Raw genomic sequence first — 288,358 nt, 5'->3', positions numbered from 1 at the left:
CTTCATCATAGATCTGATGTAACAAGTGAAACCAGCATTATGTTGGAAGTCACCAAAGTATAGCAAGTCTGGTAGATTATCCACTCAGATTCCTACCACATGATACAAGAATTTTCGTGGCGAATAATATGAAAGGCTAATAAAATGTATGGAATGAAACAGACAAAGGAAGCAGATGCTATTGTGAACTTAGAAGGTCTCAAAGGAAAAAGGGTTACTTGAGATGGGAGCAATTTAGATTATTAGGGTTATACAACTTGTAAAGGATGAGGTAGTTAGTGATGAAGCACAAGCTTGGACTGAATGAGAATGCAAAGGAAAACGGCCGCATCCTGTTCAAAGACTGACAACCAACACAACACTAGAGGAAATTCATTGCTGCAGACAGCATTCAGAATAGTTTTCAATTCATTCACTACGTCGTCATGGATAGACATATTAACATTAGCGTCTCCTACTAAACACTACTTTACTTAGCAGCCTGGTATTATGTTGGTGCATAAGTTCGTAGTGTTTTTGTTTTGCATTCTCGTATTCCAGGTGCTTTGGTTTATTTATCGACTGTCATTCTTTTATTTATAGATCAATGTTGCCATTTGACTTTTGTCATTTGGTGATAGTGAGTGGAGCTGTGGACGCTAGAAACTGGAGTGCCAAGTGGAGAAATCGGACCATTTCCGCCATATTCTTTTGTTTGAATTCAGTAGAGGGGTCACAGCAGTGGAGACAGCCAGAAACATTTGCGCCGCGCGGGGTTCAAACGGTTCAAATGGTTCTAAGCACTATGGGACTTAACATCTGAAGTCATCAGTCCCCTAGACTTAGAACTACTTAAACCTAACTAACCTAAGGACAGCACACACATCCATGCCCGAGGTAGGATTCGAGCCTGCGACCGTAGCAGCAGCGCGGCTCCGGACTGAGGCACCTAAAACCGCTCGGCCACAACGGCCGGCGCCGCGTGGGGGGATAGTGGCACTTGACAGAGCGCTGCAACAAGATGGATTTCTCGTTTTAAGGAGGATCGTTTTGACATTAGTGACTCTCCACGTTCAGGAAGACTTTCGGGGTTTGATGAAGATCGTTTTAGCACATTAGTCCACAACGATCCATGTCAGACTACTCGAGAAATAGCAAATCTGATGAACTGTGATCATTCCACGATCGTGCGATATTTGCTTGAAATGCGGAAGGTTCAAAAACCTGGTGCATTAGCACCGAATGGTCTAAGATAAATTCTATTACGTAAATTGAACGCGGATTGGGGAGAAAGAACAGCAAAGGGAAGGATCTGCTGATACCTATGCGGAATCAGCGGCGACAAGTGAAAATGTGTAACAGACCGAGACTTGGAACCCAGGACCTCCCACATACTAGGCATTATCTGCTCCTTCGCACCACGCATTTATACACTATTGGCCATTAAAATTCCTACACCAAGAAGAAATGCAGATGATAAACGGGTATTCATTGGACAAATATATTATACTAGAACTGATATGTGATTACATTTTCACGCAATTTGGGTTCATAGATCCTGAGAAATCAGTACCCAGAACAACCACCTCTGGCCGTAATAACCGCCTTGATACACCTGGAGATTGAGTCAAACAGAGTTCGGATGGCGTGTACAGGTACAGCTGCCCATGCAGCTTCAACACGATACCACAGTTCATCAAGAGTAGTGACAGGCATATTGTGACGAGCCAGTTGCTCGGTCACCATTGACCAGACGTTTTCAATTGGTGAGAGATCTGGAGAATGTGCTGGCCAAGGCAGCAGTCGAACGTTTTCTGTACCCAGAAAGTCCCATATAGGACCTGTAACATGCGGTCATGCATTATCTTCCTGAAATGTAGGGTTTTTCAGGGATCAAATAAAGCGTAGAGCCACTGATCGTAACACATCTGAAATGTAACGTCCATTGTTCAAAGTGCCATCAATGCGAACAAGAGATGCCCGAGACGTGTAACCAATTTTACCCCATACAATCACGCCGGGTGATACGCCAGTATGGCGCTGACGGATACACGCTTCCAATGCGCGTTCACCGCGATGTCACCAAACACGGATGCGACCATCATGATGCTGTAAACAGAACCTGGATTCATCCGAAAAAATGAAGTTTTGCCATTCGTGCAGCCAGGTTCGTCGTTGAGTACACCATCGCAGGCGCTCCTGTCTGTGACGCAGCGTCAAGGGTAACCGCAGCCATGGTCTCCGAGCTGATAGTCCATGCTGCTGCAAACGTCGTCGAACTGTTCGTGCAGATGGTTGTTGTCTTGCGAACGTCCCCATCTGTTGACTCAGGGATCGAGACGTGGATGCACGATCCTTTACAGCCATGCGGATAAGATGCCTGTCATCTCGACTGCTAGTGATACGAGGCCGTTGGGATCCAGCACGGCGTTCCGTATTACCCTCCTGAATCCACCGATTCCATATTCTGCTAACAGTCATTGGATCTCGACCAACGTGAGCAGCAGTGTCGCGATATGATAAACCGCAATCGCGATATGCTACAATCCGACCTTTATCAAAGTCGGAGACGTGATGGTACGCATTTCTCCTCCTTACACGAGGCATCACAACAACGTTTCACCAGGCAACGCCGGTCAACTGCTGTTTGTGTATGAGAAATCGGTTGGAAACTTTCCTAATGTCAGCACGTTGTATGTGTCGCCACCGTCGCCAACCTTGTGTGAATGCTCTGAAAAGCAAATCATTTGCATATCACAGCATCTTCTTCCTGTCGGTTAAATTTCGTGTCTGTAGCACGTCATCTTCGTGGAGTAGCAATTTTAATGGCCAGTAGTGTGTAATTGATTCGCCTCGGTGGACAGTGAATTCACAATCTTCAGTGCGGATGCACATTTCGTTCGACCTCCGGCGGAAATCTAAAATTAGCGAACATGGAGGACATGGACGGGGGACTGCGGATAGCTGGCGCTAGGTGAGAGCGTGGGTCAGCTGGGAAGCGAGCGGAGATAACCCGCGCATTTGCGCTGGGAACTCTATCTGGACGGCGCAGTGGTTAACGCTGCTGACTTGGAAGCTGGAGATCCCGGGTCCGAGTCCCAGTCTGCCACAATTTACATTACATGTATCACAGCTGCGGATTTCTCGTGGTGGTTGTTCTTTCGGACAGACACCACGCATTCATGTAACATTCCTATTCTGTATCATTACTAGTGACGAGAAATAGAGTCTTTATGTTAACAAAATGAAAAGAAGGGAATGTTTGACCCCAAAAAAAGCAGCAACTTCCCGTACAAAGACCTGCATGCATCCACAAAAGATAATGTTATGCGTCTGATGGAACAGCGGCGGTGTGGTGTACTACGAATTCCTTCAAAATGGCTCTGAGCATTATGGGACTTAACTTCTGAAGTCATCAGTCCCTTAGAACTTAGAACTACTTATACCTAACTAAGCTAAGGACATCACAAACATCCATGCCCGAGGCTGGATTCGAACCTGCGACCGTAGCGGTCACGCGATTCCAGAGTGTAACGACTAGAACCGCTCGGCCACCTAGGCCGGCTACGAATTCCTTTCCCGTGGTGTAACCATCACTATTACTGTCACTAAGTGAGACGTCCTGCAGATGCACTCCAGGAACAACGACCAGGTAAACTGCGAGAAGTGACGCTACTTCACGATAGCGCCTGCCCGCATGCTGTTAGACTGACAAAAAACACTACACATAAGGTGGGACGAGAAGACATTACTCACCCACACTATTAACTTGATCTTGCGCTCTCCGATTTTCACCTTTTACACTCTCTATCAAGAAACTTCCTGTCCAGATGAGCCGGCCGAAGTGGCCGTGCGGTTAAAGGCGCTGCAGTCTGGAACCGCAAGACCGCTACGGTCGCAGGTTCGAATCCTGCCTCGGGCATGGATGTTTGTGATGTCCTTAGGTTAGTTAGGTTTAACTAGTTCTAAGTTCTAGGGGACTAATGACCTCAGCAGTTGAGTCCCATAGTGCTCAGAGCCATTTGAACCTTTTTTTTTTTTCCAGATGAAAATCCGCTACCAACATTGCTCGGCGAGTTCTTCGCTTCAAAATCACACGATTTCCAAAGTCACGGGATCGAAAAGTTATCCTTTGGTTCTCAGACTGTTGTAAACAGTGATGGAGAACATATTATTAATGACTGAAGTCTATGTTTTTTTGTACGAGTTCTGTTTATTAAACTTGCGGAAAAACGCTACGAACTTATGCACCAACCTAACAATTCCACCACTAGTATTCCCATGTGGGTGTTCACTTGTTGTTGTGGTCTTCAGTCCAGAGACTGGTTTGATGCAGCTCTCCATGCTACGCTATCCTGTACAAGCTTCTTCGTCTCCCAGTACCTACTGCAACCTACATCCTTCTGAATCTGTTTAGTGTATTCATCTCTTCGTCTCCCTCTACGATTTTTACCCTCCACGTTGCCCTCCAATACTAAATTGGTGATCCCTTGATGCCTCAGAATATGCCCTACCAACCGATCCCTTCTTCTAGTCAAGTTGTGCCACAAATTCCTCTTCTCTCCTATTCTAATCAATACATCCTAATTAGTTATGTGATCTACTCATCTAATCTTCAGCATTCTTCTGTAGCACCACATTTCGAAAGCTTCTATTCTCTTCTTCTTCCATACGTGGCTAAACTCCATACAAATACTTTCAGATACGACTTCCTGACACTTAAATCTATACTCGATGTTAACAAATTTCTCTTCTTCAGGAACGCTTTTCTTGCCATTGCCAGTCTACATTTTATATCCTCTCTACTTCGACCATCATCAGTTATCTTGCTCCCCAAATAGCAAAACTCCTTAACTACTTTAAGTGTCTCATTTCCTAATCTAATTCCCTCAGCATCACCCGATTTAATTCGACTACATTCCATTAACCTTGTTTTGCTTTTGCCGATGTTCATCTTATATCCTCCTTCACATATGTTCACGCAAACTACGATTTATAGTCATAACAACTGAGGAGCTCTTGGGTAGGTGAACCGTCTGGTTTGCCGAGCGCTGTTGGCAAGAGGGGTGCACTCAGCCGTTGTGCGGTCAGTTGACTAACTACTTGATGGGGAAGTAGTGGCTCCGGTCACGAACACTGACAACGGTCAGGAGAGCGGTGTGCTGGCGCCCCTCCATATCCGCATCCAGTGATGCCTATAAATCGAGAACGACACGGCGGTAGTTCGGTACCGTTGGGCCTTCAGGGCTTTTTCTGACGGAGATTAGTTTACGTATGAGAGCCATACCTTAAAAAAATCTCCTGCTCTTATCTTGTGGTGAACGTTACCGTAGCGGTAGAGAACGATATTCCTTTGTACAGTTTAGCCTCTTTAGCCTTGTTACAGAAACGCGAATACAACTGAAAGGGCATCTCGTGCAGCTACTTTGCACTCTCTTGGCGCGTGACGATCCATCGAATTAATTTAGTGCCGGCTTGCGCTTACTTTCCAGTACGCGGGCCTCTCGGAGCCATCAGAGTAGTTTAGATGAGGGAATTAGTGTAGATGGGAATTGACAATATTGCAGGAAATGTACGAAAACGCTGTTAACTTCCATTTATTTCCACGTGTGCCCTGAACTATCTGCCTACATTCGCTTCATACTTCGTTGTCACCTGTATTTAATATCCATTTAAGATACGACACTCAGTAAGTAAAATTCATTGTCTAATCCCAAGATTGATGCTCGGCGCATAAGCTATGACTACTCTCTTCTCTCACGTTCCGATAGACTTACCTTTGACAATATACATTGAAGCGCCAGAGATATGTAAACAGGCAGAAGACGGCGCTGCTGTCGGCAACGCCCGTATAAGACAAGTGTCTGGTGCAGTTGTTGGGTCGGTTACTACGCTACAATGGCAGGTTGTCAAGATTTAAGTGAGTTTGAACATAGTGTTATAGTCAGCGCACGAGCGATGGGACACAGCATCTCCGAGGTAGCGATGAAGTGGGAATTTTCCCGTACGACCATTTAACGAGTGTACCGTGAATATCAGGAATCCAGTCAAACATCTAATCTCCGACATCGCTGCGGCCGGAAGAAGATCCTACAAGAAAGGAACCAACGACGACTGAAGACAATCGGTCAACGTGACGGAAGTGCAACCCTTCCGCAAATTGCTGCAGATTTCAACGCTGGACTTTCAACAAGTGTCAGCGTGCGAACCATTCAACGAAACATAATCGTGCACCCTTGGTGACTGCACTACACAAAGCTTTACGTCTCGCCTGGGCCCGTCAACACCAACATGTTGCCTGGTCGGACGAGTCTCGTTTGAAATTGTATCGAGCGGATGGACGTGTACAGGTATGGTGACAACCTCATGAATCCATGGACCCTGCTTGTCAGTAACGGACTGTTCAACCTGGTGGAGGCGTGTGCAGTTGGAGTGATATGGGAACCCTGATACGTCTAGATACGACTCTGACAGGTGACACGTACGTAAGCATCCTGTCTGATCGACTGCATCCATTCACGTCCATTGTGCATTCCGACGGACTTGGGCAGTTCCAGCAGGACATTGCGAAACCCCACACGTCCAGAATTGATACAGATTGGCTCCAACTCTTCTGAGTTTAAACACTTCCGCTGGCCACCAAACTCCCCAGACATGAACATTATTGAGCATATCCGGGATGCATTATAACGTGCTGTTCAGCAGAGATCTCTACCGCTCGTACTCTTACGGATTTATGGACAGCACTACAGGATTCATGGTGTCGGTTCCCTCCACCACTACTTCTGACATTAGTCGAGCCCATGCCACGTCGTGTTGCGGCCCTTCTGCGTGCTCGCGGGGGCCCTACATGATATCAGACAGGTGGATCAATTTCTTTGGCTCGTCAGGGAATAACGAGAGAAGTCATCCTGTAGCAGCGTCTTGTTGGCTTTGCAGCAACGCACTCGACTTCTGATGTGCTGACTGCTTTGGACGTCGGTTCGGATCTTGCTGGAAAAACTCTGCGGTTTAGAAAGTTTTTTTCGTTTTCTATATTGGATCTACAAACGGCCAGAACGAAATTCAGTAACGAAAACTCAAGAGAAGTTCTGCATCACATGCCATCTCACAGCCTCGATTCAATACCTTGTTGGCGTAATCAAAAGCGTCTGTTTTAGAAATTTTGGGTTACTTCTCAAGAAAAGCTCTGAAAATGCTTGAAACGATCATTAATGACTGTGATTCGTGTGGTTTTCGCCATCTAGGGAATCATCACACTAGCCAAAAGTTATGGAAGCAACAACACAGCTTGTTCATATCTTATTTCGTATCTGTATCAGACCAGATATGTTTTCCTTGTGAATGCACATTGTCATTTCGTTGTGATATCGAATAACTTGTCTATCGATTTTCGTTATTCACCTACTTCCACCACTATGTTTTCACATTATGGCGAAAGTGCTGAAGTACTGCCTGTGTATGACACTGCTCGTATCAAAAGTGCGCATTATTTATTTCTGCCTGACATTTAGGTAAGTTGGTTTTGCAATTACTTTCTCATAGAAAGAGCAGACATTTTGCCCTTTTCTATTTTAGCGTTATGGTAAACAACTCTGTGACAAACGTGATTGATCCCATTGAAACCAAATAGGCCTCATACGATATGAATAGGGATTCCAGCAGTAGCAAACGGCTGTGATTACATGAATCATTTCACAGCTGTGACTGAGACAAACAGTTTACGTTTTTTTCATCAGAAGAAACTTCCGTCATAAGATATATATTATAAGTGTGTAATTCAAATGTATTTTCTGACCTATTTTAATCATGGTGGGAGATTATATGCTTCAAAAATTCTCACACCATTTGTTTGGTTGTTTGGGGAAGGAGACCAGACAGCGAGGTCATCGGTCTCATCGGATTAGGGAAGGACGGGGAAGGAAGTCGGCCGTGCCCTTTGAAAGAAACCATCCCGGCATTTGCCTGGAGCGATTTAGGGAAATCACGGAAAACCTAAATCAGGATGGCCGGACGCGGGATTGAACCGTCGTCCTCCCGAATGCGAGTCCAGTGTCTAACCACTGCGCCACTTCGCTCGGTCTCTCACGCCATTTGCTGCATGATCAAATGCCACGTGAAGAACTATGCCAACCCCATGTCGAAATTTTATGACACTTGCCTTAGCAGCTATGAAGTTCTCCCACCTGCTCACATTCCGCTTCTCCAAAACAGGCAGTTCTCATAAAATGTATTAAAATATCTATTATGTCACTTTCAATCAGCTTACATTCTTCATAGCTCCGTTCCTCGAATTTGGCGTCAAACAGCCCGTTTGAGTTTCCAACGAAGACACACGGCGCCGCTTTCACTCGGTGTATCATAGTTTTTTCCATTGAAACTTATACAGCAACTATGAATAATATGTGAGTTGTCCAAAAAGTAGGTTCCGATCGGTTGCGAAATGGACACCACAGTGAAAACCCGATGAAGCTTTGCACAGATGTGTTGGGTGGTGTTTCTAGTATGAGTGTTGATCGCATCAAGACGCTCTTTTCAGTTGTGAGAGCACTGTAAGTGAGTAAAGGTGCCTAGAACAACGATGTCTCCCGCCAAGTAGGAGGGCCCACTGAGAGGCTTCGCCTTAATGAATGCAGCCCACCTAACACAACTGCCAAGCACTTCCTTCTCCATAGCAATTCTCAGCCGCACTCTGCAAGGGCAGTGAAGATGCTCCTGCAGCCTTTTCGATGGGAAGTGTTCGATCATCCACAACACAGTCCTAATTGGCTCGTCAGAGCGGTGACTATGTAGAGAAGTATTTGGAAAGTGTAGCTAACTCTTGCAAACAAAACGTCTCTGATTTTCACTGTGGTTTTCATTTAGCGACCGATCGGAACTTACTTTCTGGACAACCCTCGTATTACAATAGCCAAAACGAGGGCAGCAGGAGAAACGGTAGATTGCAGTCACTGTGACACACAGCGAGCACCTCGGCGTGTAGGAGAACGGTGGTGGTAAACCAGCTCCTGTACCCGCTGTGAAGGGGATGGACTCTGGATCACGAGTCCGCCCCCGTTAGCTGAGTGGTCAGCGCAGTGGAATGCCACGCCAAGGGGCCTGGGTTCGATTCCCGGCTGGGGCAGGAGATTTTCTCCACTCAGGGACTGGGTGTTGTGTCGTCCTCATCATCGTTTCAACCCCATCTCCGACGCACAAGTTGCCCAATGAGGCGTCGAATGCAATAAGTACTTGCCCTCGGCGCCCGAACTTACTCGAATGGGGGACTCCCGCAATGCCGTACGCTCGTTTCCATTTCTGGATCACGAAAGCGTTCAGAAGTGGATGCCCAGCCAGGAACTCTGTCGCAAAAAAATTCTTGCATTGGACTGCCATTAATAGCATGCAAAAAGATGAAATTATGTTGCTTCTTCTGTTGTTGTCGTTGTTGTCGTAAGTTCGAAAACCAGCTTTATACAATACTCCATCCAAGTCTGCTCTGTGTAGTCATCATCTCTGAATAACTACTGGGAGCTGCATCCATGTAAACCCTCTGACTTCACTCGTCTTTTGGTCTCCCTCTCTTATTCCCCATACTTAGTTCCAGTACTAAATTAACGATTCCTTCACATCTCAGAATGTGTGCTATTAACCGATCCTCTTTGCAGTCAAGTTATTCCACAAGTTTCTGTTCCCTACTATCCTATTCAGTACCTCTCCATTAGTTACACGCTCTACCCATCTAATCCTTAGCATGTTATGTAGCACCACATTTCAAAAACTTCTTTTCTTATATGAAGTGGCGATTCAACTTCGAAGGTCCCATTGTTCTCATGTAAACGAACAAGCTATTTGCCCTAACTTGCTTATCTAAACACACTGCCCGCTTGGGCCCTTGTTTTGTTCGTTTAGGACGTAATTAATGGGCAATATCTGTCATCATGATTACAATTAATGATTTGTAACTGTTATTATAATTACTATAATTTATAGCCAAGATGGTACCCGAGTAGTGCACTTGCGTCCATGTGTACCCAGGTGTCCGAATGCTTAATGACAACTGTCATCATAAAGATGGTAATTTATGACCCAAAAATGGAATCGTCCCTCCCCCAATGGTGTAGTGTGCTGTTATCGGTCCAGACACCATCACCACCATCACCATCCCCAGAATCCTATGAGAGGACTTAGCATCGTTAGTCAGTTCGCCGGCCTTTCTGGCCGAGCGGTTCTAGGCGCCTCATTCTGGAACCGCGCTACTGCTAAAGTCACAGGCTCGAACCCTGCCTCGGGCATGGATGTGTCTGATGTCCTTAGGTTAGTTAGGTTTATGTAGTTCTAAGCCTAGGAGACTGATGACCTCAGATGTTAAGTCCCAAAGTGCTTAGAGCCATTTGAACCTTTGTCAGCAGGAACGTGGTGCGTCAGAGATCACCCACCATTTCCGGGGACAATAAAAGGAAGAAAACTGTACTATCTGAATGTAACTACTAATTCCTCCATCTCTCTCTCATTATTATTATTATTATTATTATTATTATTATTATTATTATTTGCATTCAGTAATATTTTCTTTCTACTACAGTGCAACGGAATCCTGATAATATTGCAGTCGACCAGCCTGATTTATGAGAATCATTAGATTTTCCACTGCACTCACCAGATTTGTCAGGCTTCAGGTTTCCACTGCCTGTTTCGTCCAATTTTGAGCCTCCACTGCAGGAGCAGTGGTTCACCACTAAACTGTTCTTCAATGATCGTAAGTTAGAGAGAGGCACCACCTAACGCGCAATTACAGTGGCATACCTCACGTGTTAAAGTGTTTCTTTTAAAATGTATCTTTTCTCAGTTATGTACACTCTAAGTGTGAGTGATACACTCCTGGAAATTGAAATAAGAACACCGTGAATTCATTGTCCCAGGAAGGGGAAACTTTATTGACACATTCCTGGGGTCAGATACATCACATGATCACACTGACAGAACCACAGGCACATAGACACAGGCAACAGAGCATGCACAATGTCGGCACTAGTACAGTGTATATCCACCTTTCGCAGCAATGCAGGCTGCTATTCTCCCATGGAGACGATCGTAGAGATACTGGATGTAGTCCTGTGGAATGGCTTGCCATACCATTTCCACCTGGCGCCTCAGTTGGACCAGCGTTCGTGCTGGACGTGCAGACCGCGTGAGACGACGCTTCATCCAGTCCCAAACATGCTCAATGGGGGACAGATCCGGAGATCTTGCTGGCCAGGGTAGTTGACTTACACCTTCTAGAGTACGTTGGGTGGCACTGGATACATGCGGATGTGCATTGTCCTGTTGGAACAGCAAGTTCCCTTGCCGGTCTAGGAATGGTAGAACGATGGGTTCGATGACGGTTTGGATGTACCATGCACTATTCAGTGTCCCCTCGACGATCACCAGTGGTGTACGGCCAGTGTAGGAGATCGCTCCCCACACCATGATGCCGGGTGTTGGCCCTGTGTGCCTCGGTCGTATGCAGTCCTGATTGTGGCGCTCACCTGCACGGCGCCAAACACGCATACGACCATCATTGGCACCAAGGCAGAAGCGACTCTCATCGCTGAAGACGACACGTCTCCATTCGTCCCTCCATTCACGCCTGTCGCGACACCACTGGAGGCGGGCTGCACGATGTTGGGGCGTGAGCGGAAGACGGCCTAACGGTGTGCGGGACCATAGCCCAGCTTCATGGAGACGGTTGCGAATGGTCCTCGCCGATACCCCAGGAGCAACAGTGTCCCTAATTTGCTGGGAAGTGGCGGTGCGGTCCCCTATGGCACTGCGTAGGATCCTACGGTCTTGGCGTGCATCCGTGCGTCGCTGCGGTCCGGTCTCAGGTCGACGGGCACGTGCACCTTCCGCCGACCACTGGCGACAACATCGATGTACTGTGGAGACCTCACGCCCCACGTGTTGAGCAATTCGGCGGTACATCCACCCGGCCTCCCGCATGCCCAACATACGCCCTTGCTCAAAGTCCGTCAACTGCACATACGGTTCACGTCCACGCTGTCGCGGCATGCTACCAGTGTTAAAGACTGCGATGGAGCTCCGTATGCCACGGCAAACTGGCTGACACTGACGGCGGCGGTGCACAAATGCTGCGCAGCTAGCGCCATTCGACGGCCAACACCGCGGTTCCTGGTGTGTCCGCTGTGCCGTGCGTGTGATCATTGCTTGTACAGCCCTCTCGCAGTGTCCGGAGCAAGTATGGTGGGTCTGACACACCGGTGTCAATGTGTTCTTTTTTCCATTTCCAGGAGTGTAGTAAGCGTGTAGTTGTGTGTCCCTGTCCTCTGGTCATCAGTTCCGTACCCTAACAGTCTTTGAAAATCCTCATTTTAGGGGTAAGAATGTTATGCTTTCAACATATGAGTGGTGGCAATTACGTGAGAATTTCTCAAAGATAGCTTCTCTGTTCAGCAATCACACTGTGCCCAATGAGTTACTGGTTTGTCACACAGAGTATGTCGGTGTTTATCCAAAAACAATTAAAACTATCAATGATGAGGATAGGTTAGTGTACACCCATTTACAGGAGGCAAAATTCAGAGACTTTGTTTTTCGCAATGCTGACTTCCAGTGTGCAATGAATGACCATGTCTGATGGTGGTATTACGTGTACAGATTTTTGACAATGTCTGCTATGCTCTTCAAAAGCTGACTATTGAGAGGATGTATTCACAAAATACTTTGATATGTGTTTAAATGCTGTCTGCGGCATGTGTGGTGCATCACAGCTATCTGATGTGGGCAAACAAATACTTGCATACTTAAATATGTCTACATCTTCCCCACAATGTTATCCAAAAGGAAAATAAATGATCTGTAAAAGAAATTTTTGTACTTTATTTCAAGTAAAGATGCAGTGCTGTTGTAGCTTGGCCACTTGCACTGAGAGAAAACGATGAGCGCTTCTATTACCAGCTGACTAAGTTATACAACAGCTATGCATTTTTACGTGCAGTGGAACTACCAAACAATATGTGATAGTTTTTTTTTTGTAAATAAAAAGACCAAGAGAGCGTGATATGTATTTAGTAATTTCTTTATTCTGTAGGCATGTGTAATTCTTCTGTACAGAGAAACAAAGCTTTGACTAGAAATAACAGAATTGTTTGGTCGATACTTAAATAACTAGATACTAATGACTAGAGAGAAATGTTGCAGAGATACATTTCATATGCCTCAATGACTAGAAACTTTTTTTACACTACTACATTTCCCTTGAGAGTCTAAAATAAATGCTATTTTTTGGTACGGTAATAGAAAGAAAACTTTTTTATATAGCAGATATATTATTAGAGAATCTTTTTGATATATCGGTTTTAATTCAATTATAATTTTCTTCGTCTTTGACAACAGACTTGGTATTTGCTGAGGTCATCAGTCCCCTAGAACTTACAACTACTTAAACCTAACTAACCTAAGGACATCACACACATCCATGCCTGAGGCAGGATTCGAACCTGCGGCCGTAGAGGTCGCGCGGTTCCAGACTGTAGCGCTTAGAACCGCTCGGCCACTCCGGCCGGCGCACACATACACATCCTCTAATGTGTACATAGTACATATATTTTACATATACAATTTACATGTGCACATGGTGTGCAGCCAACTCTATAATACAGGGCTGTTTTCCAAATCACCGTGCCACGACTGGGCTGGCAGAGCAGTACCTCGTCAGGAGCGGAAAGCCGGTATGCACCTGTCTTGCAGTACTGCCAGCACAGCGAAGCGTCGGATGGCGTCTGCTACATAATGGGGCGGCTTCGACTCGTGGACTCTGGCGGCCTCCAGCTCTACATATGCACTCGTTGACTCTGAAGACTTGTTATCACGAGTCAAGTCCCAGGTTCACCTGAAGCACTCTTTGGCTCACAGGGGCCGGTTCTCAGCCCCTGTTTAGGAGATAGGAGAGGACAGCATCGATGTCTGCCACAAGAGCGGGATCACGGGTAGCAGTGTCCCCCCTCTCGAAGGCGAATGACGGACAGCGTCCAGGTCACGCAGGTCAAGCCTCGGCAGACCTGGCCTCCATGCCTAATCAGCGTTGCTTTGGATGTCAGCAGTGCTTCCGGGAGCAGCAGCTTCCTTCCAATCAAACTCGTGGTTCCATAGACGATCGAAGATAGCTAGGCATGCTCAAAGTCGATCTCCATGGATAGCTGCAGCTGACCCAACGGTTGAGCCCGCACACTGGGCAGTCGGCAATCAGCACTCAGCAATCAGACATTTTTTAAGAAGGCTGGGGCATTTGTGCTGGCGTTTCCCATGTGCTCTGCTCCGGTGGAGATGGCTATGACATAATGTGTTCTACGAGGGCAGTTCAATAAGTAATGCAACACATTTTTTTCTGAAACAGGGGTTGTTTTATTCAGCATTGAAATACACCAGGTTATTCCCCAATCTTTTAGCTACACAACACTATTTTTCAACGTAATCTCCATTCAATGCTACGGCCTTACGCCACCTTGAAATGAGGGCCTGTATGCCTGCACGGTACCATTCCACTGGCCGATGTCGGAGCCAACGTCGTACTGCATCAATAACTTCTTCATCATCTGCGTAGTGCCTCCCACGGATTGCGTCCTTCATTGGGCCAAACATATGGAAATCCGACGGTGCGAGATCGGGGCTGTAGGGTGCATGAGGAAGAACAGTCCAATGAAGTTTTGTGAGCTCCTCTCGGGTGCGAAGACTTGTGTGAGGTCTTGCGTTGTCATGAAGAAGGAGAAGTTCGTTCAGATTTTTGTGCCTACGAACACACTGAAGTCGTTTCTTCAATTTCTGAAGAGTAGCACAATACACTTCAGAGTTGATCGTTTGACCATGGGGAAGGACATCGAACAGAATAACCCCTTCAGCGTCCCATAAGACTGTAACCATGACTTTACCGGCTGAGGGTATGGCTTTAAACTTTTTCTTGGTAGGGGAGTGGGTGTGGCGCCACTCCATTGATTGCCGTTTTGTTTCAGGTTCGAAGTGATGAACCCATGTTTCATCGCCTGTAACAATCTTTGACAAGAAATTGTCACCCACAGCCACATGACGAGCAAGCAATTCCGCACAGATGGTTCTCCTTTGCTATTTATGGTGTTCGGTTAGATAACGAGGGACCCAGCGGGAACAAACCTTTGAATATCCCAACCGGTGAACAATTGTGACAGCACTACCAACAGAGATGTCAAGTTGAGCACTGAGTTGTTTGATGGTCATCCGTCGATCATCTCGAACGAGTGTGTTCGCACGCTCCGCCATTGCAGGAGTCACAGCTGTGCACGGCCGGCCCGCACGCGGGAGATCAGACAGTCCTGCTTGACCTTGCGGCGATGATGACACACTCTTTGCCCAACGACTCACCGTGCTTTTGTCCACTGCCAGATCACCGTAGACATTCTGCAAGCGCCTATGAATATCTGAGATGCCCTGGTTTTCCGCCAAAAGAAACTCGATCACTGCCCGTTGTTTGCAACGCACATCCGTTACAGACGCCATTTTAACAGCTCCGTACAGCGCTGCCACCTGTCGGAAGTCAATGAAACTATACGAGACGAAGCGGGAATGTTTGAAAATATTCCACAATAAATTTCCGGTTTTTTCAACCAAAATTGGCCGAGAAAAAAAATGTGTTGCATTACTTATTGAACTGCCCTCGTAGTTTTCCCTCGGAGTCAGCTCTCCTAGTAGTAACATCAGACTTTCGCAAATTCACCTTCAGATTTCTGCTGGTTTGACACTTGAGTACTTATCGTTGCGTTGTACCTAGCCTTCCTTATGACAGTCTGCTTTGTCACTAGCACGGCGGTATCTTTTGGATTCCATCATGTCATTACGCTTCGCCTGCAGACTTGGACGCTCGGTCGTTCCCCTGGGCTGCGATACCTTCGGTGTTAATCGCAACTCGCTCAGCATTTTCCCCTAGCTGGCAGCCTAATGGACATTGACACAAGCGATTCGGCTTCCATGAGCTGCCAAGGTGGAGCTTTTACAAATTTTTAGCGTCCACTGGGGATACTATCCTGGGGTGTAACATTTCGTCCAGAGAACGGTTGACTATGATTGTCAAGTATGGAGCTAATGCATCATCAGCATACTCTGAAAGTAACTTAATTGGTATGCAGTCTGGGCCAGAAGCCTTGTTATTATTAAATGAGTTGAGTTGCTTCACTACTCCGAGGATATTTACTTTTATGTTACTCATGCTGTCAGTTGTTCTTGATTCGAATTCTGGAATATTTACTTCGTCTTCTGTTGTGAAGGCATTTCAGAAGGCTGTGCTTCGTAACTCTGCTTTAGCAGCACTGTCTTCGATAGTATCTCCATTGCTATCGCACAGAGAAGGCATTGATTGTTTCTTGCCGCTAACATACTGCACATACGACCAGAATCTCTCTGGATGTTCTGTCAGGTTTCGTGACAAACTTTCGTTGTGCAAACTGTTATAAGCATCTCACATTGAAGTCAACGCTAAGTTTCGAGCTTCTGTAAAAGATCGCCAATCTTGGGGAATCTGCGTCTCTTTAAATGTGGCATGTTTGTTTCGTTGTTTCTGCAACAGTGTTCTGACCCGTTTTGTGTACCACGGAGGATCAGCTCCGTCGTTTGTTAATTTATTTAGTATAAATCTCTCGGTTGCTGTCGATACTATTTCTCTGAATTCAAGCCACATCTGGTTGACACTTTTATCATTGATTTGGAAGGAGTGGAGATTGTCTCTCAGGAAGGCGTCAAGTGAATTTTTATCTGCTTTTTTGATTAGGTATATTTTTCGTTTATTTTGGAGGATTTGGGGATTACAATATTCAGTCTCGCTACGACAGCCCTGTGTTCACTAATCCCCGTATCCGTTTTGATGCTCGTTATTAACTCAGGATTATTAGCTGCTAAGAGGTCAAGTGTGTTTTCACAACCGTTTAATATTAGCGTGGGCTCGTGAGCTAATTGCTCGAAACAATTTTAGGAGAATGCGTTTAGCACAATTTCGAATGATGTTTTATGCGTACCTCCGGAATTAAACATGTATTTTTGCCAACATATCGAGGGTAAATTAAAGTCACCGCCAACCATGAGTCGGCTACGTGTTTGCAATCAAATTCAAGTTTTCTTTGAACCTTTCAGAAACTGTATCATCTGAATTGGGAGGTCGGTAAAAGGATCCAATTATTATTTTATTCCGGTTGCCAACAACGACCTCTGCCAATACTAACTCACAGGAAGTATCTACTTCAATTTCGCGACAAGTTAACCACTTCTAGCAGCAATAAACACGCCACCGCCAACCGTGTTTAGCCTATCCTTTCATAACACCGTTAGGGCCTTTGCAAAAATTTCGGCTGAGCTTATCTCCGGTTTTAGCCAGCTTTCAGTGCCTATAACGATTTGAGCATCAGTGCTTTGTAGCAGCGCTTGGAGCTCTGTTACTTTCCCAACACAGCTACGAAAATTTACAACCGTTATACCTATGGTTCCTGTATCTACGTTCTTCCTGTATTCGGCTTGCACCCTGTGTGGCGGAAGCCATTCTTGTTTTCCCGAGACCCTCTACCTAAAAAACCGCCCAGTCCACGCCACACAGCCCTTGCCACCCTTGTAACCGCCCCCTGCGTATAGTGGACACTTGATCTATTCAGCGGAACCCGAAACCCAACCACCCTTTGGCGCAAGTCGAGGAATCTGCAGCCTACACGCTCGCAGAACCGTTTGTGCCTCTGATTCAGACCCTCCACTCGGCTCTGTACCAGAGGTCCGCAATCGGTCGTTTCGACTATGCTGCAAATGGTCAGCTTTGCTTTCATCTTGTAAGCACGACGGGCAGTCTTTACCACTTCTGTTAGCCACTCGAAACCAGAGGCAATCTCTTCTGATCCAAAGTGACACACATCATTGGTACCGACGTGGGCAACCATCTGCAGTTGGCTGCACCCTGTGCTGTTTATGGCATCTGGAAGGATTTGTTCCACATCTGGTATGACTCTGCCCAGTATGCACACGGAGTGCACATTGGTTTTCTTTTCCTTCTTGGCAACCATGTCCCTAAGGGGTCGCATAACGTGCCTAACGTTGGAGTTCCCAACTACCAATAATCCCACCCTCTGTGACTGTCCGGATCTTGCTGGCTGTGAGGTTTCCTTTGGAGCAGGACAGACGACAGCCTCTGGCTCAGCGACAGCGTCAGCAACAGACAGCGCCTGGAACCTGTTTGACAGACAAACTGGGGGGCCTTTACGTGCGGCCGCGTGAGAAATCTTTCGTCGCCTGCTACGCCCCAGGGTGACCTCCCACTCGACTACAGGTGAGGGTTCAACCTCAGTGCGAGCAGTAACTGGGCTGTCCACCGGTGAGGACCGATAGGAGGATTCGGTCGTGCTGGACGTCCATTGGATCCCCACAGCTGGCCCACAACATTGGTGCCCATCCACTGCAGCCTCAAGCTGTGAAACCGAGGCCGTCACAGCCTGAAGCTGAGAGCGAAGTGTCACCAACTCAACTCGCATTTGCACACAACAATCGCAGTTCCTGTCCACACTAAAGACCGTGGAAAACTAAACTATGCTGATAAACGGACTATCGGCACATGCTGTGCAACTCTACTGTAGACCCTGACGAAAAAGCAGGAACTGTGTCTAATACATTAGGTTAACACACAGAGATTCAAAAACCTAACTACCGAAGCACTCAGGTGAAACTAACCAATTCGCCCCTGATTAGGAACTTCTGATACATCACAAAATCGATTTACTTTCCGATGCAAACAAAAACGCGGGAACTGCGGCTATTAGATATTGAATAAATACCCAGAAACACAAGAAACTAAACTATTAAAGCACACAGATAGTATTGGGGCAACGTGCGTTCTAGCGCGCTCTGCATTGTAGCCAGATGTATCCAAGATGGCGGCGATGACGTCATCCAAGATAGTGGCGTGTAGACTTGGAAACAGCACATGACGTCATCCAAGATGGCGGATTTTGGCGGGAAGATTGAATTCTGGCGGGAAGAAAGTCAATTAGGCTACCTCCACTAACCTAAACCCCTCCCCTCCCCTCCCTCAGAAAAATGGCCGGAAGTTCAAATTCCAACAGGATAATGCATCACACCACAGTTATCTCTACTAACCTAAGAAAATCGCGGGAAGATAGGTCACTTGGGCTACCTCCACTAACCTAAGTCATCCGACCACCACCTTGTCCGAGGGATTGCTGGGGAATTTGAACTTTGATGGGAAGATAGGTCTATTGGAGTTTCTCCGCTAACCTAAGAAAATAGTGGGAAAGAAAGCCCACCTCCACTAACCTAAGTCACCCGACCGCCACCTTCTCCTAGGGACAGGAGGGCATAGGCCTCGACCAGTGCTGGACAAAAGTGTTTATTTAAACAATTTAATGCAGTACATCCTTCTGGTGTGTTCACCACGAGGTCCAGACTTCAACTGACTTAGTACACAGTACCACCAGCAGAGGGCGCTCTCATCCATGACGTAATCCAAGATGACCACTGATGACACGAGTACCGTTATCCAAGATGGCGGGAAACAGTGTGCTCGCCACGAGGTCTTGTACACAGCACTACCACCAGAGAGAGCTGTTGTCCATTCCGTGATGTAATCCAAGATGTCGGTCTAGAGTGGGGGAAAATGGCAGGAACCAATAAGACCCCCTAACCCAGTCATGTGTTAGATTTCAGCCAGTAGGATGGCAGTATCTGATGATGTCATTGGAGGGGATCTAGGGGAGACTCAACAGCTTTGGGATCTCACTCTCACTCAGTCAGTCAACAGCACCAGCAGAAGAAGAAGAAGAAGAAGAAGAAGAACCATGAAGCGTCAACAGCAGTCACAATCCAACACACCCCTGCAGAATGGGAGGAAATGGAAAAGTAATCATCCCGTATCACATCTCTCTCTGTTGTTAGCATTATTATTATTATTATTATTATTATTATTACTATTATTATTCATTGTTTCCTCATATTGGTTTATTTCTAATGCTTCCTTGTCTTTGTCCAGCAGTAGCCGTCGACGTGTCCAAGCCAGCAGGGTCGAGTGCCAACATGCCAAGCTCTGCTGTCACGTCCAGTTCTGTAGCAACCTCTGCTGTCATCTTGTCGAGACCTGCAGCAACAGCCTCCAGCTCGTCTGAATCAGTAGCAGCCACGTGTGATCTGATAGTGCACATAGCTCACTTGCTGGAGCAGGACAAGGAGTTGCTGTTGTCCATCCCACTCATAGATTTGTGTGATGAGGACACATGATCTGCCCCCAACACATCGAATGCTGTCACTGGTGGTGCTAAACGACAAGATGGAGGTCAGTACTGGTCACCAACATATGATACATCCCAGCAAAACATCCCTGTGATAGTGCAACTACGAATGCATATATAGTGGATAAGAAGACGTCGAGTGCACCTATGCTTTTCACCTCCACATATAGTGAATCAAAACGTGTGAACATTGCTATAGAAGCGCGTCATGTCTGGGACTTGCATGCACGAATGGAGATTGAAAATGTATCCGAGTGTGTTAAAGTGCCAATTCCCATCTTCGACTGGGATGAAATATGTTGTGCAGAGCGCTACATCAATCAGCAGATGACTACAGAGTATTGTCCAACTCATTCTACCCCAAACATTCGTCTTACTGGTGTGACAGTTCTATTACAACTGTATATTATTACTGTGCATTATGTGTGAAATTGGGTGAAAACTGTGTTTATCTAAGGCATGCCTCAGTTACGAAGTTATACGATCAGGATACTGCCTTACGTCTTGCACTGGAGAGATTGAACCACTGGTTGCCTAGCATAGACTCTACATACAATGATGTTGCCAAGCTCTGCTGTCACGTCCAATTCTGTAGCAACCTCTGCTGTCATCTTGTCGAGACCTGCAGCAAGTTTCGCAGGAGAGCTTCTGTAAAGTTTGGAAGGTAGGAGACGAGGTACTGGCAGAAGTGAAGCTGTGAGGACGGGGCGTGATTCGTGCTTGGGTAGCTCAGATGGTAGAGCACTTGCCCGAGAAAGGCAAAGGTCCCGATTTCGAGTCTCGGTCCGGCACACAGTTTTAATCTGCCAGGAAGCTTTGAAATATGTAGTTGTTTTCTCTGTGTAGTCAATACAGCTCCGTCGCTTAAGTGATGGAACTATAGTGGCTACACATACTATTATTATCCTTTGAAGTGTATTTTTCTATAAATGTCAACTACCTGTCGGTACCTGCCGTTGTTAGTATCATGACAGGGTAGGTGAAACACCCTCATCACAAGGACATTAACGTAGGTGACTGGTCCTGTGAAGACGCAAAAAAGACCTGAAGAAGAAGAACGGAATTTTCCTTCCTGATAATATTCGAGCAATTATTGTAGGTCCAGCCAGTTGTGGGAAGACTAGTGTCCTCATGACTCTGCTAACACATGTAGATGGAGTCCGATTTGAACATGTTTGTGTATTCTCAAAAACACTGTTTCAACCCAAGTATCAGCTATTGCAGGAGATATTGTGCGGTGTAGATGGTGTTACATACACGACATTCAGTGAAAGCGGTGATATCCCTCCATCTGAAAAAGCAAAGCCAAACACTGTCTTGATATTTGACGATGTTGCTGTGGAAAACCAAGACCAAATTCAAAAATATTTCTGTTTCAGTTGTCATATGGATGCTGATGTATTTTGTCTAAGCCAAACATATTCCAGAATCCCCAAACAGTTGGTTAGGGAGAATGCAAGTCTCATTATAGCCTTCAAACAAAACAACCTGAATTTAAATCACATTTACCAGTAGCATGTCGGAACTGACATGTCGTTCAATGCTTTTGTAAAGATATGTGCCGATTGCTGGAATCATTCACAGTATGGGTTTCTCGTTATTGATAGAACAAGAAAACTGAGTGATGATGGATACAGCCGAAACTTTTAAGAGTTTTTAGTTATACAGCACGGTAAGAGAGGTTAGTACATCCGTGTACGCCGCACCATGGACAAATTCGCTCGTATGTCTAGCTCTCAATACGAGAGAATTGGTGTACACAGACAGAACATTCGCCTGTACATGGATGCGAAAATTCAGGCTATTGTGAATAAAGTTGGAGATATGCGCAGGGAACTAGAGACATATTACCAGACCCTTTTGAGAATGGTGAATGTGTTAAATGAGTTAGTTAGTCAAGTCGGTAACAAAGAAGCCGACTTAACTGAAAAGGTTGAGGCTATAGAGGGGAAAATAGATGTAGAGTTCCTTGTTGTTGAGAAGGGGGAGCAGGTACATAATAAGAGGAAGAAGAAAATGACCGGATATGTAAAGCCTCACGCTGCGGAGATGTCTGATTAGTATACACCGAGATGTCGACGAAGCAGAAAGTGATTCAAGCGCGGAAAGCAGTTCGTGAGAAATTACGGTTGCTGCGGTTAGGATATATGGATCGACAGCAGACACTAAGAGAGACCTTTAAGCCGGTCACTGAATCTCTCTGAGAGCTCTCAGCAAAAACAAAAACACACGATAACGAGAGTGTTACCATTGACGAATTCATTATCCGTCACACCCCCTGTCAGATAGAACATTCGACGTTAGCGAGGGAAGACCGTACATGTTGGGTACGCATCCTATAACTGTAACTGATGACACAATACAGATTGGTGATAGACGGTTTGAGAGAACACCCGGCTGAATGAATCTTATTTTCCTAAGCTCTACCAAAAAACGTATAAATTATTCAGTTAAGAAACATACCGTGAAATACTGCACATGACTGGTGTACATAAGATCACGAAAAGCCTGAGCAATAAGAAATATAACACCATTATAAAACCAATACTTAAAGGCGAAAACAACAACAATAGCAGCAGCAGCGGTGAATATATTATGACGACCCCAACGAGATAGCAGATCGACCACGGCTGCTCATGGCTTCAGCTGCTGCAGGTAATACAGCTCATTCTAATGAGGTTGTTTCAATAATCTCGGAGCTTAGAGAGAGAGGTATCATCGAATAAGTATGGAGACAGTAGTTCGAGAACTGCACAAACCAGCACGCAAATAATACCCTCGTAGGCATGTTATGATTAAAGGGTTGGATGACGTATGGCAAGCTGATCTTGTAGATATGAGGGAATATTCACGTGAGAGTAATGGGTTCAAATATATTTTAATGGTTATTGATGGTTCAAATGGCTCTGAGGACCGTGGAACTTAACATCTGAGGTCATCAGTCCCCTAGAACTTAGAACTACTTAAACCTAACTAACCTAAGGATATGACACATATCCTTGCCCGAGGCAGGATTCGAACCTGCGACTGTAGCGGTCGCGCGGTTCCAGACTGAAGCGCCTAGAACCACTCGGCCACACTGGCCAGTTAATGGTTCTTGATACATACTCTAAATTTGCCTGGGCATTACCTGTCAAAACAAAAACGGGTAGAAATGTTGCCGATGTTTTTCAGCGTTTGCTTCAGACAGGGACGAATCGATGCGCAGACAACCTCCAAACCGATCACGGTGGGGAGTTCTACAATAGGTATTTCAAGACCGTGATACAACGATACAGAATAGATCACTACTCAACATTTACTCACCTGAAGGCGTCGTGGAGCGTCTGAACAGAACAATAAAAGGTCGAATGTGGATGCGTTTTAACCTTTGCGGTTCATACAAATGGACAGATATCCTCCCACAAATAATTGCTCAGTATAATCGAACCGGCATACCACAATAAAAATGAGACCAATCGATCTTCGTGATAATGGACTTGTTGTGTACATAGTTCCGCGTAGTCAGCGCGTACACAACTTCCCCACTAGAGTGCGCCCCACTAAGCACAACAGCGCAGGTGCAATGCTCGTCCGTCTCTGCACTACGAGATGGCGCTGCCGTAGAGACGGACCAAATTCTGCTTCCGCTGATCCGCGTATTAATATGTAACGCAGCCAATGAGATTGCTGATAACATAGAACCTTTTCTCCTCGCGGATCACACTCGCGCAGTGATACATGAACGCGCGAGGTATTATAACGAGTGTACAGACCTCCGATTAGTCAGTCTGATTTTGTCTGCACCAGTCTGTACCAGTCTGCATTTGTCTGCAACAGTCTGTACTAGTTCTACATTTGTCTGTATCGGTCTATAGTCAAGTTTCAGTCTGCGCCCAATAAGATTACCATATTCCTATACATAGCCACGAAGATAAATGTATAGACACTATTGTCAAGTATCAGAGATATATGTGAGAATAAGATTAACGTACCAGTACCAAAGGAACTTAAGATTGTCAATTGTAAGTAGCATCCAGAACCAAGTTAAGTAATTTTTATGCTTGTTATTATTTTAATAAATGTGTGTGAAAATTAATCAAGTTCTGTTTAAAGTTGGTCACCGTCAATCTGCTACTCTAAGCGTGCAAGTAGCATTTCTATTGTCTGACCTAACGGCAGAAGATAAACACCCCACGATAAGACCACGAGACATACTGCTGAGACTCGCCTACTTCGTTAAAGCGACAAGTCAGATAATCTGATGGTGTGTGTACTGAAGGTCTTACAGTATGCACACAACAGGACTCATGGATACGGTGTACTATCGCATTAAGATGCTTAGTCCACGCAAACAGAAATTTAATGTAGGTGATTTGGTGCGTATCTCAAAACACAAGACGGGATTTGAGAAATCATACCTACCGAACAGGTCAACTGAGATATTTACAGTTTCAAAGGTATAACGAACGAATCCTAGAACTTGTAATTGAAGGATAGTAAAGGTAAAGAAATTGCAGGCTGCTTCTACACCGAGGAGTTGCAGAAAAGCTCAGAACCGGATGTTTTTCTCGTGGAGAGAGTCGTAAGACGTCGGGGAAATAAAGCACTAGTCAAATGGCTTGGTTTTCCTGCTACATAAAACAACTGGATTGATGCCAACGATTTGCTATGTAATGAGCATGCATAGTACACAACCACCGCAGTAGCATAACATGCGTGCTATGAGACGCATTAGAGGAGGTGGTGGTATTCTTGACAAACTGCCAGTGGAATTACACATTCCTAGTTATAACTACCGTGGACGAGGGACAAACCTTCAGAAACGCTTGGGGCGAGGTGATTAGGGGGTTAATCTGCTCGACGAAGCATGTATGGAACACGACATGCATATGCTGCAAATAAAGGTCTATGAAGTCGTCACATTGCAGATAGGATTTCAGCTGATAAGGCTAAGGCGATGGGGAGAAGAAATGATATTGGTATAGGTCAACGCATCGCAACATTTGCAGTTGATAAAACCATGCGTGGAAAAATTAAGTTGGGTTTAGGAGTCGAGTTATGAATACTGCACGTTGTGCACTAAACAAGAAGAAGAAGGACAAGGGCGGGAAGCAGAGCTGTTTGAAGAACTGTATCCTGCCAGCTATGAATGCAGCTAAAAACGCACTGAAGCAGAAATATGCGGGAAGAAGAAGAAGAAGAGGATCGGTTAAAGCATATCGAGTTCTACCAATACCCAAGACAATTGGCGGTTTTATTCCATTTCTCACCCCGGCCCTCTCCACGCTCTCGCCGGTAGGTTTCCTCGCTGGTGGTGCTGCAGCTATAGCTCGAACGGTCAACAACGCGCAAAACTCCCAAGCACAGTTAGAAGAGGCAAGAAGACATAACCGCATGATGGAAGCTGCAGCCATCGGAAAAGGACTATACTTCAAACTGTACAGGAAAGGGCTTGATCTATTCGTAAATAAATAAAAAAAACCATTAGCGGTCCTACCAGATCGACCACTCACAAATACAGATCTTCTTAAGTTTGTTAGAGCCAAATTCAAGATACCAAGATTCCGTGGTGTGTTTATGTGGGATACATTACAGAAGACTATGTGGAAAACTGATGATTGTGATACTGTGAATTTAGATGTTGCTGGGGGCCCCGGCAACCACTGGGTATCACATGTTATGAAAAATGCGGATAACGTCTACTATTTCGACTCATTTGGTGACCTGCAACCACCAGAAGAATTACAACGACACTTCACTTACAGAAGACGTGTGCTCTACAATTATCGACGCTATCGGCACTATAATACACACTTCTGTGGACATCTATACATCATGTTTCTCTCTCTCTTGAAGAAGAAGAAGAAGAAGAAGAAGAAGAAGTATGCTATATAAGGAGGAGGTTTAAACATTCCTTCATCAGTTGAGGTTCAGATGCAATCTCGTACACCTTGACGTTTAAAGAACGATCATCTGAATTGGGTGAAAATTACTTCCCGCCAATTGATTTGAGCGTTGGTGAATGGATTATTGAATTGATTGGACTGGAGACGTACAACAGCATCCCAAATATCACTGAGACTAACAATAAACTGCATCTGGATATTAATGGTGAAAAAAGGATATTGTTGAAATAGAATCGGGTGCATACGATATCGACGATTTAAACAAACTCTTAAAATAGTCTGGAAAAGGTATTGAACTACGTGCAAACATCAATACACTTAAATCTGAAATAAGGACTGTAAATGCGATTGACTTTAACCAGAAAGTTTGAATAGGGCGCCTGCTGGGTTTCACAAAAGGGCAGGTTTTGAAGAAGCATCTAAGTACATTTTCAAGTCAGATCAGACTGTGGACATAATCCATGTCGAGTGTAACATTGCAATGAACTCCTAGCTCAACGATAGTCTGATTCACACTATTTGCGGATTCTTCCCCTCAGTTGCAACAGGGTATAAGATTGTTGAGACCCCTGTCAATGCTGTATACCTTCCAGTGATAGCTCAGACATTGGAATATTTGGAGCTGCGTATTGTGGACCAGAATAATCAACTTGCTGGCTTTCGTGATGAGGAAATCATTGTACGATTACGTCTGAGGCAGGATGGGCGTATGGTATAAAACAAGTGCACACAATCCACAGCATGCCACTTCGCTACCGAACAGCAAAGTGATAACACGTGAGAGCTACGAGTTTCCTAAAGCAGTTGGCCTGAAACCGCGTAATGACGTCCTCACGCAATATAACCAGTCCAGTAGAGTATAATGAGAGAATTATACGGCAGGAATGCGTCTCTCATAAACCTTACACTTCAACCACATTTAACAAGAACGATGAAATCAGGATTGTCATCCAGCACCAAGACGCACTCACGCTTCCATGCAAGAGTTTATATATCTAGAGGGGTCATTCAAAAAAACCGACGGCAGCGATACAGTGGGATTCAAGCTGACATGTGACGCTTTAGCATCCTGTTCCAAGAGATACGCTATGAACTCATTGGGTCTGACTATACATAGACACAGACGTACATTTGCTTGCAGATGTTTTCGAAAAGTTCAGGAGAGTGTGCATGGCCACGTACTCTCTGGACCACGCCTTTTATTACACGGTACCTGGGCTGTTCTGGGATGCTGTGCTCAAAAAAATGGGGTGCAGCATCGACTGATGCTGCAATGCTTCTATTTTTTGAGCGTGGGATCCATGGGGGACTTTGTCAATGCATCCACAGGCATGCCAAGGCAAATAACTCGCAGATGGCTGTCGGATTAAACGCATCCCTTGATTCGAGTTACATTATGTACTTAGATGTGAATAACTTATACGGGCACGCCATGATGCAGCCACTGCCGGTTAGTGGGTTTCGATTGGTGCCCAAAGACGAACTGAAGGGATTAGGTGGAAAAATAATGGGTCTTGCAGCCAATTCTGATGTAGGGTATGTGCTTGAGGCAGACATCACATATCCTAATAATTTGCTTGAAGAGACAAGTGACTTGCCGTTATGTCGAGAGCAACAAATACTGTGCGGAAGTATCGTCCATAAACTGTTGGCTACTGTTGGAGATAAGCAGAGGTATATTATTCATTATCGTAATCTCCAGCAGTGCCTCAGCTTAGGGATGAAGCTTGTTAGACTCACCTGGGCTATCTCCCCCTGGTTGAAGGAATATATTGAACTAAATACCAAAAAGAGGGCGGTTGCGAGTAATGATTTTGAAAAAGATTTTTATAAATTAAAGAACAATTCCATTTTTGGGGAAACTGTGCAGAATGTAAGAAATGAACGCGATATTTTGATTAGAACCGCATGGGAAGGGCGTTATGGCGTCAGAAAGTCTATTGCCAGGCCAAATTTTAAGCGTGCCACCACCTTCAAAGAAGACTTTGTTGCTGTGGAGATGTCAAAGACTGTAGTAGAGTCTATGAAGGCTGTTTATTTGGGGATGTGCACACTGGATATCTCCAAATTCTACATGTACCGCTTCCACTTTGAGTTTGCGAGACCGAATTTCGTAGAACCAAAGTTGCTTTATACTGATACAGACAGCTTTATCTACTGGATCAAGAACTGTGATCCATATGAAGTAATTAGGTGCCATGGTAAAGAATTCGACATGACTTCTTATGAGGCCGATAATCCTTATTGTAGTGTCGGCAGACTTGCCAACACTACGTACACTAATAGAAAGAGGCGGCCAAGATGCACGCACTAACTCACGCAGGGTGGCGTGAGGTCTGAAACAGGATACGTAATGAATGCTATAAAGAAAAGTAGGTAGCTGCTGGAATACTTAACTTTAATCCATCATTTGTATACAGCGTTCTTGATGATACAAGTGAGACTCTCTCTAGATAAATGCAATGTAATGCTAATGGCGCCTTGCTAGGTCGTAGCCATTGACTTAGCTGAAGGCTATTCTAACTAGCTGCTCTGCAAATGAGCGAGTCTTCGTCCGTGTAGTCGCTAGCAAAGTCGTCCGTACAACGGGGGCGAGTGCTAGTCCGTATCTCTAGACCTGCCTTGTGGTGGCGCTCGGTCTGCGATCACTGACAGTGGCGACACGCGGGTCCGACATGTACTAATGGGCCGCGGCCGATTTAAAACTACCACCTAGCAAGTGTGGTGTCTGGCGGTGACACCACACTTATGGTATTGTTCCTAAGAACAAGAAGATTATCGGTCTCATGAAAGACGAGGCGAATGGTTTACCGATTGTTGAGTTTGTGGGATTGAGGTCCAAAAAATGCATATCGTACAATAGACAGGGGCACCTAGAGGCGGGCAAACGGTGTTAGACGTGCGGCATCTCGCGCCCTCACAGTGAAAGACTATTTGCAGTGCCTGTACGGTCGCAGCGTTCAAGGCGCTCCTCCACATACTGTTCGGCAAACTAGTATTCGATCGCAAGGTCACAAAGTGTACACTGTACTGCAATCTAAAGTCGGATTGTCTCCTCATGAGGCTAAAAGAGTTATTTGTGAGGATGGGATGGAAACCCTCCCATACTCACACTATTTACTTGAAGCGAAAGTAGGGGTGGGGGACTCTGATTGAGAGATAGAGAGAGAATGAGTGTGTGAATGGGGTGGGGGGGTTATGTATCAAATAGTATGGCTCTTTTATCATACTGTAATTATTGGTTGTGTGTGTGATGTGTGGTGTGAGTGTGTGTACGTATGTGGGAGTGTAAAAATATCTATGAATGTGTGTGAGTGTAAAATATATATGAATGTGTAAATACATCTAGTTCTGTATATATAAAAAAATTATTGTGACTTTATTTATACACAAGCACAATGTGCTGGAAAAAAAAAATATTGTGACTTTATTTATCTGTAAGCACAATTTATTGTCTCTCTTTCATTATTTGTTTGTTTGTGTGTGTGTGTGTGTGTGTGTGTGTGTGTGTGTGTGTGTGTGTGTGTGTGTGTGTGAATAGAGTAATGTTTAAGCATCACTTACCACTAGCCATCCAGTCAAAGTAGTTTGAATTCCATCCATATCATTTCTTTTTTTTTTTAGTACAGCTGTTTGGGCTGGACGCTTTAGAGCCACCCAATTAATTGTTATTATTAAAGTATTTCAGCTGTCTGTGGTGGAAAATGTCTAGAGCCAACCAGTTTAAAAAAATATTTAGAACTGCTCAGTTAAGTTGGGGCCATCCAGTTAAATGTTCTTGTTAAAGTATTTGAATGATAAATGTATAGGGTAAACACATTTATAGGACTTGTCTCACTACGTTGGAGTAATTATTTCACGGAAAATGTCTACTTAAAAAAATACTTAGAACCATCTAGTTCAGTAGGAGAACGTTAATTCACAGAGCGGCTTGGTTCAATATAGTCTGTTTGGATGGAATTTCGTTAGTAATAGTATTTAGCGTGTAAGTTAGTCTATACCTCTGCTTTAGTTTTAAGTATGGCTCTATAACAGCAAATAAAAACATTCCCTTCGAGGAATCTCCAACACGCATTGAATTCTAGTAATAAGTTAAAATTATCTCTGCATTGAACTGAACTGTATCTCAAGATCTATATATATACTGCACAGCACTAACTAAATTGTAAACTCAAGAACTGCATTAAATTGAATAAAGAAAAAAATTTCATTATCCTACATCACTGTTATTTTTTTGCTAAAACATATCATTATTTTTTTGCTAAAACATATCTGTGAATATTCTGCAGTCACATCTGCATTACACACGTACATCTACAAGACGTAGCGCCTTTAATACACACATTTTCAGAGAATTCACTGCAGGCGATGGAAGAGGAATGTGAAAGCGTACCTATTAATAGCAGCGGTAGCGCTACCCTCAAAAGCCCTAGCAACTGCTAAGTATTCTCGAGGTGTCATTATAGCATTATTTTGATGTCCTTCACTATCAATAGGACGGGGGAGAGCACTATCGCTAGCCATAGAATAATCAATATTACTGTTACTACTACTACAACTAGGAGTCCATCCCATCGATGATGGGGCTGGTGAGGGTGTGTCTGGTGCAGGGAGAGGTATGTGCCATGGTACACCCACCTTTCACTGACGGCGAGGACGTGATGGTGGAGGAGGAGGCAGTGTGGAATAACATCGCTGCTAGCAGTCTGGCTGCTGCAGCCCTAACCTCCTAGCCTGAGGGAGGACAGCCCATGGATTCCAGAGTGAAGCTGTGGCAGTGCAGCGACTGGAACGAAACCCGGGGTAGAGGCAGTGGCAGTGGCAGCGGCAGGGGCGGATACAGTAGCAACTTGCTGGAGAGAGCAGCCCGGGCTTGGTGCAGGTGCAGGTGGAGTATAGCAGATGATGCTAGCTCTTTTTGGTGGACTTGCCCCACCTTCACTTAGTCCGCAGCAACTTGCAGAGTCGCTTGCAGCCTCCTGCAACCTCTGATGAGCAGCCAACAAAGGGGTGCGAGCTGGCGACGAGTGACAGCGTAGACCTGTCGCTTTCGCAACCCGGTGTGCATCTGGGGACGCTGCAGGAGCACACACCATGCACTGACAAGGTAGTTTTGTAAAGATAGGACAAAGGCAATAATTAGTAAGATCGATATTATATTAGGAATAGAACACTTGTTGATATAATAATAATAATGGTAATTACCTAATTCACCCTGCTGCCAGGACTGCATCTCCTCCCAAATAGCCACATCAAAGGGTAAATCTTACATGCAGTTGGGTGTCGTATATCCCTGCTCCTCCCCTCTTCGTGCACCCACTTGGGCACTGGTGAGGAGGATGCATGAGGGTCTAAAGACCCTGTAACATGAAGCGCATGAATTAAGCAAAGGAAGTTCATTAAACAAACATGTTCTAAAACAATAGCTGTGCAAGGTTATGTCATCTCCATCAGTTGTCCGTACATATAAATTAAAATAGGATGCACGAACAGAATAACAATATAAGAAGTTAAAAAAATTCAAACTCATGGTTTTGAAATGATGATGAAGACTGTTGTTGTTGCTCCCTCATCTCCTCTGCAACCTTCGGATTTATTTCTCCTGAAATGTCTGGCCCAAATGCTAAAACGAAAGGAGAGAATATAGTGTAAGAGAAAGAGAAATAAAATTTGAGTGAGACAAACGCAGAAGAACTGAAACAATTTTCAGTTCGAAGTGCGGAAGATTGATCACATATAAAAAAAGATTATGATAACTTATGCTGGGTCTCGGATGAGTGGATGTGTTTTATCTTGTCAGAACCGTGAACAAGACAATTTCCACCCCTCTTCATCTTTGCAGGAATAAAAGAAATAGCAAACACACACACACACACACACATAAATGAACGAATGATGCGACGAACAACAGATGAGTGAGAAAGATTGATGGAGAGTGGCTCCTTATATAGATGTGATGACATAGTATCACGTGATCTCAGTGTGAACCAATGGATGCTGAACATTTTGGGGGTTGGGGGGTGAGCTCACTAGTACTCCTAGTGACTGAAAGCTGAACTAGCCAGATGCTTCCAGTGCCTCGATAATTTATTGATTTACAGCAAAAGAATTCATACTATGAGTGAAGATGCTATTTGGAATACACACTGGATGATATTGCATTCAACCTTTGAATCTGAAGTCATTATTGTATATTACTCATTTGAGGAGGATGCAATTAGATATATTCTTGATCAATGGTTTATAGCATCCCACTCAAAGTACGCAAGCTTGGTGATTTTTTCGAATGTGAACACTATATACATGTAATGCTAGGATGCTGGTATTAATACTAGTGTTTGTAAGATTTAGTTTAGCCTTGTAAACGCTGACGCAAATTATTTAGAAAGTGCTGAGATGATAAAATGGCGAATTTTTTTAATATTTAGTAATGGTGTACAGCAGAAAAGATGAAATTTTGGGCTATTTTGGTAAACAGCTCATGTTAGGGCAGGAATTTTTCTATCGAAACATCAACAAAGTGATCGTTAAGGATTTGTGGGACACTATAGAATTTCTGAGAGTTCGACTTGGTACTTATTTGTACATAGTGATGTGACTTGAGAACTTTGTTAGATGCACAATGCATCAATTACACGTTGCACGTGTTCCGTTACAATCATGAGCAGATTTCTATTGCATGATCTGTGACGTCAGTATACGCATGCGGGCTAGATGCTTTGATGTCACTATGTGCTCACGGGCTACACACGCCGCACTGGTACCATTAGAATCACGAGTGGTGGAGTGGAATTCTATTGCATGATCTGTGACATCAGTCTGTGTGTCACATGCAAATGTCGCTAGTGGTGGAACAGTTTTTCTATAGCGTCTGTGAGGGTGAGTCGCTATGCAAATAGGTCTTCGCTGGACTGCAGGTAGAGAGGGGAATGACGTCAGCAGCGGTGAACATGTGTACGCACAGCCTGGAGAAAGACTCGGCGCTTATTTAGATTAAGATGTGATGTCAGTATGCATGTGCAGGGTATATGCTGTGGCGTCACTATGCTTGCATGCAGGCTAGACATGTCTGACGTGTCCCATTAGAATCGCGGGAGAGAGAAAGTGGTTGAAGAGATGAGAGTGATGATAGCACCCTCTGGTGGTGGTACTGTGTACTAGAACACTTGGACTTCGTGGTGAACACACTGTTTCCCATCATCTTGGATAATGGCACTTGCATGATCAGCTGATGTGATGACCTCTATCTTGGACGACAGTGCCCTCTGGTGGCAGTACTGTATACTAAGTCAGTTGGAGTCTGGACCTTGTGGTGAACACATGGATTGGTGTATTGCATCATATTGTTTAAATAAATAGTGCATGCAAAATAATAAAGACTTATGTTCAGCACAGGTCGAGCCCTTTTCCCACAAATACCTAGGAGGAGGCGGCAGTCGGGTGACTTAGGTTAATGGAGGTGGCCTTTCTTTCCTGTCATTTTCTTAGATTAGTAGAGATGCATCAATTGCTGATATATATTCCCGACCAAAATTAAAACTTGACGCCAGTTCCTAGGATGAGGTGGCAGTCAGATGACTTAAGTTAGTGGAGGTAGCCTAAGTGACCTATCTTCCCACAATTTTCTTAGGTTAGTAGAGATAGCCATGGTGTTATGCATTATCCTGTAGAATTTGAAATTCCCGCCATCTTTCTGGGGGAGGGGAGGGGGTAGGTTAGTGGAGGTAGCCCAATTGACCTTATTCCTGCCAAAATTCAATCTTACCGCCAAAATACGCCATCTTGGATAATGTGATGTGCTGCTGCCAAGTCTACACACCGCCATTTGGATGACGTCATCGCCGCCACCTTGGATACATCTGGTAACAACGCAGAGTGCGCCAGAAAGCAGGTTGTCCCAATACTCACAGATAATGATATAAATTTTGCTCCTGTTTAGGAACTCGTAAAAGACACAAAATCGGTTGCTTCCTTGTTGCTGCTTGTGTCGCAGCCGGCTACTGATGCCTGACTGACTGCCTGGCTAACGCCAACAAGTGGTCACTAGCTATCAAAACAACCAGACGACTATCGACTCGTGCTACGGAAATCTACTGTAGATCCTGACGAAAACGCAAGAACTGTGTCTAATGAATTAGGTTAACATGCAGAGATTCAGAAACCTGACTACCAAACCACTCAGGTGAAACTAAATAATGCGCCCCAGATTAGGAACTTGTAATACGTCACAAAATCGATTTATTTTCAACGCAGACGGAAACGCAAGAACTGTGATTATTAGATATTAAATAAACACGCAGAAGCACGAGAAACTAAACTATTAAAGCACGCAGATGGTATTATAAAATTCGCTCCTGGTTAGGAACTCGTAAAAGGCACAATATCGGTTGCTTTCCCGTTGCTGCTCGTGTCGCGGCCGGCTACTGTTGCCTGACTCATTGTTGCTTTTTATGCTGTGTTTGCTCTCAGGACAGTCCATTTACATTACAGCACCTACAGCGCCATCAACTTTTTTTGTTTACATAACATTCCCTGTTTGTTCGATAATATTCCATTCAAATTCGACGTCAATCTGAGCAGTGGTTCTTTTATTTTTACAGGGTTTTGAAACTGGAACTTTAGTTATAATATTGCATAGTCAGTAAATAATTGGAACTGTACGATATTAACTTGAAAATTATTGCCTAGATATGGAAAGAACTAAATAATTACCTATTTTTGAGCAACTGCTTCAAAAAATGACCAAAAAACATACAATGCTTCCTCCAGTTACATGTGTAGCAGGAGCTGATTGAAAAATTCAACAGTAATAGCAATAGAATTATATGATGACTTCATACTCTGCAGTGGTATTTCTCAAACTAAGAAATTTGTTGAAATAGCAGAAATTACCAAATGGCTTCGAATCGGGGCTAAGATGGCAAGAAACGTTTCTACATTCTGCTGTCACGAGCCTAGCATAACATAAGCATCAAAAGAGTGATGATAATAAATCACTTAATAGAGAGCCGATTTTTATTCACAGTGTCTAAATTGTAATCTGATTTTAATGTTAGTGTCAAAAATTAATCGAAAGCATGTACTGGGTAGCTGAGGCAGCTGATAAATGTCGATAGGCCTACTGTCGAACGAAATTACAAAAGATCCAGGAAATGAATGTATTGAACAGACTAGAATCCACTTTCAGGGAGGCAGGGAGTCCGAATACTCATACAGTATCGCATCTTACGTTGCAACACAAATATCAGCCTGCTAGATGGATGCTATAGTGATCTGGTGGATTCGTCCTGTTATGATATGTGTGAGATATAGGTTCGATTCCCACTTCAGGCGTCCAATTTTAACAAACGTGAAAAGATCTCCTTCACCTCTCGTAATGCCAAATGAAGAGCGTCATGTTGCACTGTAGTTCATAATTCGCATTAAACATGATATCACCTCGCTACCAACTGCAGCAGAGTCTGCTTAGGTTGGGCCATGACAGAAGTTAAAGTCGCGGAAGAAAGAAAGTCCATCATCAGTAACCTTTCTTAAACTAGAAATTTTAGTCCATTTAATGAACCAACGATCTTTTAAGGTCACAGGGCTCTTATTTTATTTGAACTTCAGGTGTCGAATATTTTGATGCTGCACTGGGATTCGAATTCGGATCTCCTCCTTCGCAGTATTTGACCCACTCGGAACGATATAGTTCGACCATTTCGTTGTTTTCCCTAAGATTGCAAACTCCTCAGACGGACGTATCTGCGTTCGAACCCTGGTCCAGCAGAAAAATATTCGTCATTGCATTTCAAGCCCTAACATCCATGTGCACACCGAATTACTACTGAAGAATAATATTCATATTTAAAGAATAATATTTATATATAATTTCTCTTTACGTGTTGTCAACCATAATGATAGGTGCCATTATTCCTAAATGAATATGTGCACAAAATGAAATGATCGTCTGGCACTGTTGGCCGGGAGGCCCCATTCGGGGGAGTTCGGCCGCCGTATTGCAAGTCCCCTTTAGTTGACGCCACTTCGGCGACTTGGCAGTCAATGATGATGACAATGATGATGAACACACAACACCCAGTCCCCTGCCAAGGATCGAACCCGAGTCTCTTGCATGGTAGGCGGTAATAGGTGCCGGGTGCAAATCGCGATCACGCAAAAAAAAAGGAAAAAAAGTATTGTAATTTCAGATTCAAACATGTCGTTACTGGTGAAAAAAAAATCCGATATCTAACATCTGGGTTTACATAGCTAATAATCATATTATGTACTGTGTTCGAATCTCCGTTACAAAACTTTACATGTGGCATTCCAATTCTAAACTCGTCCACTCTTTTTTAGTTGTGAGAAACTATACAGAGTGAATCACCTAAAACTTGCACCGCAAATATTGCGGAAACGGAAAGTGATACTGATGTGCGGTTTTCACAGAATAGGTTGGTAGTCAAGGGCTCGTACTGTAAGGCAAACACTAAAGAACAACACTAGTGCATACATTAGTTCAGACCAGTAAAGAGAAACTGACCATCACAGGTTGTGTGCAAAATGACCACTGGCAACGGCAATGCACCCTTCCAGTTGGGTATGGAATGGCTGCTGTACATGTGCTAGCATTACAGCGGAGATGTCCAAAAGGGCTGCAGCAATACGTTTTGCATGTCATCAGGTGTAGATGGTATGTCCTTGCACACTGCGTCTTTCAGCTTTCCCCACAGAAAAAAGCCTACAGGCATCAAGTCCGAGGAACGGGCCAGCCAAGGTACACATCATCTGTGTTCAGTCCAAAGATTTGGTAACATTTCATAAAGACGTGCTGTAGTACTTCGTGCACTATGGGCTGGACAGCCTTCACGTTGGTACCACAGGTTTCTCCTAGTCTGCAGAGGAACATCTTCCAGCACCCTTGGAAGATGGTCTCTTAAGAGGCTGCGATACTTGCGCGCTTTCATTGTTCTGTCTATGAAAAATGAGCCTATGAGCTGATGTTTCACTATTCCATATCACACGTTTACACCCCTCGTAAGCTGAAGTTCCACCTGAGGAAGCCAACGGGGACTGCCAACAGACCTACATTGCATGTTTCGGTGGCTTACCTGGCCATGATTGGTAAATATGACTTCATCGCTAAACAAGACACATGATACACCTGGAGTACTCTGTCTTAATGCCCATGTACAGAAGCTTCCACCATTCTCATAATCGTTTCCATGCAGTTCTTGTTGGAGAGAGATGTGATAGGGATGGAATCTATCGTGACCCATCCCACTTCGTCATGCAGCTATATGGGAACTAACATACGACCAAGTACAACAGCAGCAAGAACATTAATTTTCTATTCTGTCATCACTTGTTTCCTTCTGTTGCGTTGTCTAGGTGTTACACTACCACTTTCACGTAATTGATTGAAGAGATTGATGAATAATTGCCGACATGGTTGACCTCTATTGGGATGTATTGCTACATACACCGTACAAGAACGAACTGCATTCCCCTACACTCTCCATACACCATGAGCATGTCGACTTTTTCTGCACTGGTAAATCCCATCGTCCTCTCACGACCTACTGCTTCGACTGTCACACACTAACTAACCAGCAAGTTCCAATGCACTCAAGGAACACACAAGCACGCCGTAAGCGAACATAACAACATCGTACCTGTCATCTATGCAGGTCGAATGGCACAAACAAGAGTCGGTGTGGAAACTTTACACAGTACCATATCTCGTAAACGACTCGCACTAGACTCCTGCAACAAACGCCACTGACATTTTAATTTACCCTAATTTTAGTTTGTTAGTGTCAATAAACATTGTTCCATTTAATAAAGTGTATGTGCACACAACAAATACACTTTCTAATTATCATTACAATATGTTTGTGGTTAAGAATACGAGTCCCTGACTACCAACTCATTCTGTGAAAACTGGACATCAATAGCATTCTCCATTCCCGCTATATTTGCGGTGCAAGGTTTAGACGATTCACCCTGTATACATACAGGGTGATTCAGGACGAATGTCACAAAATTTGTATGGTGATTCAACATTTGAGAATAAACCGAAAAGGTCCTATGAAAATGTGCCTGATTTTCGATCGTTAAGGAACTGGAGTGGGGTTAAGACTACACACATCCACGAATAATTATAAAGACAAGTGTGAATATTACTTACCGAAATGTTGTGTAGACGCCGTGGTGTATAGAAGAATGGTGGGGCAGATGACAGATCATCCTATAAGAGGCGTTTAAAAGGTCTCCCACGCATCTCAGTGCACTTTTCAACATGTTGTAGGTTGTTTTATGTTGCACATTGAGCATCATCTCGGTGGGCTTTAATGCAGGCAATAGCGTCAGTGATGCGAACGTCATGTTGTTCACTTGTAGATCCACCATCGAAGTGCACACATTTCCCTTTAACCAGCCCCATAAACAGAAGTCTAATGGGGTTTGGTCGGGTGATCTGACACTTCAGTCAATGGGTCCTCCACAGCCAATCTACCACTGAGGAAATGTGTTATTCACATGCTGGGATACTTGTCTGGCACAGTGAATCGGTGATTCATCGTGTTGCATGTACGTTTGCCATCGTTGCTCTAATGTCATATTTTCCAGCAGCACAAGTAGGAAATGTGGGTATGCTGCAGCTGTCATATTCTCTGACAGGAACACAGGCCCAATTACCAGTTCATCAGTCATATCATACCAGACATTAACCGAAAACATAACTTGGAATCTTGTTCCCCAGTGTCACGTGAGTTCTCCATCGACCATGTACGAGAATTGTGATTGTTCATGATACCATTGCATGTAAATATAGTCTCATCTGCAAATAAAGTGTATTACAAGACATCTCTGTGTATGGCCAACCATTCACATCACCTGGATACAGCTGTTCCACAGGCTGCACATGGAATTGATATGTAACATATAACACTCTCACGTCTGTGGAATATAAAACTGACAGCTAATGCACCATGTTCTCGCGGTGGGACGCCATTGCACCATCACAATAATGTCTCCCTTTCATTTACTGACTGGACAGCCTCACATTCTGATGTCATATCTACACAAGATAGCGTTCTGGATTCACGTAATATCCCAAAAACCCTGGGAAATACTCTGGCACAGGGGATTCATTGGTCACAGAGACGTCTCTGGTACTCTGTCACAGCAGCACCGGCTCTGCCATTACAGTACTCGCACACAAACAACGTGTCTGCAGATTCTGCATGGGTGAACTTAGGTGGCATGTTGGTATTCATGGGCATAATGGACTTGCTCAATTAAGCCACACCCAAGCATGACATGCACACAGCCTCATGACTGCTCACTGATCCAACCCACAATTGCACACTGGGTATGCTTGCAGCTGCTGCCTCAGTGCGACATTACAGTGCTGCCATCTGTTGGAGAACCCTTTCACCTCTTGCAGGATGGCTCAGTCATCCATCCCACCATTGTTCTGTCCAACACAGCGCCTACACAACATTTCAGTAAGTAATATTCACATTCATCTTCATATTCGTTCATGGATGTGTGTAGTCTTCAATCCACTCCAATTTCGTAACTATCAAAAATTGGATATGCGTTCATAGTGCTTTCTTGGTTCATTTTCATATGTATAATCGCCTCATAAATTATGGTGCATTCCTCCCGGATCACCCTGTGCATATATAGTCCTAGATTTGCGACAGTATGCATCAGTGCGCCATACTGGTACTTCTGACGAGAAAAAATCAGAACAGCAGATTTTCAGATGTGGTTCGATAGAACTATTGCTGTGGTTGAAGTGATCTAAAACAGATGTTGAACTCACACTTTTAATATGCTCAGAAATGTGTTAAAATAGCGTTTTAAGGGGACACTGTATGTCCTATGCCGCCAATGTTAAATTATCGAATTTTGTGACCCATTATATTGGAAATTTTTTAAGACACAAGCTTACAATTTTCCATAATTATTGAATGCAGCTTTCTTGATACACTGAACTAGAATTATTACTAAAATTATATTGTTGGACATGTTATCTTTTTTTTCGAACACTCAGTTTTTGACAGAATTTTGTAAATAAATGAACATAAAAACAAAACAACCCAGGATATTTTAATTATTCTAATGCCATATGTGTTGAATCTCACACTTGGCATGCTGTGAAAATTCCATTCTCTACCATCAGTAATTTTTTAGAAAATGGGTCATTTATTACAAAAAATGTAGTTCAGAGATATTGAGGTTCAAAACGTTTTTATTACATATTGTTATACAGTCTTACATTTCTGTGTCTTTTATGCACTAGAATTGCCCTGGCACATAGCCTGTGTCTTCTTCAGTGTCACAACAGCCTAGTGCTTGCCTCCTCCTTTTCTTTCTTTCTTCTTTTGTCATTTGCTGAGCAGCTCATCCAGTTCCCACAGTCCTTTAGCTGTGTTCTGTCCATGTCTTACCCCTAATTTCTCCAGAACCTTAAGTCTTTCATAGTTCCCACAATTTAAAGTTATTACAGCATAAAAAATTGCCAACTTTAGAGTCATAAGGGCAATAAATACATTTTGAGGCACGCGGCACCACACAACATTATTGAAGATGTCATTTACATTCTTTGTCTTCCCATGTAAACACTTATTTAGTAGCTCAGAATTTGACAAATCTCTGTGAACAGGTTTGAATGCCTCCGTTACTGTCAATGGAAGAGATTATAGTATGAAGGCTTTCACGACCGGATGACATATCTTCTGGTAAACCTTCCGGGATGTAAGGTCGTGGTCCATGAAACTCTTCAGCTCCTAACGTTTCGTCCAGAGCTGCGCTGGACATCTTCAGAGGGTGTTTCTCCTCCGGTGAGTCTTGCCGAGTCTTGCCGAGTCGGCAAGACTCACCGGAGGAGAAACACCCTCTGAAGATGTCCAGCGCAGCTCTGGACGAAACGTTAGGAGCTGAAGAGTTGCATGGACCACGACCTTACATCCCGGAAGGTTTACCAGAAGAATGGAAGAGATTGTTTGTGCGTAAATTCATGCAAGGTGCCAGAAAACTCAGCTTGCCTATGTTTACACCAAGTGTTTAGTGGAGGTGGACACAAAGCATGACATGGCTTTTCATCGGTTGATATTCGATTAAAGAAAGTGCTCCATACAATTCTTTTCCTCTTCTGTGTTTCTACTTTTACTTTAGTCATTTTATTTACTTACAAAAAGCAACAGAAGTTAGCTTACTACAAAAATACCTGATAATCACACTACTTTCAACGAAAACTAGTATCAGAAACAAAGGACTGATTTCTTTATTCGTAATGCCAAATTCTGAGATGTAGCAGTAGGCACAAAACAAAGCTATTCACAGCCTTTTAGACTGTGTAGTTCCCAAGATATGACTGCTCGACTGTGGCAGTATATGTGTAGCCGTGATATTTGACAGTCACACCTCATCATTCAAAATATTATTTGAAGGTCTCATAATTGTCTGATTTTTAATGTATTATATACCAAAATATTCAGGAAATCCAACGTACATTATGGAGTAGAAAACAGAAAATGTCAGATTTTAACGAATTTCACGTACAATGTCCCCTTAAGAAGTCTAAATTTCAAAAACCACCTCCTGGAAGGTAACAGTACTGAACCGCACCCATAAGGTGTAAACGTTAATATTGCTACAACTTACCACAGAAGTGTAGAGGACGTTTATAGCGAAAGAAGTGCTGTGTCATTTGAGAGATACAGAGGCGAACGAGTGTGCTGGGACTTACCCCAGTTCACTGCTACTAGTGCCACGTCATCATAACGCGCCGGTGCGTAGCATACAAGTATTGCGCCATAAATAAAGAACTAAATTAAAAATTAAAGAAGCTTTTCCAAACTTTGTCAACATATGCTTTAGTATATTAATGTTTAAATTGTCAAATCTCAGAGCGAACAGATGAATATGTTTCCCAAAATACATGGTTTATAGATAAAAAACAAACGGCGCTAAATAATAAAGCTATAAAGCCAACAATCCGTCAGAATATGCAAATGTATATCAAAACAAACTGTTACAACCTTCAACTTGATCAGAACAAAATTTTGGTCAGAATCCACGTTTTTAAGAAAAATTGAAGGCGCTAGATATTAGACCTAGAAAGATGGAAATTGGTATAAAGCGTCAGTTTGATATAAACACCTTTGTGGCACCATTATCTAGTATTCAAGTAATTTACTGAAAACTAAATTTGGAACAAAACGTCCTTTTTCGTAGTAGATGAAGTATCAGTTATATTACAGACAGACATTTCTGAGTGCAGCACTTAATTACATCTATTAAATAATGAAGATATAACAAGTTTCAAGACTTTGATGTAAATAACAATCAGAACAAGGTTTCTTAAAGATATAGTTCAGAGGTCATGTTCTATTGTCAGTTCCATTCTACAAATCTTAGACAGCAAGTTTAAATGCAATCTGTAGTTAAAGTCAACTTAGCTCCATTCATACAAAAATTACGAAGATTCTAAACTGATACATGACAGTGTTATAAAATAATATGTGTCCGACAAAGTGGCCATTTAGATGCTACTACTTGGTGATAGATCGGATGACGGCAAGTGTTCCCTTCGGCCGTCCGCTGTGCCCATATATAAATACGTCCTGAGAGGCAGTGACTAGACATCACTTGAAACCCGTCTATTATACGGTCCGCCTCAGTCAAACGCCGGCTTACGTACTGCCTCGGTGACGTCACAGCCAGGCTGCAACTAAACGCGTTTACGGTACAAATAGGATGTGAACTCGCGAGGACTGTACATCGTCCTCCATCGTTTAGATTTCGCGGAAGTGACTGGGTTTCGCCCGTAATGTTAACAAAACCGCGTGGCAAGTGGTGACATTACTTTCCACTTCTGTGGCGAGCAATTAACATTGATTGTCAGAAGTCAGGGCGAAAGACCATTTAATGGAAACTTACCGTAGAGGCTGCCTCTGAACTGCTCTTAGTGTTATTTATGATAGAAACACCATTATAATTATTAGTATCAGGAATATTACTGTGTTGTACATGTACAAGTTTATCAAATATATCTATCAATTAGAACTCAAAATTTTCATTTATAATCATAGTTACTAACCCCACTGAGTAAATACAGAGTAGAAACATTTCTTTCGGTGGGAAAGACAAGAATATGGATCTGCAGACTGGAAACTATGGTCAGTATGTTCTCTATCACTATTTGGCTGACCACAAAAATAGTTTTCAGGCTTAGAAGACGGCGAACAATGTTTCCTATTTCTTATTATTAATCCAGCGCCCTACACGTCGAGACTAACAATTTGATGTAGGACCCTTGTAGTATTTCTGTTCGGGAAACTACCATAAATTAGCCAAGAAACACCACCTAAGTTACATTGTTTGAACATCACACAGCGTCCTCGCACTCTTTTCATCCAAACTATTGGTCCTGGAGAAAAAATGAGTAGGATCTTTTTTGTAAGAAATTTAATATAGTTTAATTTTGTGGATGCATATATTTTCTATAGAGGCCTCAGTTTTCTAGATATTCAAGAGAAATGTAAAACAGTGACTTTCAAACACTCCCCATTCCTCACACTCGACCCCAACTGGTCAGGATTTCTAGTACGTTATTCGTGGAACTCCCTCTGCTGTGGTGCGCCCTTCGTAAGGCGCCGACAGCCTACAGTCCACGCGCTGCAGCATTTGAACTCCTGAAACTCCACGCTACCAGCAGCCCACCTTCAGACACCAACAAGAAATCGGCCGGCGCACTATGACAGGTTGATACTCGCGGCCACACCAAACCAGCAATCGACGCACTTACCAGCCAGCGGCGCAGCCTGACCAGACTACGTTATGCATCCACCAACAAGGGAAACAACCAATAAGAAAATTGTACTCATGTTCGCGGCCAGGATTTAAGACCAGGCTCTGGCCACAATCGGCAGTTCATCCACCCACTGAAGACTGATTTTCATTTCCGAAATCACCACCATTGCAGCCGCCCTGATCGCTGCTTGCCGCTGTCACCGTCAACCTACAACATTGTGCTTCTTGGGATGGATCCTACTTGGCACAATGCTATCAGACTTGGAGAAGTTTTCAGTGGTGACTGTTGAACTTAAATAAATTTTCATATCCTGTGATAAACGTAGACTTCGGGTCAGAAGCAAGATAGGAGATATTACACGCCTGTTTATTTTTTTTCCTTGTGTTGTTTGAATTTCCTGCTTGGAACTGACGAATTTTGTTCTTTGGACCTGGACACTTTAAAAATAAGTGTTCCAGGAAGCATTTGTTTGGTGCTCTGTTTATCATGGCAAATGAAGCTGAAACTGTGGACTCCACAGGCCCATTTCTCGTCCTATTCCAGCAGATGCACCAAATCAACATGAGGCTGGTGGTGCCATTGGATGCCATCACCCAGTCCACTCCTCTTGTCTCAGACCAGCACACGCAGATTGACTTATTGGTGCACCCCCCTTCCCCCCCTTCCTGCAATTCGACTGGAAGCTGGCGCAATAGTACTGCTATGTCACCCAGCTTGAACAACATTTCTGCATCTAAAAGGTGACAGGTGATATGTAGCATCACACCTTTCTATTAGCTAATGTTGACCCATCGGTGTTTCAGCTCATCAAGTTCCTTCATACTGAAGTCAAGCCTCAGGCCGTCTCATATGCCACCTAAATTACTAGCCTTGCTGAATACCTTGACTTCCAGAACCACGTTGCTGCAGCCCATCATAAGCATTTTAGTTGCCAGAATCCAGCTTTAGAATTCTACTATGAATGGATTTCTTGTCTTCGTGGCATCTACTGGGAGAGTAGATTTTCTTGTGCCAACAGTCAGTGCCTCCTCTCTGGTAAGGAACATGGTACTGTCCACACAACCAACGAGGCCCTCCACCATGATCATCTCAAACTCAAGGACTCTTCGCTGGATGCATGCCTCACCATCATCAGGGCCTATGAATAATTCATCCACTCTTTAGTGGCTATGCAACACCCAGGTTTGGTGTTTGCCTCGTAGCCTACACCAGCTGACCACCCATCCCAGCCTCAGGTTAGAAAACAAGATAAGGAGCCCCCACTGACTATCATCAGCGTCCCCTCCCCTCCTGTGCGCAGTGCTTCATTCACCACCTTCACCATCGATGTTGCTTCCTTCAGACCAAGTGCGCAGTGTGTGGGAAAATGAGACATAAAGCTGAAGTGTGTTGCTCTTCCATGTCTGTCAGTGGACTACACATATACTGATAAGCATGAACTGGCTCTATGCCAGTCTGATATCAGCTAGGTGAACGTTATGTATATTCACTCTCTCTTCTCATCTTCCACCACCCAGATGGGACTAGACATGCAGATCAATGGGGTTCTGGTCACGTTGCAGATTGCCACAGGTTCAAGAGTCACCATTATCAACTTGGGTGCCCTCCCTCCATCATATCTCCAGGCCTCTCCAGGCCTCTCAAGAGTTTTAGCAATGACATGATTTCCATTGCTGATGTCTCTCATGAATGTGTACAGTATAAGGCTATCTCTGTCACAGCTTGCATCCTTGTGGTTGCTGCCCTGGGCACATGTAACTTGCATGAGCGGGACCTTTTTAGCAATCTGGAACTTGCAATTCATAATGCAACACCTGCAGCTCATGTGGTGAATCAGATGCCCCACACCAGCAGTTTTCTCTTGTAATTCCCCACCATTTTCTCGGCGACTGTTACGAGGGTCAATCACTTCGAACCCCACATCAATGTGCTGCCTCACTTGATTCCTAAGTTCTGCAAGCCTGGACTTTGCCATTTTCCCTCCATGACAGGCTCCATGAGGAGCACCAGTGCATGATAGTGGATTGTGTCCTTCCACCTGTTCTGAACAGTAGATGGGCAACACCCATTTTCCTAGTGAAAAAACTGAATAAAGGGCTCCGTGTATGCGGCGATTTTAAGGCTACCATAAGTTCTCAGGCAGCTGTGGACTCTTACCCCATACTGAAGATGGAGGATATTATGACATGCTTTTCAGTGGGCAAGGTATTTGCGGAGGTTGACCTTAAATCCGCATATCTCCAGCTTCCCTCAATGATGCATCTAAGGAACCATTGGTGTTAATACCACCTTTGGCCTTTTTCAGTACAACCGCTTACCATGTGGCACTACAAGTGCATCAGCTGTTTTTCAGCCATATCTGTGACAACTGATTCGCCTGATCCCTGGCACAGCAATTACCTCAATGATATCTTCGTCACACAGAAAACTGCAACAGATCTGATGACCACTTTGGAGGCCTTGTTTTCGGTGTTCTAGAAGGTAAACTGCAACCTTGATGAGTATGAACACTTTGTCCAGCAAGTTGAATACTTTAGCACCCTGGGCATCTGCCCCACAATCACCTACAGCAATGTGGTCCAGAAGTTGCTGATTCCCAGGTATGTCACGCAACTGAGGACAGTTTTGGGGGTAGTTCAATTACTATCACCATTTTATTCCTCATGCAGGGCCAGTGGAAGAGCCCTTGCACAGACTTCTTAGAAAAAATGTCCCATGAAAGTAGTCAGATCAGTGCGACAGGACTTTTCGAACCTTGAATCAGACCCTTCTGAAACTGATGTGTCTTGTTGCCTATGATATTTCTAAGTTGTTGGTCCAATGCATCTGATTAAGGGGTGGGGGCAGTGGTGTCTCATATCATCACTAATGTTGAATGCCCTATTCTGTTCATATCTGAGACATTCAACCTTGCCCAGAAGAACTGTGGACTAATTGCGAAAGCAGCCCTGGCGATAATTTTTGGCATCAAGAGGTTTCACAAATACATGCATGGCAGCCAGTTTACTCTAATTACCAACCACAAACAGCTGCGCCCTCTTCTTCAGATTTTGGCAGCAGTATGTGTGGCTCGGTGCCTACAGTAGTGAGCCATCTTCTTGTCCAGCTATTCCTATGACATACAATTCACATCATCAGCTCAGCATACAAATGTGGATTTTTTCCTGTCTGCCCTTGTGTGTGGATCCTGCCTTTGATACTGACTTTGTTGTCTGTTTTCACCTGGATGTTGTGGTGCGACCTCCATAAAGCAGTCAGCACCTGCCAGTGGTGCACATCAATCAGACTAAGTTATGCATCCATCAACAAGGGAAACACCAGATAAGAAAGTTCTAGTCATCTGCATGTCCAGAGAGACCAGGCTCTGGTCACAACTGCCAGTCCATCCACCCACTGAAAACTAATGTTCGTCTTCGAAGCTACTAACGCCCAGTCTACCACTTGCTGGCGTCGCTGTCAACCTTCAATGTCACACTTCTTGGGATGGATTCTGTCCAGCACAACACTTTTGGTCTTAAAGAACTTCTAGCGGTGGCTATTGAACTTAGACAAATTTTCATTTCCCGTGAAGGACATGGACTTCAGCGTAGAACCAAGGAAGGGCGTATTGCACGCCAGGGTGGTGACTTAGCCTGTTTTTTTCCAAGAGCTATTTGAGTTTCCTGCTAGGAACTAACAAATTTTGATCTTTGGACTTGGGCACTTCAAGAAGAAGTTAACCTTTTGTTGAATACTTAGAAGAATTTAATTTCGTTTTCCTATTCAAGTATCATATCAATTTTGTTCAGAGTCTTTTCAGACAGTGTATTGATAAACGTGTTAAGCGACAGTGCTTCCTGTTCTCGATTTCTGAAAGGCATTTTACCCTTCTACCGCTATGCAATAATTTGCGACTGCACTAATTATTTCCCATATTCGACCTTTTTTGATCTTGATTGACTGGTTTGTTACGCCATTGGCTTAGTCAGCTGATTCTTTAACATAATTAAATTAAAATTTCCAATGACAGTATTGAAAGAAAACACTTTTGTAAATAGTATGCAAAATCCAGTTATGTTTAGAATAAATTCGATCTGAACTCATCCCCTACAAGTGTTGTAGTTCCGAAATAAGAAGACAACACAAAGAAAATGATTTAACTCTTAATTTCATGCAATTAAATTAACAACATTCGGAGATGAAATTTACACAAACTTAAATTTTACAATTTGTAAATGCACACCTAAGTCATTGGTGCAATAATAGGCCATTCAATGAAGACCAAAAAAGGGTCGAATATGGGAAATAATTGGTGTACTCGCAAATTTTGTACAATGGAAGGAGAGGGTGATTAAAGTTGCCAGATAGTCCTTTTTCTGAATTTATTCTATTTTTGTCTAATTTTGGTACTCCATTGTTTCTTTCCTCAGAGTCCCTAATAATCCTTTTTGTTAAGTTCATGTTAATGCAAATACTTTCCTGCATTTCAGAGGAACTTTGAACGCTAAGGAACCATAACATGGTTGTTTGCATGGATATATGTATAACAAATAGTCCGCAGCTCGTGGTCGTGCGGTAGCGCTCTCGCTTCCCGCGCCCGGGTTCTCGGGTTCGATTCCCGGCGGGGTCAGGGACTTTCTCTGCTTCGTGATGACTGGGTGTTGTGTGATGTCCTTAGGTTAGTTAGGTTTAAGTAGTTCTAAGTTCTAGGGGACTGATGACCATAGATGTTAAGTCCCATAGTGCTCAGACCCATTTAAACCATTTTTTATAATAAATATTTATGGTGGTTATAGATATGAGTTGGTAACACTTACAATCAGTCTTTTCTTGAGAATAATGCATAGCGGCTAACGTCAGAATACAGGCTGTGCGCTTAGGGCCCTTCTTCTGCTTCAGACCTGTAGGTACGATTTGGTAGGCTTTGTGATTACGATGTATTGTTTTCAACTGCTGACATTCGTAGCGATCTAACAATTATTGTATCACAAAAGATTTTATTTAATCATATTCCTTATTAGACAAAAGTACTACATGTGAACATAAACGTCCCTATAATGCACTTTCAAGAAACATTGTTATGTCTCAATGTCATTTCTACAATAGAAGGCGATCAATTATGTGGGATAGGCGTTGGAAGCAGTGTACAATAGAGAGAGAAAGAAAGAGAGAAATACTTTTTCCTTTACATTCTCGTCACCACGCAGCAACAGCCACTATCCCTTCCTTTCTGCACGTCATGGGTGGGGCTATGCGCACAGACTGCAGCAGCTAGAAACCATTGTTGCGTTGCCTATTGTGTTTAAAGCGTTATTATCAGTATTACCAGTTTCTGTTCACCTGTAGACAGAGCGAGACGCATTTCCGATTCATTGATTTTCTTGTAAGTACACATTCTCATATTTTCACCATCAGTATTATACAAGACAAATCATGTTCCAGTGTAGTAAACTGGGTGTTTTAATTAGTTTTAGGATGAGTAAACGTGGGATTGAAGACTCCCCAAAGAAAAAATTTAAATCTAAACACACTCAAATGTATCTGAAGATTTGGGAAGGAAACGTTTTCTTGGGTTAAACCAGGTCCGAACGAATATCGGGCGTCTTGTGTTTTATGGAGAAAGGATTTTAGCATTTCTCACGGAGGACAAAACGACTTGCTCCCACACGCAGAATATAAGGGATATGCGTTAAGAGGAAAATGTAGCGTCGAATGAAAGAAACTGCAGAGTTATGTCGTAAGTAAAAAGAATACAATGGAACATCATAATCTTGGATCAAGGGAACTGGCCTTAGTGTTATCACGCAATGAAACATAGCCAGAGTTACTCCAGTATGGACTGAGGAAATAAGCTCAACTCACAAATTTTCGAAGATTCTGTGATGGCTTCAAAGATTTCTTGTGCATGAACAAAAGACGAAACGCTTGTGAAGAACATTCTGGTTCCTAAAAGTGTGACTGACTTTTTAGACATTTTAAGAGCCTCAGTAAAAACTCAGTTTTTTTTCAGACGCATCAAATAAGGGCAACAGAAAGGTGTTTCCTATTATCATTCGCTATTTTGACTCACTGAAAGGAGTACAAAATAAACTTCTGAGTTTCAAAAAATGGCTCTGAGCAGTATGGGATTTAACTTCTGAGGCCATCAGTCCCCTAGAACTTAGAACTACTTAACCCTAACTAACCTAAGGACATCAAACACATTCATGCCCAAGGCAGGATTCGAACCTGCGACCGTAGGAGCACAACGATTCCGGACTGTAGCGCCTAGAACCGCTCGGCCACTCCGTTTTTGAGTTTCAGTGAAAATGCTGATGCGTGACTGATCTACTACTGCGAATTTTAGATATCCGCTAGTTGACAGCAAATAAGGTTTCTTCATATAGTGCTGATAATGCAAGCATTAATTTTGGCATAAATAAATCAGTTTTTCAGTCATTTGTCAATAAGAATAAAAATATTATAAAAGCGAATTGCGCTAATCATATCCTCCAAGACGCAATTAAAAATGCGACTGATAAATTAGATATCAATGTGGAAAGCATAGTTCTAAAAATTTATAATCATTTCACGGTTTCTGCAAAAGGAAGAGAGGAAGAGAAATCTTTTTTCCAGGTCGTGGAACTGGAATGGGCAGAGATACTGAGACATGTTCCCACAAGACGGCTTTCGTTTCCTACAGCTGTGAACAGGAATCTTCCGAATTGGGATGCCATCAAGAGCTATTTCCAAAGTATTGATGAGAGTCCAAAGTTTTTGAGGTCCGTTTTTCGGAATGAAAACTCTGAGCAAAACATCATGTCATAAATATACCTACACTTTGCGAGCAAAGTTAGAAATCTGTTGGCTACAGATAACAGAGCGTTGGGGGGTTGTGATTTCAGTGTCTTGGAGACTTTAATCAAATGCGTCTACTAAGTGATGAGCTTAAAAAGAGGCAGAGGAACAATTCTTTTGGCTGCAAGGCAAAAGAACTATTGGATGCCTTATCTCCTTATATACAAAAAAGTTTCAGCAGGTTTCAGTGGCTTTTACTGTATTTTACTTCAGCTTCTGGATAAAAGGTGTGATATTACCCTCAATAATCGATATGCATGCTTAGTTGGTTTTTCCCTGGAATATTTGAAATTGAATTTAAAGACTTTGAAATACTTAACATGAAAGAGCACGTTTGTATTGATATCTTGTATGAATAATTCTCTGAATTCAAGACTAACTTACTGGAAAGTGTGAACAAGAAGGGTTGTTATGTATCGAAGTCGTTACGTTTCTATTTAGCTGTACCAGAACATAACGTGCCAAATATTTATAAGGTAGTAAGATTCTTGTTCCGTATACAAGTATCTAATGCTTTTAGTGGAAAGAGTGTTCTCATTAAGGAATGACTAATGGAATGAGACAAGAAACAGTTATAGTACAGAACTCATCTAGGCTGAGCTACAAATTATGGTGAATTTTAATCAGTCATTTAAATAATTTTTTGAATATGTAAAATAAGAACTTACGTTATTGAAAGACGTGAAAACATCTACAAAAATCAGTAAAAGTTAGATGGAAATGAGCGTTTGGCGTCATTGGCTGGGAGGCCCCTTGCAGCGCAGGTGCACCTTGGTGTAGATCTTATTACAGTCGACACCACATTGGGCGACCTTCGCTGGATGGGGATGAAATGATGATTAAGACAACACAACACCCAGTCCCTGAGTGGAGAAAATCTCCGACCCAGTCGGGAATCGTACCCAGGCCTGCAGGACGGCAATCCGTCATGCTGACCACTCAATTATCGGGGCAGACAGTAAAAGTTAGATGAATCTGTATAAATATTTTTTGTATTCGTAAATAAATCTCGTTATTATAATATGTGGAAAAATCTAGTACATACCCAATTTTATCGCTCAAAAAAATCTAAAAAATTCGAAAATACTCCAATTTTTTCCTCCAAAAACGAAGTAGCTTAGAAAGTTCTCAGTTTTTTCCCCATAAAATCTGGTAACCCTAAGAGTGCCACGAGTAATGTACTAAAATTCCTGATGGTGGCACATTAGTGCGAGTGGAGGTAGGGGAGTGAAGTTGAAGGTCACTTTTGTACAATTTTCTTGAATAACTCGAGAACCACGGCCTCTTTGAAAATGTATCCTAGCATGAAGTAAGAGTTTATTAAATTTCCTTCAAAAAGATCCTACTAATTTTTTCTCCAGGACCATTAATATGCACAAAGAGAGCGAGAGGACACTGAAAATCTCGTGCAACGCGCAAATGGTGTAATTTAGGTGGTTCTTTGGCCACTTTGTGGTAGTTTCCCGACTTGACAGTCCACACGCGTCCTTTCATCAAATTGTTCGTTTCGACTTTCTCTACACCACTGAAGTACATTGTAAACAATCATCAGTTATAACCATATACATAATAAAACCTAAAACTTGTTTTTACATTCCCCAATTTTGCGTTGTCTCATCTTTTACATTATTTTTCTGTTGGTCCCATCGTCCATAGCTTCATCTACATCTATACTCTGCAAACTACTGTGAAGTGTATGGCAGAGGGTATGTCCAATTTTATCAGTCATGAAGCAAATTTTCCTGTTCCATCCATGTATGAAGTATGGGAATAATGGTGGTTTAAATGCCTCTGCATGTGCTGTAATTAATCAAATCTGTCCTCACAATCTGGACGACAGTAATACATAGAGGGTTGTAGTGTAGTCCTAGAGTCATCATTTAAAGCCAGGTCTTGAAACTTCGTAAGTAGCCTTTCTCAACGTAGTTTGCATCTATCTTCAGGAATCTGCTAGTTCAGACCTTTCAACATCATAGTGACAGTCTCCCAAGGGTGAAACAAACCTATGACTATTCATGCTGTCCTTCTCTGTATATGTACAATATCTCCAGTTAGTCCTATTTGGTACAGGTCCCACATACTTGAGCTGTGTTCTAGGATGCGTCCCACAAGTGATTTGTATGCTGTTACCTTTGTAACCTGATTGTTGTTCCCAAGTATCCTATCAATATGAGATAAAATGCATATTTTATATAATGTAATGTATAGACAAACAAACCATGCCAGGGTTGCCATCCCATATCCGTGCATAGATATTTTAATTAAAAATTACTTAATGAAATTCTTTTCAATAGTTACTCTCCTGCAGTTTCCTAAAAATTTTAGCACCAATCAGGAGTTAAAGATGTCAATAAAGCTCTAAAGGAAGACTGCCTATGGTTTTCCAGGCAATAATGAAAGATTTCCAGATGTAAACCTGTAACTATGTGTGAGAGTAAATTACCCGTATCTAATTTCATTTGCATAATAATACATAAAATACTGATAATTTTATCATGAACATGACAGTATAGAGTTGCCTTTAGAAAAGTAGGCAAAACTTTGGGTTGGCACGATTTTAAGTTTCAATAATAATGTACGAAAGTGTGGTGCAACAAAGAAACGCTGACTGCAGAAACCTATATAATAGAGAAAGCTGCAGAATAACAGCTGGGTGTGAGGCAGTCACTCAGTTAAAGTGAATGCAAATACTCGTTTCACAGGGTAATAGAGAGACAAATCTACTATACTACTGAGAATCTATTTTGGAGTAAATATTTTTTTATTGGCAACAGTAACAGTTACAACATAAATAAAAATATTACTGATACTAATTATTACCATGTAAATAATAATGCTGTTTAAAAACTGATAAAAACTACAAACTTTCCATCAATAATCTGATTTGGAACACAAAATATAAATAATAATAACAATATCATTATTAATAGGCAGAGCTACAAGTATATAAATTTCGCAATCGACTGTCTATCTTTTATAGATGATCTAGTGATCTTTTCAGGCTCCATAGATATGGCAGCAGAACAGCTTAACCACAGGCAATGAACGCTGTGCTTCAAATCTCCGTTTAGAAGACTCACTTTATGACAGACATAAAATCAGTACCAAGAGAACTGGAGGTCAGACAAAAACAGGCAGAAGCGTTTAAATACCTAGGTTAATGGATAGATCCTGTTACATTTTATTAGGAAACTAGATGGGGAAAGACTGAATTTAATCAGGATCTTAGACTAATCACACTTTTGACAATAAGGATAAATGTCATACTGAGTGTCTTGATCCAAATCTTTTAGTACATCCTATGAGAAAAGTTTGAGCTCATGAAAACAAATCTTAATTTTTACTTTCCACAATATTTACTGCTCATGAAGAGAGAGGAATTGGATTTAAATTAACAATTCCAAAATAAAAAACATAACAGATTCAAATGTGTAAAGTTGGTAAAATTAACTTTTATCACAGTGAAAGCTTTGTTGAACCAACCTGACAATAGTGTTGTACAGTTGCTTTGTGTAGTAACGGCGAATAATGTTTCAAGTGATATCACCTCATTTTGGAGTGAGCATGTCACGAGTGGGCCTACTCTGGTTCAGACAAGATGTGGAAGCTGCTCATGCTACAGAACATAGCCTTGTGGTTAGCTTTACATGTCATAATATGCATTCCACCCTTCATCTAGTGATACAAAATGTTGGTGACCAATCATTATTTTTACTGTTGTATGTATCAAAAATGACATATATGGAAACTAGAAATGTATGAAAGGAATGAAGAGTGGAAAGGCAGGTGGCCCTTGTGGCTGATAGGGGATTTAGACTACTCTACCAAACCATTACCATTTCAACCTATTACACACAAGCCATCATTATCTCACTAATTATCAGTCACTAATCAGTTACTGTCATGCCATATCGATCAATGACTGGATAGAGAATATTAAGTCCTTGGAGTGCAGTATTAATGTAAATGTCAGCTGGCAATAGCCAGTTGAGATTTATGATGGTGTTCAGACCTAGTAACATGGGAACTGAGAGGCGACTTTTTCGTTCCCTAGGAAGGCAACGTTTCTGAGACAGAACTCTCATCACGCATATCCTTCTTAATGGGACTACATAATATTTAGTGTTGTTCATTATTCTGGGCAGTTCATTTCATTCTGTTATAGCTTATTAGTAATGCCCAGAATTAATTGACTTCGACAATATTAATAGACCAGCATTTTATAAAGGGCTGAAAGAGTTGGGCATCTGTGATAAATTGAGAAGGTTAATCGAGCTAACAATGAAGGATACAAAATCAAAAGTAAAAGTGAATAACAGGATGACCAGGCGGTTTGACTTTGAGGATGGAGTGAAACAAGGTGATGACCTCTCTGCAGTCCTGTTTAAACTTAGCACTGCATAGTGTCATACAAAAAGTAGATAACAGAGGAACAATAATGATGAAAGCCAGCCAGATATGCGCATATGCAGATGATATTGCCATCATGGCAAGGGATGTAACATATATAAATATATGGACAAATGGAAGCAGAAGGAACAAGAATTGGACTTACTGTAAATGAAAGCAAGACAAAAAATATGGTTATGTCCAATTCTGAAGCTGGAAGAACACCACAGGACCTGAAGATCTCTGATAAATGCTTCAAAGCCGTTAGATGCTTCCATTATTTAGGTGTCCTCCTAACCAATGATAATAGTATGAGAAAATGTATTAAAAAAGGATACAAGTAGGAAACATAGCCTATTATGCTAACATAAAGATATTCAAGAACTATCTAATTACAAGAACAACTAAATTGAGAGTATACTATTCCCTTATGCGACCTGTTGCCACATGTAGCTCAGAAATGTGGACTGCGACAGAAGCAGATAGTAACAGCCTAAGAGAAGTTGAAAGGAAAGTCGCACAAAAAATCTGTTGGCCTGTGTGAGAGGCAGAAGGTTGGAGAGTGAGATACAACCATGAAATACAGGAGATTATTCAAGGGAAAGAGATAGTGAAATTTATCAAATCTCAAAGAATACGTTGGTTGGGACATGTGGAGAGGATGGCGGAAGACAGGATGCCCAAACGAATCACGAATGCCAAACTCTATTCAACCAGCAGGGCATACCAAGAGCTAGATAGATGGACAATGTGCTGGCTGACCTTGCCAAGATGGAGATCCATGGATGGAAGAAAAAAGCTGAGAACAGAGAAATAATGGATGAAGATAATTGAGTAGGCCAAGACCCACCAAAGGCTGTAGTGCCGAAGAAGAACAAGAAAAAACAGAGTTTATTGACATCTAATATTTCTTTCCTTATGAGCTATGCAATGTTCACAAGTATTAAAACATCGAATTTTGAATTTTTTGTGTTGCAGGTACGATGCTGTATTTAATTGTACAAGGATTATATCATTTTTAAGATTTTACTTCATTTGTTTTTACATGTTTGTGTTTAACATCCATTTATGAGACGCCAACTCATTCTTTTAATGTTGGTAGGAACGAACAATACATGTGCCTTCAGGCAAAAGGCAACATTGTTGCTCCAGAATGTGTTCTTACATTTCGAAAATAAATTGGTGGTTCATCTGCTTATTATCCTTGTCGCTCCAATTAGTTTTGTTATCTTCTACCAGGTATGGATCCTTCTTCTTAGTTCTTCAACCATCAGGTTAGTTAACAACAATTCACCATGCATTCCTGTCCTTGGCTTTCCTCTTAAGAGTGTTGTAGATGGTGCAGCTGGTATCCTCCATAATGTGGTTAATGTATTATAGTCTCGATATTCCTCTTGCATTTTCCCCTCAACTGTCCCTTCAATGATGCTTTTAATGATACCATCATGTCTCAGCAGAGCCGGCCCATGTGTCCCTTCTAAGTTCGATTACCTTCAGGACACAAGTATTCTCTTCCTCCACTCTGTGAAATACCTCTCCATTTGATATCTTATCCACCCACAAAATCGTGAGCATTCTGCAGCAGCACCACATCTCGAAGGCTGTTATTTTATATTTTTCTGCTTCTCCGAGTGTCCATGTTTCACTTCCATACAGCAGCAAACTCCAAACAAATACTTTTTAAGAAACAGTCGTTGGTTGCGAAATGTTCTTTATTAAAGATCTTCTTGAGTTAATAAAGAATACTGCGCAACGTACAACTGTTTCTAAATGGCAGCAATAGAAGGTTATTGTACCACCATGCCAATATGAAATGAAATAACTTTTAAGCCAAACAAATCTCTTTATGATATATTTTCTGCGATGTTTGTCTATGCTGCTGGATGTGAAAAGGTTTCTTCTCTTGTTAAGAGCAGCTTTTACGTGATGAATATGGCATACAATATCCTTGTTTGACCTTCCGTCTGATGTAATTTTACTAAGTAGATAGACAAAGAATTCGACGGTCTCCAGTCGCACATTGTCAAGTGAGCAATGGGCAACGGTGTTTTGTCTTCTCAGCGCAGAGAGTTTTGTTATATATTCATCAGTTTTCATATTATGTGAAGAGTTGAGGGTGGTTTTCATCTGGGCCAGCGTCGCTTCTAATTTTTTTGCTTCTTCACTTAACATTGCGCGACCATCAGCAAATCTCAGCATGTCTATTTTCTTACCACGAATTTTAATTCTTCCCGTAGCGCTTAGTTTCTCCCTAGTTTCATCAATTGGCCACAGAATGTGTCCATTGAACGAGACAGGAGAGACTGGACAGCCCTGTAATACACCCTGCTTAGCAGTATCTTCTTCTTGGTGTTCACATCTTATCACAGCCACCTCTTCTCTATGCAGTCTCTGTATTACTCTTCTGTCCTTATGATTTATGCCACTGTCTCTCACCGTCTTCAAAATCTGTGGCTACTCTATCCTCTCAAATATTTTTTTCTAAATCAATTAAGGCATTAAGCGTACTGAAACAGAAATATCGATTTTTGTATCGATGTTGTACGAAACGTAATATACATTTGTGGACTATCAACATTCGTGTGTCCATATATAGCTTCATTTTGTAAACTAGGGGTTTATATCAAAGTGTATGCTCTAGTTGTTTCGGGAAATGAAAAATTTTTCAACTACTGGCACATGTTGACCTACAATAGACAATCCCTCACTTTCGAAAACACATCCATACCAACTGCCATAGACTGCAATAGTTCTACAATCTTTATAAAACAATTTTCGTACATCCTCCAAGAAGGAGATTTCTTAAATAGAAATTTATCGATTTTGAATTCATTATTCTGTTTGTATTTGCAGTTACGACCTCCTATAAAGTTAAATCAATTTATAACTCATTATTCGTATGTTTTATATTATTTTGCGTCATTTTATCGATATTTTCGTGTCATTTGTGACGGTTTTTCAGGTATTTTTGGTCATGAAAATTCAGGCCCTGCGGTTACAGGCCTTTTTCATATTCATCAGCTAAATGAGTTCTCAAAAAGGCAACTGCTCCACTGGCAGCCCCTCCTCCCCCCCCCCCCCCTCCCCCATCCCTCACTATGGGCCGCCCTCTGCAGGAGCCGCTGATACTAGTATCTACAGCTAATCGAGGTGTCGATCGGCTGCACCCGCCTGCGCTCGGTTATGCTTGGGTCTGCGCTTCCTGGTAGCAGACAGCGGAAGCTTACAGCCTGTAGGACAATGAACTGTTTGATTCATTCCGCACGAAATTCAAAATTGTTAATTACTGAAGCTAAAAATGTAATCAAGTTTATACTCTTCCCAAACAACAACTAATTTTTCATGAGAAAAGTGGTCTGGTTCTTATTATCTTAAATGACTAATTTTGTACGTTTCTAAGTGTGGAGGACTATGCAGATGGGTTGGTCTGAATCCCGTGTTTACCACTGATGTCTGTTCAAACATCATGTCCACTGGTTAACCTGGAGCTGAATTTGATCTTTAAGTAGCGGAGCTTTATGTACTTATTTCGTGAAGTTCATATCCGGCTACAGCAGCTTACGAATAGTGGACTGAATTTTTCAATACCAAAAAGGAATCATTGTAGTTATATTTCACAATCCTGGGGGTGGAGGAATACTTATTAAGAACTTGAATGGAGAATCAGAAACAGGTGACAGGTTTTGACACATAAGCTAGTAGTTTCCATAATGAGTCTATTATTAGAGCAAGATCTACAAAATACCAGTGTTGATGTACTTTTTATAAGCCTTTAAAATATTTTGAAAGTTGGGCGAACTGTTTCTGTAGTCCATAGTCTGAATAGTAGCCACAAAGAAAATTTAATTTTTAAAGATGTTTTGCACGAAAGAATTGCTTTTAAAGTACACTGTACTACAGGAATTCAGGATTATTGATATTAAGACTACTTTAGTACAACGATGTGAGTTCAGAATAAAAACATTCTGTGATATCTGACTCATTAGCGTTTTGCCGATAAATAAAAAGCAAATGAAAATTGTCACTCCTAATGACAGTGAGTTAAAAAGTAAAGCAAATTGTCAAAACATATCCTTTTATGGGGAGAACTGTGATAGAAAAGGTGACCGTATGGTTCCTTGATATGATTTGTAAACTTATAAAGGTCTCAGATAAGAGATATTTAAATTGCACATGTGGGCAAGTGAGACATTCTATATCAGCTTCTCCAAATAAATATTTTTCTTAGTTCCATCAGTTTCGATTCTGATAAAATTTTGCATAAATCATATGGGTGAGAAACCTTGTATTGGTTACTTGGGAAGAAGGACGTTGTGACATCATCGTTTCCATACTTTTCTGGGACATTCAAGATAACAAGTCAGGGAGAATGATCTTGAAATTTAATGCGTAGTAAGGTAATGCAGGCAAAAGAGATACCCGTATTTCTCATCCTCTCAAATGATTTTCATTCTCCTATAGCAAAGAAAAGAGTTTGGAAGTATTGTTTTTTCCGAAAATTTTGATTAACGTTTCTGAATCATGGACAGTTCGGTGATATAAGTTTTTATTACTGCTCTATTTTGCAACTACATTTTTCCAGTTTTTCAATTCAAAGCTGTACAGTATTGTTCACACGATGCCTTTTTTGTGTTCAACTTTGTGCACGCGCATAAATTTCCAACAGCGCAACTACGTGTGCGCATTTATGCATGTGTAATTTCCTCGAAATGAAGGCCGTGCGTAAGGAGCATTGCTGCCCTCCTTGTGTGGAAAACTTTGTGCTTTTTAGCAGACGACATGCAGCTGGGCCCATATTTGTTTGTCTTAAGGTTATGCTGTAAAGCGGTTTATGTGCAATAATATCTGTTAATTCCAAAGGAAGCACACTTAAATTTATAGATGATACAAAGAAAACAGTTGTGTGGAATGTCGCTCTCAGGATCAGAATAAAAATTTGAGCGTTACGTATCAATTAAATGTTTCCTTCCGATCATATTTATGTTAAGAATAAGGTAATATAAGTTTCGATGTATGAAAACTGAGAGAAATAATCCAAAAAACTGGGCAGCCTGACATCTGAACAAAAGAAGTATGGGGTATGTGAGCTCCTCAACAAACTACTAAAAATAGAAATATGAAACTGAAAAACATAACCTCCGTTCTAGTGCATTCTGGCGTCTATGAAATTGCCAATTTTACTTGTCCGAGGACATGATTAAATGCAAATGACGCATTGAAAGTAACTTAACCTTCACCTAACGACTAAGAACCTCTAATATTGTATGGGAACAAACTAAGCTTATAATTAGATGGTGAGGCATTTTCTACAATGAAAACAGATATAAAACAATTATATAATAAATTACAGTTATTCTACTTTACAAGATACGAATTTGAAGAACTGAAATGCTTTGTTTTCAAATGAATAAATAATTCAAACGAGTATATAGGTCGCCAGTTACTAGCTAACAAAATTTTATTGCCAGACTTATCGGTGCAGTTTCCCAAGCAGAAAATCTAAAATTTCAATGTGACCTCCTTCTGAAATTTGTAGACAAAACGTTGTCATCACTTTGTATTTCTCGTATCTCTCTTGTTTATATACTTCTTTACCTTCAGTTATTCTTGCGTTTTCTTTTTTTCTGTTGCCTTTTCATCACAATACGCGCCACACAGGCTCCCAAGCAAAGAAGGAGATTCATAACAGAATACTTGCGCAATGAGGCAACGTGTGGACACGAGAACTTCCATTCGTACATACGTTCTTTCCATAAATTTTTGTGCATGCCCTTTTATTCTCGTGCGACTGCGATTGCGCATGACGAAAGAGGCATCGTGTGGACACATCTTATAAACAAATGCACAGTAACCAGATCACGCAAACAGTGCACAGGATCATTCCCTGACTACCCCCGGAAAGGCTACGAGCTGCAGACCCAAGACCAGCTGAGCGCAACGAACACTAAGCACGAGCACCAAGATTTTCTGTCCCTAGACACAAGTATAGAGATGAATCTAGTTTCTCCCAAGTCCCTAATACTGAGGCTTGAAGGAATCGTCAGTTTGGTTAGGGATCGATATGTACAGGGTAAAAATTGTAGAGGCGGACCATAGCTCGAATACAGTAGGCTGGTTCGGATGGATGTTGGTTGTAGTAGTTATGTAGGGACGAAGAGGCTTGCAAAGGATAGAATAACGTGGACAGCCTGGCTCAAACCAATCTTCGGAGTGAAGGCCACAACAACACCATATTCTACTTTTTTCAAACAATTTTTATGAAAGCATTCTTAAGTTATCTTTTAAACGACTTTTATTGCGTCTTAAATACAAAATAAACAATTTTATTATCTAAATTTAAGTTATTAGAAAAAAACTGCTGAAATACGCACGCCAAAGACATGCTGACAATTTGAAGCAATGTGATGTCTGTTCGGTTCTTTTACGTCAGCTAGGTGTCTAAAATGGTGGTACATATAGTTTAGGGTGATTGTTTAGTATATGTATGTGTTCTTCTTATAGGTGTAAAATATCATTGGAAATGATTCATCTTTTTGTTTATCTGGCTTATGAACTTGTAATCTGACGCTGGGGGCTGCTTCATGGAATGTTATGATACGCCGTTTTCGCAGTTTCTGTTAGCACGCCGGTTATATGTTAAATATATTAATCTCAGTTGTTGGATTCGAAATGACGATGGTTAAATGTTAATGTGCTGTGGCAGTGACTTCATCAAAACATGGTTAGTGCTTGTGATAATTTTTCATTTGCAAAGCCTGGCGATTTTTATTGTGCAGCATTTCGCAGCGTGTTTCGACGCGTCGATGTTAGATGCAAAAACAGTGTAAGTTTATGGAAAATTAGTAGTGGTTTATGTTGTTTTTCAGCACTAAGACTATAATGCCAGTGGTTGACTAAGTGTCGTGTATTTTAGACAATTTTTATACCTATTTGCTACATCTGTGTGCATTCTTTTCTGTGCAAATGAATGACGCGAAAATTTCACAGTTTCTACATGTTCAATCAAAAGAAAAACTAGACGTTTTTATCGCGCAGAATAATTTGTTACCCAGTAACTGTTTTACTTTGTGGTCAGTAGACGTCAGCGGCCTTCTGAAAGTGTTTGGTGTGTTGATTTAGCGCTGTATTAAAATGTGATACAAGTCCTTTAATGAGGGACATAAATTTAGATTGTGAGGGTCCAATTACAACCCGGTCGGTGTGTGATCAGAAACTTTTGAGGTGTAGTCGACTCTGCTCAGTAATGTACTTTATTAGTACATTTTTTTGGTCGGCAATAGTTTGAGAGAAGATATCATATGTGACATAATAAAACCGAATAATTATGAAAGTTTATTCACTAGTTGTATTGCTGGGTATTTTTGTATTGGCCTTAATACTACTCGATGTGCGGAGATCTGCACCTACATCTGCCTTTCTTTATAAAATGAGGCCATGCTGACTATGAAAGCAGTTTTTGTGTATGTTTCCATATATTTTGAGACGTGTCTTTTTGTGTTAGACGTTCTGTTCTGTATCTGAGTATGTCAAATACCACAAATTAGTTTTGCAACTTTTTCTGTTCTGTGTAAGGAGTAAGAGAGGGGCTATCTTAGGTCATAAATTCAGTGGTCATGCAGAGCTATACACAACCAGAAGATGGCTGAGTGTTACTAAATTCATTAGTAATGCTCTGCCAGTTTGCAACCAAAATAATTTCATAGAACTGAGCAATTAAGTAGCAGTAGGTGAAGATGATTATTATAACACTTTTTCTGTATGTGCTGTAAGAAAATTTGCCTCATTGCTACTATTGGTGACCCATGCAGACATTTATGATACAAATTAGTGATGTCATAGTAATTTATTGTTGGAATTGAGTGCACTGTCTTGAAGATTTTTGAGGCACACAGTTTTATTTGCCAATAATGAGCAGGTAATTGTGTGCAGTAGTAGGCCTATCTGCCCACACATGAAGGGGGAAGAGTGTCACTGTTGGTTGTTTTTGTTGTTATTGCTGCTGCTATGAACCATGGACCTTGCCGTTGGTGGGGAGGCTTGCGTGCCTCAGCGATACAGATAGCCGTACCGTAGGTGCAACCACAACGGAGGGGTATCTGTTGAGAGGCCAGACAAACGTGTGGTTCCTGAAGAGGGGCAGCAGCCTTTTCAGTAGTTGCAAGGGCAACAGTCTGGATGATTGACTGATCTGGCCTTGTAACAATAACCAAAACGGCCTTGCTGTGCTGGTACTGCGAACGGCTGAAAGCAAGGGGAAACTACAGCCGTAATTTTTCCCGAGGGCATGCAGCTTTACTGTATGATTACATGATGATGGCGTCCTCTTGGGTAAAATATTCCGGAGGTAAAATAGTCCCCCATTCGGATCTCCGGGCGGGGACTACTCAAGAGGATGTCGTTATCAGGAGAAAGAAAACTGGCTTTCTACGGATCGGAGCGTGGAATGTCAGATCCCTTAATCGGGCAGGTAGGTTAGAAAATTTAAAAAGGGAAATGGATAGGTTGAAGTTAGATATAGTGGGAATTAGTGAAGTTCGGTGGCAGGAGGAACAAGACTTCTGGTCAGGTGACTATAGGGTTATAAACACAAAATCAAATAGGGGTAATGCAGGAGTAGGTTTAATAATGAATAGGAAAATAGGAATGCGGGTAAGCTACTACAAACAGCATAGTGAACGCATTATTGTGGCCAAGATAGATACGAAGCCCACGCCTACTACAGTAGTACAAGTTTATATGCCAACTAGCTCTGCAGATGACGAAGAAATTGAAGAAATGTATGATGAAATAAAATAAATTATTCAGATTGTGAAGGGAGACGAAAATTTAATAGTCATGGGTGACTGGAATTCGAGTGTAGGAAAAGGGAGAGAAGGTAACATAGTAGGTGAATATGGATTGGGGGACAGAAATGAAAGAGGAAGCCGCCTGGTCGAATTTTGCACAGAGCACAACATAATCATAACTAACACTTGGTTTAAGAATCATGAAAGAAGGTTGTATACATGGAAGAACCCTGGAGATACTAAAAGGTATCAGATAGATTATATAATGGTAAGACAGAGATTTAGGAACCAGGTTTTAAATTGTAAGACACTTCCAGGGGCAGATGTGGACTCTGACCACAATCTATTGGTTATGACCTGTAGATTAAAACTGAAGAAACTGCAAAAAGGTGGGAATTTAAGGAGATGGGACCTGGATAAACTAAAAGAACCAGAGGTTGTACAGAGATTCAGGGAGAGCATAAGGGAGCAATTGACAGGAATGGGGGAAATAAATACAGTAGAAGAAGAATGGGTAGCTTTGAGGGATGAAGTAGTGAAGGCAGCAGAGGATCAAGTAGGTAAAAAGACAAGGGCTAGTGGAAATCCTTGGGTAACAGAAGAAATATTGAATTTAATTGATGAAAGGAGAAAATATAAAAATGCAGTAAGTGAAACAGGCAAAAAGGAATACAAACGTCTCAAAAATGAGATCGACAGGAAGTGCAAAATGGCTAAGCAGGGATGGCTAGAGGACAAATGTAAGGATGTAGAGGCCTATCTCACTAGGGGTAAGATAGATACCGCCTACAGGAAAATTAAAGAGACCTTTGGAGATAAGAGAACGACTTGTATGAATATCAAGAGCTCAGATGGAAACCCAGTTCTAAGCAAAGAAGGGAAGGCAGAAAGGTGGAAGGAGTATATAGAGGGTCTATACAAGGGCGATGTACTTGAGGACAATATTATGGAAATGGAAGAGGATGTAGATGAAGATGAAATGGGAGATATGATACTGCGTGAAGAGTTTGACAGAGCACTGAAAGACCTGAGTCGAAACAAGGCCCCCGGAGTAGACAATATTCCATTGGAACTACTGACGGCCGTGGGAGAGCCAGTCCTGACAAAACTCTACCATCTGGTGAGCAAGATGTATGAAACAGGCGAAATACCCTCAGACTTCAAGAAGAATATAATAATTCCAATCCCAAAGAAAGCAGGTGTTGACAGATGTGAAAATTACCGAACTATCAGTTTAATAAGTCACAGCTGCAAAATACTAACACGAATTCTTTACAGACGAATGGAAAAACTAGTAGAAGCCAACCTCGGGGAAGATCAGTTTGGATTCCGTAGAAACACTGGAACACGTGAGGCAATACTGACCTTACGACTTATCTTAGAAGAAAGATTAAGGAAAGGCAAACCTACGTTTCTAGCATTTGTAGACTTAGAGAAAGCTTTTGACAATGTTGACTGGAATACTCTCTTTCAAATTCTAAAGGTGGCAGGGGTAATATACAGGGAGCGGAAGGCTATTTACAATTTGTACAGAAACCAGATGGCAGTTATAAGAGTCGAGGGACATGAAAGGGAAGCAGTGGTTGGGAAGGGAGTAAGACAGGGTTGTAGCCTCTCCCCGATGTTGTTCAATCTGTATATTGAGCAAGCAGTAAAGGAAACAAAAGAAAAATTCGGAGTAGGTATTAAAATTCATGGAGAAGAAATAAAAACTTTGAGGTTCGCCGATGACATTGTAATTCTGTCAGAGACAGCAAAGGACTTGGAAGAGCAGTTGAATGGAATGGACAGTGTCTTGAAAGGAGGATATAAGATGAACATCAACAAAAGCAAAACAAGGATAATGGAATGTAGTCTAATTAAGTCGGGTGATGCTGAGGGAATTAGATTAGGAAATGAGGCACTTAAAGTAGTAAAGGAGTTTAGCTATTTGGGGAGCAAAATAACTGATGATGGTCGAAGTAGAGAGGATATAAAATGTAGGCTGGCAATGGCAAGGAAAGCGTTTCTGAAGAAGAGAAATTTGTTAACATCCAGTATAGATTTAAGTGTCAGGAAGTCATTTCTGAAAGTATTCGTATGGAGTGTAGCCATGTATGGAAGTGAAACATGGACGATAAATATTTTGGACAAGAAGAGAATAGAAGCTTTCGAAATGTGGTGCTACAGAAGAATGCTGAAGATTAGATGGGTAGATCACATAACTAATGAGGAAGTATTGAATAGGATTGGGGAGAAGAGAAGTTTGTGGCACAACTTGACCAGAAGAAGGGATCGGTTGGTAGGGCATGTTCTGAGGCATCAAGGGATCACCAATTTAGTATTGGAGGGCAGCGTGGAGGGTAAAAATCGTAGAGGGAGACCAAGAGATGAATACACTAAGCAGATTCAGAAGGATGTAGGTTGCAGTAGGTACTGGGAGATGAAAAAGCTTGCACAGGATAGAGTAGCATGGAGAGCTGCATCAAACCAGTCTCAGGACTGAAGACCACAACAACAACGTATTAGAGTTGGTTATTAAATAAGCATGTCATTCACTTTGATACATTAAGAAACATCTCACCTTAGATATTATAAAATCATTTATTTTTTAATTAATTTATGAATTTGTGGATACTTCATTAATTTTTTGTTTACTGCAGAAGAAACAGTTGAGGGCAGGGGAGGTGGGACTCGTACATAATATGTTTGGCATTAAGTGTAAATAATTGATGATTTTTGGAGTGTTTCAACAGTTCATGGTCAGTAAAACTAATATGACACTCCATAATATTAACATAAAGGGAATGGGTTCAGGACTATGAAGTTTACTACTGAAAAGTTGTGCCGGCAAAGAAAAATATTTTGTGCAATTGGTGCACCTCAGGGGTGATTTAGTTTGTTTCTTTCTGTTTTATCTCACTACTGTTGTTTCAGCCAAATTCAGATGGTAGGTGGGTGTCAGTGGGGGTTAGGGGTAATAGATCTGCTGGCACAAGCATAGACATCAGACTGCACTACAAATCTGTTTGCACTGTATAATTCACATTCACTGGCGTTACCAACTTGCAGTAGTTCAGGGATTTTATGCTGGAAATAGGCTGTGAAAGTTAGATTGGATCACATGATAAATTTTGGTAAAAGTAACTTAGCCTAATTGTTTTATGTGAATGGCACAATTTGAAAATACGTCTTGCGGGATATTCTTAAGATGTGAATTGGGATCAAAATACATGTGTGGGAGTCATTTAGTTTTAAATTTTTATGCTATAATGTACATAAATTTCAAATGTTCAGCTTACTATGAACTTTAGTGTGAAGTACAAATCCTTTCTTGTGGTGTTTCAAATCAGACCCAATTGAGGTGCTGTGTAATAATCCCATTGCTGTCTTCTGTCCATTTCAAATGAAATGGCAACTATATGACAGGAGCAAATTGGAAGACTGGTACAAGGAAGCAGAATAGACACCCACAATAATAAAGAAGGAAAAGTTGCTGTGGAATAAATATGTGCTCCAGTAGCAAGTTCAGAGTTTGACGGCCCACTAAACATCCATAACTCAAACAGATTAGCAGAAATTAACGATGTATCTTTGCAGAGGTATAGGAGGAGGTATTTTAGCCAGTGTCAAAAATCATTTGATAAAGTTTTGAGGGGCCGTATACCTCTAACCTCGCCATGTATGAGAGTAATGCTTGCCACAGTCACGGGAAGTTGTGGTAGCCGAACAGCTCATGTGTATAGCCACTGATTTAACAATTTTTCCTGTTCGATCACAGGAGATGTACTAGGTGTTTAACACCACTGTATGATACGAGGTGGTAGAGTGCAATCATACTGAATTCATTCGCACAAACGAGTAATAAAATAACACTGAGTTCTCACTTGCTGCTTTTCACACATTTGGTAAACAGAAAATAATGGAAAGTGAAATAATTAACTTACAAGGTAACATATACTATGCTACAGATCAGTGTCATCACAGCTTGTATTTAATATTCACATGCTTTGGCCTCACTAACTCACAATCAAACAGTTCTCTTCACACCTAGACACCTCGGGATATGTTACATGTGAGTATGTTACCACAACATCAATTCTGCCATTGAAATCAAAACGTTAATGATATTTCAGTGCAGGAAGTGCAAAACTATACTATATACTAATAAAGGGAATAACAATAAGTGGTAAAAGTAGAAAATGAAGAAAGAGTCATCCACACAATGTGAGTAATTTGTAGCCTTTTTTTGTCATCATAGCCAACATTAGTGCATCAGATGAAGTTATTACAAAACATTTCAACATAAAAGGTCCAAATGTGTTTTTTTATATATTTAAAATTGGCGCATCAATTTGTGGCAAAAGCAGAATATGGAGGAGCGGATGTCCTTCAAATGCAATTAATTTGTGTGTTAACAGCTTGTAGGTAGTTAACAGCTGTACATTGGGTACCACATTCTGTCCTCCTGTTGGCTACTTCCAACATGACTTGGAGACACATTGCCAACACCCGCACTAGACTGTGATAAAATGCAGTGCTCTTTCTAAAGTTTAGCAAACCCTTCACACAGGTTACTTATCAGATTTCTAGGAAAACATTACCACGCTGCTGTAGAGAGCACAGACAGACAAGTGTGAAAACTGTGTGACCATCAATGTCTTGGAACAGAAACTGAATGAAGATCAATTTGCTTTAAAAAATGAGTAACAATTCTGACTTGCACGTACTAATGACAGAACAAATGGAAAAGAAGAGAAATTAACATGCTTGCATGAAATTCATGAAGTCTTTGACAGAATAAGATGTTCAAAAATCATGAGACAATTAGGATTAAAGTCCATAGACAGACAGAGGAGTTGAAACATCTACGAAAATCAGACGGACGTGATAAAGTGGAAGGAACGCAAGTTTTTAACAAGAAGCATGTCATTCATGACTGTTGCTAATCACTAGTGTTGTTTAACATTTTTGATGAAGTGCTGTGGGAAGTGAATGAAAACTTCAGAACAGTCTGAATAAATCTGCAAGGAGAACAAAGGATCACAGGTGGCATAGATTTTTGGTTGAAAATAAGGAATAATTAGTGGTTAAATATAGATGACCATTCTGATATAAATTTTCTGTTGATTTCCTGAATCACTTGATGAGAATGTGTAGTAGTTATTTCAGTATGGGCAGGGTCAGTTTGTTTTTGAAGTTTACAGTCAGAAACATTCTTGTGAACAGTACATAAGTGCAACATTATCAAACAAGGAAATTCACAATCCCACACATGAGATGTACTTCTGGACCCAGAAGAAGTGAAAAGTTACTTTCTAACTTCAAAAAGTCAGCTGAAAAACAAAATCAATCAAAACGGCTCACATGCATTAAATCTACTAGGTGCTGAGCCCATGGGGAGGGATGATTTATGCTGGAATATTATCACTCTCAAGGATATTATAAAATCTGTGTCAAAAGTCCTCTGTTTTAAGAAGTATTCAGGAACTTAAGATTTTAACCTGATGATGCTCTCAAAATTGCTAATGTTTTACCAGTTTACATAAAGGGAGATTAGCATCTGCCCCAAGACAGCGGATTAGTTTCTATTGTGCTAGATTATTCCAAAGCTTTAGGGGGTATGTGCAATGAGCTTAATGCCTATTTCAAAAAAACATGATCTTTTCTCCAACGCAGTTTGGATTTCATAGTGGTAAAAATACTATTGCTACTAATGGTTGTCACTGATGTTAACGAGGTGCTGACTGCATTTGACAGTAAGGATCTGGTGTCTGTTGTGCTTTGTGATACCAGTAAAGCATTTGGCTGCATACCCAAACACACCCTATTTGCAAAACGGTAATTTTAAGGCATACACAACCCATCTTTAGCTGTAATCTAATTGTAGTTAAGAGGCAGGAGATAGTTTTGTCTCCATTAAACATTATGGTTTTCGCTAAAGGAAGTTCATACTTGAGTGTCACAGGTCTTTGACTTTGGTTCATTTCTGTTCATTGTTGCAGTCAATGATTTACCTCACGACATTGGAGTTAATTCAGTAGTGTGTTATGCAGATGACACGGCACTGCTCTATACACAGTTATACTGTGCAACTGAATTGGGCAACTCATGGAAAAATTGGAACTAGCAATGAACTGGTTTTTTTTTTTTTTCCCCATCCAATGCAATCCTTTGAAATCTTGATACAACATAGGAACTGATTGCAGGATTGTCAGAAGGTGTAAAAAATTAAATCAGTGACACTGGTAGGCTTTCACATTGTTTCAAAATTAAACCAGGAGGAACATATAAGCAATGTCTGCAAGAGAATGGCTAGAGTGGACTAGCCATGTGGAAACTGGCAAATGCAGTCATTAATGGGTGTTTGAAGGTGACATATCTGGCATTTTCTCTCGCACACATCCTTAATCATACTGATATGTGGATATTATTGTTGTTGGTGAAACTGAAAATTCAAAACTAAGAGTATCCTGAATAATGAGCAAAGTGAATCCTAAGGAAAACTGCAACCCTCCTTTATCGAGTTAAAGATATGTTCTGTTGTAAATCTGTACTGCATTGCTTTATATGAAAAGCATCTTAGGTGAGTTTGATACCTGAGAGAATACACACCTTCACAACACTAGAGGCAAACTGGCCTGCAATATCTACATACGTACCCCCCCCTCCCAAGTCACCGTATGGTGCATGGCAGAAGGTACCTTGTATCACAACTAGTCATTTCCTTTCCTGTAACACTCAGAAATAGAGCAAGGGGAAAAACAACTGTATATGCCTCTATACGACCTCTAATTTCTTTTATCTTACCTTTGTGGTCGTGCCACAAAATGTACTTTGGCGGTAGTAGAATCTTTCTGCAGCCAGCTTCAGATGCGTGTTCTCTAAATTTTCTGAGCATTGTTCATTAAAAAGAATGTATTCTTCCCTCCAGGGATTCCCACTTGAGATTCCGAAGCATCTCCGTAATACTTGCTTGTTGGTCAAATCTAGCAGCACACCTCCGAATGACTTCAAGTCTTACTTTAATCCAACCTGGTAGGGATCCCAAACACTCATGCAGTACTCAAGAATGGTGGGCCCTAGTGTCCTATATGTGGTCTCTGTTACAGATGAACTATACTTGCCTAAAATTCTTACAGTAAACCAGAGTTGGGCTATTCACCTTCAATCCATACACGATAATGCCATTTCATATTGCTTTGCAGTGTTTTGCCTAGGTATTTACATGATGTGAATGTGTGAAGCAGCACACTACTAATGCTGTATTCAAACATTACAGAATTGCTTTTCCTACTCATCTGCATTAATTTACATTTTTCTACATTTAGAGCTATTTGGCATTCATCACACCAACAAGAATTTGGTCTAAGTCATTGTGTATCCTCCTTCAGTTACTCAACAACAGCTTCCCGTACACCAAAGCAAATAGCTGCCGATTGCTGCTCACCCATAGCTGCCGATTGCTGCTCACCCTGTCTGTAAGATCATAAGTTATAAAATCAGTTAATTCCTTGACTTATAATTTTTAGAAAGTTAACATTTATGATTGGTGATTGAAGCATCCATTCTAAAAGGTAACAATTATTTGAAATAAACATCATCAGTAGTAGTTTTTAAAAATATCCTGGAAAAAGTGGCATGAAATTTAAAAACTTTCTTATAAAAGTTAATAGTATATTTTATTTCTAACCGATTCATATAATATTAATAGCTGTTTGCAAGAAGTTTGGAAATAAGTACCATATTTCATTTTGAGTGCATTCATAATCATTATAGATTTGAAATTACTATGCAGTAATTGCTGTGGACAAGACATTATTTACGTAGATTATTGATGTTCCTTGAAGGTATTACTGTGTAATTTGATAATATTTTAAGCTTACCATTTCTTCAATGAAATTAATTCCTGTGCAATACAGTAACATCCAGACAACGCAAACAAGTTACGTCTGATTGGGGCTAGTGAAGTCTGTGATTCTGGTGTTTTGCTTTTATTGCTGTTATCATTATCAGCACATTATTATTATTATTATTATTATTATTATTATTATTATTTCTTTCTTTTCTCAGACGTTATGTCTGGTCAAAAATGGAAAGTGACGCGGACCTTGATCAAGCGTGACTTCCTTTTAACTGTACGGTATATGTTATATTGCATTTAGGAACTTTCGGGTTATTGAACATGTATAAATAATTACGGATTTCTGTAGTTGTATATGTAAGTTTGGATGTAGCTTTATTACATTGATGTACAGGTGGATATTGTGTGGTATGACTCCTGTAGTTGATAGTATAATTGGTATAATGTCAACTTTATCCTGATGCCACATGTCCTTGACTTCCTCAGCCAGTTGGATGTATTTTTCAATTTTTTCTCCTGTTTTCTTTTGTATATTTGTTGTATTGGGTATGGATATTTTGATTAGTTGTGTTAATTTCTTCTTTTTATTGGTGAGTATGATGTCAGGTTTGTTATGTGGTGGTGTTTTATCTGTTATAATGGTTCTGTTCCAGTATATTATTATTATTATTATTATTATTATTATTATTATTATTATTATTATTATTATTATTATTATCATTATTACATGATCATCATATAATGGATGTTGTGAAACTTTGCTGCAGCATGGCTTAAGATCTAGATTAGATGGGAAGGTGACAGTTTGTTGTGTGGGTTGGAGCCAATATATGTCCTAACAAACTTTACATATACATTACAAATTTTTAGTTGTATTTGTGTGTTTGGTGAAAACTATTATTTTTCCCACTGTGATGTGATATTTTCAGGTTTGTGTTAAAGGGGCTCAACAACAAGTATATTGCTCCCCTCTCCCACCCCTTCCCATATTCCCACAGGATATTAGACTCTTTGACATTTGAAATATGTGTAATTGTATAGTGTATTAACCCTACTGCCTGATAGCATCATAGCTGATGGATTGTATCATCTTGTCTTCTACTTCCTAGCCCAGCATCATGACAGAATAGCCTAGTGCTGAAAGTAGGTGTTAAACCAGTATTTGACCACACAAATACCTCCCAAACCAACCAAAGGCAAATGAAATATAGTACACCTACATCAGTAGTCTGTGAGCAAATGGTGGACGGTAACTTGTGTACCACTATCATTTTATCGCCTTCTATGTTCTGTTTGCAAATGGTGCATGAGAAGGACGGCTGTCATATTTCATATGAAAGCTGTCATATCTACACAAAAAATTTAATCATTGGTGACAGAATTAGTGAACTATTAATCTCTTATACACACCCATCTGTGGAGGTTTCATTGTGGCATGAATTCATGATGAACTAACCGTTCAAAATCAAAGAAAACTATCAGCATGGCCTCAACATTTGACCTGAGCTAATAAGATTTTTTTGATCTTGGAGAACCTTTCCCAACCCATTGTGAAGATTGAACCTTGGTCTCAACATCATAACCATAGACCCTGGTCTGAACGTCGTAACCATAGACCCACGTCTCATCATCAGGTATGATTCTCTTAAGAAACACCTCATTCTCATTTGCGCAATTCAAAAGCTCTTCACAGGTTGCGATTTGAAGGTCTTTCTGTTCTCGACTTGTGAACCATGGGATGAACTTGGTGGCAACACAATGCATTCAAAGGTGGTGTGTCAGGATTTCATGACATGATCCAACTGAAATGTCACATTCTTCTGCAATCTCGTGGACAGTTGGTCTTTGATTGGCATACACTGCTTTACTGATCTTACATGAGCATCATCGGTAGACGTTGAAGGGTGTCCTGAATGAGGGTCATCTTTAAGCTCCGTCTGGCCATTTTTAAACTGTGTGAACCATTTGTAACACCAAGTATGACGTAAGCACTCATTGCTCTAGGCTTTCTGCACCATTTGGTTTGTCTCTGTAAATTTTTCTAGAGTTTCATGTGAAATTTAATGCAGACGTGTTGCTCCTGTAACTCTGCTATGTTGAAATTCGCAAACTGTAAAACACAACGTTCTGCTGAATACAGCACTGAACAATGACAAGTAGATGTACAACAGTGAAACTTCAGGCAGTCACACATCAAACACAGGTGTGTGCAGGGATGCCAACGACATTTTGCTCCATCACACCATTGGCACAAAATTACAAATGGACTGGAATTTTTTGAACAGACCTCATATAAGTGAAGTTGATTGATTTATATTTGCTCCTTTCATTTACTGTTTTGTTGTTCATCTAGGAAACAGTAACATAGAGATGGGTTATCCTCAACATAGCCAATGAATGACTTTCCCATTTTTATGAGGCTGTTGCTGGTGATTGTAAACACCACCTCTTTAAACCGAAGTCCTTATTCTGGTTCATCTAATTATCTTAAATTGTTTGAAACAGTGCGTCCTTTAGAAAGAAAACCAATATGATCATCAAAGCTCCAGTTATACTTCTCAACCATTGATGATAGAGCTACATTTCTCATTCCTATCCATCTCTTGGAGCATCCCATCATTTAGGTAGACAAACGGCTTAGGTGAAATGGATCTACCCTAACAGACTCTCCTTGAATTACTAAAGTGTGTTCCAAGTGTCTAAACTATTAATCCTTGCTGTACTTACATGGTTGATCTGTTGCAGACTCGTGGTGTGAGCTCCCAAATTATTAGTAATTTTCCTAAATAGGATTGTAGTAAAAAGCATGCAGATGGAAGATATCAGATTTTTGTGTAGTAATTATTTATCCGCATTTTGCTGGAGGAATGTCTCATCTATTATTCCATATCTATAATTTCATCTGATGAATTCTTGGTTTTCTTCCTTTAATCCAGTTTTGTTGTAAATCTTTGATTACAAGAGTTTTGTTAGGCATGTGGCAGCCTTAGTAGTCATTCTGTCTCAGGTGCTCACAGGCATCCACTCCTTGAGCTTAAGTTTTTCTGAAATTTGCTGTGGGCGTAATCTATGCTGGAAATGAACCTGTGCAAAATTTTAAATTCTGAGTTTAAGTATATGAGAAACAGTGGCCTTTTATTTGGGTGGCTTTCCAACGAATCTGCCTGCGAATAAACAGAGCCCAGTGTTTGAGGCTCTGTTGTTACAAGACATAAGCTAATAGGAAATTCTTAGTTTCATGTCTTGGATAGCTTTTGGCTGGAATCAGAAAAATACAGTGTGACAGAAAGTAAAGCATTTTACAAGCCAGTGTAATGCATTATAGTGACTTTAAAAAAATCTGCAGAGAAAAATGCACAGATTTTTCACCCTCTTTGGGGCCAGATATCTCAGGAAGAAGAAATGTAAAGGAACTCAAACTAGGCAATTTGTTGACAATGCCTGGGACATGATTCTGTTAGCATACTTTGTGCTTAGCCAAATATTTTCGATTATACTTGATCACAAACATGGTGTTAAATTCAAAATTACAGTAAATGAGCCAAGTTCAAATATAAATATGGCAAAATGTTAATTTCAGAAATTCTTTCTTCCCGAATCATTGGAAAGTGCACAGTTTTCTGCACTAGAAAGAGCCTATTGGATCTTATTCAGTTCAGTAAAGGGACCAAATATGAGGTTAAACTTCAACAAAAGCGATGTGTAATATATTATGATCACAACACGGAATAGGTTGCTGAACCCATAACTTCAAGACAAGCAAGAATGACAACTGATAGATTAATGCTGGTGTTTGAGCTAATTATGAAAGCCTTGAAAATTTGATGACTTAGTCAGTTCAAAACCATTAGTTGCTTCGGTTTCTGTATGAGCCTGGTAGTGCCCATGTAAGGTTGGAGAGGCAAGATGGGTATGATGTTGTTATCAAACATTGCTTATTGTGTTATATATAGATGGTCCTGTTTGCTGGTTTCTTTATTAATGTTCCAAAGCCTCAGTTGAGAGTCTTGCATTGGTTCCCAAGCCGTCTTTTTTGATTTCTTCAAGATTTCAAAGCCTCTGTTGGGTCTCTTGCTGTGGTTCCCAAGCCATTTCTGTTGTTTGCTTCATCTACGTTCCAAAGCCTCAGTTGGGTTTCTTGCTGTCTTTCCCAAGCCTTGGTTGCCCCAGTCCAATATATGGGTCTCTTCATGTTGGTTCCCAAGCCGGTGCTATTTAAAATTACTGCTTCATGGAATTAAATTTTTCTTCAGTACTGTTATGTATCGGTTCTGGAAAATTATACTGGCTTCCTATTGTAGTTGTTGAAGGTGCTGCAATATTCATGAAGATGTGCTATTAGGGAATCTAATATTTATATTCTCTTTCAGTCTAATATAATAAGTGAGCTGGACCAAAAGGGTGCATTAATTTGACCAGGGTATTGTGTTCTTCAGTATAAACTTCACATGTTACCAATCCACCTGGGCTTGTTGCAGATACAGGTGATGCATAGGCCAGGAATAGGGCTTAAAACTGACATGAAAGCCACACTGGTGTCAGTTGATTGATAAACTGAGGCCATGAAAGGAGTTGTATCACTTGAAACGCAGCTAACTTGAAAGTGATTGAAATAAATTTGCAAAAAATGGCGGTTTTCGTGAGTATGGGCATTTGGTCATTTGGAAATCAGTCTTCATGTACCTTCCTTTTGTCTTTTATTTCTTGGCTTGTAACGAAGATGAAATTAATTCCTTGCACTTACTGGTCACTTCTGGGGTTAAAGTTTGATCGTCTATAGTTCGTTGCAGGCTTTTGTGTTGAGCAATGGAACTATCACTGAAATAGTGAATGTTTACTACTTTCTCCATCATGCTTTTCAAATAGTTGATCAATTTGGCCAGAACTGTATAGATGGCTGTGGTGTCATGTTTGATACAATTGCTGATGATGCATAAGCTGATACATTGTATTTCTTCAGCTTTACGGTATACAACAAACTACTGCAGTGTTGCTTGACCATTGTCCTAGTGATATTCTTGAAGCGCATCTTGGATGATGAAAGAATAATGTTCTGCAAAATCTGTTGGAATAACTAGTTCACCAGGCTTCAAATTTTCTTTGTTTTTCTTCAAGTGACAAGTCCGGTGTTTTGTGTTGAACCACATCATGTATGAATTTTGCAATATCAGATTAGACTACTGTCCAGCGGCTTCGTGGAGGGATATCATTAGATGAAAATTGTATAGATCTTCACAGTTAGTTGTAAATCAGCATCGGTTCGCCAGTCGTCCTGTTGCCTAACCAGGTACTGTGCATTTAGCAACCTGTACCAGCTTACAGTGGTGGCACATTTGCTGAATCGACCATTAAGAAACAGCAAGATGTTTCTAGTGGAGAAAAGTGTGCCCTTTCCAGTTTTACTAGAAAGAACTACTTCTGAAGTGACCCTTGTACAATATTTTCATCTGAACTTGACTCGCTTTCTGTGGTTGTGTATTTGGCATTGTATTTCTGATTGAGTATGATCCACAATAAGTGCTTAGCCAGGAAGATGTCCTGATAGTCCTGCCCCATGTACTATTAATATATGTGCCAAGTTGTAGGTCTTACGTTTTTTTTTTTTTTTTTTTTTTTTTTTTTTTTTTTTTTCCAGAGATACCTGGCTCCAAAGAAGGCCAAAACATTTGACTGTGTTTCTTTGCAGTTTTTTTTTTGATTACTTTGATGCATTATACTGACTTACAAATTGTTTTACACCTTGCCACTCACTGTTTTTCTGATTCCTTGTATTAAGAAAGGTTCAAACATTGGGCTTTTGCCTGCTTACATCGCACCCTTCTCGGAGAGCTTCTCAAATATAGGGCCTCAGTTTACACCATATGGGTATTATTAGCTCAAATTTTGCATGAGTTCATTTCCGCGTTAGATCTGTATCCGTGGTAAATTTGAACAAAATCAGAAAAGGAAGAGTGGGAAACTTTTGAAAAAATGTGATCACTAAGGATTGAATGACCCTAAGGTAGAATCCAAAATGCCTGTTATAATCGTATTGCAAATTATAGTTTAGTGTAGTTTGCCCATCCAGATTCAGGTTTGCTATGGTTTTTCCAAAACAGTTAAATTAAATGGCGAGAGGTTTCCTTCAAAAATGACGAGACACATTTTTTCCTTCATCCTCATCTCAGTCTTAGCTCGCTTGCTGTCCGTAATCATCTTGTCATTGATGGGACTTAAACTGTAATCTTCCTCCCTCCCTCCCTCCCTCCTTGCTTTCCATCCTATTTCAGATACAGGTGAGGACACACACTCAGTATAAAACTCTTATGTGAATCCTCCCCCCCCCCCCACCCCCCCCCCCTCCCTCTGGTCCCCTCTATACACCAAGGAAGGCTAAGGGCAGGAGCAATGCCAGCAAGATACTTGACTCTTGGGATGGGGGGAGGGATTGCAGCATTAGATATAGTAAGGTAAAGGCAGTAAGAGAGTTGAGCAGATATCATACCTTTTGTTCTTTGGAATCCACAGTGTAAAATACGTCTTTTAATGACATAATTATTATGAATAATAGTCATCTACACTGCTATGTGTAACATACTTTGCACTGTGGGCCCCAAAGAACAAAAGTATAGCGGTTTAGCTGGCTATTATTCATAATAATTATCATACCATTGGAATGAGAAAGTTGAGATGTCAATGAAATTATAGATAAATGCCAAGTTGTCAATAATAACTTTTGTCTGCTGCATCAAAATTTCTCTTCAAAAGTGGAATGTAGATTGCTTACGGGATAGCATGTATGGATAAAGGAATGACTTGAGATAGACTTGTTGAAGACAAGTAGCAATAAGAGTGATGTAATTGTTATGTCATTGTGTTATGTGATCTCGTATGGCTATGATCAGATACCAAGTGGAACTGTGAAGATTTGTGTATTCTACATCAGCAAAACACAGTTGCAGATACTTCTTTTCTCTGGCCTGCTCAGTAGTGAGACCTCTACACAAGAAATGTGTAGCTGAACTAGGTAGCATATTTTGTAGATATGACAAGTAATTGAGTAACCATATCTAATTGTTAGAATGGAATGGATAAAAAAACAAACAATAGTTATAATAAAAATTTAATCAAAACTACTGGAAAGAAAGCTTTGTCTTCGGTCTACAGAATGTGTCACTTCTGTTTTGAAATGACAGAATTGGTGTTTGCATGCTTATGGATTATTGACTTGGCCAACTAAAGGAATGCATTACAGGTAATGAGTTCTTCGGCAAATCGGTATTGACAGCAATGACCATCACATAATTGGTAACCCTACTGTAATTGTATACCAGATGTTGAAACTGAACAAGGAACAACCACAGTCATGAAAGGCTGCATTTTTATCTCCTCTTTTCTTCAACAATTATTCTGAGAGTTTTCAAGGAAACATTGACAGGGATCACAATAAATGGCAAAGTTACTGACATAATCGGGTATGCCAATGCTGCCATCATAGTAGACAAGGTAGCTCCCTTTAATGCAACTGCCTAGTTCAGTGGTGTGGAGGGATCAGCCCTCTATTAAATTGTCCAAGACTAGAGTCGTGCTATTCTCTAAATGAGAACTCCAGAAAAATCTCGAAGTAAAAGGTAATTCAAGTGAACAAGAGTCTTCCTCCAAATACTAAGGCACCATCAGAATGATTTGATGCTCCATATTCTTTGTTTGCCTTTATCAGTATCAAAGTTAGACCATAGACTCTAGTATTGAAAAATGAATTGAAGCTTTTTAAATTTATTTGTATTGTCATTTCTTACATTTGCCATGGTTGATGAAAAGGTTAAATGTTTAGATCCTTGATCAGATGAAGAAATGCAGAGAGCTTCTACATATTACATATTACCAAACAAAGAGAAATATAAGATTTGGGACTCTGAGGAGCAAGAGATACCAATTATTACAACCTACATTAAAGGGAAGACACATGGAAAAAGGTTCACTGGAACACAGAAACATTTGTTGCTTAAAGACATTCAAAGATGGCACAGCTGCACATCAGAAATAGTTTTCCATGTTGCACTGTCAAGATAAGAGCTAACTACATTGATCAGTGACCAATACTAGGAGATTACGTCTGAAGAAGAATCGATAATAATATTTTGTTATTGCCTTCACCTCTAACTGGATAGGTGAGCTCTTACACATTGTATCATGGTTTAAAATCTAGTTGCTGGTAAATGATATTTCAGGTAACCACAATTTTTTTTTTTTTAAATTGCTCTATTGACTTGCACAGTAGCATAACTAAGATGCCCTTCACAAAACTCTCATACTCACACCCTTGGTGATTGAGTATTCTGAACCTGAGCCTGATCTTATTGTTCATTTTTGAATTTGTTACATTGCAGCAAGGTGTTGTGCAGTCACATGTAATGTAAAACATTGAATGTTCTGTGCATCATTGTGAAAATTTAAATTAAAGAAAATGTATTGTCATCAAGTTAACATCATAATACTTGTATTTACAGAAGATAAATATTTTTTGCCAACTTACTATGCATTTGTATTTTTGTATTATTTTTCTTCATTATCATTTTCTTTTTACAGTGGCATTCACGATTTGTGTGTTCCTGAAAACCTGACTGAAAATATTGCATAATGGGTATCCAAGACTTGCAAGCTTTTATTGATAGTTCACAAATACCAGGCAGTTCAGTGCCCGTGGATTTATTGAGAATTGCCCGGGGATTGGCAGTGAAACAGAGTCGACAGCAGCAAAAGACTGGAAAACCATTAAACCATGTTAATAGCAAACTGAGTCTTGTAGTGGATGGGGAGTGCTGCTTGCATCGCCTTTATGGTGGCTACTTCTCAGGTAAATTATTTTTTGATGGCAATTTTATGTTGGAGCAGGTATGTGAACTCTTATTTTGCTATTACTGTAAACATACTCAAATCATAGTCGTGAAAATCTGTTTAGTCTAAGACACTGTCTCCAGCTAGTCAGTATGTGCATTACATTGATTAAGTTTTTACATGATTTGCAATTGTAAGAGTGTCTTGATTTGGGATTTCAACTTCCTGTTCAGTTATTCAGTAAATAAACTCCTGAGTAATTTTAGACCCTAATAAAAATAACATTTTGAGACAAACTTTCATGTAACAATGTTCAGTAACCAGTACCAATTACTGGAGTGTATCAAATAGCAGAACTCTGGCATGCAGCAAATGAGTATTGTGTGTGAGTAAATGATTATATAAACTTCAGCAACTGATTAGAAGTACAAAAACATTGTTTGAAATATTTTTTGTTACGTAAATTATTGCTCCTGTTGAGTTAACAGTTCTCCATATTTTTAGATTGGGTCTGTGGTGGCCAGTGGAATCGAATGGTCCAATTCTTAGCCATTTTGGTCCAGACAATACAAACTAACAACATTGAATTAGCAGTATTTTTTAACGGGTGTTTGGAACAGCAACGAATGAATGAATGGATCACGTCCCAACTTCGCATTAGGCAAAAGATTAATCAGGTTTGTATTACTGAACTGCTGAGATAGCTCTTTTTATTATTTTATTTTATTTATTTATTTATTTATTTGCTTCAATTTTGATAAGTGCACTATCCGCATCTTGTCCATTAATGTGCGTATGTAGTTCAGAGATAACAGCAAACCAAATGTCAGCTTGGCAATTTGGGAAATTCTGTGTCAGTTTTATGTTACCATCTTTTGAAGCAGCTCAGAGAGAAATATGGCTGGTTTTGGGGTAGATACACCCTAACTTGGAGAATGGTAGATACTACCACTTTTATGATACTGCAATCTCTGTGCACACTTCAGCAGTCGTCGAGAGGTATCAGACATAATCAATTGTACATCAACTATGTGATGATCAGACTTATATAAATCACTGGGGGGGGGGGGGGGGGGAGCAGGAGGGTGGTGGTATTTGATCACTGTGAATAAGACACTGATTAGATTGAAGTGAAAACAATCTACATTGGGAAACCTCTTGATGCACCTACCACATTGTAGTTGCTTTATGATTGCCTAGATATGTGGAGCTCAATGTAAGTAAACATGTAGTTATTTACCTGTCTGGGAGATTTGAAATTAAAATTGGAACCTTATGCTTCAAAATACAACCTCCCAACTGTGCTAGTGGACCACTGGTGAATATTGACGAGCTACCAAACAAGATTTGAGGGGTCCAGTGCTGTTGATCATTCCCCTACCAATCTGAAAGCTATTTGAAATATTTAGACACAGTATTACAAGAATGTATTCATCACCCTGTGGTGAGAGAAATTGACCTGTTTACACATTTGTATAGAATTTGATGAAGACTTAGACCACAACTAAGGTTAGGGAACAGTATGATTGTAGCTCAAAGTGTTGGTGGTGGGTAGGTGATGAAACAAAGAAACTTAATGAATATCTTAAAGATGGCTGAGCTATGCAGCTTTCTTAAGTATAGTCACAAATTTCTATTGTGCAGAAACATGGCTTTAGACCCTAGAGCACTCACAGAAGGAATTGTCTGGTAAATGTACTGCTCCCCCCCCCCCCCCTGTTCTTACTGATATGTATAAAGTCAGATTAATTTGTCTCTGTGGTGCTTTGGGTGCCAGGAATTTGGTCATACTGTACACATTAATGAAGGCATTAAATGTTGCACAATTTAAAAATGCATCTCCACCATCTTTGAAGAAACTAGTAAGTAAAGTCAATACTTCACTTTTGGCACTAGTATTTTGATTCACCCTTGTATAGGATTTTTTATCATAATATAATGAAAATAAATAGTACAAAATACAGATACACACAGGATATATAAGTATGCTTTTATGAGGATAATACATGTGATTGGCTGTGGCCTTGATGAAGGAAGTATCCCAGCATTTTCTTGCAACCTAAATCAGGGTGGCTGGAATAACCTCTGTTCTCCAGAATATGAGGTCAGTGTCTTAAAAACTGCTGTGTCATATGCAGTTGGTACCTGTTGTATGATATTCACACACAATTTGCACTAGACAAGTTGTAACATCCTCAGTGTGTGTCATCAAATGCAGGTCGCAGTTCTGTACATGAACCATTGCAACAAAAGCATCAGCTAAAAAGGGACAGAGTAACTGCCTGATCAGTCATTTTGTTCATTATCTAATGAAAATTATATTACATTATGATTGTACGGGAAGCCCTATAAAGGCTAGTAATTTCCACTTCCACTCTTCACAAACATATCACAAAAAAAAGGTCAGTGGGGGTGGGAGAATGACATGACAGTAAATAGTTATGATGTTGTGATACAATTTGAATAGATTCAAGAGTTATGTGATACATTCAAAAGTCATAACACATGATTTCCTCTTTGCTTCCCAGAGAGGTTCATTTCAAACCTTTCTATAACCACTTCATAACAGGCAAACACCTTCACAGAGAGGATAATTTTGAAGAGAAGTTGAGAGTATGGCATACTTTCTGGGCATTTTCTCAACTTGACAGAATCTTTGTAAACCACCGTCTATTACGTATCTCCATTCTAATGATCACTGTAAAAGTGGTGATTGACCTCAACACAACTTAGGGCCAGCTTAAACAGGCTCTATGTAGAACAGTGAATGTTTCTCAGAAGATATGATTTTTCATCCTGTGGTTTGGGTGCAGACCATTTGAATTAAACCTAACAGTTTTCTGGACCACAAGGATGGGGGTTTGGAGCAAATATTGTTAATATTGATCAGCTTTCATGAAGTTGCTGAAGTAGTTGTGTTTCCTGGTGCCAGTGAAACAGTTGTTGTATAACGCCTTGTGTATGAAGCAGATTTACTGTAGTTCGGTGCACATTTCTCACATAAATGAGAATATATCACAAAACTGATGATTACACAAAGAAACACGTTACAGAATGTATGGAAGTAAAATATGTTATCACACACACCTCACTGAAACGTGTGAAATTAATCTCGGAAACAAGAGCATATTCAGTAAACAAGACCGATAATGTTAACATAAATTTAGAAACAATGCAGGCCTTTCTCTGTTGGGGAAACGTGTTCGCTTTTTCTGGCCAGCAGGCCAATGAGGTTAAAGAGTGTGAGAAGGCAGACTATTTCTTAAGGTGGACATGTATGTGCAAGATGGAAAGTTGAGTGTGTTGCACGTTGGTGACATAGATTATTAATGAAATTTTGTTATGGTACACAGTACACTTTAACATTAGTGAAATGCATATTTCATGTGCAAGATACTGTTCCATTTACTTCAAAACTGTGCTGTCACAGATATATTTTGGAAAGTTAATAACCAACAGAAATTCAACAAAGTGGGTGAATATTTGTAGAGAGTTGATTGAATTTAAAAATGTTTTGTACTGCTCTTGGAGATAATCAGTGTGAACAATATCTCAAAATTGCAACCACAGATGAAAACATAGTGCTCAATATGTATATATTATAGATAGGTGATAAAAAGTGTAAGGATTAGCTGAAGAAAACACCACCATCCTTGTGCAAAAATGAATTTTTGGGGAATGTTTGAACTGTTTAAAAAGTATCCAACTGATGTGTGCTGTTCAGATACTATGTATGAGGTGTTTCCAGAATGAATTTTGACTCTGCCAGGAAGTTTTATGTATGAGATGCTCATGCCAAGAAAACTGCTCCATCATGAATGATATCGGTTTATGAAAGTTAATGGCTCCCTGAGTTACTGGCTATGCACCTATGGTTAGAATTTCATGCCGCATTAAGTCTGTGGCTGGTAAATACTGTATTTCATGAAATAACAATGTAAATTCCTCTCACACAGGATGCAAGAGATTCCTGTCTGGCTGTGACGAATGCATTATTTTTGTTCATTTGATTTTTGATGAATGGTGTGATTGCATGTACATCTTTGTTCAGCAGTGTTTACCGATTCTTCAAGGATAACTTTCTGTGTCTTCTAACACAATGATGGGTCCTCAGAGTCTCCTGAGATGCTATTTATTGTGACCAAAACTGTTCAACTTTTAGTGCTTCTATTTCTTGTAAATGAGTGATGTGGCGTAGTGATCAGCACACTGGAGTTGCATTCAGGAAGATGATGATTTAAATCCCCATCCAGTCACTCAGATTTAGGTTTTATGTGAAATGCTAAATCACTCCCAGACAAATGCTGAGATGGTCCCTTTGAAAAGGGCACAGCCGATTTCCTTCTCCATACTGTCTGAATGTGTGCTTGTGCTCTGTTTCAAACAAATGTGCTGTTGACAGAATAGTAAACTCTAATCTTCCTTGTGTTTCTTGTACACTAGCCAGTGCTCTTCACTGTAAAATGGTTGGTTCCTGTATTCTGAAATTATCTAAGCACAGAGGAACACACACTTTTCTGTTAATACTTTCGGCCCAGCTAATGCCTCTTTCTGCACGTATGTGAAGTCTATCTTGAACTTTTTCTGATGAGTATACTGACCAGAAAGATATCTCCTGTGGGCTCTTGGATTTTGATTGTTATCCAAACTCTTCCTATTCCATGACGAATAATGTCAGGTATGTACACGTTTGACAATAAGACATATAGTTTAGTGTAAACTCTGTGAATAGGCCTTCTTTCCCAGATTACTCGTGTCTTTGCTGTGCTGGCACTGCTAGACCGGTGCACCAAGTCACCAAGTTGGACAGTTTGTGACTCAAAGTCCAAAATGCTCACAGGAAATCGTTCCCAAGGGTAACATCAAAATCCCGACTTTCATTAGCACCTCCACATAAAAGTTATGTTAACCTTTACCAATCTACATCTTATCACAGCATGTCCTGAACAGACTGATAGTTTCTGTACCCAATCCACTTTTGTGATAATTTTGAAGTTTTTAATACTGCTTATTGGCAGAGGCTAAAAATAATAGGCTCACCTGAGCACCCATGTCAGTTAAAATTTTCACTGATTTTTTTCCCTTTTTTATAATCATGTTTTCCACCACCAGTAATCTCTGAAAGGTAACATGATTTAATGGGAGCTCAGAGTGGCGGCTGCACCTGCTCCCGTCCCATTCAGAAATCCATATGCACAGTTTTCTCTGTACCCTCAGAACCTTCCATTGCCTCAGTTTCATCTGTACTGTGAATGGTCACAATTAACACTTAAATGACCAATCTGTCTGCAGTGAGAACAGCAGGGGCCTGGCACTTATTTCTGTATGCCCTGGACACTTACAATGTCTACAATGTTCTCATAGTGAATACACGATGAGAATCTTTCCCATAAGAGGAAGATGAGACAAAACAGTTAGTCTCTTCTCTCAGTAGTGCAAGGTGATGCATACTTTATTTCTCTACCAGTTGGCGGATTTATCCCCACGATAAACACATCCACAGCTCTGTGTCTGCCTCTTGAAAAAGTAAATCATTTCTTCCTCTCACCCCAGGAAATAAGCGTGATATGGAACCGATTGGGCGAGGTCTACAAAAACCTCAAAATATTCCCTGGTCCATTGACTGAGGGTGGACAGCTTGTTGCAGTAAAACCCTCACCCTTGGCCAACATATCAAAACTGCCAGCATTATGAGAGTCTGCATAGGATCTTGCATCTCCAGTCAGGTTCAGATGTGCAATATAAAACTTAAAACTGTCAAGCCAAGAACACATCTGGCAAACATAGTGCATGTTTTGCAACACTGTGGCGACATTTCCTGAATTCTTCCCCGAGAATGAAGTTATGAAGTTAACAGGGGGGAAACTGTTAACCCATGGGAGTGTGCTACAAAACAATGATTGTCTGTGTGGTTAATGGAATCAAAGAGTTTCCTGAATGCTGAATTCTACTTTTTGATTAGATGATGGCTCTTGGTTTGCTAGCAGCTGTACCTGCGGTTCAAGGGTAGGGGTCTCTTATCTGATCTTACAAAGCTTTAAGTGGCTCACTACTGCCCTTGTCTGCAGTACTTTCCATTGATGACTGTGCAGTGGGCATTCTGTCATTTAAAGTTAGTGGCAACACTTACAGCAAAAATTAAACAGCAAGTGCAGAAGTGCTAAGATTTCTCCCTCCGACTCAGCACCTGAAAATAAGTAAACGAAAATATACTGCTCTCTTTTCAGACATCCGTGACATCCTCAGCATTTCCATTTGATCAGGTCAGCAACTGGAAAGCAGTGCTTTAATGACACTTAAAATAGTTTTCTCAATGTAGAGGTGGTAGCAACATTGTTTTGGTGTCGAAGTGACAGCAATGTGGTGAGGTGTTGATGGTTCATGTGCGGAGGCGGGGACACATTGGCTGTAGCAAGCTAGATGACTGCATCTTGCAATGGATAGCCTGCTGGCATGTATGTGGCAATGTAGAATGTGTTGATGGCAAGTGGCTGGCAAACAGCAAGGCAAGCAGCAGCTCTGTGACATGCTGTAGGTGACAGTGAACCCACTGCGTACCAACTCAGCCAATCTCTCACCGGCCCAGTTAGCATCAGATATCTTAGTCATGGCAGATGTTGACACAAAATTGAAGCTTCCTTATTGACCAAAAGATGCAAATCCCACTTCTGACACCTGTTTTTCTTTTTATGCAGTAGACAAGACATATAACAGGTGCACCCAGGTTTTCCAGTGAAGCTCTTATCCAGTCGTGGGGTCACAAAAACGATGTTAACTTCAGTACTGGAACGGAGTCCAAAGAAAAAATGAGTGTAGGAGGATGCATGTTGTTATTAATTGGAAGCCGGTGCTACAGTGTGTGTCCAGCCTGGAACCAGTGCTCCAGGTGGTGGCCAGCAGTTACGTGATTTCTCTCCCACCCATCCTATTGACTACTTAGAATGGGTAATAGTGAGCACATTTGTCAGCAGATCACATTCCATTGAACAAACAGCCTCTGTTGAAGCAATGATCCTACTTGGTGTGTAGGCCACAATGAATTCTACTTGAACATTATGGGAGATTATTAAAATGAAAAATTAAAAATAAAATGAAGTGTTTCAGTCACCAGTCAGACTGGCTGGGTGACCTGCACAGAGGATTTAGTCCAGTTAAGAAAGGAAAATTAGGGGGAAAAATGTGGTTAGTCACAAATTTTTGCACAGTGATAGTGGGAATGTAATGAGTAGCATACTAAAAATTCTGATTGGTGGGATGTGAGTGTGGGTGAAGGGGACTTGAGAGTGGTAGTTGGAGCTTGAAGGGCCCTTTTTTGTTATTTTTGACTATCTCAAAAACTGTGGCTTCTAGTGAAAATGTTTCCTGGCACAAAATTAAACTACATTAAATTTCTTTATTCTTTAGCACTGGTAGTTTCTGCATTGTGGGGGATGGAAACATTTCAGATTATTAAAATAATATTTTAATAATATAGAATTAGATGTACCTTGTTAAATAATGTGGCTCAAGAACAAATATTAAATGTTTGTACCACATCAAAGTGCAGTAGCATATTACAGGATTGTGTTCTAGGAGTGTAACATGGTGGAAAATGGGGGAAGGTAGGTCGCTGGATTGTCGTCGTGCACTTCCTTCCTTCATAGGTCTGCAAAACGGAGAGAGAGCAAGCAATTCCCCATTCTGTCTAGTGCACTACGTCGTAAAATGGAACTACACAGCATTGCAGAAATCTGCTGCAACTTGCATATGAATTGCTGGCCACACTGTGTGCAGACGTGCCTGGGGTATTTATTTTCTGCAAAGTGCATTGACAGTACATGGAATTCAGATATCAATTACTAATTATTCTAAAGCAAGATACACATATGGATAGAACCTATGTAACTCTCTGCACCCTACTCTACACTCCTAGAGGGGAAATAGATTCTGAGTCATCCAATACACCAGCTGCCAAGTTCTTTCAGGAAAGGCAACTCCCTGAACCAAGAATGCTGCTCACTTTTCAGTTTACAGGCTTCACTATATCTCCCCACCATTTCCTGTCCAATTCTCTCATGTGAGTGGACAAAATAACTTAACTGTGCTTGTAGTTGCACATTGGAGTTATTTTCTGTTTATTACGTATTTACTTGCAGTTAAGTGGGAGAATACCTCATTTCAGAATATGGAGTCATTGACTAGTTGGAAGTGTTGTTTAACAAAAATGATAAACTTGGCGATGTCAAACTGAAGTCAATGAACCGTATGTTTCTGTGGAAACTTGGACTGTGGTGTTTTTTTTTATGAGTTTTTATCTGGTTCCCTTGAACTGTTATTAGCTTGTCAGTGGAGCCAAAAAATGTTGACTGGACGAAAAATTTGTGTAGTCACACATTTTTGTGCTGTGGTAGGAGGGTATGTCATGAGCAATGTACCAAAAATTCTGATCAGTGTGGTGTGAGCGTATGGGTGAGGGTTTTCTTGAATATCTTGCCTGCTTGTTCATTATTTTGCAGACCTATGAAGAACGTAAGTGCATGACCACTATTCAACGACCTACTATTCCTCACACTCGTAAACACCTGGCCCCCCCCTCCCCCTCCACCCTGTTACAGCCTCAAAACGCACAATTTACTCCTTAGTATGGCCAGATGTGGGACATACATTAAATATTTTTTTCTTAACATGCTGCCTTTAACAAAAAACATAAAGTGTATACCATTAAAACATTATTTTTAATAATCTGTGATTTTACAATACCCTCCAATGTGAAAACTAATAGTTCTTTAGAAAAAATTAGTAGGATCTTTTATGTAGGAAATAGAATGTGGTTTAATTTTGTACTGGAAAACACTTCCACTAGACGTTGTGGTTTTATAGACATTATAGAAAAACCTAAAAAAGTCTCTCCCACCATTCCGGATAGTTAGTATGTTGTTCATAACATTCCCCCCTATCACTGTAAAAAAAATTTGCAACTACACAAATTTTTTCCCTCAATAGACATTTTTTGTCTTCATTGGTGGGGCTAATAATGGTTCAAGGGCAATAGATAAAAACTCTCATGAAAATACCACATTCCAAGGTTTCACAGAAACATATGATTTATTGGTGTCTGTTAGACCAAGTTCACCACTTGGGTTAACCACCACCTCCAACTAGCAAATCGCTTCATGCTCTGATGTGAGGTCTTTTCCTACTGAACATGTGCTCACTCACTAAAATGCAACACCCGCCTACCAAGTTTTTGATGTCGATGAGCTTTTACACTTGTGGAACACATTTTCAAATTCCTGCAGTCTTTCCAGTTTAGAAAAATGATTTTGTTGTTTGGTAAGAATCACTTATACTTTAAAGGGACATTATAACTAGTGTAAATTGGGAGAAGTTATTTACTTTTAAAGTAAGTACATAATTTATAAATGAATTTAAAAGTTTTGGTGTGACATAAGAAAGCGATTGCAAAGCCTAGATAGATATCTCATGTTGAAATGTAGACAAGAAGTATCTCTAGCTTCAAACCATAAAAATTACTGCTTTGCACGTAAAAAATAATTCATTAAGAAAAATGTGCTAAATAACAGGATAGTAGTTGTCTACTGGGATGTTGACTGATTACATAAGCTGACAGACTGAATGACATAATTACATTCTATATTTGTCACCACAGAGTTGAATGTATGTATGTTCAAGTTGGCATAATGAAATATAATTCTGAAGGACATGATGTAGAGTGGAATGTGCAGTAAAATTTTAACTGTGCTGTTAGAACATAAACACCTCTGAAATTGGGATGTATTCTGAAAGAAGCACCTAAAAGGTATGACAGCTATGATACCATTTAAATTGTTGTGTGTTACTGTCAGTTCCCAACCTACCTAATACGTTAGAAATTGCTACATATTATGAAAAAAATGTATGTCACGCACCACGTCATATCTCCCTGCAAATCAACATTAGTTCTTTTTCATATTTATAAAATAATATGCTAACAGTTCCTACATAGTTCATGCCATTTTTGCAAAACGAACCAGATCCACAACAGTGTGTATATTATTCAGAAAAGACACTACCATTGCTCTTGTTTGTCATTGCCAACTGCCCTGTTATGACTAACACTGAAGTTTTAGCTGAAGTATGAACAACACTGTTAGGTCAGCAGTGTTGGGAGACAAAGCACTATCGGCACAAATTGTCCCAACTTGTAACGACTTCTATGAATTAAGGACTAGGAATATCAGAGCTTGAGAAAGTTTATTGCATAATGTTTATAAACTCTACTTGAGAGCAAGTGCTTATCCTACTCCATTATATATTAACTACACTTTTTTGTTTCTTTCTGTCATTTATTCTTGTTTTCCATTAACATTGTTTCATTAAGTATAAATGACAGGAACTTTGTAATTACAATGAAACAAATGCTAGTGGAATTAACATTGTGTACATAGAGAATTTGAAGTGATTGACAAATAATGTGAGAAACAATAGGAAAAAGTTAATTCTGGGAATGTAAAAGGGGGGTTAAACACTGTCAACATCCCAAGGACACTCGACTCGTCTGCTATACCTGGGAGGACTGGCAGCCCACTACTCGGTTCTGCAAGCTTCGAGAAGCAAACCTTTTACCACTTGACTTCAGGAACAGAATGTGGCACTTTTGTTTTTCATTTACTGCTCCCGCTAATAGCGCTTCTCTGGAAGTGCTACTTTCTGCTGGGACAGCTCATAAGTTTATTTCCAACAGGTGCAGGGACACTCCTGCCTTTACGGGAAAGTTACTAGCCCTTCAGTTGGCATAGTATGGTAGGACCAAAAATACTATAGATGAATTACGGAGAGATCCAGTTCCAGGCTGGAGAGAGACCCTTCCATCAAAACTCTGAGAACTGGTTCTGACATCCCCAACAACTGAGATGATGGTCAAATGGCATGGTTAATAATGATATATTTCACTTTATATGTTAGGAAAGATCTGGCAATTCTGCAAGCAACCGTCTGTACATAGCTTTTGAATTTAGAAAGTAATTGATGCCCTTTTAGAATAATAGTAGTTTGTTCCATCCAAACCTTCAGTGTGCCATAGTTGGAGTTTTTGTTAAGAGGCCAAACTGTATATTATAATAAATGTTTTATTAATGTACATTTGTGAAAGGGTTACATATAATTAACTTGAATATCTTTCAAGCTTTGAAGTTAAAAAAATTGCACAATATAATTTTTATGTGGAGAAATTATTTCATGTTATAAAATTTTTTTAAATGGTATTATGGTCAACTTTGACTGTAAAATGTTGGCACAGTTTTTACAATACTCTACTAGATAGTGATCACAGTGCAGAAATTGCAGTAGTGAACTTAATGAATAAATAATTTTACAGTCCTAGGTTTTCATAATGCACTTCAAAAAAAAAATTTTGTGGCTTGGAACCCCTGCCATGTGAAGTGTTACAAAATTGTCTCTCTGTTGATAAGCTTTTCCTCTTTTGATGCAGACCAGAAATATTTTTTTTCGTTTACATTGTTTCATCTTTGTGTTATAAGATATTACTAAATATATCTCTTGGAATTCTTAGGTTTTGAAGCACATAAATATAAAGGGAACACCACCACCTAAAGTATGGTGGGCAGCTCCAAGTTGTTTGAGGACGTGTCTTCGTATGGCTCTGAGGCATCTTAGTATCAGTGTTGTAAGTATTTAATTTAGTATCAAAATATTGTTAATTCCTAACAAAATTGTGGTTACTGTTCGTCTATTTTGAGGATTGTAATCATGGTGTAGTGTGTACTTTAGAAGTAAGGATCATTACTCAGGCAGGGGGCCACAGTTATTTGAAATAAAAATAGAAAACTGTGGCAAATAATATATATTGGTAGACATAGTATGATTATTTAGTTTTGTTACTAAATATCACTGTTACTGTTCTCCCTCTTCCAGGCTAAGGTCTTCTTAGAAATGGGCTGACTACTCTCTCAGAAAATTCAGCATGTCACACATCAGTTTCAAAATTTTTTTCCCCCCATTTGTGTTTTGAATGCTCTGATGCAGCCTCCACAGTGTTTTTTCTTATACCAATCTCTTTGTTTTGGATTATCAGTTAGTTGTTATATATATTCTAATCTCAGGCTGCCTCACAATTTTTGCCTTCCACAGCTCTGTCTAGTACTGTGAAAGTTATTCCCTGCTGTCTTATATCACATGTTCTATCAGCCTATCCCTTCTTCTTGAAGATATGATGAGATGGCTGCTGGATCAGTTGTCTGTTGATGTTGGCTCCGTGTTGTTCAAATGGTGTTCTTGTGTGGCAAGTGCTGTTATTGGCAACTTGTCACTGCACCAAGTAGTGAAAGTTTCACTTACCCAAGTGCATGTTTTCTGAAAGACATTAAGTTTCAATAAGGCAGGGCAAGTGTTTAATGTGTTGAAATGCATTTGGATGCCACCAGTAAGGGGGGTCGTTGCTCTCCTGTTGGTGCAGTGTGACAATGGAGGTTTGCACTATGTCAGCTGAGGAGCAGCAGCATGCAGACAATAGGCTGCATCAGGAGCTCCCTGCCAGCTGCTCTGCAGTCCCGACAAGCTGCAATTGGTGTGAGGCGAGCTCATCGGAAGATGACATAAGTAAGTCAGCGGCACAGATCAACATGGAGAGCCCATGCACTGCATTGTGCGTCAAATGAGCAAACAGATGTGATCAGCATGGCTAGCCACAAAGGAACAGTGGCAACTGACATGACTAATTCGAATGATAAGGTAAAAGGGAAAACTGCAACAGTTAGAAAGTGGTGAATATACGAAAGTGGTATGAAGACTTGATAGTATTTATTAGGCAATGCAGAAATTAAGACGAGTAACAAGAAGAACCAGGAAGTTATACGAGAGCAGCTTGGTCCAAAAAGAAAGAATCCAAAGGCTGTATAGGTACAGGTATGTTCAACTTTTTAAGGAAGAGTTATGATAAACCAAAATGGAACTATGGAAACAGTTCGAGGAGACTAGCTCAGAAATGGATCCCTGGGGAATCCTAAACATAATAGTCTGCAAGAAAATACAGTCACCGACAGTCTGGTACACACTCAAAAGGGACAATAACAGAAAATTGTGAACAGTTGCTTGCTTTGCTAATGGAAACACTACTTCCAGGCGACAGTGATGTCAGAGAAGTAAAAGGAGACAGAAGATCAGCATAAGTTTATGACAAAGGTTACAAGCTGTCTGTAGAAACAATAAATATTTATACCTGTTCACACAGAGAAATTAAACAAAAAATTTTAAGATTTAAAAAGAGAGACTCTCTAGGACTGGATGGGCTCCGCTGGAGTAATACAAGCCTGATCAATTAAATATTTACTTGCATGACTTATAAGAGTATCTTTTGCAAGGAAGGGTCCCTGCACAATGGGAAGCAGCAAGGTGTGATTGTTAGTAAAGTGGATGAAAATGATTCAGTGTTATCAAAATCCTACAGACCAATGTGCGTTCACAATATTATTGACAAGATATTTGCAGAATTACACTGGTGTGTGAAACTTAAGGATGAAAATAACTTTCGCATGTTTTGTCACTGTCAAGTGACATAGCTCGCTAAAACATGGACTGTACATAGAAATAACTGCTACGTTATAGTACAGAAGCTAACTACTTAATGAGACGAACAGAAATTGCACATACATTCAAAGACATAGTTACACTGAAGCCACCGCGATTCATATTGGTTCCCTATACATTACGAAAGGTGGTTAACAGGGCAGTACATGCTCTGTATCGTACTCACAAGGTTGGTAAAGAGTTCTTGTGATAGTACATTCCATTCCTCCTTCAGAATGGTGTAACACATCTCCCTAATGCATTCCACAGACTCATGATGGGATTTAAGTCAGGGAAGGTGAAGCTGGTCCATTTGCTGAATATCCTCTCATTTCAAGAGCTTCTCCACTTGCACTGTTTGATATGGTCACGCATTGTCATCCATAAAAATGAAGTTGATGTCAAATGCACTCCTGAAAAGATGCACATGTTGAGGAGTGTGGTGTCACAGTAACCTTGACCAGTGAGTTTACCGTGTTCAAAGATTTGGAGGTCAGTATGACCATGCAACATTATGCATCCCTACACCATAATACCTGGACCACCAAATGATCCTGTTCGACAATGTTTGTGGGTGCATTATGTGTTTCCATCTTTTACCATATGAGGGTACATCCAGAATTGTTGAACCTGATGATTTTGGTGGTTCAGGTGTTAGGGGGTGGGGAGACGTAACATTGCATGGGTGTACTGACATCCAAATCTTTGAACATGTTGCACAGACCCATGTAACTTTATTCTGACACTGTACTCTTTCCCCATGTGTCTCTTTAAAAGGTGTGTATTCTACCATTAGTTCCTTTTTATGGATGATAATGCTCAACTGCATCGAACAGTGCAGGTGGAGGAGCTCTTGGAATGAGAAGATATTCGATGAATGGACCGACGTGCCCGCTCCCCCATTTTAAGTGCATTGAGCAGGTTTGGGATACATACAGGAGACGTATTGCAGCACATCTAGAGGCAGTGACGACTGTCCAGCAGTTGTCATCTGCACTGGTGGAGGAATGAAGTGCCCTATCACAAGAACTCCTCACCAACCTTGTAGCAGTATGGGAGCACATTGCAGAGCAAGCACTGCCATCCTTGGTGATCACACACTCCATTAAGAATCATGTCTGGCTTTTGTAATGTCCAGTTGACCATAAATTGCGATGACTTCAGTGTAATTATTGCCTTTCAAATAAAAATGTTAATTCTATTAGTCCAGTTGACCGTCATAAATTGCAGTGACTTCATTGTAATTATTACCTTCAAATAAAAGTGTTACTTCTATTAGTCTCGTTGTTTATTTCTTTCTGTTACCTTCTGTACAATACTTTAGCAGTTCTTTCTGTGTATGGTTAAAGCTTTATCGAGCTATGTTACTTGGTAGTGACACATCAAGCTAAAGCAGCTTTTGTCCTTAAATTTTGCACCCAAGAGATGACAAAATCATAGACTACTACACGGAACTGAGCCCTCTCCAATACCGATTGAGAAGAGGCAAGGCAAGGCAACTAAAGATTCAATAAATAAGGTAATCTTGCTAGTGACAGAAACTCATTCCACATGTGCTCTAGTAACGATGATCAATAGTATTGATGCTTTCGATAACCGATGGTTGCCATCTGTTTTTGATCACCTTACGAAGTTGGAGTATCCAGAGACATTGTACAACTACTCGAGACACTGTTGCTACAGGACACATGCATCGTTAATATGACTCTGAAAGGAAATAACAAAGACAATAACATAAGTTTGCTGCAGGGGTCAGTGTGTGGTTCAGAGTTTTAGAATGTATCCCATGAACTTGAAGGATGTTGTCAGAATGGCAGTGTCACTAATACCTCACAAAACCACTAACCTTCAGCTAAAAGGGAACCTAGTAAAAAATCCTAAGATAAAATAAATGGGGTAATAATTAGAAGTAGTAAAATGATATATTTATGGTATTCCAGGATGAACATCATAATTTTGCACATAATACAGAGGAGACAGGCAGAGTAGGTACACAAGGTTTGGTACATAGGACATCCACAACTGAGATGCATAATAATTAATTTAGAGAGATCTGCTTCAGTTGCGCTAATATTTATTCAAACCATGACTGGTTCCAAGATTTTAAAAGCCCACCTTCGTGTGTATGAAATTATTGTATTTGGTAATACATAGGAAGTGGTTGGGCCAGTCGGTGCAAGAGTTCCAATCATTGCATGTTGGTGGAAACTGTGTGCTGCTGGGCAGGTGCATTGTAGGAGCACCAACCACTACTGTCTAGAGGGCCACACTGGTGTGGCCCTCCATGCAGTACTGGTTGGCCTCTTGTATGGCTGCCCAGCAGCTGAATCTTTTTGCCAGCATGCAATGATTGGAACTCTTGTGCTGACTGGTCCAACTGTTTGCTACCTATTACCAAATAAACTAATTTCGTACACCTGAAGGTGGGATTTTAAAATCTTGGAACCAGTCGTGGTCTGAATAAATATTATTGCAACTGAAGTGGATCTCTCAAAATTAATTATAAGAATAGGTACTAATGTGATGATCAAATTTATAACCATCACAGATAGGCAGTTCATATTTCCCTTCAGGACAATCAGAATATACCACCAATCTATATTAGCATCAGTCGTAGTATATGGTAGAGCACTTGAGCTGTTGGATTGCAGCTTGTAATGTAAAGCCAGATACATTAGTCAGAAGAGATCAGTGAGGACTACTACAAAGATTAATGGACACCCACTGCACTACTCCAAATGATGCATTGCTAGTAATTGTAGGAATATTTCCATTGGTATTGGTAATCATCATTGGTAAACCCTTTATGGGTTAAAGAAAGGCACTCAGATGGAAGTTTGAAGGATACTTGAAAGTGATGTCAGTACCAAGAAGTTAATACAAGATTGCATATTAAAAATGTGACAAAATGAATTGGATACTTCAAGCACAGGCAGGGGAACATACAAATTTCTCCCAATTAGGAAGGGATTAAAAATTAGATTTTTAACCCATCAAGTGGACTGATACGTTATGTGACAGATCAGGGCCTGTACACTGTGTATAGTCTGCTGGTAAACTTGTGAGTGAGCAGTGCTCTTGGTTGTGGAAGTGGCCTTTCCTGGAAGAATCCTGCCACTGCCCTGCAGGCACAGCCAAAATCAGTTGCACGTTTCCTGCCCTGCCATGTAGTGCAGTGTGCAGGGATTTGAGATGATGCTGTTTGTGTGATTTTAGTTACTAGAATCAATTAATTCAATCTGTGTGTTAAGTAATACTTAGTTATTCAGAAGTGATTAATATGTGTACTACATCACAAGAAAATGTGTACAATACAGAGACGAGCTGTTTTTGGATTACACACCTTGTGATCATCTCTTATGTAATGAACAGCTTCTAGTAAAAAGTTGACACAAAAAGAACTGTTGGCTAATATTGGCAGTCCCAATCAAAGGGCTGCAATTTATATAAAAAGTCAGCATTGCCACAATGTTACACATCAGAAAGGAATGTGAAAGTAAACCTCATGATTTACGGAGCTGCCAAGAAAGAGTGCTAATAATTTTAGGAGTAAAACCGTTGTTAATAGACAGCTTATCAAAATCTATAATTCGACATTCATTTTAGGACTTTAACAAAACTCAAAATAAAGTACCGATGTTATGGAAATTACTAATTGCTGTTAAACCAAAAACCCATTTTCCTTGGCAGAAAGGTGTTTCGCACGTGACACTGTGTGAAATGAGATTTATCTGGGAGAGATATGTAAGTTAAAGGTTCTTGTAGAGAGAGGTGATGTAATTGACTGGTGATGGACATATTTGAGGCAACTAAGGAAATTGAGAGAGAAAGGTGGAAAGTTCTTTTATATCACCAAAATTTGGGTGGACAACAACATTACTTTCAGAAAATATTTAAAGGGTCCTGCCGTTGTGTACACTGTTAGTGAAAGCAACAGGATCACCATGATGAATATTGGATTTAATGATGGGTTTATTTATTAGTTGACATCAGTGTTATCTTCTTCAAAGTATTGCCCATTACCTGTTATATGGTTATGGCAGCACTTTTGATAATTGCCGAAATGCTTCTGGACTTCTGTTTTTGGGGTAGCCTTAGCTCACTCACCAATGCGTTTTTGATATCATGTATGGTGAAAGACTGCCCTTTAAAATTTTCTTTTGTTTTAGGAACAAAAAAGTGATTTGGAGCAAATATGGAGGCTAGGGCATCATTACAGTATTGTTTTTGGTCAAAAATTCATTAACACACAGTGATGTGTGAGCCAGGTGTATTATCACGGTGGGAAAAAAAAAGATGTATTGCCCTGCCACAAATACAGGCTGTTTTTTACTGCTTCTCACAATCAGAGTTGAAGTTATAAGTTGTACTACTCATTGTTCGTTTCACCTTATGACAGAAATTCATAATGCACCATACTGTTGAAATCAAAGAATACTTTGAACATAACATTAATATTTGACTGCTCTCGTTGAGCTTTTTTCCATCCTGGTGATCCAGAATGCTTCCACTGGGCTGGTTGCACCTTAATGTCACATAATATTTGTCACATGTTACATCACCACATATGATCCATTTCAGTTGTTCTGTATCATTGTTGCCTTCATCTAGCAACTCCTGAGCAATTTGCATTCACCACGGTTTTTGTTCAAAATGCAATAATTTTTGAACAAATCTACTTGAAACATTTAAAATAATGCCATGGCACGAGTCATTTGATACGCCAACATCCTCAACAACTTCTTTGATTATGATTTGGCGATGTTTCATTGTTTGTCCATACACTTTTTCCACAGTTTCATTGGCTGGTGTGCTGGTGCGTCCAGGGCACTCGTCATCTTAAACATCTTTACGGCCTCCTTCAAAATGCTAATACCACTTCTTGTAGTGCCGCATGTAAAAACAATGGAGACATTTACATCAACACTGTAGTAGGTCCTAACAAGCCTAGATTTGCTTCTGGAGGAGGTTGAGCAGATACTAAGACACATACAGAATACTAGATCACTTCATTAAAACTTGAACAATCTGAAATACTTAACTTGAAAACAGTCCATGTCCACAAGAATGTCTCTGTATTTGTTACTGTTACTGTCACTGTAACTTATCACCTGATACAATACAGAATGATAGTCACATCTCAGTATACAGTTGACTATCAACTTTAATATAAAGTTTTTGCTTCCAATACAACTTGCACTACTGGATCTGAAGTAAGGTGATGCTGTTGTCTTAGATGATGATTTGATAGCGGGGTGAACTATGCCACACTCTGATGTAAATAATTCATTTGTTATTGTATCAGGTAGTGACTGTCCTTACTCATGGTTCTCTACCACCTTTGACATGGGACCTCATTCTTTCGATGATACCAACTTATAAATCCTTGTTTTATGTCTAGTCGACTCTCCAAAAGCAATTTCTAAAACTTAGGTGCACCTTATTCCATTCTTACAGTAAAATTTAATACAAATTCTTTGATTCATCTTTTCACAAAATAAATAATTACTAATAGTGCCAAAACACTTGTAACATTTTTGTCAGGTGACAGGAAACTAAATATGTAATATGGGTAACTTTGTGCACACACTTTCCAGACATGTTTACCAACACTATGACAAAAAAAGCCCTGGTAATCAGATTACTGCAACACAGACAATTAAAAATTCGCTATTCCTTTACGAACACTCTTGGCATAGCAATAAAAGTAATGTTTCAGCGGAGCCTGTCAAAGAAAACTGATTCTTCTTAACTGAAACATAATTCCGCACAGTAATTGCACAATATTGTATTCAAAATTCTGTCAGAATACTTTCATTGTTTTAGGAGGAGATAATAGACAAATATGCATTCAGATGAAGAGGCATTAGGTTTTAGATTTGTTGTAGATATGTTGAATTTACCAACTGTCTACATTAAAAATCATTAACCCCCCCTCCCCAGTTTATGGTGAAGTGGCCTGCAAATACCAGAAGAAATACATATCCGGTCTTGAATACGTTTTGACAGTATTGTGAAGAGGGTAGATTACTACTGACCATATAGTGCAGATGCCGAGTCACAGATACGCACAACAAAGAGACATTCTGCTATATGGTGAGTAGTAATCTGTCCTTTTCATAATATTGTCATTATTCCATCCTGGCTTTTCCGTTGTTTGATTGTATGCTTTTTGGGTTTCACAACAGTTTGTAACCAAACCATTTGTGATGTTCATTGAAGTATGTTAAATGTTCGTAAATGCCAAAGGTGGTTTCCTAACTTCAAATCCGATAATTTTGATCTTTCCGACTTGTGCTGATCAGAGACTAACAACTTTAGACCCTGACATGTTAAGGATGGAAGTGGAAGCAAATCCATGTCAAACAATCAAGGAACTGTCAGACACACTTTTCCAACCCTGATTGATCGTCTAAGAACACTTACAGAAGATTTGTAAAGACACATGAAGCTAACCGACTCACCACACGCAACTTATTGCTTCAGTGGCACAACACCTAGGTGTATTTTGATCTCTGAATCACTGGAGATGAAAAGTGGGTCCTCTTTAATAATTTAGAATGCAACAGGCTGTGGCTCTCTTTGAATGAATTGCCACCAAGTACAGTCAAACCAGGTTTACACCCCAAAAAGACACTTTTGTGTGTTTGCTGGAGTATTCGTGGGCCATTCGTTCTGAATTGCTGAAACCTGGATAAACTGTGAATCCAGACAATTACTGTGAACAGTTGGATCAAGTAAATCAATCTTTAATTGCAAGGTACCCAGTCATTGTCAAGAGAGAAGGTGTTATTCTGCAACACGATAATGTAGGACCATACTATGCAAGATGAACCCTGGAAAAAATTAATGTATTGGGGTGGGAGGTATTGCTTCACGCACCATACTTGCCAATATGGCAGCATCGGATTTCCACTTATTCCGATCGCTGCAACATTTTCAAAGTGGCAAAAAATTTGAAAATGTGGATGATGTCCAAAATGCCATCTCCAGGTATTTTGCTCAAAAACCAGTTGATTTCTATTAATTTGGCACTAGATGAGAAAAGGTTGTTGTTAAGTGATTACATTATTAATTGAAAATAAAAATTTGTTAATTTTATGTCTGTTTGAATATGGCAAAAAATTACATTCCCGTCCCCCTAATATCTGTACAAATTCGAAAGATAGATAAGAGATAGATGGGCATGTGGCAGTGTGGGCACTCCAGAGCACACATTGTGGGGCTGTACTCTCTATGGAGATGCGGCATGTAATGGCTATCGGGCATTAAGGATGCTGGATCCTAAAGCTGCACTTAGGAAGTAGTCAGTGTTACACACCTTGGATGAAACTGCAGCTGCAGTTCCAAGGCGGCCAAGGAAAACTTCACATGTCACTCAAACACACATCAGCATGCTACCATCCTGGCTAGACAACACACCCTACAGATGTAGAGAAGACAACTGAGGTCAGCGACCACCAGATGCAAGTGGTTACGGAAGTGTGAGTTCGTAGATGTTACAGTGAATTGTTGAATCACTCTTTATAGTGGAAACGCTACTGACGGGCTGCCCTCTACCCAAAGAATCCAGCAGATGATTCCTGTTGACTGGGGTAGCATGTAGGCAGATCCAGTGAATGCACCGTAATAAATGAACAAAAACAGAACAACTTCTGTAGTACCACCACCACCACTAGTGGTGTCGTTGGTTAGTTGGGTCTTTGGTTAAGGGTTTTATTTTATTTTTGTAGTGGTAGAAGGTGTATGTAGTATTAGTATTTCTTTTTAAATTCAGTACCAGGAATAAATAATTGTATATTGTTCATGAAAAGTAAATTTTTTGGCCTATTTTAGCATCTCAGATAATAAGCTGTAATTGTGAAGAATAAATAAATGAAAATGTAATAAATTCCTTCTGCCAAGTAGAATTTTCCATCTATTCATTTCCGTACTATTCCTGCAGCCAGCCTCCCTTTCTTATCTTATCATTCCACTTAATTTTCAGTATCCCCCGGCTGCATCACTTCTTAAAAGTTTCTATTTCCCTCTTCCCAAGTATCCTACAATCCAGATTTACTTCCATACAATGCCGTACTCTCAACATAATTCTCAGAAATTTGTTTCTCAAGTTAAGGCCTGTTTTTACTACAAACAGATGCCTTTTGGTGAAGATTTCTCTCTCTTATTTTGATAGTGTGTTATTTGATCCCAAGTTTTCATGCTAAGTTGTTAAAAAATCTTATTGCTGCTGATGCTTAATACTCTTTCCTTTCTTAGGTTTATACTGAAGCCATATTATTTATTCAGTAAATCTTGTCAGGTACCATAGATATACAAACATCCTGACCTGTAATCCCACTTGCAAACCTTTCTTTTTATTTCCTTAATAAGTTATTTGATATACAAGTTGGAGAATAACTTCAGTCTGACTAATGCTGCATTCAATCAGAGCACTTTTCCCTCTGCTTCCATTCTTATTTTTTGCTCGTGATTCTTGGAACAGAATATGATGTGTATTTTGCCTTTTTCCTTTAGTTAATACCTATTTCTCTGAGGATTTCAGATATCTTCCTCCCCCACTTCACTTTATCGATCTTGTCTCTCTTCTTCCCCCCCCCCCAGGCTGGCGTATTCTATGAAATTATTTCAATTTTGCCTAACTCTTGTTGTTATAATCAGACATATTGTCAGAATTGCCTTTGTGGTGCCTTCAGCTTCTCTACATCTGAACTGTGATAATCTAATAGTTCTATAATTTTATTTTTCATTATTCTGCATAATATTCCGATCTGCAAGTTGAATGCGTGAGCTGTTGAGCTGGATATGCAATAGTTCCTGCATTTCCTATGTGGGGATTATGTAGATGATATTCTTCGCAAAGTCTGATGACATGGCTTCAGTCTCATAGAGTTTAAACTAACTTGAATAATAATATACATGTCATATTTTCCAATGATTGAAAACATTCTTCTGGAATGTTGTTTATCCCTTCTACCTCTAATCACAAATATTCCAAAGCTCTGTCAAATCCATACTCTAATTTTGGATTCCCTCTGTACTCCAAATTGACCCCATTTCATTTTCTCTCACAGCATCATACAGTTCCTCCCCTTCGTAGAGAACCTCAGTGGAATTTTTCCCAGCTACTTGCACACTCATCTCCATTTAACAGTCAAAGTCTTTATGCGTTTGTACTGTTGACACTCTTGCTTTAAAATTTTTCTGAAAGCTTTTGGACCATTCCATGCTGAGTGGTCTAATTTCATAAAAAGTTTTTGCATGACCATAACAGGTTAAGCTGAAATTTTGTGTGGTGTTTTATCCATTAGCAGCAACTGTAGGTGTATATAATGAAGAAATATATACACACACACAATAGTGCCGTGTTCAGAAGGTTACACCTATGTTCCTGAAACTGGTAAAGAAATGTAAATTTCTTTTATGTGACTGGTTGCTTGTTATTTCATGACGTGAAAATCTGAACATGTTCCCAATGAACATTGGTAAAGTTTCGTGATCATTAGTTCACTCCTGGAGACATATGTGGTTAACACACCACTCTCTCAGCCATTGTCAGGTTTCATGACTGGAGCCGCTACTTCTCAATCAAGTAGCTCCTCAGTTGGCCTCCCAAGGACTGAGTGCACCCCACTTTCCAACAGTGCTTGGCAGACCGTGATGGCCACCCATCCAAGTCTAGCCCAGCACGACAGTGCTTAACTTCGGTGATCTGACAGGAACTGGTGTGACTGCTGTTGTAAGGCTGTTCACTAATGCAAGTATGTAAGCCCCTGAAAAAGAACAAGAAGCGGGAGGTGTGGAGGGTCTTTTAAATGGGCCCATATTCTGCTGCTTCTCAAATTAAATGTGACACCTTTCATTATGCTCTGCAATTGTTTAGTACTCTCTGTGGTTGATAATGTCAAGAGTCCTGAAGATTAGGAAATAAGCTTGAGTCAGAGGACCCCAGTAAGTAGTCTCTTTCATTTTTTAGACATCTCTACAGCATTCAGCTGTACAAAATTCTTTTTATAAAAAACGAAATGTAATGAGGAATCCAGTATAAAGAATAGTTAGTTTTTTTTTTTTTTTTTTTTTGCTCTCTTAATTTCAGGTAATCATGTTCGAGAAGTGTAATTTTTGAGGTTCTGTCTTATCAAAATTTCTTCCCAAGCCAACCTATCAGTGACATCATTTGGCTGGCAGTATAGTTTTCCTCATTATGTTCTGTAGCAAATTAATGGAACCTGTAAAACACTCAATGAGTCTGAAGTAAACATAAGCTTATGATCCTGAAAGAGCCCTTCTGTCTCTGGACTCTGACACTTACAGAAATATATCATTAGCTTGGGATCCTGCTTAAAGAAACCTTTATCAGGTTTGGGAATGTGTGGTAAAGAAACTCGACAGTGGCTGCTGCTGCACAGCTGTCAGTTGTGGCCCCTATGCCAATGGGGATGTTGGTTTTCTCATTTTAAAAGAAACCAGCAATGGTTAAGCCACCATGGACCATACCAATACGTTTATAGAATTTTCCATGTGTACAGTAATGTTCCACATTAGCAGCAAACTATGCTAACATACAGTATACTATAGCTTAAACCAGAATTAAACTAGTGCATCAGTAGCATTACTCAATAAAAAGACATACTAATTGTTCTCTATAACTGTGAAGTTCTTAGCCAGTCTGATTGTGTAATTGTAGCAGATAAAAAGGCTGAAATGTGTCACAGAGTCGTGACAAGACACCCAAACAACCTCCCCACCCCCTACCCCCCAACCACCACCACACCACTTTATCTCACTTCCTAGTCATCAAGACTTTTGATAGTGCCTTCCCCATAGTGTAATAAACAATTATAGAACATAATTAAAGATGTCAGATTTGAGTACCAGTGGGAATATGGGCCCACTTTCAGTGCACCCCCACCTTGTCATTGTTTTTTAGGTTCTTACATGCTCGCAGTGCAAAACCAAATATTGTTTTTTAGCTGGTTTAGAACATGGAATTTTTAATTTAAGTGATTTAAAAGAGTTTGTAGAAAACTTGGTTACTGCCGTACCTGTATTTGTCTGCCCAGATTTGGTGAATACCCATTTCACTTTATGTTGAACGGCACAATGTTGTTGTTGTGTTACAAAGAAGCTTTCTTTTTGGCAAAGTTTAACTTGAAGAATTTACATCACAGACTTACAGCAAACAGAAGGTGGATGAAGACACTTTTGTATTACTCTTTGTTTTTATGTAAATGTGTTTCTCAGCATTTTTAAATTTGTATTGTAACTACATTGAAAAATTGTTTTTACAGTTATGTACTATGGATGATCATCATCAAGAAGTGATTGCCTATTGCCGAGAAAATTGTTTTTACGGGTTGATGGCTGACGATGGGGAATATGCAGTGTTTGATCCGCCGCGATACTTCTCTTCAGAACATATAAAACTTACATATAAGGTATGATTCAGGAATTTTCATGTTCACTTCAAAAGAAGTATTTCATTTTGGGTTATTTCTTCCTGCTTGTTATAAATGAAAGACAATAATTTCCTTGTATTGATTAAAATGAGACTCTTGTTTTTCCTTGGAATTCATCATAAATTTTCCATGTTCTGAGTTTTCTTTAACATTTATGTTCTTTATTTGATTAACAGTACTCCTGAATTGAAAAACCTTACCTCAGTTCACAGAGATGTTAAGACAACTATGCATTGTATTTACTCAATTATATGATGAAGTTTTTTCCTGAAATTCAGCAGTTGAAAAATACAGGGTTGTCTTATATTTGCAGATTAAACTATAGCTACTGAGGTCAACATTTTTGTGTTATTTAGCAGAGTATATAGGGTTAGTCTTACAGTTATATGAATTGTCTTACATTTAGAGATGAAGCTTCAGCTACTGAGGTTAGACGCAGATTTATTTTGAAGAATTTGGAAGGATAGGTCTCAGCCAATGATACTTGCATTCCAACAGACTTGAGATTTCCCTCTACGCTGAAGCACTACGTACAATATCGAAGTTGCTCGAACAATCGTGTGACATCGACTCGCGTAGTGCTAGTACAAGAGATGCATGAGAAAGTATTAACTAGTCACTACAACGGTCTATTGCTCTGATAAAAATCTGGCAGTTTCGTGAAACATGGGAGGATATAGCATTAAGTTTATCATCATACAAACTTTTGTTGTATTTAAACAGGTTTGTAATAAACGTTCTTGTACATGTATGGATACTGTGTACAAACATTAATGCCAGTTTTTAAGTAAAGATTACATTCAAAAACAAGGATGTTGGCCTCGAAAAAAACATTAGTTGATTTAGAACCCAGACTATTATTTTATTTGGTCATGAGAGACTGTAATGATTTACTAAGTGGATTGCAAATTAGAAATTTGGTTGCTGTTCACATATTAGAATGCCAGGTAAAAATGTTTCCAGCTTTAATCGATTTGCAAACATGATGGTGACATTCAGTTGAAGCATGAAGGAAACTTGATCCAGAATGAAATATCTAACAAAGAAAATAAATCATATTAAACTGACTAATTGTTATTATGAGAATAAATTATGTAGTACCAGTAGATGTCACTAGGTTGTGGAATGAACAAAAGCTCGAGAATGGAACTGAATCATAATTGTGATCTTTTATTTATGTATTAGTTGTTATAGTTACATATGACCTGCACACTAGAAGATATTGCAATTTTTTCACAGTTGCTAAAGCTCAGCACTACAGAATGGTTGGAAGTGGAATAGTGACACCAGCTTGGCTGATAGCTGTGATTATTACAGGGAGGGGAGTAGTGAGTGAGCTGCAAATTTTGTCAGGTTGCCAACCATGGGAATTTATACCACGTACTTTGGCTTCTTATGATCATCTGCCATGTTTAAAGTGCAGTTTGCCAGAATCAGTTTGTAGTTGGAATTGAGATGGCTTTAAAGTTGGACAAATACTCATCAATGGTACTCATTTCTGTAGGAGAAGGTGAAAGTCTAGATAGGGGGCAGTGGTGTACATATGTATTTCTTGCTGCAGTGTTGTCGACGCTCGTCTTGATGTGTGATGAGAATGAAAGGGGCTGTGTCAGCTGGTTCAACACAGTCATTGGGAGAGTGGCAGGCAGCCAATGTGTTTTAAAGCAAGAGACAGTGTACCATTCTCACATCAGTATAAAAGCAAAATCCGATATGTATTTGGAAAAAGTAGCTGTGTTCTTATTTGGAAAAACAGCTGTGTTCTTAGGTTCCACCATAACAACCACCTCAGAAAAAGCAACATATTAAAATAGCAACATATTTAGAAGATACAGGCATATATTTGTGACAACAAGGACCTTGCTCATTGGTGGTTAGAATGTGTTAACCTCTATTTCAATTAACTGGAAACTTGGCAGAGAGAACATAACATAGAATAATAACTTTTCAGTCTGAGCATATACTAAGTGAAATACATTAGATAAACACAACTAAATACCTGAGGAAATTATGCAAATTCTTCTGCAGAGAAACATTTCCAAGTTGTTACTTGTGCTGCTCACATTGCCTATTACGTAAATTGGATATTGAATGAACTGTGTTACAATAATTTGCTATTTTTGATTGTGAATTAATCATCATGACAAGAGGTTGGTCAAGTTAAGTTTACACATGTGCAAGTTTCCCTGTGTGCCAAGTTCATGCGGCCATTTCATGAAGAGACAAGTAGGACGTGCAATGATGCAGAGTCCTGCATGCCTCTGATTTGTGTACACAGGCCACCGTGTGCAGGCACTGGACCATCCCCATCCCAGTGAAGTAGACATGCGCCTCTCTAAGATTCTGTTAGCTGGTTACCTCTCACTGTTTAAGATTCAGCTTTTCATACCCATTCAAATTTGTCTGTCCATTAACACTAGAGCCGAGTGTTCTAACAGTAAAATAGAAACATGGAATGTGAAGAGTATTATGCATGTCCTTGTTTTTGGTTGAGTAATTCCACAGTTTACAGAGTAATACAAAATGACTGTTGGCAGTTCCTCACAAGTAAGTACAACCTGAAAACAAAAAAGAAAGGTAATGTTGATTCATAAATAGTTTGTATCAACAAGGTCAAGTAAAAGAACACTGTATTATGCTTATGGCTCAAATATCTGCTCCAATTTGTGTATGGGCACTGCAGATCCATGTTTGTTGTCTAAAGCCCCTAAACAGTGTGGAAAATTCCACCTCAATTCGAAATCCTGTATGACATCCAACCATTCTTCTCTAAGAGTTTGGGGGCTAAAGGTAAACAAAATGACATTAAAAAAAATCTAATTAAATACTTTGACAACACAAGACCCCCCCCCCCCCCCCAACTCTCTCTCTCCATTCATTTCGAAAGTTCTATATTTTCTGAAGTGTTACATACTGAAATTCGATAGATGCATAAATAGAACCTTAAACTCATTGAGTTTGCATTATGCCCATCAGTTGGTGTTAAGAGTGTAGTGCCTTGACAGCATGGCAACAAAGCAAGAGAAGGTTTTGTGTGTTGGAATATGCAAGATGTTAATTGTTACAACAGTGCAGCATGCATTCAGAAGGAATAATGCAAAAAAAACTGCCATGTAAACATATCATTGCGTGTTGGTATACGCAATTTATGGACACAGAAAATTACTGGTAAGAAAAGTGCACCGAATGCAACTGTGGAGGTGGTGAGGGAAGTTTCACATTTAGCCCAAAAAAATGAATGGTCTGCAGAAGCCACAAACTTGGAATACCACAGCAAATTGTGTGGAAGATTTTGAAATGTCAATTACATGTCAAACCATATCATCTGCAGCTTTTGCAAAAATGAAAACCTGGAGGTTATGGCTGACACATTCCATTCTGCATAGCTATGCAGAAAACAACTTGAAGACGAATGTTTTTCCTCTAAGCTATACTCAGTGGCAAAGTAACCCTCCATTACCTGGAAAGGTTAATCACCACAATGTGAGATTGTGGGGCACTGAAATTACTCATTAAATTGTGGTGCTTGAGTGAGATTCACTCTGAAGGCTATTGTTTTCTGTGACTGTCAAAGAAGTAGCTGTATTTGAACAAGAGTGGGTAACCTCTGATCATAGCACCGGTGTTTGTTACTACCTGAATGATGAACTTTCGCATTTCTGTATTGGGCATAGTGGCGAAGATGATGTGGCTCCATTCATTTATCCTCCTAGGCTCCCGACCTAATGCCTTGTAACATTTTTTTTCCTTTGGAATACATTAAGAACCATGTTTCTGTACTGCCAAGAACACTGGAACAGTTCAGAGAATGCACCTGTGCTGCTTTGTTGACCTTTCACAGGATTTTGCTACAAAACATTTGGAATTAACTTGACTACCACTAGAATGTGTCATGTGACCACAGGGGTAGTCATAGAACACTTGTAGAGTGCAAAATGCAAACTTGGTGAGTTACAGTTCTGTTCATGCATCTGTCATACAATGATCAGCCAGAACGTTATGACTACTGACCTACTATTGATAAAAACCCATCCTGTTGATAATAGAGGCCGCTTGGGAGGAATGCCTGCTAGTCGTGCTTGTAGTATCAGTGGGTGTGCTGTTCGTGTGTAGAATGGGTAAGGCACATGGTCTATCAGAGTTTGACTGAGGATAGATTGTGATGGCCCAGACGCTTGGCACGAGCATTTCAGAAACTGTATGACTTTTCAAGTGTTCAAGAAGTGCTGTTGTGAGTGTCTTCAACAAATGGTAGAACCAAGGTGAAACCATGTCCAGATGTTGTGGTGTTGGACAGCAACCCCTCATTCTAGATGTCGGATGTCCTAGGCTGGGCAGGCTGGCTGAAACAGGATTGGTGGCGAACTGTAGTGTAACTAACATCCAACTTTAATGTTGAGCAAAGTACAAATGTGTATGAACACATGGTGCATTGAACACTCCTACCAATGTGCCTCTGCGGCCAATGACCTGTATATGTGCCAATGTTAACACAACAACATCGGCAACTACGACTAAAGTGGGCACATGACCATCAGTAGTGGACGTTGGTGCAGTGGCAGAGCATTGCGTGGTCTCATGAATCGTGATAACTTCATCATGCCAGTGGGAGGATGCAAATCCATCGTCTTACAGGGGAACAGTGCCTTGACAACTGTATTGCAGGATGGAGACAAGCTGGTGATGGCTCCGGGCAGGATAACGAGAGGATCTTTCATACAGGATGACCCCATTTTTTCAATAGACTATTTGCATTATTGTCAGCTTCTTGAGACCTTACTACTTTTCCATATACTTCCTGAGGCAATGTATTACTTGCCCCAAATGTTGTAAATGAAACTACTGTTAGTTGACTATAGAGGCATTTTTCATGCCAGATAAACTGTCAATTGACCACTATACCATTGTGAAAAAGTGAACTACTAGTTATTATTGCTTCAGTATTGTCTGGTTTGTGGCTCAGTTCACGGCTTCATTTTTTTGCTTGTTGCTGCAAATTGTTATGTCTGGATCTCTGAAGAATAACTGGTAAGTTAAAGCCAGAGGTTATGAGTGTTAAATCTAGATTGTAATTTTAATCTGTGGAAGCAACACAGGAAATAATAAAATATAGCAGTGTACTAATTTTGAAATTAGTTTGTGTCATGTGCAATAATTTTATGTGCTGCATTGACCCAGAGGATAGATCATGCATGTCTATACTGTGTATCCTAGATAGTTGTTGAACTCTGGAGTAAGAATAATTTGTTAACTTTTTACGTATTTATGATATCTATTCAGTGTCACACGCAATATTTGTCAAAAAATACCTCCATCTACTGAGGAGAGTGACAACAAGAATGGTTATTTTCATTGTATCTGTGATCTGTGTATTTCATTTCATAGGGATCACTGGAGACCAAGGAATACATTTTGAGTGAAGTCACGAAAGGCTTGGGTCTTAGTTCTGATCGTTTATGTGTTGTGGCTGCTCTTCTGGGAAATTATTTGTTGCCTGAACAAGATCTATTAGAATTCTACCATAGACTAGGGTTGGTGCAAAGCTTGGGAAAGGTAAGATATGATTGCAGTATGATAAAAATGATTAAAATTTTGTGTGTATAATGCATAGATATAGATGTTCTTGCTGTTTTTGCAGTAATGCTACTCCTGATAAGTGTAGTTACCAACATATTCATTTATTGTTTTTCATTAGGATCAAATGGTTATAAAGTTATGTACACTGTGTGGTAGAAAGCCTGTCATCTAGTATTCAAAATTGCCAGCCAAATGGCTAATTCTGTGTAGGATCGTCTTGTATTATTACTGCAGTGTTTAAGCTCTGGAGAAGACTTTTACAAATAATTTGGGTATGGCAATAGTGGAATGACTTTCTTTTCTTTGTGAAGTATAGGGAACAGTTGTTGCTAGGATTTTCAAGTAACAGATCTGGCATGACAGTTATGCTGTGATTCATCCCAAAGATGTTTAATAGGGTTAAATTTGGGTTTTTGAGCAGGTCAGTTCAGCAAATCTACCTACTTTTTTTGAATCACAGGTCAACAGCATGTTCACTACCAGACAGAAGTATTAGCATGCTGATACAGAAGAAAGGCAATTTCAGACATATTTCTTAGTGTGAGAAGCATGGAACTGTGGAAAATGTTTTCAAATAAGTGTGTTCACTTTGCTGTTAAAACTGATAGTGCAACTCAAAACTAGAAAGAACAGACCGTGTTAACACCCCCATCAAATTTCATTGCTGCTACCACATTATCAAGCAAATATTCTGGGCTAGGCATCTTACATGATACATCCCTCATGGGTGGCACAGCAATTAAAAGAAGAAAGTGTGTCTGTTTATATTAATATTGAAATCCATATTGAGACACACACACACACACACACACACACACACACACACACACACACACACACACATGGGACAAGTCCCAGGAAAGCACCTGAACCAAGTTGCCTTTCCCCCTGTCAAATCTCATTAAAAACGTTTCCCACATCTCATCTCTCATAGCTACCCCTCACACATGTCTACACCACACAATCATATAAGGTGGCTATCTTTCCACTTGGGAAAACATAAAATAAGAAACATGTTTCAAAAAACATTATTTTATTTTTAATATTTTAGTAAAATGAAATATAATCTTAAGGTTACTTTCTTGATGTAACCATACTTGAAACGGCTGTCTGATCCTACATCGTTCTACGTAACAAGTACTGCATATTACCAGAGGTAAATTGTAATGAAATACTAAGACAGTCTTCTTGTGTTTGGAATAAAATGATTGGAAGTTAGTTAATTTATAGCAATACATAATGCCACAAAAATAAAATAATATCTTAAACAAATTTTTAAGATTAAGGGAGAAAAACAAAAATTCAAAGTTAGCAAAGTATGAATATCTATATTAATACATGAAGTGTTGATAAATATGCTTAGTGAGCTAAATTTTTGTCTTTCTTAAATGACTTTTCCCTTGTTATTGTTGAAAAATCTATATTCCATGCTTTTTGTTGTATATTGATAATATTAGCAAACATGATAACCAGTACTGACACACTTTAGAATTTATTAGGTAGTTTTTTTATTATTTTTAGCTTGGGGAAAAAAAGTATGATCAAGTTTTGCAGCAGTCACACTTACAGTTAAATACCTCATGGCAGCTATACATCTACATTTTACTGAAAACAGTCCTACGAAGTCTTGTGTATCAGACAATTTAAATATTTGTATTTTAAATGACATTCTAACCAAAGTTAGCTGTTTGGAGGAGAAGTGTCATCAGGAAATGTCATTGTAAACTTCAGTGCTTCATTTTGCAAGAATTTTGTCACATGTGGTAGATACGGATAAAAGTTGTGTTGCTTAGTATGCACCTGTAACTTACTTCATTTCTTGAAACTGTATATTTAGCTAGGAATAATGTTAATCAATGCTTAAAGGAGAAGAGAGGTGCCAGTCAAGTTGTTGTCTGTCAACCTCTTGTGCTAGCAGAAAGTCACTTCTGTATGGTTTTTATTTATTTGTCAGGAAATTTACACTCAACACCCTGTCTTTCACAGGTTTTGAAAGCTTCAGGGGTTTGTTGAATGACTTTTGATGCTAGTTATTCCTGGCAGCACCATTCCTGTGAGGTCATATGTTGCTGCACTGCCTGTACTCTCACATTACTGGTCCTAGATGCTATATTGATTGTTTCTAGTATTTTGCACTGAACTACTAAATGGGTAACAATACTATAGAATTATCTTTTTTAGACGTATTGCTAAACTGGTTTATTACATTTCTTACTTGTGAGAATCATTTGGAGAGCCTGAAGGGTGTCAACAAATCTTTTAAGTACGTAGATGGAGTCATACCTCTCAGTCTAATGTGTGTGTCTGTATAGTTACCATGGAGGTACTCTCGGAACAAGATCTCAAATCTTAGCACAGCAGTATGCTGTGATTCAAAAATCAGTATATGCACTCAACTCTTTTGAAAGATGGGGCTGTTTCTTGTTTAGCACCTACAGTGCCTTTAAGGACTAAATGTGAACTGTTTTTGGCACTTTTGGGGTGTTGTGAGTGAGCTTTCATTTATCCCAACATACACGATAGCAGAAAGTGAACCCTCATACAACAGATCAATATAAGGTGGTAGTACACGCGCGCGCGCGCGCAAACACACACACACACACACACACACACACACACACACACACACACACATTAGACTGCACAGTGCAGATCTAGAACATAATATGGGGACACCATGAAACACAGTAAAAATCTATTATTGAACACTGTGTGAAGTGTTGGCAGAAGTGCCAACACCGTGTTGCTAGAGGAGGCCGAAATGCACTCGTTTAATTACACGCAGACTGGCGTGAGGTCTGGAACAGGACAATGTCTTGAGAATTTCAAATAAAGTACGTAGATGATGTAATACTTAACTTTAATCCATAATTGGTGTACATCGCTCTTGACGGTACAGGTTTTATAATAAGCTCAATCTAACTGGTAATGGAGCCTTGCTAGGTCGTAGCAAATGACGTAGCTGAAGGCTATGCTAACTATCGTCTCGGCAAATGAGAGCGTAATTTGTCAGTGAACCACTGCTATGAACGTCGGCTGTACAACTGTACAACTGGGGCGAGTGCCAGGACGTCTCTCTAGACCTGCCGTGTGGTGGCGCTCGGTCTGCTATCACTGACAGTGGCGACACGCGGGTCCACCGTATACTAATGGACCGCGGCCGATTTAAAGGCTACCACCTAGCAAGTGTGGTGTCTGGCGGTGACACCACACTGTGTACACAAGGAATACTCAGCTTATGTTGTAGCTTGAGGCATGGAACTTGTTGAAATTTTTCTCCTAACTAGTCCTAACACAGTTAAGGTGAACTAACCAACCTAATCAGTTCTAAAAGACTGCTCTTCTTTTTTTTTTCTTTTTTTTTTTTTTCTCTCCAGCTAATAGAGCTGTCTGCCATTCTGTAAGCAGGGACTGGCTACTACGACAGCTACTGTTTATGGGCATTGGCAGCTGTGAGCGGTGCAACTGATGAGATGCAATAGGGAATGGCTGAACTGCATGAACTGTGCCGTTGCACAGAAATGCAATGATCCCTCCCTCCCCTCCCTCGTGTATGTGTTTGTGAAGTAAGTCTAGTACTGTGTTGCTTATTTGTGACTGCCCTACATGCCCAGAGATTTCATTCAGTGGTGAGGAATTTTTTTTGCTGTGTTTGAGAATTGTGTCTGTATCTATGTTTGCTGGGTAATGATGGTGGACCATGACATTGTGGTCAGCATGTGTAGAATGTGTCCTGTTAGGTTTTAGACACACACGAAACCCAGGTGTCTGTGCATACAGCTATACAGCTAGATAACTAACAGCAGAAAGGGGGAGGGTAGAGAGAGAGAGAGAGAGAGAGAGAGAGTAAAATTACACTTCAGACACTGGACGAAAACAACTAACCAATAGATGTAGCCACATGCAATGTACTTGTTAAGTGATAAATATGTATGTGAAGGGAATTACTTCAAAATAACTTCAAGGATCAATGAATAAATGTTTTACACAACACGCACATCTTAAGGTTTTTGTCAGTTTCATCATTTTCCCAATATGACTATGATAATGCAGGTGACAGGCTACACAACCAGAACAAATGAATGTACTTCAGACTATATGAACTAGTAATAAAGGTAGGAAAAATCACAATTGTAACAATGAAAAAGCTGAGGCTTACTTTTTAAACTGTGAATTGCAAGAAAAAAAGTGTGTGTGTGTGTGTGTGTGTGTGTGTGTGTGTGTGTAGGGGTGGGGGGGTGGGGGCGGGGGCGGGGGGCAGAACCTAATTTACTGATACGGTGGCCAGATATCGGGTTTAGATGTTTTGAATTCTTAAAATGAAGAGAAATACAAAATTATTAGATGTGGCACTGGACTGATATGTCAACTGGAGCTTTGTACAAAGCAGCAGGTCAGACAACCTAATAGAGCGAAGCTGGTCGGCCTAAAGCAGACACAGTCAAATACTTATGGGTTGGGTTTAGTCAGTGTATCAACAGAGTTGACTGACTGACAACCTTATTTTGACCAATATTGTTCTCAAACACACTACACTTCATACGCCAAAATAAAAGCCGTGACAGCTGGCAGTGCTACTGACAGTTTTCAGAAGTTACTGGTAGAAGGCTGCTGGTTGTACCCAAGCTACCAGTCTGAAAACAATATGTAGCCCAAGATATTTTTGTGTCAGTAAATGAAGAAAATAACACTATCAAAAGTAGAAAATTATGATGTTAAACTCACTGTGTTTAAAAAAAAATTTAAAAATTAAAAAAAAGTACAATACATCTTCTTTGTGTGATGTATTAAGAGGCCTTTACAAATACTGACGGGTTTTCGCCACTGAACATGCATGCAGCATAATTCAGAGTGTTTGGTCCTCTTAAAATGGTTCCATGAAATGACAAATGGGTGCATTCAATGAAGCAGATATATGTTGCAAGAGAAAGCACAAGTAGTCACTGCAGGTCAAGATTGAAGATTAAGTGCATCAAATATCTGGCTAGATTCATTTAAAAAAGTCATAAATTTAATTGGAGAAAGTGAGGCTGTTAAAAATTTGAAGAACAATACTTCGAGATGGCTGATGATGCAATAAAAATTTTCATTTCAGTGACATTGGGATATTTTACAATCTAATTTTCTTTCATTAAAAAGGGAAATATGTGACAGAGGCAAATTGAGCAAAGAAAAATTGACTGTACTGTTGTGTATAATATTGATGGAAATAAAGAGATGCCATCATTGGTAATTGCAAAGTGTAAACTGGGCTGCTGTAAGAACACAACCTTACACTCAAGCTTTAGTAGCAGTACCTGCAGAACTTTTTGGTAGATTACTTAATAGTTTAGAGGTCAAGACTGGAGCAGAGACAGAAAGATCATTCTTATTGATGCATCTAAGGCAACTTCTTTTATAAAAAATGTTAATGTCGTGTATACTGCTATCAGAACTGCATAAGTCACTTGCACCTCTAGGCCTGGGCATAATGAAATGTGTGAAAGGAAAATACAAAGTTACTGTTGCGCAGGGCTGAATTTCGTTCCTGCGAGACCAAGGTGGTAATGAAACTGAACATTTTATAGGCTAAACACTGTGCTATGACTCGACAAACAGCAGTGAGTTGTTTTGCAACTTCTGGCTTTGTTACACGAGTACTTGCATTTTTGACAGATTTCTGTAAAGAAGAATGGAAAGTAATTACAGATGTTTTTGGAAGTGAGACATTTCATAACTTACCTTTCACACACTAGTTGAGTGTAAGTGAAATGTGACACACTCTTGTGAATAAATTAGTATAAAGTAAATATCTACAGGTGCTGTCAGTGAGGATGATGATAAATGTGAAAAGGAAGCTTCACATGGTTTTCTGTAGTGTTGAAGGGACAAGATGCCATAAGGAGCTATTTTTCATTAGTTCAGACAGTTCTTGCAGCATCAATCGGCTGGAGTGACAACACGTGTCACTTCATTTTATTGAAAGGAAGAAACAAACTAATGTTGTTGTTTTGTTTTTTCATAGACCAAAAGATGTTATTTAAGAAGTTTTCTTTACCTTCCTTTATCATGTTTACCCTGTATCATTTGTCAAATAATATAACACTCAAATAAAAACTGTGTTGACTTCGTTTTGAATACGCTGTGTAAATCACAAGACAAAATGGTGATTTTACATTCAGCATAAAATTAAAAAGACGTTTTGAATTAACGATAAGCTACACTTTAATTTCCAGCACACTATAGCTTGTGTCTAATGAATATTTGTAATGTTTAAAAAGTTTGAAATTACATTGTGTGCACCCTTATAGTGTAAGTAAGGTAAATAACTACGAGGGCGGTTCAGAAAGTAACCTCCGATTGGGCACAGTGCGGGTTGTGGGGGGAGTAGCGACGCCATCTGTGCGTTCACGCACTCAACAGGTCAGTCGGCATCAAGCCGTGGTCGAGTGAACGTCGTACCTGCGCTAGTTTAGTTTTTGTGGCAGTTTGAAATGTGTGCTGCAATAGAAAACCCCACCAAATGTGAAGTGCGTGCTGTCATAAGGTTTTTTACAGCCAAAGGATATTCTGCAACAGCTATTCATCGTGAGCTTTGTGCCGTGTACAGACCAAGAGTTATGAGTGAAGGAGTTGTCCGTGAATGGGTACGTTTATTTAAAAGTGGACGAGAAAACGTTCATGATGAAGAGAGGAGTGGTAGACCATCATTGGTGACTGACGAACTCGTTCAGACAGTTGATGCAAAAGTTCGTGAAAATCGACGTTTCTCAATGTCGGAGTTGTCTACTGGTTTTCCACAGATTTCTAAGACTCTCTTGTACGAGATAGTGACAGCAAGATTGGGTTACCGTAAGTTCTGTGCACGATGGGTGCCCAAAATTCTTACCGACCACCACAAAACTCAAAGAATGGCCTCTGCATTAGACTTTCTGTCACGTTATGAGGACGAAGGAGAACCATTGTTAAACAGAATCGTGACCGGTGACGAAACCTGGATTAAGTACGTGAACCCTGAGACAAAAGAACAATCAAAGATGTGGGCACATTCAAATTCGCCTACCAAACCAAGAAAAGCCTCGCAAGATTTTTCTGCCAGAAAACTGATGGCAACGGTGTTTTGGGATGCCAAAGGGGTGTTGTTGGTTGAATTCATGGAATGTGGTACGACCATTAATCAAAACGTGTACTGTGAAACAATAAAAAAGTTACGACGGGCTATACAGAACAAACGCCGTGGTATGCTGACTTCCGGTATCGTTTTTTTGCACGATAACGCCCGTCCTCACTCTGCTCGCAGAACAACGGCCCTTCTTGAGTCCTTCAAGTGGGACGTTATCAACCATCCACCTTACAGCCCAGACCTGGCGCCAAGTGATTATCACCTCTTCATGCATTTGAAGAAATGGCTCGGGTCACAGCGGTTTGATGACGACGAAGAGCTCAAAGATGCGGTCACAGGCTGGCTCCAGGCACAAGCGGGTGATTTTTATGCAGAAGGAATTTCAAAGCTTGTGAAGAGATACGATAAGTGCCTCAATCACTATGGAGACTATGTAGAAAAATAGTGCAAAGATGTAGTTGTAAGATGTATATATTAAAATATTTTTATTTAACTTGGTGTACTTTTTTTAAATCAACCGGAGGTTACTTTCTGAACGGCCCTCGTATTTAGGGATAACACCATTCCAGGAAAAAATATTTAAGCCGCAAGACATTAGTCAAAGGAGCTTCACTGTAATCTGTACTGTTTGTGAAAAATTATTTGAATCAGTAACACACGTACGGAGATATTTATGTTTTGTTGTCATCTGACAGTATGATATGGTGGAGTTACAACTTTAAGGCGGAGAGGCCATAAATATATAAAACTATTCCCTGCTGTTTCGTCTTCGAGTGCAGCAGATAGCTTCAGAGGTAAGCCAACAGTAGCTGCCAGTTTCTCTCGGAAGATGTCTTCTGCAGTCTGAAACAAAATGTCTGGGAATAATTTTATATATCAACTACAACCTTTCAGCCCAGAAATTTTAAGTTGAGTCAACACTGGGTGTGAAAGTTTACATAGTGTGATATTGTGTCTAATGTCTTTGAAATCCAAGAACGTGGAATCTATAAGTTTGCATGTCTGTATGATTAATTCCTAGAACTGTTAATAAAGTGAATTATGGTAGCAGAACTTATCCAAAATTCCTTATAAAAGTGTTCACCACATTGCAAGTGAAACTAAAGAACAAATATGCTAATCCCCATAATAAGACACTGGAAAAATGGTGTTTAGAAGAATTCTGTTGGCACCTGGTAAAATTATTGTTTTATTGATGTACAGCCAGTTTCACAACCTGTGTATCAAGAAAACAATTATTTTACCAGCTGTCAGTGGAATTCTTCTTAACATCATGCTTTTCAACAGCTGTGGATGCCCAGAATATAAAATACTTGGTCTATATAAATAGTTCATTATAAATATCTAATTGTTCGGTCATTATAAATAACAGATTGTTAATCTCAATATGATATGTATTATTAGAGTTGATAAAGAATGGTAGCTGAACAGAATGGTAGCTGAACTACATTCAGTGAAACACAGATACTTGTAGACTTTGAATAATTCTTATTAATCATTTGTGGGAAATACATTGTTCCCAGATGTACCTGTACATCAGAATTTTTTGTGGAAAACTTATTGTGGTTGCCTATGATCAGCAGAGTCTTGGGAGTAATAGCATTTTCCCTTTGAACTTTTTCATTATGTGGTCATGTGTTTTGGTGTGATTTTGTTGCAGTTTATAAGCAGTATTCAATAATTAACATTAGAAGGCTAGCGGAACATCTGTAATAGTTACTTCTTCTGATAATCAACAAAGATAAGGTCATCTGTTAATAATATGTAAAAAATGCATTTCTTTGAATAGTGTGCTGTGAGTTCTGGAATGGCAGCAGCTGGAGATATTAAAATTACAACATTGCTGTAATGAAAATTCTGCATGAATGTTACAGAGGTAATGTAAAGTGATGTTACACGTGACGTTGATACGTAACAGAGTGCCAGCATCTTTAATATAGCGGTTGAGAGAACATGTACAATGAGATTGAAGAAAGAAGTTCAAACTCAAAGGAGTAGTACTAGTTATTTAGATGCGATTTTTGAAAGGTGTTGAAATTGCTTCTGAAATCTGCTGTGTTAAGCAATACTTCTCTTTAAAACTTACTGGACTGAGTGAAATATTTGATCATCTTGATTAATAGTAACTGTAACTTTCATTCCAGATTCCTGTTGATCCTTTAGTGAAGACAGTTGCAACCTATGTAAAGGGACTGCCATCAGTTGAGAACTTGGATACAATTGCAGCTCAGATTTTTGGTTCAACTACAGATCCTAGAGTTTCTAGATTCAAACAAAGTGTGCAGTACTATTTAAATGGAACAAAAGATGGGTTCTTAAGATACAGAACACAGGCAGCCCGTATGTATACTTAATCATGATAAAAATTAGCACTTTATGTTGTTTCGTGTAAGTCTTAAATTCCCATTTGAGTACTCATACATATTCTTTCTGGCAGTGCACAACCTTTAATGAGATCTTCCCATGTAACAGTTTATGGCACATCTTGAACTTTTTTAAATTTGTGACATCACCACCAATATGCAGTACTACTTCTGCATCTATTTATTTTATGCTGTGTATCCATCAATTTTGTGCGAAATTGGCGTGAAGAGCATATCGTTAGTAAAAACCAAATAAGAGATGATTGTAAAGTAGTTGGAATAGTCATAATTGATAACAGCTCTAGAACCTTGTCCCCTAATAGTGCTTATTGTTGTAGTTCCATCTAAGAATGCTGATTTTATCTCCCAAAGCTTAACTGTGTCCTAAACATGAAGATAACTTGTGCATTTGCTTTGGGAGCTGCAGACAGTGCTAGAGGTTCTTCGTTGCAGATCTTGGTTGGTGTCTTTTTTTTCCACCAATGATGATTGAGAGGTTAGGTGAACAATATGTGCCCTCAGTGCTGTTACTACTAATAAATCAAACAATGGAAAGTCCAGGATGGAATAACAACAGTATGGAAAGAATAGATTGCTACTCAGCACGTAGAGGAGGTGCTGAGTTGCAGGTGGGCACAATGAAAAAGAATACTATAATCCGTTCATTGTAAGAATAAACCTGATGTAAACAAACACAATGATTGGTCAGAAGCCGTTGCATACGTACACTGGTGGTGTTACACTCTTGGAAGTAGGTCCTACTTACGTATTAGATATATTGTCACTATGTTACGTTAAATGAAACTTTAAGATATTCAAATGTATTAACAGCCATCAACGTTTTTTGTAATCACGCTTTAGCTACATAGTTTTTATTTCAAAAATCGTGTACAGTCACAGCCTCTGCAGCACTGTGCTCTGGTTGCTGTGCTGTTAATTTGCAGTATAAAAATCGTTGAGGCTGCTTTCTGTTCCATAGTGAAACACGTGTGTGGAACACAGTTAAAAAGTGTCAAGAAATACTATTCTTAATGTTTTTCATAAATTTACGGAGATAATCGGCTTTGAAGTTTCCCCAGTGTTGTATATACTGCAGTTGAGACACATATGCACATTGATCTTGTAGCGCAGTAGGTAGCGTAATTGAATGATATATACAGGGTGTATATGCCTCGGGACAACTGGGAGATCCGGGAAAAACCCGGGAATTTTATCATCTGGAAGAAAACCGGGAAAAACCCAGGAATTTTTTAGAATTCCGGGAATTTTTCATTGTTTTAGTTTTCAGTTAAATTTTTTGAATTTTGACTGGTAAGAACCGATACTCTAACAAAGGATATTACTGTATCCCGCTACTGCAGAATAATACTTCAACAATAAAACATAAATGAGAGAAAAAATACGAAACTAACTCAAATTGCAAAGGAAGTGCGCCAAATACGATGACGACACACAGTGCTCGTGCAAGTGTCTGCCGACAGCAAAATGTGTCAAAGGCTGTAAGAAGACTATGAAATGCTTCATAACAACGAACTGCCTCCGATGAGTGTGAAGTCACAATTGTTTACATTGGATTCGTCTTAGAGTTACGAGCGGGCTCGTGCACATGCGCAGTTGAGTCGCGTTTGAGTTGTAGATTCTCCCGCTTCTGGCTACAGGAATGTGGCTGTTGGCTGTGCAAGCAGTCGCAGTAAGCATCTATATGCTACCAGCAAAAAAGGGGGCGCCAAATTCATATTCTTGAGGAAAAGAACTTGTTTCACAAATCGCCCAGCATCCAGCGCACGTTTATTTATCGATTATTCACATGATTTTGAAACGCTTCCCTGTTGGTTTTTGAACACATTTTAAGTTGATTTCTGAATGAATCATAAGTTGATTTTTTAATGTGTGATGTCTGTCAGGAGAATCCTCGTCGCATCTAGAAATGAACTTTCAGCAGACAAAAGGGGATGGCTCTATACGAGCTGAATGAAGTAAAGCCGAACGGATGAATGCCCATTGCTGTCTGATTGTGTGGTTGATTGGGTTTGTGGATGATCAGTGTTGTTATAATTACTAACAAAATGTATAGATTCAGACTACCAGAATGGAAATAAACGACTGACAGGAATAACAGGTGTGAAAGATCATGTATTATCTTCTTGGTGTATCCAAGAATATGAAATTTTGACAGAAAATTTTTGGCCTGATCGCTATACTAGTAAGGACCAGTTGCACAGCCCCGGCTAGCAGCCGCTTAAGTTCTATTTTGGAAGTAACGCAGATAACGTGTTGTACGAACACGTAATAGCGCCTAACCGGAAAATAATCGCAGGATAACTAAACCTGTGATTCTGGCAGGGTTAGTGAGGTTAATCGGCGAATAAATTTTGACAATGGCAGGAATAGCTACAGAATTGGTGATGACAAGATTGTTTGTTAGAACGAGGAAGGAGAAGAAACTGGGACATCACACAAATTATGGAAGAATAAGACTATTCCAAATTTATATAAAAATTTCGTAATACTAGTTTTCGATCTCATGCTTGAGAAACTGATGCGTATGAATGAAATGTGAAATTATTTCCTAACATAAAGCTTTTTGCTTGTAGTAGGCCTAATAGGCATTTATTTATTTATTTCATGTTCCGTAGATCCAGTAAATGAGTCAATCACAAGGATATGGAATGTGTCAAATTGTACAGGTTTCAATTTAAACTTACAATAAATGCAAGGGCAATTCAATGCCAAATTGTACATAGTTTAAGTAAGACATACTATAAATGCAGTAATAGATACAATATCAGCTAGATAACATAACAACCATTTAACAGAACAAGGAGCTTCAAATAAAGGTTAAAGATAAGAGCACAAAGTTAAATCAGATATTAGGCCTACAAGAGTAAATACAGGTGCAGCCAATTTGTTGTTACAAAAAGTGTGCTAATGCTCAAATGCACAATAAATTCAGTTGAACTACTTCTAGACACAATAAGTTTAGTGATGGTATACATTTTCTTTCAGATATTCATCCACAGTATAACAAGATTTCTGTGTCAGGTAATCTTTGAGAACTTGTTTAAATTTTGGCAGTTCTGTATGAACACATTTAACATGTAGCGGTAGAGCATTGAACAGCTTAATGCTGAAGTAGTAAACTCCTTTTTATACCAGAGTGAGACGTTTCATTTCGAAATTTAGATTGTTTTTGTTTCTGGTGTTATAGCCATGGAATTTACTGTTGTCTTGGTAGATAGAATAATTTTTGCACACAAAGGTCATCAAGGAAAAAATATACTGTGAGGCAGTTGTTAGGATACCTATCTTCCGAAACAAGTGCCTGCAAGAGTGTCTTTGGTGGACCCCACACATTATTCTGATTGCTTTTTTATGGTGAAAACTTTTTTTGTAAGTGGTTGGTTCCCCCAGAATATGATAGCATATGACATCAATGAGTGGAAGTAGCCAAAGTAGGCAACCTTAATGGTGTCAACTTCAGCCACTGAATAAATTACCGTAATGCAAATGTTGCTGAGCTAAGTTCTTTACAGAGATGAAGAATGTGACCTGACCAATTACATTTGCTGTCTATGTAAGCACCCAGGAATTTTGTATCTTCAACTTTATGTATTGGTTGATCTCTACATTTTATGTTAATTTCATCGAGATTACTTTGTGATCTATGGAACCTCATATAATGAGTTTTATCTGCATTGAGTGAGAGACCATTTGAGGAGAACCAATTTAAGATGTCATTAAAAACAGTATTTGTAGTTTGTTCAAGATCGTGATCAATCAAATCGTCAATTAGAATTGTGGTATCATCAGCAAACAGGGTAAATTTGCCGTTTGTCTCAGAACAAAGAGGAAGATCATTAATAAAGATGAGGAAAAGCAGTGGGCCCAAAACGGAGCCTTGAGGCACACCGCACGTTATCGTGCCCCATTCAGACGAGGCAGGGTCTCCAGAAGAGCCATTTAGCATTACAGTCTGCTTCCGATTCTGTAGACATGATTGTAGCCACAAGCCAACAGTACCACCTAAACCATAGTATTCTGCCTTTTTCCAAAGAATTTGGTGGTTTATACAGTCAAGGCTTTCGTAAGATCACAAAAATGCCCACTGGAGACATTTTTTTGTTAATGGCTTCCAAAACTTGGTTGCTGAAAGAGAATATTGCCTGTTCAGTACAAAGACCGGCACGAAAACCAAACTGATTTTTGCTTAAGATACTGCGGAAGTTGGGATGGTCTACAATCCTCCTGTGAATGAGTTTTTCAAGAATTTTCGAGAAGGTGGTTAATTGCGATATTGAGCGATAGTTTGTTACAATGCTTTTATCACCTTTTTTAAAGAGAGAAATCGCTGCAGCCAACTTTAGTCTGTCAGGGACAATCCCTTCTTCTAGGGATGTATTGTATATGTTGCATAAAACGGGACTAACAAATTTATAACAGTGTTTCAGTATTTTACTAGAAATATTGTCCACACCAGCAGAATTTTTATTTTTTAATGATCTAATTACTCTTATGACTTCGCTTACAGTAACTGGAGGTAAAGATAACTGTGGGATTCTGTTGCTAATAGCTTTCTGTAGGAGGGACAATGATTCTTCCATAGAACCATTACAGCCTGTCTTCTCTGCTGCTCTCAAAAAGTGGTTATTAAATATTTCTGCAACCAACTCAGGTTTCTTTACGATAATGTCCCCTGTTTTAATCTCTACCTGAGACATGTTCCCTGTTGTCCTGCCAGTTTCCCTCTTTATTACATTCTATATAGTTTTAATTTTATTTTCTGAGCTTTCAATTTCTGATTTTATGCACATACTTTTAGATTTATTTATAACCTTCTTGAGAATGCTACAGTAAAGTTTGTAGTGTTGTCGTTTCTTTGGACCATTACAAGTCCTGAGAGAACTGTATAACATCCTCTTTGTTCTACAAGATGTTATTATCCCTGTAGTGATCCAAGACTTCTTGGCATTGCCTATATGACTATTTCTAACCACTTTTTTTGGGAAAGATTGACTCAAATACAGACATGAATTCATTTAAAAATGAATTGTACTTTTTGTATACATCTGTTTCCTTTAAACTGGGCTCCAATCTATCTCTTTTAGGCTGTCATTGAATTTTTTAAGGCCCTGTTCATTTATTATCCTAAAAGATTTCCAAGAATGCTCGGAACTGTTGCACACACTGATGTAATTGAGCCTAAGCAATTGACCACCATGATCAGAAAGGCCAAGGATTGGATGTATAGTGATCTCATTGCATTTAGCCTTATCTATAAATATATTATCTATCAGACTTTTACTGTTGACAGTAACCCTAGTTGGGAAATCTACTATTGCCATCAGATTATAAGACTCCATTAAATGTACTAAATCAGCTTTACTATTGCTCTCATTTAGGAAATCAACATTAAAGTCACCAGTAATTAACAAGTTCTTGGACTTTGAGCACAGTTTGGATAATAAAGAATCTAATTGCTTAAGAAATACATTCAAATTCCCTGAGGGAGATCTATACAGTGCTAACACTACAGCCGTGAAGTCATTTACAGTAATCTCAACACCACATACTTCAATTTGTTGCTCTATACAATGGCTCTTTAAATCTAATGCATTGTAAGATATGTTGTTTTTTTACATAAATTACCACTCCACCTTTTTCCATGATGGTTCTAGAGTAATGTGCTGCCTGACAGTAACCTTTCAATATCTTTCACATGATGTTCACTAAAACATAATACATCAGTATCTTTTATTCCTTGTAGTTCCTCTAACAGAACAGTAATGTCATTTACTTTATTACCAAGTCCTCCCACATTTTGGTGAAAAATCGTCATTTCTTTGGAATTGGAGACAGATGTAAACTTTCGCCTAAAAAATTATCTGTAGCTACAGACACAGTACGTTCATATTGGCACTTCATGAATTATATTCTGTCTTGTTATAAAAATGGCCATTTGTGTCAAAACAGTCTCGTTTATTTGGTGCATGTTACAAAATTGCTGCAATATCAGAAAGGCCTATTTTGTTGTATCTAGCAGGCAGTGACAAAATAGATGTAATCAGTTTGAGAAACCACACCGATCTTGGGTATTATTTGTGTTAACAGCTTTTTCAGTATTAGATAATGACATTTAGATTTTTCATGTAGCAAAACGTTTGATGAACTTTGATGAGTTAATAGATTCTTTCACAGAAAGGAAAGCACGCCATGTAAAGCTGTAGCAAGATTAGAGAGAGAAGCTAAGGATTGAAGAAATGTGTAATTTCTTGCTTATCTCTTGTCTTTATTGGTTTCATGTATCCTATATTTAATTTTATATCACACAAAACAGCAAGTTATTAGCTAATAGGCAATAAAGAGTGCAAATTTTCTTTAGAGTTCTTGTTCTCCCGATTACAAATAATCCCATCTGCTATTAATTGCAAGATTTTTTTTTTTCCTTAAGAGGGGGCAGGCTGTCAAACCGGCCAACTGGAAGCGGGAGAGGAACTACAGGACATTTCAGTTACCACTGTCCTGAATATAGTTTGATGGCATCAATTACAAAATATACACATTTCAATTCCACAGAGCGAAATACAGTGACGTGCGGTACAAGAATGCTTTACGAAGAGGTGTGGCACTGCACTTTGCCACACTTAAGACCAAATAATATGCCCTCATTTCCTCGAACACATGTGTTTTATGTTTCTGACTTTTCAGAAAGATATGCGCTACAAGATGAACATATTTTTGAAAATGCGATTTTTTTTTTTTTTTTAAAGTATTGACCCCATTCGCAATTATTGTAGATCCGGGGCTGATCCGCAGAGCAGTCTGAGTTATAGTGGGTAGTCTCCATGTGACCCGTGTTTACATTTAATGATACTTCCGACACTATCTACTAGGTGGTGGTGGTGGTGGTGGTGGTGGTTAGTGTTTAACGTCCCGTCGACAACGAGGTCATTAGAGACGGAGCGCAAGCTCAGGTTAGGGAAGGATTGGGACGGAAATCGGCCGTGCCCTTTCAAAGGAACCATCCCGGCATTTGCCTGAAACGATTTAGGGAAATCACGGAAAACCTAAATCAGGATGGCCGGAGACGGGATTGAACCGTCGTCCTCCCGAATGCGAGTCCAGTGTGCTAACCACTGCGCCACCTCGCTCAGTATCTACTAGGTCATTTATATATATTGTGAAAAGCAATGGTCCCATAACACTGCCCTGTGGCACGCCAGAGGTTACTTTAACGTCTGTAGATGTCTCTCCATTGATAACAACATGCTGTGTTCTGTTCGCTAAAAACTCTTCTATCCAGCCACACAGCTGGTCTGATAATCCATAGGCTCTTACTTTGTTTATCAGGCGACAGTGCGGAACTGTATCGAATGCCTTCCAGAAGTCAAGGAAAATAGCATCTACCTGGGAGCCTGTATCTAATATTTTCTGGGTCTCATGAACAAATAAAGCGAGTTGGATCTCACATGATCGCTGTTTCCAGAGTCCATGTTGATTCCTACAGAGTAGATTCTGGGTTTCCAAAAATGACATGATATGCGAGCAAAAAACATGTTTTAAAATTCTACAACAGATCGATGTCGGAGATATAGGTCTATAGTTTTGCGCATCTGCTCGACGACCCTTCTTGAAGACTGGGGCTACCTGTGCTGTTTTCCAATCATTTGGAACCTTCCATTCCTCTAGAGACTTGCGGTACACGGCTGTTAGAAGGGGGGCAAGTTCTTTCGCGTACTCTGTGTAGAATCGAATTGGTATCCCGTCAGGTCCAGTGGACTTTCCTCTATTGAGTGATTCCAGTTGCTTTTCTATTCCTTGGACACTTATTTCGATGTCAGCCATTTTTTCGTTTGTGCGAGGATTTAGAGAAGGAACTGCAGTGCGGTCTTCCTCTGTGAAACAGCTTTGGAAAAAGGTGTTTAGTATTCCAGCTTTACGCGTCTCATCCTCTGTTTCAATGCCATCATCATCCCGGAGTGTCTGGATATGCTGTTTAGAGCCACTTACTGATTTAATGTAAGACCAGAACGTCCTAGGATTTTCTGTCAAGTTGGTACATAGAATTTTACTTTCGAATTCACTGAACGCTTCACGCATAGCCCCCCTTACGCTAACTTTGACATCGTTTACCTTCTGTTTGTCTGAGAGGTTTTGGCTGCGTTTACACTTGGAGTGAAGCTCTCTTTGCTTTCGCAGTAGTTGGGTTTTTCCCGTCCCTCACAGTTTTACTCGGCACGTACCTGTCTAAAACGCATTTTACGATTGCCTTGAACTTTTTTCCATAAACACTCAACATTGTCAGTGTCGGAACAGAAATTTTCATTTTGATCTGTTAGGTAGTCTGAAATCTGCCTTCTATTACTCTTGCTAAACAGATAAACCTTCCTCCCTTTTTTTATATTCCTATTAACTTCCATATTCAGGGATGCTGCAACAGCCTTATGATCACTGATTCCCTGTTCTGCACTTACAGAGTCGAAAAGTTCGGGTCTGTTTGTTATCAGCAGGTCCAAGATGTTATCTCCACAAGTCGGTTCTCTGTTTAATTGCTCGAGGTAATTTTCACATAGTGCACTAGGTATAATGTCACTCGATGCTCTGTCCCTACCACCCGTCCTAAACATCTGAGTGCCCCAGTCTATATCTGGTAAATTGAAATCTCCATCTAAGACTATAACATGCTGAGAAAATTTATGTGAAATGTATTCCAAATTTTCTCTCAGTTGTTCTGCCACTAATGCTGCTGAGTCGGGAGGTCGGTAAAAGGAGCCAACTATTAACCTAGCTCGGTTGTTGAGTGTAACCTCCACCCATAATAATTCACAGGAACTATCCACTTCTACTTCACTGCAGGATAAACTACTACTAACAGCGACAAACACGCCACCACCGGTTGCATGCAATCTATCCGTTCTGAACACTGTCTGTGCCTTTGTAAAAATTTCGGCAGAATTTATCTCTGGCTTCAGCCAGCTTTCTGTACCTATAACGATTTCAGCTTCGGTGCTTTCTATCAGCGCTTGAAGTTCCGGTACTTTACCAATGCAGCTTCGACAGTTTACAATTACAATACCGGTTGCTGCTTGGCCCCTGCATGTCCTGACTTTGCCCCGCATCCTTTATATGTGAAAACTTTGCTTTTATTGTAGCAACACTATGTATATTAATTTAAACTGTTAGCTTACCCTGTTTGTGTGTTCGTGCTACTTAACAGTGATGTTGCTGTTGGCTGACGAAATCATGTGTCCTATGCTCTGAATATCCGCTGCCATCGGCTGGCGAGATCACGTGACATGAGCTATGACTGGCTTACAAACGCGCATCACAATCCTGATTTCAATTATTCGGAAAGTGACATGCGGTATTTGGTGGAATTCCAATGTATTCTTTCGTAATACAAAAATATGCAGCGTACATGTTGCTGCACGTCAAAGAGATTTTCAAAACGTGTCTTTTTCCCTGAGTTCCGTTTTCTAAAGTGCCAGGAAATTCTACGCCTGTGTATAAAACCATAACCATTCAAAGGATTGATAAGGGAAAATATACTGTCATTTAACATGGAAAATGCGTGTTTTTACCCGGGAGAAAGTGTGTTTTTAACCGGGAAATCCGGGAAAAATCTTGGAATTTTTTTTCCTTGTCCACGTATACACCCCATATATAATACCGTTACTCGTGCATTGGTTCAAATCTCCCCAACATTATATTTATTTCTCCTTCAATTTGAAATACCTACATCTCGTAATTATAAAACTCATCTTTTTTTTTTTTTTTTTAGAGTAATGCACGTCTTCTTGTTTCTAATCACATATTGGATGCGAAATTCCTGTTTCCATTTCAAATACAAATTCTTAATTATCGATGTTTTATGAAACACTCCTCATAAAAGTTATTTAAATTAGTAAAACATAACAAGTTAATTTTTAAGGCAAAAATGAAAAACCAGATCCTCTTTATTTGGACTATGTCCATAGTTTTATACCGCAGAGATAGATAAGTATCATAGAAACATGAAAAACATAACAATTTAATTTTTAAGGCAAAAATGAAAAACCAGATCCTCTTTATTTGGACTATGTCCATAGTTTCATACCGCAGAGGTAGATAAGTATCGTAGAAACATGAAAAACATAACAATTTAATTTTTACGGCAAAAATGAAAAACCAGATCCTCTTTATTTGGATTATGTCCATAGTTTTATACTACAGAGGTAGATAAGTATTGTAGAAACATGAAAAACAATCATTTTCACAACATCAAGCACATCATATATATGCTGCATATTTACATTTGCTACAGTACCATTACAATATGAACCCAACAGAACTGATCTGGAGCCGAGTTGCGGGATTTGGCCCAAAAAGTAACAAGACTGTTAAGCTGTCAGATGTACTGGATCTAACACGTGCAGCTTTTTCACACGTCACTTCCGAACGCTGGTGGGATATAGAACGGCTCGTCATAAAAGAAGAAGAGAAAATGCTGCGCCTGATTGGCTTAATAGGTTCTGTTGTTGATGGGCATGTTATCAACGTAGCGGGTGACACTTCCAGAACTGAAATGTATTTCTCAGATTCGGATAAGGAAGGACCTAAGAGATTACCAGATGACTGACTGTAAATAATACTTTCAGTGGCTTCAATATTTAACTATACCGTAAAATCCTTCAATAATCTCTTACGTTACACACAGCTTATGCAGAAAAATTATGCTGTGGCTATGTCAGGAATTTTCATCATTCTTGTTTTTAATTACAATAATACGTTACCTAAAAATGATAACTTGTTGCGGTTTTCGTCTAGTCATCTAAGGAGCGTATTGTGGGAGATTTGCGGTGTATTATTTTATTCTGCTTAAAAACTAAATGGCATTCGAAGCTGTATTGCTCCTCTGCTCATCTCTTTTTACGTGTGAACTGCAGCTGGCCACGTCACTGCAGGCTAGCTGTACCAGTTGACCAGCCAATGCTGTCGAAGTTAAATACGCCGGTAAAGCTGTTGTCCCATATTATCGCTAAGTCGATTTGTGTGTAAAGCACAGCACAAAACATACCCTTATTATCGTACTTGACAGTACTTGAGGCAGCTTGGCTGCAGTTCCACGTGAAACGGAAATCCAATGAGGTTCCATCAAACACAGAAGAGGTTTATTCTTATGATGAATGGATTATAGAAATATTACAGCTTTCAGACACAGTTCCTCTTTCAGAAGTAGAAAACTCAAACAACAACAGCTACTACTACTACTACTACTACTACTACTACTGCTACTACTTCTTTTGCACACACACGCACATGCAGTGTCTCTGGACACTAAGGTCTGACATGAACAGCAGTCTAGTTGGGGTGGGTAATGGGGATAAGGAAGAGACATGAGGCAGGATAGAAGTCAGCATAGCAGGGTAGGGGTGGAGGAAGTAGCTGTGATTTTGAAAATGAAAAGTGGTTCAGTTCTGATTAAAATGGCATCCTCTGCTCAGCTGTGGGTGCTGTTTGTCTGTGACAAGCTCACAAGCTTCTTGTAACTATTACTTCCCACGACAGACTTAGTACGATACAATGAATCATCTTCCACTGCGACCTCCTTTTACAGACCAATTATGAGTTGCATGCCAATTTGGAGTGATGGGGTGTGCATTTTGTTGATAGTGTCTGGAAGGGACCAAAGGACAATAGGGTTGATACTGGGGGCCTTCATCTTGTTTTCCCCTCTCCCCTTGTATGTATAATCTATGTGTACCTTCATTCCCCCTGTTCACTGGATTGCACCATAGTCCAAAGAGGAAAGACACTTAACCAATTCACTTATCACAAGGACAAGAAGAAATATGATCATTTGCATCCTGTATGTATATGTCGGTGACATTTGCTGTGGCGAAGATGATGTCATTCTCTCTAGCAATGGCACCCTCTTCCTTTGTGCCTTCTACATCAGGACCTCTGGGCCACTCAACTACACCTGCTCCTCTGGTGATTGGAAACACTCCTCCAACTACATCCCTCACACCTATTTCGGGAGAGTCAGCTCCCCATCCACTGAACTGTCAATCCCCAGCCCCCAACCAGGGAATCAACACTCTCTGTCAGCATTTCTCACTAGAAAGGGGTCACTTGGGATGCACCTGTCAGAGGATTCTGCTGCTTTGCATCCAGATACCAGCCAGTGACTGAAGGAGCCACAGGTTGGTGGTCACCTGACCTGATTCAGAACCAATGTCTTTTGATGTCACATCCTTGCAATTAGTGGCAGCTGATGACCCTGGGGCATGACCTGCCTCTCCTTGGTCTTTTCTTCTCCCTTCCCCCACCCCGCCATAGAATACCAATAATGTGATTCTCCAGAGGAACTATAGCAGTTTCTCCACCTCCTTCCTGAGCTGTGACATCTATTTTGTGTTTCCCCTGCTTTCTACACTGGACTCCAAGAAACTTCGTTCTCAGGATTGCGAACCCATATCCTCCATGGCTATTGGTGTTTTTTTTTTTTTTTTTTTTTTTTTTTTTTTTTTTTTTTTTTTTTTTAAAAAAAAGAATATAGCTGAATATGACAGTTCTTCAGGCAGAGTTCGCACGTACACTCCAGACTGTCTACACTGAATACATGTCACCCGATATGATTCTGGATGCTGTGGCTGTTTGTGTCAGAATGTGTCTTGATTTTACACTTCCTGATAGTGAAATGTCCCAGACCATGTTGTCTGCACTGATTTCTCAGCTTTCCCACCCTACCTCATTTTGGGTAACTCCACTGCCCACAACCCTTTGTGGGGTGGCACTACGGCCACTGGCCGTGATAAAACTATCTAAACTTTGTTCACGGAGCTCGATCTTTGTCTCTTGAATACTGATGCCCCAACACACTTCAGTTTGGCATATGGGTCATATTCAGCCTTTGATCTTTCCATTTGCAGCCCCAATCTTCTCCCTTTCATCCACTGAAGCGTCCATGATGATCTGTGTGACAGTGTTTATTTTCCGAGCATCTTGTCTGTCCCTCACCATCCCTTTCCTGAGCATGCATCGAGATGGGCTCTAAACAATGCTGTCCGATATGCCTTTGCCTCTGCAATTGCCCATGGCACCTCGCCAGGTGGAGGTATCATTGCAACTGTACAGAGTACAACCACAGCCATTGTATCAGCAGCAGATTTAGCGATCCCCTATTCGTTGGGATCCCCCCATTGGAAGACAGGACCACGATGGACGTCAGGAATCACCGTGGCCATTAGATATCACATACGGAGAACCTCATTGCCTTTAAACGGCTTCGAGCCCATGTCTGCTGCCTAAAAAAAATGACAGAAACAAGAATTCTGGGAATGGTATGTTACTACCCTTGGTGCACATACCACCCCTTTTGCAGGTTGTTCCACTCGTCTGTGGATACAACTCCCCCTCAGGTGTATCTGGTGCCTCCCGGAATGGTGTTGTCGAGAATGACCCAGATTCTATCACCGATCATTTCGCTCTCTGTTTTGCTTGAACCTCTGTGTCTGTGAATTAACAGCCTGCATTTTGTATCCTCAAACAGTGGGTGGAGCAAATTCTCTTAACTCCCACTACACTTTCACTTTCCATTCAGTGAGTGTGAATTCATCAGTGCCCTAGCCCCTAGCCCTTTGCCCTGACACAGCTCCAGGGCCAGACTGCATCCACATCCAAATGCTCAAACCCTATCAGTGTGTAGTCAACATCATTTCCTTGTCATTTTCAACAATATCTGGAGTGAGGGTGAGTTCCCACCTCATTGGTGAGAAAGTTTGATCATTCTGGTACTGAAACCAAGTACACACACCTTGAAATGGACAGCTATCATCCAATTAGTCTTACTTATATTCTCTGCAAGTTATTCAAACGTATGGATAGCAGGTGGCTGTTTTGATGCCTTGAGTCTTGGATTCTTTCTCTCCAAAGGCAGTTTTCACCAAGGAAGTTCTACTGATTGTAGTTTGGTCTGCCATATGGTCAACTTTCGTGCGGTTTCAGCACGTTATCATTGGCTTCTCTGACTGGAAAAAGGCTTATGATACCACATGGCATCATCATGTCCTTGTTACCCAATGTGAGCAGGCTCTCCAGGGCCCTCTCCCAGTTGTTGTGTGGAACTTCTAGTAATGAGATTCCCTCCAGGTTCAAGTTGGTACTTTCCACAGTAACCCCCATATTCAAGAGAATGGGGTCCTGCAAGGCTTTGTATTGAGTGTCCCATTTTTATTGGGGCAATCAGTGGGGTAGATGCCACTGTGGGGCTTACAGTGTCATCCTCCCTGTTCACTGATGATTTTTGCAATTACTGTTGCACCTCCTGTGTGGGTATTGCTGGATGCCAAACGTGCAGGGTGCCATAGGAAAGGTGCAGTCCTGGGCGGTCACCCATGGCTTCCGGTTTTCAGCCACCAAGACGTGCATCATGCACTTCTGTTGCCATTGCACTGTCCATTCACAACCAGAACTCTACCTCAATGACCAGTTGCGCAAAGTGGTGAAGTCTTATCACTTTTTTGATGTGGCCTTCAATGCCAGTTGACATGGCTTCCTAATCTTCACCAAGTTACGTGAATGTGTTGGTTGCACCCTCACTGCACTACCTCAGTAACATCAGCTGGGTCACAGACCGCTCTATGCTTTTGTGGCTTTACAAAGCTTTTATCCTGTCCCATCTTGATTATTAGAGTCTAGTATATGGCTTAGCATTGCCTTCAGCATTGTGTGGTCTGACTTGTGCCAGGTGCCTTGTGGGCCAACCCTATGAACAGTCTACTTGCGGGGGCTGGGGTCTTTCCACTATCGATCAGGTGCCAACAACTGCTTCTCAACTATGTGATTCACATTTGTTGCTTCCTTTAGTTTCTGAACTACGATATCCTTTTCCCTGGTAGGGAGATCCCTCTCCCACGGCTGGAGTCATGATTGTATGAGAACTGCAGTGTCTTTATTCTGAACTCCAACTTCTTGCACTGTCACCTTTTGTCAGGGAGCAATCACGTACATCCCTGTGGTGTCTACCCCATTCTTGGATCTGTCCCGACCTATCCTAAGGACTAAACAGACCCTGTTGAACCGATGGTTTTTGGTCACCCATTCCTGGCCTTGCTTGATGTGTTTCTTGGTTCAGAAGTAATATGCACTAGCTTTACCGTTGACAGAAGAACTGGTTTTGCCTCCAAGGTGCAGCGAGCAACACTTTGTGCTGAATGGATGTAGTGTATCCACTGTAGAATTGGTGACGATCACTCAAGTCCTCCATCACATTCATTCTCTCCATGGCAAGAACATCTTAATGGGCGTTAATTCCCTGAGTAGTCTCCAGGCTATCGACCAATGCTGCACTTGACACCAACGGGCTGTGGCTATCCAGGTTATCCTTTCTGATCTCCATCAAGCTGGATGGTCAGTTACCTTTGTGTGGACCCCAGGTCACATTGAGATACCAGGGAATAAACATACTGATTTGTTGACCAAGGTAGGTATCAGAATACCGATTTTGGAGATGGGGGTATCAAAACGTGACCTTCATGCGACAGTGTGCCGTCAGTTGCGGGATGCTTGGAACATGGATTGGCGTGACCTGGTCTCTCCAAACTGCAAGCAATAAAGGGGACTACAGCCATGTGGCATCACTCCCCTCATGCTTCTTGCAGGGAATCCCCTGTCTGTCACCTTCGCGATGGCCACACTTGGGTGACCCATGGCCACATCCTACGATGTGAGAATCCATCCCACTGTTGGTGTGGTGGCCCACACCCTACAAGGCTGTCCTAATTTGGCCACCTTATGACGATACCTTCAACTTGGTGACACATTGCCTCTAGTACTAGCAGACGATGCCAAAGTGGCTGATCTGGTTTTAAATTTTACGTATGGTGGTGATTTTACTGCTCTTTGTGAGGTAGGCTACATGGACCTCTTTGACCGCTGTAGAGATTGGAGGACCTTCACCAGCTCCAATCCAGGGGCTCCCATGGCTGCCCCTGCTTGGTGATCTGGCCTGGCTACTGCCCTTTCCACTTTTTTAATTCTTCTTCATCTTCTTCTTTTACATCTGTCATTGGTTTCCAGTCTTGTTGTCATTGTTCTGCTTCTTGCAATTTTATCAATTTGATGCGTATTGCAAATTTTCCCATGCTAATGGGGGATGAGGAAACACCAGTCAGATGCAGAGGGTATGTCTCCCATCACATGACTTGTCTCGGGGGCCTCAAGCTACTTTCAGAGTGGGCAACTCACCCACTTTCACTCTTTTACCCCAGTCTCTCTTGTATTTGGTTTTATTGATTCTCAGTTACAATTAGGTTCATCAGAATTTGTATTCTGTATTCTTCCTCTCTGAGGACTTTTCCCGGCTTGATGCTTAAATGATGAGGGTCTGATGACATTCCAGTTTGATCCCATCAGTCCAATCCAGTCTGTTTCTGAGCAAGGTTGGGAGAGTAATTTTAGTCTGTGAAGTATTGGCGTGTTTGGAGAGGGCCTTCTTGTCACTGTAGTTGCAACAAGCACTGGTGGGTAGACTGTATAGAAGGGATTTTTTGGTGTTGAATGAGTGGCAACTGTCAGAGTGGAGTTATTGATGGCGGTAGGTAGGTTTGATGTGGATTGAGGTACTGAAGTAGCCATCCTTGAACTGGAGGTCAATGTTGAGGAAGGTGGCTTGTTGGGCTGAGGAGGACAGGTGAAGCAAATGGGGGAGAACATGGGGAAGTAGGTTCTGGAGGGATGTGGGTATGTTGTTCTCACTCTTGGTGTAGATAATGATGATGTCATCAGTGAATTTGAACCAGGTGAGGAGTTTGGGATTCTGAGTGGTTAGGAAGGATTCCTCTAAATGGCCCATGAATAGGTTAGCATAAGGTGGGGCTTTGAGTGTGCCCATTGCTGTGCCATGGATTTTTTTGTAGATGACACCTTCATAGGAGAAGTAATTATGGGTGAGAATATAGTTGGCCATGGTGACCAGGAAGGAAGTCGTAGGTTTAGTCAGTCAGTGGTTGGGGAAGGTAGTGTTCAACAGTGGCAAGGCCATGGACATTGGGGATGTTAGTGTAGAGGGAGGTGGAATCGACAGTGATGAGCAGGGCACTGTGTGGTAAAGAAACAGGGTTGTAGAGAGTCAGAGGAGGAAATAGTTGGTGTCTTTTATGTAGGAGGTTGGTTAGGGGTAAAAGATTGAAGATGTTGGTCCACAAAGGCAGAGATTCTCACTGTGGGGGCACGATAACCAACAACAATGGAGTATCCTGGGAGGTTGGAAGTCTGTAGTAGATAGGAGTAGCATAGTGGTAAGAGGGGGGGGGGAGAGAGAGAGAGAGAGAGAGAGAGAGAGAGAGAGAGAGAGAGAGAGAGAGAGAGCACGCGCGTGGGGTGGGGGGATTTCTAGATGGACCTATGGATTTGAGGTCGGACTGGAGAACCTGCTGGAATTCTAGAATGAGAGCACTGTGGTAAGGCATGTATGTAGGCATATTTGATAGCAGGCAGAGTCACAACGCCAAGTAATCCCTGTGGTTCATAGCCACAGTGACGGAACATTGGTCACCATGTAGAATTATAAGGTTGGGATCAGTTTTTAAGTGGTTGATTTGCAATTCTTTCTGTGGATGTTAGGTTGGATTCCAGATGGAAGGATTTGGGGAATGAGGAGGCGGCAAGGTTCAAGGTTAGGGAATTCTGGAAAGTTAACAGGGGATGATATGAGGGCTGTGAGGGTAAGTCATGATTGGCTGCAGGAGTACGCACAGTCAGGACGTGTTAAGTATTGGTTTTTGATTGAGTGTGAATTATAGGGTCATTGGGGAAAGTGTTCATACTGTAAGAAGTGGGAGAAAGAGAGAAGGTCTTTCAACAAGCCCGTTGTGACTGAATTTCAATCTGGGAGATGGAATGAAGGAATTTGAAATTGGAGAGTAGAAGAATTTTACGGAGGGAGAGCAGAGCCAGAGATTGGTAATTTGTTGCTGTGGGCATTTGGGAGATTTTTATGGTCTAGGCAACAACACAGGTACAGTACGTGGGGAGTGGATTTTGGCTGGGGATAGAGAAACTTTATGGCATTGGTGCAGATGAAAGGAGCAACGATTCATCGTGGAGGATAAAAAAATGTGCAACAGTACGTAAAATTTTATAAAAGTACGTGAGCAAATCAAAAAAACAATGAAATTATTGAAGTTCAGGGAAACAAAATGAAACCTGAGTAAATAATGCCCACAGGAAAAATTAAAGCAAAATAAAATTGACAAGAGAAACTTACATGACCAGTTAATAAATGTCTTACAGTTCAAGACTCTTGTGGCACACAACACAAAAGAACACTGGTTTTTGACTCTATGTATCCGCTAGGCTACAACACGTGACATCACAATGTACAATAACATGAAACTGCCCGGAGGCCATACAAGGTCGGCAGTGTAACTGTCCAAATCTTGAGGGCTGCACAATAAGTAACAGTTGACAGCACGGCGCAGACTCAGGCCAGGAGGCTCACGTCACTGTAGGTATAGATAAGCATAGACATCACTGATGTTGCTGCTGCTGCTGCTGCTGCTGCTGCTGCTGCTGCTGGTTTTGAGAAGCGTGTGCAGCCGTTGTTGTAGACGTGCTGGAGGCCAATGTTGGAGCCTCTGGTGTCAATCCCCCCATATGTGGCCAGCGAGCCTTAGCCCAATGCATCTCTGAAGAGAGGCAGACGCGAAAGGTAGTAGTAACTGTGGGTTTACCACACACCTCCACTTGTGCGGTAGGTGGGAGTTTTGAGCGGAGGGTGGGGATGGGGGGATCTACTGGGCATATCCCCACTGTGTGGAGAGAAAGTGGTGTGATCTCCATTTCTTCCACCCCACCTCCTCCTCACCACCCACCTCAATGATTCAGACTCCAGGAGTTCCGGTCTGCGGGCACTTGGAAGTAAAGCTGAAAGTAGTCTGGCCAGCAGTGGCTGCATGGGCTGGGCAATGGTGGAAACATGGGTGAGTTGGTGGACACTGGAGGCAACATCATGACAATGTCTGGGCTCAGTGGCCAGGCCAATGGTGCACCTTCCGGAGGTGTCCCCAGCTCCGGCAACTCAATGTGAAGTATTGGTCTGTCCCAGGGCAGGGAAGCTGGGGGTGGTGTTGCTGGTGCGAGGCCATACACTGTGGTGGCCTGGAACAACTAACAGAAGAATTAGAGGGTGGGGATGAAGGAGGATGGGAGGAGTGGGCTCAAGGATCAGCTCCTATTCCGCAGTAGGGTGGAAAAATGGGATGCAGTGGAAGGACTGGGGAGAAAAAGACTGCAGGATGCGGTTGCATAACTGGACCTGGTTCTGGTGTCGCTTGAAGGTCCATTCTCTGGTATCAAGTGTAGAAACCTGTTGCCCTCATTGGGAATTGGTTCAAGTATCAGCTCTTCTTGCATCGAACGATGGGAAGACGGACTGCAGTGGAAGGACTGGGGGGGGGGGGGGGGGGGGGGGAAGGGGAGGGAGCAGGGGTGTCCACTTGCATAACCAGAGCTGGTTTTGGTGTCAGGTGCTCTGGTATCAACTGTAAAAACCTATCACCCCTATTGCTGATGAATGGTGTTTGGGAACCACTGAGGTTGACTAAAACCCTAGACCCACACCCATGTCCCAGGCCGCAATTTTGGAGAGGGCGAGGAACCAAGGGGCTAGGTACAGACAGCAGTAAAAGTAGGAGAGAATGGGATTGATGTCCACGTAAGAGTGCCGATGGGCTCTTGTCACGTAACGATGTTGCCCAATATCAGCTTAACAAAAAATGTCAGGGTGCCTTCCATGTCTGAACGAACCTCTCTGCCTCTCCATTTGATAGGGGATGAACAGGAGGTGAACAGATGTGCTTCACTCCATTCTTAATGCAGAGATTCTCAATTACCTTTGTTCGAAATTGTGGCTCATTGTCTGTCACTAATGTGCGCATGAGGCCCTCAGTGGTGAAAATATTAGACAGTGCCGTCTCTGTATATTCCGCCGTGGCTGTATGGCAGTTAACAATATATGGAAACAGGAAAAAAGAATCAGTGACAGTGACAAACATGGTATTCAAAATCAAGATGCACTCGTTATGAAGGTTTGTTGGGTGTTGGCCAAGGCTGAAAAACCGGACTTGGGGCTACCTGTTGTTCAGCAAATCTGTTGCATTGACGGAAGAGGCGCTGTATATCTCACTCTGATGCCTGGTCAATAAGCAAGTTGCTGAGTGAGCAGCTTGGTCCTTGAAGTGCCCCAATGCCCCTGGTGCAGCAATTGTAGGAATAATTGTCGTAAAGCTGGTGGAATCACAACATGTGGTGTAGTTTGGTCTGTGGCCAAAAGGATTGCACCGGTGACCAGAAGCAAATGGTTTCACAGCCCATAGTAATGCCTAGCCAGTCGTTCTGGCCACCCCCTCAAGGTAAAGGTGTGTACCTGTTTGAGAACTATGTATGCCTCTGTGGTGACAGAAATGTGGGCTCCTGTAAAGGGAAAATTATCCACAGCTTGTTTCACATCGTCATCCAGATAGAATTTCCTCTTGATCGAACTTATAGTCTGGCCAAGAGCATCCACATTTTGTGTGCTAGGATGAGCTTCTGAAATGGATTTCAAAGGTATATCTTTAGAGGAACAATGCTCAGCATTGGAGTCAGTGAGCAGTATGATCTGGGAATGAGCTGTTGGGTTGGACAAAGAGACTGTGGGCTTATGGTCCGTTACCTGACGGGACTTGATGCCATAAAATAGGACATGAAATTTCTTCAAAGCCAATATAATTGCCAGTGCTTCTTTCTCAATTTGAGAATTGTTAATTTGTTCAGGGGGTGAGGTTTTTGAACTACAACTGATGGGGTACTCTGAAGCATCAGCCTTTGGGTGAGAGAAGTCGGCCCCCATCCCATGGTCTGATGCGTCTGTTGCAACCACTGTCTGCTTCCTGGTTTGGAACATTGCTAAACAAGGTGCTGAGAGTACACACTGTTTGAGCTCCCAGAACACCATTTTACATGTGGCTGACCACATGGTAACCAATCCTTCTTACACATGTGGTATAACGGATGTGCCATCCAAGATGCCACTGGAATGAATTTTCTGGAATATGTAATTTTTCCCAGAAAGTTCTGAAGCTACTTGAGGTTTGTCAGCCAAGGCACGGATGCAATCATTTAAATGTGTTTCTGCAGTGGTAACATACCTTTGTGAGAAAGGACGTGGCCTAAATACTCCACTGAAAGCTAAAATTCACATTTGCTGAGACTGTACTTTAATCCTGCCTCCCACAAAATGAAGAAGAGTTACTTCAGGTTCGCTAAATGCTGCATGGTGGAACTTCCTGTGATGAGTGTCATCCAAATAGTTAATCGAACCCTGCACATTGCGAAGCAGCAGTTCCGGGGACGTCTGGAAAGTTGCTGGAGTACTGGAGACCCCAAAGGCCAACTGCTTATATTTGTATAAACCAATTGGTTATTAGTCACCAGTATCTTCTGTGAACATTCATCTAACATGGGGGTGTGCTACCTTTTAGCGTACCTGGCTCACATTGGAAGAGGAGTATATTCGGGCCACATACGGTATTACTTAACACTAACGATAACTGCTGGACCAATGAGGGAGTAGCATCATGTGGTGGGAGTTTCAATTTTTTTTAGCAATTGTGTGACAAATCTCTCTTCTTGGGCCACATTGATAACAGAAGCTGCAAGTGCGTTTCATCAAGGTCAATTTTGGAGAAGTGTCCACCATATGTGACTTTTCATGCTTTCCCGACGGATCTGTTGCAAATACGCTTCTCGGGTTTGCCGCCGGATCGTATTGTGTAAATCGTACAATATTTCCTCGATGCAACTGCTCGACATCATCAGGTGGTGGTAGCTGCTGCTGTCACTGCTGCAAGGCGCGACTGATGATAATCGCGCGGCGGCGTCGGAATTTATCATGACGGGAGCAGGCAATACGCGTGCGCGAGAAGACGCTCATAGTTGGAGAAAGCGGCGCTCCTGGTGCCCCCTACTGGGAGCTGCAGAAAGGCCATCCACGCGTGCGCTTTGGGCAATAACTGTGCTGCCGGACGCTCCTGCGGATAAAGTTTGAACTAAATCTCCGCTACGCGTTGAGTCACTTGGGGAAACGGAAGTTCTTGCTTTCCCTGTTTTTGATTTAATGGCAGTCAGTGCTGGATTCCAGGCGGCGCTCAGTTGAAAACCTGCATCCCTGTTGATTAGATTGTCCGCCGTGCGAATATGTATGGCCTCCTTAATAACACAGTCCCAGAAAGATGACGCTGGGGATAGAATTTCCGTCTGTTCGTAAAGCATACGATGTCCCGTGTCCAGGCAATGTTCCGCTACCGCTGATTTATCAGGTTGCCCCAGGCGTGTATGACGATGATGTTCGACGCAACGTTCTTGCACGGTTCGGCATGTCTGTCCGATATAAGATTTTCCACATTGGCACGGGATTTTGTACACGCCACGTTTTCTGAGGCCAAGGTCGTCTTTGACAGAGCACAATAAATTCCCCAATTTTGCTGGTGGCCGAAAAACACACTTGACGTCGTGCTTTTTGAGGATTCTTTCTATTCTCGAAGACATGCCGCCAAAATAGGGCAAGAACGCTGTTGGAGTGGGTGCCTCCGCATCTTCATATACATCCCTGCGTCGAGTTTGCTGAGAACGGAATGCATGGCATATCTGCCTTTCTGAATAGCCATTCTGTTGGAATACCGTTCTCAGGTGTTGTAGCTCCCCAGGTAGGCTGTCAGCATCTGAGACTACATGTGCTCTGCGCACCAAAGAGCATAGTACACTACCGCGTTGAGCAGGATGATGGCAACTTGTGGCCTGCAAATATAGCTCTGTATGAGTTGATTTGCGATAGACGCTGTGTCCCAATGTACCGTCAGCTCTTCTTCTGACTAAGACGTCCAGGAATGGTAAGAGGCCATCCTTTTCCACTTCCATAGTGAACTGTATATTGGGATGTAGCGAGTTCAGATGTCCGAGAAACACAGGTAACGTCTCTACTCCGTGGGGCCACACCACAAAGGTATCGTCTACATACCGCCAAAAATAAGAAGGTTTGAGACTTGCCGACTGCAGTGCTTTTTCCTCAAAGTCTTCCATAAAATAGTTGGCCACCATGGGAGACAGAGGACTTCCCATGGCGACACCGTCCACTTGTTCAAAATACTGGTCATTAAATAAGAAATAAGTTGAGGTAAGCACATGTTTAAACAACGCCACAATGTCTCTCTCAAACTGGCTGCTGATAAGCTCTAATGAGTCCTGCAGAGGTACTTTCGTAAACAAAGATATAACGTCAAAGCTAACTAAAATATCCGACGCTTGCAACTTAAGTGTCCTCAGGCGTCCTACGAAGTCCTCTGAATTCCGGATATGGTGATCACACTTGCCTGTGAGAGGTCCCAACAGCGTAGTAAGATATTTGGCCAGAAAATAAGTAGGAGCTCCGATGTTGCTCACTATTGGGCGAAGAGGTGTCCCATCCTTGTGAATCTTGGGTAGGCCGTAAAGTCTTGGAGGAACTGCAGCCTGTTGGCGTAGGCCTTTGGTCACTTTAGAAGGAATAGAACTTTTCTTGAGGAGATCTAATGTTTTTCTCTGTATTTTGCCAGTCGGATCCTCTCTTAGCTTGCGATAGGCAGGATCATCGAGCAGTGCCTCCATCTTGCTGTTGTATTCAACTCGTGAGAGAAGAACGGTGGCGTTCCCCTTGTCGGCAGGTAAAATGACGAGGTCTTTGTCTGATCTCAAGTCTCGCAGGGCCTTCCTTTCTGCTGAGCTGATGTTGTACTTGCTCTGTGGGGGTCGTGTTAAAATTCGGCAGGTGTCCCTCCTGATCTCTTCTGCAACGTCACTGGGAAGCTTCAAAATTGCCTGTTCTATGCCAACTATGACATCTCGGATTGGAGCTGTCCGTGGTGTTGGTGCATAGTTCAAACCTTTCTCGAGCACTGCAACAGCTGCGTCGTCCAGGATTCTACCCGTGAAATTAAACACGGTGCGTCGACGTGGTGCATTCCCTTCTTGCTGTTGGGCCTCGAGACGAGAATACTTGGATATTTGGCGGGCCTTGGCTTGTTGTTTTGACCAGTCTGCTAGCGCCCAGGTAGCGCTATCTACCCAATCCCATGATAACGCTGAAAGTTTCGAAGAGATTTTCAGATGCACTGATAGCAATTTTGTGGACACCATGTGCAGTTCCCGTCTTGTATAACGTACCCTCTCTCTCACTAGGGCTGCACTCGCCCGTCGTTTAATTCTACCAGCGGCCGCAGTGTCAATATGATGTTTAAATTTAGCAAACGTTGGAACAGTTTGCTTGTCACGGCATCTCAATAAAAACGCCATAGTGCACAGCAGTCTACCTCTCTTATTACGTAACTTGTCAAACTCACGTACGTCGTTGGCCATCTCCTCCCCGTAGAGGTACCAGATGTGACTTTTCATGCTTTCCCGACGGATCTGTTGCAAATAGTGTGTTTTTCGGCCACCAGCAAAATTGGGGAATTTATTGTGCTCTGTCAAAGACGACCTTGGCCTCAGAAAACGTGGCGTGTACAAAATCCCGTGCCAATGTGGAAAATCTTATATCGGACAGACATGCCGAACCGTGCAAGAACGTTGCGTCGAACATCATCGTCATACACGCCTGGGGCAACCTGATAAATCAGCGGTAGCGGAACATTGCCTGGACACGGGACATCGTATGCTTTACGAACAGACGGAAATTCTATCCCCAGCGTCATCTTTCTGGGACTGTGTTATTAAGGAGGCCATACATATTCGCACGGCGGACAATCTAATCAACAGGGATGCAGGTTTTCAACTGAGCGCCGCCTGGAATCCAGCACTGACTGCCATTAAATCAAAAACAGGGAAAGCAAGAACTTCCGTTTCCCCAAGTGACTCAACGCGTAGCGGAGATTTAGTTCAAACTTTATCCGCAGGAGCGTCCGGCAGCACAGTTATTGCCCAAAGCGCACGCGTGGATGGCCTTTCTGCAGCTCCCAGTAGGGGGCACCAGGAGCGCCGCTTTCTCCAACTATGAGCGTCTTCTCGCGCACGCGTATTGCCTGCTCCCGTCATGATAAATTCCGACGCCGCCGCGCGATTATCATCAGTCGCGCCTTGCAGCAGTGACAGCAGCAGCTACCACCACCTGATGATGTCGAGCAGTTGCATCGAGGAAATATTGTACGATTTACACAATACGATCCGGCGGCAAACCCGAGAAGCGTATTTGCAACAGATCCGTCGGGAAAGCATGAAAAGTCACATCTGGTACCTCTACGGGGAGGAGATGGCCAACGACGTACGTGAGTTTGACAAGTTACGTAATAAGAGAGGTAGACTGCTGTGCACTATGGCGTTTTTATTGAGATGCCGTGACAAGCAAACTGTTCCAACGTTTGCTAAATTTAAACATCATATTGACACTGCGGCCGCTGGTAGAATTAAACGACGGGCGAGTGCAGCCCTAGTGAGAGAGAGGGTACGTTATACAAGACGGGAACTGCACATGGTGTCCACAAAATTGCTATCAGTGCATCTGAAAATCTCTTCGAAACTTTCAGCGTTATCATGGGATTGGGTAGATAGCGCTACCTGGGCGCTAGCAGACTGGTCAAAACAACAAGCCAAGGCCCGCCAAATATCCAAGTATTCTCGTCTCGAGGCCCAACAGCAAGAAGGGAATGCACCACGTCGACGCACCGTGTTTAATTTCACGGGTAGAATCCTGGACGACGCAGCTGTTGCAGTGCTCGAGAAAGGTTTGAACTATGCACCAACACCACGGACAGCTCCAATCCGAGATGTCATAGTTGGCATAGAACAGGCAATTTTGAAGCTTCCCAGTGACGTTGCAGAAGAGATCAGGAGGGACACCTGCCGAATTTTAACACGACCCCCACAGAGCAAGTACAACATCAGCTCAGCAGAAAGGAAGGCCCTGCGAGACTTGAGATCAGACAAAGACCTCGTCATTTTACCTGCCGACAAGGGGAACGCCACCGTTCTTCTCTCACGAGTTGAATACAACAGCAAGATGGAGGCACTGCTCGATGATCCTGCCTATCGCAAGCTAAGAGAGGATCCGACTGGCAAAATACAGAGAAAAACATTAGATCTCCTCAAGAAAAGTTCTATTCCTTCTAAAGTGACCAAAGGCCTACGCCAACAGGCTGCAGTTCCTCCAAGACTTTACGGCCTACCCAAGATTCACAAGGATGGGACACCTCTTCGCCCAATAGTGAGCAACATCGGAGCTCCTACTTATTTTCTGGCCAAATATCTTACTACGCTGTTGGGACCTCTCACAGGCAAGTGTGATCACCATATCCGGAATTCAGAGGACTTCGTAGGACGCCTGAGGACACTTAAGTTGCAAGCGTCGGATATTTTAGTTAGCTTTGACGTTATATCTTTGTTTACGAAAGTACCTCTGCAGGACTCATTAGAGCTTATCAGCAGCCAGTTTGAGAGAGACATTGTGGCGTTGTTTAAACATGTGCTTACCTCAACTTATTTCTTATTTAATGACCAGTATTTTGAACAAGTGGACGGTGTCGCCATGGGAAGTCCTCTGTCTCCCATGGTGGCCAACTATTTTATGGAAGACTTTGAGGAAAAAGCACTGCAGTCGGCAAGTCTCAAACCTTCTTATTTTTGGCGGTATGTAGACGATACCTTTGTGGTGTGGCCCCACGGAGTAGAGACGTTACCTGTGTTTCTCGGACATCTGAACTCGCTACATCCCAATATACAGTTCACTATGGAAGTGGAAAAGGATGGCCTCTTACCATTCCTGGACGTCTTAGTCAGAAGAAGAGCTGACGGTACATTGGGACACAGCGTCTATCGCAAATCAACTCATACAGAGCTATATTTGCAGGCCACAAGTTGCCATCATCCTGCTCAACGCGGTAGTGTACTATGCTCTTTGGTGCGCAGAGCACATGTAGTCTCAGATGCTGACAGCCTACCTGGGGAGCTACAACACCTGAGAACGGTATTCCAACAGAATGGCTATTCAGAAAGGCAGATATGCCATGCATTCCGTTCTCAGCAAACTCGACGCAGGGATGTATATGAAGATGCGGAGGCACCCACTCCAACAGCGTTCTTGCCCTATTTTGGCGGCATGTCTTCGAGAATAGAAAGAATCCTCAAAAAGCACGACGTCAAGTGTGTTTTTCGGCCACCAGCAAAATTGGGGAATTTATTGTGCTCTGTCAAAGACGACCTTGGCCTCAGAAAACGTGGCGTGTACAAAATCCCGTGCCAATGTGGAAAATCTTATATCGGACAGACATGCCGAACCGTGCAAGAACGTTGCGTCGAACATCATCGTCATACACGCCTGGGGCAACCTGATAAATCAGCGGTAGCGGAACATTGCCTGGACACGGGACATCGTATGCTTTACGAACAGACGGAAATTCTATCCCCAGCGTCATCTTTCTGGGACTGTGTTATTAAGGAGGCCATACATATTCGCACGGCGGACAATCTAATCAACAGGGATGCAGGTTTTCAACTGAGCGCCGCCTGGAATCCAGCACTGACTGCCATTAAATCAAAAACAGGGAAAGCAAGAACTTCCGTTTCCCCAAGTGACTCAACGCGTAGCGGAGATTTAGTTCAAACTTTATCCGCAGGAGCGTCCGGCAGCACAGTTATTGCCCAAAGCGCACGCGTGGATGGCCTTTCTGCAGCTCCCAGTAGGGGGCACCAGGAGCGCCGCTTTCTCCAACTATGAGCGTCTTCTCGCGCACGCGTATTGCCTGCTCCCGTCATGATAAATTCCGACGCCGCCGCGCGATTATCATCAGTCGCGCCTTGCAGCAGTGACAGCAGCAGCTACCACCACCTGATGATGTCGAGCAGTTGCATCGAGGAAATATTGTACGATTTACACAATACGATCCGGCGGCAAACCCGAGAAGCGTATTTGCAAGTGTCCACCAGTTAGCTTTGTGTATAGTTCCCCAAGCTTTGGAATGGGGTACATGTCCATGTCAGCTTGAGCATTCACCATGACATTGAAGTCTCTGCAAAGTCTGCATTTGCCGGGTGGTTTCTCGATGAAAACCAGAGGAGTAGCCCACTGACTCAATGATATAGATTCTATCGCATCCTTTCCCTGCAGCCTGCCTAATTCATTCTTGACTTGGTCCTGGAGCGCCAGGGGAACCTGCTGTGAGTGAAAAGAGCAAGAGCAGACTAGAATTAAAAACTTCGGGAAATTAGGAGGAGAGAGTGTCCAGTTATAGATGAGGAACATTCTATGAGACCAGATTTACTGTGTCATTGATGGAAAATCCAAAAGATTTAAATGTCTCTAGACTGAAGAGATTCACAGTGCCGGTGCTGTTTTTGGCTGAGAAAGTTATGACCATGGAATGCATTGCTTGTTATGGTTCCCAGCCATTGAACTAATGGTTTTAATATGGGTGCCCTTAATCGTAATATATTTGAAAATTGGTGCGACTGGTGGCTGTATCTGTAAAGACTTGAAAGTTGAGTGTTTTACCAGCCACCCATAGCAAAATGAGCAGTTTATCAGAGGAACCTCCCTGAGTAGATGATACGACAACATTAGTGTCCATTTGATCTTGTGATCGTGAGACGGGAATGGCTGCGTGATAAACAGATGTGAGGTGACCCTTTCTTGGGCACTTAGTCCAATCTGACCACCAGAACACATAGTTGCCTGTAGCATGTGTCTGAAAACAGTCCGGGTAGGACAGGTAAGACTGTCACAACCTGTGGCAGTGTGAGACCCACTGTTTCTGTGCAGAGACACTCACATGCGGTTGTTTGTGTACTGCATTGATGTCACTGCTGACTGCTGAATCCTCCATGTGTGTGGGTTCACTATTTACAGCAGCTATGTCTGTCCAGGACTCTTGAGTGGTGTCCTGCTACTCGTGTGACTTAATAGGACTGTGCTAAATCCAAAATCTTTTGTAATGAAGGGTTATGAAACTCTAAAGCTTTTAACTGAAACTCTTTACTGCATACTGTGTGGACAGTCATGTGTCTAATCGTGCCTTCTGCATAAGATTCTTTGACGTCGGACATAGAAAACTTGGATCAGCGACTTAGTGCCTTGAGCTCAGCCGCCTTAACCCTGGTGGGGTTGACTCTGTTGCTTGCAGCTCTGGTAAAATTTAAGGTGAGCAGAAATCGTTGTATGGGGTTACATTAGGGAGGCCAGCTTGCATAACAACTGATAAGTTTGCAATAGAATCCATGAGAAGAAAAGGGAATCAGTAGTATCAGCTTCATTTACCTTCAACGCCGTAAAATGCCGTCACAGCCTTTGCTCATATGAGTCCCATTTGTTCATATGAGTCCTACTCTTCTGTGATTTTTTTTCTTATACGGTGGGAACAGCAAAGGATTTGACTGTCAGCTGCTTGCAGTACTCTGGCCAGGTGGTCTTGTGTACACTTTAGATGTTCTTGTGGTGAGCCATCAGCTGTTGCAGAATAGCAGCAAGAGATGGATAGACCACGGTGACTAGAAAGAAGGAAGCAGCGGTGGCCATTCAGCACACAGTCTGTAGTTCACAGAAAAGTTCACTGTCCTAAAGCAACAGTCAAGTGCCAAAATTCGCACACAAGTTTCCACAGTTTGAACGAATTTGTGTCTGCCGTCACCAGTTGTGTTGTGGTACACAACACAAATGAACACTGTTTTTTTAAAAATCTGTTTATTTAGTAGGCTACAACTCATGATGACACAATGTGCAGTAATGTGAAACTGTCCGAAGACAGTGCAAGGTCAGTAGTGTAACAGCATCCAGATCTTGAGGGCTGTACGATAAGTAACAGTTGACAGTGTGGTGTAGACTCAGGCCAGGAGGTTCACGTAAGCTTAGATTTAGGCAAGCATAGGCATCTCTGGTGTCTACTTTTTAGTTGGGGTCCAGCTGGTGTTGTAGAGTCACGGAGGAGGCCAACGGTGGAACCTCTGGTATCAACCCCCACATCCGCAGCTAGTGAGCCTTAGTTTACTGCATTGTGTAACATCTGTGGTTTGCCAGCATGGCCAATTGCATGTGGTGGCAAGCACAAAGGTAGTGGTAACTGTGGGTTTACCACAAAAACAGAATCAAAAACATTGTGTTACTTTGTATTTATATCATATTTGTACACAGGGATTTGCCAAAGAAAAAGCTGCATGATTTTAAAAATTCCTAGAATCATCATGTACCCATCTATGTGTTACATAGAAATTGTGCTGTACAGTTTTCATTTTCAGTCTGTATCCAGTTTTTTTTTATGAAGCTGGATTTTGACTAGAGTGCCTTGTGTAACTTTGGTATTCTTCAATGCTTTTTAGCGACTTGCTGGAAATGATTCATAATCAAAGTAAATGGGCAGGTACTTTGGTTTATTTTGCATTTAAGTGTTGTTTTTCAGTCAGTATATTCATTTCATGTACAAGACTTATTAATTTTGTGGAGCAGCCATGTGTAGTTCTGTTTGTCATTCCATACTACCACGTTATCACATTGGCCATCTGAACATTTATTTGAGGAGTAGTAGAAAGTATGTCTTTTGCTCGTGTGCCTGTTATGTAGCAAAATGTTTTACTGAGAGGTGGAAAATCTTGGTGGTATTCTGAATATAATATACTTTTCTAGTCAGTGTCTAAAGCTAATAGTTAACTTTAATGTATTATGTATTCCATACATCATATTAACAGCCTTTGCTTTGATATGGATTATGTCAAGTGAACAAAAAATTCTTTTGTGAAGGCTGGTACCTTATATTCCAGTGTAGAATTTACTGAGTGTGACAGCCCCATCTTCTTAGTGATTCATGTAAAGTATTCATTAAAGAGGATTGTTTCTGAAGTATAATCTACTCTTAAAGCTATCTGCACTTCTTCATATCTAATTTGACCAGTCTCCTCCTGTATTAAAATCCGTACTGTTTTAATTTTGTTGCCAGATGTGGCTATCATCTTCACAAAATTTAATTGCTTTGATATCTGGATTACTTGCTTCACTATTCTGCAATACTTTTTGTAATATGCTACAGTATCAACATCAGAGATGCTCTTGACTGAGAAAGCCCCCCCCCCCCCCCCCCCCCCCCACACACACACACACAAGATGTCTTTATTCTTTGAATGTCCCTTTTTTTGTTTCCTCTCTCTAGGCTTTGGTCTAATTTGAACTGCCTTTGTGGGGAAACAGATTTCTAATAAAAAGAGAGCAAAATTTGTTAAAAATGTTTTATTTTTCATTGATGTCATGATCACTGTAAACATGGTCATTTCACAACTCGAGCAGCCTCCTGAAATACTCAGTGTTTTGCCCATTAGGTACTCTCCTGAACTCATTTTTTTCCTTTTTACCTGATCAATATTAATACTTAACATAAATAACTTTGTGTCGTGATCTCAAAGTCCATTGACTGTTGGGTTTGTAAGATGATTCTGTTAATTAGAGCTGTCTATAAAAATATCAGTGACTGGTTTGTAGTAGTTAGCTACTGTAGTCTGATAATTTACAGTAGTAATTAAATTGGCTGATAATTTTTACCAAGTTCAGTAAAACTTTATTGGGAGAATTTTTGAGAAAGTGTATATTAAAATTGATCAGAAATTTTTCCTGTTGAATGTGCTAGGAGAGCTTGAAGGTGTTTCTTGAATGGATTAAAATTACCTGCAAGGCCTCAGTGTATGGTTATTATTAGCCCTAGAGTAATAAGATGGTAGCCTAAATCGTCCAACACATACATGTCTGTACCACTGGTCAAACGAGGTTCAGAGAGAGAGATTTTCTCAGCTTGGTTTGATGAATCTTAAATCCTCAAATTGCATACACACAGTTCATTGCAGGGTTACTATAAATTATTCGTTTGTTTTCAAAGTTCTATATTTTCAAGAGTAATACATGTACAAATATGATAGATGCATGAATAGAACTGTAAACTGACTTGAGTGTGCATCATGCCTACCAGTTGGCATTAAGAGTGCAATGCCTTGAGAGCAAGAAAAGAGTTTTTGTTTGTTGTAATATGCAAGATGTTAATCTTTTACAATAGTGCAACATGCATCCAGAAGGAATAATGTAATGGAACCACCATGTAAACAGAGCATTGTGAATTGGTATTGTCTCTGTAAACAGAAAAGAACTAGTCAACCAAGTGTGCCAGATGCAACCATGCAGAGGGTGAGGGAAAGTTACGTATGCAGTTCAAAAATTCAAGGGTCCACACAAGCCACAAACTTTCAGTACTGGAGCAAACAGTGTGGAAGATTTTACAATGGCATGTACATTTCAAACCATACTGTCTGCAGCCCGTGCCCCAATTAAAACTGGAAGATTATTACCAGCATCTTCAATTTTGCATCACAATGCAGGAAGGACTTGACGATGAACATTACGCCTCTAAGCTACTATTCAATGATGAAGCAACCTTCCATATATCTGAAAAAATTAACTGCCACAATGTGAGCTGTACAGTGTCACGGACAGACTTTTTGGGTCATTTTTCTTCTGTGAGAAGATAGTGGCCTCTTACATTAATATGTTGAGGTTGCGGTTGTCTCCACAACTGAATGTTGAGGATTTCATCTTGCCCCAGCATTGGAGCATCAATGTTCATTGCTACCTAAATGACAAACTGTCACGTCATTATATTGGGTGTAAAAGAGATGATGATGATGATGATGATGATGCTGTGGCTATATTCCCTTGGCCCCTCAAGACGCCTGACCAAATGCCTTGCGCCTTTTTCCTTTGGGATACATTAAGGACTGTGTTTACATACCCCCACTGCCAAGAATATCGGAACAGACCAGAGAATGCATCAAAGTTGCTGTGATGACCATTGACAGGATTATGCTACATAAGGTATGGAATGAACTTCGTGATCACATAGATGTGTGTTCTGTGACCAGAGGGGTACTCATAGAACATTTGTAAAGCGCTTCAATCATATTGGTGCATGTAATACTTTGGAAAATATAGAACTTTGAAAACAAATGAGTCATTTATAGTAGCCCTGTAGTGTTACTTATCAGTGTTAGAATATTCTGACACAATAAGGAATGCTGACATTTTCCCCTAACTATTGTTAATGATTTGATGGAGGAATTGCTTGTGACTGCTGAAAATTTTTAACAGTCCACTTTTTGCATGGATTCAGTATAGTGGGATAATTACTTCCCCAGACTCAATACTGTTTCAATCCTAACCTCTTGTAGCACTCGCTTTCTTTCTGCACTCCTTTCCTAAAAAAGATGCTACCCTGTTATCTGTAACCTCTTGTATTTTACCATTCATGGAAGTGCCTTAAAAATTGTGAAAGGTTAACAACATAAATATATAACCTTTTTTAAAGACTGATGTGTAATAGTCCATCTGAGAAACTAAAAATTAAATCAGAGAAAAGTGTTAATATGTTACCCTTTTTGTGATTTGTTTTCAGTGTTTTCATTTCGTTCTTTATTATTATTTTGTATGTATTTCCAGACCACCGACATGGTTATTCACAATTTCCTGCACAAAAGATTTCCCCCCATCAAAACAAAGGAAAACATGTAGATCAAGTGGACAACTCCAAATTTGCCTCAGAGACTGTGGAAAGTGAGGTAAATTTATACTGTACATCAATAAAGAGAATATTGTTATCATACATTGAAGAGCCAAAGAAACTGGTACACCTACCTAATACCATGTAGGGTCCCTGCGAGCATGCAGAAGTGCCGCAAAACGACGTGGCATTGGACTCTACTAATGTCTGAAATAGTTCTGGAGGGAATTGACACGAGGAATCCTGCAAGGCTGTTAATAAATCTGTAGGAGTACAATAAATCTGTAGGGAGCACAAGGGGGTGGAGATCTCTTGTGAACAACACATTGCAAGGCATCCCAGATATGCTCAATAATGTTCATGTCTGGGGAGTTTCCTGGTCAGCAGAAGTGTTTAAACTCTGAAGAGTGTTCCTGGAGCCACTCTGTAGCAATTTTGGATGTGTGGGATGTCACATTCTCCTGCTGGAATGGTCCAAGTCTATCAGAATGCACAGTGGACATGAACAGATGCAGGTGATCAGACAGGTTGCTTACATATGTGTCACTTGTCAGAGTCTTATGTAGACCTATCAGGGATCCCATATAATTCCAACTGCACGTGCCCCACACCATTACCAAGCCTCCACCATCTTGAACAGTCCCCTGCTGACATGTAGGGTCCATGGATTCATGAGGTTGTCTCCATACCCGTACTCGTCCATCCGTTCGACACAATTTTAAATGAGACTCATCTGACCAGGCAACATGTTTCCAGTCATCAACAGTCCAATATCAGCGTTAATGGGCCCAGGCGAGGCGTAAAGCTTTGTGTTGTGCAGTCATCAAGGGTACACATGTCGGCCTTTGGCTCCGAAAGCCCATATCAATAATGTTTCATTGAATGAATGTTTTGCACGCTGACACTTGCTGATGGCCCAGCATTGAAATCTGCAGTAATTTGCAGAAGGGTTGCACTTCTGTCACATTGAACGATTTTGTTCAGCTGCCATTTGCCCTGTTCTTGCAGGATCTTTTTCCACTTGCAGCAATGTTGGAGATTTGATGTTCTTCTGGGTTTCTGATATTCATGGTACACTCGTGAAATGATCTTACGGGAAACCCCACTTCATTGCTGCCTCGGAGATGCTGTGTCCCATCCCTCATGCGCCGACTATAACACCATGTTCAAACTCACTTAAATCTTAATAACCTGCCATTGTAGCAACAGTAACTGATCTCTCAACTGTGCCAGACACTTGTTTTATATAGGCATTCCCGACCGCAGTTCCGTATTCTGCCTGTTTGCATCTCTATATTGGAATATGCATGCCTATACTAGTTTCTTTGGCGCTTCAGTGTATTTTGTCAGTAACTTTATTATTAATAAAGAATAATATTCAAATGTGTGAGTTTTGATTAATAGAGACAAGGTTTGGAAATTGCATTTATTGCAGGGGTTTTTTGTATGATTTTGTCATATTGGTACAGTTAATTTTTTGTTTCTATTTGTAAACACGATGACAATGTTTGATTACACAGCTGTTTAACTATGCAATGTAATGTGATAATTTACTGCCAGTTGAGGAGGTGCGTGGTTTGTGTGGGAAGGATACTTTTTTTTTATGTCTTTTCACTCTTGTATGGTGACTTACTGATGTTTTACATGTGGAGCATTAGATCTGATTAATGTATTGTCGTCTAGAGTAGTATTGTCATCTCAGCACACTGCTAAATGATTCACACATTTGGCAAACATCTGACTGAAAATGGAACAGGGTGAGTTTGGTTTCGAGAGTGACATTTAGTTATGCAAACAGCTACAATTTGCATAACGAGCAAAACAAAGTGTAAATAAAATGACTCTCTTAACGAGTGATGTTTCGTGTAACAAGTGGTGTCCTTCGCATGGGGCAGGGGAAACGTTCAACAATATGAACAAATTTCACAGTTGGCACTCGCATATTGTAATGTAATTAACTGTCGGAGATAAAGTTTATCTCATGCGAAAAGTAAGATGCCCACCGTAAAGAGTTAAGGTAACTTCATTATGTTGCCAGAAAATGTGTTTAATTTATTTAATTATGAATATTTTCTTTTATGATAAATAATGGCTTCGTTTGAAATGTTAAATGTTGTATATTTATATGTATTTATTTATATGTATCTTTGGAGTTTATTAAGGTCAGTAGACCAAAGAACCCCCCATGAACCATGGACCTTGCCGTTGCTGGGGAGGCTTGCGTGCCTCAGCGATACAGATGGCCGTACCGTAGGTGCAACCACAACGGAGGGGTATCTGTTGAGAGGCCAGACAAACATGTGGTTCCTGAAGAGGGGCAGCAGCCTTTTCAGTAGTTGCAGGGGCAACAGTCTGGATGATTGACTGATCTGGCCTTGTAACATTAACCAGAACGGCCTTGCTGTGCTGGTACTGCGAACGGCTGAAACCAAGGGGAAACTACAACCATAATTTTTCCCGAGGACATGCAGCTTTACTGTATGATTAAATGATGATGGCGTCCTCTTGGGTAAAATATTCCGGAGATAAAATAGTCCCCCATTCGGATCTCCGGGCGGGGACTACTCAAGAGAACGTCATTATCAGGAGAAAGAAAACTGGCATTCTACGGATCGGAGCGTGGAATGTCAGATCCCTTAATCGGGCAGGTAGGTTAGAAAATTTAAAAAGGGAAATGGATAGGTTAAAGTTAGATCTAGTGGGAATTAGTGAAGTTTGGTGGCAGGAGGAACAAGGCTTTTGGTCAGGTGATTACAGGGTTATAAATACAAAATCAAATAGGGGTAATGCAGGAGTAGGTTTAATAATGAATAAAAAAATAGGAGTGCGGGTTAGCTACTACAAACAGCATAGTGAACGCATTATTGTGGCCAAGATAGACACAAAGCCCATGCCTACTACAGTAGTACAAGTTTATATGCCAACTAGCTCTGCAGATGATGAAGAAATAGATGAAATGTATGACGAAATAAAAGAAATTATTCAGGTAGTGAAGGGAGATGAAAATTTAATAGTCATGGGTGACTGGAATTCGTCAGTAGGAAAAGGGAGAGAAGGAAACATAGTAGGTGAATATGGATTGGGGGGGGAAGGAATGAGAGAGGACGCCGCCTTGTAGAATTTTGCACAGAGCATAACTTAATCATAGCTAACACTTGGTTCAAGAATCATAAAAGAAGGTTGTATACCTGGAAGAATCCTGGAGATACTAAAAGGTATCAGATAGATTATATAATGGTAAGACAGAGATTTAGGAACCAGGTTTTAAATTGTAAGACATTTCCTGGGGCAGATGTGGATTCTGACCACAATCTATTGGTTATGAACTGCAGATTGAAACTGAAGAAACTGCAAAAAGGTGGGAATTTAAGGAGATGGGACCTGGATAAACTGAAAGAACCAGAGGTTGTACAGAGTTTCAGGGAGAGCATAAGGGAACAATTGACAGGAATGGGGGAAAGAAATACAGTAGAAGCAAAATGGGTAGCTCTGAGGGATGAAGTAGTGAAGGCAGCAGACGATCAAGTAGGTAAAAAGACGAGGGCTAATAGAAATCCTTGGGTAACAGAAGAAATATTGAATTTAATTGATGAAAGGAGAAAATATAAAAATGCAGTAAATGAAGCAGGCAAAAAGGAATACAAACGTCTCAAAAATGAGATCGACAGGAAGTGCAAAATGGCTAAGCAGGGATGGCTAGAGGACAAATGTAAGGATGTAGAGGCTTGTCTCACTAGGGGTAAGATAGATACTGCCTACAGGAAAATTAAAGAGACCTTTGGAGAGAAGAGAACCACTTGTATGAATATCAAGAGCTCTGAGGGCAACCCAGTTCTAAGCAAAGAAGGGAAGGCAGAAAGGTGGAAGGAGTATATAGAGGTTTTATACAAGGGCGATGTACTTGAGGACAATATTATGGAAATGGAAGAGGATGTAGATGAAGACGAAATGGGAGATAAGATACTGCGTGAAGAGTTTGACAGAGCACTGAAAGACCTGAGTCGAAATAAGGCCCCTTAAGTAGACAACATTCCATTGGAACTACTGATGGCCTCGGGAGAGCCAGTCATGACAAAACTCTACCATCTGGTGAGCACGATGTATGAGACAGGCGAAATACCCTCAGACTTCAAGAAGAATATAATAATTCCAATCCCAAAGAAAGCAGGTGTTGACAGATATGAAAATTACCGAACTATCAGTTTAATAAGTCACAGCTGCAAAATACTAACGCGAGTTCTTTACAGACGAATGGAAAAACTGGTAGAAGCCGACCTCGGGGAAGATCAGTTTGGATTCCGTAGAAATGTTGGAACACGTGAGGCAATACTGACCTTACGACTTATCTTAGAAGAAAGATTAAGAAAAGGCAAACCTACGTTTCTAGCATTTGTAGACTTAGAGAAAGCTTTTGACAATGTTAACTGGAATACTCTCTTTCAAATTCTGAAGGTGGCAGGGGTAAAATACAGGGAGCGAAAGGCTATTTACAATTTGTACAGAAACCAGATGGCAGTTATAAGAGTCGAGGGGCATGAAAGGGAAGCAGTGGTTGGGAAAGGAGTGAGACAGGGTTGTAGCCTTTCCCCAATGTTATTCAATCTGTATATTGAGCAAGCAGTAAAGGAAACAAAAGAAAAATTCGTAGTAGGTATTAAAATTCATGGAGAAGAAGTAAAAACTTTGAGGTTCGCCGATGACGTTGTAATTCTGTCAGAGACAGCAAAGGACTTGGAAGAGCAGTTGAACGGAATGGACAGTGTCTTGAAAGGAGGATATAAGATGAACATCAACAAAAGCAAAACGAGGATAATGGAATGTAGTCTAATTAAGTCGGGTAATGCTGAGGGAATTAGATTAGGAAATGAGACACTTAAAGTAGTAAAGGAGTTTTGCTATTTAGGGAGTAAAATAACTGATGATGGTCGAAGTAGAGAGGATATAAAATGTAGACTGGCAATGGCAAGGAAAGCGTTTCTCAAGAAGAGAAATTTGTTAACATCGAGTATAGATTTAAGTGTCAGAAAGTCGTTTCTGAAAGTATTTGTATGGAGTGTAGCCATGTATGGAAGTGAAACATGGACGATAACTAGTTTGGAGAAGAAGAGAATAGAAGCTTTCGAAATGTGGTGCTACAGAAGAATGCTGAAGATAAGGTGGGTAGATCACGTAACTAATGAGGAGGTATTGAATAGAATTGGGGAGAAGAGAAGTTTGTGGCACAACTTGACTAGAAGAAGGGATCGGTTGGTAGGACATGTTTTGAGGCATCAAGGGATCACAAATTTAGCATTGGAGGGCACCGTGGAGGGTAAAAATCGTAGAGGGAGGATTCAGAAGGATGTAGGTTGCAGTAGGTACTGGGAGATGCAGAAGCTTGCACAGGATAGAGTAGCATGGAGAGCTGCATCAAACCAGTCTCAGGACTGAAGACCACAACAACAACAGACCAAAGAATCTGCAATGCAGGAATGTCTGCAACTTCCGGGCACATGTTGGCTTGCCCGCCACTTCTTTGTCGGGATTGGAGGGAGATGGACGTGTTTATGTGACCAGTACAGTATAATGCATTTAGCGTATCAATGTTCACAGTGAAAATGTTGTAGTTACTAAACAAAAAGTACGAATAAATATAATTTTTAACTGAAAGTATTTCGGATCCGGTAGTGTTTATTTCAAACAAGAAGAAAACCCAGGCCATGCTTGTTGGAGTAATTATTTTTGCAGACAAAACTTCGGAAACCCCTAGACAAATGAGATCTGCAGTGTGTAATCTTTCAGCAGCTACTAGTAACTAAGTCTTGCTGAAATTGTGCTGGAACTACTCATATTATTCTCAATTACAAACACGTGGTGCGAATGTGGTCCTACCACAATATACCGCGTAAGATTCCACAATCATTCAGTTATCAAGAAACGAGATAGGTAACAACCAGTCCCGACAAAGAAGTGGCGGGCAAGCCAACATGTGCCTGGAAGTTGCAGACATTCCTGCGTTGCAGATTCTTTGGTCTACTGACCTTAATAAACTCCAAAGATACATATAAATAAATACATATAAATATAAAACATTTAACATTTCAAACAAATCCATTATTTATCATAAAAGAAAATATTCATAATTAAATAAATTAAACACATTTTCTGGCAACATAATGAAGTTACCTTAACTCTTTACGGCGGGCATCGTACTTTTCGCATGAGATAAACTTTATCTACGACAGTTAATTACATTACAATATGAACAATGTTTTTAGTATGTACTGTAGTCTCGGCTTAGCACTCTTTCTGGTAACATCTTAGTGCAGCTTGTGATCTCATATTTTTCTAAACTTGTGTTAAATTGTGTGCATGCGTGCGCGTGCATGCATGTGCATGCGCTCAAATTTTAATAACGTTCATTGAAATGTCCCCCGAAGATAAAGCCGCAAGAATACGACCGTAAGAGAAAGAAAATGACCTTAGAAATGAAATGTGAAATTGTTGAAAAATGTGAACAAGGTGTGAGGGTTACTGACTTGATCCACAGATACAATCGGTTTATATCGACTATTTGCACTGTTCTCAAAAACAAAGACAAGATTAAGGAGAGAGATGCTTCCAAGGGGCTGACAGGAGTCATGTTCTGGATGATGTCGAAAGGTTGATCCTTATATGGATAAATGAAAAGCAATTGCAAGGCAACACTATTAACGAGAACATCATTTGTGAGAAGGTTAGAATGATTTTCACCAATCTCGTTGAGATGATACTCATATCGTAAGTGGCCAGAGAAGTGTTTAAGGGAAGCCGTGAGCAATTAGAGAAGTTTAAGAGGAGAACTGATATCCCCAGCATTGTGAAGCATGGCATAGCAACCAGCTCCAACACAAAGGCAGCAGAGAACTTAATCAACAATTTCAAGATGCTCGTAGATTCTGTGGTTCTCTGCCACAAAAGGTTTTGAATTGTGATGAGATGGGTATGTTCTTGAAAAAGATGCTGAAGCATACCTTTATAACAGCAGAGAAAAATGCATTACCCAATCACAAGCCAATGAAAGACCATCTTACACTGCTATTCTGTGCCAACATGAGCGGCGATTTGAAAATTAAACTGCTTTGCCTTTATCATTCAGAAACTCCATGAGCCTTCAAGAAGTATAAAGTCTAGAAGAGCAGTTTAAATGTGATGTGGAGGTCCAACAACAAGGCTTGGGTGACTTGTGATCTTTGCGATTGGGTCGGTGAAGTGTTTGGTCCTTCGGTGAAAAAATATTTGCTTGAGATGAATCTGCCACTCCATGTCTTCCTTGTTATGGACAACGCTCCTAACCATTCTCGAGGCCTACAAGTCCACCTCTTTGAAGAATTTAAATTCATAGAGATCCAGTTTCTGCCTCCGAACACACCCCGTTACTCCAGCCTATGGATCAGCAGATTATTTCTAACTTCATGAAGCTGTGCACTAAATCACTCTTTGAGCATTGCTTAGAGTTGACTTAAGCTACCAATCTCACTCTCAGAGTTTGGAAAATATCACTTTAACATCGTTGCCTGCATTGAGATGATCAAAAAGACATTGAAGGGGGCTACTAAGAGAACACTCACTTCAGGTTGGAAGAAGCTTTGGCCGACTGCATTGTCAGTTGTGACTCTGAGGCGTTTGAGTGAGTGCCTGTGATGTCTATAATCAATGAGATTGTGTCTTCGGCCAAGAGCATGGGACTAGAAGTGGATAATAATGATATCAATGAGCTTTTGGAATATCTCAGCCAAGAAATGACCACTGAAGTGCTTATTGAGTTGCAGTGGGCTTCACAGCAGGAAGTTATCGAGAGGAGTTTGGAGGAGGAGGAGTAGGCAGTAGGCAGTAACAGCAAAGCAGCACTCTTCTGGCACAAATAAGAGAAGTGCTGAAAGCATGGGAAATGTGTATAAGAAGTTTAAAACTTAACAGGAATTTCTTTGAAGAGAAGGGAGAAGACTAAGGAAAATCAAATGACTCTAGCGTGAACTACAAATTTGTGCTACTTTTTGGGAATTCCTTGCATCCTTCCATGAATGATGATTTAATAAAAGAATAAAAGAATATTTGTGGCCACTTGAGGCAGAACAGTTTCATAATGTGCTGTTGTCAAACATGACAATCATGGTCGCATATTGGATATGGTAGACAACATTCAGAATCAGCTAGGAGATACTTGTAAAAGTTTGCTGCATAGCCTGTAGTGGTCAGAGGAAGTGTAGAAATCAACAGGCATGGGCTAGCTAGCCATTTTTATCAGATTTGTAAACAGTGAACTTGACGTCAGAAGAGAGCACCTGGACTCACTAACAGTGAAGAACACAATACGTGGATGTGATGTTCGTAGCAGTGTTGAAGAAAGCATAGAAATTGTAAGTTTATCATGAAATTTATTATGGTTTCTGTGTCTACTGAAAGAACACCAGCCATGTTGGGAAATACATCAGGATTCCTAGTGCAATGGAATGAGAAAATGAAAAAAAATTTCAAGTAACCAATGAAATCAGAGACACTCACTGCATGAATCACCAGGAGAACTGATGTGCAAATCATGTCACATTGCAAAGAGTAATAAGTAATGGTGTCTGTACAGCCAATCATGTACAGAAGCATTGACTTAAACACCCCCAGTTTAAGAACTTTTTGAAGATATCAACAATCAGTACAGAAGTTTGCCTTATTACAGTGATGTGGCTTAGTTGTCTTTTGATTGAAATAAATATGTTTATGGAAATTAGTAATGTTTTTGTGTATTCTTGAAGTGACAAAGCCATCATGGAAAACTGATACTTGTATTCCTTGCCAGTACAACCAGCCATTTGTTAGCTTCGGGGTAAGAATCTCTTGATAACACATTTCATTGACCGTACACATGCATTCAGCATAAAATTATTACTTTTGGAGAATCATTTGAACAAAGGAAATACAGTACACCTTACAAAATTATCTATGTGGAAGCAGTCTGGTATTAACAGAGACTTAGAACGCTATGCACCTACTGTATATAAATTTAAGGAAAAATTCCATTTTCATTTTAAGAATGTGACAATGACAGAGGGTGTTTTTTTTTCTCCTTGCCACATTCAGTGAATATTAATGACATTTGTGCTGATATGCAGTGTGAAGTAATTGATCTGCATTGCAATGGGGAATATAAAAACAAATTTAGTAACAAGAAAAAATGTCTTGGATCTCTACAAGCATTTCCCATGGGATTCATTTTCTTGTTTGCATAGGATGGGTGCAGGTGCAATAATAATGTTCCATGTACATATGTGACCAACTGTTTACAACAGTAAAGAAAAATAAAACACATTTGAGAAAATCATTATCAAACTAACATGAACTGAGTACTATGTCTGTAATACACCTGAATGCCTGTACCAAATATAGGAACTCTCGTAAAAGGTAAAAAGAGCAAGGTGATTGAGAGTTTATTAAAAATATTGTATTTTCTGAGGAAATAAAATGAGAAATATGTACCCACTTAATAATAAAATTATACGGCAGTTGTATGTTTTGTTTGTTTCTTTTGTTGCAATTAAATCTTATTTACAGAGAGACTTACATGTTTCTGTTTGAAAAATTTATTAACCTGAAAAACATGCAAGTCTGCTCTTATGCCTGCACTGTCTGTCTGCTTACAGAGCAAGTTGGTTGTGAAGCCCTGTGCTACAGGTGGCTTCATGTTACATTATTAGTGTGTGAAAGGCATCATTTTGTTACCTTGTAAATAGCACCAATTATCTAATGTGGAAATGTAGGGACATTACACACACACACACACACACACACACACACACACACACACACACGCACACACACACACACACACACACGTAAAAATGATCATCCCATTTTCCAAACCGTTGCAATATTAGTTGAAATACCAAATTTGTGTTTGAGATAAGTGTGCTCCAAGTACTGAGCCAATCTTCCTGATTTAATGATTCCGATGTTTCTCTTAGTGACTTGAGGTGAATGCCAGAAATGTTCCATAAACAAGGACTCAGCAAATGACTTCCCCCAAACCCTGTTCCATAGGAGTTATTTGAAAAATATGGTTATTTATAATGTCACGTACATGTTTCATTTGGGACTTTATATTACTTCCATGTTTCCATTTTTTTGCTCAAATCACCAACTGCTGTATAAATATTAACTAATGTTAGATACAAACATAACAAATAGTATTAATTTCAGTATGAGAATGCAATTTCCTGTGAACACCTGTTTTGTGGTTTTAAAATTGTCTGTGAATAGTGCCTTATGAACACAAATGTCATGATGTTTGGGGACAGATAGATGATAATAGTCAGAATGACCTCATGCCACAGATTTTGGACACACGATTTCCATATTCAAATAGAGAATGAGAGATTACTGTGCATAGAGTCAGCAACAGTAGCAGGCAGAAAAGTTAGTGCTGATAACTGTATAAAATATATTCTTGTGAATGTGCCTTTAGTAAGCTTTTAGTTTGGTTAATATCTACTAGTATTAATCAATAGTTTTGTAAGTTCAGTCCTTAATTGCACCACCTTGTGTTTAGGGTAATGTGTTGTCAAGATTAGACTACAGAAATTTTTGGGATGATTGGAAGTGAAGGACATTTTCAGATGGGTAACTGACTAGGATTAAAGCAAACAATTTTATATCATTCAAATATCAGACTTTGCCATCATTTTATAAACTACTGGGTGGAAATACTACCATCAAAAGCAGTTGTTTGTTTCAGTCAGTACTATATCTTTGTGATTATTAAGTTACACTTCAAAGAAAATGCCAGACAGTGAACAATCAGTACATTTGTTATAAATATTCAACAGTAGTTCTGTTTGTTCTTGTATTTAGTTAAGCATTGTCTTCTGTGCTTGAATTTGGATTAGTGAGTGGAGAATTTCAACTCTTTTTTCCAGCGTGACAGTTTGCAGGCATACAATGAAGCTACAGCAAGTTCTGCAGGGACACCACAGATTGTAATTGAACCACCTGGCATAGTGCCTGATGATAAAATGAAACCGAATGGTTCAGCTGTCATTGATGGCTCTGAAGAAGAGACAGGCACTAAATCTGGTATGTTCTATTATATCTATACATTGTTTCCATTTTGTGACAAATTCATTGACAGCTGCTATTACCTCATTTGTGACTTCCAGGATTCTGAGCTGCTTTATTTTGTTGCAATTTTGGTATTGTGTATAATTTTTTTGTTTGCTGAAATTAACTTATTCTGTTGGTAACCAACAGCCTTATTTCCTGTTAATGAGAAAAGATGGTATGAGAATTTGCTCACATTGTATTCGTAGGGAATGTCTATCAACCATTAACAATGTAGGAAGAGAGAGATTGCTACTTACCGTAAAGAGGACAAGTCAAGCTACAGACAGGCACGATTAAAAGACACTCACATGTCACTTTTGGCCACAGCCTTCATCAGTAAAGAGAGACGTGCACACAGCACACATGCACACACAAGCAAGCACACCTCACACGCCTGACCACCAGCTTCAACATCGCAGCCCGGAGTGCCAACATTATTTGGAGTTTTGGTAGTTTGCCTGGATAAGTTTCAAACGTGAGAAGTGGACCTACTGCAGAACTTCACAAAACTATAATGTAGTACAGCCTATGATTGATTTTTCAATATGCACACAACATCTGCAAAATTATTGGCACATTATGCTACTTTCTGAAGTATCTTTCGTAACAGAAAAGCTATGATGGGTTTTTGATACACAAGTATGAGTTACCAGTGTGTATGCATTGTGTACTAGACGCAAGATGAAACGGATAGTGCTGCAGCCACTTGTCACCAGATGTGCATTGAGCCCTGAGTGAAACTTCCCAATCCTATTGTTCAGAAAATAGTATGTTAACCAGCTCAATATCCGGATGGTTAAAACTGTGTGCTGGACTGCAACTCGAACCTGAGACATCTGCCCCCTGTGAAAGGCATGTCATCATTGATAAGAGTTCATCATTATCATCCTATTGCTGAAACAAAAACCTACTGCTGTGAAGATTGACTTTAATGTTTTGGTAGTCTAGTTGGAAGGTGTACCCAATGTGTTTCACTGTTTGTTTCACCCCTGCCTGAAGTACTTCTCTTTATGTTTTTCAGTAGTTTGCCTAGTTTCATCATTAAAAATTCCTTTTCCCCTAATAATCAACCCTTATTAAAACTGTTTTAACATGGAGTAGAGGTAACAGTTTTATCTGTCAATTCCATATTTCCCAAAACATTTGCACAACAAATCTCAACAAAAACAAAGCATTTTGGAGAGATCTTCAGTTCTGCACAGCAGTTAAACAGCATATTTTTGTAAGACATAAATGTAAATATGAAAACTATGAATTATTTAGGAATAAAGGAAACAGCTCACCGAAAGGCGTAAGTGCTGTGTCATCGATAGATTCACAAACAAAAGGCACAGAGCTTTGTTGCTAGCTTTCGGAATCAACTTCCTTTTTCAAGCTGGTAGGAAAAACATGCACACACTCAATCAGATGCACGTGCCAGGCTCTGTCAATTGTGATCAGTTGACAGTCAGCTCTTTCCTGGCCCAAGGTGAGGTACTGGGGTGAGGTGGGGTGGTAGGGTGGGTTTGGGTGACAGGTGGAGAGAGGCAGAAGGTGGGGTGGGAGTGGGAGTGGACTAGTTAGGGGTGCAGGTAGAGTGGGCAGGTAGCAGACAGCTGGGCACATGATTTCGCTGACTAGGGTGTGAGATAGCAGCACACAACTAGCGGACATGAATTGGGCAGGGGTACTAGAACAGGTGTGTGTGTGTGTGTGTGTGTGTGTGTGTGTGTGTGTGTGTGTGTGTGTGTGTGTGAGGATATGGCATGGGAGATCTGTTTGTGTATTAAGTCTGGAGGATATTGCCTAAAGGCCTTCAGCATACTGGGCGAGGGAATTCTCATCACCGCAGATGCATCTGCCACAGGTGGCCGGGCCATATGGGAGGGATTTTTGGTGTAGAAGGGTGGCAGCTGTCAAAGTGCAGGTACTGTTGGTGGGTTTGATGTGGGCCGAAGGGTGGATGGAACAGTGTGAGAGGAGGAGATCGACAGCTAGGAAGGTGGCACGATGGATGGAGGAGGGCCAGGTGAAGTGGATGGGAGAGAAGTTGTTAAGATTGTGGAGGAATGAGGATAAGGTGTCCTGGCTGGGCGTGTTTCCTCCAGGAGCCCTATGAAGAGTTTAGGATAGGAGGATGTCATGCAAGTGTCCGTGGTTGTGCCATGAGTTTGTTTGTATGCCTTCCCTTCAAAGGTGAAGTAGTTATGGGTTAGGATGTAGTTGGTTAAGTGTACGAGGAATGAAGTGATGGGTCTGGAATCTGCAGGGCATTGGGAGAGGTAGTGTTCAATCATGGTAAGACCATGGGCATGAGGGATGTTGGTGTGTAAGGGGGTTGCATCAACAGTGATGAGTAAGGACCCGGGAGGTAAGGGTGTGGGAATAGCGGACAGCCGCTGCAGGAGGTGGTTGGTATCTTTAATGTGGTAGGCTAGGGTTTGGACAGTTGATGAGCAAGGGCTGAGATTCTTTCAGTGGTGACACTGTAACCAGCCACAATTGGGCACCCAGGATTGTTAAGTTTGTGGATTTTGGGGAGCATGTAGAAGATGGGTTTGTGGGCTGTTGTGGGGGTGAGTAGGGAAATGGATTCAGGGAAGAGGTTCTGGGAAAGGCCTAAGGATTTCAGCTAGGATTGATGGTCATGTTTGACTTCTGGGTTGGGGTCACTTTGGCAGAGCTTGTTGGTGGAGGTGTGGGACAACTGGCAGAGGCCCTCTGCCAGGTAGTCACTTCTGCTCATCACAAAGTTGGTGGAACCTTTGTCTGCTGGGAGGAGGATCAGATTAGGATCCATTTTTAGGTGATTAGGGAGGAGACTTTGGAAGGATGGTGAGGCCAGGTTGAAAGTTAGGAATTCCTGGAAGGCAACCAGGGGATGGTTAGGCAAGAGTGTGGGAGAGTCGCAGCTGGATTGTAGTATGAGTTTGGACAGGCAGGGTTCAATGTTTGAATTGGATTAGCTTTGATTGGTGTTTTGGTTTTGGATTTTGTGGAGTGTTGGTAGGGGTTCTGGAGGTTGTGGTGTGTTGAAAAGGTCAGCTAGGCAAGGTCTGGGTGTTATGAAGAGTTGACATGGAGGAGCACTGTAAGTAGGATTGGGGTAGGATAGTGGTGCCCCAAGGCAGGAGTAAGATTTCAGCAGGATGGATAACTTGTGGATGTTCTGATTGGAATGTTCTTGTAGGTGTCAGGATTTCAATTTGGGTGATGAGGTGTAGGTAGTGGGGATTGCATAGTAACTGTATTTTGTGGAGGGAATGGAGGTGGTTCAGGGATGCCTGTGCCATGGAGAGAGGTTTTTGTAGAACCAGGTTTGTGAGGGAGGGGGACTAGTGGAATCTGAAAAGACAAAGCTCATTGTGGAAGAAGGGGTTGAATCCCAGTATAGGGATATATATGGTTAGGCCATGGGAGGTGGGGGATCTCATGGCCTAGGCAGCATTTTAGAAACTCCTATATGGGACAAAGTTTTGGTTAGGGATAGGGAAACTTTTCTGAACTGATGCAGATAAATAGAGCAGGGGTCCATTGCATTGGGTGGGAGGGGAGGGGGATGGAAGGAAGTAGGTGTTGAAAATGGTTGGTAAAGGTTACAGGGGGAGTTGAGTAACAATGATGAGTGTAAGGAGAGTTTTGGGGAGAAGGGGTAGTATTGTGACTGAAGTATATCTGAGCGCACATCATATATTGTCAGGCGTGCAAAATAAATTCTTTTGCATGTGATCTGTCGTCCAGCATAAGAGAGGAACAGAAAACAAGGTTAGGAAGTTCGGGAGTGGTATGTGAAGGAGGTAAGGATTTTGTGTTGGTAGAAGTGTGTTACACTGTTACCAGGAGTCGCATGGCATGTGACCACATTTGTCGCAGCCATTACGGAGTGTGTCATAAAGACGGGAGGGAAGAAACATAAGAGAAACAAATGTATGGACAAGAGGGGGCAGCTAGATAAGTGACAGTAAGAAGGATCAACAACACCTAGGTTTGGATGGATGGGAGCCACTAGCAGTATAATAATGTACAGAAGGTTCTGGTTGAGAATTACGAATTATTTAGAATGATGCAGTGCTTCTGCCTTTCGGTGAATTGTCTCCTTTATTCCTAAATAATTCATAATTCTCAACCAGAACCTTCCATACATTATAAATATGAAAACTGTCTGTTATGGCACTTCATCTTCCAACACATCCAAATTAATATGCTACCTGCTTGGTTTGTTTCCATCAACCAGTCACAAAACAGGGCACGTGACATCAAGCAAACTTGTTTCTGGTGGTAGAACACACTGAGAATGTCTACATCAATATGTATTCAATATTATTTTTACAGTGTAGCCCAAGTAACTGAAAGAAGCAAAACAATGAGGCACAATATTGATTACTTGTTTAAAACACCAAAAGGAAAAGAGCACTAAAGAATTCCTCAAAACATGACATTTTTCCTCTGATGTGTTGTTCAAAAAGACAAGGAAATTGGGCTTTGGCAGGTAAAGCTCTTACAAGCTGACCCTACACTCAGACATCAAGTTTTAAACTGAAAATGATGGTTTTATGGTTGTATTCATACCTGAGCCTAGAGAACAAAAATAAAGATGCAGGTTCAACATTAAATAACAGTTGTTTACCAATATCAGTAAACTGCTGCTTCCAGACTTATAAAATTTTTACATGTGGCAGGGTAAATGCCACATTTTGTGATATCTTGTAAAATCTGAGGATTTCATGTTATGTTTGCAAATACTGCTGAATTCAAGTTATTTGTCATGCCAGCATTTGTGAGAAATATTCCTGTCCCAGATATTGGTACACCACACTCTTTCCATCAAACACGGGCGGCAAGTTACTCACGCAGTCCATCACTGGCCCATGAAATGCAGCAAATGATCATCCCTATCATATTGCTTCCAACATGGGGTACCAAGCTGATCGAAGGGCAAACCCTTTTGGATTGTCTGCTGAAACATTGTGATCATTCTGCAAATTGAGGCAACAAGACTTCTGAGAAATTATTGCTGTGTTGACTCTGTGTAAAACTTTTATTTGGTTATCTTAAGACATATGTTTTGTGAAAGCCTTGTGGTATGAAGGAAGCAAGAAGATACGTTTAAAGACAGTGGGACCTACAGCTTAATGTGGACTTTGAGCAATGATGCAAATTGTTATTTTTCACATATACATGTCATTACCAGGCTTGACAAAATCAAGTGAAAGACAAGGCTTTCATAATTGCACTCTGGACCATCAAATTTATAGTCTCTGTATGAGGATTCTATAAATGGAAGATTACATTCAGGTGGTGTCATTCCCAGTACTGCAAAAATAAATGCTTAAAATAATAATAATAATACTGTCAATACCCCAGGTGATAGCCAATCCACTATTTCATGTTTTGTTCACAAATACTGCTGAATTCACATTATTTCTCATGCTATCATTTGTGAGAACTATTCCTATCCCTAGATATTGGTACGCCACACACTTTCCATCAAACACCATAGAGTAACTTGTGGAGTACAAATCTGATATGTGTGTACTCGTGTCTTGATGGAAAGTGAGTAGTGGCCAAATATCTTACAATACTACACAGTGACAGCTCCTGAGTATACATTCTGGGTGTTCACAAATTTTTAGATTCAGATAGATTTGCAAGTGTGAAATTAATAGTATCTGCTGTATAACAGTTATGTATATCAACAAGTTTGTACAACCACAGTCTCTGCCAATAATAATAATAATAATAATAATAATAATAAGATTCATAACTTTCTGACAATAGAAAGAATTGTTTTTGTGAAATTTTGTTGCTTTGCACATAATAAAGTACAGTTTAGGACAGTAACAAAATAATGTGTAAACTTTCGCAACTCTCCATTTTGCATTTTTGTGTGAGTGTGTTTTCATCCTTTTCCATTTTTTTGGACAAACCTAAAAGATCCCTAATAGATCTATAAGTTCACGAATTTACTTCTGAGCTGAAAATCACTTAGTCTAATGCTGTGCCCACACGACAACTTGTGCCAACTAAATACTTCCCTTGTTAAATGTTTGCTTGTAGTCACACTTATTGTGTGCACTGATATGAAACTGCCTTGTAAATTAAAGCTGTCTGCCGAACCAAGACTTAAACTTGGGACCTTTGTCTTTTGCAGACAAGTGCTACCCAAGCCCGACTCAAGACACATCCTCAGAGCTTTACTTTTCTGTTATCACCCCAGTGTTAAAATAGATTCAACGTAATTCATGTTTACACTGCACATGAAAGCCGATTCCAGCACAGTAAACAACCCCTCCAAACACACACAGCTATTTGTGGAAATGGTTAAACTCTAGTAGTAATATCTACCAACATGGTCATTTGAGTAGAATACAAATGAGACACTGAGATGCATAAGGGCCTAAAGCACACACTGGTGATATCACATTAAGTGGGACACTCAGATGTTTAGGACGGGTGGTAGGGATAGAGCATCGAGTACATTATACTGAGTGCACTATCCGAAAATTACCTCGAGCAATTAAACAGAGAACCGACTCGTGGAGATAACATCTTGGACCTACTGATAACAAACAGACCCGAACTTTTCGACTCTGTATGTACAGAACAGGGAATCAGTGATCATAAGGCCGTTGCAGCATCCCTGAATATGGAAGTTAATAGGAATATAAAAAAAGGGAGGAAGGTGTATCTGTTTAGCAGATTTCAGACTACCTAACAGATCAAAACGAAAATTTCTGTTCCGACACTGACAATGTTGAGTGTTTATGGAAAAAGTTCAAGGCAATCGTAAAATGCGTTTTAGACAGGTACGTGCCGAGTAAAACTGTGAGGGACGGGAAAAACCCACCGTGGTACAACAACAAAGTTAGGAAACTACTGCGAAAGCAAAGAGAGCTCCACTCCAAGTTTAAACGCAGCCAAAACCTCTCAGATAAACAGAAGCTAAACGAAGTCAAAGTTAGCGTAAGGAGGGCTATGAGTGAAGCGTTCAGTGAATTCGAAAGTAAAATTCTATGTACCGACTTGACAGAAAATCCTAGGAAGTTCTGGTCTTACGTTAAATCAGTAAGTGGCTCGAAACAGCATATCCAGACACTCCTGGATGATGATCGCACTGAAACAGAGGATGACACGCGTAAAGCTGAAATACTAAACACCTTTTTCCAAAGCTGTTTCACAGAGGAAGACCGCACTGCAGTTCCTTCTCTAAATCCTCGCACAAACGAAAAAATTGCTGACATCGAAATAAGTGTCCAAGGAATAGAAAAGCAACTGGAATCACTCAATAGAGGAAAGTCCACTGGACCTGACGGGATACCAATTCGATTCTACACAGAGTACGCGAAAGAACTTGCCCCCCTTCTAACAGCCGTGTACCGCAAGTCTCTAGAGAAACGGAGGGTTCCAAATGATTGGAAAAGAGCACAGATAGTCCCAGTCTTCAAGAAGGGTCGTCGAGCAGATGCGCAAAACTATAGACGTATATCTCTGACGTCGATCTGTTGTAGAATTTTAGAACATGTTTTTTGCTCGAGTATCATGTCGTTTTTGGAAACCCAGAATCTACTATGTAGGAATCAACATGGATTCCGGAAACAGCGATCGTGTGAGACCCAACTCGCTTTATTTGTTCATGAGACCCAGAAAATATTAGATACAGGCTCCCAGGTAGATGCTATTTTTCTTGACTTCCGGAAGGCGTTCGATACAGTTCCGCACTGTCGCCTGATAAACAAAGTAAGAGCCTACGGAATATCAGACCAGCTGTGTGGCTGGATTGAAGAGTTTTTAGCAAACAGAACACAGCATGTTGTTATCAATGGAGAGACGTCTACAGACGTTAAAGTAACCTCTGGCGTGCCACAGGGGAGTGTTATGGGACCATTGTTTTTCACAATATATATAAATGACCTAGTAGATAGTGTCGGAAGTTCCATGCGGCTTTTCGCGGATGATGCTGTAGTATACAGAGAAGTTGCAGCATTAGAAAATTGTAGCGAAATGCAGGAAGATCTGCAGCGGATAGGCACTTGGTGCAGGGAGTGGCAACTGACCCTTAACATAGACAAATGTAATGTATTGCGAATACATAGAAAGAAGGATCCTTTATTGTATGATTATATGATAGCGGAACAAACACTGGTAGCAGTTACTTCTGTAAAATATCTGGGAGTATGCGTGCGGAACGATTTGAAGTGGAATGATCATATAAAATTAATTGTTGGTAAGGCGGGTACCAGGTTGAGATTCATTGGGAGAGTGCTTAGAAAATGTAGTCCATCAACAAAGGAGGTGGCTTACAAAACACTCGTTCGACCTATACTTGAGTATTGCTCATCAGTGTGGGATCTGTACCAGATCGGTCTGACAGAGGAGATAGAGAAGATCCAAAGAAGAGCGCCGCGTTTCGTCACAGGGTTATTTGGTAACCGTGATAGCGTTACGGAGATGTTTAATAAACTCAAGTGGCAGACTCTGCAAGAGAGGCGCTCTGCATCGCGGTGTAGCTTTCTCGCCAGGTTTCGAGAGGGTGCGTTTCTGGATGAGGTATCGAATATATTGCTTTCCCCTACTTATACCTCCCGAGGAGATCACGAATGTAAAATTCGAGAGATTAGAGCGTGCATGGAGGCTTTCAGACAGTCGTTCTTCCCGCGAACCATACGCGACTGGAACAGGAAAGGGAGGTAATGACAGTGGCACGTAAAGTGCCCTCCGCCACACACCGTTGGGTGGCTTGCGGAGTATAAATGTAGATGTAGATGTAGAAGTGAATATCAGTGAAACCAGTGATACAGCTTTTCGTGAATCTTCATATGAACAATGTGGACCTACAGCACAGATATACCTGACTCATCATAAGATCAACAGATTTCAGAAATGTGAATAAATGCTACAATCTCACAATTGATGGTGATTTACTTTAGACCCTTATGATTCTCACTGCCTGAAATGGATTAGTGTATGGTAAAATTCATAACTTAATATTCTATAACTCATTCAGAAACCCACAAAATAGGTTTACTGTTGGTAAAACTTTAACATATACGGACGTCCGATCTAATTTTACTATATAGTGAGTGAATTAGCGTATCTGAGGAGTGTGCTACCATCTAGCAGGATTTATGCCAAGCGAAGGGGAATAAGTCAGCTGCAGTGTGCTACCACCTGGTGGCACTGATGTAAACTTCTAGTTGAGTGGCAAGGGATAGCTCTCCATATCGTGAATGATGCACGTTGTTTATCATATCTGTTCGTATTTGGACCATAAGGCAATTACGTCATGCGAATTGCTCATGTGCAAAGGATCCTTAAAATGTGCACAGGTGAAGGTGTGCTCATGACTCTGATGCCAAGTTTCAAGGAGTCTAGAGAAGCAGTAGCACGGTAGATTTAAGTGCCGTATCTCTCAGACTGCAGAATCTCTGTTATGTTTAACACCATTCAAAGAAAAATAACAAAAAAACCACGAGGGGTCGAAAGTTAGGGCTTTCGCATGCTCTTGTGCTCTTACACAGCAGCCGCCACTGCTGCTAGAAGAGCTTAGGTGCTCTGATTAAAAAAATTGTGACTTCATTGGGCTAAGTGAAATACCACAGTGATTAAGACATAAGAATTTTACTCATGAAGATTGAAGTTCATATTTCTTTCTGATTATCAGGATGTATGTTTTACGTGATTCAGCTTCCAATGTTTGTTTCTGTTTAAAATGTTAAAGCAGTAGCTATTATATAATTACTGTAGCTAATGAATTTGAGAGTCAGAAGGACAATTTCTTTATTAAAGTTTTTAATGTAGTAAATATATTGAGGAACAAAGTGCAGATTTTTTTTTGAACATGTTGAATTAAAAGAAGAGCTGCCAGTGTAATTGGTCACATGCTCTTGGGAGATCAAGAGCATGCATCAAAGATAAAATAATGTGAATAGGTGGTGCAAACACTGCATGTAAGCAGTCCATCCTGCGATGAAAAGCTGCAAGCCACAGGTCATTTATAATCTGATTTAAACTAGTTGATTCCTGACATTTGAGGTCTTGAGTTGCGGCATTGTCATGTCAGCCATTAGAGTGCATCTGCAGCATGTCAGAAATGTGTCCCTTATTTTAATTTGGATCAGAGTTATGTTAATTGCTTTTTAAACATAGAATTCTCCCATTTGTAAACAGCTAAGACTTACCACACAGTATCTTAAAAAGACTATTGAATTCTCAGCAATGATTGCCAGATGCCTCACTCTGCGTTTCCTGTGTACAAGCTTCGTAAACTGCATTTTTATACAGTTCTGTCAATATTTAACAAGTATGAAGGTTAAATTATCTATCTCCTACAAAAATAACACAACCATTCTGAACTCATTTATGGTATCACTCTCATTAGCATCTCTAAGCATGTCAAAAATAATTTCTTAATTTTAATTAGTGCCAATGTTAGGTTGGTAATTGGAATAGGAGAAGTTTTTACACCTGAAAAAGTTTTCTTCTTGCAACTGCATGTCTTGGAAACTGTTGCACTCATTCAGATAGCACCTTGATGTGTTTAAAATGCAGTTTTAACTTTCCATAAGATGATGATGGCAGCTGGCTGAAACAGTATTACTTTTTCTCACAACAGGAAAGAGAAACTGATAGAAATGAATTCACAAACACTAGATTTAAAGGAAGTAAGAGGTTTATTAAAGTACGCTATACACTAGTTGTATAGAGGTAAAATTCCGCTTGATTCAGAGGGAGTATAACTATCAGTTTCACAGTTCATATTGACAGATATAATCAAATCTTCAATGCACTATTGTAATATACATTAATTATTCCATGCTTCCTGTATCACTCGTTTCACATGATTCACTACTTTTTCCAATCTTCTGGTGCCATTTTTTCAATTGCCTCCTTCAGACTGCATTTCACTTCAGTCAATGTGAGTTTTTTTGTTCTCTGTTGTACTATGTTGTTTGACCCAAGACCAAATGGATTCTATTGATTGCAATGGCGATGGTAGGTGGGCAGTCTGAGCACTTCATGTTTTTACCTTTTGCCATTTCACCAACAAGATTAACTGGTTTCTTTGGCTTGTGTTGTGACACAAGTTCTAATAATTCTGCTCTTCTCAAGTTAATGTCAAACCTTGTTTTACATTTATCCAGCAAGAAAACTTTTTTTTATGTGGGTGCTTTATGTTATATAACTGATTGATGGGGTGTTATCCATAGCAGTTAGAGTTTTTTGTTAACTTTTGAGGCACTGAGTCTTCAAACCATTTCACAAACATACCAGGTTAGTTCAAAAAGATCACAAAATCACCACCAGATATCAAATCTAGCACAACAAGGTTCCTGTGTGGTAATAGCTCAACTTTTATGCATACACACATCATGCATGAGTGCTCTGGGTAGAGATCTGTGGTGCAAACATCTCTCTGTTGTTGTTCCCATGTAGTAAGTCATTAAGATGGAAAAAATCAAGACTCTAGCAGTTATTAATTACTTCATAAAGTAAAGTATGAAAGCAAAGGAAATTCATGTCGATTTTCAGAATACACTGAAGGACTTAGTACCTTCATATTCAGCTGTTGCCAAGTGAACAAATGAGTTTAAATTTGGTCTGTTTACTGGTTGGCCAATACGTGCCAGTGCACCTCAGAAATTATAGAAAAATGGCGCAAAATGGTCACAGAGGATCACCGACTGAAAGTGCAAGAAACTGCTGAAGCTGTAGGGATGTCAAATGAAAGAGCATATCATATTTTACCATTGGAATGGAATATGAGAACATTATCTGTTAGATGTGCTAGATGGGTGCTACAATTCTTAACGTAGGATCAGAAATGCATCAGAGTAGAAATGTTCGAACAATATTTCACTTATTTGCAGAGAAACCAACAAGATTTTTTGCACAGGTAAAAATCTTTGTGGCAGTCAGGGGTCTTATTTGAACTGAATGAGAGCAGACAGTTAGGAATGAAACTTTTTAATTTCTGACAAGTGGTACAAAAGAAACTTGGGTCCACTACTATACAACAGAGACAAAACGACAGTCAGAGCAGTGGAAACATGTTGATTCTCTATCATAAAAGCAAAGGCAGCTGGGAAGGTCATGGCATCAGCTTTCTTGGACCCACCTACAGCAAAAGATATGCAAAAAGGGGTCTTGTTTGGCAAGACAATGCACACCCACACACAAGTGTCATTGGCATAGCAGAAATACATGCACTCATATACGAATTGTCCACAGCTCCATCAGGCTACCATCTCTCCCCCAAGCTCAAAACTTTCCTCTGTTTAGGGAGATTATCTTCAAATGAAGAACTGACACCAAAGTTGACGGGTATTTCGCTGGCCTCAGGGAACCATATTTTCAAGATGGGATCAAGGCATTTGAACATTGCCAGACTAAATCCATTAGTGTACAAAGAGACTACATTGAAAAATAAAATAAAAAACTTTTACTGACTGAAATCATTTCTTTCTATTCCACTCAGAGACCTTTTCAAACTATCTTCATATTGTGGTTCATCACTTTGTGGTAGTCAGTGGTCTTATTTGAAGTGAATGTGGGCAGACAATTAGGAATGAAACTTTTTAAATTTCTGGCAAGTTGTACAATTATTCTCTTCCCTCTGCCAGTCAGATCTGCCACACTACCACTGATGGTATCATCAGTTCAGCCTCCCCCTTTTTACTTTTTGACTATGTACCTCATTCAGCCATGCTTCATCAAACCAAACATCATCATCAAAATTTGTCCCTAGTAACGCGCTAAGAAAGTGACAATCTCAGGCTGTTATACCTTGGCATCCCATTAATAACTTGCAGCCAAAAATAGATTTATAGTGGAGTCCTAACTTTTCACAACTCATAACAAAGGCAATTTACTACCTTGAAACAGGTTTGCTGTTACAAGGGTGGTATGTAGCTTCTTAAGTGTTGGATGCTCCTTGAATAGTATGCATATATTCCATAATGAATCATATCTTCCTGAAAAAGTGTCAACTTTTGTGATCCTTCTTCTGAGGCATCTCTTCATCCCAGGTGTCACCAATTGATATGACTCACCTGATTCTTGTTTCATGAATTTCTCCTTGCCGAATCTTGTTACTGATCATTCACTGATTTGTAGAGCAATTGCAGCTTGCTCCACCACTTTATCCAAAGGAACGAGAAGCACTTCTGCATCCATCCATCCCTCCCTCCCTCATACACAATATTCCCTCAAGAAACACATGAATTCATGTGACTGACGGCTTATAATCATGCCATGACAGACACTTTGAAAGTGTCCTAGGAATGTGCTGCTCCTCTTTAGACAACCTTTGTCATACATAGTCAGGCATGTGAGGCTAACAGTCACCCGAATCTCTTACTACGGTGGCTCATTAAGGACTTGCTAGCACAGTGCTTTATGCAGCACAGTGCAGCAGAAGTGTCAGCATAGTGAGAGCCACCAGTGCCAGGCTGCCATTGGTGTATAGGTGTCAGGAGCAGTCCAGTCAAGTAAAAAATCAGACTACAGTGAAATAAAATGTTATATCTTTCTGGGATTTAGTAGTCAAGGAAGTGGTTGGCTAATGACTGACAAACAAATTAATCAACCTAGACAACTATGTTTTCGATACAGGTAATTCATAAAATCTGTTTAATTGCTTGATTTTTTTAAAGAGGTGTTTTTATTCTGATCATTTATTAATATTGTGATGCCTGCCACCAGATTAGGTGAAAGCTTCCCTGACTGATGATTATTGCAGATCATGTAGGTCTATGTGGGAGTGGTGCACTGTTTATTTGTGCATATCACTTGTGCCGCAAAGTCATTTCATTTCATCTTTTATGCATGTTCTCTCAAGATGCTCCAGTTCATCTGTGAAGTGTGAGCTGTAAATTGTGGCTGATTTTCGAAGCACGTCTCTTGATCAGTGTCACAAGGTACAAATAAGCACAAATTGTACTAAATTTTTGAATCACTTTATGACTGTATAGGTGCCAGTAGTAAAGACAGTCCAGCTACACTTGGAAAGCTTGCAGGGCAGATAAGTGATGCTTCATTAACTCTGCAGCTATGCAAAAATTCTTGGATATAAAAATATTTAATAGTTAGTTACATAGCTTTTGATTTTGACAATAATAACTTCATTATTATAGAGGTCAGTGTGAAAATGATTTTATGTTTTTGTGAATCATGATTGGATACTCATTCACCATTTATCCATAATTTTCCATTGGTGACGAATTAACATGCACATCGCTTAAATACATAGTATCATTTACTGTTTGGTAAAATTAGTTATCTTTCCTTTCTTCATTTGTGTTGTAGGCTTCACAATGTCATTTATACATATATTTTAAATTCACAGGTACCAATTCAGTTAGTACTGTCAATGGAGGACACTCGGGAACTCTGATTATTAGTGTGTCAAGCTCCAGTAGTAGCTCAAGTGCCACATCTCCTAGTCGTACTCCTGAGGTATGTATTGATTTCAGCCCTCATATTCTCATGTATAATGGCATATTATAACCGGTGGACTCACTAATAATTACTGGTTTTTCCCAGTCTGTGAAGTGTAAAAGTTGAAGACAATCTGGAATCATAATAGTAAATCTATGCTGTCTAGTGAAATATTGTATTGAAGTTACATTGATGGAGAACAGCAGTGCCAAAATGGTAATCTGTTTTTGAAAACATAAATTTCAAAAATATAGTATCGTGTGCTTATCTAGTATGTAAGCAATTAATTACACTTTGTGTACAGTGTGTGTGTGTGTGTGTGTGTGTGTGTGTGTGTGTCAGTCAGTCAGTCAAACCAGTTTGAGTACCCAGAAAAAATAACTTAACAATAAAACTTGTCATTTGTCACGAGCACAGGTATTTTCACAGACCAACAAAAGTTTCTCAACTGTCTTGCCATTTCAGTTTTACAGTGTGTCTGTTGCATTTCATAAAGCATATACACTCCTCTTGTTTTCTGGTAAAGTGCTGCTATCTCACAGTCCATCTCCTTGTGTAGTGTCCGTGGTAGCAGCCATTTAAATAACCACAGTGGTGGCTCCATTTTCAGTGAACTGCCCCTGTGTTTACATGGGCGACAAGTTACTCACGCAGTCCATCACTGGCTCATGAAATGCAGCAAATTGTCATCCCTGTCTCATTGCTCCCAACATGGGGTACTGACCTGATCGAAGGGCAAAACCCTTTTGGATTGTCTTCTGAAGCATTGCGATCATTCTGCAAATTGATGCAACAAAACTTCTGAGAAAATATTATTGTGTTGTCACTGTGCAAAACTTTCATTTATGTGTTTTAAAAGATATATTTTGTGAAAGCCTTGCGGTGGGAAGGAAGAAAGAAGATATGTTGAAAGACAGTAGGACCTATAGCTTAATGTGGACTTTGAGAATGATGCAAATTGTTATTTTTTGCATATACATGTCATTACCAGGCTTGACAAAAATAAGTGAATGACAGGGCTTTCAGAATTGAACTCTGGGCCATCAAATTTGTAGTGCCTGTATAATGATTCTATAAATAGAAATTAAATTCAGGAAGTGCTGCTCCCAGTACAGCAATTATAAATGCTTATAATAATAATAATAATAATACTGTCAATACCTCAGGTGGTAACCAGTCCACTGGTGCCCATCATAGCACTGCAACCTGACATCGAATTCTGGGAAGTTCAACTTACCACAAAAACAGAGGGAGTCTGAGAGCGTTGCCAAACTTTCCACCAAAGGGAAGATATTCAAAGGAACACTGGATGTCAACTTGCTAATCGGAGCAGGTAAATCATAAGGATTAAAAAAGATGCTGAATAAAGATTGAAATTGGGAATCTAAGAATCTTGAATAATAGGGAAGATTATAGGCTTCGGCGATTCGAGACTGTTCAAGAGCAAAACAGGCAGGGAAATATGCAGAGGAGCTCCGTTCCTGGGAACAGCTTTTGCAGTCAACAAAATTATCTTCCACTCAGTAACAGACCGATGATGATGAGGCTCAAATGTGCTTGTAAATCATACACGATTACAATGTACAAGCACCAGTAAACCAAGATAACAGTTGAGACAAAGGAGTCTATAAGTTCTAGGACAAACTACAGAAATCAATGAGAAAAATTTGTAAAGGACATGTTGAAATTTTTATTGATGATTTAAACTCATGATTAGACAGGGGAAAGAAATTCCAAGGAATGATAGGACAGTAGCCTAGAGACAAACTCATTAACAAAAAAGGCCGGAGACTGGTCAAGCAATGTTACTGTCACTTTATGGGGGCAATGTCGACTCACTTAAAGGGGGGGGGGGGGGGGGGAATCAAGAAAACCAAAATGTGGAGATGATCAGTGGTCAAAACTTTAGGAGAATACCAAATCAGCCACGTAGCAATTAGACCCAAGAACCACAGAGAAATCATAAATGTGCAAGTCAGAAGAAGGGCAAACATAGACTCAGATCATTATCTTACTAGAATCAGACTTGGGTTAACACCAAATAGAATGAATAAGAAGACCACAGTGATATCAAAGTTTGATTTGACAGAATTAAAATCAAGTATCGCAAAGGAATGGAAGGTAGAGGCAGCCACAACCTGGAAAAAATACGAAGATAAGGTAACCAGTAAAATGAATGAGGAAATTCTTCTAGTCAAAAAGAAGACACATTCATGTGGAATGACACACAATAAAACAGTTGAGAGTAGGAAAACAGCATACGGCTATTGGAATAATGATGAAACAGAAGTTCATCTGGCAGCATACATAGAGACAAGAAATCACACAACATGAGACATCGACAGAGTCAAAAGATCAATTAAAGGGAATAGAAGAGAATTTCCAAAACCATAACAGGAGAGCTTCTACGAGACACTTAACATTAGAATTGTAGGAGACTAACCACAAAATCTCTGTTACAGAAAAAAAAGATGGACAACTGGCACTGAACAACAAAGAGAACTCAGTCAGCTATTGATTGTCCTGAAATGGCAAAAAGATTTCCAAGGAGCCAAAAGGTCAAGAAAAATACTAAGTCAGAAGCACCAGATGAATTGGAGGTTGAGAGAGAAATCGTGAAACTGAAAAATAATAGAACAGCAGGAGAAGATGACATTGTAGCTGAAGTGTTAAAGGAAGATGGGCCAAATACCATACAAATGTCATACATGATGTACGGGAGTCCGGCGTAATACAAGAAGAATGGAAGTGCGCAGTTATATACCCTGTGCATAAGAAATGGGATAGGACGGATGTTAACAGTTACAGAGGGATATCTTTACTCCCTGTCACATTCACAATTCTGTCACAGTGCTTGCTAGATAATAACAGCTGGGAAACAAGTTAGGGGAATGGAATGCTGGTTTCAGACCAAGAAGCTCCTGTACAGAACAGATAATTTAAAAACAGTCCTGAGATGCCAAACAAGAAGAGGGAGACCCTATATACCTTTATAAATTTCGAGAAGGTATATTACGATCGATTGACCATCACAGAACTGGAAGGGAGAAACCTCTATGAGAAAACAGTTAACTAACGAATGCAAAGTAATGAACATGAAAGCCAAAATTAGTAGTGGGAGAATTATCAGAATTATCAGAGTACTTAGAGGTTAGAACAGGTGTGAGGCAGGGTGATGGCATTTCACTACTATTGTTCAACATAATATTAGACAAAGTTGTCAGGGTAAGGGAAAAGCATTTGAAGATACAGGGGATTTATAAACCACTCAATCGTAGACATAGAGGGAGGCGGCAGATATGCAATATAGAAGTATGGGAGGGAGACACAGCAGGTGGACGTGATTTGAATCCATCAGACGGACATCCCCCACCCATCACCCTTTCGCAGCAGAGTCCCCTTTCTCTGTTCTGTCACCCCCTGCCACTCCACTCCCCCATGTTATCGTCATCATGCTCTGCATAAACTCACAGGCAACGGTGCTGATGTGTACTCTTTAACTCGAAAAGGGATTCATCTGAATGGTAGCAAAGCTTTCATTCTTTTACCATTTAAAAATTAATTAACACTTCATTAATATCTTGAATACTACATGCACCTGAAAGAGGACAACTTATGAAGTACCAGCACTTTACCTAACAGCATAGTATTTGGACTACAGCCATCATTGAGTGACCAAACAGTAACTAAGACTTATCAGATACAATTATAATTTTTAGTGTCACTACTGCTTCTCATTATCTGAAGTAATAAGAGTGTGATATTGTTTATCTCAAGTACTGTTCCACAATAAACTTCTCAATATCACTGTCATGGCAACCACCCCTCACATTTGGTTAGTACCACTACTTACACCATCATTTTTTTCTCACAAGCGGAGGCCACGACATTGGGATCACAGATTTACTTCAAACTTTGTACACCTTTAGCAGGCCATTAAAACAACATAATGTGCAAGTAGTAAGGTGCACTACTCTGGCAATTCTGAGAAAATCGCAAGAGAAGTTTTACGCGTCAGTTATTTGGCTTGTGTATCTGAGCTTAGGTGGTCAAGTGATTAGCATTTGAGCTTCACACGACAAATGTGTATGAGGTCACGATTCAACTCCCACTTAATTATTAAACTATTTGTTTTGTCACTGGTCATATTGTTTAATTTATATAACATTTGAGAGGTAATATAATTTCAAAAAACTGCATGTATTTACATCAAGTTTTAGTGAGTTTCATTTTCTTGGACTACTTAATATTTTTAAGTAAATTTAATTATTAGAACATAATAGAGGGAAACATTCCACGTGGGAAAAATATATCTAAAAACAAAGATGATGTAACTTACCAAACGAAAGCGTTGGTATGTTGATAGACACACACACACACACACACACACACACACACACACACAAAATTCAAGCTTTCGCAACCCACGGTTGCTTCATCAGGAAAGAGTGAAGGAGAGGGAAAGACGAAAGGATGTGGGTATGTGGGTTTTAAGGGAGAGGGTAAGGAGTAATTCCAATCCCGGGAGCGGAAAGACTTACCTTAGGGGGGAAAAAAGGACAGGTATACACTCGCATGCACACGCACACACATCCATCCGCACATATACAGACACAAGCAGATACTTTCGTTTGGTAAGTTACATCATATTTGTTTTTAGATATAATTATTAGAACAAACATATTTATAACTGTTGACAAGTAAACGAAGAAACAAATAGTTTTCCTGCAAATGTATGCCTGTTGTGATTTGCAAAATCCCATACACAAGCAATCTCGTAAAGTACCCTGAGCTACTTTGCACATCTATGTTTCAAGCTGCAGACACAGAGGCAGACTCCATTTGGCAGTTAACCTGCATAGCGGTGAGATGTTGCTAATGTAGCAAGAACGAATAGTGTAGGTGCAATTTTTTTTTATTTATTTATTTTTATTTTATTATTATTATTTTTTTTAAATATCACAGGATATACACTTGTATTGCAGATATGCCAAAAAATGAAGGTGACTCTCTGTTTGACTTGGGCTTTCCAAGCCTGTCCCTCATCCCTGAAAATTTAATTAAAATAGAAAATAGTCAAATAACATATGACATTCGTCACAACTTCACATGCACATGTTTTTTTTATTATTATTATATTACCTCTCAAATTTCATATAAAATAATGTGACCAGTGATGAAAAACGTATAGATTTAAAAATTAGTGTTATCAAAATCCGAACCTTCGTCTCATCAATGACATTCTTGCCAAGCATGAACGCTATCCGCTTGACTGCAATGACTTCTTACAACCAGCATCTTTGTAGGAACATTAGTTTCATGATAGACACGTAAAACTTCTCTTGGGATTTTTTTCAGAATTTCCACATTAGTGCACATTACTACTTGCACATTATGTTGTTATGGCATAGTAAAGATGTACAAAGCTTGAAGTTAATCCATGATCCCAACGTTGTAGCCTCCCCTTGTCAGTACAGCAAATTCATAAACATAAGACAGAAGAAGAATTACAATCAGTACGCATTCCAATTATACCTTGTAGATCATACATAGGATTCTAAAATAGATGGTAGATCATGAAATAAAGGAAACATACAGTGAACCAGAAAATCTCGGTTTTGCTAGGTATGGATCTGTCAAAATATGGCATACACCTTAGGAATTCTGCCTACCCCTCTGTTTGTAGAACTTTGCTGACAGTCAGAATTTGTTTTTAATGGTTAAAAACAAACAGGAACATTGAAGAAGTTTCACTTTTTTATATTCAAAAAGATTTAAACTGTATTGGTGGCACTTTAAAATCTGTCAGGTGATGGTGCATTGGGCTGCTGTTGGTAGAAATTCCATCCAACAAGTAAAGAACCTCCAGAAAGCTTCATGCCTCGGGAGAATATGCAATTAAAACTGAGCTGCACAACACTTTGAAAAACAGGAAAGGTGTTGTCATGCATCCCCAAAGAGAAATTGAAAGTGGAGTGGGCCGAAGAAGACATTGTCGGCACAACACGTCAAGAGCTTGTTAAGGCAGGTTTCCTTTGCTTAAACATGCAGCCTTATGTCCCCAACCCAATGTGCTGTTTTAATGCCAGCGCATTGGGTGCACAACCCTTAGTTGTAAAAGAGAAGCAACTTGTGGCAAATGTGGTAAGGCCAGTCGCTAAGGAGTTGATTATCCATCTCCTCTGAAGTGTGTAAACTGCTTTGGGGATCATGCTGTCTGGAGTAAGGACTTCATTACCTTCCTCGAGGAAAGAAAGATACAGGAGATTAAAACAACCAAGTGCATCCTATATGATGAGGCCAAAAAGACCTATAAGGTCATGCAGCCCTCCACGTTCATTACCTTATTTGCTTCAGTTCTTAAACAGCTAGTTCGGAAAACCAATGCTGCTGCACAAATGGGGGTTGCTAGTGTCTGCACTAGCATCTGCGTTTATCAATGTGCTTGTGCTGCTGCTATATTTTCGAAGCCCATATCTCCCCACAGAACATTAGAGCAAGCCGTAGTAGCCAATGTTGCAAAGCTCCCTGCCCCTCCAAAGGTTCAGTATGGTCCACCATCCAGGGCTGCCACTACCACTACCACTGCCACGGTTGTGGCTCTGAAGCCTCCGCAGGCTACAAAATCAAAGACAAAGTGGCAGCCACTGATGGAGACAGGTAGGAAGCAGTTAGACAATGTAGAAGTCTCTCTCAGTTCGCTTCACAGCTGATAGAACTCAATGTTGGCATGAGGCTCTGATCTTGCACCAAGACTGAACCTCCTACCATTGCAGGCTCCCCTCAAAGACGGAGAGACAGGGTGAAAATCTTACCCCTTGATAAATGGCTCTCATACTGCAGTGAAACACTACAAGGTTCAGGAGACATTCGGAGGAACTGAAACTGCTAACACAGGAGAGCCCTCTGTGCTTATGTTTGCAGGAAACGATTGACTCAGGCTCTCACATATCTTGTAGAACACCTCCATGACCATTTATCCTACTGGGAGACTTCAATGCTCATCTTTTATTGTGGAGCTTGACCCCTACTTGCCAGGCTTGCAGTTCTGCAATGTTTTTAACTGCTGCCCAACGTCAGAAAACCTCATAGTGATGTGAAAGTAAGAAAAGGTTATGGCAAGCATTTCTGGACTCCTGTCAATCGTTCCACTTGTTCTACAACAGTGTGGGGAAACCATCAGGAGGATGTCCAGTGTAGGCAGTCGGTTACCTATAGCGGCGTTGTTGAAATGGGGTTTCTCCAAACAACATCTGGAGACATCGAGCATACAGTGGCAGACCATTTTGCACTGGCTACCACCGCTGTCAACCAGAATCCAGTATTCCATTCTTATGGGTGCCACCGTGGAGAGGGTTGAGTTGGACTTTCGGCCCACCAGTTCAGAGCTGTACGACTGCCCATTCTTGTTCTGGGTGCAGAAATCAGCACACTTGGATACTCATGATATGGTGCACAGTCACAGTCACAACCAGATCGAGTACAGCATGCTGCAGCAGTTACAAAAAGAGTCTAATGAGAGCCTCTGATGATGGTCTAATTTGATGTGGCTGACAGATCAGTTGCCTGACTCGTGCCAAGAGGCAGTTTCGATCTCTCCCCTCAAACTAGGACGGATCCGAAAATGTCCCAGTATTATCGTAGTGTCACCTAAATGAGCTAGCACACATGATCATCTGTCATCTTGTCAAAATATTAGAGACCAAGCAGCTCCTTAGCTGCTCTGTGTGAATTCAAGAGATGGCAATCAACTGTTGGCAACCTGACCCTGCTAGAGGCGGAAATACAGCAAACTGACCCTCCTAGTTGTGTAAATCCAGAAACCTATTCTATATAAACAGCATTGTCTAGGGCTATTCTTTGACACCTGTAAGACGTATGACACTACTTAGATGCAAAATTTTCTCAGCCAGCTACCTCAGTGGGGCTTTCGTGGCCACCACCCTATCTACATTCAATCCAGCCTCTCAAGATGCCTATTTAGGTACAGAGTCGATGATGTGCTGTCAGATAGTTTAGTGCAGGATGATGTTCCCCAGGGTAGTTTTTTTGCTGCTCTTTTTGCTGTAGCCATTAACAGTATAATGTCCACAAGTAGTAGTCCTATCCTACGCTCCTTATTGGAGGATGATTTTGTGGTCTTCTGCTGTTCCTCCAATAAGCAGCGAGTTGCCAGTTTCAACTTACAGTGAAGAGGCTGGTGGAGCATGCTGCAAAGACTGCTTTTACACTTTCTGCAGAGAAGTATATGTGTATTCGTCTTAATCATTCCCATTGGAGTTTTAATTTCTCAGAACTGTGTATGTGAGACGCCATTGTCCCTTTTAAAGACCCCCCCTAAGTTTTCTGGGCCTCATTTTTTACTCCAAACTAAATGCAAAGTACCTCAAGACAAGGGCCAAGAACACACTGAACATCACAAAGTGTCTTAGCACAGGTCTTGGGAGCAGACAGGGTGCACTTGTTCTAGTTTTATAGGACCTCCATGTGATCACAGCTGGGCTATGGGTGCACAGTGTACAGGTCAGTGAGGCCTTCTCATCTGAAGATCATTGACACTATACTATATTGTGAAGGGATCAGGTTGACCAAGGGCACTTACAGGACCAACCCCATAGCCAGCCTCTGTGCTGAGGCTGGTGAACCACCAATTACGATCCAGCAGCAACTTATGAGACACATCGTTACCAGTTGGTCGTGGGCATCGAGGCTGCTTCGGATCCATGGAAAGTGTCTATTGAAGTCCCTTGGTGTGGGGCATCTACAGGGTCAAGTCATGGGTTTTAACTGACTGCCACCCTGGTTATTGCAGAGACCCAAAGTAATTTTAGATTTAGTGCAGTGCAAGAGAGATTGCACTCCTGCAAATATTTGTAATACAATATTTTCTGACATTTTCAATAAGTGCTACACTGTCTAGCTGTTTTCACAGATGGGTCTAAGCAGGGCAATTCCATTGGTAGCCCTGTGTGCCCTGTTGTTTTCCCTGATCATGTCATCAAGATTTGGTCGCCTCCAGACTTCACTGTCTTCGATGCCAAATTATCCGCGCTCTTGAGGATGCTGGAGCAGATGAGCTGTGCCATACCTGCTAAATTTCTCATCTTTCCTGACACCCTGAGTGTCCTTCGGTCTCTGCAACACTTGTAACCAGCCAGTGAAGTAGTTCAGGATATTCAGGGTGCCCTTCTCCACATGCAAAGGCTGGAGAGGGAGATGTCTTTCTGCTGGGTGCCAGGGCACATGGGTATTGCAGAGAATGAAAGGGCTGATGTAGCAGCCAAGGATGCATGTTGTGATCCTCAGTTAGTTCAGTGTGCCATTCCCCTGCATGCTAGCACCTAGCTGTTGTGTTTCACGATAGGAAGAAGAATGGCAGGAAGTGACAGACAATAAGCTGCATCTAGTCTAGTCCACAATGCAGCTGTGGTGTACCACCACCGAGCCACGCAGGCTCCTTACTGGCCTTCGCATAGACCACAGTCCTAAAGATGCATGGCTTCTTGCTTCAGTGAGAGGTCCCTCTAATGTGTGATGCATGTGATGTACAGATCACTGTGCAACCCATTTTAAGAGACTGTGTGTTATTTTCAGACCAAAGGGCAATTGCAGATTTGCAGACAGATCTGCCCTCTACTTCAAGTGACATTCAAATAAATTTGTTTGGAGTTTTAAGGTTTTGTAATACGTCCAACGTGTTCCCGAAAATTTTAGGGAAATGTTCTTAATGTGTTAATGGCGTGACTGGCTCACCCACATTTTTTGTAAGAGGTCAGCCAGTCACACTTCCCCATGCTGCAGTCTTAGTTCTTCTCTCGCATTTCTTGTGTTCCTTCCAGTTTCAGCACCTTTAAGGTATTTTACAGAGTTGTTCATCCTTGTTTTTGTAAGTTGTCAGCCAGTCACATTTCTCCGTGCTGTTATTTTAGCTAATCTGTTGTTTTCTATGTTTTCTTACCACAGTCGTTTCCTCTTGTTGTGTAGGTAGTAGTTTCTCCAAAAATCTCACACACAAACAAGTTGTGTAAAAACTGGCCACAACTCTAGCTGCAACTCTCATAATGATCTATCTTATGCAGGCCACATGCTAGGTGTGTTCAAAAAATATTGGGAATTTTCTTTTTTTGGGAGTAATTTTGTCTATTTGCCTACAGTAATGTTATCTCCTTCAAAGTAGTCCCCATGATATATTATCTGCTTATTCTAGCACTTCTCCCAACCCCCAAAACACTTCTGAAACACTATCTTTGGGATAGCTCGTAGCTCTTTCAGCAGTGCACTTTTAATCTCATCTAAGCTTGTAAGATATGGCCCATTAAGGTTCTCTTTACTTTTGGAAACAGGAAAAAAGCCATACAGGGTGTTATTTACCAAATGTGGAGGCTGGGTCATCGTTACAGAGTTGCTTTTGCCAAAAAGTCATGAAAGAGCATTGAAGTATGGGGAGGTGATTATCATGGTGCAAAAGCCATGAACAATTTCGACCCAAAGTGACGCTGTCCCGTCTGCCACATCTGAAATGAAGCTGACATGGCACTTACTAATATACTATCTCCTCATTCTTTGGTCTCCTACTCTCTTCAGCCCTTTTCCTTTTATTTTTGCCTTTCTCTGCTCTGCTCTTGACACAGTGATCTGTCCCTCCCCCCCCCCCCTTTCACCCTCCCCCTCTCTACCACCACCACCATCTTCCTCCAACCAGTTATCCTTTGTACTGGGAGTTGCACCTACTGAACGTAATTATTGACCAGCTGTTTTTGTCACTTTGTGATGTTTAACAATTTTTGCTTATGTTTTAACATATTTCTTTTGATAAATTCAGCTCTTGCAGATTTGTGAGACTTTTCCACCCACTTGTCACCTCAGCAACGGCATGTCAGGAAAAGATTGCTTTGTGATAAAAATGATTTAATTTGCATATTATTTTTCCTCTATGACTTTTCAGCTTTTACAATGTTTCTTGAAGTAATCTCATAAGGCATTACTTTACTTATCATTTCAGAACAAACGGATGACAAATCAAGAGGATTCCCCAATAAAATCTGTGACTTTACCTACTGTACCACCAGAAGTTATGCGGACTGCTAGTGAAAGACACCAGAAAGGCCTTATGTCACCATATATATATCAGATTTTGACTCAGGTAAGTGTTAAAACAAACTTATGACAAGTTGATACCAAGGATGATTTCAAAAGTATGTATATATTGGCCAGAATACTGCTGTATAGGGTCACTGGCATTGTTTCATTTTATGGAGCAGAGATATGAAAAAAAGTACCATTAATTTTGAAAGAGAAAATAAATTACTATGTGAGAAACTGAGATAAGTGCTCAGTTAATGTTTTGTTCTGAGGCAATAATTTTTTACGAGTTGGTGAAAGTAATGTTCCTTTAAAATCCTTGTCAGTAAATGGTACAGCGTAACGCTGCATGAAATCTTAATGTGAATAAGGAAAAATGGATAGCACTCCAGGAGAAATAAAAAGGCACTCAGAACATGATAAAAGTACGTAAGACGTGCTCTGCATGTGGCAGTAGCAAAGATTTGCACAAACAGGAAAAAATTACTCCAGGGACAAAACATTAAATAAATAGAGACAGAATTTCTGGCTAGTATTCACTTTCTGGAGGCGAAATACATAGTACTGGATTTAAAAGCCCACACACTGTATTTCTATGTGTGTGTTACTGGCACTACTAAATATCTCACTGTCATAGGTTAAGTACAGGATAACACAGATTTAACAGATGTTAGGAGTATATAGGGAAAAAAGTGGCTGGAATGATGATCAAATGTCAACATTATTAGTAACCTCATTGAGAAGAATAGGGAAGATAAACCAGATTAGCAAAGGTAAGGAGGATAAGTTGGAAGGGGAGTAGAATCCTGAAGAGAAGAAACAACAAACATGAAGAAAAGAAAAAGAAAACATTAACAGTACAGGCTTTTATATGTGATTGCTTTAGTATGTGAACTGGAGGGAAATAAGATAGATGTAGAATAATGAGGAAAATATTGTTATTTTATTGAGAGTGGTGTTACATGAATAACAGGTGTAAAAATATTTAATACAATACTAAGTGACTGGTAGCATGAGAGCAGTTTGACTCTACAGATTTTAATACTGGCATCGATAAAAGCAGTAAGTAATATTACTTTGCTTTTCAAGCACGCATTTGAGGAGCATTTTATAGAGTTATTTCTTTAACAGTATAAATTCTTTGATGTGATTATTGCATCTTATGTGTGACACATTTCTTGTTGGCCATAGTATACAATACCACCACCACCATTGTTACTTTAACCCATACCGTACCTAGCTCTATACTACATCTCGTACATTTTGACAATCAGAATTTCTGTAACAAAACTTTATTTTTATTTGGGCTTAAAATGGCACAGCAAATATCACACTGTTACTGACAACTTCTTTTGAATTGCTTTTTCCATGTAATTTCCATGTTGGGCGCACACAGATGCATTTCCCATGCACTTCACAGTGGTTTGCATAATGTGATGCAGATGAGACATGTCTTTTGCAGTACAGCAGTATACCATCGGTACTACTTCAGCATCGCTGTACCTGTAGGGTAGTGGTTGCAAACTGACTGTAGTATCTTATATTGCTTTGCCATATAAGTCGCGTTGCTGATTGGCTGAAAGCTAATTTTGTGATGTCATATACAGTAGCCAATCAGAAATTGAATATATTACAGTGTCTTATAGCGTATTTGCATGAAACGTAACTCCAATATCTGTAATTGATTAACTGTAATATTAAAGGTTTCACACAACTTCATATGTTGATCTACTTGGCCGTATTATGAATACTCACTTGTATTTATTGCTTGTTTTGATTGATTTGATTTGATTTGATTTTAACAGGAGAGCTAAAACAGCTTAGGTCTAACCCGCCACTGCCCGCACCAAAACTAGGTTTATTGTGCAGTATCGCTCCTTGTGTATCTAGTAAAGCCAACCAGTGCTTTTGAATAGTGCAAGGAGTTCTTCTACCAGTTTTTTGTTAGATACAATTTCTTCAGGTCTAGTTGTCCCGAAGATTCTGTATCTTTTACTCTCCAATGCCATGCATTCAAAGATTAGGTGTGATGCAGTTTCTTCACTCTCATCACAGATCCTACATTTAGGATCGTCTTCCATTATACCCATTGTGTGTAGGTGTTTTTTGAAGTTCCCATGGCCGGTCATCAGTCCAGTCATGAGTTGGATCTCTTTCCTGTTCAATCCCAGGATTACCGAGCTTCTTTTGAAACCTGGCTTGGGCATCATTACCTTAACATGTTTTTGTTTATGGACCTTGGTCCAATATCCTATGTGCTGTTTCCTAAGCCAGTTCCGTAGTTCTAATTTGATCATAGCCTTGGTGATTGTCAAGACAGGTTCTGGTCCAATAAATGGAGTTGTTGCACCCATCCTAGCCAATCTGTCAGCTTGTTCATTGCCACAGATCCCTGAGTGGCCAGAGACCCACCCTAGGTACACCCTATTGCTTCCCCCTAGCTCCACCAGAGCCCTGTGGCAATCTGCAACAATCTTAGATCTTGTTGCAGGAGCTGCCAATGATTTCAGGGCTGCCTGGCTGTCTGAATAGATGTAAATGCTACAATAATTGTAGCACCTACTCATATTCTCCTCCACACATGCCCTGATTGCAGTAATTTCGGCTTGGAATACAGAAGCCAGTTTCCCTAGAGAGATGCTGCTCTCCAGACTTGGCTGAACCCCATACAACCCTGCGCCAACGGCTTGATCTGTTTTCGACCCATCGGTCCCCCGTACAGTGTCGAACTGTTTTCTCCCACTGCTCCCTACTTCCAATTATTATGTTGTAGGGCTTGTCGAAGCAGTTAGGAGTTATTATATAGTCAGCGGGCATTTCCCCAGCCATACCTATATTTACCCCACTCACTATGTTAGTGTGTGATTCTGGATATCCAAATGAGACCCAGTTTCGGCCAGTTTTAAGTCTGCATGCCCCAGCTGCTGCCTCCATCTTAACCCAAAGGTGAAGTAGAGGCATGTCCAGCATGGCTTCCATTCCAGCGGTTGGTGTGTTGCTAATTCCGCCCGTTATGGCTAAGCAGGCCAATCTCTGCAACTTAGCAAGCTCTTTAGCTGCAATCCGCTGTTCTATCTTCTTCCACCACACTACGGCCCCATAGGAAATCCCAGGTCTAACCACTGTGGTGTATATCCAGTGCATACCCCTGGGGCTTAGGCCCCGGTTTTTGCCACAAGCCCTCCTAGTACCCACTAAAGTGCTTTTTTCCTTGGAGCAGATACTCTTAATATGAGGGGTCCAAGTTAGCTTCTCATCCAAGGTTACCCCTAGATATTTCACTGTCCCCTTCACAGGTAGAGTTTCATCGAAGAGCTTTAGATTCCAACTTGCATGCTGAATATGTCTCTTCGTAAATGGCATCACAACAGTCTTCTTAGGATTAACTCTCAGATCCTGTTTAATGCACCATTTTTGCACAATGTCCAACCCTCCTTGTGCCATATTCCTGACTGTGTCAGTGAATTTGCCAAGTATTAACATGACAAGGTCATCTGCGTATCCTTGGCAGAAGCATTGTCTGGAATTTAGTTCCTCAATGAGTTCGTTCACCACTAGATTCTACAATAGAGGAGACAAAACTCCTACTTGTGTGCAGCCTCTAGTGGTCTTAATTACCATCTTTTCATTCATCGTGGTAGCCTCTACCTTCCTTCCACTAAGCATGGCTGTGGTCCACCTACATATAATGGTCCCCAGATCATGCACCTTTGCTGCCCTTACCATGGAATCGAAGGTTGTGTTACTAAAGGCCCCCTCGATATCCAGGAAGATGCAAAGGGCTATTTCTTGGAAGTGAAGTGCTTTTTCCACCTTCCCGACGAGTTGGTGGAGAGCTGTTTCACATGATTTACCTGGTTGGTATGCATGTTGGTTCAGGTCTAGAGGGATCCTAAATAGCCTCCTCTCCCTGACGTATACATTAACCAGTTTTTCCAGTGTTTTGAGAATGGAGGAGAACAGACTGATTGGTCTCATATACTTGGCCTTGGTATGATCAATTCTCCCTGGCTTTGGAATGAAGACAACCTTCACTGCCCTCCAAACATTGGGAATGATTCCTACTGCTAAGCTAACCCTAAATAGCATGCATAGGATTATTATAAGCTTTCCTCCTGCCTGTTGCAGGAGAGCTGGAAAAATTCCATTTGGGCCAGGTGACTTGAACGCCTGGAATGTTCCCACTGCCCACTGGATTTTGTTGAAGTTCACACACTCCTTGGCCGATTCCCAGTCCTCTCTTCAAGTGTCTGAGAACCGTTGTCTCTCTGGGGTCACATACTGGTCTGTGTTATCCGGTAGAGCATATTGAGGAAAGTAAGTTTTGAGGAGCAATTCCAGCGTCTCGTGTGCTGTCTTTGTATATTCCCCATCCTCCTCCCTCAACGTACGTCCTAGATTAGTTGGTACCCTAGTGAGAATCTTGTGAAGTCTGTCTTGTGCAGCCGTGCCTTCCACTTCCTCACAGAATGCCTTCCAGGATGCCCCCTTTGCTTGTCTTATTGTAAGGTTGTAACTGACAAGAGCCTCTTGATATTTAGCCCATTGTCCTTTGTGTCTCGCAATATTAAACAATCTCCATACCTGTTTTCTATGTGTTTCCAATTTGTTATTCCACCAAGGAACACTCCTATTTGTGCACTTCCTGGTGATTGTGCAGTTGTCTTGATATGAGGTCACTATGGCAGAGGTAACAGCCTCTGCTACTTCCTCAAATTTTACTGACTTCCTTATCATGGTTTTAATTTCCGATAATCCCTCCTATATGTCTCCCAGTCTGTTTTCCTGGGATTTCTATAAGTCATGATCTGTCTGATTCCCATTTCAACCTTGAATTTAATGTACATGTGGTCCGATGATGATGGCTCCAACACCACATGCCAGTGTTTGACCTAGCTACCTATCGTCATGGAACCAAATCTTATGTCAATTACTTCTTCCCTTCTGCTATTCCTGAATCTAGGTTCATTGCCCCTATTCAGGACCTCTAAGTTGTTAGCTAAGAGGAATTCAAGAAGGTACTCACCTCTACTGTTGGTGTCCTTGCTGCCCCACACTAGGTTGTGGGCATTGGCGTCCCACCCCACCAGCAGTTGGTCACCTTGCTGATGGCAAGTCTATACCAGTCTCCTCACCTCCAAGGGAGGGGGAGAACTGTCTTCATAAGGAAGGTATGCTGAGGCCAAGACAATTTCCCTCGTGATACCTTCCTCACAATGCTACATTTTGATGGTCACTAAGTCCCTAGAGCAGAAATCCATCATTGGCATGAAAGAAATGCTGTTTCTAACATAGATGCATGTTCTGGAGTTTCTTAGATTTCTAGCATAGATCAGCTTACCTCCAGTGCCTCTGAGGCCCGATACACCCCCTTTGTATAAATAGGGTTCTTATATCAGGGCCACGTCCACTTCCTGTCGCCCCAGGCAGTGGCTCAGGGCAGCAGAGGCCCCTTTACTGTGCTGCAGATTAATCTGCTCTGTCTTACTGCCATCTATGAGGTCTTTGAGAACCCTGACGGTGACCTGCAAGAACCCTAAAAACAGTTTCAGGTCCTGCTCCCGCATCACCTTCAGGGACTTCTCACCAACCTCCACCACCAGGGTTCGTCCTTCCGGAGCAACCTTCTGGTTAATCACTCTCCAGTCTTCTGTTGGGACTTTTGGGTTCTGGGCCCCTATTTTCCCAAACAGAGTCTTTGGAAAGACTTCCTTAAGGATCTTGGGTACCCATAATGATATCTTTGCGGTCTTAAGAATCTCCACTGCCATCGTGACAAGCAGCTTCGCATCTTCCCACGGGGATATCACGGGCACCTTGTCCTTGAGCCATTCTACTGTGTGCACCCCCTCACAGACAAAAATGAGTGCACCACGGTCTAGATAGACCCTCCTGAAGTTGGAACCTGGGCCAGCGTCCCCCCCCCCCCCCCCCCCCCCCCAATCTTTTCAAAGAGGGCCATCTGTACTAGTTCCTCCTGCTGCGAGGTAATGGCCACCAGTGGATAACCTTCCTGGATAACTGCCATCCTAAAAACCGAGACTGCAGTACTATAGGTCTGTTTCCCTATTTCTTGCCTTGGTTTTTTCTGGACTCTCTTATCCATGGAGGAGGGAGTCTTTGATAACTCCCTTATCCGCTTAGCTGTCTTTGACATTGTGGGGGTCTGCGTGTCCCTTCCAACCTGAGACAGTTTTTTCCTGGGGGTCTTGGGTTCTAGTCCCTTTACTTTCCTCCATTTGTGTTTAGGAAGCCATTCTCTCCCTTCCTTTTCCCTCTGTTCCCTGAGTAGCTTCCTCCTTTGGGCCCCAGACAAGCCTTTTATCTTAATCTGGTCTAGCTTCTCGGTTACAGTTCCCACTTCTGGCTCAGGTCTAGACCCTGATTCAGTAGTGGAAGTGCCTTCCATCGGTTCAGTCCCCGATGTTTGGGTATCTGAGGTCTCAATTTGCCCCTCAGTTTCTTTTTCTGTAATTGTGTCCATGTTGGTCCCACGAGATTTGGGGATCTAGAAGGTCCACACCACGAATACCCCACACGGTGTAAGGCTAATTACTCAGGGAGGTCGCCCGGTATCCCTGAGGCTCTGTTTGCGACACATCTTCCCATGTGCCACACACCCCTCAGCACAGATCGCATCACACCTTGGGTTGGGTCATGGAATAGGGTAGGACTAGGAGTGGATAGGGAAGAGGGGACATTGTGGGACACTCTTAGTCTGATCCATTGGCTGAGGCCTTTCTGGCAGTAGGTCCTCTACCTTCGGCATAGCCCTCAGCTTCCCGCGGATACACAAGCCTCTCCACCCGCACGGACAGTGCTTCGTCAAGGTGGTGTCCCCCGGAGAGAATAGACAGCTTACGCTCGTATGAAAATTGTGCAACGAATTTAACGATATTATTGTTTTACGTGACAGTTTGTCATATAATTTCCGAACACATATTGTATATGCGAGGTTACTGCATTATTAATAGATGAACAACAGGCACATGTAACACAAACAAATCTGATGTTTGATAAAACAACAAGGATAACGTTAATGTTTATTTCTCCTTAGATTGTATTACATGATGCCGGGTATGACAGCTTGAAACAAGCAAGAAAAGCAGAGTTGTACATTACAGGACTGCTAATAATTATACAGATTTTTGAATACACATTATCAACATTAGTTTCCCAGGTTTATCACCTCACCCAAATACTTTAGCTACTTGTATCTTGTAGGTCTGTTTTTCCATATTTTAGGCTGATATTTTCAGTGTGGATATTTCTGCTGCCTTGGAACTGCATGTACGTTGTTTGTGTACCATTTATGAACAAACTGTTACTACTGAAATACTGGTTTGCATTTTCTGTGTTCAGAGTAAGTTTTTCCTCCAGATCATTTTAAGTGCTATCACTAGCTACAACAGCTGTACCACCAGCATGTATCATGATATTTGGACCCTTTAGTGTACTCATATCATTTATGTAGAGAATGAAAAGCAGTTGGCCCAATACTGTGTTGGCTTTGAGGGGCTCAGGGATTCTTCCATACACTTGTTTATTAGAAATGTCAGTGGCTCTACTGGAAACTCTGAACAGTAATTAACTACTCTTGTATACATGTCATCCAGTGCTATTGCATTCTTTTCTTTTTTTCATTATGTGATTATTTTTTTATATTTCCATATCATTTGTGGGGACAGGAATAAACATGCTGTTACATTTACATTGCTTAAAAAAATATATTATTGTTTTTGTTTTGTGGGATTTTGTCATATGATTTTGTGTTCATAGAAAATGGAAGTGATTAAATGTGGGTCCAAAAATTCCTTTCCTTCCTTTTTAAGTAATATGTTGGTACTTCTTTTCTGCCTGTGCTAAAAAGTCCAGACAGTCTTTGCCATATTAAGTGGCTAATTGCTTTCTTGAAGTACATGGTCTTTATTTCTTTTAGCAATCTGCGGTAATCTCTCTCTCTCTCTCTCTCTCTCTCTCTCTCTCTCTCTCATACGGATGTTTCAGGCAGGCAATCTATGAAGCAAGGAAACTACATGATATAGTAAACATTGGAAAAAAAGAAAGAAAGCAAGGAACTGGATGTGTAATTAACTCCATTGTTTATCCTAAACAGAAAGATATTGCCATAACCCCTTAACTCTATCCTGTGCAAGCTTCTTCATCTCCTAGTAACTACGGCAACCTACATCCTTCTGAATCTGCTCAGTGTATTCATGCCATGGTTTTCCTCTACGATTTTTGCCCGCTACACTTCCCTCCAATACTAAATTGATGATCCCTTGATGCCTCAGAACGTGTCCTACCGGCCAATCCCTTCTTCTAGTTAAGTTGTGCCGCAAATTCCTCTTCCAAGTTCTATTCAGTATCTCCTCATTAGTTACGTGATCTACCCATCTAATCTTCAGGTTTCTTCTGGAGCACCACGTTTCGAAATCTTCTATTCTCATCTTGTCTAAATGATTTATTGTCCATGTTTCACTTCCATACATGGCTACACTCCATACAAATACTTTCAGGAAAGACTTCCTGACACTTGAATCTATACTTGATGTTAACAAATTTATCTTCTTCAGATACTGTTTCCTTGCCATAGCCGGTCTAAATTTTATATCTTCTCTACTTCAACCATCATCATTTATTTTGCTCCCCAAATAGCAAAACTTGTGTACTACTTTTAAGTGTCTCATTTCCTAATCTAATTCCCTCAGCACCACCTGATTTAATTTGACTTCATTCCATTATCCTCATTTTGCTTTTGTTGATGTTGATCTTACATCTTCTGTTCAGGACACTGTCCATTCTGTTCAACTGCTCTTCGAAGTCCTTTGCTGTTTCTGGCAGAATTACAATGTCATCTGCAAACCTCAAAGTTTATGTTTCTTCTCCATGGATTTTAATTCCTACTCCTAACTTTTCTTTTGTTTCCTTTACTGCTTGCTCAATATACAGATTGAATAACATTGGGGATAGGCTACAGCCCTGTCTCACTCCCTTCCCAACTACAGCTTCCCTTTAATGTCCCTCGACTCTTGTTTCTGTACAAATTGTCAATAGCCTTTTGTTCCCTGTATTTGACCCCTGCGACCTTCAGGATTTGAAAGGGGCTATTCCAGTCAGCATTGTCAAAAGCTTTCTCCAAGTCTGCAAATGCTAGAAACATAGGTTTGCCTTTCCTTAATCTAACTTCTAAGATTAAGTCGTAGGGTCAGTATTGCCTCGTGTGTTCCTACATATCTATGGAATCAAAAGTGATCTCACCCGAGGATGGCTTCTACCAGTTTTTCCATTCATCTGTGAAGAATTCGTGTTAGCGTTTTGCATCCATAACTTATTAAACTGATAGTTAAGTAATTTTCACATTTTTCCACACCTGCTTTCTTTGGGATTGGAGTTACTATATTCTTATTGAAATCTGAGGTATTTCTCCTGTCCCATACATCTTGCTCACCAGATGCTAGAGTTTTGTCATGGATGGCTCTTCCTAGGCTATCAGTAGTTCTAATGGAATGTTGTCTACTACTTCTGGGGCCTTTCAGTGCTCTGTCAAACTCTTCACCCAGTATCATATCTCCCATTTCATTTTCATCTAGGTCCTCTTCTATTTCCACAATATTGTCTACAAGTATGTTGCCCTTGTATAGACCCTCTGTATGCTCCTTCCATTTTTCTGCTTTCCCTTCTTTGCTTAGAACTGGTTTCCTATCTGAGCATTTGACATTCATACAGGTCATTCTCTTTTCTCCAAAGGTCTCTTTAATTTTCCTGTAAGCAGTATCTATCTTACCCCTAGTGATGTATGCCTCTACATCCTTACATTTGGCCTCTAGCCATCCCTGCTTAGCCATTTCGCACTTCCTGTCAGTCTCATTTCTGAGATATTTGTATTCCTTTTTGCCTGCTTCATTTACTGCATTTTTATATTTTCTCCTTTCATCAATTAAATTCAATATTTCTTTTGTTACCCAAGGATTTCTACTAGCCCTCATCTTTTTACCTATTTGATCCTCTGCTGCCTTCACTATTTCATCCCTCAAAGCTAACCATTCTTCTTCTACTGTATTTCTTTCCTCCCTTCCTGCCAATCGTTCCCTAATGCTCTCTCTAAAACCTCTGGTTATCTCAGTTTATCCAGGTCCCATCTCCTTAAATTCCCACCTTTTTGCGGTTTTTTCAGTTTTAATCTACAGTTCGTAACCAATAAATTGTGGCCAGAGTCCACGTCTGTCCCTGAAAATGTCTTACAACTTAAAGCCTGGTTCGTAAATCTCTGTCTTACCATTATATTATGTATCTGAAATCTTCCAGTGTCTCGAGGCCTCTTCCACAGATACAATCTTCTTTCATGATTCTTAAACCAATTGTTAGCTATGATTAAGCTACGCTCTGCACAAAATTCTACCAGGCGGCTCCCTCTTTCATTCCTTACACCCATTCCATATTCACGTACTACTTTTCCTTCTCTTCCTTTTCCTACTGTCAAATTCCAATCCCCCGTGACTATTAAATTTTCAGCTCCCTTCACTATCTGAATAATTTCTTTTATCACATCATACATTTTTTCAATCTCTTCATCATCTGTGAAGCAAGTTGGCATATAAACTTTTACTACTGTGGTAGGCCTGGGCTTCGTGCCTACCTTGGCTACAATAATGCGTTCACTATGGTATTTGTAGTAGCTTATCTGTGCCCCTATTTTTTTTTCCATTATTAAACCTGCTCCTGCATTAACCCTGTTTCATTTTGTATTTATAACCCCGTATTCATCTGACCAGAGGTCTTGTTCCTCCTGCCACCAACGTCACTAATTCCCACTATATGTAGCTTTAACCTAACCATTTCCCTTTTTAAATTTTCTAACCTACCTGTCCAATTAAGGGATCTGACACTCCAAGCTCCAACCCACAGACCGCCAGTTTTCTTGAAGAAATTAATAGTTAAATAAACAAACCTCCTGAAACTGCACTTGCAACAACTGCTTCGAAAAGACTTTCCCAAGCACTTTCACAGGAGTGTGTCCAAGTACTATCCTCAAAATAGGGAAAAATTTCAAACCTTCAGCTAGTGTTGATTACTATTATTTGTCATGTAATTTGTTTAAAGATGTTATTGACTGTGTAATTTATCCTTTAACTTATTGTGTAAATAAGTCTCTAGATGAAATAAGTTCCCTGAGAAAGTAAAAATTTCTAGAGTTGCACCGATATATAAAAAAGGTGAAAAGAACTGTCCCAATAGCTGTAGGCCCATATCCATAACTCCTTTTTTTTCCCCTAAAATTTTTCAAACAATAATGTATAAAAAAAATTATTGTTCATTTGAACAAATCAAATGTAATCAGTGATAAACAATTTGGGTTCAGGAAAGGTAAATCCAAAACTGACTCTCGATTCCCAAGTAAAATTTGTCCTAGTTGTGTTCGAGGCTAGGGGCTATGCCCAGTCTATGTTTTGTGACCTGAGCAGAGTTTTTGATTGTGTAGAGCATAATGCTTTGTTGAATAAGATACTCTGTTACAGCTTTGATGGCAACAGTATAAATATGTTTAAATCTTTCCTAGAGAACTGCCAACAAGCTGTATGCATTGGTAGAGAGAAGTCAAATTTGGTTTATATTAGGTCTTGAAAGCCACAAGGGTCTGTGCTCGGATCTTTATTGTTTCTGTTAATGATTAAGGATCCCCTCCCAGGGGACACCACCTTATTGTAGGCACCTTCAGTGGTGGGTGGGAGGGTTTGTGTGCTCTGATGAGGTTGAAAGCTGCACTGGCAGTAGCGTAGCTACTGGCAGGCTCACCCAAGACAGAGTGGTCTTGACTAAGGAGCTAGACAAAGTGTGTCCCACACAATAGGGTAGGGGGGACTCTATAGGCTAGGTTGTCAACCCCTCTAGGGGAGCTAACCCCGAAATGAAAGCCCGGTCCTCCAGATTGGGGGTTTAGTGCAGGGTTGACAGGATTGATACCTTGCTAAGGTATGGAATGGGAGATATTGCACTGCAGTAAATCAGGTGGAAGGGAAGAGGAGAGATTTATAAGGAGAAATTCTTGATGTACTATTCAGGAAAAGACAAGGGGGGGGGGGGGGGGGGGGGAGTTGGGTTTATAGCGTCCAAGGATATGTGTAGATCAGTTATTGCCGTCACCCCATATAATGGAAGAACATGTACTCTGCATATGAAAGGCAATATGCACCAGTGGAAGAGTCAGATGAGGATACTGTGGATCTTCTGTGATCAACTACAGGAGGTGTGTTATGGAATACCAGGATATGATCCCAAAATAGTTCTTGGCGACTATAATGCAAAACTTGGAAAGGAAGAGGCATTCACAAGTGTGATTGGTAAGGAAAGTCTGCATGATGAAACTTATAATAATGATATGAGGGTTGTCCAGTTTGCTTTTGCAAAGAAGTTGAAGGCAGTAAATACCTGTTTTCCAAGGAAAAATATCTACAAAGGGACATGGAAAATACCAGGACCAAATGAAGCAAACCAAGTAGACCATATATTGATATCAAAGAGGTGGGCATCCGATATGGAAAATGTTTGCACTTTCCGAGGAGCTAATTCTGATTCTGACCATTACCTACTAGGAGCCAAAGTGAGACAAACTTGCCATGGCTGCCAGAGGAAGTAGTACCAGAGTAAAGAAATGGAATATAGAACCGCTGAAAGATAGGTCTACTGTTCAGGAGTACCCGGACAGATTGAGACAGAAGTTACAAACAAAAGATGGTGGAGATGATATACACAAAGAATGGAACTCTATTAAAGATGTCATTCGGACAACAGCACATGAAATACTGGGGGAAGCAAGGAGACTTAGCAATGAAAACTAGTGTGATGAATGTAGACAGGCAGTGGAACAGAAAAAAGGATGCAAGACCAAACTGCTTGCATGGAATACTAGATCAAATCAGGCATTGCGTAAAGAAAAGAGAATAGAGGCAGCGTGGGTATGCAGGAGGAAAAAAAGGGAAGCCATGAAGAGAAAGATAGAGGAGATGGAACAGCACTACAATAGGAGAAAATTCTACAAGAAAATTAAAGAAGGAACTCAAGAATAGAAACCAAAAATACAGCTTGTAAGGACAAAGAGGGAAATTTGCTAACAGATAAACAAGATGTTCTGGACAGATGGAGAGAATATTTCAAGGGAATTTTGGGGGGCAATCCTACCAGGAATGAGCAACCACTCTATTATACCGTGGATCCAGAAATAGAGGGACCAACATTAGAGGAAGTATGGAAGGTAGTGCATTGTTTAAAAAACTATAAAGCAACAGGAACTGATGAAATAACTGCAGAACTGCTAAAAAATGGGGTAACTGATCTTCATAAGCAGATCCACAAACTTATTAAGTTGATATGGAATCAGGAAAGAATCCCAGAAGAATGTACCTTAGATGTAATCCAACCAATACACAATAAAGGAGACAAGACCTGCTGTTCAAATTGCCAAGGAATTACCTTGCTGAATGTAACCTATCAGATCTTCTCTAGTATTATCCACAACAGGTTAGCACCGTATGCAGAAGAGATTTGTGGGAGTATCAGTGTGGATTTCAGCCTAATATATCAATATTTGTGTTGAGGTAAATACATGAAAAGACATGTGAAAATAACATTGAGCTATGTAGACTTCAAGCAGGCCTTTGATAGTCTAGATAGAGCACAAATGCTAAATGATTTGCTGCTGCTTGGTATACCATCGAAGTATGTCTCACTTATTCAAGCAAAGTTGGCTGGTTCCAAGGCTGCAGTGCTAGTGGATGGAGAACTGAGCAATTGGTTTAGCGTTAGTAAGGGAGTCAGCAAGGGGACACACTCTCTACAGTACTTTTCATTCTGACTCTCAAAGCAGCCGTGCGGAAGCTTAAGATATCTGGTTACTTAGGCACAAAGTCGACTCAGATATGTGCATATGCTGATGATGTAACAATTGTTAGTAGAAGAAGGGTAACACTAGAGAGGACAATATGTGAGATGAAAGAAGCCCCAGGACCTAAAGGCCTTTCTATAAATGAAACAAAGGCTAAGTACATGAATTTCACCAGGAAGGAAAATAATACCTTGGATAGACTTATCAGCAGATGGTTTCAATTTTGAACATGTGCAGAACTTTTACTTTTTGGGCTCTAGTATTAACAGCACAAATTCCATGTCAACTGAAATAAAACTGCACATCCGAAGGGGTTATAGAAGCTCCCACATTTAAGAAGTTGTTGGCCTCTAGGTTATTAAATAGGCAGTTGAAGCTGCAACTATACTAGGTCTTGATCAGGCCATTTGTAACCTATGGATGTGAAACTTGGATGCTAACGAGTGTTGATGAGCAACAGTTCAGGATATTTGAACGTAGAGTGCTGTGTAAGATCTTTGGGGCAGTTCAGGATAATAATGGTTTCTGGAGATCTAGAACGAATGCTGAGCTGGACCACCTCATACAAGGAGCTGACATCATAAGAATAAAAGTAGAAGAATAGCCTGGTTTGGGCATGTCCTCAGGATGGATACTGGAAGAACAACAAAAAAGATTTTTAATGGAGGCCAACCGGAAGAAGATAGTGAGGAAGCCATGAAAACAGTGGATAGATGATAGGGAAGAAAACGGTGCTGGAGAGGGCAGAATGGAAGAAACTTTTTGATGAGGGTAAAACCCACACAGGGTTGTAATGCTGTGAGAAGAAGAGAATGATTAATGATCTATCTTTATTCATAAATTCTCACACAATATTATATGCCAGTGACTCAACTTTTCTAAATAAAAGCACAAATCTAGCCCCACTGAAAATATTGACTAAAAATACCATGGCTCAATCTTCATTATGGTTCAGAGCGAATGGTTTCTTGCGAAATGAAAGTAAAACCCAGGAACTTTACGTTAGCTTGAAGGAGATCCCTGACCACCATGAACTAGAAACTGTTGAAATTTTAGGTGTTACTGCTGACAGCAAATTGACCTGGGAAACACACATCAAAAATATATCAGGTAGACTTATAAGACCTATTTATGTAATAAGAAATTTAAAAAGATATGTTCCAGATAACTATGTGAGATCAGCATATTTTGCTTTCTTCCAAAGCATTATATCATATGGAATTTTATTGTGGGGTAGTAATCGTTACACAAATGATATTTTACTTTTGCATAAGAAAGTATTGAGAGTAATTACTGATTCCAGTAAATGACAACACTGTAAACCTCTGTTCATCAAATTGCAATGTGTTACAGTAGTAAACATATTCATTTATAATGTTCTGTTGTACTACATTAGAAACAATGTTTCAAAATTTGTATTGAGAAGTGATATTCATAGCTATGATACTAGAAACAGAACATGTGTAGACATGCCACATCATAGACTATGTAAATCACAAAACTCGTACCTAGTCCTTGGACTGAGGATGTTTAACAGACTAAGCAAAGATTTTAAAGAATTCCATGTAAATATTTTTAAAGCCAAATTGTGTAATTTACTAGTAAACAATCCTTTTTAAACTGTTGTTGAATTTTTTAAAGATGAAAGTACTGCTTGGTAACTTGTGGTTTCTACTTTTTTCACACAAACTAAAGTACATTGGGAAATGTATGCTCTTGACTTTGTCCATTGCTTTAATAAGCTGAATGGCAATAAAATTTTATTATTATTACTCCATTTTTCTGAGCTAAATGTAACATCTTTAGTTTTTTAATGTGTCTTACATCCATAAATGTAAATGCATTGTGTTTTGGTTTGTCCATAATTTCTGTTGACAGGTTGCAATGATCTGAAATTAATATTTAATACCTGAACTTTTTATATAGACTGATGACATGATCTACCATTGTTGCTAATGGTGGAACAGCAGCATCCCATATAGCAGTTCCCCCTCCCGCCCTCACTACAATTTAGGTTAAGTTTTGATTAGATCATATAAGTCCCTTGAATGAGAACTGCCTTCTAGTGTTCACCAACTACTATTATGTAAGTGAATTCTCTGATATCCTTTTCTAGTAGTGCATGAGGTTACTTCAGAAAACATCTTACCTAACAACTTGGAGATCAGTACTGCCCTAGTATTAAGCTCTTCTTCCTTTCACTGTATAACTGCTGCTTCAAGACAATTTCTGTATGTTTCTGTCTTTCCACAAAGTGGCATCCTTTACCTTTTTGTTTAAATATATAGCAACTCTGCCTCCCTTATGTCCCTGTCCACTGAAAAATGCAAGTCTCTTGTATTCAAAAATGTGACTGGAATATTTACATTGTTTTGTGTATTATAAAAGCCATGTCTTAGTTTGTCTCAATCTTTGACATCAACGCCATCTGGCACCAAGTTAAAACAATACAACCCTCGAGTCTGCTGTCTTCAGCCTGACATGAAGTTCCCAGATAATATCTTTTGTTGCAAATGTTGTCTAACAGCAATTGCATATGAGAGTGTGTGTTTTTCTTGTATTGCTAACTTATGTGAGCCTGCCTAAGCACACTGTAAGTACTTGTACCCAGTATGTATTTCCATTCCTGATGTTACTTTGGCCTCATAATTATTATGTATTAGCTTTCGTATTGTCTTTTGTGTAAATTTGTCACAATTATTTGATGGTGACTCAAAACCCATCATACATAAAGTTTTTATCAATCGCCGGCCAGAGTGGTCGAGCGGTTGTAGGCACTACATTCTGGAACCGTGCAACCGCTACGCTCACAGGTTCGAATCCTGCCTCGGGCATGGATGTGTGTGATGTCTTTAGGTTAGTTAGGTTTAAGTAGTTCTAAGTTCTAGGTGACTGATGACCTCAGAAGTTAAGTTCCCTAGTGCTCACAAGGGAACCTCCCCATCGCACCCCCCCTCAGATTTAGTTATAAGTTGGCACAGTGGATAGACCTTGAAAAACTGAACACAGATCAATCGAGAAAAGAGGAAGAAGTTGTATGGAAGTATGAAAAAAAATAAGCAAAATATACAAACTGAATAGTCTATGCACATGATATGCAACATCAAGGACAGCCTTAGCTCACGAGCGCTGTGGTCCCGTGGTTAGTGTGAGCAGCTGCAGTACGAGATGTCCTTGGCTCAAATCTTCCCTCGAGTGAAAATTTAAATTTTTTATTTTCAGACAATTATTATCTGTCCATCCGATGCGATCACTTTTTTGGGAGTGATTATCACATCCACAAGAAAACCTAAATCGGGCAAGGTAGAAGAATCTTTTTACCCATTCACCAAGTGTACAGGTTAGGTGGGTCGACAACATATTCCTGTCATGTGACGCACATGCCGTCACCAGTGTCGTATAGAATGTATCAGACGTGTTTTCCTGTGGAGGAATCGGTTGACGATTGACCTTGCGATCAAACTTTTTCGGTTCCCATTGGATAGGCACGTCCTTTCGTCTATTAATCGCACGGTTTAGCGGTGCGGTCGCAAAACACAGACACTAAACTTGTTACAGTGAACAGAGACGTCAATGAACGAACGGACAGATAATAATTGTCTGAAAATAAAAAATTAAAATTTTCACTCGAGGGAAGACTTGATCCAAGGACCTCTCCTACTGCAGTTGCTCACGCTAACCACGGGGGACCATGGCGCTCATGAGCGCATATTCTCAGAGATGTTGCCTATCTTAGCATGGACTACTCAGTTTGTATATTTTGCTTATTTTTTTTTCATACTTCCACATAACTTCTTCCTGTTTTCTCGATTGATCTGTGTTCAGTTTTTCAAGGCCTATCCACTGCGCCAACTTATAACTAAATCTGACGGGGGTGCAATGGGGAGGTTTCCTTGTCAGAGTCATTTGAACCATTTTTTTTTTTTAATCAAGACGTTTCCATGGAATTACTACATGCAAAGTCTGAAGGGTCGCATACCTTACAAATGGAAAACTTCATCTATCAAATGGAAGAAGGTTGTACGTCTTGATTACATTTTCTTCCAGTCCATGTTCACACATAATCTCTGGTGTCTCAGAATCAATTAGTACTTCTATTGCTCTCAATTTCCTAGCAGCATAGTGTACATTTTGATGTAAAATTCTTACATTTGAAGCATATCAGGTTGAGAGATATGTGTAGCTAAATAAAATGAACAAAGGAAGAAAGTGACAAGCGTACCAAATGCAAATTCCACTTTCACTCTGAAAAATACTCTAAAACTGCAAAAACAGGAATGAGGTGTTCTCATCAGTGAAGTGTGAACAAAAAACAGGTGAAATGCATCTTTACTGTGAGTACAGTTACTACAGCTCAGACACATCTATTGTTTATAAAAAAAAAAATCACTCACAACTTGTAGTAAAGAATACCCAGGAAAGCAAGTGCACAGTTAAGGCCCAGTAAAATGGAAATACCTTTATGCAGCAATGATTAAATTATTCTCCACATTACTGTAACGTCTCTTAAAGGCCAACTTAAAATAACTGCTGTACTGACTACAAAGAACCAGTTACAGCATTTTCTGTACCAATAAAAATTGGGTGAAAGACTCCAAAATAGTTTGGTTTTCCTCTTTGCTACCTACTGGTTGGTAAATTCTGCCAACTAAGCATTGCAATCTACGTGAAAACTTTTATTCTGAAAGATGAATCTCAAAAGGTACCGAAGACAAGGAAAGGTGTATAAATCTAAAAATATAATTGCTAGAAGTGAAGCACATGAGACTGTAAACTCTAAAAATAATTCTAAAACAGCATGGAATGATACTGAAAAGGAAATAATTAATTGTAGTAAAGAAAAGTGTCCCACTTGTATTTACAATTATAAACATTCTGTAAATAATACTAACTGCACTGCCCTGCTCAGTAATTGCACCTTGGGTGATGTAGAAACCTTGTTTCCTCATACTGAACAATGTGTGAAATTCTTTGCCTCAAATTTCCTTGGTCAATAACTACTGTTGGAATGCCAGTACAAAATTTTTCAGGAAGTGGCCACATTCAGAGCCATTAAATAAATATAGGGGAGCATCAGATACTTAGCTTAAGTGCACTGAATTTTTTCTGTTGAACTCTTAGTAATGAACCGAATTGAAATGTGTTTCGGAAGTGAAAAATATCTTTTAATTGTTATAAAGCATTTTTATTTTGCAATATATTGTTACAACAGAGTTTGGTCCATCATGTGATAAGGGGCTTCAAATTCATGCCAAACACACTGCTCTGCAGACACATCTAAATTTTCTCCACTAGTTACACAATAACTCATTTTAATGTAATCGAGTAGTATTTCAAATAAAGGTTTTAATTACACATGCAAATAAAAGGATAAAGGTATCAATTGAAAAAAAAATTGCAAAGAAGTTTATTTTCTTTATCAATATCACTTGGGTTTCCGCATCACCAACATGGGTACCAAGCACAATGCGTTACTCTTTGTTTTACATGGCGAGTTTACCCAGTAGTCCTACAAACCGTCGAATGTTCAGAAGCGCGCGCGTGCGCGCCTACACACACACACACACACACACACACACACACACACACACACACACACACACACACACACACACACGTAAAACTTACTGGTGACAGTAATTATGGTCAGAATCAATGTGAACTTTTAATATTTCACTTTCAGGCTGCCTCAGTGCCAAAACAGTATTTGCTTTTTCAGCAAGGGTTGGTGTCTTCAAACTGCCCTTTGGCTGTTTGTTACATTTACCAGGTCTTCGTTGAACTTTTACCCTCTCATTGCTGGGGCATTGTGGAGCTTCCCTGCAGTCTGATTGAAAAAGTAACAGTGAATGAGCTACATCTTTCTGCACTGACTTCAAGATTTCTGTGGACATTAGTTCTCGGGCCAGAGATGTGTTCTCGTGATCATTAGTATTTGTTTGCAGTGAACACAAAATTGCAGAAGCCTCTTCTGTCACTGTTGCTTCAGTTGGTGTAAATGTGGCACTGGAATATAATGCATACATCATTGACACTGCATGAATGTGTTTGCATATGTTCAAATGAATTAAACTGTCCACACAGGAACAACTGAAAGCATGTATACATATATTACATTTGGAACATTTCAACTTGCACTCCAATTTACATTCAATTTTATTTCAAATCAAGGTATGTGTTACACCACAATTTGTTTGGAATTTCACATGAAACTTTGTGCCATCAGTATTGACTGTTATGTCACTCTCCTTTTTACAAGAAGCTTTGTGACGAACCAGGATAACATTAATCCTATATGAATGGCCACCCTTATACGGTTTAACCATTCGAGCACACAGTTTGTCGCACACTAATTTCATCAACACAAAAAGTAGTTTGTCAAGTCTATTGTTGTTTTTCCCTCTGGATAACAGTATTTTAAAACTCTATGCATTGCTTCAAGGTGCATATTTATATTTATACCCAGATTGTGATGGTGACAGTATGCCCGCTGCTGAGGCCGAGATAAGTGACTTGAAGAGAAATATACACCGAAGTCTCTTGTACCTTCATCTGCTTACAGCTGCCCGACGAACGACTCCAGCAGCTCATTAAAGTTGTCTGTGTCTGCTTCTTCAAGCAGTGTACGAAGAGCCTTGTACACAAATGCTTTATTTTCTTCATTGCCATGGACTTTCTTCAAATTATTCTGCCAGCTGCGGTGTGTGTGCCAGATGCACAGCAGATTATTTTCTGCAGGTTCCATGACTCATGTCCATGCACTGTGGAAAGTATTAGTGTCGTCAGACATGAATACAGACATTTTTATGATGGCAGCTCTCTTTCGCAGCACTAAAGAAATGAGTCATTATGGAAGTAGTCTCCCGATTTGAAACACAGAATGCTCCAGGCATACGTGAACCAAAATCATCTACCACTAACAATGTGGTCACCAACAACTTGTAAACATTTGTACAATGTGTGGAGTCTCCACATACAATATTTTGTCCAAATCTCTGTAATAACTTTTTCTGGTAGTCAGTCATTAACACTATCACCAAGTCAGTGCTGTCAAAATCTTCCCTGGCCTCAGCTTCTTTCTTATAGAGGAGAACACAATCTTTCATTTTCTCCAACCACATACTAACACTGACTTCGTCAGTGTTATGCTGCTGATAATCACCAATGGCAAAGTCTCTTTTAATGTTATGAAGGTCATGCCGAGTCAGGAGATGCAGCCTCTCCACTCCGCTAGTATGAATTGAGTCCCACACATCATCCAGAATTCTCTGGAAAGTGACCCCTTCAGCAATTTTACCTGCAACATTTTAAAATTACTCCAACTACAAAGAGGCCAATTCCGAGTGTGTACATGCAGACAGTATGCAGAAAGAACACTTGCAGTTAACCACCCCCAATGAAATAAATTCATGCAATATAACAGTTGCTAAATACTTATATACTGGATAGTTTAACAAATGGCTTGACAGTATATTCAGTGTGCCCTTCCAACAGTACTGAAGATGTCATTAACACACTGGGAATGGAAGAATAAACTGAGACCAGATTACAGCACCAGTTGCAATGCGATATTTCTCAGTTTCAGTTACCAAGGCTATTTTCATATGGTTATGAGGTCTACAAGTACATGTCAGAGCATTGTAGTAATTGATGCTATCATCTAGTGTCAAATCCATTATTGCAGTTGCAGATGCCCTGAGCCAACATGTTTAACATGCTGGACAAGAAAAAATAAATGTATTGCCTATAGTCTATGAAGATGCATTAGTGATCTATTCTTAAATAGGTTACTATGACATATGCAATAACGCAAGGCAATACATAAATATTTCAGAACTTACTTCCACACATGCATTACTGTAATGCATGACACCTGCTTCCACACACCCAAGTACATGGCATTACAATCACCATTATTGTGGTCAATATGGATCACAAAATCTGGTCTTTTGCAACTGCATTCATGCTACCATCACAAATTGTATTCATATGAACTGCCAATCAATATATTCTCACCTTTTGCTCCAGATCACATATCCATAACAATATTCATTTTTCAACAGTAAAAAACAATGTTCCTTCGCTGCAAAAAAGTAAAAGTCAACTGCATGTAACTAAAAGCAAGCCTGACAATGGATTCTGAAACTTTCACGCCATATTTTAATCAAGTTTGACCATTGTACTTGGGGATCACTGAAAGGACAGCAAAATTCTACAATTAAGGTAATACTCACCAGTGATGGCTTCTCTATCAGAACAACTGAGATGCAGAAAGGCAATGTTCTGGTCGTGGCTGAAATGTGTTCTGTAGTAAATGACACTAAAAATTCCACTTTCTTCTTCGTGAAACTTTATGGCAGCAAAGCGATGGTTCCACATCTTGCAAGTACTCTGAGACCTACACAACATTTTGCCACTTGACTTCGATGAAAATGTGCCACATCTGTGGCACATAAAGGTGGTTTTTGCAGTGCCATCTTTTAAATGCTTAGTGCCATAATGAGATACAAAACTACTTTTTGTTTTTCCTATCCTTCTCAGACTTCCACTTCAGAAAGTCTAAAATAAAAGCATTGATGGAAAAACAATTACATTCAGATTCAACAAGTACAAAGTAAACAGTAGGAGTAAAAAAAACTGCACTGTTAGACTCTCATGAATTACTGACACCAATCAGTTACTAGTGTGATTTTTTGCAACAATTTAACCTACACTTAATCTAACATACAGTAAGTATACAGTTTATGTGAAATGCATCTTTTCAGGCTTTCAAATAAGCACATGTTCTGTTGACCAACAAAAACAAGAGCTAACAGCCACGGGTCAGGCAAGTACGTAATAATCAACAATGGATGATGATAATTTAAATAGGCAGAGTACACTTAACTTACCGTCTTTCATGTGGAATTCACTAATTTCTTTTACCATCTCAACCATGTGCTCCTGCTCCACATGTAGTCGCATCTTACCCAAAAAATTACATTTAAAGCAGTAGCCACTTTTTGAGCACTTTATCGTAGCTTATTCATCTGCCTGTATTTTATGCACATTTCTCAAATGAGCATTCAAATGCTTTCTCACTGAATATTCTCTATCACATACATAACATGCAACAGAACCAACCATTTCAACGAAATAACTCGGTCTCACAATGTGCAAAGATATTTGCTCACATCAAGTGTGAACACGAGAATGAGTGTAGCAGAGATGTTGCGTTCGCTCAGATCTTACCTACACTTATTATTGGCTAATGTATATGATGTCATGAATTTAACTTTCATCCAATCAGCATCGCGACCAGTGGGTCACGAGACGCAAGTAATGAAAACAAGACAAATGGAAAGAAGTAAGAAACGGGTTATTATTTCAAAAATAATCACCATAAGAGTTAATGCATTACCACCGTGAGACAAGGTGGTCAGTGTTATTGTGGAAAAATGTTTGTGGTTGCCTGCAGGACCATGATTGTACCCAGGCATGCACCTACTCCTCCAAAGTAAATCGATGGCAACAGATGCCTTTATTCAGGGTTCCAAAAATATGGAAATCTCATTGGGGGGGGGGGGGGGGATTGGGACTGTATGGAGGATGTGCAAGGGCTTCCCAACAAAACTTCATCAGCGTACTCAAAACGAACTTTATATCCTATCTCCCCCTCCTACCTTCCTTCCCATTTCTCTCTCTGTCCATCTCCATACTGTTTCTGCACCACACCCTAGACAGCATTCTCTTACAAATGCTCACTGTTGTCGCTACAGCTACCTAAATATTATCTGGAACTATTCATTACTATAATGAATTTCCAGTTTCAAATAAAAAATTCCTGTATTGAAGTGTGAGGTACAAGCGTGTGCTTCAGAATTGTGTTCTGCGAGTATCGTTAGGTTAAATTTAGTGTCATACAGAGTCATTTTGGGGTAATGGTAGAATTACAGTTAATGAAATTGTTAAGATGTATGAGACAATTTTTTTTCCTTTCTTTGGAGACTTCTTTTACTTTTATTGCAGGGTGAGATAAAGTTGCCAGTGCTGATGGAAGATGAGAATCACAAAGATTTGCCAAGCATACACTTGGTATTCCGCCCTGTACGACAGATGGTCTATGCAATTCTTTTCAATCTCCACCATTATATATATATGGCAAGCAAGCAGAAAGAGAAAGGTATGAGAGAGTCTAGTAGAATAACCTTCTGATGATACTGTAGTAATCAAATGATTTTCTGTGGTAGTGTATTTTAGTCATAAAATAAATATAAAAAAATGTTGTGTGTTCACAGGAGATGAAGAAAAGGTTGAAGTACCAGATATTTGCATAAAAGAATGGATATGGTCAAAAAACAATCAGTATCAAACTCCTGACTACGTTCGAGCAGAACAGGTTGGATGGGGTGTACCAACAATCCAACGACTCTGGTTTGGGTAAGTACAAATACCTCAAAAGGACAAGATGGGGGAGATGAGGCTGTAAAAGTGAAATAACATATTATGACACTAGTTAGACTGAACTGTGAATGTAGTGAAGTCGTTTCCTATTTACTACTATGGGGATGATTGATTCTCTCTTGGTAGTGGTTGCTTGTTAAATAAAAATAAAATAATAAACTTGCCTCCATCGTATTAGTCAGATAACAAATTAATGTTAGGTGGATCATAGGTGCAGCAAAACTAAATAATACATCCCAACTTTAACAAAGAGAGTTTATTGCCCATAAATAAACACAACAATTAGGCTGGTGATAAGCTACTATGTGATTAAGTGCATTGAAATTAGCTCAAGCTACTATGTGATTAAGTGCATTGAAATTAGCTCAAGCCCCCAATACACTAAGTAGTAGCCTAATTGGCACGAAATGCATTCATCTTAAATGTCTATCAGTAATGAAAAATAATCGAAGTCCCCACTGGCAAATTGAGTTAAAAATCAGACTCATTTTGAAAGTCCAAAGCAGCTTCACATGTGAAAAATAAAATTTCTCCTGAGCAACCATCAGAAATGCTATAAATTCCTGACCACTGCCGAGTATCTTCAAGTCTCCACTGAACTGGTGTGAAAGAGTTCAAAATTTTGCAATTGATGTTGCAAAAATTTCTATGCTGCAAAAATTTCTATAGCCGAAAAGTGTGCAGCTGGATCGCTGCTCAGGCAAGCATATGTCTAGCCTCTTCAACTCGTACCCAAAAATGCGAACCAGCAAGACGGCTGCCTTGCTTTTAAGCCCTTAGCTCGTCCCATCGATGGATCACCACACATCTATATCACTTAATGACCTCACACTGTCACCAGCCTCATTTACAACATTTTACGTATAAATGTCATGAAAAATCTGAATCCACACAGCTGTGATACATATTATGAAAATTGAAGTTGGGGGGGGAGGGAGGGGGGGAGGAAGGAACTAATGATATCAGCTGCATTGGGACTTCATCAGAATTAATGGAGAAGAGTGAAAATGTGCGCAGTACTGGGACTCGAGCCCAGGATTTCCTCCATACTAGGCTGTTGCATCAACCAATGCACCACCCAAAAACTGTTCACCGCAAATGCATGGACTGTCTCGGTAATATAGCAGGAATCTAAAATTAGTGAGCATGGAGGACATGGACATGGACTAGATGAGAATGTGGGTCGACCAAGGAGCGTGCTGTGATAGTCCATGCATTTGTGATACACACTGTGTCTGGATGTCACAATGATTATTGCAACTGCCTAGTAAGCGGGAGATCTCATGTTTGAGTCCCGGTTTAGCATGTATTTTCACTCATCTGTTGACTGCGCATAAAGTCCCAATGCAGCTAATATCATTAGTTCCTTCTGTTCCCCCCTCCCCTCCCCCTCCCCTCCCTCTCCCCCTCCCCTCCCCACTCCCCTCCCCACTCCCCTCCCCACTCCCCTCCCCCCCTCCCCTCCCCCCTCCCCTCCCCCCTCCCCTCCCCCTCCCCTCCCCCCTTCATGATCTCTGTGCCGTTGATTATTACAACATAAACATATATGGACCCCTTCTTTACACGAATGTTCCCCCTTTTCCCATTGTTGCAATCAGAATTGATGTAGTGGTATTAATTTCTGAATTACAGGTCAAGCTGTGCAAATTAATAAACAGTTAGTTATAAAGTACAATAAAAATTGTAAATCTTACCATTCATATGTTGCGTATGGTGTGTAATCACACCTTGCTAATCATGTATTGTATTAAATGGTAAGGTGATTGTAATGAAAAGTTCAATTACAAAATGTCCCGCAGATTTATTAATTACTTTGCAGTTCATGTGCATAGCTCAGTAAATGTGCATTGATGACCACTACAATGTGTTAGGTCAGTTTCTTTGGTACCAGAAAAATTGTAAAAGTTGTTAATTATTTACTGTATTTCAGAGATAAAACTTTACGGCTCTCTAACTTTCCGCACACATTAATCACAGAGCGTGTCAGCTTCTCAGCAGAATTGTCTGCACCTCTTCTTTATCATGACATATTGTGCTTCTCTGTACCTGTAATAGTTTGTGCTGTAGCTTTGCAAACACAAATAATAGAAATACATTCATTGTGCATACTGATGGCAGAACTGTCGTCGTGTCTGCTGTGTCTAAATTTTGACAATAGCACGTGGCCCGACTGCCGCCGTGCCACCTTTGCATGCCGCCAACATGCCTGCAGCCACACATCATGTCCAGTCATACTCTGTGTGGGTAGAAGCACAGTTTGTGATTACTCCCTTCGATGGTAACAAGGAGACCAGCAGAATGAAACAGGCAGTTCTGGTGGTGAATGAAGTAGAGATCATGATGTGAATTATTAACCAACACAAGTCCAGAGTGTAGCCGAGTCATCTAAGCATATACCACAATCCACAGAAAGTCCAAATAACAAAACGTTAATCAGATGAGCTCAAAATACTCTGCTATCCAGTGGTGTGTACGTAAGACTTCAGTTTTTACAAGAGACTGGCTGCAGTTGCCGGGCTGCTGACAACCTCTCATCAGAGAGAGGCGCCACCTAACTGCTTGCTCGGTGGCTACATCCTGCCATGGCTGTCGCCCAGAGCCTGAGTGTCTCTGACATGTTCCCTCTGCCAATATTCGGCCTAGGCGGGGAATCCGAATCGCCCTCATACCAAATCTCCCCCCCCCCCCTTCCCCCCATTTAATCAGCACCTAAAGGCCGAAAGTGACCTGACTGTTATCGACATCACTGAAGAAGGGGATAGAGGAATGTCTGAATACTTGCCAAAGTTGCCCACAGGCAGTCCCTATAGTGATTGTCTGGGTTGGGAGGTGGCACTGTCTGTGAGAGCTTGGCTGAGCGACTGAGTTTGGGACAAAGCTTGGACCAGCCTGAAGGGAAGTGGGCACCAGAAGTATTGTAGATGGGACTGACAGGTCAGTCTCTGTGGAAACCACTGGCCAATAATGATCAACTTCCACTGATGGTGAGGAAGGGAACCGGTGGTGGCAGGAGTGAGTAGCTGAAAGTGGCATAGTGGGAGGAAGGATTTTGACCTCCATCAGTTCCCACCACTGGTCATTGTTGACTTTGTGAAGACACCTAACACAAGGACAGAAGTTGTAGCAGTAAGAGGTTGGCCGGTCCTTGGGTTGGTCGCAGGCAGCCCACCCACCTGGCAGTGATGGGAAATTGGTGTGTGTGGGGAGGCCAGCAGCTCCTGGCTGGCCTCAACCTCAAATATCAAATATCTGCCCCCTCCCTCCCCCCCCCCCCACCTCCACTCTGTTGCTAACAACAGTGCCTTGTGTCCACCTGTCTGAAAGTACGAGCCCAGGCGGGGGTCCCCGAATGTTAATATGCGGTGGGCCCACGGAGTTGGCCACAACAGATCGAAAAGTGTGGGGGGTCTGTGCCGGTGGAGTAGTTGCAGCCATCTGTGTGACGTGGGAAGTTTGGGAGGGCATTGACACAAGCAACTGCGTCACTCCCCAGAATGTCTCAGATGTTCGAGGATAAGGCTGACCAGGAGCAGCTGGTCTGGCACTGTAATCAGCTTTGTCCGCACCATGATGTAGTGCCCCTCCACTCGCCCGCCATTTCCTGCCACCGCCAGCTGGGTGTGCCACCCGTGTCCACCCTTTGCCAGTGCTGCTCAGGGCATGGCCAAGGGTTGAACTGCTGTGCTGGGGCAGACTGGTTGTGGGCATAGGTATGGCAGTTCTGTATAGTGCATTCGCTGGCAGCGTCAACCCCAGGCAAATACACATCACGCCTTCATTCTACACATTCCACAATGTGCAGTGTGGAGGAACTGCAGTATGTGGGGGCAGATCATGGGAGGAACTACCATGTGACATTTATCATCATCACCAGCAAAATGACCCCATTGGTGATGCCATAAGGAAAAATAATTGTGCCATTTTGGGTTGGCATTCTTAGGCACATCATGTGGCTCCCTCTGTCACACAGCAGAAACACATGGCAGAGGAGTGTATTGTGGGCCATTTCTGCCACTACTTCTCATGCCTTAATCGGTAATCCATCAAGGATGTGTTCCTGGTTTGCGTCTTAAGGCAAAAAACAGCACCTCATGCCTATAAAATTTGGCATCTGGGCCACATGGCAACCAGGAAAGTGAGTCCATGATGGACTGCTGCATGGTGGGCTGATAATGGATCTCAAGGGTATAGTTACTGAGTAACAATGGCCACTGTTGCAACTGCTGTGCTGTTTTATCAGGAAGCTTTGAATAGGGTCTGAACAATGAAATAAGATGCTTGGGATCAGTGATCAGGTGAAACTGTGCATCATAGAGACACTTGCTACCTCCAGATGCCGTATATGATAGCCGATGCCTCCATTTTAATTTTTAAATAATTCCTCTCTACTGCATTTAATGTTTTAGATGCAAATGCAATGGGCTGTTCTGTGCTGCCAGTGTATTTGTGGAATAGCATAGTGCCCATGTCACGATCCGCTGCATCAGTGGCAAGCGTCGAACAGATGCTGGCATGAAATGCCGCTAAAGAAGGGGCTAACCCAAGGCACTTTTTAAGTTGCATGAAAATCATCTGTCGCACCTCTGATCACTCAGATTTAATACTTTTTTTGCGCAATTGACAAAACAGATAGGAAATGTGCTCCACATTTACTTTGCCAATGAACAACTGTAGTTCTTTGAGGTTCTTAGGACCTGGTGAGTCAGTGAATGCAGCCACATGATCCTGCTTCAGGATGAGTGCTTCTCGACTTAATATGTGACCCAAGTACGTGGCACTTGGTGCAAAGAAACTACATTTGCCAAGGTAACTGCAGACCTTCGGCTTGGAGATGCTCAAACATCTGTAGATTGAGCATGTGCTGCTCCCACGTGGCCCTGGTAACCACCAAATCGTCTATATAATTAACACAGTTGGAGATGCCTTGGATAAGTTGCTGAAGGTATCTCTGAAATATCATGGGAACACTTGCAACCTCGAATGGTAACCTGTTATAACAAAACACGCCGAATGGCGTATTGAGCAATAAAAACTGTTACCTGTATGTCCATCTTTTCAAAGGTGGTTGCAAGACTCAGCTGGTCAGTACAGGATGTCAAATCAAACACCTCTCAGCCGTATAATTTCCAAACTATTTGTTTTATTTGGCTACCAGTTTCTTGTGACAACATCTTTCTCCCCATACCTGGAATTATCAGGTTTTTTTTCCACATTTGAATAGCCACCCTGTTCAAGGAAATGTGGACCTGGATCCCTGTTGCACAAACTAATGTAGGTTTAAACAGCTGCTTTGATTGCGCACAATCATATACAGCCAATTGAAGCTCAAAACTAGCGAGATCTATGTTTGAGAAATATTGGCGCCCAGCCAATGTAGCTAACAATTTCTCCTGTCGAGGAAATGTGTACAAACTGACATTTGCTTGAGCAGTAACGTCAGACTTAAAATCACCACAAATGCTACGTGATACATTAGGACTCTGAACCACAACCACGGGTGTAGCCCATTGGCTAGATGATACTGGTGATAGAACACATACTTTTTGTAAACTATCTAGTTCTGTTTCAGCTTGCTTGCACATTATGAAAGGTACCAGGTGATCCCAACAAAACTTAAGCACTACTGATTGCTTTAATAGGGTGGTGATTCTTAGGAAAGCCTGGGATTCTCAGAGAATAACATTTTACCCAGAAAAATCGGGTAGAGTGTCTCAGGGAATTCCAGGTAGAATCTCAGGAAATTCTGTGTTTTTAACCTAACACTGGAATTTAATGTTATTGACCTTTATAGATCACATATTTTAAAAGACTTATTATTCCAAAATGTGGATATTAGTCCATAAAAATTATTGATGTTTAAAAACTGCAGTTAGACTACAGCTGTGAGAGGAAAGAAAAGCCGTTATTGTGAGGTGCTCAATCCCCCCCCCCCCCCCCCCCTTCCTCCCCTCTGCCCTCTGTTAATTTCTCAGAAGCTTCTTGTGACATCTTCCTCCCCATACCTCAAATTATCAGGGCAGTTCTCCAAGTTCGAGTAGCCACCATGTTGAAGGAAAGGTGGATCTGGAATCCTGTCGCACAAACTAATGTAGGTTCAAACAGCTGTTTAAACTGTGCACAGAATGGTTCAAGTTTTGGTAATGGGATCAGAGATGAAACCAAATTTACCTGGTCCTTAATATGAAAACCAAAAAGAGCAAAAGCGTCTGAACCAAAAACGTTATTTGACGTCCAGTAGTTGACTACAAGCAGTATTAGTTACTGGGCAACGTTTTTATACTCGGTTTGAATGATTACCTGATCCTGCAACAGAGATCGACTGGCCATTGTATGACTCCACTTTGTGGCGAGGAGACAGCAGCTGTGGGGAGCCAGTGCACTGGTATGTGTCTTCATTGATCAGAGACTGTCTTGGACATCCTGTGTTACCTCTCATGTGACAGTATCAGATGTCATTTTTCAACAGGACAATGCTTGTCCACACATGGCAAGTGTCTCTATGTACTGTCTGCATGATGTTGTGGTACTCTAATGGCAAGCAAGATCCCCAGATCTGTTCCTGATAGAACGTCTCTGGGACAGCTTAGATATCAACCATGTCCCAGTGCTAGTATCCAAGACATGAAGGACCAGTTACAACAATTGTGTGCCAGCTTGCCTCAGAAGAGGATACAATGGCTTTATGACACCCTTCCCAACCGAATCAATCCATGCATCCAGGACAGAGGGGGTGCAACAGCATACTGACAAAGAGAGCTTTTACGGCCAAGTTCTTTGTAAATTTGACTCTATTTTGTAGTCACTGAAACAATATTATTTACCCTCTCATCTTTGAAGTTTCATTTTGGTCTTCTGCCCAGTCTGAGTGCTTCACCTTTTTAGCCAGGGAGTGTACATTGGAATTAATGTCCATGTTGACCCTGGTATCAGTGACTACGATCTCTTTTCTTAACAGTTATGACCAAAGTAAAAAGGACAACTAAACTTGGAAGAAATATTTACATTTTAAGACAGCAAAATAAAGAACCAGTACTCTCATATCTCAATGAAGAACCCAAAACATTTAGCTATGGCTTTTGGGCAAGAGCAGGTAGAACTACTCAAGTATGAAAGCATAGTTGACCATGTAATAGATAGATATGTACCTAGTGTTACAGCTCTCTGTAAAAAAAACTACTACAGAAACAGCAATGGCTGCACAATAAGTGTAAAACAAAGTGCCAAGCTACAGATAGAGAAATGTGAAAGAAAACACAATTAAATGTCAAACTGGCAATGTGTAAAGCCTTCAATGACCTCCATAGCAGAATCTTATCGAAAGATCTCTCACACAAAACCGACACCTGGTTGTATGTAAGGACACTTATATTGACGAGCCAAAACATTAAGACCACATGCTTAATAACTTGTTGGGCCAACTGTGGAACACAGTATATCACCGATTCTGCGTATCGTTGATTCTACTGTTGTTGTTAGATTTGTGGAGCTATGTGGCACCAGATATCTTCGCACGGGTTATTTAATTCCAACTGGCTGCTGATTGGTACATGCATTGATGGTGCTCGTTAGCTACCCAAAAGGGAACCATTGGATTCATATCAGGTGAATTTGGTGGCTGAGACATTAACGTAATTTCACTTTCGTGCTCATTGAGCCACTGTTGGACAATTCTGGCTTCAAGACACAGACAATTATATTGATGAAAGATAGCAGAAGAATGTCTATCATAGCATAATACTGCTTCCACCAGCCTGCATTTGTGGCGTACTGCACTTTTCGAGCAGCTGTTCGCCTGGATGACAGCCTTTGTGGAAAGACTGTCGACATGTTGTAGGAAAAAATGTGATTTGTCTGACAAGCCAACGCATTTTCAGTGATACACAGTACAATCTCGATAATCCCGAGCCCACTACATTCATAATTGATGATATCGTTGGGACAACATGTGAACATGCAGGGCCCATCTGCTGCGGAGCCCCTTGTTCAACAATGTGTTCTGAACGGTGTGCTCCGAAACATGTGTCCACTGGCATTGTGGTCTTTTGCCAGAGGTGCCACAAATTGACATCTGTCCTAATTTACAGAGCAGACAAGCCTCCAAACCCCATGTTTTGTGAAGAGTTGTGGACGCCCACCCGCTTACCACCTAGTGGTTGTTTCACTGCCCTATCACTTTCCATAGGTGCTCACAACAGTAACACATGAACATTCAGCCAGCTTTGGTGCTTTCAAGCTACTCATTCACAGGCTTTGTGCAGTAATAATAATAATAATCTGTCCTTTGGCACTTATCTCAGTGGATTTCTCCATTCGCAGTGCATATCTTCGTGAGGGTAAGCCCCCATCCATCTCTCCTTGCCTTCCATATTTGTCTTACCGTCCCACCAGGAGGCATCCAACCTTGCAGTTTGTAGTGGTCATAATGTTTTCGCTTATCAGTGTAATAGCGCCACAGTGTCCAGACAGGGAACTGAAGTTGAGGGTGGCAAAGCAAAAGCAAATGTACTGAACCCACTTATCAAACATTCACTTACAGTGTAAATTCCTATTTAATTCTTGGGCAACTGCAAAGATAAGTGATTTAAATATTATAATAGGAAATGCCTGCTACAATGTAAATACTTCAGAAGTAAAGGAGACATTCCCCGAAAAGCAAAAGAATAGAGTCTTTGACAGGCAAACACAAAAAAGAAAGAAAGCTAGCTAGATTTTAGGATAATCCTCACTGTGCTGGATGCATAATGCCAGTGCTGCAGTTCAGCAGGTGGACTCGGACTAGGTTGAGAGAGAGAGAGAGAGAGAGAGAGAGAGAGAGAGACTGGGTAGATGGCTAATGGCCTGGAGGGAGACAGCTGGTTTGCTGGCGAGGAATGCGGTAGGGAGAGGGTTGGCAGGTGCACAGGCGAGGCATTGGTGTGCAGGTGTTGGCGCTGGTGGGGAGCAGTGCATGTTGTAGATGATGAGGGGATGTGAATTGGGAGAGGGTGACAAGACAGAAGAAGGGGAAACTCTCGGGTGAAGGTTTGGGTTACCGTAGATTGAGGGCAGGACGATTATGGGGGCAAAGGATGTGTTGCAAGGATAACTCCCATTGGCATATTTCAGAGAAGGCGACGGTGGAGGGACAGATCCAAATGATCCAGGTTTTGAAGCAGCCGTTGAAATTGTACGTGTTATGCTCTGCTGCATGTTGTGCCACCGTATGTTCAACTTTACTTCTGGCAACAGTTTGGTGGTGGCCATTCATGCGGGTGGACAGTTGAAACAGTTTAGTATTTGTATAAACTGTGTTGTGTTTGGAACAGGTTGATACGTGACATGACTGCGTTAACAGGTATCCCAGTCTCTGAGTGTAGGATAAGTCTGTAACAAACTGGAGCAGGAAGTGGTGGATTGGGCAAGTCTTGCACTTGGGTCATTCACAGTTATATGGCCCTGTGGCAAGGGGTTGGGAGTGAGAGTGGCATAGGGATGGACTATGAGGCTGGGCCATCTATGAGAACAGCCATGTCATGTATCAACTCTATTGCAAACACTACACAGAAGTTTATGTTGTTATGATGACCAGACAGCTGTCCACCAAGATGAATGGCCATTGCCAAACTGTTCCCAAGAACAGAACTGAGCGTCCGGTGGCACAACATGCAGATAAAAATAATATACTCAATTTAAAAGGCTGCTTCACATCCGAGGCCATCTGGATCCTTCCTTCCACTACCAACTACGCAGATGGGAGTGATCCATTGTCCTGGCCTTAATCTCTGGCAACCCACTTTCACCTCCCCCGCCCCCTCCCTTTCCAGGTAATAGTTTCCTCTTCCTGTATTCTGTCACCTCCTCCCAGTTCACATCCCTACATCATCTTCAGTGTGGGGTGCTCCCTGCTGATTCTGACAACTGTCTATTACATGCCAAGCATGTGCACTAACCACTCCTGCTTCTTGCATTCCTAGCCAGCAAACTGGCCGCCTCCCTCCAAGCCACTAGCCATCCACTGCAATCTCTCTTCCTGTCTTTCTCTCCCTCTACCCTCTCCATTCAACACAATCCCCATCCCAACCTAGCCCACCTGCCTCTAATTGCAGCACTGGCATTGTGTGTCACCATCACCCTGTGGGGAGCCATAGGAGTGTCAGTAAAATTGGACAAATTCCAGGACCAAATGGAATACCTATAAGACTAAAATATATTGAATTTGCAGCTGAGTCTGTTTTAACCATAACATACCATAAAGTTCTCAAACAAAAACCTGTGCCCTCTACCGAGCGAGGTGGCGCAGTGGTTAGACACTGGACTCGCATTCGGGAGGACGACGGTTCAATCCCGCGTCCGGCCATCCTGATTTAGGTTTTCTGTGATTTCCCTAAATCGCTCCAGGCAAATGCCGGGATGGTTCCTTTCAAAGGGCACGGCTGACTTCCTTCCCCGTCCTTCCCTAATCCGATGAGACCGATGACCTCGCTGTCTGGTCTCCTTCCCCAAAACAACCAACCAACCAACCAACCAACCTGTGCCCTTTAGTTTGAAGAAAACACAACACAACACAAGAAGAAAGTAGCAGGAGTGATCCCCAAAACTACTATTCAGTATCTATATCTGCCCATTGTAGTATCTTAGAATGTAGTCTGAGCTAAAATGTAATGACTTTTGAACAGAATGAGATCACCTCCATGCCATCCAGCATGGATTACAAAAATATAGGTCATGCAAAACCCAACTATGTGCTTTTCTCACATAACATCTGAAAGCCATGCATTAAGCCAGAGGTGGGCAATTGTTCTGGCTCGGGGGCCACGTTATAGACACAGAGGTTAGCGGAGGGCCGCACCTTATAAAACTTTCACTTCTAATGCCGTATATATACTGGTGGCATATATATATATATATATATATATATATATATATATATATATATATATATATATATAAAAAAACAAAGATGAGGTGACTTACCGAACAAAAGCGCTGGCAGGTCGATAGACACACAAACAAACACAAACATACACACAAAATTCAAGCTTTCGCAACAAACTGTTGCCTCATCAGGAAAGAGGGAAGTAGAGGGGAAGCCTCTTTCCTGATGAGGCAACAGTTTGTTGCGAAAGCTTGAATTTTGTGTGTATGTTTGTGTTTGTTTGTGTGTCTATCGACCTGCCAGCGCTTTTGTTCGGTAAGTCACCTCATCTTTGTTTTTATATATAATTTTTCCCACGTGGAAGTTTCCTTCCATTATATATATATATATATATATATATATATATATATATATATATATATATATATATATATATATATATATATATATATATATATATATATGTGGAAACATTCCACGTGGGAAAAATATATCTAAAAACAAAGATGATGTAACTTACCAAACGAAAGTGCTGGCATGTTGATAGACACACAAACATACACACAAAATTGAAGCTTTCGCAACCAACGGTTGCTTCATCAGGAAAGAGGGAAGGATGTGGGTTTTAAGGGATTTAAAAACAAAGATGATGTGACTTACCATACGAAAGCGCTGGCAGGTCGATAGAAACACAAACAGACACATACATACACACAAAATTCAAGCTTTCGCAACAAACTGTTGCCTCATCAGGAAAGAGGGAAGGAGAGGGAAAGACGAAAGGAAGTGGGTTTTAAGGACAGGGTAAGGAGTCATTCCAATCCCGGGAGCAGAAAGACTTACCTTAGGGGGAAAAAGGGACAGGTATACACTCGCGCGCACACTAACATATCCATCCACACAGAGTTGCAATTTCGGGTGTAGCAGTGAAAGTGTTAAAATGCATTGATTAGTTAGCTTTACATTTCATAAAAGGTATCATCAAGATCATTAGATATAAATGAAAGAGTCAGAAGCAAAGGGGTATAAGTATACTTCTTATAATTTTGTTAAGACTAAAGTCACTTTGTGCCTCTTTCCTTCTGACATCCTCAAATAAGATAGTTGTGTTCAATTTCATTTATTTTGCTACTTTAATATCATCTCCAAGTACATTAAATTTTAAAACAAGTTTAATGGGACAAATGCATCTTATCACGATTTTACACAATTTTTTTGAAATCAGGAGTCAAACTGCTAGTTTATATTCTCATCACAGCCTGCAAATTACTGTCTGTTAAACAGCTTCGGTATTTGCTCTTGTTGATTTTCAAGCAAGAAAAACTTTGTTCACAAATATACTTCGATCCAAATATGGAGAACATTTTGCCTACAAATTTCTTGATACATTGAAATTTATAAAAGTCAACTAAAGTTATAGCACTAAACATTTCTTTCACTGCGTGATCTGCCTGCATGTCAATCAGTGATCTGCCTGCATGTCAATCAGTTCAAGTTGCAGCTCCTGTGGTGCAGTGTCAATATCAGCAGTGATGGGATACTATAAAACATTAAATTGAGGCTCAATTTTCTTAAAATCCTGAAATCTTGTAGTAAACTCAGCCTCTAAACTCTGCAGATAATCCCTAATCTTAGCTGAAACACTTCCAGGTACTTTGGTTCCCTAGTAAAGGGAAATGACAAAATTTGCCTTCATTTGCTTGCCTGCAAACAGACCTAGTTTTGTTTTAAATGCTTTGACATGTGTCCACATTTCATGAGCAAACAACCCCTTTCCCTGCAATGTCACATTCAGCTCATTCAGTTTTTCAAAAAAATCAGTTGCAAAAATATCTCATATCTCCACTCTTCACATCCTATTTTTGCAACAAAATAATGAGATATCTCCTTAGTGTCCAGAAATAAAATAATTTCATCCTGTAATGCCCAGACTCTTTTTAATACTTTGCCCAAGTTCAACCACCTCACACTGTTATGGTAAATTACATCTTCATGGAGTGCCCTTGCTCTGATTGTGTTCACAACACCAACAACAGGATCTACCACATGCTTTACGTCTAGTGCAGTCTTGCAGAGGCTTTCCTGATGTAAAATGCAATGAAAATCCAAAATATCACTGTCTGTGTCTTTGGCTTGTAACTTGTTTTTTTAAAAGTTTCACCATACCTATATTTTTTCCACAGAAATCTCTGGCCCCATATGTTGTAATGCTTACCATTTTGTTCCAGGATAAGCCACTTGTTTCCACACAATTAACAACACATTCTAACAAGTCCTGACCAGTGGTTCTATCTTTCATGGATACTGTACCAAGTAATTTGTCAGTGATGACGAAATGTTCATTAATTCCACAGATAAAGATGAGTACTTGTGCAGTGTCTTCAATATCTGTGCTTTCCGCCCGCATCTCGTGGTCGTGCGGTAGCGTTCTCGCTTCCCACGCCCGGGTTCCAGGGTCCGATTCCCGGCAGGGTCAGGGATTTTCTCTGCCTCGTGATGGCTGGGTGTTGTGTGTTGTCCTTAGGTTAGTTAGGTTGAAGTAGTTCTAAGTTCTAGCGGACTGATGACCATAGATGTTAAGTTCCATAGTGCTCAGAGCCATTTGAACCAGCCATCTGTGCTTTCATCCATTGCCAGTGAAAACCAAACAAAATCTTCGCTCACAGTCTTTAGCTGGTCTACAAGTTCATCACTAATTAAATCAATGCGCCGCGCTATAGTCCTCCTTGACAACGGAATGCTCTCAAATTTGGTTTTAACCTCAGGACACAATACACTTGCACACTCTAACATGCACTGTTTAATAAACTCGCCAGCTGAAAAAGATTTATTTTGTTTAGCAAGGTTATAGGCGACCATGAAACTTGCTTCTGTAGCACTATTTTGAAGCGGTGTTTGCTTCGTAAATAATGCTTGTTGCTTCTTCAAGCGTTTCACGAACTCCGCTGCTTTTATTTTTCGTTCGTCATCTGAAAGTTTGCAGCCAAAGTCACCGTGTGTTGTTTTGTGATGTCTTTTCAGATTGTACTCCTTGAATACGGCAACTGTATCATGGCATAGTAAGCATGCGTCTTTATTTCTTGCATCAATAAAGAAGTATTTGGTCGTCCAGTCTTCATTAAACAGACGGCACTTATCACTGACTTTACACTTCTTCTTAGGAGTCATGATTGCACTGAAGTAAAAAAAAAAAAAAAAGAAGAAGAAGAAGTTACGTTGTACTGCTGCACAGACAAAACACAAGTAAACCACCCGAAAAAGAAGAAAATTGCTCTGAACATCGTACTATTCACTCAGCGCGGGAGAAATACAGCGCTCCCATCAGCCACTGCGTGGAGCATAAATTTGCGCCAATAGCAGGATGCACAGTGCTTTTTTCTGTGCCTGTGGTGGCTGATGGTAGTGCTCCCATAATCCACCGCTCCCACATGCAGCTAGGTTGGTTATGTGACTGTAGAGACATCTGTTGGTAGTACGCACTACCAATTAGCGCAGACGCTCGCGGATTTTTTTAGTCGCACGGGGAAGGGAAATTTTGTTTTTCCTATGATTTTTGTAAATGTCTTGGTGGGCCACACAAAACACTATTTGCCCACCCCTGGATTAAGCCAATCAGGTAGATTCATTTCATTCCTTGATTCCCAAAAATCTTCTGGATCAGTACTGTACTAACTCTTGTTAATGAAAGTATGATTGAATGAGTCTTCCAGGTGAGGTTTGTGGCTAGATTGAGGAGTTCTTAGTAAGAAGGTCAGAACATGTTATCTTAAATGGAGAGTCATCGATAGAGGCAGAAGTCACTTCAGGCAGGCATTCTGGAAGTGTGTTGGCACCCTTTCTATTCATGTGTTGTGTTAATGACTTGGCAGATCACATCGAACATCAATGACATGGCATAGTATACTAATAATAACCTCACGCTTTTTGCAAATGATGCAGTTAATTGTAAAGGAATACTGTCTGAAATCTTATGAGTATCTGACTGAATATTTTTGCAGTTTTTTTTTTTTTCCAAAATGGCACAAGGATTGGCAACTTAATTTAAATGTTCATAAATGTAAAATTGTATGCTCTGCAAAATGAAAAAGGTAGTATCCTATGATTAATATATCAATGAGTCACAATTGTAAGCAGGGGTAATACCCATCCTAAAATATTGCTCAAGTATTTGTGACCCATACCAAATAGACCTGTCTTGGGATATTAAATGTACACAAAGTTGAGCAGCACATATAGTCACAGGTTTGTTTGATCCAGGGCAGAGTGTCACAAAGTTTTTGGAAAACTTGAACTGGCAGACACTTGAAGATTGACACAAACTATTCCATGAAAGTGTATTTAAAAAGTTTCAAGAACCAGTGATATTGATGTAATCTAGGGATATATTATAACCTCTGTATATCACTTCTGTAAGGACCGTAAAGACAAAGTTAGATTAAATACTGTGCGTGTAGATATATTTAAGCAGTTATTCTTCCCATACTCCATACACAAACGGAACGGGTAGAAGCCCTATGATAAAATGGGAGGTACCATATGCCATCCACTTCACAGTGGTTTTGCAAAATGTATGAGATGTAGCAATAAAGAAACCAGACTGGTTGTAGTGTGCATTTTGGGCTTTGCTGATGACAAAAAGAAGAGTGAGGGAATAAACTTGGGGCTGTCCCTGACATGAGAACAAAATTTCACACTGCTGTTGTGGTTATTCCGGCTGTGAACCATTCTTAGAAATGGTTCGTTGTCTGTGGTCCATCGGAACTAATCTATGCTGTAAAATGGAACAAGCTGTTAATGTCAAATACCTCACAAAACTTGTAAAACTCACCACAGAAATCTACAGTTTGTTGCAACAGGTTTATAGTGATGAGTGTCTATCTTGTACCCAAGTTTTCAAGTGGGTTACGAGGTTCAAGGATGGTTGGGAAGACATTGAAGACAATCCGGAATCGGGCTGTCCTTCCACTTTGAAAACTGAAGAGAATGTGGAGGAGGTCAGGAGAATTGTTTGCGAAGACTGCTGCCTGAACATTTGAACTGTTTGAGAATTTGCTTGCATCAGTAAGGAAACCTTCAGACAGATTTTGCACGATGATCTGGGCATGACAATGGTTTGTGCTAAAGGGGTGCCAAGAATACTCACAAATGAGCAAAAGCAACATCAAGTGGACTGCTGTGCTGGCACTCTTGAGAACATTGAAAATAACCCTGATTATCTCAGCAACGTAATTATATGTGATGAAACATGGATATTTCAGTACAGTTCTGAGATTAAGTGACAATCCATGCATTGTAAGAGCCCTCAATCCCCTAGCAAGAAGGAAGCAAATATGAGGAAATCAAAATTCAAAGCAATGATGATTGTTTTATTCGATATCTGAGGGGTTATCTACATTGATTGTGTGCCTGAAAGTCAGAATGTCAATCAAGCTTATTATGTAACTGTTATGAAAACCCTTCATGAATGTGTGTGACGAAGGAGACAGATCTGTGGAAGAATCACTTGTGGATTTTTTATCAGGACAATGTGCCAGCACATAATACAATATTTGTGAAGAGTTTTTTGGGGAAAAACAAAATTCCAGTAATGGAACATCCACCATCACCTGACGTAGCACCATGTGATGTCTTTCTCTTCCCAAAATGGAAGTCTACACTCAGAGAAATGAGATTTGAGTCCATGGATGCAGTGAAGAAAAAAGTGATGAGCCTCTTCAATGGTATAACATAAAAAGACTTGCAGCACTGCTTCCAACAGTGGAAAATTTGCATGGAGCATTGCAGGGAACAGGGAGGAGACCACATTGCAAGGGACAACATTTCAGTTGTGTAAGTTTTTTCAATAAAGAGTCAGAACATGATGCAATGTAACACATTTTACTCTTAGACTTTTAGTGATTTGCAAATATTGTGCAGATATTTTGTGTGGTCAGTTTCTCTCTCTCTCTCTCTCTCTCTCTCTCTCTCTCTCTCTCTCTCTCTCTCTCTCTCTCTGTGTGTGTGTGTGTGTGTGTGTGTGTGTGTGTGTGTGTGTGTGTGTGTGTGTGTGTGTGTGTCCTCAGTGCTAGTAACAAAATATTTTGCTTCATCCCTAAAAACAAAATTCTCATGAAAATAGTCCTCCTCCAAATGCGTTTGCATTCATTTTGAAAACTTGAAGCCCCTCACCTTGTCGTTGGGCATCAGATCTTACGGCAACTGTGTACGGTAAAATTTCAGCTTAATTGTTTTGTAAAATGTTCTGAACAATATGTTGTGGAATGTTCAGAGCTCTGCTTGCTGTGTTAATAGACTTGTGCGGGCTACTTAACAAACTTACCCACATATACGGAGCTATTTCTTCATTCACTTGTTGATAGACTTCAATAATTTCGACATATTGTGTATTGGCTTCTGCTCTGGGATCCTCAGCCAAAATTTTTTTAATGATTTTCCTAACCTTCACCAGCACAAGTGGCTGGCAGTATCAAAAATTCAGTCTTCGTTGCAGGAGGCAGATTGGAGTCAAACCCACAGCCAGAGATTAACCTGTCATGCCGACAGCTGAGGGGTTTTCTCGGGTCATTACTACTGTGGTTCTCCCTTTGCTATCTGCGTTGGTTGCTTGCTGCGGCACAGGAATCCATGATCCATTTATTATGATGCTTTGGTGCTTTCTTCCCTCTTGTTGAAACTGTTGTCATCTTTCTATGGCTTCCCTGAACAAGTGAGTGTGCTAGCTGTTCTCTGCAGCGAGTTGTTGTTGTTGTTGTTGTTGTTGTTGTTTTTAGAAACATAATAGACATCGTTTGCCAAGACTTTCCTCTGCTACATTGCATTCAACTAGCAGAAGTATTTGTCATAGGACAACAACAGGTATAGTATTCCTTGTTTATACTATACGACCTCAAAGTTAGTCAGTAAGTCTGCATCAGAAACCTGCAGCTCCATATAATCTGAAAAACAGTTACTTGGACAATGTACTACTGTTGCTAGGATGACTTGCTTTGTGTGGATGGAGAGAAAGGCAAGTGTTTATTAGTGGATTTTATTGTAAAGGAACCTCAATAATATCCAATTTACAGATGTTTAAATGAAACTATTCAGCAAAAGTCATAACTGCAATACAGAACCCCACCTATATAGCACAGCCATAACACACTCAATAGCTACAACTAAGGTTGCAATAGACATGGCAAAATTACCAATACAAGAACAGAATGAGATTACAACAAAAATAGCAAAACTCATAGCAAGAGAAATACAAAACTTAAAATGCTTCAGTAGAGATACACACAATGAACAAAATGTTCTTAAAAATATGAAAATAAGCTGAGAACACACAACATGATATTAGTAAAGTCCAATAAAGGTAATTTTTGTGGTAATTACAAAACAAAAATTACGTAGAAAAAGTACTTGTCTTTAAAAATAATAATAATACAATGATATGTCGTAACCCATCTAATAGATTCAGTGCAAAGGTCAAGCAAACAATAAAAAATTTTAAAGTAATCATCTCAGTTTGAGACAAGCAATCATGGACTGTTGTAAACACCCGAAATACATATTTGTAAGCACAGCCCAAAAGTCACAAAGAATCCGTTCCAAAATTGTGTGTAATTAATTACAGTGATATCCCAACCTATATTTTAAGTAAGAAACTAAATGCAGTAGTAACCAAACTATATACCTACACTAAAAAATTACACATTAGAAACTCTTGTATATTGGCTCATACTATAACAAATAGAAAGATCCCACAAAGAGGAAAGTTTGTATCATTCAACACAACCAACCTCTTCACCAGTATACCAGTGACAGAAACAATAGAGATAATAAAGAAACACCTGCTACTCCATAGGAAGATATCTGCTGCCGAGGCATATTAAAGAATAGTTAGTTGAACTCACCCTATCACGAAATTATTTTGAATCTGAGAACAAAATTTACAAACAGATGGACTAGCAGTGGGCAGTTGCAGTGCTGGCACAATAGCTGATATTTATTAAAACCTTAGAAGACAATTTTTTCAATTCAAGATAGCACTCTTTAGATAAAATTATCTACTACCACATACATATATGTAGACTGCACCCTGCTACCTATAAACAGTAATAACATACAAATAATCCAAAATTATCTACTACCACATATATGTAGACTACACCCTGCTACCTGTAAACAGTAATAACATACAAATAATCCACAAAAAATTAAACACCTTATACCCTAAAATAAAATAACAATAGAAGTAAAACAAACAAGTCAGTAAATTTTTTGGACATAACAATAAGCAGTAACTATTACTACCACAGATTCGAAGTGTATAGGAAACCCTCCACAACAGATATTATAATTAACAATCACTTCTATCATCCAAGTTGACTCAAATATGCATTCTTTAGATCAGTGATCAACTGAATCATGAACTTGCAACTTGGAACTGGTGCATCACATAAAGAAACAGAAACATTAAGATAGCACAATAGAGTGATCTTAATCCTGCAATAGTACTCATCTATACAATCAATGGACACAATGGAAAACACTAAAGATAAATAAAGAAATAACGCTGAAAAGAGAAGGAAAAATCATACTAAAACTTACTTATGTCACAATACCATATAGTGAGCAAAAATGCAAGAAAACTCGATCTGTTTAAAAGTACGAAGATGAAAATGGTATTTCACCAGTAACACTTTGAAAACAAAATTACAATCAGGAAAAACTGCAAATCCCGATTTTCTTGTACACAGGAATATATAAAATCTCATGTAATTATTGTAAACGATTTTACGTAGAACAAACAGGTAGGAACATTGCAGTTAAGTTCAAAGAACACACTGAAAACAGTGAAAGTAATCAGTGCACATTTTATATGCACTTACGCACCCAGAAATACAAAGCAGAATGAATAGAAAATTCAACGAGAGTTCTCCATCATGTACCCAACGGAACTACAATGGATATCCAAGAACCGTTCAGAGTCTATATCCAAACAGAAACATACCTAGTCAAAATTCTCAATGAACAGGTGGAACTAAATCACAAACAATATTTGGCCCATCATAGGGCTCATGATTGTTTTGTGAGTATGTGCATGGCAAGCAGCTACTCTTTCCTTTTCTGTGCTGCAGTCTTTATTATCTGACCATCTGATCACTGTCTCATGGGGGCAGTCTGTAGTGTGGGTGGACTGGGGAAGAGCACCTTAAATAGCACCTACTGCATGCAGTGTTAAAAGATCATCTGCGTACAATACTTGCGTAAGCTCTTATTTGCATCCAAAGCTGATGTGGTAGCCAATCTGATGTGGTGGGGTCACTTTGTACCTTTTGGTTGAGACACCTGACAACACAGGGATCACACCGATGCTGCCTGAGCTGCTAGCTCCCCACACATGACCAGGTGTAGACACCAGTCTTCCTGGGGCATCAGGACTTCTGGCAGTTGCTGTCGTGCCAGCTGGGTGACGCCCATGGGCAGAGCCCTTGATCGGAATGGGTGGCATCGTGGCAGACAATTTGCATGTGAAACATACTAAATTACACAGAACAATAGCTTTCCTAATCTGGCTGTCTCTTCCGACAGGAATTGAAATGTCAATGCAGACAGTTACAACCCTACTGTTTTTCCTACCTGTCGACCCCATGGGAAAGGGGACAAGCCAGACTTCTAGGAGCAAAACAATTTATTCATTACTTATTATGTACTTGAACTGCTGGTAATACGTTTACTACAATAAAGCCATTATTTTTTGTGGAGCTTATTGAAGATAAATTTGGAAAAGTTGAGTCATTGGGAAAAATATGCAGTAGGTCACTGTTAATTAAAGCCTCTTCTGGTGCACTGTTACTTGTTTATGGAGCCAAACACAAGACTGCATAGAATATAATAATAGGGAAGTGGCAGTCGTAGGTGATACCAAGGCAATAGCAGTGTTCTAGCCCAGTGTAGCATTGCACATTGAAAGTGTGAACAAGAGCGAAATCCAAATGGTGTGAGATACCCCAATCTCAAGTGCAATCCAGTATGACGGTTGTGGACAGGAAGACAAATAATGATGATCACACAGATAGCCTTAAATGTACATTTATTGTAGCATAACCACAGAAAGTAAAGTCTCCCATATGACAATAATAACAGAAATAATCAATCATTATCAGATGTAGGTACAACATAGTCCAAATAAATGTTGATTTGATAATCGCCCTGGCGACTTACACAGTAGCACGGGGTCTTCTGCAAGGTGTATGGTACCTGCTGTGTGGTATAGCAGAGCGATGCGGTTTGGGGCAGACTTGGTAGAAGCTCCAACAGATGGGACTCTGTAGGCAGCTAGCGCAAGTGGCGTGGAGCATAGCTGTGACTGCAAGTGGTTGCTACAGGTTGTGCCTCGGCTTCCATGGTGGAGTAACATCTGGGGGCCTCTCGATGACCAGGTGACCTGCTAGTACAAGCTAGTTCCCAATTGCAGTGCTGCCATTGTTGCTGCTGCATGCACTGCCTGTGAGCAATGGTGTTAGTTCCTGGTGGTGCCTGCTAGCGTTAAGCCTGTAAACGTAATATTCATATTAGCCCCAAATCCAAATACACAATATACTGGCAAGGCATATAAAGTGTCTGGAAGGGGAGTGCCTTTGGGCGTAGGGTCAGTAACCCACAGGACACAGCTTGATGTGTGACAACAGGTGTGGTAGTGTATGCAGGAGCCCAGCATTGCTTGTACTACAGCAGTCTCTACAGCTCTTCGGGCATTCGAATGTCTGGGTGACATACCAATGACCATTTCCCCACATGATGCCTTGAATATTGTCCAAGGAATGATCTTCCACTAAGACCTTATACTCCAAACAGATGAGGAACTATGGGCTATCCTTGAGCAGTCAGATGTACATTTTGTCTGATGCATCCAGGAAAGTCCCAAGGATAATAGAATTGATACAGGCACCTTTATCTTAGCCTTTGAAGGCAATTTCCTCCCGCAAAAATTAGTCACGGTATACATATGTGATTTGAACCTTATGTCCCACTGTCCTCGTAGTGCTTTCAGTGCTTGCACTTTGGTCATACGTCATCCCGCTGCATGGTGAACCCAAAATGTGGGAACTGTGGATGATCACTCTATGTAGGTAATCCTTGTGATCGCCCAACTTTCTGTGTCAGTTCCACGGAGCGCCATCCTCCACCAGTTTGCCCAATTTTCAAGAAAGCAATGAAAATACAGGAATATAAATTTATTGACCGCCTGTCATATACTGAGGAACATAAAAAATATGAATGCCTACATCCTGTCAATATGACATCCAGTTATGTGAAAGTCACAGCCCTTACTCCCACTACCAGAATTTTTTCAGAACCAGTTCTCCCACTGTGCTCCTGTGACATTATCTTCCCACATCTGGACAGAGGAGCAGCTTCCTCCTCCGGCATCTACCAGTGACAGGGCTCCGTCTTGGGGACCCTTCTCCCTGATACCAGTCAGGAGTTGGAGAAACTGCTACCTGTGGGTCCCTAGGCTGCCAGTTCTTAATGCGTACCCACACTTGTCACGAATAGGCTCTCACAAGAATTCCGGCCACCGAAGGCTGCAGTGGAGGAGGAAGAAGAGGAGAAACTGGAAAAGGATACTCTGCTAATCATGGAGGCACCAAATCCCCTTACACCTTCAGATTCTGAGCCAGTGTTCATTAATGCGGTCTGTGAGTGGATTACCATTGTACCGTGTTGGAAGCAATAGTGGTGTGAGTGTAAAGAACCTCAGAAATCACCATTTGCAATGTCTACATAGTTCTGGGCAGGCCACTTACTTACCTCGAGTTGACTACCATACTTCAACAACTTCCCTTCCCTTTCTGCTACTTGGGGATTCCAATGGCACCACTCCCTGTATGGGAGTACCACTGCATCTGGTAGTCTCCTGCTACTTGGCCAGCTTCTTACTGACTGTGATATATGTCTCGTCACTGATGATACTCCTACACATGTCAGTGCTGCCATTGCACCTTTTCAGCTATCACTGACGATCTCTCCCCCTGGTCTCATGGCTTCACTGCATTGGTCAGAGTGTCCACTTTCCAGTGATCGTGTCACTTCCATTCCGTCACCAGATGGACTGACTACCACATTGGTTGTTTCGAACAGCTAATTGGGAGTTGTATGACCCAGCTATTACCTTCACCGCCTCAGGCAAATTGCATTGACAGGGTGGTGCAAGATGTCTCCGATGCATCACCCATCCACCAGAACTGTTATTTCCCTTTCTACTGTTCCCATCCACTGCTGGCTGGTGCCGTAAAGGACCAAAGACATTGCAAAAGTTATTCAGAATCACTGAAGAGATCTGCAACATTTCAAGTGACATCCTTCGTAGACCAACCTTGTCATTTTCAAGTGACTTGGTGCGAAGGCTCACTATGTAATTAAATGCAGTAAGAAGGAATGCTGGGAGCACTGCATCTCCTCCCTATGATCATATGCTTCTTCATTCAATATGTGATCCAAGCTCAATAATCTTCTGGGCCGCCAACAGTCCACAACTGTTCCAGGTTTTGTCCTTCAAGATGCTCTTTGTACCAGTGCATCAGTTTGTGCTAAAGATTACAACTCACTTTGGGACAGCACCGATGTCCTCTTCGTTCCTGGTTTCCTTTCTGCTGTAAGAAACAAGCTGAAGTGTCCCCGTATGTTTCACTGTCTGCTAAGCTGAATCATAATGAACCTTCACTGATTGGGAACTGCTCCAGGCTCTTGCATTGTTTCATGATATGGCCCCAGATCTTGATTTAGTTGATAATCAGATCATCCAATACCTGAATGTTACTCAAAAGCTACATCTACTCAGGGTCTTCAACTGTTTTTGGCTGGAAGGTGTCTTCCTTTCGCAATGGCGAGGTAGTAGCGCCATCCCAGTCCTTAAGCATGGCAAAAACCCAATGTGTCTCAACAGCTACTGACTGATTAGCCTCACCAACGTGCTCTGCAAACTGCTTGAAAGGGTTGTTACCCATAGATTATGCTGGGTTCTCAAGTCTCGGGCCTTTTGTGGTTTCCGGGATAGATGATGCACAACTGACCACCCTGTCTGGTTGGAAACATCAATCTGACAGGCTTTCTCTAAATGCTGACACCTTGTCACAGCCTTTTTTGACCTACATAACGTGTATGACACTGCTTGGCACCATCACAAATTACGTACACTCCAGTACAGGCTTTTAAGGCTCCGTACTGATTTTTATCTGGCAGTTTTTTATCCCATTGGTTGTTCCAGGTTTGAGTTCATACTTCACTGTGTTCTCCTTGGGTCCAAGAGAACGCCATCCCACAGGGCTTTGTCCTGAGTGTCGCACCCTTTCTCATTGCCATCAAAGGGCTAGTGACCTCTGTTGGGCTGGTGGTCACCCCTGCATTGCACATCAGTGACGTTTGCATTTGGTACGGCTCCCACTCAGTAGCCTTCACTGAACGCCAGATCCGAGGCATCATCCAGTGGTCATCTATGTGGACCCTTTCCCATGTGTTCCGATTCTCTCCTGCAAAAATGTGTGTCATGCATTTCTGTCATCATACCATGATCTGTCCTGATTCAGAACTCTACTTGGGTACCCAGCACTTAGAATTTGTTGCACAGTCCCATTTTTTTGTGTTTGTTTTGATAAAAAGCTGATTTGGCTGCCCCATATTCATTAACTAAAGACTACACACTGCTTCTGCTACTTTGACCACACCTCTTGGGGTGTGGATAATGCAGCCCTTCTCCGTATTTACCAAGCCATGGTCTCATACTGACTCAACTGTGGTTGCCAGGTTTATGTCTCAGTGGTGTCTTTGACTTTGAAATTGTTAGATCCAGGCCACCATCGTGGAGTTAATTTGGCTACTGACACCTTCCAGACTGGTCCCGTAGATAGTTGCTTTACTGAAACGGTGGGGATCTTACCCCTTCAGTTTCAGTAGTACCAACTCTTGGTCTCCTATGTAGTTATCATTCAACAATTCCCTCGTCATCCAACATCTTCTTCTTCTTCTTCTTCTTCTTCTTCTTCTTTTCACTGACCTCTTTATACCCTCCCTCATGTGGGATTACCATTTGGAATGCCCCTCAGAGCCCTCTACCAACATCTCCACCTCTCCTCCCTGGAATGTGCTTCCTGTATTGACAGATGATTCATGAATGGCTGAATTGTTTCTCTGCTTTCTTCTTAAAAGTGGTTTTTATTTTCAGATAGAAGGTTGTAAGCTACCATTGGAGCAGGGGTAGGATGGTGGGACAGTAGGTTTTATCATCCTATATAAGTTGTTGTGCGTGTCCTTTGTCCCTTTGTGTTATGCACTCTAATGCTTTTAGGGTGGGTGTTTTAATGTGTCATAGAGTGGCTGGCTTTTTCTTTTTATTCTTGTGGTCGGCCAGCCACGGTCATCTGCTTTTGTTTTTACCCCTTCTCACTGTTTCTTGCTTCTCTCTATGGTTTTCTTTTCCTGTTTTTGTCCATAGTAGTGTCGGTTGTCCTTCTGCCGTTCTTTTGGTTCTTCCTTTTTGTTATTGTGCTGTATGTCTGCTTTCTGTTCTTCTTTCCGTTGTGTAATTATTGTACTGGGAACAAGGGACCGATGACCTCGCAGTTTGGTCCCTTCCACCCCTCTTTTAAACCACCCAACCAGGATGATGCGGGGGTTGAGGCATTCCCTGCTCCATGCTGGGTCTGGAACCCCCGACCCTATCTCCTTGACCAACTCACTCTTTCATCCTTTTCTTACTCTGTTTTAATTGCTTTTAGATGTGGTTTGTCTCTCTTTCTGCTGCAACATATTCTCTATTTTAGAGGTAGCACTCTGTTGAATAGTGGGTGCTGTTTAACGCCTTGATCACACTGGAGCAGGTGTGGGACAGCTGCGTATCGGGCATCTCCCATCATATGCAGAGCCCCGGGGACACTCACCAGCTCCCGTGTCTGTTTCCTGTTTCTCTCCTTTTGTTTTTATTATTGACAGCCCAGCTAATGTCCATTACATTTTTAGCCTTATCGCTTTTGGTGATGTGACTCTGCTAACTAGAAGACATTCTTCGCTCTGTAACTGTCTTCACCCTTGATTAGAATGGTGGGGGTCAAATGTAGGATTAGGCTTTCCTCACCATTGGATGCACTCTGGGCGACCCTTCATCTGCTCTGAGCTGTGTACAGACCTGATCCGTGCAGTTTGTAAATTCTTTCTCAGCCCTGGCATCAGTAATGCCTTCAGTGCCCCAGTCGTACAGCCTCTACATACTTTCATCATCAGAGCACGTAGTTTGTGGACCTCACTAATTCTGGATGAACTACCCCTGGATCAAGGGACTAATGACCTTACTGTTCAGTCCATTAATCCCCAACTAACCAACCAACCAACAAACAATACATGGAAAACATTATTAACTTCCTAAAAGAAAAGGAATACATTTCAGTGCCTCATGACACCAGGAAATAAATTAAAAACAGCAGAATGCTCAACATACAAATATCTTTGCACAGTATGTGAAAACATATAGTAATACAATCTTTGTAATGTAGCTATTACCATTGATTTACCACAAGTGCAAACTCGTCATAAACATGTGTGTCACTGAAGTAAGCTTTCCTGTCAGACAGATGTAGATGCAAATACAAAGGTGAGCTCTGTATTTAAATTTCCAACAAATATTGTAGGATCACCTGAAAATGGCACGATAGCTGAAACAAGACGTATCATGTATAGCAATGAGTTATTAAGTCATTGTGCAGTAGAAACTTGGAAAAAAATATACTTTCCCCTTCACAGCCGTGATGCGTACTGTGGGCGCATCAAAAAAGAAATGTTTGGAATCATAAAAATGTTTGTCAGTTTCTAAATCCTAGGTACAACTATAACAACAATATAAGGAAAAGGATAGATTGTTACTCACTGTAAAAGTGACATGCTGAGTTGCAGACAGACACAAGGAAAAGACTGTTACACATTTAGCTTTTGGCCAAAGCCTAGGGAAATTGCATTGTGGTCTGAGCAGCCAGAGATGTGTCCTTCTCTGAAGAAGGCTTTCACCGAAAGCTAAATGTTTAACAGTATTTTCGTTGTGCTGGTCTGCAATGCAACATGTCATATTTACCGTGAGTAGCAATCTATCCTTTTCCTTGTATTGTTGATGTTCCAACCTGGAGCTTCCACTGTGATTAAGTACTAAGTAAGTCTGGTAATGCAGTAATTACATAGCCACTGTCATATGGGAGGAGACGGGTTGAGATGCCAATATAATAATCCAAATCTAATGTTTCTGTGGTGTCACCAAATCACTTGTGGATAATACTGGGATGTTGTTATGGAAAGACTGTGTCTGATTTTTTGGCTCAATGTTCTCCAGTCTGAGCTTCTACTCCATACGTCAAGAGACACTGTCAACAAGGCATTAAACTGGGATCTTCATTTCTTTCTGTAGCTAATTGTGTGCAAACATCAAAATTAGAAGTTGAATTTGTGTGCTTAAGATTAAATGCTTACTCTTAGCCTATAAGGATGATTAAGCCTCAAAGAAAATAAAAATAATGTTGTTAATTAATTTGATAAAATTTTCTGTGATGTTCTCAGGTCTGCTATAGATGACAAAAGGAGACGACTTAGAGCATTTTTGACATGTATGCGGTCTGACACACCGTTAATGTTGAATCCTACATATGTACCACAGCATTTACTCGTTATGGCATCCGTTTTGCGGTAAGTGTCCTCCTAAAACTTCTTATAATGCTATGTACTACTATTTCTTGGTTATAGTTTCCTTTTCAGAATTACGTCATTGACTATAGAAATAATTGCTTCATTTTCAATTTAAAAAAGTATGTTGTTTGTGAGGGGTTTCATTCTAAAACAGAAGCTATATCTCCTGTGTTGTCTCATCAGTTGTATTGCAGACAGGTAGCATATGCGCCAGAATTCTTCAGCAAGATCATCCACTAATAAGGCAGAAAGATGAACAAGTGGTTTCTGTGATGCAAAGTGGAAGCAAATTAAATGGAAAAGTCACCCAAACATTTTTTTTTTTTCCCTGAAGGGATGTGTGCAACAGTTCAGTAACAACTGTAGTATTGAGGTGGCACTCCCATTAATTCAGCAGGCCTTTCAGAGAGACTGCTTGTTCAGATGACAAGTTCTATGATGGCTCAAGCCATTTGAGAGGGGCCAATAGGAGGTTGGTGATGTATTTCATAATGGAATCCATCACTCTCCTGATTTATTAAGTTATGAATTACAGTTGAGACTGCAGTTTGTAGCAGAAGCTCTAAACACAGTGAAAACCACTGTTTATCACATTGTAAGTGAAGGTTTCAGCACAAAAAAGGTGTGTGCCAGATTGATCTCACCGAGCAAGGTGGCGCTGTGGTTAGATACTGGACTCGCATTTGGGCGGACGACGGTTCAATCCCGCGTCCGGCCATCCTGATTTAGGTTTTCCGTGATTTCCCTAAATCATTCCAGGCAAATGCTGGGATGGTTCCTCTGAAAGGGCACAGCCGACTTCCTTCCCCATCCTTCCCTAATCCGATGAGACCGATGACCACGCTGTCTGGTCTCCTTCCCCAAACAACCAACCATCCAACCAGATTGATCTCAAAAGTGTGACCCACAAACGAAAGGACATGCCAGTGCTGTAGTGCAAAGAGCTCATGGGAATTTGTGAAAATGATACTATTTTTTTTAAACTCTGTTATAGCCGGTCATGAGTCATGGTTTTTTTATTATTGCTATTATTTTATTGTGACCCAGAGACAAAAAGGCAGAGTTCAGAGTGGCACACAACAATGTCACCCTGTTACTAGAAGGTATGCATGAGCAAGTCCAGGATCAAAATCCTGCTCATTGTCTTCTTTGATGTCAGAGCCATTGTCCCCCAAGAATTAGTACCTTCTGGGACCGCTGTGGATGCAGCTTTCTACTTGGAATTGCTCAAAAAACTGAAAAGGAGGATCACATACTACAAAAGGGACTTCAAGGCTGAGTGGAAACTGGCATTACAAAAATGCGCCAAGTCACAGTGTCTTCGCTGTCAACACATTTCTGGCCAGAACCCACACCCAATTGCTTTCCCCATTCTCCCCCCCACCCCCATCCCCCAGTACTGACTTGTAGTTAAAATTTGTGTGTGTTACAGGATCATAGTTTGGTCGCTGTATTTATCTCCACAAGATGAGATAGGCTCTGAGGCTCTCTCATATCTTGTAGAACAACTCTGTCAAGACCTCAGTACCCATTGTGTGTTGTGAGGCTCGAACTCTACTTGCATAGACTCTTAATCATCGAGCATTTTGCTTGGCATTTTGCTCAGGCCTCAGCATCGGTCCACTATCCACCCGAATTTCATCTTCTCAAGTACCATCTGTAATGGCTCCCTTTATCTTTTGTTTGCTGCTATCTGGAGCCTTATAACACCCTATTTAGTAAGTGGGAATTTGCCAGCACCATTGCTCTCAGTCCCAACACTGGGTTCCTCGACTGGACCAGGTGCACAACCAAATGCTTTCAACACTCTCTGGAGTGGTGAGGGAGATCCAATGGCAAGAAAATGTTTCAGTTTTGAAATCAGGTAAACCACCTCTTCAGACGGACTGCTTCATCTGATTAGTTTAACCAATGTACTCTGCAAGTTACTTGACTGTATGGTGACTCGAAGGCTGTATTCAGTCCTGGAATTTTGGGACCTTCTGACTTCGACCCAGTGTGGTTTTTGCCGAAGCTGCTCTGCCGCAGATAATGTAGTCCACATGGAGCCTGCTATCTGAATGACTTTTGCCCAGCATCAACACCTTGTTGTAGCTTTCTTCAATCTGCATAAATCTAATGATGCCACATGGTGCCACCACATTCTTGCCACCTACATGAGTGGGGCCTCTGTGCCCTGCTCCCAATTTTTATTGCTAAGTTTATTTCATGTTGCACTTTTCAGGTACAGGTTCCCCCTCCATTAGTACCTCCCATCTTCTGGTGAATGGGGTTGTGTAGGGTTCTGTTTTGAGTGTTCCTCTCTTTTTAGTGGCTATCAGTGGTCTGGTGGCAGCTGCAGAGACCTCATCTTTGAATGCTGATGATTTTTGCATTTACTTTTGTTTGTGCGCATTTATTTTTGTTTGTCTGAACACAGACTACAGGAACCAATACACTGAGCACAGTCGTAGACTCTCACTTGTGGCTTCCATTTTTCGGCTGCCAAGACTTGTGTTATGCACTTTTGTCGTCACTTTACAGGCCATCCTCATCCTGATTTGTACATTGATGGCCAGTGCATCAATGTGGTGGATTTTTTAGGAATTGTCTTTGATGCCCGGTTGACATGGCATCCCCATCTTTATCAACTAAACTGGACATGGTTGTTGCACCTCACATTCTTCGATACCGCAGCAACAAAAACTGGGGCATGGACCACTCTTTCCTGATCAGCGTTGGTCCAGGTTCAGCAGCAGCTTCAACGTTACAGATGCTGGACCTGATACACCATTTCAGGGAACAACTGGCAACTGGTGCCTTTCAGACAAGCCCTGTGATCAGCATTGTGATGGAGGCTCCCTGGAGCATCTGAACTACTGTCTCCTCTTTCCAGATATGAAGATCCACTTCCTGCAACGGTGGCCCAGGTCTGGGGTTATGATTGCCACCTGCATATGGTTTTTTTTTTTTTTTTTTTTTTTTCTGAATTCCTCTACCACCTCTTCTTCTGAACTCCGGCTTTCCTCTCTACCACCTCTTTCCAGACCCATTCATGAACACCTCTGTGGTGCATCCCCTGTCCAAAGATCTGTCTTGACCTATACCCCCTGTTGTTGTTGTGCCCGTTTGACGGTGGTCACATTTTGCTGGACTGACCTACCTAGCCGCCCTATGGTGGGCTCTTAATCCTCCTGACTCACAACTCCTGGTGTCAGCAGACGATGCCTCAGCAGCTGATGTGGTTTTACAGTTTGTTTGTAAAAGGTGTTTTAACCACACTCTGTAAAGGAGGGCGCCTCAGCCTTGTCAGCCCATTAAGGGGTTGGCAGGACCCACTGTCACCTCCTCTGCCTGAATGGGCAGCAGCTGTCTGGACTTGGAGGCCCTACCCGCTCTTATCCTTTTCTCCTTCTCCTCGTGTGTTTTGTTTGACGTGGTGTTCTTCTGCTGTTTTCCTGTGCTTCTCCCATCCTGCTGTATTGCTAGTCTTTCCTGGGTATAATTTATGACGCAGTGGGCCTGCAGTGTTGAAGATACCTCATACAGACATGTGTAATGAAATCCAAATTGATGCTATAGGAGTTTAATATTTTATTGTGATGGATACATTTGGCTGGATTGCCATCTTTAGAACATCTGTGAAAGTCACATAATATTTATATTGTGTTTTATTATAATGTTAAGTTATTGTATTTTCAGATACACAAATTTTGTACTTACGTCATATATTATCAGCGGTCAATGTCACTCTGTATTCTATTACACCACACTATAATAGAATACAGAGTAACAGTTAACACTAATGATTTATGGATGTAAGTACAAAATGTATATATCTGAAAATATGATAACTAACATTGTAATAAAATAAAATATAAATAATAGATAACTTTCACAAACAGTCTGAAGATGGCAATCCTATCTGAAATGTATCAATTACAATAAAACAGTTAACTTCTATAGCAGCAATTTGGATTTCATTACATAAATTTTCTGGGTGTTTTTGGGTAGGGGCCTCTGGTGAGTGGCAGGGGATATGTTCCCCATCACACTTTCTGCCTTTGGGGGCCTCTTACTGCTCCCTGGACTGGGCACCATGCCCACCTTTCTTCCTTACCTCCTTTTCTTCTTCCTTACTCCTTTCTCTAGGCTTTTTTGACATTCGGTATATGTTAGGGTTTTCTTTCCTCGGGGTTTCATGTACTAGGCTGTTCTTTGGTATGTAGTTTTGTTGACTTGCCTGCTCCCAGTAGGAGGAACTGATAACATTGTAGTTTGGCCCATTTAACCATTAATTCAATCAACCAACAGCAGCAAACCTTTGATTGTTGTGGGCCAAGGCATGACACATTATCGGGGGAGTTAGAAAAAGTCATGCCAAGTTTTCCTGGACACTGTTACTGCCAGCCAGGATACATAGTTCTGTCGTTACCATTACACCATGGAGAAGGTTGAGTTGGACTTCGGATCCACTTATTCAGAGTACGATGTCTTCTCATTCTCCATGTGGGAGCTAGATTTGTCATTCTCTGAGACTCTTGATACTGCACCCGGTCATGACCAAATCCAGTACAGCATGTTGCGGCAATGAAGGAAATCGTCTTACAGTGTTTTAAGTCCTTGCAGCTGACAGGCCAATAACCTGATCTGTGGCAAGAGAGAATTTTGATACCTCTCCTAAAACCAGGAAAGGATTGAACATGTCCCAGTAGTTATCGAGAGTGTTGTCTTAATTAGCTTTGTAGGAAGATTCTTAGAGTGTGCGGTCAACCGTAGTCTGGTGTGGATATTAGAGATCAGGGAGCTCATTAGCTTCTCTCAATGTGGATTCGGGAGGTATCCATCAACTGTCGACAACCTGACCCTGTTATTAGCAGGAATCCAGAAAGCTTCCCTATGTAATAAGCATTGCTAGAAGTATTTTTTGTGACACTAGTACGGCTTACGACACTATTTGGAGGCACAGGATTCTCAGTTAACTACACAAATGGGGCTTTCATGGCCACCACATCATCTTCATTCGGTCCTTCCTCTGAGGACACCATTTAGGTAGAGTGTCTGTGACGTGCTGTCAGATAGTTTTGTGCAGTAGAATGGTGTTCAGCAGGGCAGTGTCGTAAGTGTCACCCTCTTTGCTATAGCCATTAACAGTATAATGTCCATAGTAAGGAGTTCAGTCATATACTTCTTATTTGTGGTTGATTTTGCAGTCTTCTGCTGTTCCTCCAATACTGCAGTAGCAAGTCGTCTGTTGCAACTTAACAGTGAAGATGTTGGAGGAGTAGGCTGCAAAGACTGGTTTTACTTTCTCTGCAGAGAAGTGAATGTGTGTTCATCTTAATTGTTCTCGCCGGATTTTGAATTTTTCTGAATTGTGACCATTCTTCCTTCTAAAGACTCTGAGGTTTGTGGGCCTCATTTCATCACACCTAAAGGAACTGAAGGCACTGAACATCTTAAAATGTCTTATCCATGGATTTTGGGGAACAGACGGGGCATGACTGCTCCAGTTTTAAAGGACCTTTGAGCGATCGCAGCTGGACTGTGGGTGTACAGTGTACAGGTCAGGGAGGCCTTCTCATCTGAAGATCATTGACAGTATATGTCATGAAGGGATCAGGCTGGCCACTGTGCTAAGGTTGGTAAACTGCGAATTACCATTTGGTTGCAACTTCTTATGGTGCATCAGGCATGTAGGTTCCTTGCCACTCCCACATCCCCAACGTACCATACTGTTGCTCGTTCAGCTATGGAATGCCTCTTGACCAATCATCGATGCACAACGAGGCCCTTTGGGATCCACATGAAGTGTTGACATTATAAATGAGCACCACATCTTTGTAGATGTTTCCACAGATGGGTCTAAGCGGGGTTATTCTGTTGGCTGCTGTGGTCTCCCCTGATTGTGTCCTCTGCATTTGGTTGCCACCAGATGTCAGTATCTTCGATGCTGAATTATCTGTGATCTTGAGAGTGCTGGGTCTTTCTCATCTGTTCCAAAAGGAATTAACAACCTTCATCAGGTTCTGGATATCAGTACTTATTAACAGTAATTTATGCATACTCCAAATATGCATGGGTCACAACTCTAGAGGCTAAAGCTGGTATTGAAGTAACAGGTGCAGTTAGAAAAATATGAGGAGAAAGCAATCAGATTCCTTGTCACTTAGAACTGACTGGCTGTTATAATATATAGAAAAACAAAGCACTTCCACTCCAGTAGGGCTTGTCCTATTTGGATCCCTCAGTAAGTTAATTAAATATACCAAAAAGAAAAATCACTTGAGGAAACTATAAAATTGCAGTGTGATGGAATGGCTGTCCAGTGCTTACCTTCATGAAATGAAATTCCCCTGCTCTCAATAGACATATTTAAAAGTGGAAATCATCTCCTAACTTACAGAACTATTAGGAAGTGCTGATAAGTTTAGGAGAGTTAAAGTGGAGGGGCAGGCTATTCAGACCCCAGGATGGAGCTGAGAGGCCTCGCAACAGGTGGGCACTTCTTTTTGTCGATCAAAGTGATCTGCCACTCCTTTTCAACCTTCTCAAACTATATGCCCCTTACCTCCCTGCGAAAGGAAGTAGCTAAATCTTTCACCTTTGCTTCTAGCATGTCCCTTCTGATCAGTAGAGCTACAGCCTGTTTTTGCTGGAACCTTGTAAAAATTGCATTTTCAAAATCTACATATTTCCCTTCTTGCTGATGGCTGTATTTTGTTGATTTTTGCACCCAATTTTAAAATCTCACCCAGAATACTGTTTCTTCTTCTTATGATTGTACATAGTGTTGTATAGGTAGTTTCTAAATCCGAAGCAATTTCAGATTTTGTATTGTATGGATTAGCATCCATCTCTCATATGAAATTGCTTTCTGATCAAGTGTGTAACTGTTCCTTTTTCTGCTCTCCATGGTTGATTGAAAACAACTGAAATAGAACCACTGTTCAACAATAAATGTCAGCTGGCAACTTTTTAACTTGTCAGTTGTTCCATGTCTTTGTCCCTTGTCTCTGCGGCGCCACCCTCTCGCACTACGTGCCTACATCAACAAAGTTAAAGAAAATATTAAAGGTCTTCTTTTCAAACAACATTGCTCATTACAGTTACGCAAAAAAATTCGTTTCACCAGAATTTGTTATATGTAGCAGCAAATTAAGTGGAACTGCATTGTGTATATATACAAGGTTTAATTAGTACATTTTTAAATTGTATTTTTCTGGGGCTGACAAAACTTAATGTATAAATAAGAATTGTGCAGATTAGAGGTATGAATAAATCAGGTTCAGCTGTAATTATATTTTTATTTGGTAACTAGGTCTTAAAACTTTCCATTGCCTAGAATGGAAAATATTTCAGTTATACCTGAATTAAAATAATCCGTGACTCACATTTCAGTGATTCGAGGGGTAGAGGCCAGCCACCAGACAATTGTAGGTATTGTTTTGAGCTCCACATGATGTCTATGTTGCCTGTATTGCAGGTACAAACTGAGCTTACTCAAGCTTGGCTTGCTGCGCACTGGCAACACTGCCCCCTGCTACTACAATCTGTGTTCTTAAAGTAATTTTATTTGAGCTATATGTTCTTTATATAAATATTTTCCTAACAGTGCATATTTCTTCTTTCCAGATTTATTATGTCTCACCCAGAAAAAATTTTGTTGCATAAAATTGAATTGGATGTCTTCATTGCACAAGCATTTTCACCTGCTCTTATGAATGCACACCAACTGCAGGAACTACAGGTATTGTTTTATTGTTAACAGTATTCACACTAATGAAAACTTAGGCACATATTCATTAGCTCATAGTGTAACAGCATAGGTTTCTTTTTAATCATAATAGTGTGATGCTCAGTACACTTACAATAAAAGATATCTCTAGTGTAGACCCACTGCAATTTAGCAGCTACTAGCAAGATACATAGTTGTGTCTTCATAACCATTGTGTATAAGCCGTTCCTTGAATTCGTGGTGGATTAAAAAGTTCTCTTTTCATTAAGAAAGCTTAATCTTGTAGTTTTAAGTCTCTTATATTTCAATTTTCTCTTTCTGTTTCTGAAAACAGTTGCCGATGGTTACAAGTAGAGGAGTCCAACTGGCAGCACTTTTCATGCAGGGGGTCGAAACAGCGCTGTTGGCTAACGATGCTTGTGGAGCACCAATACCTTGGTTGATGTGTTGCCCATGGTTATTTTTTGATGGAAAACTCTTTCATCACAAACTTGCGAGAACTTCTACAGCTAAAAGCCTTCTCGATTTATGTGAACATCGATATGAATATGTTTTGAAAGTAGAACGTATGCGCCAAGCAATATTAGAAGGCCTTGATATAGACTATTGCATAGCATCTGTGCAGACACAACTATCAGGTGTGTAATAGAGATGTGACAATATAATTTTACAGTCATGTAACAATATTATTATGATGGTAGCATAATTTCTTTGCTTAATTGCATAACTGTTGTTGGTAATAATTACATTAAACTTCATAAAAGGTATGAGGGTTCGTCTACCACCTAACATAGCATCCCCACCTGGAGTTATACCACCACCAGTTCGAGCAATGAATGCAATAAATGTTCCTGAGCGTGTTTATGCACCACGTGGGCTTTTCCGCCGTACAGTGCCTAGTAGAGGTGGTCAATTGGAGATAGCAGGAGTGGTGGTAGGCAGCTGGGGACCTAATTATGGGACACGTGGTGTTCCACAAGCAACTGGTTCCTTTACACCCCACAGGCCAAGCGGTGGCCGTGTTGTTCCGCCACAGGTAATGAAATTTTCAATAATTGGTCCGTTTGTATACGATATTTGTGCTGAATAGTATATTTTTATTACAAGGTGTAACAGACTGAGGAGGGAAAACTATGGTTTGTTCAGTCATTTGTATGCTAACGGAATTTATGAAGCATAAAAAAATATTGAACTTCTGGTTTCCAAAACTTCTCTGTTGTAGGAGCACTTCTGTATACCCTCACCACCATCCATCTCCACCCACCTCCTCTCCCTTTTCCCTCACCACTTTTTCTAAATATAGAGATATATAACTTTTTTACTTATAGTTTCTGTTATGTGAAAACAATTATTAAAAATAACACCTAATTAGTAAGTTAAACCACATTTTTGGAGTGAAATACTTTTATTTGCCATAACTTTCAAAAGTGTTACCTAATGCTGAGAGTGATAAAAGCATGGAGTTTTCTAACCCTTTTAAGTTTAATATTTCATAAATACAGTTGAGTGTACAGTTACATAAACAACTGGTGCATTGTTTCATAGATCTACAGTAAGGAAATTCTTAAGAGTTTAGTGATAGCTATGAATTTGCTTAGGAAAGCGTATGGAAACTTTGATTAAAAGGAATATTAACTTGCTTTATATTGTATTTGTGTGTATTTGGAGTACTATAAGTTCACCTGAAAAATATTCAAGGATGCTTCTTAATTATAGAAACTGTTCTTGATGTACACTAATTTAGGTCACTTCTGTGGGTGGCCCAAAAGCATACCGACAGGGGAACAACATGCAGGGATATCATATGAACTCACTCAATGGCCGTCCACCTACTTTCCAGACGCGTGCATCCAGTAGACATTTTGGAGTCCCTGGTCGTGGGAAAAGAAACCAGGTATTTCATTATTTTCAAGAAATGTGAACTGTGATGGTGTTTTGGTTGCAGTTGTAATTGTTGTGGCACTTACATTAAACAAGACTCAAAGTATTTGGTAATTAGGTTAGGTAGTAATTTGTTTTGCTCAAATAACTACCTGACAAATGCTCGTACCTCCAAACTTGCATGACAGGTGGAAAGTACTACCCTACGCAATTAGTTACAAAGAAGAAAGATGTTATTGACACTGCTATCATCAACTCAATGCTAGCCAAACATAGCTGGAGTTGCCAGCTCACTCGTTAATTGACAAGTCTAATCACTACAGAGCTACCCTGAGCCACTCTTCGACATTGCTCTGCTTCTTGTACCACTATGATTGTACGTATGTGTAGTAACACGATTCACGTTTCCGTCGCACTTCAACTAGTGTAGACCGGGAACTGTCTGCTAGACCTGCCCGATGTGAACTGACTGGGCCCGGCCCGTGCTGCCGGAGTTGTTGTTGTTGTTGTTGTTGTTGTTGGTGTTGTTATGCCGGCAGAGGTCGCGTCCGAATTCTTGCGTGCCCTCTGGTGGACGGGACTCTACTTGCAGCAACTACCGTCCGTGACGCGCCGTGCCAATGTGCGCCTCCCGCGATCTTTCTGGTGGCTACAGCACTCCTCCTCCTTCGAGGGGTGCAGCCACTATGATCCACTGCGTCGGAAGGTGGAGCGTCGGGCCGGAGCGATGACCTCCACATCCATTGGATGGCCGGAGTTGAGGGGATCTGCCAACCCTCGAGCCGGAACCTTCGAATACGGCTGGAAGTGACCCACACGAAGAGGCCCCCGTCGTCTCACAACCGGAGCCCGGGACAGAACGGGCGACAAACTGTCGAACGCCAGATCCTGTTCCACATCGGGAGGGGCAAGACCCAGTGGCGGGGACGAAGGGGAAGGGACGACCCCAGGTGAACCAGCCTCCTGAGAAACCGGGCCTACCAGGGGGGCCGGCTCTCGCTGTGGCATCTCGAACGATGGTGATGCCGGTGCTGGAGTTACTGGAGGCTGCCAAGGCTGAGAACCATCGCAGTGCGGCAGAGTCACAGCGGGGAGAGGAGGTAACGTCCCCTGTGAAACCAACACAGGTGCCGGCAATGGGGAAGCCGGTGTCTGAGAGGTCGGAGGGTGGGTGCCCGAACGGGGACGTAGCTGATTTTGGTGACGACGTACCACCCGGTCCCCCGCCTGCAAGGTATAGAGCCGGCGGCCATGTCGGCACAGGACCACCGCCGGTATCCAACGTGGATTGCGACCAAACCCACTGGCCCAGAGTGACATACCCAGTGGAAAGCCAGGCATTCCGTTTTGTGAAGACTGGCGAGGACCAGGCCAGAGGAGGTGCAGCAGAGTACTAGGTTGACGCCCATGGAGGAGCTCTGCGGGGCTGCGTTCTCCCATTGGTGTGGTCCGGTATGCCGTCAAGAAAAACGTCAGTGCTTCCTCCGCAGGAAATTCGTGCACATACTTTTTCATCTGCATCTGAAATGTGCGCACCATGTGCTCAGCTTCCCCATTCGATTGTGGATGGAAGGGGGGAGAGCAAACGTGCCGAATACCGAAGCGCCTACAAAAATCCTGGAAGGTCTGCGAAATAAACTGCGGTCCATTGTCCGAGACCAGGGTGATTGGCAGACCTTCCACAGAAAAGATTTTTGCTAGTGCCTGGATTGCAACTTCTGAAGTGGTTGAGGAGCAGCGAACCACATATGGGAATCGGGAATAAGCATCAATGACAATGAGCCAAAAGCCATTGAGGAACGGGCCCGCAAAATCGATGTGAACACGTTCCCATGCTTGGGTTGCCGGCGGCCATGAAGAGAACGCTGCCCTGGGAGATGCTTGTTGGCTCGCACACTGGGAACAGGCGGCCACAAAGTGCTCAATTTCTCTGTCAATACCGGGCCAGTACACATGTCTGCGAGCCAAGGTTTCAGTACGGGAAACACCCCAGTGCCCCGCATGTAATAACGTGAGGACCTTCCTTCGTAAACCTGCAGGAACAACCACGCGAGGAGCTGTATCATCGGTAGTCAGAAGGAGAACTCCTTCCAAGACCGAGAGGCGGTCTCGTAGAAGAAAGTAATTACGAAGAGGGTCCGAGGCCCGGCCCGGAGGGCGGGAAGACCACCCCTGCTGAATGAGGCGAACTACTTGCCGGAGAACCGGGTCAGCCGCCGTTTCCCTGGCGACGCGAGAACTAGTGATCGGGATGCCATCAACCGCTTGGTGGGACGCCACATCCAAATGAAAGCACACAATCTCCTCTCGATCGAACGTAGGATCGAACGGAAGACGGGAAAGAGCGTCGGCGTTGGCATGCTGTCCTGTAGGGCGAAAATGAATGTTATAATGGTACTTGGAGAGGAACAAGGCCCAGCACTGTAGTCTGTGGGCCGCCCTATCCAGAATCTGAGAGGCGGGGCCAAATAACGATATTAACGGCTTATGGTCAGTGATTAACTGAAACTTCGTGCCATACAAGAAAGATGAAACTTGGTAACAGCGTAAACAATGGCCAAAGCCTCCTTTTCCACCTGGGAGTAATGGGCCTGCGCGGGACTAAGCGTTTTAGACGCAAACGCCAGTGGTTGCTCGGAACCATCTGCGTTGCGATGGGCCAGGACCGCCCCCACCCCATACTGCGAAGCGTCTGTAGCCAGGACCAACGGCTTATGGGGATCAAAAGTAGCCAAACAAGGGGCTGACGTGAGGAGGCCCTTCAATGAGGTGAACGCTCGCTCGCATGCAGGCGACCAATCAAAAGGAACACCCTTGTGCAGAAGGCAGTACAGGGGGTGGGCTATAGTGGAAGCCCTGGGAATGAACCGGTGGTAATAGGCTATCTTGCCTAAAAAAGCTTGTAACTCTTTCAGCGAAGCGGGCCGAGGAAGGTTGACGATACCTTGGACCAAACTTCCTAGTGGCTGGATGCCGTGCCGAGATATGGTGTAGCCCACATACTCAATGGACGGTTGGAAGAAGGTTAACTTATGCAGGTTGCAACGCAAGCCCACAGACCTGAATTTGAGAAAGAGGGTGCGAAGGTTGTGCAAGTGTTCCTTCGTGCTGCGGCCTGTGACAATTATGTCATCCAGGTAATTAATACAATGAGGGATTGTCGACGTGACATGCTCAAGATAACGCTGGAATATCGCCGGGGCACTGGATATTCCAAAGGCCAACCGCTGGTATTGGTAAAGGCCAAACGGAGTGTTGACGACCGCCAGCCGTTTGGAGTCCTCATCAAGTGGTATCTGATGATAAGCCTCCAACAGATCGTTTTCGAAAAATATTGGCCTCCCGCCACAGCGGAGAACAATTCATCAGCACGAGGCAAAGGATAGGTGTCCACCACCAATTGTGAATTAATGGTGGCCTTGAAATCGCCACAAAGACGTAATTTTCCCGAGGGCTTCCGTACAATAACGAGGGGCGAAGCCCACTCACTGGAAGAAATGGGAAGAACGACCCCTAGGGCTGTCAGCCGGTCTAGCTCTTCCTTTACTGGAGGGCGGAGAGCCAAGGGGATCTGCCTCACGCGTAAAAAACGCGGGCGAGCTCGAGCTGACGCCTTCAACGTTAAGTGAACTTCAAAATCGGAAACACGCCCCAGGCCCTCCTCAAAAATATCTGGAAAGTCTGAGATCAAAGATTCCAATGATTGATAGGGAACGTCTTCGGAGACCAACTGTATGGTGTCTGCGATAGAAAAACCGAAAGCTTGAAAGGCATCCAGGCCAAAAAGGTTAGCGGAGCTCGCATCACTGACAACAATAAAAGTAATAGGCCGAGTGACTGATTTGTAAGTCACGTCGGTAGTGAATTGACCCAACAGGGGAATGAACTGTTTACCATAACCGCGTAGACGCCGGTAAACTGGCGCCAATGGGGGCGATCCAAGGTCGGAATAAGTTCGTGCATTCAACAACAAGACTGCCGCGCCCGTATCTACTTGCAGTTGTAACCGCCGCGACCGAACCGACACCTCGATAAAGAGTTTGCGTGCCGATGTGTCGGGAGCCTGGCCCGATGAAACTTCCTGAATGTCAACATCCATGTCCGCTGTACCTGCTTCCTTCGATTCTTTTGAGGCTGAGCGGCAAACTTTAGCAATGTGACCTTTTTTATTACATTTGCGACAAACGGCCCAACGCTGGGGGCACTCTGACCGATAATGATGTATATAGCACGACGAACAGGACGGCAACAGGGGCCGCCAGCCGGAATTTTGTTTACGCGCCGTGCAGGAGCGGTCGTAACGGCCGGACTGTACCGCTCGCACGTCGTCGACCCCAGACACAATGGACGCGGACGCGCCGCCCTGAACCTCCGCGACGTCGCACCACGCTTCCAGCTGTTGACTTGCTGCGTGAGAGACTTCATACTATTGAGCAATGGACAGGACTTCCTCGAGGGAAGGGTCTTCTAACTGCAGGGCCCGTTGCCGGACCTCCCTATCAGGGGCCGAACGAACAATGACGTCGCGTACCATAACGTGGGCATACGACTCTCACGACTGCTCCGTGACAAAATGACACTTGCGACAAAGACCGTGCAGTGTAGCTGCCCACGCCCGGTAAGACTGATGGGGCTGTTTCTTGCATTGATAGAACTCGACCCTAGCCGCCACAACATGCGTGCGGCGGTGATAATATGAAGACAGCAAGGAACACAATGCGTCAAAAGACAAGGACGAGGGTTCCGGCAATGGCGCTAGCTGCCGCAAAACGTGATACAGCGAGGGACATATCCAAGACAAGAAGAGAGCACGACATACCTCCGCATCGGCAACATCAAACGCCTGGAAATGCTGCCGAAGGCGATGTTCATATGCGTCCCAATCCTCCGCTGTCTCGTCATACGGGGGAAATGGAGGAGGGAACTGCGCCGGAGCAGACGGCATGGAGAGCAATGCCGGAAGCACTTGTTTCATGGTGGCCATGAGCTCCGTCTGCTGCGCAACCAAAACCCGCACCAAATCCCCCATGCCGTGGAGAAGCTGCGAAACTGGAACAACGACGCAACACGTGAAAGAACGACCCTACTCGTCACCAATTGTGTAGTAACACGATTCACGTTTCCGTCGCACTTTGACTAGTGTAGACCGGGAACTGTCTGCTAGACCTGCCCGATGTGAACTGACTGGGCCCGGCCCGTGCTGCCGGAGTTGTTGTTGTTGTTGTTGTTGTTGTTGTTGTTATGCCGGCAGAGGTCGCGTCCGAATTCTCGTGTGCCCTCTGGTGGACGGGACTCTACTTGCAGCAACTACCGTCCGTGACGCGCCGTGCCAATGTGCGCCTCCCGCGATCTTTCTGGTGGCTACAGCGGTATGCATCAACATTGATTTGTCATCATCGCCTATCTACTCTAGCCACGCAGTACCCTTCAATGTGAGAGGTGATTTTCCTGCCAAAACATTATTACATCCTCAATGTGCCATTGAAGAATGTACACTGAATTGCTGTAAAATTGGTGTTATGGGAAATATTCCCATAATGTACACTATACAACATTTTAATTAATGTGGCTTTTCCGACATTTATTGGCAATATATACAATGCAATGACCGGATCCAGTTCTCGCAAACAATGATTTTCATAGGCAGGCTTCTTAACTGTAATACTTACCCTTATGACATTGAGTTTGACACAACCATAACATTATTACAGTGGCTTCAGTTACTTAGGTAATTTCTCTTGATACGCAACACAAATACATGAAGAATCACTTTGACACCATCTACAACTAGTCAAAATTATTCATACATTAACTCGAGAGAAGAAGTCTTAGAAGTTAATACCAGTCATTAATTCAACACACACACACACACACACACACACACACACACACACACACACCAAAAAAGTTTTGCATCACCCCAGTTCCCAGAACTCCTGAAGATAGACATTGACTGTGGATATTGTGTCACAGACACAGTGCCTTTGACTGTTCAGAGATGTCACTAAACCAACCCAAAGATTTAAACAACCATGCATGAGCAGCACCTGTTAGTCGGAGGGGGTCCGATAGCCAATCAGTTCCATTCATTCCACCAGGAAGGAGGTACACAGCTTGTGTTGTCTGTAGTTCAACCATGCCTAGATGGTCAATACCGCGGTTCAATCATCTCCCTATTGTTACTTTGTGCCAGGAAGGGCTCCCAACAAGGGATGTGTCCAGGCATCTCGGAGTGAACCAGAGCCATGTTGTTTGGAGATGGAGGATACAGAGAGAGACAGGAACTGTCGATGAAATGCATCGCTCAGGCTACCCAAGGGCTACTACTGCAGTAGATGACCACTACTTACGGATTATGGCTCGGAGGAACCCTGACAGCAATGCCACCATGTTGAATAATGCTTTTCATGCAGCCATAGGACGTCGTGTTATGATGCATACTGTGTGCAATAGGCTGCATGATGCGCAACTTCACTCCCGATATCCATGGTGAGGGAAATCTTTACAACCACGACACCATGCAGTGCGGTACAGATGGGCCCAACAACATGCCGAAAGGACCGCTGAGGATTGGCATCACTTTCTTTTCACTGATGAGTGTCGCATATGCGTTCAACCACACAATTGTTGGAGACGTGTTTGGAGGCAACCCAGTCAAGCTGAATGCCTTAGACACACTGTCCAACGAGTGGAGCAAGGTGGAGGTTCCCTGCTGTTTGGGGTGGCATTATGTGGGGCCAATGTACGCCGCTGATGGTCATGGAAGGTGCCGTAACGGCTACAATATGTGAATTCCATTCTCTGACCGATAGTGCAACCATATTGGCAGCATATTGGTGAGGCATTTGTCTTTATGGATGACAATTCACGCCTCCATCGTGCACATCTTATGAATGACTTCCATCAGGATAACGACGTCACTCGACTAGAGTGACCAGCATGTTCTCCAGACATGAACCCTATCGCATGCCTGGGATAGATTGAAAAGGGATGTTTACAGACAATGTGACCCACCAACCACTCTGAGGGATCTACGCTGAATGGCTGTTGAAAAGTGGGACAATCCGGACCAACAGTGCCTTGATGAACTTGTGGATTGTATTCCACGATGAATACAGGCATGCATCAATACAAGAGGACATGCTACTGGGTATTAAAGGTACCAATGTGTACAGCAATCTGGACCACCATCTCTGAAGGTCTTGCTGTATGGTGGCACAGCATGCAATGTGTGGTTTTCGTGAGCAATAAAAATGGCAGAAATTATGTTTATGTTGATCTCTATTCCAATTTTCTGTAGAGTTTCTGGAACTCTCGGAACCAAGGTGATGCAAAACTTTTGTTGATATGTGTATTAGCAAGGCACAACATACACTGAGTGTGCAAATACAGGCTACGGACATGTAATTACAGTATTTACCCAAATTGAAGCCGACCTTGAATGCAAACCATCCCAGAAATGAGACTTGGCGGGGGAGAAAAAATGGCTCATCACTTAAAGTATAAAGTGGCCTCACGTCTCAGGGTTTTCCAGGGAGTGGTACTAAATTGTAATAATTTGCATGGAATTAAAATTGTCTTTCTGACACTTAAAATAACTGTTACAACACAAACACCAACAGCAGTGAGAATAGACGGTATCTATAGAAATTTTCCGAGCAGAAGTAGGGCTGCTGGGGCCACGAAGGTGTGGACAGATGACACCTCAACACATGTTCGAGTTGTACGTCAGTCTTTCTATATCACTTCAATGTCATCTGAAGCATTTTTTTCCTTTCAATGAGATACAGTGTTTACATCCAAGAAAGCTACATTTTGGCTCGACAGAATATCACACTTGTTTTAAAGGAAATAATTTGGTGAAGAGCATGGCCATCTAAAATACAGGTGGCCGTAATTAGGAACTAAATGCAGATGAGCTGTGAGCACAGATGTCACAGATGAGTCTCGCCGCACTACATACTTGAACCATAGACCTGAAGACAGTTGGTATTTGTTGTTACGTCACAAATATTAGGTGCACATGTGCCAACAACTCTCAAATGGAGGTGGAGCTGTTGAACTGTAAAAATTCACATACCATGCGTGCTAAGTCTGCAATTTTCTTAAAAATGTCCATATTGCTGGTCTGTATGTAAAGAGATTTATTTTTATTCGTATGGATATTTGAAAAATTGCTAAATTCAAAGATGAGCAATATTAAATATGAATTTCCCCCATGATAAAAGAAAATCAACATTCAATACTCAAAACACTAGGACAATCACTTCTGTGCAAAAGAAAGTTATTTATGGGGGCTTCTAATGGCATTTTTCAGAATGTTCTTAGGCTTTGCCTCTAAATCTAAACCACAGATGAATTTTTGGAGCCGGCCGCGGTGGCCGAGCAGTTCTAGGCGCTTCAGTCTGGAACCGCGCTGCTGCTGTGGTCGCAGGTTCGAATCCTGCCTTGGGCATGGATGTGTGTGCTGTCCTTAGGTAAGTTAGGTTTAAGTAGTTCTGCATCTAGGGGACTGATTACCTCAGATGTTAAATCCCACAGTGCTTAGAGCCATTTGAACCATTTGAATTTTCGGACCACAAAAATCATGTTTTTCTCTTATTACGAGTATATAAAGACAGTGCAGAAGGCGACATATAAGCAGATTTACCAAAGTCTTTATTAGCAAGTTCTGCCGTATGGTAGGTACGATAGGCAATAATGTCTCTATCAACGAAACTTTCAAGTCCAGGTACGTTAAGAACTCCAGTACCTCCACATCCAATGGCAACAGTGAGCCAACCATTACCATGATCAAAAGTATCGTTAATGTCAATACTAAAATTGTCTACAACCACAGAAAACACAAGGTCCGTCGACAAGTGCAGTAGCAGCAACACTCTTAACTGGAATGCGGTTCTTCTTGTCTCCAGCTGTTGTGGCGAACTCGATGTTCTCGATGGTTTTATAAACTGTCTGTTTAGAACGGCGACGACATCTCCTGTAAGGCATTGTGGCGGCATTCAATGCAGTTGCCTGTGCAGCCCCGGTTGCTGCTCGCAGTGGGGCTGAGCTCTCACCTGTGGTTAATTGGGAGGTCGTTCCAAGGCGTGGCAGGCAGCGAAAGACGTCCCCGGAGGCTGATCAGAAAGCCTCCCCGGTGCGTCTGACAAACAGGTTTCAGGCACTGTCTCTGGCTGAGCCAGATGCAGCTGCCCTCCCTGTTTCAGAGGTTCATTCTCATCCTTCAAGGTCTGGGCAATTGCAGAGGGTGGGCTTATTGGTAGTTGGGAGCTCCAATGTTAGGCGTGTAATGGGCCCCCTTAAGGATATGGCGGCTAAGGAGGGGAAGAAATCCAGTCTGCAATCCGTGTGCATTCCGGGTGGAGTCATTCCTGATGTGGAAAGGGTCCTTCCGGATGCCATGAAGAGCACAGGGTGCAGCCAGCTGAAGGTGGTGGCACATGTCGGCACTAATGATGTGTGTCGCTTTGGATCTGAGGAAATTTTCTCTGGATTCCAGCGGCTGTCTGATTTGGTGAAGGCTGCCGGTCTTGCTTACGAGATGAAGGCAGAGCTCACCATCTGCAGCATCGTTTACAGAACCGACTGCGGACCTTTGGTGCAGAGCCGGGTGGAGGGTCTGAATCAGAGGCTCAGACGGTTTTGCGACCATGTTGGCTGCAGATTCCTTGACTTGGGCCATAGGGTGGTGTGGTTTCGGGTTCCGCTGAATAGGTCAGGAGTTCACTACACTCAGCTGCCCTGAGCTACAAGCCCTAATAGAAAGCACAGAAGCTGAAATCGTTACAGGTACAGAAAGCTGGCTAAAGCCTGAAATAAGTTCTGCAGAAATTTTTACGAAGTCTCAGATGGTGTTCAGGAAAGATAGATTACGCAGAATTGCTGGTGGTGTGTTTGTGTCTGTCAGTAGTGGTTTATCTTGTAGTGAAGTCAAAGTAGATACTCGGTGCGAATTGGTATGGGTGGAGGTTATACTTAACAGCGGAACTAAGTTAATAATTGGCTCCTTCTACCGACCTCCAGACTCCGATGATATAGTTGCTGAACAGTTCAGAGAAAATTTGAGTCTCGTAACAAATAAATACCCCACTCATACAGTTATAGTTGGTGGGGACTTCAACCTTCCCTCAATATGTTGGCAAAAATACTTGTTCAAAACTGGTGGTAGGCAGAAAACATGTTCAGAGATTGTCCTAAATGCTTTCTCCGAAAATTATTTCGAGCAGTTAGTCCACGAACCCACGCGAATTGTAAATGGTTGCGAAAACACACTTGACCTCTTAGCTACAAACAATCCAGAGCTAATAGAGAGCATCATGACTGATACAGGGATTAGTGATCACAAGGTTGTTGTAGCTAGGCTCAATACCGTTTCTTCCAAATCCACCAGAAACAAATGCAAAATAATTTTATTTAAAAAAGTTGATAAAGTGTCACTAGAAGCCTTCCTAAGAGACAATCTCCATTCCTTCTGAACTAACTATGCAAATGTAGACGAGATGTCGCTCAAATTCAAAGATATAGTAGCAACAGCTATTGAGAGATTCATACCTCATAAATTGGTAAGAGATGGAACTGATCCCCCATGGTACACAAAACAGGTCCAAACGCTGTTGCAGAGGCAACGGAAAAAGCATGTGAAGTTCAGAAGAACGCGAAATCCCGAAGATTGGCTAAAATTTACAGATGCACGAAATTTGGCACGGACTTCAATGCGAGATGGCTTTAATAGGTTCCACAAAGAAACACTGTCTCGAAATTTGGTAGAAAATCCGAAGAAATTCTGGTCGTATGTAAAGTACACAAGCGGCAAGACGCAGTCAATACCTTCGCTGCGCAGTGCCGATGGTACTGTTACCGACGACTGTGCCGCTAAAGCGGAGTTATTGAACGCAGTTTTCCGAAATTCCTTCACCAGGGAAGACGAATGGAATATTCCAGAATTTGAAACACGAATAGCTGCTAGCATGAGTTTCTTAGAAGTAGATACCTTAGGGGCAACTCAAATCGCTTGATACGGGCAAGTCTTCAGGTCCAGATTGTATACCGATTAGGTTCCTTTCAGATTACGCTGTTACAATAGCTCCATACTTAGCAATCGTATACAACTGCTCGCTCACCGATAGATCTGTACCTACAGATTGGAAAATTGCGCAGGTCACACCAGTGTTTAAGAAGGGTAGTAGGAGTAATCCATTGAACTACAGACCTATATTATTGACGTCGGTTTGCAGTAGGGTTTTGGAACGTATACTGTATTCAAACATTATGAATCACCTCGAAGGGAACGATCTATTGATACCTAATCAGCATGGTTTCAGAAAACATCGTTCTTGTGCAATGCAGCTAGCTCTTTATTTGCACGAAGTAATGGCCGCTATCGACAGGGGATCTCAGGTTGATTCCGTATTTCTGGATTTCCGGAAAGCTTTTGACACCGTTCCTCACAAGCGACTTCTAATCAAGCTGCGGGCCTATGGGGTATCGTCTCAGTTGTGCTGCTGGATTCGTGATTTCCTGTCAGGAAGGTCGCAGTTCATAGTAATAGACGGCAAATCATCGAGTAAAACTGAAGTGATATCAGGTGTTCCCCAGGGAAGCGTCCTGGGATCTCTGCTGTTCTTGATCTATATAAATGACCTGGGTGACAATCTGAGCAGTTCTCTTAGGTTGTTCGCAGATGATGCTGTAATTTACCGTCTAGTAAGGTCATCCGAAGACCAGTATCAGTTGCAAAGCGATTTAGAAAAGATTGCTATATGATGTGGCAGGTGGCAGTTGACGCTAAATAACGAAAAGTGTGAGGTGATCCACATGAGTTCCAAAAGGAATCCGTTGGAATTAGATTACTCGATAAATAGTACAATTCTCAAGGCTGTCAATTCAACTAAGTATCTGGGTGAAAAATCACGAACAACTTCAGTTGGAAAGACCACATAGATAATATTGTGGGGAAGGCGAACCAAAGGTTGCGTTTCATTGGCAGGACACTTAGAAGATGCAACAAGTCCACTAAAGAGACAGCTTACACTACACTCGTTCGTCCTCTGTTAGAATATTGCTGCGCGGTGTGGGATCCTTACCAGGTGGGATTGATGGAGGACATTGAAAGGGTGCAAAAGAGGGCAGCTCGTTTTGTATTATCACGTAATAGGGTAGAGAGTGTGGCAGATATGATACGCAAGTTGGGATGGAAGTCATTAAAGCAAAGACGTTTTTCGTCGCGGCGAGATCTATTTACGAAATTTCAGTCACCAACTTTCTCTTCCGAATGCGAAAATATTTTGTTGAGCCCAACCTACATAGGTAGGAATGATCATCAAAATAAAATAAGAGAAATCAGAGCTCGAACAGAAAGGTTTAGGTGTTAGTTTTTCCCGCGCGCTGTTCGGGAGTGGAATGGTGGAGAGATAGTATGATTGTGGTTCGATGAACCCTCTGCCAAGCACTTAAATGTGAATTGCAGAGTAGTCATGTAGATGTAGATCACTAAAATGATCAGCTTGCATTTGGATAAATACAATGTTATACAAACTTGTCACGTAGATTCTACCGCTAAGATTTCAGAGTGCAGACTTTAACAGAGATGTTAGTGTGTGAGATTGATACATGGACGGAAGATTTTTATGGTGGGAAAGGCCTTATAAAGACTGGTGTAAGAACATTTTAATATTTTGGAAACTACATAATGATTTGAAAAACTGCTAAGTTAGATTTTTAAAATTTGACGGAGCTGTGTGCTAGTGTAATAATTTGGTTTACTAAGTAATCAGTTAGTAATGTAAAAAAGGTTGCAGAACTATTTTTTGTGTCTAAACTCAGCCATATTTAGACTTATCATCATTTATGTTAACTTCAGCTAATTCTAAATGATGAGGGATGTTACTCAGTCCACGAAAATCAGGGCAACAAAAGTAGAGTAGTAGAAGCTGGAATTTAACAACTAGAATGACTAAATGTGCAGTAGAAATTTGGTGTGAATGAACTTTAATAATAATTATCTTTTAAGATAATTACTTTCAGGAAAATTGAAACACGTTAACCGTACAGTCAGTATGCCAGTCTTTCTAAGGCTGCGGTCAACAGTGGCTGAGGATGGCCAATCTTTTCAAATCGAAACACCACTACATGCATGGTCATAGTGTAGCCAACCTCATTGCCTAAACGTACAGACTTCAGACTAAACTCAGTGAAATTCAAACCAGTTTGTTTTCTTCAGCCATATTGGCTGACACAACACGAAACATGGACTTCAGGAAACTGATAAGTTTAGTCACAGATGGAGTTCGTGGTATCATGAGGATGAAAAATTGTCATCATTGGGATATAGTTTGAAATCTATAGACTGAAACTGCAGGGTTATTGGAAACCGCAAGTAGGCAGATATCTTCATTGCAAATTTTAGGTGTAAATTATAACCTCAAAAAGATGATGATGATGATTTTGTTCAAGTGAGAAGAACAGTGTATCTTCAGTTTAAAGTTACTGTAGTGGATCTTTTTTAGGTTGTGGTAGGTGGATATCAGCTGTCTACAAATTATTATTCCTGCTTAATGGCATTTTTTTCCCAGTTGGGTGATGAGCCTGTTACATGAAATGGTTTGCAAACATGGTGTATGTTTTTCCACTTTTCAGTGCTTTAGGTGTTCAGAATATCTTATTCGAGACTTTGTGTGTCTTTCACATGTATGCTGCTTGACAGTCATTGTATTTTAATTGATGTATGTTTGCACAAATTCAGCAAAACAGTGTGTTTGTACTTGCTTTTCAAGGTCACTACAAATCATCTCGAGTAACAGGATGTTTCTCCCTTCATCTCATATATTCGTAAAATTTGTCTGGTAATTCCAGTAACTTAAGATAGAGTGTACAGTACTGATACTTATCACGTTGTTTTTGAGACAGATCTAGTTCATTCACATGCATTCAACATATTTTTAATAGCAAGAACCACATTGTAGCACTATCTCCAAGCACATTCTATCCGCGTCTGATTACCATTGTTATAGCCACTGTGAACTCAGCGTAATGAGTGCTGTCGATATTTCCATTCCAACACTACTAGTAGCTCAGTCCATATCTATTATTACAAGCAGTAGTAATAATTTCATGTATCAACTACTTTTAATCAACATAGTTTCCAACAGCACTAAATGTGCTGTTTGGATCTGTGTATTGAAAACTATAATCTGAATAATAAACCTACAAGAAGCACAGTCAGATTAATGATTTGTAAGATTGAGGCAAGCACTATGTATGTACTGCAAAGACAACTAAATGAAAATTGAAAAGTAAGAGCAGGAAAAAATTAATTAATAACAGTAGTGTAATCATAGGAGCTGGGGTGGTTCCAGCTTGCTATGTTATGTCATTGTTGTCTCCTCCTCCCACTCCACAATCCCTCAAAATTGAATTATACAGACAGGTACTGAGAAATGAAATAGCTGCCAGAGAAATAGTTGCACGTCATTTTTATAAACATTTCGAAAATTGAGCAAAATTAAATCATTTTGACCTTGAAATGTTGCGAACACATGTACTACTGGAACTTTCACTGGCCATTGATTTTGAGTTACAACAAATATAAATTTTTGAAATAAAAAATCATATAGTAATAAAAAAGAATTTCAGAACTCTGCAAGCTTTCAGTATATGGAACAGTTTTTTCCTTAAATGCAGAAACTTTAAATTTTTCACTCATTTAGTAGCTTTGTTTTTTATTTTAAGAAGTTTTCTCATAATCCAAAGTTAAAATTAATCATTTAGCTGTTGAGAGAAACAAAAGTCTCTCTTATTTCAAACTCACTGTGCACATCTCATGAAGTACACTCACTCTCCAATCACCATTGTTCTCAACTTTGGTTGTGTCTAGCAACATTTCCATACACGGAATATTACGTATATTTTTCAGTTCAGAAGTACGTATTCTAACATAATTGGATGGAGCTGCATCAGTTATTCAAATGGTCTCACACTGGAATGAAATTATGTAACTGTCTGGAAACAAAATTTAATGAAATTTTTAATATTTTACTTTTTGCTTCAAAATTTTATGATTTTATTGTTGTTTATTCCTGTTAGAACAACGCACATACTAGAATAACACACATACTGTATTGAGACTCGTTGAGTATCAATACTTATATCTGGATGCATTATTACTAGACTTTACTTAAATAGAAACAAATATATCTGGTTCTTTTTTTGTGGATCAGTTAAGCTTCATATTATTCTAAACATAAAACAAATGCAGTAGTGTGTATTTAATTAGTTGTTTGGTAAGTTGTGATTTCATTCTACTTCTTACTTACAATACCACAACATATGTAGATTGCTATATCTCCCACAGGGAGATGCACAGTAAGAAATAATAAGACACAGGTAAACAAGAACAAGGGTTTATTATGACCAGGTAGAGAGATTTAATTACAAAGGAAAACCCTTTTCAATAAAAAATAATACAACTTCTCAGACACTAACAGGCATACTCTTGGAACACACAACGAATAAACGTAGTAGAACATGAGGCCTATGCCACTGATAATCCCTAAAGACAGAGGTTGAGCGTTCGGTGTAATTGGCCGACAGGTATGGATATCGCTGGAAAGTCATAGGTCCTGCTACGATGGCTTCTGATTGGGCTCAGACTGATGAGCTGCCAAGAGCTGGTGCATGAATTGGCCCAGAGCTCCGGTGGAGCAAAGTGCTGATGAGTTGGCTTGCGGTGCGCTATAGAGCTGCGATGTGGAGGAATTCGTGCCGATCCAGTTCTGCACACATGACATGGTGGAGGAAATAGGTCCGTGGCACAGGGGGCCTCTGGTGGTGCTTATCCTGTCATCTGTCATCCTTGTTGTGATCGACGCAGTCTGGGAGGCAATGCCTTGTTCATAGGCAACCTTTGATGCTTCAGTGTCTGAAGGGTTGCCGATCCCTTTAGGCAAAAGGCAGGTACATGCATAGCTATTACTCAAAAGTTTCCTTCCATCGTACTGATGTTTTATAACAGTAACAGAAACATATTTGCTTGTACGTAGATAGATTTTATTATTTGCTTATGTCTATTTTCTCATTAAATCCTTCCCATATGACCTGGTTGACTGTTGTAATGGATTTGCAAAATTAAACAGCTGCGAAGACAGGATTCTTAATTGTCATTGCTTCACACAATTACCTTATTACCACCTTATTTACACATATCTCTTCGCTTCAAATTCCTCATTATACTTTCAGTTTATTATTTCATTTTATACTGTCAATTCATTATTACTTCTTATTGTCGCTGAATCGTGTCTTCCTCCTTAACAAAATTATTATTCATAAATAAAAAAAAAAAATAAAAAAAACATTTTACTATATGTCACACTACAGCAACACACCACAAAATAATTACAGAGTCTTTTCTTTTCATAATAAACAGATAAAACATTTTATTCACTTCAGCATTTTAAATGAGGATATTGTCTTACTTTAAATAACTCATTTTGCTCTCTGTATGCCTGGAAGGTTTCCTCATGACAAATATTTCTTTACTATAACCATTACTGTAGGCAACATTATTTATTTCATCATGACATCATTTGCTGTAAACTGAAGAGAATATAGTGACATCTCTTCATGAAATGGTACATTGCTATACCAAACGGGCATTAGTTTTACTTTAATTTAAACAAATTACTTTAAATTTATATGTGGATATTTATGAAGGTGGAAATGGTTCCATTGCTCCTAAACATTTCCCATCTACTGCTATTAAATTAATTGCTTATTACATCATAAATAGTAATAGTAATAGACGGCAAATCATCGAGTAAAACTGAAGTGATATCAGGTGTTCCCAAGGGAAGCATCCTGGGACCTCTGCTGTTCCTGATCTATATAAATGACCTGGGTGACAATCTGAGCAGTTCTCTTAGGTTGTTCACAGATGATGCTGTAATTTACCGTCTAGTAAGGTCAACCGAAGACCAGTATCAGTTACAAAGCGATTTAGAAAAGGTTGCTGTATGGTGTGGCAGGTGGCAGTTGACGCTAAATAACGAAAAGTGTGAGGTGATCCACATGAGTTGCAAAAGAAATCCGTTGGAATTCAATTACTGAATAAATAGTACAATTCTCAAGGCTGTCAATTCAACTAAGTACCTGGGTGTTAAAATTACGAACAACTTCAGTTGGAAAGACCACGTAGATAATATTGTGGGGAAGGAGAGCCAAAGGTTGCGTTTCATTGGCAGGACACTTAGAAGATGCAACAAGTCCACTAAAGAGACAGCTTACACTACACTCGTTCGTCCTCTGTTAGAATATTGCTGCGCGGTGTGGGATCTTTTCCAGGTGGGATTGATGGAGGACATTGAAAGGGTGCAAAAAAGGGCAGCTCGTTTTGTATTATCACGTAATAGGGGGGAGAGTGTGGCAGATATGATACGCGAGTTGGGGTGGAAGTCATTAAAGCAAAGACGTTTTTCGTCGCGGCGAGATCTATTTACGAAATTTCAGTCACCAACTTTCTCTTCCGAATGCGAAAATATTTTGTTGAGCCCAACCTACATAGGTAGGAATGATCATCAAAATAAAATAAGAGAAATCAGAGCTCGAACAGAAAGGTTTAGGTGTTCGTTTTTCCCGTGTGCTGTTCGGGAGTGGAATGGTAGAGAGATAGTATGATTGTGGTTCGATGAACCCTCTGCCAGGCACTTAAATGTGAATTGCAGAGTAGTCATGTAGATGTAGAAATTAGCAACCATTTAACATGAAAAAATTGACACAACTTTTTCAACGTTACTAAATAAAAATATGGACAAAACATTCTTTTAAAATTTTGTTAATGCCGTACTCAAATGACATTTGCTTTGATGCCCTCATATGCTTGTAGTGTACATTAAGAAATAAAAATTCAGTAATTGAAATAGACTGTTTTACATATATAAGGATTGAACCTAGTAGATGATGTTTACTTTCTCCTTATAACCTATGGTTAGGCTACCTGGAGACGAGTGATTCAAGAAAGGAAAACTGAAATCATCTAGCTGGGCAGGGCTATATTAGCCAAATAGTGTGTACACTAAAGTGTAGCTAGCCCATACTTATTTACTTTATTCATTTTCCAAACTACTTCAGTGTCGGGTCAGTGAAATATCAGGCATTTTGCAGACAAGGTGTGTAGTTTCAAATCAGTTTTTTAAGTCAAATATTTTATTAGCTTTAGCATCAGCTAGTTCATAGACGTTGTCATAAGCATTTCTTGAGTACCTTAAATGAACTATGATACTTGTGTAGGATTTTGATACGTCTTCATTTACTGGCTTGATTTTTTTTTTTCTGTTTTTACAATCCCCTATTTTGAAACTGGTTGGTTTCATACTATTGTCATGCCCCCTCCCCAAACCTTTTTGCTTCATTAGTTCTTTTGCTTAGCCAGTCTTTTTATCTTGAACTATTTCACTTAAAGTGGGAAACTCAACTTCTTCCCTAATAATGTTGGTAGGTCTTTCCCTAGACAATAGTTCACATGGAGCAAATCCAGTAGGCTCATTTCACAAGTTGGTAATTACGGTCTCAAAACTCTGTGTATGAATAGCCATAGCAGAGAGTTTTTTGTGAACAATGTGTTCTGCACAATCTGTTGATTTCTTTCATTGTCTTTTTGCTCATATGTCCTTGGGGAAGATTGGTGGAAATTTTTACTTGGTTAATTTTGTACATACCCATACATTGCGTAAATCTCCCAGAAATAAATTGAGGCTCATTGTCTGACAGAAGTGATTTAGATACTTCCAAATTGTGAAAATAATGTTTCTGATATTTTTACAATAGTTTTAATGTTGGCCTTCTTTATATGGTAAAGTTTTACATGTTTTTAAAAGATCGCCAGAATCTCAAAAATAACTTAACAACCTCCAGTTAAAGTGCTCAATGGCCCCAGCAAATCCACAGAAATTGTTTTGTTACATTAGGAGCAACTGTATGCATTAAACCCTCAGCTGGTACTGCTTTTGTTTCACCAAATCCTTTCTTCTGGGCAATAAACCCTTGTCTATAAATGAGGGCATGCTGAAAGTAATGCCTCTGAATTTTTTATCTGAAAATTCCTAAAGCCTTTTAAATAAGACAAGCATTATTAACATTTTACACCTTTGTTCTTCATGTCTACATATTTGTAAGCCTCTGAAACTGTAGCATGTAACACTATGGTGTATAACTTTACTTTGTCGGTGCATGAGAAGGAGCGTGCTGTAATCAAGTTTCAGATTCGAAGAGGTTATTGACCCTCTCCTTCAGCATGACAACACCAGACTACACACGTCTCTGATTGTGCAGAAAACAACTATGGAGAAAATGCATTTGATAGTATATGGACCATGACATAAACAACCCCTAAAGCTTAATGTCAGTGTCTATGAGAAGTCGTTTCAAATTGTTACTGTAATAGCTGCATATATGAAACAGTGTATAATAATGTAAACCTAAGCATGACAAGGAATATGCTATCCATAATCATAGAATGAAATAATAAAGGAACAGGTGCATACCCTTTTATAGAGTGAGAGAATTAGCTCTGGATATGCGAACAGTCCCCAGTTCATGATGTCAGTGGCACAATTCCATCCAGTTTTCCATCATCACTGTCATCAGAATCAGCACAAATACTTATCATCATCATCATCATCATCATCATCATCATCATAAAGAGAAATGATTCACTGTTCATTCTCATTTACAATACTGTCTATATCCTGTGCTTCTCTAATAAGCTTCTTCTCCCATGAGGTGACATCTGTAGTAGCAAGACCTTCACGTAACAGACTTGTTGTATTTGGGATGTAACTCTTGAAATCACTCCAAACCAATTCAGTTGGGTTGAAATGGCAGTGATAAGGCAGTGGCCAAATTATCATATGACCTGTTCTCTTGCAACTTCATCTGCAACATATGTAGGTGTCGCAGGCCTATTTTGTTTAACAAGTCAATATAACAGCAGCTTTGTCATACTGATGCCTGCACATATGCCTCCTGCCAGCAACCACTGCACCGTAGTTTCTTTGCACTCACTAGTTTCTGGAATTTTATCTAATATTACTGAATGCCAAAGTGTGTTAACCATTACAAACACTGACAGAATGCTAAACTCGAGCAACAAATTCTTAAACCCCTGCAGAAATTGTGGGTGGTCCATATCCTCATGGTAGTCACAGGTTTATCCCTGATGGAAAAACTCAAAAGTCCTTAACACACTAAACTGTTTGAAGAACTCGCATGGGCCACAATTAATCTGGCTCTGCTTGTTGCCTGGTGACTGCTGCTATGTGCAGTATCAGCTGTCCTGCGTTTATGAACTTATGTTCAGTAAATTAGATAAAAAATCAGTACTGTCATATCTCAGTGAGGAACTTGGAACTTTTAGCACAGGACAGGAACATGTAGAGGAACTATGGCTCAATTTTAAAAGAATAGTTGACCATGCACTGTATAGATACGTCCCAGTAGAAATGTTCATAATGGTAGGGAACCTGTGTGGTATACAGTCACTGTGAAGAAACTTCTAAAGAAACAGAGAGTATTGCTTAATATGTGTAAAACAAAGTGTAAGGCTATAGATAGTTGCTGAATGAAACACATTTGGCTGTCAAGAAAGCAATACATGATGCCTCCAATGACTGCTGTAGCAGTTTAGTGTATGAAGGACTTTGGAGTTTTTCCATCAGGGATAAACCTGTGACTACCATGAGGATATGGACCACCCACAATTTCTGCAGTGGTTTAAAAATTTGTTGCTCGAGTTTAGCATTCTGTCAGTGTTTGTAATGGATAACACACTTTGGCATTCAGTAATATTATATAAAATTCCAGAAACTAGTGAGTGCAAAGAAACTACAGTGCAGTGGTTGCTGGCAGGAGGCATATGTGCAGGCATCAGTATGACAAAGCTGCTGTTGTATTGACTTGTTAAACAAAATAGGCCTGCGACACCTACATATGTTGTAGATGAAGTTGCAAGGGAACAGGTCATTGTCCAGTGACATTTGACAAAACCCAAAGAGACTCTGGTCATATGTAAAGGGTGTTGTTGGCACCAAAGTTTGTGTCCAATCCATAGTGAAAAGACACGAACTGAAATTGAGGGCAGCATAGTGAAAGCTGAAATGCTGAACTCGGTTTTCAGATGTTCCTTTACAAAGGAAAACCCAGGAGAATTGCTCCAATTTAATTCTCATACCACAGAAAAGATGAATGAAATAAGTATTAGTGTCAGTGGTATTGAGAGAGAGCTGAAATTGTTAAAATCGAACAAAGCTCCGGGCCTCATGGAATCCCTGTCAGATTCTATACAGAATTTGCAGCCGAGTTAGTTGCTCTTCTAACTATAATCTATAGTAAATCTCTTGAACAAAAAACCATGCCCAGTTCTTGGAAAAATGCACGTTTCACACCTGTCTATAAGAAGGATAGTAGAAGTACTCCTCAGAATACCATCCAGTATCCTTGATACTGATTTGTTTAGAATCTTGAAAATCATTCTGAGCTCAAACATAGTGAGGTATCTAGAACAGGATTACCTCCTCAGTGGGAACCAGCATGAATTTCGATAAAATTGATTGTGTGAAACCCGACTCTCACTTTTCTCACACAGCATACTGAAAGCTTTGGATCAAGACAGTCAGGTAGATGCAGTATTTCTCGATTTCCAAAAAGAATTTGACTCGGTACCACACCTATGCTTACTGTCAAAAGCATGATCATAAGGGGTATCGAGTAAAATTTGTGAGAGGATGGAGGACTTTTTGGTAGGGAGGATTCAGTATGTTATCTTAGATGAAGAGTCATCATCAGATGTATAAGTAATGTCAGGTGTGCCCCAAGGAATTATATTGGGACCCTTACTGTTTATGTGTATGTTAATAAACTTGCAGACATTATTAATAGTAACCTCGACTTTGTGGGTCATAGTTTCCTGAGATGAAGTACTCTCTGGAAGAAGTTGCATAAACATTGTCAAAACTTGATAAGGTTTCAAAGTGGTGGAAAGATGAGAAACTTGCTTTAAATGCTCAGAAGTGTAAAATTGTGCATTTCACAAAATGAAGAAAATGTAGTATCCAACGATACCATACTTGACATGTCACCCCACCCCGTGTGTGGGTGACGGGGGGGCAACTTTGAAATCTTCTGTGGAAACCCCCAATTTTTACTGCAAAGTAAGATTCCATGGCAAAATCTACATATATTTTGTCTGAAGTAGCTTTTTCATTTCACCACAGATGGCACTTTAATTGTAGGAATAGAAATGGGTACCCAGTTGTAATTTATGGCATGTTACTCAATGGGCCTGGAATATCCAGTGGTAAGTGGGAGCCCACCTCCATGCTGTGAGGGTGGGACAGGTCAGTATTCCATAACTTGTAATTCGGAACCCCATTCACAAAGTTATATTGCCCCGACATATCAAACAGGGGACTACTCGATGCACCACCATGGCCATTTACTAATTCTCCCTTTAAATTTTAAAAAGCCTCATGATACTCTGTTGTCCAATTCCACACAACATTTTTCTTTAACAAATTATCTAAACAAGGACAATTGGTCAGTCACGAATTTTTTATAGTATCCAAACGAATTGGACAGTTCTCTCTCTCTCTCTCTCTCTCTCTCTCTCTCTCTCTCTTTAAGAGTTTTAGGAAGTCTGCAATTGCTTCAGTGTCCTTGGGTCAGTTTATATCCTTCTTTCATTAATTATATGACCTAAAAATGAAATTTATTTCTATGGAATCTGTGACTTTGTTTCAATTTCATACCTCCTTTGTAAGTACCATCAAGCACCTCATCTAAAACTCTACAGTGTTCATGCCCATTGGGAATAGCAATCAAGGTGTCTTCTACATAACTGTCACTTATTAAGTGGTTCATTCATAATTATGATAGATACACAAACAAATTTTGTCCAAGAGCTACCAGGCAGTATTAGTAACAGTTATCTTCATGCAAGAAAGCTGTACATGGTCTGGATTCTTCCGCGAAACCAATGTTCCAGTAACCACAGATTACATCACAGGAAATAAGAAACTTCAAGGCATTTAATTTTTGCAAAATTTCATCAGTATCAGCTGGTCTTCACTTTCCTTTAAAACCACTTCATTTAATTTTCTTGCATCCAAAACAACCATGACACCCCCATTCTTTTTCCAAACTGCTATTAATCCTTTAAGTACTGTCGATGAGTTAACTTGTCATGCTCTGCCACTCCCAAGGAGCTGAGGACATGTTTAAACACAGTCCCTGGGTTTTCCTGAAGCACTGTGTACATGTTTACACATGCTGTTCTGTTGATCTCGCACTGCTCCAGACGAGTGTTTGCTGTACCACATATGTGCATCTTTGCATGCTTTCATTTGCAGAAAACCTCGTTTCGATACCTTGAACCATTTGTGCAATATGACAGTTGTTATGACCACATGATTCCCGATGCACAGGGATGCAAATGGGCACATCACGTGTGACTGTTGGTTGGATATAACTCAAGAATGAAAAGAGAGATTGTTGTGCTCTCAATTTTAAATACCATTTATATATCATATTTACATTTTGTCCACAGCAATGTTTGAACTAAAATCAACCATACACAAAGTTTATGCAGTGGGTTTTTACTTCTGAAAGCTCTTTAAAATTTCATGCAGTGTGTTACTTAATTTGATGCAGCACAGTAACTGTGATGAGTAACCAAAAGAAATTCAATCCTTTATTAAGCAAAGATATCAGCCTGTAAAATGTGTGAAAATCAAATGTCACCGAACAGTTTTCTTAAAATCAGTTTACAAGTATTTCATAGCAGCATTTGGGGAGAGGAGCAGAACAACCACAACAAAGCCACACTCAGAAAGGAATGCAGGGGGCACATCTGTTGCAGTGAAAGGGTTAGGGAGTCAGTGTACCTACTATTTGCTCTTTCTGTTATTCCTGATTGCAGCATCTTCTCAGACTCTATCCTTACAGTTTCTTTCTTCGAATATGAGGTAGCATAGGGATTAAGGAAGGAAGTTGCATGTTCTTTCAGTTTTAATTTACGCTCAGTATTTGACCAGAAAAAGTTTGTTAGAGGATACCCAACTGTTTTGATTTGAAACTTCCACATAATCCCTTTGACTACATTTTATACCTTCAGTATTTTTTTCCCCTTTTTTGATTTCTTCTTGATGGCTAATTATCTCAAAGGAAACTGTAGTTCACCATGCTCCTCTGGCCCCATATTTTTCCAGAAAAGACATTCATATAAGTTCTGATTACACACAAACTAAATTTTGCAGCAGCAAAATCGACATTTCATAAAAATTCTGTGTATTAAAACACTTCTACACTTAGGTCAGGTATTACTAATAATTTGCATCCTCGTAGTTGGTCCCCTAATTCAGTAGTCGACAACATTTCTTACCTGATGCTTTTGGCCACTTTTCCAGTGTCATATACAATTCTAATTCCTGAAACAATCATTACTACTATCCATTGAAAAATATTTGAGAAATCCCATTTAATACACCTCCTTGTCAAGCAGGGATTCCAGGAATGCCATATTTCCTTATTATTAAACAATGTGTCTTCCTCATGCAACAAATGCTGAACAATCCTTTCCCTAGGAGAAACTGTCATCTTGATGACCAAAATTTTCTGTTATAGTTAAGTGACACACGGCATAATTCTCTTCACTACCTACATGTCCACATGACATCTTTTCTTTATTTGTGTGTGAGGGATGTTTCCTGAAAGTTTGGCCGTACCTTTTTGTAACACCCTGTATAAAGTTAACTCACTGACACTGGCAACTAAGATCCCAGGAACAGAAACGACGTATATCAATGCACGCCGATCCACACCGCTAGACAGGTAATACATTTTGGGTGCCCCTGTAGGCCGGTGGCAGCGTTCTTCCGGGAAAGGCCGCTTCCCCCACCAAAAGCGCTGCTCACTCTTGAGTTTACAGACAGACTGTACTCCTCTTTCTCCTGATACCTCCTCACTATTAACTCATTTACATAATTTATCTTCCCTTTACATAACATGTTACCTTTATTATCATAAAAAATTTCAAATAAAAGCTTCCCTGCTACTTAACTATCTTTATTACTATCAGTACTTCTGCTTGGGCGACTGTCACCGTCCTCTAATTCTTGAGTGATCGGCTGGTCTTTATTTTCATCATTTGATCCTAAAGACACTTTAACTCCTTTGTTTTGTGTAATTGTTCCCACTCTCCATTGGCATCCTAAACCTCTTTTATAATACTTCTCACCCTAAGCAGTCAAAAATTTGTATGTATCATCAGTTTGTTTGTTAGTTACCTGTCCTAACTTAGAAATCTTATCCCCACTGGAAACAGTTTTGTTTAGCAATAGACGTGGTTTAGGTCTTCCATTTTTGCTACTGTCTTTGGCTACCTTTGCACTATTTAAGGGGGCTTTGGAACACCCTGTACAGACAATGTTAAATCTAGTGACTCAGCTTCCCTGTATTTCAGGAACCTCTGTAGCCATTGACATGAAACTTTTACAGGACATTAAACTGTATGTTCTGAGTCTACTGAACTATAATAATCGCATTTCAGCCACTGCTGTGGAAATACAATTTTTTAATTACACAGTTCAAATTTTGTGCACTTTTTTTACATTATCTTAAGTAATTTTAACTATACCTAACATTGTGTTCTTCTTTCAGTTCAGTAGACTCGGGATATGTATGTTATTACTCCCTGAAAATTTGAATACTCTACTCGAAGCTGTTACTGAGATTTAGGGAAAAATGCAACAGAAAAAGTAAATTTTCAGGAACAGCTTCTAAAGTTTCAAAGAACTGTAACTCACTCAGTATGTGCTTAATTTTTTACTTTTAGTCACTCAGAAGCACCCTGCACCATACTGTGTATCATTCTCTTGATATTTTTTTCAAGTTTGTTTCTTCTTTTATTCTTTCTGGACTCCTTAGTGGCCAACTGTGCTGCATACTCTGCTTTATCACAGGGTGTATACGACCAGGGACAAGCGGGAGATCCGGGAAAAACCCGGGAATTTTTTCATCCGGAGGGGGGGGGGGGGGGGGGAACCGGGAAAAACCAGGGAATTTTTCATTGTTTTAGTTTTCAGTTAAATTTTTCTAACAAAGAATATTATTATATCCCACTTCTGCAGAATAATACTGCAGCAACAAAACATGAACGAGAGAGAAAAACAAAAATGAAACTTACATCACAAAGGAAATGCGCCATATACAACAACAAATCACAGTGCTCATACAAGCGTCTGCCAACGGCAAAGTGTGTCAAAGGCGTTACGAAGACTATGCAATGCTTCTTAACAACAAACTGCCTCCAATGAGCGTGGCATGACAGCTGTTTACATTAGATTAGTTTTAATGCAAGAGCTTTTAATGTTTCACACGTACGAACATTCAGGCTTCCTGCGTCATTGTAGCTGCGCAAGTGCAGTGACACCTGTATCTGGTGCTCTCTGGCAACCACTGAAACGAACCTATTTCTAATAGGTCACGGAAAAATATAGCGAGTATTACTTTGAAAAATGTTACTTTCCAAGTAAATTTTCTTTTATGCAAGATAAACTATGTGCGAGAATGTACGACGAATTTCTTAAATCACAGAGCATTTGACTCTCATTTAAAAATCGACTCTTTGGGGACAACCATCTGAAGAATTTTGAGCCCAGATCAGACATTTATGTCGTTATTAAAAATTTTAGTGGCACATTTATGTGATATGTTGTTGTTGTGGTCTTCAGTCCTGAGACTGGTTTGATGCAGCTCTCCATGCAACTCTATCCTGTGCAAGCTGCTTCATCTCCCAGTACTTACTGCAACGTACATCCTTCTGAATCTGCTTAGTGTATTCATCTCTTGGTCTCCCTCTAGGATTTTACCCTCCACGCTGCCCTCCAATGCTAAATTTGTGATCCCTTGATGCCTCAGAACATGTCCTACCAACTGGTCCTTCCTTCTTGTCAACACCAACTCCTCTTCTGACCAATTCTATTCAATACCTCCTCATTAATTATGTGATCTACCCATCTAATCTTCAGCATTCTTCTGTAGCACCACATTTCAAAAGCTTCTATTCTCTTCTTGTCCAAACTATTTATCGTCCATGTTTCACTTCAATACATGGCTACACTCCATACAAATACTTTCAGAAACGACTTTCTGACACTTAAATCTATACTCGATGTTCACAAATTTCTCTTCTTCAGAAACGCTTTCCTTACCATTGCCAGTCTACATTTTATATCTTCTCTACTTCGACAATCATCAGTTATTTTGCTCCCCAAATAGCAAAACTCCTTTACTACTTTAAGTGTCTCATTTCCTAATCTAATTCCCTCAGCATCGCCCGACTTAATTCGACTACATTCCATTATCCTCGTTTTGCTTTTGTTGATGTTCATCTTATATCCTTCTTTCCAGACACTGTCCATTCCGTTCAACTGCTCTTCCAGGTCCTTTGCTGTCTCTGACAGAATTACAATGTCATCGGCGAACCTCAAAGTTTTTATTTCTTCTCCATGAATTTTAATACCTACACTGAATTTTTCTTTTGTTTCTTTTACTGCTTGCTCAATATTATGTGATATATGATGCGCAAAAAAGATCAACACTATATGTGGAAGCTTAGCTTCTCTTGCAGCTTATTAATCTTAGAGACCAATTTTTTTTTTTTTGGTCATCAGTCTACTGACTGGTTTGATGCGGCCCGCCACGAATTCCTTTCCTGTGCTAACCTCTTCATCTCAGAGTAGCACTTGCAACCTACGTTCTCAATTATTTGCTTGATGTATTCCAATCTCTGTCTTCCTCTACAGTTTTTGCACTCTACAGCTCCCTCTAGTGCCATGGAAGTCATTCCCTCATGTCTTAGCAGATGTCCTATCATCCTGTCCCTTCTCCTTATCAGTGTTTACCACATATTCCTTTCCTCTCCGATTCTGTGTAAACCACCTCATTCCTTACCTTCAGTCCACCTAATTTTCAACATTCGTCTATAGCACCACATCTCAAATGCTTCGATTCTCTTCTGTTCTGGTTTTCCCACAGTCCACGTTTCACTACCATGCAATGCTGTACTCCAGACGTACATCCTCAGAAATTTCTTCCTCAAATTAAGGCTGGTATTTGATATTAGTAGACTTCTCTTGGCCAGAAATGCCTTTTTTGCCATAGCGAGTCTGCTTTTGATGTCCTCCTTGCTCCGTCCGTCATTGGTTATTTTACTCCCTAGGTAGCAGAATTCCTTAACTTCATTGACTTTGTGACCATCAATCCTGATGTTAAGTTTCTCGCTGTTCTCATTTCTACTAATTCTCATTACCTTCGTCTTTCTCCGATTTACTCTCAAACCATACTGTGTACTCATTAGACTGTTCATTCCGTTCAGCAGATCATTCAATTCTTCTTCACTTTCACTCAGGATAGCAATGTCATCAGCGAATCGTATCATTGATATTCTTTCACCTTGTATTTTAATTCCACTCCTGAACCTTTCTTTTATTTCCATCATTGCTTCCTCGATGTACAGATTGAAGAGTAGGGGCGAAAGGCTACAGCCTTGTCTTACACCCTTCTTAATACGAGCACTTCGTTCTTGATCGTCCACTCTTATTATTCCCTCTTGGTTGTTGTACATATTGTATATGACCCGTCTCTCCCTATAGCTTACCCCTACTTTTTTCAGAATCTCGAACAGCTTGCACCATTTTATATTGTCGAACGCTTTTTCCAGGTCGACAAATCCTATGAAAGTGTCTTGATTTTTCTTTAGCCTTGCTTCCATTATTAGCCGTAACTCAGAATTGCCTCTCTCGTCCCTTTACTTTTCCTAAAGCCAAACTGATCGTCACCTAACGCATTCTCAATTTTCTTTTCCATTTTTCTGTATATTATTCTTGTAAGCAGCTTCGATGCATGAGCTGTTAAGCTGATTGTGCGATAATTCTCGCACTTGTCAGCTCTTGCCGTCTTCGGAATTGTGTGGATGATGCTTTTCCGAAAGTCCGTAAGTCCTCCAAAGCTCTTTTAAATTCCGATTCTAATACTGGATCCCCTATCTCTTCTAAATCGACTCCTGTTTCTTCTTCTATCACATCAGACAAATCTTCACCCTCATAGAGGCTTTCAATGTATTCTTTCCACCTATCTGCTCTCTCCTCTGCATTTAACAGTGGAATTCCCGTTGCACTCTTAATGTTACCACTGTTGCTTTTAATGTCACCAAAAGTTGTTTTGACTTTCCTGTATGCTGAGTCTGTCCTTCCGACAATCATATCTTTTTCAATGTCTTCACATTTTTCCTGCAGCCATTTCGTCTTAGCTTCCCTGCACTTCCTATTTATTTCATTCCTCAGCGACTTGTATTTCTGTATTCCTGATTTTCCCGGAACATCTTTGTACTTCCTCCTTTCATCAATCAACTGAAGTATTTCTTCTGTTACCCATGGTTTCTTCGCAGCTACCTTCTTTGTACCTATGTTTTCCTTCCCAACTTCTGTGATGGCCCTTTTTAGAGATGTCCATTCCTCTTCAACTGTACTGCCTACTGCACTATTCCTTATTGCTGTATCTATAGCGTTAGAGAACTTCAAACGTATCTCGTCATTCCTTAGTACTTCCGTATCCCACGTCTTTGCGTATTGATTCTTCCTGACTAATGTCTTGAACTTCAACCTACTCTTCATCACTACTATATTGTGATCTGAGTCTATATCTGCTCCTGGGTACACCTTACAATCCAGTATCTGATTTCGGAATCTCTGTCTGACCATGATGTAATCTAATTGAAATCTTCCCGTATCTCCCGGCCTTTTCCAAGTATACCTCCTCCTCTTGTGATTCTTGAACAGGGTATTCGCTATTACTAGCTGAAACTTGTTACAGAACTCAATTAGTCTTTCTCCTCTTTCATTCCTTGTCCCAAGCCCATATTCTCCTGTAACCTTTTCTTCTTCTCCTTCCCCTACAACTGCATTCCAGTCGCCCATGACTATTAGATTTTCGTCCCCCTTTACATACTGCATTACCCTTTCAATATCCTCATACACTTTCTCTATTTGTTCATCTTCAGCTTGCGACGTCGGCATGTATACCTGAACTAACGTTGTCGGTGTTGGTCTCCTGTCGATTCTGATTAGAACAACCCGGTCACTGAACTGTTCACAGTAACACACCCTCTGCCCCACCTTCCTATTCATAACGAATCCTACACCTGTTATACCATTTTCTGCTGCTGTTGATATTACCCGATACTCATCTGACCAGAAATCCTTGTCTTCCTTCCACTTCACTTCACTGACCCCTACTATATCTAGATTGCGCCTTTGCATTTCCCTTTTCAGATTTTCTAGTTTCCCTACCACGTTCAAGCTTCTGACATTCCACGCCCCGACTCGTAGAACGTTACCCTTTCGTTGATTATTCAATCTTTTTCTCATGGTAACCTCCCCCTTGGCAGTCCCAATATTATATGTGAAAGCTTTGCTTTTTTTGTAGCAACAATATGTATATTAATTTAAGCCATTAACTTTTCTTATTTGTGTGTTCGCACTTCTTATGAGTGATCTTGCTATTGGCTGACTACATCACGTGTCCTATGCTGTCATCAGCTGACGAGATCACGTGACATGAGCTGTAACTGGCTTACAAAAGCACGTCGCAATCTTGATTTTAGTGCTTTGGAAAGTAACATGCTGTGTTTGGTGGAATTCGAATTTATACCTTCGTAACACAAAAATATGCAGCGTACGTGTTGCTGCACATAAAAGACCTTTCCAAAATGTGTATTTTTCCCCTGAGTTTCATTTTCTAAAGTGTCGGGAAATTTTACGTCAGTGTATAAAACCATAAACCATCAAAGCATTGATAAGTTTTATAGTGCTGAGGAAAAGTATACTGTCACTTAACATGGAAAACGTGTATTTTCACCGTCGGGAAAGTGTATTTTCAACCGGAAAATCCGGGATTCCCCCCCCCCCCCCCCCCCTGTCCATGTATACACCCTGTATCAATGGGAACCTTTATCAATGGGAACCTTGTCCATCTGTTCAAGTTCTCCGATGAAGTTTGCTACAGGATTAATTCCCATATGCTGTTGCACTTTTACCCTACAAAAGTTGTCATCATTAAAAGCAATAACAGCAGCACTGACCCCCACTTTAGTGTTTTCATTCCAACAAAGACATATTTTGGTAGGCGAGTCCATATAAGATTATTTAATGACTCATTGGGATTTTGAGTGTGACCATGCAGACACTATTCAGTAATTCAGGATTTGATAGGTCTTTGTAAATAGGTTTTATGATATCCATTATTGTTGCTGGGATGGAATGTGTATGGCTGTGTGAACTGTTTGAGTACTGGGCATTGTGGTAATTTCACCATGAATCAGGTCCATGAGGGCAAAAGTGGTGTACTGGTTTTTCATCAGTTGACAGTCTGTGGAAGACGGTAGCCCATACTGCCTGTTTCATTTTCATCAAATTCTCAGTATTATTTCTTATGGCCATCCCATAATACTGCTGTAGTTCATCAATCATTTTGTCTGTCAACCTGCGTCAAACTTTTTCAACTTCCTCAACCTGGTGCCCATCCTCTCCTGGACATGACCAACACAATCCAGTTTTGTGATAATCTCCTCACCATAAGGCTGAGTGGCTACTACACTGTTATATGCTTTTTAGTCTCCATCAGCTAAAAACTTTAGTGTGACACACTCCCCTTTTGTCCACAGATCAAATAAAAATTTCGGTGGCTGCAGAGGCCTCCATACCACCACTTGTTCCTTCATAATTTTTGTCACAGATATGCCCGTCTTCATTCTCTGATTTACTCTTATAACAATGTATGGTTAAAACCTGGAAATCTATTACCTTCCCAGTATCTACACTGGTCACCATAGCAACAGTATTCTTAGAACTGTAGCCGCACTTCTACCAAGTGTCATCACAGGCTACTGGTATGTCAGTCATCATTTATTTCAACAGCTTCATTTGTAGCACCCTTCATTGACTCCCATGCAACAGATTCCACAGCAGCTCCAATAAATCCTGCATACTTGTCGATTTTACAAGGTGGGTGTGGCATATTCATCACGGCAGACTTTATTTCTGCTGCAATGTGTCCTTTGCCAATAGCTCTCAATCCATAAAACGACCTAACATTTACTTCAAAATAATTATCTTTACATTTATCAGAATTCCAAAGTGAATGAGTATATTTACAACTGGCACAATTAATGATAAGTTTCCTGGCTAATCCATTAGATACCTCACTGTCTTCATGTAAACTATCTGGCACTCCACATATTTTACAACACTCACATTCACCTATCATTTACATCACTTTCGTTTTGAGAAAACTGTATCACTATGTTTTATTTTAATCTTCGAAGCGGTAATGGGCATTTCTGTAGATACTGACGAGTTTACCTGTATTTCATTGTCTGTAAATTCACATGCCACATGCTGAACACAATGTTTCCCTTTATTCAAAAATCTATTACCATGAAACCACGTTTCTTAAAAACACTTTATTTTGGTGTCATACTTTACTTCTTGAGAGATTTACCAATCTATTTGTCACTTACCCTCGGAAAAACGTTAGCACTTTGACATACAATGCCTGAAATGATAAGATACTGTTTTTGACAGTGCTACCAATGGGTCTTTGGTGTAATTTGTGTTCCAGTCCATTATAATAGCTTCACTCTCTAGTTCCTTATCCAAATACTTAAGTTTGTTGATCCAATACTGACAGAAACGTTTTATAGTCTGTCCTCTGGAGTCGTATATCTTTCACCAGCGCAAAATTCAGTCACAGTGTTTTGCCAATCATCCCAAGAGCAATATTTCTCCAAAAATAATTTCGTAAATTCTTACAATGATTTACACTAATCTGTAACTTCAGGTGCCCATCCATAAGCATCTTTCTTTAAATAACATCTGACAAAATAAATTTTCTCTCTGTTTCTCCAGCTTATATAAATAATTAAATTTTCTAAGAAAATGCAGTTTATTGTAATGTTTAAAATTATTAAATTTCTTACATCTAATAAAAGTGCTTCATTGGACACATTACATACAGTGTGGTTTACACTCTGACCATTACTAACTTTGTTTTCAATTTTAACAGGTTTAACTTCATATTGTTCTACAGTTTGTTTCACCTCTACAGTTTTTTTCTCAAGAGTGAACATGCATTTGTTTTCTACTTCAATTTTATTATTCAATTCTACTTTCAATTTTCAGTTTGAGATTGTAACTCATTCCAATTTTCAGCACAGACTTTCTTTAGCCATTCAGTGTTTTCCAGCAAGAGCCAGCAACTGCTTGCGTCCTCTTTTCACAATATTTCACAATTTTATCTTTTCTAGCTTCATGTTCTTTGCTAACATTATTTACTTTTACATCTATTTCTTTATCCACTTTTTCTAATTTATTTTCTGGACAAACTTTGACTGAATTTATCTTCTTGGCCAAATTAATAATGTCAACCATCATTTAACTAGTTTATTGTTTAATGTCACTGCCATTTTTATTCATTCCTACCCTGAAACTGCCAGTGTTATATTCATCATCACTTGAAATCATCTTTAAAGTTATTGACCATTTTTCCATTCATTTTACTCAAAGCATTCACTAACAATTTATTGCTATCAACATATACCTGTCCTTGTCCTATAAGTCTTCTTGTTTATACTTTTGGCCGTATACCTACATCACTTATTACTCCTGCTTCCCTTCCTTGTATCTCATTATCACAGTACATAGTAGGTGGAGATCTGGTCATTTTGTCAATGACTTGACTACCATTTACTTCATCGTATATGTTAGATTCTTCCAATTGCACTCGAGTGTGATCACCAATTTCAATTTTAATTACTACATCTTTTCCCTTGCCAAAATATAGTTCTTGCTCCTGTCCGCAAACATATTGTCATAGCAAGATCAATTTTAATTTCTGCTGCCCGTCCATCAACCTCAAACACATTGTGTTTCACATCCCTGTCACTCATTTTGACAAAATCAGGAACAACACCTTGTAGGAGGAACAGTTCACCAACAACACTTAGTAACAATAACACTTTACCTTAATCACTATCATCTGTTTGTTACTCCTTCCCATATTCCTATGTCAGTCTACAGCATTTTTTATTGCTGGGCCACATGCTGGTTCCTCATCGGGTGCCATGTGTCCAACCATGGTCGCTCAGTCTTGAACTCGTATTGGCAGGAACTATATTCAAGATGGTGGCTACTAAATCAGAGATCTGCATCCTTCTGAGTCACCTTCCATTAGTCAGGTTAATTCTGTCTTTCTTGTTAGGATCCTGTGTAGTGTTCTAATCCTTTTCGTGTCACTATTATGTCATTTGAATTGTTATTTATGCACTACTCACTGTCACTGCCTTTCTAAACCGCAGTTCCTACATTCGAAGTCACTTTAAATATTGACATCACAGTCAGAAAATGTGTAAGTTCTACCACATGTAATTGTCCTTAAATGCATGAGTTCATTCTAATAGTACCAGGGTAGGACTGTTCCTCACTCAGAAAGCATCACTTGTGAGATGAGGTGACCTACCTGCGAAACCTTATTGTTCCCTTTAGTGTGAAGAAAGTTCATTGGACTGCTGTAAAACATGTATTTCAGGAAATATTCCCACAACTTTTAATTAACGTGCCTTTTTCTACATTTATTGGCAGTATATATGACAAAAGACCAGATCCAGTTCTCACAAATAATGATTTTCTCAGGCAGGCCCCTTCTCTGTACTACTAATTATTATGAAATTGAGTTAAGACACAACCATATCATTATTACAGTTAATGTAGGTAGTGGACACACAATTTCTCATGATATATGACACAAATAAATGAAAGTTCACTTTGATACAATACACAACCAGAGTCAAAATTATTTAGAAGTTAATACCAGTCACTAATTCAGTTTAATATATTAGCTAAATAAGAGCATACACTAAGTGTGCAGATATAAGCTACAGACCTGTACTTACTACACAAACTTCTTACATAGATATTACTACTAAGATTTCTGAGCCCAGACTTTAAAAGAAATGTTAGTATAGATTGGTACGCAAACTGAAAATTTATGGGGTGGTGTTGGCCTTATGAAGACCAACATAAGAAAAATTTAGTATTTGAGAAACTACATAATGGTCTGAAAAACTGCCAAGTTAGATTTTATAAATTTGTCTGAACTGTATGTTAGAGTAATAATTTGGTTTACAGAATAAACAATTAGTAATGTACGTCCTCGATTGTCCTGGACATTTGTTTTGTGGAATACCCTTTAACTCCTCAAAATATGTGTCAATCACTTCATTGTCAGTCCTGGCTCTTGCATAGGTGATATTTTTGACGACGCGTTTGGAGAGAACATTCTTGTGCCGCTTCATAAATGACATGGTCCACTCTCTCCCAAGTATGTTTCTATTTCCAAATGTGGGAAGTTTTCTTCCGGTTCGATCTAGATATGATTTCACGACACAGTGCAAACCAAATTAAGTCATTGGGAGACCGTAAGCTGCCATTGCAATGGAATGAGCAACAAACGTATCGTCTTCTTCTTTTGTGAAAGTAGGTTGACTCCCATGCTGTCTTTTAGGTTTGGCTCTCTCTGGGTTTAGGGTGGCCAAACCTTTTATCTCTTTGGTTTTGTTCCACAATGTGTATTGATGAACATTGAACCCAAAAGCAAAAACAAGAACATATAAAACATATATATGGTACAATTCAGAAAAAAACAGCTTTTAAAAGATGTTTAATAGGAAAAAAATTGCCAAAAATCTAAATATCATCAGAATTTTAAGAAGGTAGGCTTAAAATTCGCATAAATGTTTCCTTTATCAAGGAAAAATGCCAGAAGTTGCACTTCAGTTTAAAAACCCATTTTATGACAGTAAAGTTGGTATACAAAATAGATGAACGTAGGCAACTGCCTAGTGTACATAGCTGTATTTTGCTTCCTATTCAAGCAGAAG

The 288,358-nt window shown here is 40.8% G+C and overlaps 1 protein-coding gene across 1 annotated transcript; it reads left to right on the top strand.

The window, feature by feature from the left end:
• The first annotated feature begins 61,604 nt into the window (after nt 1-61,604).
• On the top strand, nt 61,605-273,243 carry LOC126471227 (constitutive coactivator of PPAR-gamma-like protein 1 homolog). The gene is made up of 19 exons (XM_050099350.1): nt 61,605-61,881; nt 80,358-80,625; nt 81,111-81,283; nt 92,158-92,271; nt 105,461-105,607; nt 111,014-111,181; nt 120,452-120,647; nt 154,170-154,288; nt 165,156-165,312; nt 179,663-179,772; nt 190,757-190,897; nt 214,727-214,880; nt 214,996-215,137; nt 242,595-242,720; nt 250,335-250,449; nt 250,772-251,075; nt 251,202-251,473; nt 252,182-252,331; nt 273,172-273,243. Exons 2-19 carry the CDS (start codon nt 80,409-80,411, stop codon nt 273,241-273,243), a joined length of 2,877 nt encoding a protein of 958 aa, XP_049955307.1. The 5' UTR covers nt 61,605-61,881; nt 80,358-80,408.
• Nucleotides 273,244-288,358: the final 15,115 nt, after the last annotated feature.

The sequence above is a fragment of the Schistocerca serialis genome, chromosome 3 (genome assembly GCF_023864345.2).
Source record: "Schistocerca serialis cubense isolate TAMUIC-IGC-003099 chromosome 3, iqSchSeri2.2, whole genome shotgun sequence".
Taxonomy (NCBI): domain Eukaryota; kingdom Metazoa; phylum Arthropoda; class Insecta; order Orthoptera; family Acrididae; genus Schistocerca; species Schistocerca serialis.
Note: the sequence above shows the minus strand (reverse complement) of the source record. Positions and strands in the feature narration are given on the sequence as shown.

Coding starts and splice junctions, on each gene's coding strand:
- LOC126471227 (XM_050099350.1), top strand. CDS start 80,409: ATGGGTATCCAAGACTTGCAAGCTTTTATTGATAGTTCACAAATACCA. Junction 179,773..190,756: donor CTCCTAGTCGTACTCCTGAG/GTATGTATTGAT, acceptor TTATCATTTCAG/AACAAACGGATGACAAATCA. Junction 242,721..250,334: donor GTTATGGCATCCGTTTTGCG/GTAAGTGTCCTC, acceptor TCTTCTTTCCAG/ATTTATTATGTCTCACCCAG.